At 38.8% G+C, this 247,535-nt stretch overlaps 3 protein-coding genes across 5 annotated transcripts; all 3 read left to right on the forward strand.

Annotated features, from left to right (window-relative positions):
* Positions 1-30,636: 30,636 nt before the first annotated feature.
* On the forward strand, positions 30,637-97,667 carry FREM1 (FRAS1 related extracellular matrix 1). The gene is made up of 37 exons (XM_066180824.1): positions 30,637-30,721; positions 35,595-36,103; positions 41,145-41,239; positions 42,280-42,581; positions 43,079-43,275; positions 43,938-44,261; positions 45,635-45,743; positions 47,599-47,730; positions 49,290-49,634; positions 50,304-50,446; positions 51,014-51,210; positions 52,368-52,458; positions 53,506-53,673; positions 54,206-54,414; positions 55,218-55,311; positions 55,691-55,943; positions 57,675-57,872; positions 59,091-59,276; positions 60,280-60,476; positions 61,266-61,494; positions 63,252-63,396; positions 65,732-65,873; positions 67,243-67,438; positions 68,585-68,849; positions 73,818-74,232; positions 75,344-75,545; positions 76,003-76,147; positions 78,666-78,795; positions 80,179-80,251; positions 81,130-81,279; positions 82,491-82,729; positions 83,428-83,475; positions 83,752-83,910; positions 84,103-84,228; positions 84,903-85,018; positions 92,402-92,487; positions 93,859-97,667. Exons 2-37 carry the CDS (start codon positions 35,873-35,875, stop codon positions 94,056-94,058), a joined length of 6,537 nt encoding a protein of 2,178 aa, XP_066036921.1. The 5' UTR covers positions 30,637-30,721; positions 35,595-35,872; the 3' UTR covers positions 94,059-97,667.
* Positions 97,668-103,772: 6,105 nt separating this feature from the next.
* Positions 103,773-105,465, forward strand: CER1 (cerberus 1, DAN family BMP antagonist). The gene is made up of 2 exons (XM_066182282.1): positions 103,773-104,300; positions 105,172-105,465. Exons 1-2 carry the CDS (start codon positions 103,773-103,775, stop codon positions 105,463-105,465), a joined length of 822 nt encoding a protein of 273 aa, XP_066038379.1.
* Positions 105,466-114,665: 9,200 nt separating this feature from the next.
* Positions 114,666-153,162, forward strand: ZDHHC21 (zinc finger DHHC-type palmitoyltransferase 21). Of its 3 annotated transcripts, none has more exons than XM_066180827.1 (9): positions 114,666-115,154; positions 117,335-117,427; positions 121,823-122,021; positions 122,770-122,868; positions 125,597-125,708; positions 126,698-126,836; positions 137,146-137,262; positions 150,586-150,629; positions 151,119-153,162. In XM_066180827.1, exons 3-9 carry the CDS (start codon positions 121,868-121,870, stop codon positions 151,249-151,251), a joined length of 798 nt encoding a protein of 265 aa, XP_066036924.1. In that variant the 5' UTR covers positions 114,666-115,154; positions 117,335-117,427; positions 121,823-121,867; the 3' UTR covers positions 151,252-153,162. The 3 variants fall into 3 exon arrangements, with proteins under 3 accessions (XP_066036924.1, XP_066036922.1, XP_066036923.1); XM_066180825.1 differs by lacking the exon at positions 114,666-115,154 and adding an exon at positions 115,249-115,301; XM_066180826.1 differs by lacking the exon at positions 114,666-115,154 and adding an exon at positions 116,216-116,271.
* The last annotated feature ends 94,373 nt before the right edge of the window (positions 153,163-247,535 follow it).

Genomic DNA, 247,535 nt, shown 5'->3' on the forward strand with positions numbered 1-247,535 from the left:
TCAATGTAATCCAGAGGTGGTGGTGTCCTAAACAAAGAAAGATCAAAAAACTCACAAACAAAAAAGAAAACCAACCAACCAACCAAAAAGGCCCAGACATTCATTTTGAAGCAGGGAGAACCTTCGGAGGTGTTAGTTACACAGTTTCAGAAATAGCTCTTCCATCTGGAAGTTCTTAGGTTACAATGTTGTTTTTGTAGCATGTCTCTGACTGCTCTGTCAATAGGTGAAATTTTATAGCAATGAGAGTCCATTGTATTGTTAACTATTAAGAGCATTGCTTGTCAGAAAATAGTGTAGTTGTAAGCTCTGTCTCCCAGCTATTTCTTCAGGGAACATTTAAGGAACACATAAACTGTCCTAACTAAATATTGGCAGCTGCTACCCAAATTCCATGGCAGTAGCCTGGGTCAGTAGCCCTATTGGATCTCACAGAAAAGACTGTGAATTGTAACTCCTGCTCTATGTGTGCCAAACAATCCACAGTTACCTACCCAGTGTGTCTGGTTGGATTCCAGTGTGCTTGGTGCAACCTGGCTATCTGATCCTGTTACCTGGTCTCCTGTGACCAGCTGTACTCTATCACTGGAAAACACACCTGTGATTTTGGTTACTGAAGAGGCCTTGGAAATACCTTGCAGTGTCTTGTGGAGAAACCAGGAGCTTCCATTGCAGCAGTGGCATCATACGGAGTTCCAGAGTGCCCTGCTGTGCCATTTAGCAGTTTCTTGGTGTAGGATTTTTTTCTGCTCCTGTAGTACCCTGCTGGCAGTCAGGCCCTCGGTAAAAATATGCTATCAGCAAAACCTTGCTTATATTGGATTAACTCAAACAGTGTTTGTGGGAACAGCTGTTTATTAACAATCATGGTACTGCATTGGAGCCTTTTAGGGGCCAAATTAGAACTGTTTTAAGGATGAAATTCTAGTCTCAGCTGTATGCATTTCGATTCCTTCAAAACCACTAAAATTTGCTCTCATAGATGCAAGAAAGGCATGTGTGTTCTAGACAAAGTAAGATAAATCAGCAATGGAAATAGCTTTCATTGCTTCTTATTTATTTACAAAGAAGATAGCATAGTGGTAGCTGATGACAAACACATGCTGCATAAAATCCCTTCTTTTTGAGACTTGAGGCAGGAGTTTGAGGACTGTACAATTCAATCCAACCAGAATGCATAGAGGATAGAAGTTTTTCACAGGAAAATAATAGTTACAGAATAAAATTTTGTTTACTCAGTCTTATTTTATAGGCATCTTGTCCAACTTCTCTAGCAGACAACAGGCCCTTCATCACTTGTAGATTTCACCCTCCTTTTGTGACTGGTCCTTATATGGATCTTCCAGGTTTCAGATCTGGAAAAGAGAATATGGGAGTGGTGGTGGTCTTGTTCAAAGAAAATTTCCTGCTCCCATGCTCCACCCTTAGCAAAACCTAGTTTATCTTCTCTCTCTTCTCCCAGCTCCATGAAAATTCAAGCCTGTATCAACTGGTTTCTGCCTAGCTCTCCCTCTTTGCCAGGTAAATGAGGGGAGCAGACAGAGTGACACAGTCCAGCAGCTCACAGAGCAGGAAAATGGCACTCTGTATTGGAGACAGACACGCCAAGGGTACCATGTACAGCCAGGGGAGCAGCCCATATCCTGGCCACTTAGCTTTGCCTGTTATTGGCTTGGTGTGTGGAAGTGATCCTGGTTAATGGCAAGCATTTGTGATGAACATGAGCAGGGTCAAGTGATAAGACAAAGAAGATGCCTGCAAAGTGCCCTTGTTAAAGAAAAAAACCCAGCAAACAAGAACCATGTTTTCCATCACAGACCTGCTTTTGGCAGCAACACCTACGCAGGAGATTGAAGGCTCCCCAGGCCTTAGGCTGGTCTGTCGGGGAGGTTGCTGCACACCTTAGTATGAAGTGAGGCTTCTAGCAGCTGGGGATCACCGTCACCTCTGCTGGCCAGGAAATGCGCACTGGGAACTGGGCTAAGAGGTTCCTGTGGTGAAACTTCCCTCTAAGCAGTGCATCCTAGGCAAGCAGTCTCTCTAGGCTTGAACTGCTGCTTTGACACCTGTCTGGACACAAGGTGCTTCACACAAGCCATTTCTCACGCTCAGAGCATTTAAAATGAGACTGCAGTAGCAAAAACTGACACTGTGAGCTTGCTCAACTGCACAACATGAGATATAGGATGGCCAGAACCACTGGTCAGCAGAGAAAACCAGCTTTTCTGCTTGTAGTGGTTTGAAAGCAAAACAAATGAGAGGTTTCAAGTCAGAGATACAATTTAATAGGAAGAAAGGAAAGAAAGTAAAATAAAATAGATGCAATAATACAAAAGACCACTGACAGAGTCAGAATACAAGCTGAGCAGAGTGATGGAAGCAGTCCAGATGAGGTGGTCTTCCTGAAGCAGTGATCCTGTAGAAAGGTCTGGTAGCTCGGGTCCTCTGGGAATCCAGTGGGTAAGTGCCCCTCTGGTGTTCAGAGTCTCAGCTTATATCCAGGCTGGAATGCTTGGTTCCTCCCTCTGGGAGGAGCATCTCACAATGGGATGGTGAGTCATGTGATAAGGTCTAATGGGCCCATTAACAGGAGGTAGTCCAGGAGGGGGTTATCTGTGAGTCGTGTGGCAAAGGTGCTGATGGGCCCATTAACAGAAGATAAGCCAGAGTGGAGGAGGCGGGGAGCACTGCCTCACCTGGTTTCAACAGTTGATGAAGATGGTGATAGATACTTCAACCCAGGACACTGCTGAATGTGAGACAAGCCACCATCGGTGAGAATAACCTTGTTACAGCCTTTCAGCTGTGTGTCACAGAGCAGCAGAGCCTGGGACGGCCCAGTTTCAAAGAGTCCTCAATGACAAAATATTCCTCCCTGCTGATCCCTGCTCTCAATTTGCAGGTGGAGTTGGTTGTAATCAGGATATTTACTGATGTTCACGTGAAAGTAATATGCACATTCATGTGTGTAAAAACAGAGACTTGAGCTTGAGATGCTCCAGACCTCTTAACATGGTCAATATGAGTACAGCAGAACCTGTAGGCTTATTCTGCTTCCCTAGATTTGCAGTGACTGGGCAGAGACACTGGAACAACACCACCTGTCATGGGATCTTGCAACCTCTTGATTCTTTTCTTCCCCTCTAGTATCTTTATCTTGTTCCAAGAAAATAACTTATATGACCAGATCAACACTTCTTGGAAGGGAAAGACGGTTCCTCCGGGAGGACATTGGCTGCCAGAAGCTAACCTCACCCTTGACGACACGAACAACAAAGGAATCTGAAATAACAGGGGGAAAAGAAAAAAAGGGGGTTGCTTTTTATGGAAGCTAATTGACAATGGGAATACAAAATGCTGTGGGAGTTATTTTCCAGGATGTAGCTGTACTAAGATTAGCAGAAGCTTGGAAATGTGTGCAGTGTTACTGAGGACAGTCTTCTAGTTGCTGGGGAATCAGTTGGAGGACAGACATCTGAAGGTTATAGAGAAAGGTTACTCACAGAGAAAACAGTAGTCTCAAAGGCAGAAAGCAAGATTTCGAGACTAAAAAAATGCTATTGGTCTCACCAAGGCAAAACTTCTTTAAAAACTGATATCATGGGTTTGTGGTTCCAGAAACTGGTAAATTGGTCATTGCCTTTTCTGCTGCATTGCCTGCAGGTGCATAAGTACATGACAGGGCAGACAGCCAAAATACCAGCTGAGACGACACTTTGGTATGGGGGTCGGTGGATACAGTACATGACAGATCCAAAGCATGGAGCTGCTATGGGGATCGGACAGCCTTCTTTAGACATTTAGGGTGGGAGGGGCGAAGAAGAATCTGAAATAACATCGGAGGGGGTGGCTGAGACTGATAGATGTAAATTGTTTTCAGACCTCCCTGAGTCTTGTGCATTGCCTGTTTGGACCTTATGCAATTCAAACTTGGGGTCTGTTCCCATTCTGGAGGACAGGAGTGCAGTTGTGGCAGACAGATGTGTCATGATCCGCTCACACAAGCGGGGTTTGTGATGGTTCGTTTTAGGGATCTCAGAGTGCAAAAGACACAGCGGGGGACAAACTCAGTTTACTCAATCACAAATGCACCTTTAGTGCCAACAAATGCGATAGTGGGGAGAGAAAAGAGAATAGTAAGAAAGAGAAAAAGAGGGGAAGGGGGTTATAGCTACCAACATGGAGGGACGAGTCCTCGAGGCATGAAGACGCCTATAGACGCGATCTTCTCCAGTGGGGTGATCACAAAGTCTGTGGTTAACTCAGGGGTTCTTATAGTCCTCTCTGAAGCGACAAGCAGTAGGCCAAACAGGTGAGGGAAATCATTGCAGTGTGTTCATTTAGAGAACTCAGAACAAGTCGATCATCAGCAGGTACAGTGTCAACCAGTACAGGTCAGCAGGCGCGGTCACTTCACCGTGACTTGCCCATTGTTTCTGCTCAGGTTCTGATGTTCTGATATGCGTGCTGGGTTTTTCCATCGAACATACCTACAGGCAGCACTTGGCCAACATCCCACCTCAGCCAGGCCAGAACTCCTGTGTTGAGATTTTCAAGTCCCTTTTAGGGGTTTCAGTCTCTGTCCTTGATGATGGTCGTGAGGCAGATGAGGGATCTTCAGACCGTCTTTTACAAGATAGGGACTGAGCCTGGTGCTGTTACTGCACTTAAGGTTCCTGATACACTGATGTCTTGCTCCACCCACAGAAGAGAAAGCAAGCATTGAAAAACTTCAAATCTGCACTTTTCCTACTAGATGATTGCAGATACATGTTGAAAATGAGAAAGGAATGTAAACCAGGGGCTACTGAGAAAAGAGCTGTGCATGCTGTGAGCATGGAGGGCAGCATAGCAGTAACCAGATAGGTTACTGACAGCTGCACTTGCTATGAGAACCAAAAGAGTTAGCTAAAGTGTGTGGCTTGGAAGAAATAAAGAAGACTTGAAAGAAATACTAGCTAATAAAGCACCAGAGCCAGATGGGCATGTAGCTGATTTTATGGGACATTCTTTGGCAAATTACTTCCAAGTAAATAAAGATTTTAATGCACTTAAAAACCAAAACATTCTTCCCTAACTTAATTAGCCCACCAGAAAGAAACCCAAAGAAGTACAGCATGTAAAAATCTATATCATAATCTTGCATTGACTACAATAATTTAAAAAATAATTACTTTTATATTAGGGTCCAATGTTATAAGATATTCTTAGAGCAAGTTTTCCAGAAGCCACTGCTCTCTTCATCACTGCATGAACAGAGTATGTCAGCTTTGCTCTGGCATTACAATTTGATTGACTAGCAACATCACAGCAGGGGATTCAATTTGCCTGCTGAAAAAGTAAGCCGTTCACTCAACCAGTCACTTTCTCAGCCTATATACTGGAAGACCAGCAATTACACTTTTCCACTGGTGGTCTGAGAAGCAGAGCACTCTTGCTTTGCATGTGTCAGAGCCCCATCGGCTCTGTGCAGCCCTGATGAGTGCCCTGATGAGTGTCCTGATGAGTGTGGGGCTCTGAAAGCACTGACACTGAGGTTCACAGCTGTGGACACCAGCTCAGTGTGTAGTGAATTAAGTCTTTGTGTGCTAGAAGCCCACTGAGTCTGTAGTAATTGGTGGGGTTGCATATGCTATTCCCAGAGCCTTGCAGTAGGAACATTTTTTTTGTCGAGAAGTATTTCTGAGTTTCAGGTTGTACAAGCCAAACACAGATTTTCTAGCTGTGTAGGATGAAATGTATCTCCATATTTATCCATATGGATATTATTCTGCAGAACCATTTCTGTCAGAGGTGAAGACTTGGAATGACGTTACCCATTTACCAGAACCTGGGACTTCGTTCAGCGTCTTTGTTGTATTGTACATGTATTTCATACACCTCTCTATTAAAATGTATTTGTTTGAGATTGGTTGCCATGGTGTATACATACACATTCTTTCTGATACAGACATACATATGAAAATGTGTGCATAAATATATGTGCTATTTAAACATGTATTTAAATAAATTGTTAATTATTCCAGTTAGGCATAATTTTACATAGCAGTGTCAACCTTAGGATTATGAATTCCTCTGTGTTTGGAGAACACTTCTCCTGTGTTAATGCTTGCTCTGCAGCTGCAGCACAGGCATTAGCACAGGGAGATTTTATTGCAGGAGGAGAGCCCAGCTGACTCCCTCCATCCAGAGGGTGGTGTGGTCACTGTCTATAGATGCTATAGATGAGGTGCAATTGCTTCTGGTGCAGGATGACCCTGGTAGCTCTGATTTCCAGATTCAAACAGGTGCCCGCTTGGGGCAGAATACTTCACCCTGACAAAGCTTGGCCTGGAATCCAGTCAGAAGACACAAAAAATGCAGACTATTTGTGGTGGAGCTACTGGAGGTGACAGTAATTTTTGGTGTTGGATATCCTAAAAACCCTGCTTGGCTTACCATCTTCAAAGACATGTCTATCCCTTTGAAGTAGGGTTTGACAGATAAGATGCTAAACTCGCCTGAAGACATATGACTGGTAGCCAAAGTCTTTATGCTGTAAAAGTCCTGCATACTTGCACTCACTTAGATTCTTCCATGTGAAGTATATGGAGTTTCTCCCACGGATTGGGATGCCTCTTCATGCTTGCTTCCCAGGGACTGATATACAGAGGAAAAAGTACTCCACAAAAAAACCTGTGGTGAGATACATTAAAACTTCTACTTAAAGTTTCTTTTGCTAGCTTTAATACATAATTGCTTTAATATATTTTGCCATTTTATGTCATAGATGACTAGTTTTTTTAGCTTTTGTACTGTAAGTAATTCTGATACAGATTGTCTGTTTAATAATTTCTCTTAAAAAATAACTCACCTTTTATAAATATATATGATTTGCCATCTTTAAAACGTGTGGGACATGGTTATGAAAACTTAAACTGTTGACAGTCTGAGGCTAAAATGAGATCCAGCTGCCCCAAGACTCCTCTCTCTTAGGCGGAGTTTAGAAAGCAAGGGAGTTTTCTTGGCACCTTGTGACTCAGTGGCAGGGCTTCTTTAATAGACTTTATCTGAAGCTCCCACTTCACCCACAACACCCACCTGTGAACAGCCAGGGCAGGTGATTTTTGCACCAATGGGAGGCAGATGAAATCTGCTGCGGAACTGTTGCTCTCTGCTGTGCCAGGCAGCAAACTCATCTCTTAGTTGGGAGGTAATATTTTGATGAGGCCTTCTTTCTACCATCATGACCACATGCTAAGGAAAACTCTGAGTCTTCTACACCTTTTACATTCTAATTTTTTCCCCCATGGCTCCATTAAGGTTATCAATAGCATTTTCATGTTTATACCTATTTTACCTAAGTGAATGTGAAATGAGAGCAACCCCGTCATGCTCAGTGATGTCTCCACATCCTGTATGAGCACCCTCTGCCTTGGTCCAGGGCCATATTATATTCTATGCATTTCACACTAAAGCATGCTGAGAGATCTTTTCAAACCACAACAGATCTTTCTGAGCTTTAACAGGTAGTATTTCTCAATGCTCCTGCTATAAAGGCAGACTCTAAGTTTCTCAAAGGTACTTCTAATGGGCCTGTGAGGTAAATAGGAATTACCAGTATAATTCTAGAAATGGCTACAGCATGACTTTTTATTACCTAGCAGTTTCAGACTTAGGACGTCTCAACAACTCAGATCGCTGAGAAATTATGTTCCTTGCTGAAGCTGGGAGTACTTTTTCTCAGTCATTTATAGGTTTGTAAGGCAAAGTCTAGGACTGATTCAGGGTAAAACACTGCCTTTAAGGCTTTATGTATCAAGCAGGAGCAAGAGAAGTATTTTTATTGTTTATTTGTTCATTTGGAAGCTGTATAGAGGTATCCAGAAGACTTTATGGAGAGTCTATGAGAGCAAATATGTTTATAACCTCTAATAGCTTTAGCATAATTACAAATTTTTTTCACCTTGTTTTTTCTGGTATTGCTGTGCTGTACTTTCCTCAGTAGGTGGCAAACTTCACAAGCTGTAGCTGGGTGGATTTTTTCTTTTTTTTTTTTTTTTTTTTTAGGCCTTTAAGCTCAGAAAAGAACTGAAAGCATAAGGAACAGTGACCTGGCTCTTTTTAAAAATCCTGGAAATATCTGTGATAATATTCACAGTATAACACATTGTGCATATAATGTGCATATTTTTCTTGTGGATATTTTTTCTGTGGTGTTTCTTCACTAGGAAGAGGCAGTGAAGAAAACTATGGAAAGAAACAAGCAATGGAGAGATTTTAACAAAGATTTGAAAAGAGCCAGGGAGGTTCAGTCCCTGGGATGACTGGAGAAACTGTTGTTTCAGCTGTTTGACTTGTTTTCAACGACATTGTATTTAGAAAAAGAACAAAGGCCCTCTATTACACTGCAAGCAAGTCCTCAGTGGGAATGTTTCTGGGTCTGTGAAAAGAGAATGCTTCCTCATTAGCAAGAATGAAGTGTGTTGGGGGAGAAAACTGAAACCAGTCAGATTGGAAAGGGACTTTGGTCTGAGCTGGAATTTCAGTTCTTCTAAGTAATGATGGCAAATCATGCATCCAGTGGCAGATCATTTCATTACTCTGTGCCTGTTTATTTGCATTTTCCAGCCATGAGATCCTGAAACAATGCTGGGATTTGTTTTAAAACGTAACATCTGCTTTCTGAACTGGAGAACCCAAACCTACAGCATCCATTTAAACTGAGGAGCACATATTGTCTTTCTGTGGGAGAACTCTGTTAATACTTTTCTCATCCTTGGAACAAGTCTTTACTCTCCTTTGCAGCCCTTGCCTGCCCCCTTCTTCCCTCCTGCCATGTATTTCTTCATCTTTTAACCAGCAGGCTCAGTAGATCTATTAACATAATCACCTGGTGTGATCATATTCACAAAACAATACCTCATTTTCTATTTCCTCATTTGTGCTCTCTCAATATGCTGCATATTCCCCATATAACCTGTTGATCCTGTCTGAAATTGTGTTCATCTTAATCATGTTATCTCCCAAGGTTTAAGGTCAGATTTTGCCTCCATATTCTGACCCTATTTTTAACTCCTTTTTCCCCACATACATTCTTCATGCACTCAACTCCTCATATTTTCATCTATGCCCTCAGTTTAGGATGTGGCAGTTTTATGCCCTGGGGAAAAACCGGTCCCTAACAAAAAAAGCAAAACAGTAGAAGCTCATAGCCTTCATTAGGAGGCTCAGGGATTTTACAGCCCTTAGCTCTGCTGGGGCTAAAATGGAAGACTAAGACACATTCAAGCAAGGAATAAACAGTATTGTATGTGAAATGAAAGTGCAGCATACTGCTGTGAGGAAAGTGTTCTTCTCCTAATCAATAAGAGAGGCTCAAAGCACAGAAATGGGGAAAGGTTTTGAAATCATGGTCCAAAAGGTCTGCCTCTGACTATTAAAAGAATGAGAAAGCTTGTACTTTACACTGCTCTCACAGGCCAGGATCTCCTTCCTCTGCATGCTGTGCTGGTGAAGCTGGTGTGTTAACTGTAGGAAGGAACATTTGAGAAATGCTGATGTGTGTTTACTAACATCCTATGCAATCTGACAGGCTCTGTGCTGGAGAAAGAGAATGCTTAGCCCTGGCTCCTTGGGGGTTGCACAAAGAAAATGCAACTAGCAGCACAGTGAGGACTTTTTCTGCCTTACTGTGGCCATGTGATTTGAAGTGTGTAATGTCACACGCAGCTGAACGAATGTTGACTCTGATGCAAATTGTCTTTTCATGTATGTCTCAGTGGTATTCCAGGTATTTAAGTCTTCTTTTCTACTCTGTGTGTTACTGTATGAGAGAAACGATAGAAATTTATACACTCATATACCTGTGACTGCCTTTTACCATCTGTGGTATTTGTTTAAATATATTTCAAAGTGATATTCTTAATTTAGATGACTTTCAGATGCTCTGATATATTTTGCTTGGCTTATTGTGTTTGGTGTTATTTGTTAGTTTGTTTTTAGTAGATAATCCTCATCCTTCAGTTTATCTATTATCTGTGCAGTCTCTGCAAAATTAGGGTAGCAATCAACTGATTGACAATTTTCCTGGTGGATATCAAACATGTCTCCTGCCCTTTGCTGTGGTATTCTTGGGATTTCATGATCCTGTTTCCTCTCCCACTCGGATATCTGATCTGGCTACACTGTTGGAATTTAAAGTATGAAAGCACAATTGCAAGTAACTTACTGCTAGTCTGGTTGTAATTTCTCTTGTGACTTGTAGTTATTATCCATGGCTCAATTGACTGCTCTTCATCCATTAGTAACAGAGATGCATCATTTAAGTAATGAAACTATTCACAAGGTACCTGACTGGTCATTTATAAGATAGAGGGCTCCTAAGCCACATTTTTAACTGCCTGTGGGATTTCATTATGTCATTCTCTCACACAAAGACCAGAAAAAGTCACTTGCAGAAAATCTGTAGAGGAATTACATATAAATTTAGAAACAATGTCATGAAATGTCTTCCCATGAATACCAGTAATTTTTCCACTGGGAAAAGGTGTTCTAACAACTGGTTTTAATTTCTCTGGAATGGCTTTGTTCAGCAGACATTCAGTAAAAAGCTACAGTTTTCCACTGTGTTGCTCTCTTTGCTGTTAACCTTTGTTCAAATTCTCTGTATCAGTTCTTGTGACCCTTCATAGGATTATTTAGATAATTTGAAAAATTATTTTATAATTAGTAATTATTCAAACCAGTAATTATTCAAAATATTTGTAGGCTTAAATGGAAAGTCCTGGGGAATAGAGTCAATGTTCACTCATGACTAGAGGTATATTAGGGATGAAATATATAAGGGATCACTCCTCAAAAGGCAGACTTCTACAGGTGCTTTTTAGGGACAAAATATTAAACTAGTGTTGGTGCATTATGGCATTAATTTGACTGACCTAGCTGCACTTTCAGTTTGAGAAGTTATTGCAAGAAATAACTTCACAATCATAGTTTCACAATTCAAAACTCAATATGTGAGCACTTTTAAGGAGCTTTTAATGTGTGCACTTAGGTGAGATAAAATGTTTCAGTGTTTTTCATATTTCTGATTTTGACCAGTGTACTTTACTTGAAATTTGCTATGAGGAAAAAACATGCATCCGGTTTGCCATAGTAAAATTCAGGATAATGACATTGTAAGCTTTGACTGCTTATGGTTTTCCAACCTCCTGCCATTGCATTTGCCTTAGCACTTCCTTGGATCTGATATGAAGGCAAAATTTATAGACAACAAGCCTTGTGTTCAGTCAGGATTCAACTTGTTTACCCATAGGTCTTTTGTTCCTTTTAATCAGAATTACATTTTTTATTAGGCAGTCAAGCTCAGTCATCCAGGAGGACTGACAACGTAATTTTGCAGCTTTTACTCCCTCAAGCTCCCACTGGCTGCAGGGCTTGCTGATTAGCTAATAAAATGCTTTTTGGTCTGCAGGGTGGAGGTGGAGGAAGTCTTGTTGGCATTGTTCTTTCATTACAACCCAGAGATGTTACTCTGTCACCCATTTTCCCAATTCCAGTGTAAGGTGGGAATCACTGCCCTCTCTGTGGGAGTTCTCACTTTGTTCTCTGCATGTCTCTAGGACGTGCCACAACTGCACTGTAATTTTGTTTGGTTTTGCTCATCAGTTGATGAAATCTGTGCTACACAGTGAGCTTGGCCCTCCAATGAGGTGCTTTTACAGAAGTTGTTATTGGGCCTACCAAAATTTATGGTATCATGTGAAACACATTCATTCCAAGGTCTGTCACAGATGGATCCTTTTTTTAATGGAAGATATTTCACTGTTCACTTATGGCTTCAGAAGATAAAGTGACAACTGGAGTTTTCATGCAGAAATTTTCAGGACAACAAGATTTGCAGTGGCAATTTCTTAGCTGTCTCTGAGCAAAATTCAGACAGGGGTTTTCAAGGTATTTGAACAGCACCTCTTATTCGGAGCCTGGCCTATGAGACCCATCTGGAAAAGCTCAGAAATACTTAAGGCAATAACACTGAATCTTATTACATACCCTGGGGTTGTTTGAATCTATTACAATAAAAAATATTACCCTTAACTTGTACTGGAATCTATTTACCACTGAGTCTGACTATGTCGGCAAAACAGAGAACAGGAGCGGTGGTCTGGGGTTGAGATTCCAAGAATCTTCTCTTGCATTTGCTCCCTGCATCCTTAATGTTTAGGAGTGGTTTTAGTCAAATGTTGGCAGCTCTGGCAAATGTACATGTCCTTATAGTGGTCAAGTGATTTAGTGGCGAGAGACAAGAAATGGTACTCAGATTGGTGTGCAAAAGTGTATCTTTCTGTAGTTCCAGCTCAGCGATTTTCTATCAGTTTGATTTTGCTTGTGACCTCCCTAAATAGATTTTTTTTTGAAACTAAATGGGGCTTAGAGAATGAAGGCAAGTAGATTAGCAAGAAATTGAGAAAAAAAAGTTGTTTTTGTCTAAAACCATGTTGAAAATAGGCATAATCAGTTCAACACTGACAAGAGCAGTGTTTTAAATTAACACAGATGCAATTTACTTGAGTTGTGGGGATTTTTTTGGTGGTGTTGGTTTTTTAGGGTTTTTTTTGGTTTGCTCATTTGTTTGTTTGTTTGGTTGGTTTTGGGGGGTTTTGTTCCATTTGTTTGTTCAAAATATTTTTGTATCAGAGTGTAAAAATATTCCTAAATTCTGTTTTGGATAACTACTGCAGCTGGACAATGTTTATGTAACTTAGCAGTTACAGCTCCAGATGTAAAATATCTCCATAAAGATGAGAAGACTTATTCAGAAAAGATAAAGGCTGAAGTTCCTCTTTCTACAACAAAATGAACACTGACCCTAATAAAAAAAAAGAAACTGAATTGCTGTTATTGAGAGCTATTTTTATTCTCATTCTTATTCTCCTTCTCATTCTCATTTAAAAGTGTATTTTAAAAAAGATTGCAAAAATATCATGAATCTGCATTGGATCTGTGAAGGGCTTCCATCCTCAGCTGCACTTCCCACAGTGCCAAAAGAGGATGCTGAGGAAAAAGAGTAGAAAAGAGAGGCAACTATACATTTCAGCCTTTTTTGTTCCCCTTCCTGCGCACTGTTCTGTCCAAGCTGTCCATGGACAATTGGCAACTGCAAGTTCTGTCTTATATTAAGTAGCTCCCAAAGGCAGTGTAGCCATATAATTTTTCTAAGCAGACAATCGTTTTATACCTGGGTTCACCAGGTTGGGAAGGTGAAGAAACCCACCACAGGGTTAGAGGGTTTTTTTCTGCCAACTCTATTACTCTTGGAAAAATTTCTCCCCAGGTGAGAATGCATGGCCCACTGCAATTACATTTTATTGCCATTATCTGTAATTTTCAGTTTCCAGATCCAGTAAGAATTTTTGGTGTTGTTTTAGCTCTTGCCAGGTAAGACACTGCTCTTGCCTCCCTTTGCCAGCAAGCACCAAATGTAGCTGCTTGAGGTTTAATATTCCCTTCTCTGAGATGCTTTCTCAAAACCTTTTTCTAAGTGTGAAAGCCATATGTTCCTTGTCACACAGAAGACCACTAACCAAGCCAAACCTTTTGCCAAGTGCCCTGGAGCCTGTGAGGTACTGTGTCTCTGGGGAGGTTTTCCTTTCTAACCTTTTTGGTATCTCTGCCTTTTCCAGGGATCTGGCTGTAATTTACAGCTGCTTTTACTAAGAGAATGTAACACAGCTGGAATTTAATCTTAAGCTACTCTAGGAATAAATCACATCCTAGGCTCCTTTATCAGCCATGAATGCTGTTACTGACACAGAACAAATTACTTTACCACTGCACCAGGTAAGTTATGGGCAGAGATGTGAACCTGATAAGCTCTTCTACAGTCCATGCTTGAAATATCTCACATATGTATGTAGATTCATGCAAAAGACAACTCCCTAAGACAATTTACTACTATTTGTTTTGGTTCACTCTGGTATTCCTAAGGATTTTTTTAAACTATAAATTTGAGCAAAAGATAATCAAATGCATTAGTTCACAGGATTTATTTAGTGGCCTTCAGAATCATTAAACATAGAATGTGGTGTGGTGCTTACTCAGGATTTTTGTTAGTAATGAGAAGCCTCTGCCAACCTTTTTTTTTTTTTAGCAGTGATGCATTTTATTAGAATGGATAGTACTTCATATAATCCTCTGTAGAAGAAAGTAATTTTGAGTCAGAATGAAGTGGACTACTAAAACTGGCAACATTCAATCTAATTTCTTTAAAGAAAAGTTGAATTTCTGCACAAGCATAAACTCTGTAAGAAATCTATGTAATACTTCATAAAACACTTGAGATCCAGTGAAGACACTGAGATTCCACATGAGCAAAGTAGCTTAGCAGTTTTTGATGGCAGAATATAGCCCTTGTGCTTGCCCCTATGGGGTGATCTCCTCAGGGTAGGAACATATTAGCTACTTCAAAACACAGCTCAGGCACTGGTGTAACCATATTTTACAGATACATTTCCCAGTGATAAGTAAGAGGTTTCCGTTGTATTTCTTTCCCCCCCTTTTAAGCTTTAATGGACTAAAAATGTCATGCATGGAGGTAAATAGCAAATCTTTGCATGTGAATAGATTTCTCTGTTGGTGTGGAAAGCAGCTGTCTTTTCTGGAACAGATGTGAAGCTCCCAAGGACAGAAGAGCAGTCAACTACTTCCGTTTTCAGATGCCTTTCTCAAGCTCTGCCCTGCAAGTCAAAGACTGCTGGAGACCTCAGGAACTTTGTATTTCTCCAGGACTTTTGCATTTCTCCATTACTAGACTCAGATCCAAACTCCATGACTTGGACCTGTCATTTCCAGTAGCTTCTGCCACTTCCACGGAAGCAAAGTCCTAAGATTTCAAAAATAATCTTACATACTAAAAATTCTAACGTTTCAGAAAGAAAACAGCAATGATTTTGTAAGAAGCTCAGCAGCCGTTGTGCCATACTTGTGTAAACCACAAGAGAGGTTTGGGAAGAGAAACAATTGCTCATGTAGGCTAATAAAGTCTAAGGATCCTCTTGCTGAGCATGTCTAAGCACTGATATGACCACACCATGTACTGAAGAATACTTGTTTTGGCACCTTCTGGCAACTTTAAGATTGCAGCATTGTCTCTGTGTTACCTGTGGATTACTTTTAATAGATAATTGTTTACATAGGTATGTGCTCTATATTAGCATGCACATGTTCTTAATCATCTTTTGTAAGTCTGCCAAACATTAATTTGTAATTATTTTATTAATGGTTGGCTTTTTCTTTCTTTCACTACTTCATTAATATAGGATTAAGGTTCAAACTAATTCTACCTGATTAATATCTAGATGAGAATACAGTTTATGATTTATTTTAATTCCTGTTAAAATTATTATCAGGGCCTTATTTTAACTTTTTTTTTTTTCTGTATGCACAAAGCCCTGAACAAATATTGTTAAGTCTTAGAGAATGTGGAATATTTTTTTCAGCACTTAAATACTTGCCTGGGACTAAACCTTATTGATAAAATGCAATGTACTGAAAATATTTAATGGAGCCTTTACTTGTCATGTTTTCTTGCCATCTTGGGAGTTTTAGTATCTGTCAGAAGAAACAATGGATTTGAAATTTTTTTAGTCTCTTTAGACTTAGTATGCTGAGTTACCCCAGAAGTCACAATACTTTCTTTGTCACTCTTACCAAACACGTGCCTTTGCTTCTACCTATGGAGAAAATGGTGAAGGAGCCATGTGTTAAAAACAGTGGAGGGAAGTCATATGTGTTCAATCACACTGAGAAAACTGCCAGTTTTCACTAAAAAAATTAAGTAGATTAAGGTATGGTCTAAGAGAGATGTGCCTGATGTTTCATGGTTGCCTGTCTTTCATGGAATTGTCTGGGACACATTAAAATTATGCTTGACTGGCTCCCTATTGTGAGAGCAAGTCTCAGTGCAGTTTGTTCAACTGTAGCTGTCTTTGGCTATGCTAATCACAGAGAGGTGTTAGTAGCTCAGGGTGAATAAGGTGACTTTTCACGGTTTCATCTTTGGGCAAGGTAAGTCATGCAGTGGGTTTAGACTTCTAAAATTTGCTAAGATTTTCTAGGAAAACATTTCTCTAGATGTGGATATTGCAACTAGTACAATGTTCTGAGAGACAGACCATGGTCTTGGGGAGGACTAGCTACATCCATCACACAAACTGGGCATGATTTGAAAAAATGGCAGGAGTCTTTCTCTTCAACAGGAACTGAGAGTTCCAGTCACAGGAAAGTGAATCAAGATGAAACAATTAATAGCATTGCTGGAAGTGAAATACAAGTGTTTTTTCCACCTACATTAAGGTTTGGCCTCTTGCTTATTTTGCTCAAACTTCCAGGGCTACTACAGATACAATGAATTGAACATGGTGACTCCTTCAACCCACTAATGATTTTGAAAAAAGAAACACATGTACCACACAGGTACAACACTTAAACTGGATATCTTATTAGCAAGTGGTGTGCTTTTGATTTTTTTTAATTGTTTTATTTTTTGTTTTCCAAGAAGATACACTACACATTTGTGTTGAATTAACACAACCACTCTTCCTATTCTGTGGGAGAAGAGATCCATCCACTCTTCTGGAACACAAATGATGAGATATGTTTACTCTGTCACACCGTGTTTGCAACAATTCACTTTATCAATCTACATTCTTCTTGCTCCAAAACAAGCATCTTCCAGTCAAGTGAATTTTTGGGTGTTTAAACACAAAATCCATTGAAGTGAGTCTCTACAATGAAATCTGTCTAGTAAATATTTAATTGTTTTGGGTAGGAAAAAAAAAGATTTGATACTACAATTATTATATTATTTTATGGTGGACCAAAATATGACCTATAAAAGAGCTTTTAAATCTATGTTTTTGACTTTCCTGGCTGTTAGAAAGAGCTGACCTTTTGTACTCAACCTTAGAATCTCTGATTTTTAGAAGAGTCTCTTTGCTTATTTTCTTTCCTGATAAGCATCAGAAATAGCTGCTCTGCACAGTGCTGGTTCAGGTGAAGGATCTCCTGACCCAGAAGAAGGCTCAAAAATGTGTTTTCTGTATGTATTTTTGACTGATGGGAAGATATTTCAAAATGATAGTTAAACCACTACCAAAATCAGGATAAAAAGCTGTGAACAAAAGGTAAAAAACTTCCAACTTTAGAATTTTCCCAGTCTCTTTTTACCATATCTTTTGTCTGGGTTTTCCATTTCTTGACTCCAGTGAGAAAACAATTTTCCCAGTTTCCCCTGTATCTTAAATCTGAAGCGGTCAAGATTTTATGTTCTGACCTAAGTAGTAAACAGATTTTCTGCAACAGACTTCTCTCTCTTGTACTCTTGCATCTTTGCAGTATTAGTTAAAGGATATCCAAATAATCCTATTTTTTTTTAACTTCCTATTTTTTTCTCACATTCCCCAAAAGGAAATTTGAGTGAAAAGAGGAGAACAAAGTGACAGGCAAAATAAGGTTGCAAGTTAGCAGGCAAAATCCTACTTGGCTTTACTTGCAAAAATATTCTGGATGGGCCCCTGACCCCTGAGCTCCCTCTGCTTATGGCAAAAATTATGGGAAACGCTTTTCTCATGGGGAAGAAGCAAACTTCTTCCAAAGTAAGCAAATGCTTCAGCAATGTAACCAGCAGGAGATTACAAAGCAGCATTAGCAAAGAAATGTGTTTACAGTGAGTAGCATTATGTTTAATTTCCTAAACAAACAGGTTTTTTTGCTGTTAAACTGTCAATGGTGTAACACGTGTCAGCTATGTTGACTCTTGCCTTTATTATCAGTGTGTTATTTTTGGGAACACTCCTGTCCAGCTCGTCCCACCTCTCATCTTTCAGAAATGTGCTTTTCATTATCCTAGTATCCTGTTTTAACAGGGCTGAGAATGGTCTGCTAAGTAGTCTTATGGATGTAACGCAGGCCTCCTGATTTTAAGAATATTTGGTACGGGTAGTGATAAGATATTGTTCTCATTACAGAATCAAATTGTATAGCGCAAAGCCAGTATGAATAGTGACTCTGGCATTTACTTTGTTTTTGAAGGGTGATATTCTTGCTCCATGTACTGTTGTTTCCAGTATTTGGCAGTGTTCTTAGCAAGAACCAGTTTGGCTAATACAGCAGAACACAAACTTGGGGCCCCTTGGACTGTGGATATTCAAGAAGTCATGGTCTTGGTTTCAGAGAGGAATGCTGAAATAGAGGTAGTCCCTTTAAATACATCTAAAGACATTTCTTATATGCAATATGCTCTGTTTACATGAGATGTTATCTAGAGGACACTAAGAATTTAAACATCATTCTTCATTTGTGCTTACTGGGAAAAGCTGATTGTAACCATCTGTTGTAAAACAGACTCAGAAAAGGATGACCGTTCCAGTTTCAAGTTCTTGCCTGCCTAGCAAAATGAGAGAGCAGTGTTGAATTGCTGGGACCCGGCTGAGTGCTAGGTAGGATAGAGGGGATCCCTCAGCACTCAGTGAAAATGAAAGTAGACATTTCTGTTTGACTGTGCTGTGTGGTTGCATCTAATTTTTAGATGCAATCAACAATCCATTTGGAAGGGATTTTGGCACTGGCAGGATTTCTGCTTTGTTTGCTAATAGTACTTCTAGTGAACTGTTGATAAATGATGAACTTTGGATCCCCTGATAAACTCTGAATAGGGAAAAGAAGATATTTTTTTCAGTGGGCTCCATGGGAGCACAAAGATCCACATAGACAATGATAATTCATTACAGGATTACAGGTTGGACAGCTGGCCTGTAGGCTAAGCAGCTCTTTGACTAGTGTTTAAAATCAAGATAACTGAAGTTTTCTGGTTTAGAAGCACATTGATAGAATATGGTTTGAAATGAATATTCTGTTAAAAATACTACATCTGATCTTACTATCAGGCCTCTGATTGTGTGATGTTGTCACCTGAAATCTTTAACACCTGGCACTGGCAAGAGGGGAATGCCAGATGCTCAGCACCTCTGCAAATCAGTATATTGCAGCAGAACATCCAAACACAGGGCTGCAAATTGCCATATACATGGGAATTTACTGGCCCTGTCTGGTACTGACACAACTGAGCAGGATTCACTATGACAGATTTCTGCAAAGAGGAAGATGTTAAAAATTGTCAGGACACAGGTTCAGGATTGAGAGGAATGAGGCTCCGGAGGTTTTAATCTATGACTTGAATGAAGATTGGGAAAGAGAAAACATGGGCTGAACACATTAATACAGAAGAGACAGGTCATCAATTTGGATTAAGAATATTTTTGTTTTTTAAATTATAACTTCAGTAAGACCTTCCCCTTCTCTTTTTAGTTTGAAACATAATGATTTTCGGTTATTGATACAACATGTTTGGGCTTCTGTAGTGGTTTGAAAGCAAAACTAATGAGAGGCTCCAAGTCAGAAATACAATTTAATAGGAAAAAAAGAGGAAAGAACGTAAAATAAAATAGATGCAATAATACAGAAGACCACTGACAGAGTCAGAATACAACCTGAGCAGAGTGATGGAAGCAGTCCAGATGAGGTGGTCTTCCTGAAGCAGTGATCCTGTAGAAAGGTCTGGTAGCTCTGGTCCTCTGGGAATCCAGTGGGTAAGGGCTGCCTGTACTATCCCAAACCCCAGATTATATCCAGGCTGGAATGCTTGGTTCCTCCCCCTGGGCGGAGCATCTCACCATGGGATGATGGGTCATGCAGGGGGTCCTTGATGGCCCATTAAACAGAGATAGTTCCTGGAGGGAGTTATCTATGAGTCATGGGCAAAGCATTTGATGGGCCATTAACAGAAGATAATGGCCCAGAGGGAGGGGGTCTGGGAAAACACTGCCTCACCTGGATTCAACAGTTGATGAAGATGGTGATAGAATACTGTGTGCACATCCTATACTACAACCCAAGACAGCTACTCAACTAAATACTTTAAAAATAGAGATCTAAAATGTGTTTTGGCTGAGATATTTGACTTATATAGAGACTAAAAAAACATTGGTTAAGGTTAAAAGGGCTTTCTTCTAAGAAAAATGGCATGATTGTCTTCTCTAAGCTAAATAAAAATCTGTGGATCCTGAGGAGTAAGGTCTGGTCCTGAGGGTAAAAATCACTCATATAATTGTCACAGGTCTTACTGATTTTAGCAGAGATGGTCCTCCGTCTCAAAACTAACCAGAATTCTGTGGTTTTATAGTTTTCCTGCACCCCTGTTTATAACAGTCCTGTTATAAGGTCAGCTTTGGGAATAAAGGCACAGTATTAGAGAAAAAATGTTTTCTCTCAGACAGGTGATTTCTTTTGTCAATTGTTTTGTTGGTCAATATCCTGCATAGTGCTGGAGGAAAAAGAGAAAGGCAGGAAAAAGGGAAAGGCATGTAGGGGAAGTGAGGGGTGTCTGCTGGCCAACACTAGCTAACTTTGAATACTGAAGTTGACATATTGTTTACATTAAACACTGAGGTCTCCTCAAGAACTTGGCCTTAAACTTCAGATTTGCTTTATAAATGTAATTGGCTATATTCCCTGAGGGCTAGAAAATCTTGACTGAATAATTCTGTAGTGTACTTTAAGGCCCTCTTTTTGGGAGGAAGTCAATTATATTAGGAAGATGCTGTAGAAAGACATCAATGTTGTAAAGGATAAATTTTTTAAAAAATACAGAAACCCCCCAATTTTTGCTTAATGCACAGTAACTACCAGTTTATCTTTGCATGCCTTGGTTGTACCAATGACCCTCCTCTCCATCCTGTAGTTTTGGGTTTTGGTTCTAGATACCATGCTGGTTTACACTATTTTTTTTCAGACCATAGCACAAGCTAGTGAACAACATATGTAGGTCACTGTTTTTTTGGCCACAAGCAAAACATCATTTCATGGCTTGTACATCTGAGCTAAGTGTTTGTAGGATGAGGTTTCACTGACATCTCAATTTTCTGTAAAAGTGCTAACAGCAGTGTTGTGAATGGTGGGAATAGGCTTGGTGAAAGGAAAGAATTGTGCACTGTTAGTTGTTTTGCCATACTCCACTCTCTTCCCAGTTAGACCTGCCAGTTCACAAGAGGATGGTTTCCTGTCATGCTGGGGAGACAGGCCAGCCCAAGCCATGCTTGAGGAACGAATGCTGCTTGCAGTCATTCACAGGAGCTAGGTCTCCCACAGCTGGGATTTCTGCTATCATCCTGCTCCTCTACCCTGAGCTGCCTCAGGTCCTACCCAGGTGACACCATATCTGTATTTATCACCAGTCTCCAGCTCTCTCTGTGCCCAAGCTAGTGAACAAAAGCTGAGGCCATGAGTTTCCCATTTTGGTCTGGAGCTAATGCACCACATGTGGGAAGGGTCATTCTGTCTGATTTCTTTGAAGTGTTGCCCTAGCAGCCATGTTCTGGGCTTTCCCAGGATATAAGCAGTGAACAAAATGTCTTCCAGCAGTGGGACCCCACAGCATTACTTCCTTCTGGAGTCAGTGTTGGAGGATATACACTATGGATGTGTGAGAAACGAGGTTCAAGCAACTCCAAGTTGTTAAAGTTGCTAGTTATAGAGTTGTAATGTTTAGTTAAAATCAGTTTTAAAGTTATAATGCTGTTTGTTAATTACTCTCCTAGACTGCCCTACCGGCTTGTTTCTTGCCTGCTCCACTTCCTACTTCATGTCGGATTCTCTTCCTACTTCCTGTTGACAACTGGCCTGTCAGTCAAGCTGCAGTTGCCACCCTTATGGAAAATTACAAAGTCCAGCTGCATGATGGGACCAGATTGAAACCAGAAGCCCCTCGCCGAGATAACCCAACCCAGAATTTAGATCTGCAAAGGACAGCACTGAACTTTCAACATCCAGAAGTATTTATAGACAATTTCCTGTATCTTGCTGTAACTGCGAAAATTCTTAAAGAGCAAGACACCCCTGGACTTGGTGTGAGCTAAGACAGTTCTTCGGAACTTTAGGAAGAGGAGACTTCACACTCTGTGGCGTGTACAGCAGAATGGATTGCACCTCCCCCTCAGTGGTGTAGTTCAATAGGAGCAGTAGCAGTGGAAATCACCCTCGAGACCCCCCCCTTCCTAGGAGCTGAATCAATAAAGGCAATTAAGGAAGAAACATTGTTTCCTGCTCATTTATAACGGATACACACGTGTGGCTTAAACAGTCAGTAAGAGAAGGATCCCCGAACAGTGTTTGTGTGGCTCTTCCTGTAAACTTTATGGCCATGCAAATGGCTTCAACTGAGGAATCCCCTCACTTACTAACAGACTTCCCCTCTTCTCAACAGAGCAGCCAGGCTCAAATTTCCCATTTTGCATGCATGGGAAGAGAGATAAGAGGTTGTTTGATTGTTCATGTTAAAAATAGGCAAACATAAAAATAGGCAAATGTGTTATGCTTTCAAACTCTTTTACAGAAATAATTCTCCCTTTTCCTAGGATGAAAGAGCAATTAGCAGACTACAATAGTCTCAACATAGTGAAATTCATTATATTGTAAAGATCATGGGTCAAGATTGTATCTGTCACCACAGGTAAGAGGTCTTTAATACTGCCTGTGTAATTCCCTTCTGTGTGATTACAGATGTGACCTGAGTATATGACTTGGAAGGATCAAGCTACAGTTTTTGGCTAGGTTCTTAACAGGGCTCTTGTTGATTCTGCATTGGCTTGTTTTGATAAAGCTATTTGCCACAAGACTGAACAGCTCAGTAAGTGCCACTGCTGAGTCTTACGGCTTGTCCTGGTTCAAACTTTGAACATAAGTGTAGTTTGGTGCACTTTATAATGCTGACCCTATGATGCACATTTTAATATGCTTATTTACAATTTAAAATTGTTCTCAGACAACTTTGAGTGTGGTCTATACATTTGTGATATTAAAACTTTTTTTTTTTTTAACCAAGGTGTATTTTAAAAAAGGTCTTTTTCAGGTTTTTAAGCCTCCTTAAAAAGACAATAAAGTTACTTCAGGTAGTGATGGGCTAAACTCCTAGAAAGTACATCCTGTCAGCTCTTACAACTGTAGAGGAAAGGATTCTCTCTCTTCAAAAAGCTATAAAAACTCAGTTCAGAAGTTCCATCTCACTGGAAAATGAACCAAGATTCACCCACTGAAAACTCTAAATACTCATGATAGTGCTTTTTTTTTTTTTTTTTTTTTTTTTTTTTTTTTTTTTTTTTGGTAGAGGCTAAATCAGAGTCAGATCAAAACCCTGTTTCTCTACATTCAAGTAGAGTTACCTGCTTTGAATAAAAGCTTAATTCATGTTGTTATACAGTTCTAAACCCTCAGCTATTTCGACTGGCGGCTGAAAACAGTATGGTGCCTATCTCAGTTCTTGTGCTGAATTTGCTGAGGACCTCTGAGGCCGCCTCCTCTGCTGACCCTGCTCCAGGGCCAGTGAGCTCTGGACAAAGAAAATTACAGTCTGCTGGAGCTGGGGTCAAGCAGATACCCCTAAAGCTCTCCTCAGTATTAGTGTAGTGCCTTAACTCAGTACTGTCATATCCTCCAGAAAAAAGATCCATGTTGACATGGCTGCACATCAGTGGCTGTAAAGTGAGCCCCTTCTGCCCTAGCCAGGCAGTGTTTTGTCAGCATGGTGGTGTCCCACAGGATAAGCTTCCTTTGGGCTTGCAGAGACACATGTGCCTCCAAAGAGCTTAGCATTCTTGAATTTAAGGTAGATTATTTTTTTCAGCTCATGCAATGTGACATTAAATTCAGTCTGGGAAATGCCATTTTCCAAAGCTGTGAGCAACTGAGGCATGTTATCCAAATTTAGGTGCATACATCCCTTATTTTCCTAATTACGGCCATGTACACTGTAATGCTGTTAAGGCTGAGTATGTCTCTAATCACTCTTCCCAGGTTCTCTTTGACTTTCTCTCCTGTCTGCACTAATAAAGTAATTGTATATTTCAGTGTAACAACACCTGAGATGTACCCCAATCCATCCTATGAAATGAGGTTTAATGAGACTTTGAGCAACTTGATCTTGTAAAAGACACTTCTGTCTATAGCAGAGGGGTTAGGACAGATGGTCTTTTAGGTCCCTTCCAAATCAGAACACTCTGTCATTCTATGATTCAATGAGGTTTGCTGGTGGCTCAGAAACACTGCAGCTGGTTCAATTTGTGTGGTTTAGTGCTCTCACAGTTTGGGTATAACCTTGGGGTACTTTGGCTTGGGAAAGTCAGAAAATGGAACAACTTTTGTTGTCCCTCATTCATATTTCTGTTCTTCCACAATACCCCACCTCTTTCTGCAAGCAACTGTTTTTCTGGCCAACACCCTACACTCCTCAAGAGACTTTGTACTTTTTCACTCAGGTCTAGGCTGGCTAATTTAAAATTCTGTTCAGACAAACTGCCAAGAGAAAAGACACATTATCATTCACTGTTACTCTGTAAAGAACCTCAGCTGGAAAGAGGTTTTAAATGAAGTATATTTACTTCCGCTATTTTTTTTTTACTGGGCTCATCTTCTGACCAGTGCAGGGAGGATGGTTCAAGCAAAAAACCAGCACTGTGAATAATAAACTAGGCACTTCCAGGTGAAATTGAAATGGGAATATATCTGGTCATTTGAAGACTTAGAAAAGAAAAAAGAGTGAAAGAGGAAGAGAAGGAAGATTTTTTTTTTTTTTTAAAGAAGAATCTACCAACTGCAGTGACTAGGTGCTGAATTTTTAGAAAGTCTATGTTCTTTATAGCATGTCCAGGTGTTTTGTGACATGTGTCTTTTTTGCCATTTTTCTTTCCAGATATGGAAGCTTATGAGATTAACACAACTCAAAACACCTATTCAAGGTTCTTTCTCAGACATTTAGAGGTTCTTGCTTAAGAATTTTCTCCTTCTCTTTGTCTTATCTACTGTAATTCTAAACATGGTTCTTGTAAAGAAAAGGAAAATATGATTCCTTGCTTCCAATGACCAAACTTAATTGCATTACTTATAAAATTCTTGCTGAATTGTATCTGTTTGTACACATAAAGATACAGCTCTGTGTCAGGCTGGGGAAGCATTTCTCTGGTCTCATCAGATCGTGTCTTAACACTAATGTGCTGTTCAGTGTGAATGTTGAAACAAAGGTGTGCCTTGGGCTGTGTGAGATGAAACTGTTGGCCATAGCTGGCATCCAGGTTTCAGGCTCTCCTTTCCAAGCCAGTCTTTGTTCTGCCCTCCTCTTCTTTTTGGCTTTCTACCTCAAACCTCTCATGTTGCCCATACTGTTCCACCTTCCTTAGGTCTGCATCTGCCCAGATTACAAATGGGTGCTTCTTGTACCACACCAGGGCTTTGATATTAAAGTGGAAATAGGAATACCCACATGTACAGCTGGGATATTGTAGTGGTTTGAAAACAAAACAAATGAGAGGCTCCAAGTCAGAGATACAATTTAATAGGAAGAAAGGAAAAAAAAGTAAAATAAAATAGATGCAATAATACAGAAGACCACTGACAGAGTCAGAATACAACCTGAGCAGGGTGATGGAAGCAGTCCAGATGAGGTGGTCTTCCTGAAGCAGTGATCCCGTAGAAAGGTTTGGTAGCTCTGGTCCTCTGGGAATCCAGTGGGTAAGGGCCCCCTGTACAGTCCCAAACCCCAGATTATATCCAGGTGACGATGCTTGGTTCCTCCCCCTGGGTGGAGCATCTCACAATGGGATGATGGGTCATGCAGGGGCTCCTTGATGGCCCATTAAACAGAGACAGCTCCTGGAGGGAGTTATCTATGAGTCATGGGCAAGGCATCTGATGGGCCATTAACAGAAGATAATGGCCCAGAGGGAGGGGGTCTAGGAAAACACTGCCCCACCTGGATTCAACAGTTCATGAAGATGGTGATAGAATACTGTGTGCACATCCTATACTACAACCCAGGACAGATATTCTGGAGAAGTCTTCATTTTTCCAGTTGCTGTGTTTCATTCATTACAAGCAAGAATCAGATCTGGTGCTGTTAGAATTAAAATAGCACATCTTCCTAGAATTCCCTAAGTTGTCCTCAGTAGGTGCCAACTAGTGTGGTTTCTTTTCTTCTTCCATCTCAGAAAGCTCTTTCAGTTTTCTCTAATTAACCTCTCATCTTAATAATACCTTAGCTGAATGCCAAGATATGAAAATTCTTCAGAAGTAATATTTTTAGACGATTATAGCAGATTAAAGCACTATTTTGTGCTTAAAGACTTCTACATACCTTCTGAACAGTTAGGGGTTGTAATGGTTTCAGGAATATGTTGTCACAATTAAAGCATTGCTGTGGGTAAAAATGTAGACTTCAGAGGCAAGCGAGGTTCTTTATGAGGATCAGCATTCCTGGTTTTCAGTCTGCGTGCTCAAGGATAAGTATATGATGATTTCAATGTTCTAAAAATATTGAAATCACATTTTCTGGAAGTACTGCTTATGGTCAGGAACACTATCAGCTATGTGTTAATCCTACCATGTTATGCTTCTGAGAAGTATTCTGCCTTTGCAGATCTTACACCCTTCTGTAGAATACTAAAGTAAAATCCATGACATTGTTTGGAAAACTCTTTTTGCAGATCTTTCATAGTCTGTGGCAAAGTGAGCTAAGTAAGGAAAGTCAGTGAAATTTTAGAAACATTATTTGAGATGAAAATCCATTTGTACCAGCTGTGGTCCGTATGCGGTCTAAAGCCAAAATAAAGGCCCTGCCTCACAAAAGGCCAAATTTTCAAAGATTTTGAATAAAAATCTCCAGATTCTCATTAAATTCACTTTGATCAATCTCAATTAAAACAACTAAGGAACCTTTCCTGAGCGCAAGTTCCTTTAATGGCAATAAGGCAATATTCCTGAAAGTCTTCCAGTTTGAAGTAAATTGGATAGTAGTTTAATTATGAGAAGAATTCTCCCTTTACATTAATGAGGACACATGGTCTGGGTTTTGGTGGAATGATTGGTGAACAGGCTTTAAAGAAAGAGGGAAAACATGGGCATTTTGAACATGCATTTTGAAGTCCAGTTGTGAGCACTGTTACAAGAAATGGACAGACTGCCAGCATGAGACAATGCTTCATGTTTTTTGGGATTATTTTTAGCCTATTTTAGCCTACATTTGGAACACATAGTATTTACCCTTTCTCTCCTATGCTTCTTGTGAAGCAAGATGTGTGAAAAATTGCTTTTTCTACCCTTGTTAGGTACATTAAAGAACAGTCCAGCTCTTTGCAGGTGGGAATGTAATTGTTTCCTCTACCACAGGGACATGGCCATTTCCTCCAAGATCTACATTAAGTGCTGCTCTCCAGTGGTGCCAAATTGATGATTTTCATGGTGCTCAATATGTCTAGGATCTCTGTGACCAGGAAGAGGTAGGAAAGGGTTCATTTTGACCTCTTATGTGACGCCTGTGTGACAAGACCGGACCCTAGCAACCCTCAAAAGCTAGAAACGCTGATGGCCATCCTAGCTGCTGCAACCCATTTCATACCATGTTACCAAGATTTGAAAAATCTAACCGTTATCTTTTTACAGCAGATGAGAAGGGTATGGCAGCAGCTTTGAAGACAAAGAATCAATACCTTTATAGCTGCTGGGAGCACAAGTACAAAGACTTGTAATTTCTAGAACTGAAACTCTGTGATGAGGCTTACATTCACAAATATGTCTTTTAGTCCTGCAGAATGGTGGTAGCTGAGTTTCTCTTCCTACAAAATCATTATGTGTCTCTACTATCCTGGCCCAGTGGGACAAGCCTCTCTGGTCACATTGACCCACAACCCCAGTGGCCATGCATGCTGCAGTGAGGCCACTCTGGAGGGTAGGGAGGGAAGATTTTGCTGCTTGGTATCCAGCTATGCCTAGTCCCTCTTACATCTCTGAAAAGAACACCATGGCCATTTTATGATTTACAGCATGTAAGCTAATCCCTACAGATGTATAATTTCAAGAAACCTTACTAGTGGTGACATGCTCTAAATACATGCAGGCAAAGGACTGGAGGGGTTGCCAAGATGCCAAAGTTTTTGAAGATGTCCCTTCACTGCCCCCTGCAATACTTGAGGGTCTAGCCCAAGACACAAAGTCTTCTGGGAAAATATCAAAGTCTTCAATTTAGAGGTAATAGAACTAAATATGTATTTCTCAAAGAAGCTACTCATTTTACTGGAAGTGCCACTCATATTTGACTCAAACATTCAGGCAACATTCTGATCTTTTTATCTGCTTTACACAAACCAAGTATTTTTGTGTTGCCTTGTTGTATTTTCCGTAATGCCATTCTCTATGTCTAATGCCTCTTTTGCAGTTGAAACATTTGAATAATTTGTCTTTGGTAAGAACTTTGCCATTATAGATTCTCTGCATGTATTTGCCAATGAAGCAGCTGGCAATGACCCAGTGCATTTGGTCTTCTGGCAGCTGTGCTCCATGTAAGACATTGATATATTGGAATACTTTCTTTAAAAGTTGTACGAAGAGTGGACTGCTGCTACCAGGTATTGTTGCTCACACCATAAAATTTATGTCATATAGTAATTACCTGGAAAATAATTGTATCTTTTTTCACTCACAATGCAGCATACCTTCCTCTTGTAGAGCCTCCAGGTTAGAACAGGGACAAGTCTTTTGCTCCTTTTAGAACCTCATCCTCCTTACAGGAGGACTGATTGAATGTGCAGATATCAGACAATGTGGGTTTAGGCCATTGCTTACCAATGTAAGTCAAAATGAAAGAGGAGAGATGGGGCTGTGTGTGAGGCATCTGTGTATGTGTGTGTATTCTTGCCTGGTTTGTGCCTCAACTATGGTCCTTTTTAAATTTTTCAAATAAAAGATTGTAAAGAAAGGGGCTGATTTTGACTGTATCTTGCAAACAAAAGCTTGCAGAAAACTTTTAAGGTATTACCTTCATATCAACAGCCTGGACTGCATGATTTTATTAATAATTGATAAAAAATATATATACTGTGCTTAAGTTTGATCTATGGGAAACAAGACTACACTATTTCCTGCATGAGCAAACATTGAAATGGAAAGATTGAGTGTTGTACGAAAGGCTTGTCTTCTCTTCAGTGCTCTGGCATTTATCAGGAAAAGCTTGGGAAATTTTGCTCTATCCTTTAGTTAATGTGACCTTGATAGATTGCAAAAAATTAATTGTAGTTAAGGAGTTCAATAAAAAAAATGAGATGCTAAGTTCATTGCTGCAGTAATAAAACTGGTTTGAAGACAGCTTCTGCAATGATATTATTAATTAATGTGTGACAGACTTTAAAATAAGGTGCCACCATTTTAATTGGCCTGTAAAGACAGTTATGCTGATGCTCCCAATCAGACCACTGTATAACACAAACAGTCCATTTATCCCAGAGAATTAGGAGCTATGTTTCAGCAAGGAAAACCAGAAGCACACAGGCTAACCCACAGCCGTCTACACAACTCAGAGGAGACAAGTATTTATTGCAAGTTTTTGTGAAACAGTAAATGTGTAGTCTGAAATCCAGGAGAGTATACCACTCTAACACAAGTAATGTACCTCAAGGAAACGTTTTTTTGTGGTGTTTTTTTCTTAGGGAAATATAGTCCATATTATATCATATTACACATTGTGTAGCTTTGAGTTCATTTTAGTTTTTAACAGTCATATGTTTTCTTCATTTGTACGTAAATCATGCCACAGGAATATCTGTTCATTCTTTTCTTTCTTCCTATTGACTTCAGTTTTACAGCTTTGTTTCCATATGAGGGTGAAAGCTTGCTTATTCAAAGAAGAACAAGAGGAGAAAATGTTACAGCACTACAGTTGTGCTGTATTTGACTTCTGTTTACTCCTGGAAGTCAGTAGCACTTCCCCATGCTGTCCCTCTTGCCCTTGTCACAATGCCCTGTGACTGGGCTGAAAACATTTTGTGCAACATCTTTTGGTCCCTGTGCTGAGGTGGGCATAGGGTAGTCTGTCCTGTGATTTTGCAATATAGTCTCTGTGCTCTGAAAATTAGGGCTATCAGGCTTTTTTCTCAGGGTGCATCCATGACCCACTGTATGGTAACAAATTTTGCTTAGAATCTCATCAGCTGGTTAAATCTGATGTAAATCTCATGACAGAAGGCATGAGATGTCTTGAATCCTTTGAGATATATAATAATTGGTGGGATTTTGCCTATACTCTTTGTCTTTCTTGCTGTTCTGAATGGGAAAAAAGAAAATTAAAATTTGAATACTACTGTGGTGGTGTTCATGTGTGTGTTACAAAGGAAATAAACTAGCAAAAGTGGAGAGGAGTGCAAACCTTAATAACAGCAGCTTAATTTTTAGTCCCAACAGACTTAACTGGCAGAAGGGGAAAAGAAGATCTGGGGCTGGCTAACAGAGAAGCATTGCTGAGTGTAAACACTACAAGGCATCTCCGAGTGCTTTTATCAAACTGACCCCGAAAGTATTTGTAATTTGTGACTCTGCAGTCAGGAGCAGCCTTGCAAGCAGGGTGTGTTTATTGTGGATTTTCAGTACAGAGAAAACTACAGCCAAGCTGACCAGAAAGACTGGAATTTAATCTCTCTCTCCCTCTCTCTCTCTCTCCCCTCCCCCTCCCCGCTTTCTCTCTGTCGCTCACTCATTGGATTTCTTTCTCTGCCAGCCTTTTTAAACAGAAGTTACTGGGTCAATGACATACATTTTTCCTCTTTTTCTAGTATGATCTCATGTTCAGCCTCCAGCAGAAACACTGCTACCTGTAAGTATCTTATTCAAGTTTGTTGTACATACTGAATGCTGTTGTTTTTGTGGTCATAATAGTGCTTAACAGCTTGCGGAGTTCTGTTTGTTGCTGAATGTTGCAGCAGAGCAGCCAGACAGTAATTTTTGAGCTCGAGATGGATGAAAGCTCCGTTCTAACTTCGAGGAAAACAGTCACTGGGTTTTGCCAGTGGTTTAGTAGAAGTTAACTTGAAAGTTTAGATTCCAAACAACTTACTTTATCCTAATATTCAAGCTGATATAGATTTCTCAACTATGCTGTCTTTTCCCCATCAGATCTAATAGAACTTTGTGGCTTTAAAAGCTTGGAAGAACTAAATATGATTTCTTTGCTTAGAATTGTCTTCTAATGAGACACACTAGATGAAATGTAATAAAAAGCACTGAAACATATCCTAAAAACTTTTGATACCAGTAAGTCATGAAAATAGATATATTTGATTTAGTTGGGATAAGTTGCTTTTTAAATGCATGTTTTAAAATTGTACACTTATTTTGCAGTAAGGATCTGTCAACATTTTTATATTTTCACGTTCATTAGACAGCTGATTCAGTTCATCTAAACTAGGCAGAGGATTATTAGTCATTTGTATTCATGAAAGTTTACATGTGTTCCTTAACATGTGTGCTTACAAAGGTTTTATGTTTTCTTCTGATTTCTGAGTATTTATCTGGAATCGTGACCTTTTAGAAGTAAGTTGCTTTCACTGTTTTGCTGAGACATACCAACAAATCCTGCAGATAATTATACACTGTTTCTTCAAATGATTATTAAAAGGGGATTTTACAAGTTATGCATTTTCTAGTTAGAGAATTCTACTAGTCATAGTCTCAGCTAACCCAGGATTGCACTCTACCTTAGGCAAAATGCATCTCTGCATGTGTCCAAGGTGTAACTACTTACAGAATCTGTCATTCCTTAAGTCAGCAAATACCTTGCCAAATACCTAGGTTCTTGGTGGCCTGTAGTCCTTGTTTGTAGTGCATGGAAAAAAAAAACCAAACCCAAACATTAAACAGCAAACAGTCCAAGGGGTCCATGTATTAAGTGCACATTCTGAAGTGACAACCCCTTAATTTAATAGTTCATGATCCTTTCTTTGCCCTAGGCTAGATTTTAATTGCTGTAATAATATTCATCTTGTTTCCTAGAAATCATGGAAAGCTCTTACTTGTTTTCTTTGAACTTGTCCTCAAAAACATTTGTATGTTCTTTCTATTTCTTGCAAACTTTTTCTGGTATTCATTAAAACAAATCACTGCAACTTCCAAACCACAACAATCATTCTCCATTTCCCCCTTCCAGCTTTGCAAAAGAATAGGGCAATTTTGATCCTTTTATTCCGGGAAATATCCCAGGCAACAAGAGGTTTTGTGACATACAGAGAAACTCTTGAAGACTCATCCAAATCCCAGTGAAGGTTTTGGGTGTCATTGAGACTTGGCACAAGGTCATTTGTGATTACTGGTACTTTAGACAAGTTTTAGGTATTAAAGCTGAGACTTATTGATGCTGTTTCAGATTTTACTTTCAGTTGTTTTGTGTTGGTAGATAACTATCTAAATAATTTGGATTAATCTTTTATTTACATCAATGTAGCTCTGCTCAGTATCAGACTCACTAGTTGGTATGTTTGCAATTAACCATTGCATCATTTCTCACATGTGCACCAGCAGCCCTGAGGGAAAACCAGTTCTGGCACTTGGAGGAAGTTTTAAACAGAAACCCTCCTCTACCTTGTCCCCAGTTTGGTATGTCCCTGTTCTACAGAGGCATTCACTGCCTCTTCAGAGACCCCTTCTCTCTCTGCCTCCCCCCTAGGCTCATCTGCTGAGTGGGCAGGGGGTGCCAGCAGATGAGTAGCTGCTTAGAGTTCCCCTTACCTAGTGTCCCTTGTTCAATGCCTTGGGCACATCTTTGGGACTTATCTTCCCGGCTTCCAGATCTCAGAGCCACCTAGGCCCATCTGCCTCTAATTATGGCAAAGCAGGTCTCTTTGCTTGTTGCCACATTTTTTATACCAATATGGGTTTATACTGGATTTCAGGGGAATTACTTGTCAGGTGGCAGGACATAATGCTGTGTTTTGCAAAAATACACCAGGTAATTAATTTAGATCCTAGTAGTCAGATGGCTCTGTCTTTTCAGCTTAGAATCAGCGCATGATTTAGGGTGAAAAGGACCTCTGTAGGTCCTGTATCCACTTCTTTCTCCAAGAAAAGCCAGTTTTATGGCAAATCTGGCTTCAAAGTTACATCAAAAAACTCAGGCCTTGATTAGTTGTTTTAAAATAAATCTTTCTATTTAATGGGTTTGTATGTTTCTTCTTTGTGCTCCAGGCACTCTTGTCTTAGAAGTCTAAAAATAAGCAATAAGGCCTCTCTTCTTCAGGCTGAACAAATCCAGCTGTGTCAGCCTCTCCTCATAAATCATGTGCTCTATCCCCACTGAGGGATAAAAACTGGTATATGAAATATCACTGAACTGACAGGAATGTTTTACTTCTGGGGCCAAAGCTGGTAGCTTTCTGTGAGCTTGTACTCACACAATGCACCTGGAGTTGTGCAGTTGTTTCAGTTGTTTTGGCATATAGACAGACCCTCAGAAAGGTGATGAGAAAACAGCTTAATTTCACAATACTGATTCTCCTACTGTTGTTCGTGAATACCATTATGTCACCATTATTAGGCCACTAAGTATATCTGAAGTATTGTGGTACATTTGGAATTAAATAGTCTCTTAATTGATGTCCATTCTGGATACACAGGCGACACGGCAAGGAATAGCAGAGGTAGATTGGGTTCAGCTGTGATTTTAAGGGCAGAGAAGTAAGGAGATTGCAAGGAAGTCCAAAGCAGCCACAAAGTGTGACAGTGGCTTCACCAGCAGTTGTATATCTGGTGAAGAGCAGAACACTATCAATCAGTGTAAGGTGTAAGTCCCATGTAGCCCACACATGACTTCATTGAAGCAATGACCTTCTTCACAGATAGGGAGGATGTTAGTATCCTGGTACTCACCCCCAAACTTTCTCATTCTTATTGTCATTATGTGCTGAAAGAATCTCTTGCTGTTTCATCTTGCTATGATTGTATGGGTATTTGGGAAAGCGAGGTTATACTTCCCAAGGTCTTCACTTGACCATGTCAGGAGGCAGTCCTACAGCATCCAAATAGAGGCCAGTGGCTAGAACATATGGGTCAAACATATAGTGATAGAGGAGCTGTGTCTGCAAGTTAAAGTAGTCAAAGCAAGACTGTAATACACAGTGACAACAGAACCAAATTTGTAGCAGAGAATATCTCATACATCCATCATGAAACTGATCAAAATTCTCCTGATTCCTCTTGTACACTTTCTGTTCTGTTTTTGATGCAGGGTAAGAAAGGGCAGCGTAGAAACCACTGCCTGCACCTGAGATTTACAGTGGTACTCCATGCTGGGATTTATGGGGCAGGCACCAGAAACAGATGAACCTGGGCTGTAGCAGAGTCGAGATGCAGAGGTCTCTGCATGACTGCCATTTTCTAACTGGTGATGAAGCTATCTCTCAACCTGAACATTGTTTTATGATAGCTATCCACACTGGAGTGGAGAAAGTCAAAACTATCCAGGCTTTAATTTTGTAATTTCTGATGAAGGGCCATGTAAGAAAATGCCTGTGAATAAAGGTATTTTGCTATTTTGCACCATAAATCTAAGCCTCAGCCTGCTATTATGGAGCAGAGAGTTATTGTCATGAGATGTAAACCACCAGGTCTATGTGCCAGAGTCATATACTCTCTCTTATCACTTTTCCAGGTCCTAGTCTGAATCTAAAATTTCTAATTTTTTTCTTTGAATGTTCTACCATGGATTTTATTCCTTTTTCACCAGCTAGAAATCTACATTTTCTCTCAGATTTTCTTCAGACTGGTATGGCTTCAATATTTTAAACCAAAGTGGAAAGACTTTCAGATAAATACCTAGAAAACTAGAGTTAAAATTTGTGTTCCAGACCATATAGTCAACATACATCTAAGTTAACATGTATGTGAGTTTCAATGTCTTCAGTCTTAAATATGTGGTGAAGTGAGTGGATTGGTCTTGTTTAACTTTAGGAAGTGAATAATTTTACAGATTTTCTGAACTGCCGGTTTTCAGCAAAATTTAAAACTGGGTGGATACATGTGTTCTGTTCCAGGCTGCTCAGAAGGTCATTCTGGTGGCAACAGTGGAGTGAATACTTACCTCTTAAGAACAGTAAAGAAAATGAAGACATGCAAGGTTTTTTTTTTTTAAATTCATTTTCAGGAAAGTTCACTGCTGGTTGTAAAGAAGTAGGAAAAGAAGTAGCCAGGGAATTAAATATTTACAAAAACTAAAGGAATGTAGACACTTTACTGTCTTGAAATTCTTATGATCTTCTCACATTTAGTTAAATCAATATCACTTCCTATTCTCTGGGCTGTAGCTTCAGTGACTTTGGAGAATTGTAGAAATCGGGCTTTCAAAAGGATTTCAATAGTGCTTGTTTAATGTCAGAAAAAATACTCTTTTCTTATGAGGTTATAAACATGAAAGATGAAGAGTAACTGTAGCTAGGGTCATGAGAAACTCGTGTGATTTATTCTCCATATTATCTTGTCTCCTTTAGTTCTGTTGAATTTTTCTCAGATTTTGGGGTTGTCTGCTATTTTCTGAGCATGTGTGCACTGAATGGTATTCAAAGGTGAAGCCAGTCTGCTGCTTGAAATGAATTGCAATTGTCAGAAATTGTGGAAGTATTTTGTATGTTTGTTGTTTTGTTTTTTATCCCTATAGTTGCTCGATGCCTTAAAGCAATTTTCTTTTTCTTATTTTTTTTCAGAATTGACAAGCCTTGAAAGGACTCTGAGAACACATTCATCATTTTTTCAGGCTTGACCAATGAATTTTAGTACAGCTAAAGGATATTTTGTAAATATCTGCCCAATAACTACCCAGATTTCTATTTTTGAGAGTCTATTAATAGAAAACATGTCATAAATTGTTACCTGTGACTAATAATGCCTGCATTATATGGTGAAAGTCTGCTGGTGAAGGAAAAAGACTGCTTTTGTTAAGAAATTTTTTCAGTGGTGAAAAAGACTGTCACCCCTTTATAATATGAAGCCGTTTGAGAAAAGCCTGTTGTTTCTACTGCTGCCAGTTGTGTTAAGAGCTGTGTGCTCCTCCTTTATTAGTGTGAACCTTGGGGTGAAAGTGATGAAGGGACAGTCTGTCTTCCTCTCAGAAGAAGACCTCAAATTTTCCATCCCCAGAGAGAAGGATGCCTGCAAAGTAGAAGTTGTGATTAATGAGCCAATAACACAGAGGGTTGGGAAACTTACTCCACAGGTATTTGGGCTCTGTTTTGCTGGTTTGAGTGTTAGTGTGTGCAGGTCCGGGAGAAACTAAAAAGAACTGCTTTATTGATTTTTGTTCTTCTTTTGGGTAGTGACTAAAAGGCTTGAAACTGAATGGTGTGTGAGATTCAGCCTTTTGCTTAAATGGACAGCTGGCAGAGAGCTGCAACCCTGAAATCCAAAAGCTGGGCTCAGTAGCACAAGGGCACAGAAGTGAGTCTGGTCAGAGTCTTCTTTCACAAGTGAAGAATGAGTATTTCAAAACTTCCAGTTAGGAGATATCGTCTAGTCTCTCAGCTGCTTATTTTTCTCCCATGAGAGTAATCAGTGTCCCTTAAGTAATGCATAGCCCACTACAGCATTTTGAATTTTAGTCATGGAGCCACTACTTTAGGAGAAATTAAGAAAAAAAAAAAATCACATACAATAAGCACATTGTGTCCAGCATTGTTTGTTCTGCTCTGCAACAGCCAAGTTGTTAACAGATGGCAAATACATTAAAACTCCCCTGTTTTCTGTTCAAATGTTAAACTTGTAGGAATAATGAAATATATTTAACATATTACCATTCTGCTACTCATCTGCTTTACGGATTGCCCCACCTGAGGTAGGCAGGAAGGACTTGAAAGTAGTTGTCATGAAGATATAATGTTATAGACAGGAGATAAATGGTTTTAATGATTCATAACCAAGCAGATTTGGGCACTTTGAAAAATTCTGGTTTGTGCCACAGCATACACTTTTGTGTGTTTGTATATGAATATAGTTTTTAACCTTCTTTCCAGGGTTTTTGGTGGCTTCTGTGAAGATAGGTGACGGAGCACCAGTCTCAACAGATTTTTCAAAACTTTCATCTTGGTTGTCAGTATTTTTTTTGCAAACCCCTGACAAGTACTTCAGCTGAATAGGCACTCCTAAGGAATCGAGGATCCTTCCTACCAGGGAAAACAGGAGGTGATGGACAGGACAATGTGTGATCTTCTCTAGAGACTGACTTAAAGTAGTGCAGTTCATCTGCTGAAAATACCCAGTGCTTGTTTTCTGCTAGCACAGGGGCACTGGCCATAGTACCCCACCCCTACTTCCCAAGTACAGGTTGTTCCTTGACTCATACAGACATACAACCATTAGGGCTGGAAAGACCTCGAGGAACCTTGAGTCCAACAATTAACACATCACTGTCAGATGTGCTACTAAACCATATCCCTTAGACCTACCTATATTCAATTTTTGAATGTTTCCAAGTATGATGATTCCACCACTTCCTTGGGGCACCTGTTTTAATGCCTGACCAACCTTCCAGTAAAGAAATTTTTCATGACATCTAATCTAAAGGAGAAAAGAGGGACTTACACATGAAACCTATGATTCTTCTGTACGCAATCTGTCTGGCTGAGGAGTAACTTTGCTTTCAATTTCTGCCTCAGCGTCTATGTAGGACCCAGGTATTTTGAAATAGCCGCTTCGTCCTTGTAACCCAACATGTTTCAAGCACACAGCTAGAGGCCCTTTTCAAGAGATTCCAGGAGATATGCATTTGCTGCACCTTAATTTCCAAACGACTTCCCGTCTCCCAGCCCCACTTCTGTTCAGCACCTGTTCGTGCATGGCCCTGAATATGTGCCCAGGTAGCTGAGTGTGGAAGCTGCAGGCACTCATCTAGAGAGAAGAGCTCTGCTGGGCAGGTGGCCCTAGGGCACCAGGCTGGAGGGATTGCCTGAGCTTTCACCATTCCTGAAAAAAGTCAGGAGTCCAGATCTCCTTGTGCCACTCATGATCTTTCTACAGGAAAATCTGTAGCCAGAAAATGTCTCTCGTATGATCTGGTTTACTACCATTGAATTGAGTAATGTTCTAGGAATATATGACAATTTAATTATAAATTGTAATTGAAAAGCAGTTGAAGTGGAAAAAAACAAGGCTCAACAGTAATTAGGAAAAGATTTAGATTTCCTTTGTCTTACCCAGTGAATTTATAGACAATTAGAGTTGCCTGTTCATACAAAAGCAAAATGTATAAGGAAATATAAACCAGATGTTCCTTTTTGCAAAGTAGACTGTGTTTCAATACACATATAAACTCACTGTCAGTCAGTGGTAATAAATCTTTGTGGAAAGGTTCTAAATTTTCCAATCCCTTGTTACCAATTAAGATGTGGAACTAATGATGCCTTAAAAATAAGGGCACTGATTCTTTGCTATGTGATCCAGCAAGATGCATCCCAGAGTCCTTAGGGAACTGGTTGATTTAGTTGTGAAGGCACATTCCATGATATTTGAAAAGTCATGGCAGTCAGGTGAAATCCCAGTTTCCAGACTGGAAAAAGGGGCATACAGTACCCATCCTTAAAAAGGGTAGATCTTTCCTGAGAATTATTGACCTGTCAGCCTCCACTCTGTGCCTGGGAGAATCATGGAATAGATCCTCCTAGAAGCTGTGCTAAGGAGCATGGAGAACAAGGAGGGGATTTGAGACAGCCAAGGGCAGGTCCTGCCTGCCCAACCCAGTGTGTTTCTGGGATGGAGTGACTCCATCAGTGGCCAAGAGAAGGGCTTGGAGGTCTTTTATCTGGACTTATGTAATCCCCTTGGCCTTGTCCCCCACAACACCCTTAGGTAATAAAAATCCTATTGACTTTGAGGGGTCTACACTGATTTATGTCGGTGAAGAATCTTACTTTCAGTGTACAACATTAAGCTTCTGAAACTATAATATGAGTTGGTTTTGTATATAATATACTTATTTTTTTCTTTAAAATAGCATACTGTATAACTACTCCTTTTTTTTTTCCATTTTTGTAGAATATCACATAAGACTAACTAATTGATTACTTAAACATCACAATCCTTTATGTTAGTTTGTGCTAAGAAAGAAAGGACATTAAGTAAGAAAAAGACATATTGTTTGTCTTTGTTTGAAAAAAAAGCAGAACACACAGTTCTATGGCACTTGAAAATAATAAAACAACAGAACACCCACAAGATAGTCAAAACTTTCATCATATGAGAGTAATTTTATTTTCCACAAATTGTTATTGTCCTTCCTTTTTAAGCAGTCCCAACAAATAAAGCCAAGCATACTTTCCATAACACTACCGATTATTCCAAGAGGTTAATCCATGTATATGTCTGAAAATCAACTAACTCATCACTTAAGAAAACCCCAAAGAAACCAAAAAAAGGAAAGACTTTGTACAACACACTTATTGATGAAAGTTAAAAGCAGGCAATAAATTTTAAAATTGCTAGGAATATAGAAAAATAATCACATTTCTTGAGCATCTGAGAATAACTTCAGTGGAAGTTATTCACTCGTAATGAAAGCTGAGAAACTCTAATAATTCTTCCATTACAGAAGGATGTAAGTTCTATTCTGTGTAATGGCTAGAAATAAAAAAAGTTCAATAATTCTTATATCCTTTAGTGGAATTCCATAAGGTGGTCATGAGGTGGTTGTGCTTCAGGTAACTATGCATTACAATTAATTTAGAATTAAATTATTACATAAATTTTACACTGAAAGTCAGAGCATCCAAAGCCATTCTCTATGAGCTACACTTCCAGTCAACATTTTGGAGTCTTGCTATAGTCCCTCGGCCATTTCACCATCGTCCAAAGTGGTTGGGAAAACAAAGAAAATTCATGCAAGGCACTTAATTTCCATGATTTTTTTGTCATGTTTTTAAAAAATTACTGTCATTAAGAAATTACCTCTTTTTTTTTGGGAAAAAGTGGCTAGTCAGTCAGCCATAAACATATATTAATTGCTATTAGTTATGGCCTCATTAAGTCTGTTAGTGAATGTTGAACAGATGTCAGTTTAGTTTGTGGAAATCCATATAACCATTTATGAATACTGCCCCAAAAATGCAATGAATGAAATTGCATTTAGATTCATAGTAAAATGCTTAGGAAATGCAATGATTTTGGTTTCTTGCTGGCTGGAATATAAATTTTCTCTCTGTAGATACAAAAATGAACATCTTCCATCTGACATGGAGTGCGTAGTGATTCTGTGTTATCACATAATATAGTCTTGTCAATACTAGGAGCTTTCAGCTGGTGTTTCAGTAAAGAAGCAATACTACATGGGAATTATAAATTGCCAGTTTTATAATTGCAGTATTTGAGAACACGAAAATTGTATGCCCCAGAATCCAAATTCCCTTTTCAAAGAATGTCAAAGCAATCTTTTTTCTATTTGTGTCAGGCGTGTTTCCTCATTTCCTTGCTTTCACAAGTCAACCAACCATTAAATAAATCAATCTGCCTGAAAGAAGTGTCTGCCTTAGATGGTTTAAATGTGGCAGGACAGATTCACAAATTTTGCCTGTATCAGGTGTGTTGTAAGAATTAGTCTATTTTGAATTAACTGGTAGGGAAATACAGATATCTGCTTGCTTTTGTGCTGTGGATTGCACTGATGTTCAGGCTGGATGTTGGTATGGCACAGAAATGACATCTGATCTAGAAAAGAGCTATTGGTACAAAGTCAGTATCACAAAAACTGGGAACAACTCTGAGTTAGCAAAATTCTAACAGAGAAATTTCACTGAGTCGTACTTTTGTGATACAGTTGTTGTGGCCATAAAGCAAAATTTACTATATAGTCAAGTTATTGTCATAAGCAACTTTAAAAGTCAATAAATCTCAAATTATAATGCTGGAATTGCTGGCTTTTCCACACCCCTGCAGCTGTATGCACTGCTGGATATATCTACACCCTTAACTCCACAGGCTGCGGTGGTAAAGGTGATGCCAAACTATTGGTTGTATTGGGGAGGGACTTGGCAGCCTGAAAAAAAATCTTTGCCCTTCTAATTATGGAGAGCTGGCAGCCCCATGTTTAAGTGCTTGCTCTGACTCTCACTGGGAGATTACAGTACAGGTGAATACCTATCCATAGAAATGAACTGCATACTAAAAATTTGCTCAGTCTAATGTATTCCAGGCACTCAGAGAGAAGTGGAACAGGTGCTGTGAAGTTAACATCTTTGGCAGTGTGGTGCCAGTCTATTCTTTCTCCTTCATAGGTTTTTGACTGTCACTTCCTTCCTAATGAAGTCAAATATACCCACTATGGATGTCCGATTTTAGATGAAGACATGGTCATGCTTAGGCTGTACAGGTAAGCAGCAGCAGCAGCAGATCACATTTCACTGTCACCAGGAGCCCAGCTGACTTTAGGAAGAACAAGCAGTCAATTTTTTACAGTTAAAGCATATTCTGCTGTACATGTTGCAACTACTTAGATCCAGTAGCTGCATCATTAGTCAACAAATGGCCATCTGTTTACAGAAACATTTCTCACTGTGTATTGCAGATATGCTCATTTAATGTGTATTATGTATTGCTGGCTTATTACATAAAACTAGCATAATGATTTTTCATTATGCTATGGAAAGTGAAAATAGTACTTTCGATACCTTGTGAGGCTACCTGGAACAGAGGCTAGACAGTGTTAAAGAAATAAAATATTTAAATATTTAAATTAAAATATTTAAATATTTATTAGGTATTTATTAAAAGGTCTTCAAAAGGATACACCTTGGGCAGTACAAGAACCTGGCCATGGCTCCACCTTAAATGGACCCAGGATGGACTAAAGATGGATTCAGAGTCATGAGTTTTCACACTTTTATAAGTTTTGGTCCATTTACATATTGGAGTCAATTGCCTAATTACAGGTGCAGGTTAAGGCGTCCCATCCTCCCAGATTGCTCTCCACAATTTGCTGTTGTTATACTTTTTGGGCCTGAAGCTGTAAAGGTGTCCTTGGTTCTCAGGCTGGAAAAGGATTGTTTTGTCTAACTACACTGTGAAGAGAACTTGCTAACACTTTATATGAAGTTCAGAGTTATATACTAATGCAGTACAGAATCTGAAAAAAATGAAAACTAAAATTTAAGGCATCACTTCTAGAGGACTGCGTGTTCTCTGCTATCCTGCTGATAGGGACAGACAGTAACCTCTTCCTTCACACAGACACCCTGCTTATAAGCAGGGGGAGTTGGGCAGCAGGATCTGGATTTATGAGGATTCAAGGCTTGAGCACACAAGAGAGAAAGCAGTTTAAGTGATTCAGTTTCAAAGATGAGGACAATGCCCAAACCACAAAGCAACAGAAGATGGGAAGAAGCATAACTAATTTTCTTCTGTCACTTGCAGGTTTACAGAAACAGAAACGTTTGCAGAAACATTCACCCTTCATGTGAGGTTACTTGAGCCAGACTGCAACATCATAAAAATGCGCTCCCATGCTTTGGAGGTCCCTGAATACTATGGTCTGTCTAGGGTGATTGACAAGAATGTCCTCACCTTTGATTATGACAGGAAGATAAACCTGGATTGCACCATTTCCATAATCTCTTTGGAAACTCACCTGCCTGCTCACGGCCAACTTATTGCCAGGAAAGTGCAGCGAGAGCAGTTTCGTGGAGATCAGCCATGGAGCTTCTTCCCTGGCACTAGTATGATGTGCTTTTGTTGTTTGCATTAGTGCATTCAAAGAGATGCAGCAGATTAAGTCTGCAGCAGTGGGTTCTTTCAGACGTTCTGTGTAACCGTGGGTCATGTGAAGTTTAATGAACAGCTTGAGCTATCGTGGGCATGAAAGGGACATGAAGTTTTAGTGAGGCACCATGCAGATCACAGGTCTAGGTCAATAATTCCTTTACTGGATTCTGTTTCTGGCTCCTAGAGATGTGGATCAATGTGCCAGCTATGTGAGTGCCATGTCTCAGCAGAAACAGCACAAGTAGTTGCTGGAGTCAGCACCTAACCAGGACACCAAGAGAGGATGGATTTGAAAGATGTCAGATGAAAACAAAATCCTGCAGGAGAAATTAAGTCAGGAAAGGAGCCCTACTTCTCATCACACTCTCTCTCTCAGGGTTACTTTAGCTACATGATTCCCCATGTTGGTTTCTGCTCCAGTAACTGTTTCACTATTGCTGTTGGGTTACAGAGCACAGCCTGGGCCAACAGTGTGGAAACGGGAGCTGTACACAGGGACTAGGAGTTATTAACAACAAAAAGATGAGCTGTGAAGAATTTCTGAGAATGGGCATTCAATATCGTCATCTTGAACCCCCCTCGCCTGATACTGATTATATTCCTGTGAGGTTGGATCTCTCAGACAGAAGAAGCAAAACTCTGCATAAGGTAGATTTTTATGCAAGTTTGTAATGTCAGATTGTCATCCTGTGGTGTTGTTGTTGTTTCTTTTTTAGTACATGTTTTGCTCCTTGCCACAGTTGAAGATAGATAGGGAGCCTTTAAATTTTTTCAGTTCTTAGAACTTTGCCAGTTAAGCTAATGAAAGGCATTATCTCCATGCCTCTCTGATTAGACCACTATGAATACAGAAAAACACCACTGGTTGATTACTGTCAGACAGAAGTAGTTTATCCCAAGAGAAAAATTAATTCTGGCATAATTCCACAACTTTTATACAGCATGATCTGCATTGTTTTCAACATATATAGTAATTAACAAGTTAAGAGCCCTGTGAACATATTCAGTTAATAATAATTAACAGCATGTGCATGTTTCTCTCAGATAAAGTTATTCATTGAACTCACATCTAATTAAGTAAGTAATTTCAGCCCCAAATTAAGGACGCAAATAAGACTAGTGAACCTGAAAGTCATGATGTCTCAATATTTACTCTAGGGATTTGCTAATTAAAATATTTCAATTTTTCTTTTCAAAATAATTATTGCTTTAACATGTACCCTGATTTGCCGTGTGAAGCTAAAAGAAATGGAATTTATTTTTTCACTTTACTTTGCCTTTTCAGTTGTCTCATTTTCTTCCTGTTGTAGACGGAGTATGCATGGCTCCCTGTTCAGATTAGAGGTGCTGTTCCCAACCAAATACCTAAAGCTGCCCCAATGGCAAAGTTCACCCTGGAAGTAGATCAATTTATTTTAACACCTATTACAACCACAACAATTGATGCTGAAGACAATGAAACTCCAAAGTCCCTGCTTATATTCAACATTACCAAGCCACCTCCACAGGGCTTTATCACTCATCTCTCTGACCACACAAAACCTGTTGGCTCCTTCACGTGGAAGGATCTCTATGACATGCTCATTGCTTATCAGCCTCCAAATAACAGCCACACAGAGAGGAGGAGTTATGAGGTAACAGTGGGATGTGTGAATATTTGCTGTTTTTCACCTCCTTAAGATTAAAATGTAATTGTATGTAATGGACATTTTTTCAGGGAAAAAGGTTTTTAAAACTATATGCAATACAGGAGCAGAAGTAAAATCTTTTACCATTTTCTTCTCTGACACATCATCTTAACTAACACAAAACAGATGTTTATTGCTCATTACCTAAGAATTTTTTTGTACTGAAAACCTTTTAGACCTTCTAACTGAGAAATCTCCAAACTGCTTTTTTTTAGTAAGAGGAGTAGTGAAATAACAGTACTTGCATTTACCCAAGGGCCTTTGGAAAGATCAGTGATGCCTTTACCACAGAGCTTTTACCCCTCCCTGCATGACATTAATGTGACCTGTGCAGAGGTGACATATTTAAAGTCATGAGAGATGGACCAGTTAAAGGCCAGGATTGCTATTTGGCCTTACAGCCTACCTCCTGTGACAATGGTGATTTAGGGATAACAAAAAGGGTCTCCCAACACTTCCTGCTGGGAGTAGTAAAAGCATGTCACTAACATACGGAGCATGATGCAAATGAAGAATGAGATCAGGCTCCTGTCTGCAGGTTCTTGAGTAAATTATGAAACACCTGTCTGATAAGGTACTTCAGGAACTATCCAATCAAAGCAAAATGGTAGGTACTAAAGTAATAAAACTGAAGGAACAGAAAATCAAAGTAAGGTAAGCTGAGGAAAGGGTTGCCTGGGAAGCAGAGCAACGACAACAGTAACTGGCAATTGATGCTGATAAGACTTCTCTCACTTTTTTTTTTCTTGGCTGTCCCAGGAACCTCCTTTTGCTGTTTCCTTAATGTGAGGCCCAGACATCCTACCAAAATATCTGCTCCTTAAGTGCCTCATCTCTGCTCTGCTTTCAGCACTGTTTGATTGCAGGTTCAAGAATTTGACTCTTCTGGAGTCTGACAGCTCAAGAGTTTGATTTTTTTTAAAAAATTTTATTTCTTTTTATACCAGAGCATATATTTTATGTCATATCTATTTTTGGTCCTACACCTCTTAAAAGAGTAGGAAATGTCTCCTCCACTTCTTATTACTACTAGTTAAAAAAAGCTCTATATTATTTGATAATTTAACTGCTCACCAAATAAAAGGAAAATTACACACACTACAAACTAAGTTTCACAGAATTCACTCCAAAGAGCAAAGAATGCAAATACTCAGTTTTGTGCAGAGCTTCCGTGGTTCTTTTTAGAAGCTAAATCAAGTTTTGTTTATTAACATGTAATCAGGTTCCTGTAAGATGTCTCAGGAGAAAATGCACTATATGTGTTTTGGAGTATATTTGGTTTCCAGTTTTCAGTAAGCTGTTATCTATTTTCACTACAGGTCGAGTTTGAGGTGCATGACTTCTACTTTGAAAGGAGTTTACCAATCACTGTGCATCTTTCTATCAGAACAACAGATACAAATGCCCCTCGAGTTTCATGGAATACAGGTGAGATCTCTTATGCTAAGTTCATTTTGCTTCAGAGTTAATAACATTTTTGATAAATATATTTGACAAACCTCTAAAATTCAGATTTACACCAGGAGTCCAAGGATCACTAAACTGAAGGAGCATAAATCTATTTTCCCTTATATCCATTTTGGAGGGAACATGTTGCAACAACTTGAAAAAGATCTATTGTCTAACTGGAATGAAAAATAAAGAAAAAATGAAGTTACAGGAAAACTGGGATTTATTTAAGCAGCATTTTCCTGAAGAATGAACTGTACATAAAATAGTATGAAAATTAAAGGCAAATATATGATGGGATAGGAATAATGGGGTAGCATGTGGGAACAATCAAGGCTTGTCAGTGTTGTTTAAACTAGAAGTGTGCAAAAATGAACAACTAGGAAAAAGGGAATGATATAGCACCAGCCATTTAAAGCCTGGAAACCTTAAAGTGTTAAGTCTAATTCAAACAGATTTATAATGCCTGCACTGGAAAGGGAACAGTCTCTCATCTAGAGTGCATTGATATTTAATAATCAAAAGGAAAAAATATAAGATCAAACCCACCTAGAAGTTAACACCAGGGAAAGTGCAGTCTTCCTAAAGTAGAAAAGGAAAGGAGCTGAGAAGAAGGTACCTCATGTCTTCCAGAGAAACCTCACCTGAAATGACTGTCCAAGTAAGCAGGGAACATTGTCCTCCCTCAGGAAGATCAACATATGTTTTTAACTGCAGACTCACTAAAGAATCTAAATGCCCAGTTTCAGACATTGTGAGATTTCAAGTGCAATGCTCTCGTAGATGCAAATGTCCAGAAATGTGCCTCATTAGATGATCAGATAATTGGAAACCAGATGTCAAGGCAACTTTCCTGCCTGACCTTTCAGATTCCCCTCTCTGTGAGCCACAATTGCACCACCCAAGACTTCATGGCTGAGACTGAAGCCATTTACAGCAGGTGGCTCCAGTGACCTGACGGATGTCCTGCTTGACTTCCTACACTCACCACACACACACATTAGCAGACAACTTTCTGTTACTGGCTCAGTCTGGGTTTCCCATATAGGAATCCTAGCTGTCTGTTTCCTTTATGTAATTTAACTGTGGTGCAGCAACAGAAAATTAGCTCAAACTGGGTGTCTTCAGGGAGAGACCCTGAACAAAGGAATCCCTGACTTTTATACCCGCACAATCTGTGTGTTCTTGTTTCAGTGGTGATATTTGTTCTTGTTGCTCATTGGGTCCTGCAGTCTCTGGGTGACCAGCCACACCCCATGCCCTTTTTCACACAAAGATGAATTGTGCCCATTCATGGTTCTTTGCCTTGGGCTCCAGATATTTCCCAACACCTAGGGCACAGTGTGCAACTTGCAAATGAGGCTACCTGCACTATGTGCATCCTGCAACATCAGAATTGATTATTTCTCTGAAAAAGATTTCTTAAAGACAGTGAACAAATTCAAGTATGTCAGAAGCTGTTATCGAATTTTAGGTGGCCTTAGAATCATAGCATTATAAAAGTATTATGGTTGAAAAAACCTCCAAAATTATCTTCATCTGAATATCACCATGCCCACTAAACTATATCATGAAGTGCCATGTCTACTTGTTTTTTGAACACTTCCAACGATGGTGACTCCACTATTGCCCTGTGGAGCTTGTTCCAAAGCTAAATCACTCTGTCAGTGTAGAAATATTTCCTAATATCCAATCTAAACCTCCACTGGAATACCTTTCACACATAGATGTGTAGATAGAATTAAACATTCTGGGTTTTTTTCCTGGTTGGAAACACCTTTAGAAGCACTAAATGCTTCTAAATGAGAGTGACGTAACTCTCTGCTCTTTGCAGGCCTCAACCTCCTAGAGGGGCAGTCCCGACCCATCACATGGCAACACTTCCAAATTGTAGACAATGATGACATCCAAAATGTTTGCTTGGTCACAGTTGATGGCTTACAGCACGGGCGGCTGTCAGTGAGAGGTAGGTAATTTCAACTCCAGGGACTGGAAAAATCTGCTCTATGATAAAACATAGCTCTGCTCCCTCTGCTGACTGCCTTCCCCTGCTACAACTATGCTAGGCATAGGTATTAAAACTGGAATGTTCAAAAATTCAGTATTTAAACCTTTACTTTCCTAATGTACGTTTACACTCCAAGGGCAAAATTTTAAAGAAGTCAGCTACACTTTCATTGAGAGACATGATTTAGGAGAAACACAGTGAATACATTTTTAGTTCTTACCTTTTTGCTTGCAGATGTTATGGAATACCAAGTGATTTTGATTTGTTGGCAAATACAGACAACATTTGGATAAAGTTGTTACTGGCAGCTTTAAGGTTTATTTCAAAAAGTGAAATAAATTAGACTTACAACTCATTAGCCTTCTGCATTATCAATATTACTAGTTTGCTCTGCAGCACAAGTCACCACAATGCTTGGGAAAAAAGGTTATGTAATGGAAATCACTCTGCTCTTGGCAGAGTGGGAACATGTTGCCATTATCAATGTTGAGTTTTTTGAAAGTTGAATCAGTTCAGATAAAATGCATAACCTAAGGACATGAAATTATTGAAAGAAAAGGAAAGGTGGTGTTTTGAATATAGCAAACATAGAAACTATTCAGAAGTAAACTTAAAATCAGGAAACTCCTGACAAGTAGTCCAGTGCCTGCAAGATCAACCTCCTGCAAAGCTACAGACAGGAACTGCGTGGTGTCAGCCGCACTAGGTGGGTTCAGCCCCAGAGACAGACTTAGGGAGACCATGCAGCCAGTCAGGGCCATCACCTGGTGGCAGTCCTGCCCTTTAATACTGAGTTTGAGGGTTTCTCAGACTACCATGCACCAACCAGAGGTGGATATTTTATCTCCAGTGACTGCACCTTATTCTCTTCTGTCTGTCTACATAGGTACATGCCAAGGAAAACATCACCACAATTTTTGGCAATTGTCTTTTTTTTTTGTAAAACCTTAGAGAAATGCTTGGCTTCTTTTCTTGGTGGCCCTGGGTGGATCATACTTTTTAGCACCAGCTTGCAGTCCTTGAATTCTTTAACTTGCCTGTATATTTGTGTGTATGTATAACAATTCTAGTCAAGCAGAGCTATAAAACTGTCTTATCACAGACAATAACCCCAGTATACCCAAATCCCCACATCATAATATTTTACTTGCAATGAAATCCTGATCTTTAATTATAAATATTATATTTTTTATGCCTAAAATGCATGCAAAATGCTCTGATAAGAAAGTAGAGGTTGAAATTGAAATGGAAACAATCACTGTTAAAAATTCTTGATGTCTCCAATTACCTTTAGTGACATTTGAGGATTTTCTCTGCTGTCACAGTCCAAATTTTGCATTCTTATTAGCCATTCCAACTCTTACAAACTTATTTTTGGTAGGTGAAGTTACATTTGATTTTTCCAGTTAACCATACTTTGTTCATCTCTCTCCTTCAATAATCTTCATGTTAGTGGAAAGATATTTTTCTGAGCTGAACCACACATTTTTTCTTGTTTTCTCCCACTGTTTTGACAGGAGGGAAAGGATTCATGTTCACCGTCTCTGACATTCAGGCTGGAGTTGTTCACTACCATCATGATGACAGTGATTCTACTAAGGACTTTGTGGTATTTAGAATTTTTGATGGCCCCCACAGTATACGCCATAAATTTCCAATAAATATCCTCCCTAAAGATGATAGCCCTCCATTTCTGATCAGAAATGTGGTCATTGAAGTTCATGAAGGAGAGACGATCCTGATTCAGGGATCCATGCTTCATGCTTCCGACATGGATTCCAGTGATGACTACATATTATTCAATATTACCAAGCCATCACAGGCTGGAGAAATCATGAAGAAACCAGGACCAAACTTGATAGGTAAAGAAGCACACCCACAAAAGCACACTTTTCTTTGTCCCTTCCTTTAAAAAATACAGTAAATGTTACAGTCAGACATTGTTTTGGCTCAGGACAAATAATGGCAAATTTGGACTTCTTTCATTCTAGTGTAAAACCCTGTCACTAATTAATGTTGGTCTCTGCACCAGGATAACTGTTCCTGTGTACACAATTTATCCTTTAATTCTTCCATTCTCAGTCTATTTTCCTTTCCAGCACTTTTCTCTGGAAAAAGTATTGCGCTAGTCAGGAGTTAGTTTACATGCAAGGATCTCTGACAAATTCAGAGCTAATACATGATTCTAATTATGCTAAATGATGAGAAAACTTTCCTTTCATGTAACAACCAAGAAGTTCCTGTGCTAGGCCGTAGAGGCTGCTAGACCTGCAAATTTTCTTCTGATTATGAACAGGGCTTTCAGCTTATTTGCTGTGTTGCTTAATTTTCTTCATAATCTTTAAGTGACACAGAAAAGAAGTTGTTGATGATTTTCAGAGAATCTGGAAGACAATGAGAGAACATTTCAAGGACTTGCTCTAGTTTGGGTGAAAAAGAGGACATTACACTTCCCCAATTACTTGCACAGCTTTAATGTAGTATTGAAATCATGGAGTGTTCAATGGAAGATGTATTCTTCATTTCAACAGGGTATTCGGTCAACAGTTTTCTTCAGAGGGATCTATTTAATGGAATAATTTATTACCGTCATTTGGGAGGAGAAGTATTTGAAGATTCCCTTGAGTTTGTGCTATGTGATAGCCATGACCCTCCAAACCTCTCAGAGCCACAGGTGTGAAATGGAAGCATCTTTGCAGTATCCTGATTTTTTTCTTCAAATGGCTGATATCTTACATGTGCTGACAGGCTTTCAAATAAAACTGGTATAGACTTTTTCTGATGACACTCATCACCACAAACAGTGTTCTTCAGGGCTATTTCTTGCTCTTGCTTTCAATGGGGTAATTCTCTCCCTGGCTGAATAGAGACAAGTTAATTGAAAAGACTTCTTCCTATGCTATAAAATGAAATGTTGAAAACAAATTATATTTGGAGACAGTACAAACAAATCAAACAACCCTCCTGAAGTCATCTGAGAATAGACAATTTTTTTTTCATGCAAGAGTCCAACATACTGAATTTAACTTTGCATTTAGAGGAAACCTCTAAGATTCAAAATCTTTGCCATTAACTGTTATATGTCTCCATTACTCATGTGTCAATGATATGGCATGACAGCCGCATCCTGTATCTCATAGTCCAGTGATCCACTTCTGAGTGCATGTTAGTATAACAGCTACTTGTGACACCCTCTTACTGAAAGGAATAGCTGACGCTTCTACTGTTTCCCCAATTCCAGGTGATGATGGTTCACATTATCCCCGTGAATGACCAGCTACCCAGAGAAGCTCCAGGAGTGACCCGTCATCTGGTTGTTAAGGAGACTGAGATTTCTCACCTAACTAAAAAACATCTCCACTTCACAGATGTGGAAGAGCAAGACAGGGAGCTCACATACACCATAACCTCTTCCCCATTTTTCTCTTGCACCCGTGGGTAGGTGCAACCTGACATACCTTTCATGTCGGACAGGGGAATAACCCATGTAAGAGGAGCAGATTCAGTGGTAGTAACATAGAACTTGTGCCTCAAGTTCTTCATCTCTTGTAGGTGCAGGTGACAATAGCTGGATGCAGCTCTGCTGTTGATGATTAAGGATAAGATAGAGCCTGAAGCAACAGAGTAATACTCAGAGTAACAAAATATAGGTAATGCATAGTTGAACAAGAAATAAGAAGCAGGAAATCTTGTGAAATATTTTCTTTCTTTTTATTTGATGTGCATTTTACACTGACTAGTGGGATCCCATACAGCCTGAAGCACAAGTCACAAGCACCTCTCCTAAGTGTTAGAATGGGGTTGACCTGTGCCTGCCCCAGAATGAGGATAGGAGGTGCTGCAGCGTTTTCCAGAATATGTATCAGGCACTCCTGGTTGTGGACTAGGAAGATGTGGAGCAGAAAACAGGCAGAATGTGCTGTGGGAGCAAGGGAGGTATGGAATGAATGGGTGTAGTAGCAGTGTACATCACTTGCTGTAATCTCATTAGAGCATCAGCAACCATTTGCTAGATGAAAAGTTTTAAATCCAGACATTGTGCAGTTTAAGCTGAAGATCAACACTTTAAATTTTGACCTCAAGCAGCAAAGGATCATTATGTAGCTGGGGGAGAAGGCTGTTTCCCTAATCAGTCAAATACTCACATGGTTATCCAGTTTGCTGATTACTGCTGTTGGAAAGCTGTCTTGCTGACAACTGGTTAATTTCAGAGTTTATAAGATGCGTGTAACTAGAAATAATTTATTTTTCTACTTATAGATAAATGCAGGTGTGCAAGTAATAAGAATGTGATGGACTAGACTTGCAGGTGGTGTAAATGCTATCTGGGGTGTGTAGAGACACACTTGCGGCAGTCCCAGAGCTTGCTTATAAGTTATGAGGGTTTTTTTGCAATCACTCTGAAAAGTATTTCTTTTGGTCAGTTTTCTGTGGTAATGTTTAAATGGATAACAAGGATGGAAAAAAGGAAAATGTTTTCCCTTTCAATGCAGTTGAAAGTGTGAAGCTAATTTGAAATGCAAGATTGGGCTATGTGGCTATTTCTTGTTCTTTGCTGTTGCTAGCCAAGATGTGACACACATATTTTTGTGTAGCTACTCAGATGCGGGGAAGCTGTTTATGGTGGACACTATCCCCAAACTGGTCAAGGATCCTGCTGCTCTTGCACTGCGGTCATTTACCCAGGTTTGTTATGTTACCTGATACCAGAATGAGTTCTAAACAATTCTCAAAATTACAAATGTACAGCTTTTATTTGACAGGAAAACAGGAGGTGAAAACTGAGGAGCAGTACTATCACAAGCTCTACTTAAGAAGCTCAAAACTGTCCTATTCCAATACCAGATTTTAAAATAAATTTCTATCCTGCTTTAGATTTGCAATTATGTAAACACAAATGTTATAAAACCAGGAGGGGCTACAGTTGCTTGGGTAGGCTGAATTTGGCTTCACATGACGTAAGAGGAATTAAAAAGTACGCAAAATGTAGAAATGAGACTTTGAACAATTTCCTGCTTCATCTCAGCGTCTTCACCAGAAGATGTAATACAGGATGGAATAGGCCAGAACAGACTTTTTTCAGGATTTTGTAGTTCAGTTTTCATGGTTCCGTAGTTTGACAAATAAGTATTACTAAAGTGTCCTGTTTTATATCCTGCTGTATGGTTAAAGTTGCATATTGATAATTGCAGTACCATAATGAGAGTTCTGACCCTACAGATCCTAAACTGTGTGCCTAATATGGGTATCTGGATGCAAGATTTTGGTTTTCCTATCACTGGCCTGTCCTCGCCATGAAACACAGGACATGCAGTTACTATTCACACTGATGAGGGCAAATTCAGCTGCTATGGGAGATGTTAGCTTTTATTAATTGTTTATTTTTAAAGTCACAGTTAGAAAAAGGTCCTTGAACCAGCATTTTTAAATGGATATATAAAGAAGTACAGGCTATCACCTTTGCTATCACTTCTAAAGCACATCAATACATTTTCTAGAGTTTTGAGTACTTGAACCTGTGCTCTCCTAATTTGTACCTAAAGATGCATTTAATCAAGGTATGGCTAGCAGCTACAGAGTACATGCAAAATTTCTGAAATTTATTTTGATGACTGGATAACACCTAAACAGGGGATGGTAAAGGTCCCTAATGTCATTATAGGTGGCCCCTAATGGGTTATAGTTATACCCTCATTATCTCCTCTTACATGCACACCTTTTCTCTTTTTGTAGCATGCTGTGAACTATATGAAAGTTGCTTATATGCCACCCCTGCAGGACATCGGACCTGAACCTCAGCAAGTCCAGTTTATTTTTTCTGTCAGCAATCAGCATGGAGGCACTTTGTATGGGATCTGCTTCAATATTACAATTCTTCCTGTGGACAATCAAGCCCCAGTGGTAGGGTGGTGGTGAAAGTGAGAAGAAAGTAATTGGAAATTGCTTTGGGTAGAAACAGAAATGCAGAGAAACGTTCTGATTTTACTGAAATAAAAAATGAGTTTTCCATGGGAATGGGGTTTCAGAGTTTTGCACACAACTTGCATTGGGATAGAAGTAGAAGGTAAAGTCTGGTAAGTGTGCAAGGTGATTTTTGTGCTAACCTGAGGACTACCTTTGGCACCTATATATCTGTACAGAAACATGTATGTTGCATTTTGGTTAGCAAAACTGCATCCCTATATTTCATGTTGCTTATTGCCCATGGTGGACAGAAGCCTCCAGGAAGGGGGTGAGAACTTGGATGCACATATTATAGCCCATTGTTGGTAATTTCCTTAGCTTTTTCTAACACAGCAGAAAAGAGTATAATCTTTGGCATTTTTTTAAAGATATCACACATCCTTATAGCAGAGCAAATGGGAATAACCCTGTTTGTTGTATGTTTAGGGGTGCAGCAGCACAGACAGCTCTGCATTTCTCCTCCCTGCAGGTTTTTACAACCCATTTGAGAGTGGATGAGGGTGGCATGACCCCTATTACAGAGGGACACATTCTCATATCTGACGCAGACACGAAACAAGAACGTCTCTTCCTGCTCCTGCAGAGGCAGCCTCAGCATGGGGTAGTGGAGAGGGATGACAGTCCCATGAATGGAGGTGACATGATTTCCTGTGAGGACTTGCGTATCCAGGCTGTCAGGTAAGAAGAGTGGTGGCTGTCTTTTATGGTGGCCAAGGCTCTCAGCTGAATGAGCTAAAGTCTGAAGTGGTGGGGGTGCAGAGGCTAGCAATGCTCACCATAGCTCTGGTAGAGCTGCTCCAGGACAAGATTTCTGGCTGAGCCTTGGGGATTGCAATGTCACCATGGAATGAGCTGTTGTGTGGCCAGGAAATGGAGTCAACCTGCCTGCTGTAGATAGGTTTCTCTATAAAGCCCCAGGCAGGTAAGAAGACAAATTCCATATTCAGTCATGCAGTTTCTGTGAAGAAGGCACTGGTCACCAGCTTTTTTCTTTTGAGAAAGTTGTGTGTTTATTAAGCTTGGTTCGTTTGCAAGAAAACTTTTGTTAACATTGATTAATGTAGAGATGAAAATTTTGCTTCTTTGTTTGTGGTAAGAAAAGACACGACATATGCATGCAGAGTTAGAGCTCCCTGGCTCTATTTCCATCTGTTAGAAAGTAGGCAGTTATCACAGTGATGACATATGTGTTTGGTAAACACCCCACAAACAGCCAGGACATAGATAACAAAGCCTTAGGGAAATCTTTTTCCTAACTGTTGAATGGTTTACCTTGAGGGGTTTACTTTACTTTCCTTCTTGTAGGAGACCCCAGAAGCCCTTTGGAGAAACTTTGATTCTGAATCAGCTGTGTTAGGTGGACACTCAGATGGGGAGAAGCTTTTTATACTGGGAGGAATACACATTGTAGGGCATGACCAGAAAGCATGGATTCTTGTATCTGTGAAAAATTTGTGTAGCTCTATGATCTTTTTTCACAGATATCGTCATGACGACTCTGAGACTCTCACTGATCGTGTTTTCTTTGCAGCCACAGATGGCATCCATTTTGTAGAGTTCATCCTGCAGGTCAAGGTCAGTGTGTTGCATGTTTCTGAGAGCAATTGTCTGTGTGGAAGCAAATGGTTCAAAGCTTGACTTATGAAAGTGCTGCATTACCTTGGAAACTGGAAGATAATGGATATGTTAGGCTTCCATTTCAACCCTAGGTTTCAGGTTCATGTGGCAAATTTTAGAAGAGCTTTGACTTGTACTTTGTACTTAAATTATCTTGCTTGGTTTACTTCTGTCTTTTGTTTTTAATTCAGCTCGTTTGTTTTTGCTCATAGAGAAAACTCAATGTACTCTGACACTGGCAGCATACTGTTTATTTGAGCTGCAAAGCAGTGTACTGAAACAATTGGTTTCCACTGAAATGAACAATAAGAAAATCTTACATTATTTTTCTGATTAGGTGTTGCCTGTGAATGATGAGCTACCTGTTATGCAAACCGGCCTTGTTCCCGTGCTCCACTGCCTGGAGGGTGCAGAAGTAGTTATCTCCTCAGAGTACATTTATGCCACAGACGCAGACAGCGATGACACAGAACTGATGTTCGTGCTGGCCCGCCAGCCCCACCACGGGGTAGTGAGGAAAGCTGGCATTGCCGTGGATCGTTTCTCCCAGGCTGATGTCACTGCTGGTTTAGTCACATATAAGCACACTAGTAAGTGAGCAAAGGACAGAATTAGACTGAAAGATGGTCAGACAAGTATAAGTAAAAAAAATCCTAACCTGAATCCATGCCTTTGCAGAATTCTAGTAGGAACTTCTTGGAAACCATGTGTTGTGACTAGGGAAAAAAATTAAACTGGCTTTAAAAGAGAGGGCTGATGATAGACAGCTACCAAATGTTTTAATATGTTCTCCAACCCCTGCTTGAACTGAAAATTATATTTGAACAAGTACATGAAAACATCATAATCCTGGAGGAACACTTTCACAGTTGCTGACAAAATATCTTGGGCTTTTTTGACAAAATTAATATTAAGTCAAGTACAACCTAGAGTATTTTGATGTGTTTCATGATAGTAAAAAAACCTTTTTGTACCTCTTGCTTGCCTCTCCAATCCAGAGGGATATCTACTTTGGACATTTCACAGTCTTTACATACCACAACATAAAGGAAGTTCTGACTTTCTTCATGCGAAACACAACATTAAAAAACATTATTTTGTGGCTTTATTGTTGGTACTTTTTTTTTTTTTTAATTACTGGCAGAAATCAAGGGCTGGCTAACCCCATTTCTTACTTAAATTTATCCTTTCATTGGGATTAAAGAGGTTCTCTTTCTACATCCCTGAATGACAGCTTTAGTCTTTTTTTTCCCCAAAAAGTTCTGATTTTCTGTGTAATTATTCTGTAATTTTGTGATAGCATGGAGAACAGATGTGATATGTTCAAGCTTAGCACTGGCTAAAATGAACAGCTGGCACTTGAAAAGGAAGTACTTAATTGTGGCTACCAACCACAAACTTTTCTTCTGCATTCCAAAAATATCACAAACTGTCTTTCAATGACAATATTTTGCAGGGGCAATGAAGTTTTACCTTCAGGAGTGTATGTGGTTTTCATTTCTAAATTTCTAACATTAAATGTGCTGTCAGTTAGTATTGCAAGAGAGTCTGAGAGTCACTGCCTTTCCTTTGCAGGCTGCTTATTAATAATATCTTGCAGCAATGCAAGACACAGGCTGCCAGAAGTCCTGACAGCTGGAATACTCCAACCCACAGACGCTTCTTGCAAGGGGTGGCAGTTCCCAGTCCTGTATCAGCCCCCATATCAAATATGATTGCATATAGGAATAATATACAGTATAGTAACAAAGTAGAGAGATAAAGTACAGCCCCTGCTGTAGTGCGTTTTGAAAGGATAAGATGCGTATAAGAACACATGCATTACTTGCTATATTGAAAAGTTTTATTTTGGAAGAGCGTGGATATTACCATTTTTCATAGAGGAACAAATATATAAAAGAAAGATTTTCCTACATTCCTTGAGAAGGAGTACAGAAAAAAGCACTTTTTCTGCACAACATACATTTTGTACACACATTAGTGCACAAAGAACAGAACCTTAAGGACTATTAGCCATTTTATTACAATATAATATTATAACATAGCAATTATAACATTATAACTACTATAAAAATTCTAAGACTCTTTTCTATACCCTCTTATTTTATCATAAAAGTGAGATGGTTGAAATTAATTATAAACAACAAACCAAATCTCTAACCAAACAACACCCCTACCAGCCAGAATTAAGAATTCCAGTAATTTTGCTGCTGCTTTGTTTTTCTTCTAACTTGAGACTGAAGAGTGTCCTTGCAGGGTAAAAATTAGTCTTCATGAATTTTTGGTAAATCACTTCTTCTGAACTGTAATATTTTTCCCAGGTGGTGAGATTGGCCTGACTCCTTCCACTGAGGTCTTAACCTTGATTGTCTCTGATGGTGAGGCTGGCCTAGATGTGAAAGACTGCTGTTATGATGGACCTCCTGCTCCTCCAGTCTCACATGATGATCCATTTCCTGTCTATGACCTTAACATCACTGTGCTTCCAGTGGACAACCAGCCCCCATCAATTGCAACCGGTGAAAGCTTCCTCTCACTACAGCAGCACAAAGTGGGCTATGCAGTACTGTAATGGCTAAAGACTCAGGGTGGCTTTTTTGGTTGTTCAATTTTTAGTACTAGAAGTAGTTAGTTGAGATCAGCATACAAAAGTATGCAAATTAGAATTTCCATCAAATTTATTTTCCTTTGCTTGTACAGTGCAAACACCCAATCCACCAGTGCAAGTATGAGCTTGTTGCTCTTCAGCTGCACTTTTAAAGCATGTGGTTAGAGATAAGAGTGCTCAGATCTCCTCCCCACCATGTCTACATGCTAATTGCAGCATATGTGAGCTATGTCTAGGTAAAAGTGATCAATATCTTGTCCCTGAACTGAATCTATGGCCCAACAGGTGTCAGCTTTGTACAGGGCAAATGCATAAACAGACATATTTATTTATCTTTGTGTGTAGTAGAGTATAAAACAGAAATTTGGGCCTTACATGAAGGGACAGAAACATCGCTACCAATATTACTTATATTTAATTATTTTAACAAATAAAGACAAAAATTATACATTAATAGGTGTGAGGCCACAATTTCACAAGCACTCTTCAGAATCTAAGAAACTCAGTTAAAATGGAAACAGAGTTGGTAATATACATCTAGTCCAACTGCAGCCCATTATGTGACTTTTCTGTCAATTTCCTAGGCCTTTTAGTGCAGTCTGTGGTATACATATTAAAAGTATGTTTTCCATATGCTTGTGTCTTTCAATGTCATTTGTTTGTAAGTATCAGTATGTGTTATGTATCTCAGAGAATATTTAAGCATTTGCATAAGTGGTTTTGTAATTTGCAGGCACTCATCCAAGTAATGTTCTGGAAATGAAGCATTGTCCCAGCAGGGAAATGAGGCAGTGACGCATGAAAAATTGTTCATTATGAGCAATTCTAAACAGCTCTCATGTAATTAATGCTCTGACAAACAGAGGTAACAACTGTTTTTGAGCAGCATATAAACCTTACCTAATAACTTAACCAATAAAATAATTTCATTATCCCCTTCTTCTCTACTTCAGTGATGGTAAAAGCAGAGATGTTGGTGAAAGCAGAGAAGAAAACGTTAAAACAAAACCCCTCAGTAATTCAGTATTTTTTGTCTTTTCCCCTTTATTTATTATTTTCATTCTTGTTAAGAAAAAGAACAGTAAAATGATCTCATGACCAATAATGCTTAACCTGTTTTTCTGCACAGGTGCAGGCTTTGCGGTGGAGGAGGGCTCCTCAGCAGCCCTTACTACCAATCATTTGTTTGCCACTGACCCTGACACCATTGCAGATGACTTAGAGTTTGTGCTGGTTTCTCCTCCCCAGTTTGGTTACATTGAAAATATACTGCCTTCTCCTGGGTTTGAGAAGAGCAACATGGGAATAAGCATAGGTAAGTCTTAACAAGTTATGATAACCAAGCAGATTAAATCTAGAGGGCTTGTGGAAGGCTCTGAAGTGGGCTCTGGTGGTACAGATACAGGTATGGGCATTAATATGGGTTTACTGAGGAACACAGGTGCTGGCAAATGAACAGCAGTGGGACTTTACAGGAGGAGTTCAAAGGGAAACTGAAGCTCTGCAAATGTGAAGACTTGGTCTTTGAGTTAAACAAGGCAATCCTTGTTTCATGAATCCAGCTGAGATCTATTAGAAGTCATGATATGAGACACTAATCTGCTCTCCCTGCCTTCCTCTTCAGACCCCCATGAAAGGCTCCAGCACCTCTTCACCTATACATCTCTCAATTAAATGCAGTAGCCTGGGTCCCACATTACTTTCCAAGGCAAAATTACAAAAGTGATAGAGGTGGCGTTTGACTTAGACGGTGACTTCCCCTGTCCACTTTCAAAGCGTGTAAGGCAGTTTCACCCTCAGCAGAGCAGACTGTGACATGCTTTGTAATGCTACCAGCTTATCCCAGCATTTTCAGCTGGAAACCTGCAATCACTGACTCTTTAAGTTCTCATTTTTGTGGTGTGTCAGTCAAATAAAGTCGAAACTAGAATAATATAATCATAGAGTCATTTAGCTTGGAAAAAATGATCAAACTCAGTGATTACATAGCACTATCAAGGAATCTTGGACTCAGATATTTTCCTACCTGTTACTTGAGTTGTTTTAATATGGGCTCAGTTTTGCAGTCTGAACTGAAAAGTGAGAAGCTTCAGAGTACCACCTGAAGCAGAAGGATACATTTTTGGGGTAAAAAGGGCTTGTGTCCTGCAGTAACACGTGTAATGTAAGTCTTACAGTTAAAAAATGACAGAGAACTTTAAAAAACAGAAGTTATTCATTCTTTGAAAAAGACACAGTTTCAATTTTTTAAAAATGATGGATAAGAGTAGAAGGTGTGAAAATATTGTGCTAACTCATTTTCTCTTTAAAATCTGTAGGGTCTTTTCAGCTGAAACACCTGAAAGCCATGAATATAAATTACGTTCAAGCCAGACACTTGAGAATGGAGCCAACAGAAGACAAGTTTGTACTTTATGTCACTGATGGTTTTCATCGCTCAACAGAGACTCCATTTTTTGTGCTAATCAGCCCAACCAATGATGAAGTTCCAGAATTCATAGCCAGGAATATTACTGTAAGGAAATAAGCAAAATGCCTGTCATGGAACTACTTTAACCAGAAGACACTCTAATAGAAATAAGAACATTGTCCCAATACCTGCTCCTCTGCATATTCCCCTTACTTGGTGTAGTTCAGCCTACTTCTGGAAACAGCCCAGTGAAATCCCACGTAAACATATAAGCCATCTTCAGTGGGAGAGGAGCAGGGCATAGCTCTGGGAATTATGCAGTTAAGTAAAAAGAAGGCCAGATCTTTAAACAAATAAGTAATCTGGAAAGCAGAGAGATCTTTAGGCTTCTTCTGCATTCTCAAGGGCCTTCACTTTTTTTAACAGAGTATTTTTTTATATTTCTGGCATAGCTTCTCCTCTCCCTGTAGACTGTTTTTAAGATAAATAACCCTCTGAGCACAGAGTGTAAGCTTATTTTTACTGTGAAGTAAAATTGGATGTATAAATTTATATGCATCCATCTTTTTAGATACCTTTATGTATTTAAAGGCTTTCTCCTCTGTGCATTTCTGAGCAGTAGATTTGGCCTTGACTTGCTTAACATATTTTCTATTAATCTGGGCAAATATGAACTCTTTATCTCAACTTCTCTCTTCATCACTGTAACCGTTCACTTTCTCTATGTCTCTTAAACTGGCTGAAATCAGTAGCTCGTTAAAAAGATACTGGGTAAGGGGTGGATGAATCAAGTGAAACACTTGTACACAAAAATACCCTACTCAAGAAATCATGCTAGAATTCTATTATTTCTTATTATGTAAAAGAATTGAATGTTTTTTCTTTCATGTTCAGGTTCAAGAAGGGGAGATGAAAGAGCTGGATCTGTCTGTTATCAATGCGGTTGATCTGGATGTGCCTCCAGACCCTCTAGTATTTGGGGTTGTGCAGAGGCCCTCATATGGGTTCCTCATTAATGGTGTTCACAGCAGCGATCTTCTATACTATAAAGAGTTAATTAACCATGATCACCACAGCCATAGGTTGCTTGGTCATGACTTTTCCATGGAGCAGCTGAGGAATGGTAGGTGCATCATTCTTCTGACAGTGCTCTTTCATTCCTTTAATGAGGTAAGTGAAATACTAAAGAAACCTCCATCACTTATTTATTCACTTGCCTTGTGTTTATTTTCAAAACAATGTTTAGGAATGGAAGTTGTCTATTTAATGCTATTCTTGTCTATTGATTTTAGAAACTGTCAATTAAATCCTCCTGAGAGACGTCTGTATCAAAAAGGGTAGCAATATGTGTAGGAAAATAATCTGTCTTGAAAAAAAAACCCAAACCCCCCCCCCCCCCCAAAAAAAAAAAAACAACCCAAAAAAAAACCCCACCAAAAAAAACCAAGAAGGAATAATGTAATATAATGTAACATCATCAAACAGATTTGTGAACGTTTTACAGCACCTAGAATAGAGTGTATTCTAGAGTCAACAAGTGTAGCAGTGCGTAGCTACAGTTAACATTGTGTCCAGGGAGGTACAGGGCAGGCAGGGAAACAGACAAGACGAGTCTCTGTTGTGTTAAGCTTGAGCATCCATTTTTACTTCTCCCCCGAGCTGGGGAGGGAGAAGACTGAGCAGGTGAGCAGGGGCAGGGTTGTGGGTTTTATAGGGTATCATAGAGGAGAAGTCTTATGGTTTGAGTCTAGGCAGGAGATAACAAAAGGAGAAAAAGCTCAGATTTCAGCCTTCTCAGAACAGGAGGACTCCACAAACAAGACTGATTCAAACACACATTAACTGATCATGGGGCTAAGTATATTTAAGTATTACAGAATCCTACTCCATTTTGGGTTGCAAGTGACTTTTATGGGTCAACAAATCCACCTCCCCTGCCATGGGCAGGCACAACTTGGACTGGTCCAAGTTGCCTAAAGCCTCATTTAACCTGACCTTGAACACTTCAAGCGTGCCACAAGCACTCTGGGCAAATTGTTTCAGTGTCTCACCACACTTACTGTAAAGTGTTTTGTCCTTATGTTCAAACCTACTCCCACCCCTTGTTATGTCACTACAGGCATTGGTAAAAAATGTCTCTCTACCTTCCCTATAAACCTTTAGACATTGAAAGGCTGCAAAATACCGTGTGTCTAGCAATAAACATACAAACCAGGACTCCACAGTTTAGCATAATCAGTCAGCCTGCTTTAAAGCAGCAAATCTATTTCAAGTACCTGTAATGAAAAAGTGTATTTAACACTGCAAGGAATATAGTGGATTCCTCCCCACTGTGGCTATTTAGTGATACATGGAATCTATCAGTATAAAGAGGGGCATGAATACAATACTGTCACTCAAATTGCAGCTCAGCCCTCAAAACCCAAGGAAAGATTTTTTTCTCTCTGCCTGTCTAATATGAACCTCCAGAAATATCAGGTCTCCACCCCAAATTCTTCTGCCTTGTCAAGTCTTGATTTTGACTTTCTTTCTTGGCTTTTGCCTTTTGTTATCCACAATGCTGAATGAGCCACCTTTGGCCTAGAACTTCTGATTGTCTGTGGTCAATCTTAGGTCGGGCTGATGACCTTGAGTCAATAGTATCTTGTTAAATCACTGAACAGCAGTGGCTCATCAAACTCATCTTCTGATAGCTAAGGCGAGTTTATTGTTACCCTAGCATATGGGGAGGGGAGATGGAAGAAAGGTGATTGAAGCAGAGTGAAATGATGAGAGGGATTTTGCAGAAGTCAGATTAAGTTGTTTTTCCCATTTCTCTCACCCATTCTCCCTCTCCCTTTCTTTCTCTCTTCTTTTTCTCCCCCTTCCTCCGTCACATAGGAATGAAACTAATGTACATGCATGACAACTCTGAAAACCTCACTGACAGCTTTAAAATTCAGCTATCAGATGGAAAACATAAAGTCCTCAGAACCATTTCAGTAAAGGTCATTCCAGTTAATGATGAGAAACCAGTGTTGAGCAAGTAAGTAATTTGTTCCTGTTTCTGACAGTGGGAGGATGTGTTCAGACAAAATGATGGAAAAGTGAACAAAACACCAAATCATAGAATCATACCATTATTAAGGTTGGAAAAGACCTTTAAGATAATCAAGTCCAACCATCAACCTAGCATCCCACCATGTCCACCATTAAACTGTGTCTTTGGTGTCTGATGCAAAGAGGAAGCCATAATTAGTAACAGACTAATGTCAGTAAAAATGTTTCTATGTAGATCTCTATATTTTATTTAACATTTTTTTTTTTTTACTGAAAGAAGAGCATGCATAGTGTTGCTCTATACTGAGCAAATAGAGGAAAAATAAAACTATGTGGGGAATAATGTTCATTGTTTCTTTCACAAGTTGCTTCAAGGTGTTTGCCAGGTGTTGCAGCTCTGCTGAACACCATCCACCATGGTACTGTTTTTCGCTTCCTTTAGACAAACACCTGCCTAAAACATCTCTCTGAAAGCAGCTCTGGATTTTGGCATGAGAGGATCCATACCAAAGCTTGGATCACAAGCTTGAAGTAGGGGAAGGGTTCTCAGAGTATAATTCTCTTATTTTATATTCTAAAACTCTTTTTCTCTCTCAAAATTCAACTGCTGCAAAGGCACACATTAACTTTCCTTACACTTCAAAGCTAGGAGTCGTAAATGAATTGGACATGATCAGAAATTGCCTGGCAGACCATTTATAGACCATTATAGGCAGCTGGCTGCAAGTGAGCTAAACTTCCTGGACATTTTAAACAGGAGCTCATCCCCCTGGGATCTCCAACTGATGACTTGTCACAGAGCATCAGGACCTCCATACTTGTGACTGTTTTCCAGCCCCAGACAGGCAGATGGGAAGCTAAGAGTCCAAAGGTTTTGTGGATATAGTTGTGAACCTCTAAAGTTTGCATTTCAGACTTACAACCTGTTAAGCTGTTTGCCACTAAGGAGGGAATTTCTGATTCCTCAGGGTATTTGGTCTGCTTTCAGATCAGAGTTACATTTCCCACTGCAAAGAATTTTTAATGCTATTTTTTTACCAGGCAGAGCTTCCTGCAGCAACAAATGTAAGTTTCTTAGTTAAAAGACTTTCAGTGATCACATAAATCTAACATGAGAGAATGTCAATTCTCAGTTAGAATAAAAAGTATAATATATGTATGCATTTTTCATGTACAGATAATTACTGATAATTGCCTATTTGTTCTTCACATGCTATAGCTGGATCTACCATTTTCCGCCCTCTCTCTCTGAAAGGAGATGATGAAATGCAAGAAATCAAGTGTTTTTAACTTTTCCCAGCTAGATCCAGAAACTGTTTCTTCCTTGTCTGGGAATGTTAGGTCTCACTACTTGCCATTCCCGTGAACAGCATAGATTGACACGTCTATTTCCAAAATAGCTATTCCTTTATATGAAGTTACTGCCTCTTGCCTGTTACTCCTCCACTGAGATAAGGTGTGCTGCCAGTATTTAACCAGTAGTGCTTTAAGAAAATGTTCTGTTTGGCACTGTGGTGATTTAGCTGCCGCATTCCGTCACTGCACCTTCACTGCAGGGTACAAAGTTTTTATGCTAGTGCAGTGTTTTACAGGTGAATATTGGGCAGTACCTGTAAGCTTTTCTTAACCTTTTCACCTTGGGGCACTTTCCACCCTAGGGGTTTTCAGCTTTCATCTCCATTAGTTATGGTCAATAGACTGAAGAACCTGTGGTGGGGTGGTTTTGGCCGGCAAAAAATGCCTCTTATTCACAGTGATTGTCAAAACCTCAATCTGGCACCTCTTGGATTTCATCCTGTAGCAGAGAGTGCCCTTGGGGAAAGTAAAAGCTTCACATATTCCTCCTGAGAGCCTCTTCCCAAAATGAGATCTGGGTGCATAAAGAAACCAGCTAGATATGGTTGTGTCTCTTACAGATAAAGGTGAGCCCTGAAGACTAGTTGTTTGAAAGACAGTAATTTCCTAAATAAACAATCAGTTCATTAGAGCCAGTATTGCTCTGCTCTGTGTTAGCAGTAATAATGCTTACATTGTCTTCTTCCTATAGATTGTTTGAAAGTAAGCAGAACAGGATCCAGGGGAATAAGAGGGATATGTTAACTCTGTTTTAGGTACTACTGTTGTTTCTCTCCATTGTAAAGAGAAGCTTGTCTGCTCTGCTTGCTTTTTTTCTCTTTTGAACTGAAATAGGCACTCTTGTTCTATTCTCTCTGCAGCTGTGATTTCTGTCAGCATTTGGTTAGCCCATATTTCTGGCAAGGAAATTACATGTTGAAAAGGTTCCTTTTATTGCATCAATACATGACTTTTAATTTTTTCAGGAAGAATGATATAGAGGTGAACATAGGTGAAACTCAAATAATTTCTAGTGCTGTTCTGTCAGCAGAAGATAAAGATACCCCCAGGGAGAGAATTTACTACTTATTTGAAAGACTTCCAGAAAATGGTCAGCTTCAGCTCAAGGTTAGTCTTTGTACTTCAACAAAACCAGGCATGCAAAGAACTCTCTCCTTTTAGAGCAAAATGAAGTTCATTTTCCTTTTCTCCCAAATGCCTGTCATATTCTGAAGTAGAGAGCTTGGCCAGTTTGATTGTTGAAGGAGTGCTTGAGTCAAATAATGATGCTGTCCCAGAGGCTTTGCACTAAAACCCAGGTCCTGAACAGGTGAAGATGGAAGGTAAAAAACATGGCAAATCATCTGAGGTGAAAATTGAGAGAAGATAATCATCCCACAAGTTAGGGGGGAATGGGGGGCAGAATCCTTGGTTTAAAAAAAAATAGTGCCTTTATTTCAGTTACCTCAGGGTTCAGAAAGCATGGAAGGAGTTGCATGTGAAAGAATGATGCTTCTCATCAACTAGAAGAAAAGCATGGGGGGAAGAAGGGAAAAGAAAGATGATGGAAAGGATATATCAAGATGAAGGGCAAAAAGTAAGATTAGAAATGGAAGATGAAATGATAATCTGCTGACCAAAGACAGAAAAAAAGTGCCTCTTTTAAATAGCATGCATACATGATAGAAATAAAATTCCATTTCTGAAACTTGTGAACTTGGAAAGCATTTTGATGCTTGATCTCAACATCAATCTATGGATCACATAAGACTTTTGAATTAAGTCTCAGGAAAGAGACAGCTTCTGACTGGAGTCTGTCAGTTTGAACATATAGGGTGTATATATATATATCTTAGCTCTCTGTCCTTGATAACCTTTGCTATAAATCTAGTGATGCTGTTACTGCTGCTAAATGACAGCTTCATGGATCTGTCCAATTTAGAAAAGTAAGAAATTTTATGGTGTGATTCAGGTTTTTTTTTTTTGTTTGGGTTTTTTGTTGTTGTTGTTTTTTTTTTTTTTTTTTTTTTTTTTTTTTTGTTTTTTTTTTTTTAAATAGTTGAGGACCTCTGGGGCTCTAAATTTCTGTGCTTCCATGAAGTTATTTCTGATACTGTTTTAGCTATGATTTCAGAGAGAACCAAGAGCAGATTTGTGAAATTAAGAAATAGAAAACATAAGCTGGGTCAGAAACTATTTAATTTTCATCTTGGTATCTGATTGAGAAGTGTGCAGAAATTTATTTCCTAGAGTAAAAGTGGCTAAACTCCATATTACTCTATTTTATTAATGATCATTGTATCTTCTCCAGCCTTATATTTGCTGGAAGAAAAACTTGAGTAATTTACTGCCCTTCAAAACATTCTGTGAGGAAAGAGCCTATAGAAGGAAAGCCAGGTAGCTGCCACTAGCAATCTATAAAACTACAAGGAACACATTTAACTGGGAAGGATGTGTGGGTGATTATCAGTTAATAAAGCATGCTTATGCTTTTTAGGTAGGACAAGAATGGGTAACTCTCCGAACTGGAATGAAGTGCACCCAGGAAGAGGTGGATATGAACCTTATGAGATATGTCCACACAGGAACTGTGGGGTCCAAGAAAAAAGACAGCTTCGCATTTTACCTCTGGGATGGGTACAACAGATCCCCAGCTGTGGACTTCTACATAAATATCAAGGACTTGGAAAAGGGTAGAGATCCACTAAACTTGGTGTTTTACGGTGCCTATATTGGTTTCTGAAGCCAAGATATTTCAATACATGTCCTGATCCTTTCCTTAGCACTATATAGGCCCTGGCCAGTGTCCCTGCAGATCCTGTAAGTCTGACTGCTTGGATTTCACTGTTGGCCAAGTCCTGGGATTTGAAAAGGCTCTGCTGCCTGCAATGTGTTGCACCCTGCCTCTCAGGATTCCCAGCTGCTTTGCAAATAGAGCTAAAAATATCTTTCTGATACTAGTTTTATGTCTGAGTAAATCAGCACAGAAAAATGGCAAGAACATAAAAAAAAGAGAGACTGTAAGACTGTAAGGAATAACCTGAGAGACAGAGCTGAACAGTCTTTTGCCTACCTTTTTATTATGTCTGTGTTAGAAACATATAGGTTTACCTGACACTGCTAAGATTGGAAGACATGTCAAAAGAGGCTGTGGTCTCTTCATCCTTGGCCCCAATAGGATAATAGTTTTCAGATTCCAACAAGAAATAGCCCCAGGAAATGTGGCTATAGCTAATCTTATGGCTGACCCTGTTTTTGAGCAGAAGGTCAGAATAAAGATATCCTGAAGTCCCTTCCATGCTGAATGCAGCAATGTATCTGTGTAACAGGCCATTCTGATGCACCAGCCAAACTGGTTGTGAGTAATATTATCAAACCACCTGCAGTTTTGTTATTAGAGCTCTCAGGAATTCATCAAGGTTACTGAGAAAACAACAAGATCAAAAATAAGAAGAGAGCCTGAGAAAATGTCTGCCAAAAATGTAAACCCTAGAAAGGGGAAGCACAACGTGAGGACAGATGCTTGACCAATTGGATGTCCTGAAGGATGTGTGCCTGCCTCATGAAGAAGCAGCTTGGCCAACCTGGAGATGCATGCCCACATGGACAGTAGACCCAGAATCTATATCTGGCATGTAATGTAAACAATATATGGCTTCTGTTGGAATCATATTGATTCATTTATTCAGGGGCCCATTTCTCCCCTGCAGATGAATTTCTCTATAATCCTAAAGTCTTACACTTATTCTACCAGTGATGGCTTTCCTGTGACTAAACAATGCAGAAGAGATCATCCAGTTCAATATAACTTTTTCAGTGTTGTTTTGTCTATTCCACAGGAGACATTGCTGTTTTTACGAAACTTTTTAGAGTGCCAAAAGGAGATCGCAGCTACATTACAACTGATGTCCTCTTTGCACTGGACAGTACTGACAAGCCAGAGGAGCTCCTTTATGTGATAACCTCCCCACCCCAATATGGACAAATAGAGTATGTCAGCTATCCTGGCATCCCCATTACAAGCTTCAGTCAAATAGATGTAGAACGACAGATTGTCTGCTATGTTCCCAAAGCCACGGCAGTCGTTCATGAAGATAAATTCAGGTAAGGAGTAGTACCCCACCCCACAAGCTCTTCTCTTTGAATCTTTGGGGTATTTAAGAAACCTGCACTACACAACACAAAACACCCCAAAAAACCCCAAAAGAAAATATTAAAAAGTGCTGGAGGCTCTGTGTAAACTCACAATGTTTATATAGCGCATCTGTTTCTACTGCAATAAATATAGTTGGCAGTGCTTTGGTAATAAATGCATTTTCTCATTGATGCTGAAAACATAACCAGAGACACATTTACTCAATGATACTAGCTTCAACACCTAGGCATACACAGCTGTTAAAATTTAAGTGAGAGAGAAGGACTGAAAACATACTTGCTGGAAGTTTATTTTCGTTTCTTGCGACAGCTGGATGTGGTAAAGCAGGTCTGTTCAGGTATTAAATAACAGCTTTCTTATCTGTTATAATTAACATATGAATTTGATTGTTTGAGTACATGGGGGTTTTTTGAATCCCCAAGTATTCTGGAATATAATGAAAACCAATCCACTTAACCTATTTTGACACCACCATAGCTCAGAAATTCATGTAGACACTTGAAATTTGGGGGTGAATCCATAGGCTTACCTACAGGCCCAGCTCAGCAGCATAATGAAAGTTATTTTCACCTGTTTCTGAAATTTTCCACTTAGAACTGTTTATACTAGGTGCATTCATTTTATTCTAAAAGGAGCCTACCTTGGTTATAAAGTAGAATAGTGCAATGAATTATCATCAGATAAAAAGCAGATGTACTGTTCAAAGACTTGGGGACAGTTTTGTAAAAGATCAAAATTAGGGAAAAGAAAAAGCTCAAAAATAAAGAAAATGTAAGAATGCTTACTCTTTTGTTAATATTGGCAGTTTTCTCTGAAAACAGCCTTTGACAGAAGATGGGCTAATGGTAAAATTCAAAATTAGGAGCATATTATTTTTCATTTGACTAAGAAAAATTAAAGAGTTTGCTCCTAAGAGCTGCAATTCAGAAGAAGACCCCTGTTTACACTCTCTTAGACTAGATTCTGATCTGAACGGCTTTTACTGTGAGGCATGATGAAGGTCAAGAACATTGTCCAGTTTGAGAAGTTTTTTGCAACCAAGTCAAGCAAGTAGGGCGTTGAGACATTGAATAAACCTCCCTGTGATCCTGGGTCATGTAGCATTGTTTAGAGTTAACCTGAAAGTTATTCTGAAACTTTCCTCAGATGAAACATTTTCAACTATCTCTTCCACTGCATTCAGTATGGTGGAAATTCTAGTCAGGAGATTTGTCTGATTCACTTGTACTCACTACAGAAAAAGTGAAGAAATATTTCCCGGTTTTAAGTTTCTTAGTTGTGAAACACTTTCACCAAAACTAGAATTAGCTTATACAAGTAAGGTTGCAGTCATGCCAGCCCTAGTTTGGGCAGCATAGTACAGTGCCTTGTGTCAGTATGACTTCCATATCCTAACAAAAGCAGATCAAACAATTCTAGGTAAATTGCAAATGTGGATAAACCAAATGCTTTCTGTTTAGGCCAATGGCTAAGAACCAAACCAGAAAATAAGCTGTATAAAAGTAAGGTTATGATCCTTTAATAAATACTGATATTTGATAACTATTTTAATCCAAATAATTATCTTCCTTGATTTTATCATTTTGAAAATAATTTGGTTTTGTGTAGACATATAAATATTCTGGCAGAATAGTATTATTATTTCAACAAGGAATTAATTATATGGCTAATTGTGGGAGGAGGAGGAATTAACTGACCAGATTTTTACTTCCCACTAAAGTACATCCTTCAGACATAAATTTACCCGTATTGTTTGGTTCTGTTGGCCTAGAAGAAAGATTGGCAGTGCTTGTCTGGACAGATGACTTCAAGTGATTAGCGACCTGATATCAGATGCTGGCAGCAGGATACTAAAAGAATATGCTAATGTCCTCCATTTTGACATGCTGGCTCGATTTTGTAATGAGTTGGCACTATTTATGATTCCATTTTTATCTTTTAAATGCCATGACAGATGGTAGGTCCTATTGCCAACTCCATTGACATCAAACTTCAGAAAGCATGAAATGTTGGTAGTTGTGAAATCAAACCATGCATCATGTCCTCCAAACTTTGCCTGGGAATTGTACCCTAAATTTCATCTGAGAGAATATTTTCTGCTCTCCAATCCTGAGGAAATTACAAAGCAGACATAAACCAGAAATAAACAACCAAAATCTCACAAAGTTCAAAAAGAAGGACATCTTGGACATAGGCAATTTCATCATCAGTGAAACAGCAGTGAATGAAATTCATGGTAAATTTCAGTCTGATGTATATATGCGGGAGCTTTGCTCCTATCTAGTATTCTGGATAAGGCTGGATGAATCTTCAGTTTCATGAACTGAATTACCTAAGTCTTTCACTAAATATTGTTTGCAACATAATCCAAATGTTTTTACAGCAATCAAAAGAATGAGAGAAAATTCACTTCTGCTGCAATCCTCCAGGCCTTCTGAGAGAATGTTAAGGTCTTGATTGAAGGTGCTTTACCTGTTTTTCTCCTAACAGAGTATTTATCATTATTATTCTAGTTCTGCATTTCATTTCAGAGAGGTTACAAATAGCACAACCCTTTTACCATTTGTACAATAGCATTAGGTCAGCATTAGGTTCCCAGCTGGGAATACCATCCTCAGCAAACATATTTCTAACTGCTACATAGTCCCTGGTCTGCCTATGCTCATTCCCATCTGTTTCATGGCATACTGCCAGTTTACAAATGATCAAGCTCTAATCATCCAGTGTTGGTGAAGGCAATGAGGAGTTTTAGACAGACAGACTGTGTGACGCAGTAAGCTGTTCCATGACCTACTGAAAGTCACTCACACTCAAGTCATGCAGGAATACATTAGGCGTTGACCCTGTAATTTTAAAAGTACTTCTTCAAGGTCTGCAGTCAAGAGACCAAGGGGAAACATATAATCCACTAAATGTCAGCCAGTCCCCATTTTACTGGTAGAAGAGTATTAGGTGGAATGCATCCAGCAAGGCTGGTCCTCATACTGTCTGAAACAACTGTCCCACCCTAGCAGAGACAGGTTTCTTTGCACAGCAGACTGCTCTGACTAAGGCAGAACATAACTGTGTCAAAACCACCTGAAAAAATGTTGTTGCATGTACTGTGCAGCATAATCACTGAAATTTATGTAGAAAGACAGGTAACTCACATGCTATACGCTGATGGGACATGAAGGATCGCAAGACATTTTCAAGGCAATTTTTAGTTTCATGTACCCTCAAAAGTTTTTTTTACAGGCATGAAAATGTTCCATGTAATTCTTTTCAGAAGAAAATACATAAATAATGATCTTGCCAGTGAAATCTAAGATGAATTTTAAAGGCTAAAAGATTGGTTTTCTCCTTATTTTTCTCCATAACTAAATTTAATAATAAATTCCTGCAGACCATGCTGTCCCTCTTATGGCAAAAGCCCATACCCAGCTGGTATGCTTCTGTCATGGTTTAACTGCAGCTGGCAACTAAGCACCAGGCCACTGCTCACTCCCTCCCCACCTGGTAGGTCCGGGAAGAGAATTGGAAAGGTAAAAGTGAGAAACTCATGGGTTGAGATAGAGACAGTTTAATAGGTAAAGCTAAAGCTCTTCATGCAAGCAAAGCAAAACAAAGAATTGATCCACTGTTTCTTGTGGGCAGGCATGTGTTCAGCCATCCCCAGGAAAGCAGAGTTCCCCCAAGCACAACAGTGACTTGGGAAGACAAATGCCACCTCTCCAAATGTCTCCCCCTCCCTCCTTCTCCATTCCCAGCTCTAGACACTGAGCATGACGCCAGATGGTCTGGGATATCCTTCAGGTCAGCTGACCTGGTAGTGGCCCCTCCCAACTCCTTATGCACTCCCAACCCAATAACTGGTGCTGCAGTGTGAGAGGCAGAAAAAGCCTTGATTCTGTGTAAGCACTGCTCAGCAGTAACAAAACCAAAGCACTCTTATGTTATCAACACGATTTACAGCACAAATCAGAACCACAGCCCCATACAAGTGACTATGAAGAAAATTAACTCTATCCCAGTCAACAACAGCAGAGCTTCCAACAGATTTTCTCTACAGCCTTGGGCACCTGTCTCTTAGTTTTGAAAGGAAAACTATCTGTAGTGAATAATCATATCTTTAGCGTATCTAAGGAAACATCACTACTTGAGAGAGAACTCCAAGACACTCTGTGGCTATTGATAGATATTCCCAGCATGGAAAAAGAACTGTGCAGATACGAACATTTGATAAGTTTATGCTACGGATATCTATGTTTTTAACATTACCCTATACAATTCGTACAGTTCTTCCCAATATCTTCATATTTCAGTGAAACTTGACTTGTAAACATAAATCAGTCCGTCTGAATAGATGAAAATTTAAAGATGCAGTTAGTGCCTAAAGAAACCCATGAAGTGAGATAAGGCTGAATCTTTCTCCAGTTTGGCTTTTCAGATAATTTTGGGGGCATTGGGTAGAAAAGATTTGTAACAGTGAACAGAAAGAAACCCAACCCAAACCAAACCTGGCAGGCCATGCATTTCCCATACCTCTTTCTGTAAGCTGTAGCTGTTATTGCCATGTAACAAAGTGAAGATAAATTCTAAGGGTGTGTAAAATATGTATGCCAGAAGCTACAATAAGCCTCCCAGGCAGCCTTTCCTTTAAGGTCTCCTCCGCCTGTAGCTCAGCTGGAATACTAGATCATCTCTGTTATGACTGTTGGTCTTCATGGCCTTTCCTCCTGTCATATATCTGGCTGTCTGCTTACATGTTTTTAAGTTTTACATCCACTCCACTCAGTCTGTGCTCCACCCAACTCTTCTACTTTTGCAGTATCAACACAGGCAAGTCCTGTAGTAAAGGTCTGCATTATCATTTCATTTCAGTACATGGTGAATCAAGAACAGATGCTGAAGACTGCCTTGCCTCTCTTTGCCAGATTCATCATCAGCAATGGACTGAGGACTAAGCATGGGACATTCAAGATTGCCTTGGAGGCAGCTGACCAGGCTTTACCCATTCTATCTAGGAACATGGGGTTAAGATTGAAGGAAGGAGCTATGGCATTTCTTACTCCTGATGTACTGCAGCTTTCAGACCCAGACACTGCGAAAGAAAACCTTACCTTCCTCTTGGCTCAGCTCCCTCAGTATGGTCATCTCTATTGTCAGGGGGCTGTGCTACTGCAGTACAACTTCACACAGCTAGATGTGGACAACAGGGATGTTGCATACAAGCACGGAGGTGGGAATTCCCAGATTGACAGATTTACATTTATTGCCACAGATAGGACTAACCAAGGCTTCATCGTGAATGGGAGGGTACAGAGCAAGCCAGTGGCCTTCACTATTCAGGCAAGTGTGACTACAGGCCTACTTAAGAGAGATAAATAGCATGATAAGATCAAAAATGTAGCAGTTTTGATGACAGCTGCTACTTGCTGCAGTCTCTGATTTAACTCTGCAGCTAAAATGTTTGCTTTTTGTGTTCAATGAATAATTAACCTGGGGAATTAACTACTTGCTGAAATGCATAAAGATAGGCAAGTAAATACTTATATACTTAATATCTGCATGCTAAAAATTTTACATAGAAATCTCAACTATGGGAAGGATAGAACTTTCTCCTTCTCTGCTTTCCAACATGGTGCCTAACCTTGTGATTTGCACACACGGGGGTGTGAGTATGACTGCTGATCTTCATGTCACGAGAATCTTGAACTATTGCCGCTTTGCTTCCCCACCTAGACATCCTGTCTTCTCTCTGAGAGTCTCTGTAAGATGCCTGCTCTGATTCTTCTTTCTTTGCTAGAATCTTTCTGTTCACTTCCCATTTCCCCTGTTTTCAAGTCCTTCATACTTCATCATAGGCTCAGATATGTTTGCTGTGATTTTTTGTAAGTATCTATGTGTCATGTTTCAGTACACAAAGTATGCCTGGTTGCATTGTGTGTCCAAATTCTGTGTTTCAAACCCATGATACTAATGAAGAGGCTGTCAATATTTCCTGATAACAAAGTTTCAAGTTATAGGATGAGTGAGGGATACTGTTTCTGCAGAGGGTGAGATAGGGGAACAGCAACATCCATTGTGGAATGATAGAAGACTCATCAGAATTTGTTAAAGGTGGCATTTTAAAATGAAACAGAGGTGGCAAACCTTCGCTGCAGTTATCTTTTGCTGTGAAGAAAATTACATAAAAAATGAGGGCTATGGGGAATACGGGACATAAGGGCAGAGGTACATACAATTTGTGTTACACTCCCCAGAGTGTAGTATACCCTGCTGCATGTGACAACTGATGGGCAATCTGGGCCTGGAAACTTCTCATGGGAAGTACAACTTAACCGGAACACAGGGTTCTGCTGCAGATTATGAGCCAAAGTGGCTATTGCCACCCTCTTCTAGCAAAAGCAGGAAAGAGAATATCCTGATGTTGTAAAATGAATGTCTAACTTTGATTTAGGTGGATCATCTGGACAAAGTGGCACCAAAAATTATTCATCTCCATTGCTTTTCTGATGTGGAACTGCTTAAGAATGGCAATTATGGGATCTATATTACTGCCAGGTCCCTGAGGGCATTTGACCCCAATACAGAAGATGACAAAATAATTTTTAAGATCTTGCGAGGTCCTTATTATGGCTACCTGGAAAATATAACAACAGGTGATTTTTTTTATAATCTTTATTTTGGTCCATACCAAACCAGATTTCAATCCCTACCCTATTAATGTTTGCTTGATAGAGAGAATCTAAATTTCTTAGCAAACTTTGGGCAAAGTTTGACTGTAGTAACAAAATTTTTACAATGAAACCTGAGTCTCAAGTTTGTTATGAATCCTCAAAGCACTTGAGATAATTTTTAATAGCTGAAGTTCAGTAACTTTTTTATTTCTATCAAGAAAAAAAAAGATTAATATTGAAATTAGCCTTTGGAAAAACAGGTTACACAGGAAGAAATTGGCAGGGGCTTATAATGAGCAGATGTTGCTGTTTAGCTATAAACCCACATTTCCCTAAGTTCAGATTCTCAACAAAACAAAAGTTGAAAAGAGTCTATGTGAACTACGTGGTTCTTATTAGCAGGCATTTGGATCACCTGTATATTACTTGTCTTTCCTAGGTGAATTCATTTGGGAAGGATTTAGCCAAAAGGATTTAAACAGCAAAACTATACTTTATGTCATCAATCAATCACGAGAAGTAAATGCAGACAACTTGGAGTTTCAAGTGACAGATGCCAGCGGAAACTGTGCAGCACCCCAAAGGTAGCTCCAGGCCTTGGTGATATGAGGTGTACTGCAGTGTGCTTACCACCCCCTTGGGCAAATGAACATATGCTGGGCTTGAAGCCATGCAGACATGGACATAGCTACAACTCAACCTGCCATTGCTTTTGTTAGAGTAGAGGGTTTCTTCCCTTCAGGAAGGTGAAATACAAGGGGTGAGCTCCAGGTTAGACTGTGTCACAGTTCTCAATGGCCTTCAGGGGCTCACTGGGAAACATGATACATTTAGTGGAAGTTGGGCATTTGGTGATCCGAGATGCTGAAGGATGGGACTACTGCCTCATGATCAAAGTCCTGCAGCTGCATCTTGCCCTTAGCTGATGGCAGTGCATTTTTCACAAACTTGAGATTACAATGGAGGAGATGCTCTCAAATGAGAAAGCTATGAGCAATATATTTCTGCAAAAGAGCACTGAAAGAAGGTGGAGAACATACAGCATCTTCTTTGTCATCCACTGCACACTGTATCAGGCACACCATCCACTATCTCCTTGTGACATACAATAAGGAAAATTAGAATATCATCCAAAACTGTGCTTTGATGAAAAAAAACAGAAGTGTGAGTAGCTCTTCAGCAGAGGCAATGCTTCTCTTTATTTCTGAAAACAGGGCTAAGTGTTCAACCAACTTATTTAATCAGAAGAAATTGAGAAAGAAAAAAACCCCAAATAGCATGCTTTTTCTTGTCTAAAGTGGCTACTCACAAACCAGGACTCATGGTGAAGAAAGAGGAAAAAAGAGCTGTACCCAGGGGCAGAGCACTTCCCTGAATGCTGGAGAGAGGACAGGGACTGAACTGAGCTGCAGGCAGCATTTAGGCAGTTATGTGCTGTGCCAAAAGATGTCCCTATACAAAAACACATCTGAGCATGGACAGCCCAGCTGCTCTGTGCTGGCTTGCAGATGAACCAATATTAAGACCACCATTATGTGATGCTACTTCTCATGGGAAACTAAATTAATGGTAGTGCATAGCACAACCTTAGGAAAAGAGCAGAGAAAAAGCTCTATTTTTTTTCAAAAAATAGGCATTACAGTGAAATTATCCCCTAGCAGACAAAAGCGATTTTTAAGTGAAAAAATAGTATTTTAATGTCAGATTTAAAATTTTGTGAGATATTTTCTTGATTTAAAGTACTTATCAACTAATGATCACTGGTTCTAAATACAAGATTTATTGTTTATGTCCCAGCTTTTATGTGAATGCTGCTGGACTACATCTGGTACATTCGTCTTCTTTAGCAAAAATAAAGCAAATCAACTTCTAAATGGGTTTTCTACAAAATTATCATCAGAGGATAGAGGAGAACAGGAAGAAACTTCCACCTGTGATAGAGCTAGTCAGCTGTGAAAGGCCTATAAGTTTGTTTCAGTAAAGTTCAAATTGTAAAACAGCTCAGCTTATTTTCCTTCTTTGTACTCTCATTCATCCCTCTCTGACTCTCACATTTTTATCTCCCTAATTTTTATGACAGCTTTAAAAAAGGAAAGATACTTATTGACTACTTTGTGCAGCACACAATCTTCTGAGGTTCAGACACTGTCCCCATCCTCCATAACCAATTCTGAAATTCAGTGCATAAGACACCTGGAATCATAGAGGGGAAAGGTTGAAGAGTGAAGTATGCAGAGTACTAAAGAAAGAGGAGGAGGGAAGGCCCTTGCACAGACGCAGAAAAGTCCTAGAGCATACTCTGTATGCTACAGAAGGAGAATTAGAGCATAGATGAAGGTAGATGGGTGGATATTGGGTGATCGAAGAGACGGGGTCCCCGTGGCTTGCATCAATGAAGCCAATTTTGTTGAACACATTGCTGGTTTATATATATTTCAAGCATGAGCTAAAAATAACTACTTGCTTAAGCAATAACATAACAACCATATCTAAGTTTCCCAATACCATTGCTTGACCATGGGCTAACACAGACTTGCACAGGCCTGTACTCTCTTGCATACCAAGCACACCCTTATCTCTTCCTTCCTTCAGGGTCCTGCCTCGACTTGCCAGGTCTTGTGGCTGACTAAATTTAGCACATCTAATTCTGTAATGAGTTCAGCAGTACTTTGAGTCCTGCTTTTCAGCTGTATTTCCACAGGTGGAAAGGTGGATATTGCTGATAAAAAGACTGGAGATTGAGAGTATAATAAAATTGCAAAGCTAAAAGGAACCAGGATAAACAGTGATAACTTCTCTTGGCCTATTGTTATTATGTACAAACTGCTCTTCTCAAAGTTGCTGCAGAATCACTCAGGCTGTGAAACTAGGCTCAAGTGTGTTTTAGGGTAGATCAGGGCTGGTCTAGAAGATTTATTATCTGCCTCTTCCTAATCAGTTAAATCACACAAATGTGTTGATTTGGGGACAAAGACTCAGTATGTGTATTGGCTAAATCAGCAGTTGGGAGAGAAGGCTCCTCACACAGCCTCTATGCAGCAGGGGCTGGGGGTGGCTGGCCAGGTGGCTTAGCTCTACACTCACACTCCTTCTCTCCCACAGGCTGGAGCTACGGTGGTCTCGAATTGAAATGCTACAGACTGAATATGAGGTGTGTGAAAACATGGAAGAGGTGTCTCTGAAAATCACCAGGGCAGGACACTCAGGGGAGTCTGCCTTTATAACCATGAAGGTAAAACCAAAAGCCAACAACCTTAATTAAAAATAAAAAGGGCAACCTGTTATTTTTTTTCCTCAGATGTAAAGATAATTCAGTAATCATACAAGAGACCAAGTGATTCAATCCATACTTACTGGGACATTGCCCTTGCTACTACAGATGGCTGAAACAATTCTGATAAAATTTCTTGAGTTTTAAGTAGAAATGCTAATTTACCAAACCTGGAATGTTTTTGATCAGCGTTTCAGTTTTGATGAAAAAACAGAGTAGGCAGTTTTCTCTGGTACTGTGCTCAGAAGCTTGGTTTCCAGGATCTGCCACTTTAAAATCCAGGCTTTGGGCAATCTGGGGCCTTGGGGCTTTTGTTTTGCCTTCTCAGGCTGGAGGAGCCCAGCAGGTATAGGGGCTTCAACTGCACAGCCATGGCAGCCTTCTCCATTTCTCCTCCTACTGCCCACAGCCTAGGAAAACTCCCAATATCTTCAATGTCTGCCTCTGTTTTATGTCAGAAAGACTAGACTGAAAGCTGGAGGCTATAATTTTCTAAAACAGGTTTTGTGCAACTTGCCTTCACAAATTTTATCTTTCCTCATAAAGTAGAAATTCCAGTATTTTATCAACTCCCCTTCCTAGAGAAATAGCATTTTTTCCCCCTCACAGTTTGTTGGGATTATAGCCCTAATTAGAAACATAATTTTGATTTTTCTTCTACTGAAGTTAGTGGGAATTTTGTTAATGATGCCACCAGGGGCCATCCTGTCCTATGCTTCACAGACACCAGTGATTCTACTCTAGCAGTCATTTTCAGAAATAGACCAGTGAAATTGGTTCCAGCATCGAGAACTGGAACACATACAGTGTGTGGAAACTGTGGTACCTCCTATGAAAATTCAGAAGAGTTGGTGGAATCCCTATACATATGTAGTGTTCACATCTATACTAATGATTCTTTGGGGATGACAGAAGGCTCTGTGCTAAAAAGCTTCTTTCAAGGTATTACAAAGGGCCAAATAGGAAAACAGGGCCAGGTTGTTGCTGTGTTTCCGAGATGACAGGATGTGCCTGTGCAGGAGCCAGGTATCGCAGGGTCCCCAGGCATGGTGAGCAGCAGTGTTACCTGGTGTTGTCAACTAGCAGTCTGAGAGGGGAGTAAGCAAAATTATAAGATAGAGAATTTTTTTTTTATGATGCATTTTTTAAGTCATGAGCAAGGACAGAATGACAGTTGCACATAAGAAGATTTATTTTTCAGGTCTTTATTTTTTTTTTCAGCCTGATTATGTATGGGTTGGCCTGTCTATTTGAAAGGTACAAAGTACCTCCAGCATGCAGTAGAATGCAGTGGTTTGGTGAAATGGGTCACAGCATGGCATTTACTGTTTGATGTCTTCTCAGGTCAATGAAATATCTGCTAAGCTGGGAAAGGACTTCACGGTGACTCCCTCCAAGCTTGTTCAGTTTGATCCAGGTGTGAAACAGTGCACTGAATAACTCTAAAACTAATTCACTGATTTTGGAAGAGTGAACTCTTGCTTTGGAGAGTGCAATCTATTACTTATCTGTAGCTAGAGAAGCTGAATAGTATTTAAGACTTGGGCTCATTTTTTGGAAGTACTATGGGCATCTTCAGTGAATTGGTATCTTCATTACTTAGCATGAGATTGCCTACAGTCTTCTACAACAGTAAAAATAGCAAAAGTGCTGAAATGATGTCTCCTAATCTCTCAACAACTAGGCTGGATAGGACTCACCCTGAGCTGAGCTCTGGGATGCTTTGAAGACTTCAATCATTGTAGGTAAAACCCAGGACACAGGTCAAATTTAGATTAAACTGACAACAACCTAGGTTATTCAAGATGGCCAAGGGCCTTTTTCATTCACATACAAGCCTGAAGTTACCCAGTAAAAACAAGGAAACAAGAAAAAACAGTAAAATTTGCCTAAAAGGTTGCACTTCAATCTAACATGGGTTGTGACCCTTTTGCAGGAATTTTAAATAACTGTTGCATCTTTAAAGTTAAGATTTTCAGATAAATACACTATGATACATTTTCTCTTGAAAATCACAGTGGAAGCCCTAAATCTATGTACTGCAGTGCAATTTTGCACATCTACAGCAGCTTTTTGTTAGCGTGTGCACTTCAACTGAATCACCATTGCCCAGGAACAAATTCAAACTTAATCTTATTTGGAAGAACAGCAGGAGTCCAGTCAGTCAGTAGGAGCACAATAGCATACACAATCTACTCCATTCTAGCTGCAGACATGTTAATTAATCTATTTTTTTGACACCCTGAGTGATTGAAAAAGCACTTACAGAGTAATTAAAATGTTTATTTCTGCTAGGAGTGTCAACCAAGATGTGGAATATAGCAATTACCTATGACAGATTAGAGGAAGATGATGAAGTCTTTGAAGTTGTTCTGAACTCCCCTGTGAATGCTGTTCTTGGCAGACGGACAAAAGCTGTAGTGAAAATTTTGGACTCAAAAACAGGTATTCTGTTTTGAGCTTTGTAACTAAGAAGGTGGGACAATCTTGGCTGTGTAGCTACCTATTTTCAACCACAAGTTGTTCCTAACACTCACCATTAACTCAAACTGCCTAATTTCTTTCTAGAGAAGAGACGCTCGACACTTGCAGGCCCTTTATTCTCTCACAAAATCGTATGCATCCTCTTCGGAAACACAGCATGGAGAAACCAATGTATACAAAATGAGAAAAGTGCCAGGAAAGAAACCACTTTCATTTTCACTTTTTCAGCAGCTCTCATTTATTAAAGTGGGAAAAATTTGGTTTAGGTCCATTAGAGTATTTTTCCATTTATTATTTAGTTGTTACACACCCTCTAAAAGAGATTTACTTTCCTCTCAAAAAAAGAAACATAGCAAATTAACCCATCTATCTCTTAGCAATATATTTTTCAATGCTTAAAAACCACAGTCCACAACTTCACAGTAAAGAGTTTAGTCTTTGAAGACTGCATTATCCTTGTGTTTTTCAGTGATCGAAAGTGGTGTGCCTAAAATCAGACCAAAAAGGAGCCAACTAGAGAAACAGAAACATAGGAAAACTGTAGAAAAATAAAAATAACTAGAAAAGCAGCTGCATCCTCTGACCTCTGAAGAGTATTGTTTCTTCTGGTGTTTAGTTAAACAGTATTTAAAATATCCACGTTGCAATGAATTAAGATTCATGTTACAAAAAGCCCCTTTAAAATTTCAGATTTGTTTTCTCCTAAACATTCCTAGTGTAAATCAAGACTTAATTGATGCAACAAGTTTATTGAAACAACAGTGTTCTGGATTTCCAAGAAGAAACTTCTCTGGGCATGATGGAAGTATCATCAGTGGTAGAGATACCTGTATACTCAGGGCCAAAAACCCCAGCACTTCGAAGCCCAGTATAAGCATGACAACAGGTATTTTCAGTAGATGCTTGGTTGAAATTCTGACCTGTGTGTAGACAGATGCATCATATGTAACATCTTACTTATATAGATACTAGTTGCAGCTATAGTCATAGATAACCTCAGAAACAAGGGTGACTGAACAAACAGCAAATAAACTACCTCAAGTAAAGGAATCATCTAACTTTTAAGGACAAGCTGTTTATGTGCCCATGTCAAGATGACCAGTTATCTGCTAAGAACTATGCAGTTAGTTATGCAGTTAGAACTGACCATCTGCCATATTTTATGCTTCCAGGTCAATGCAGCTATTCCCGTTCTTCTGGCCAAAGCAAGCATGACTTCTGGGGGAGAGGCATGCAGTTTCTAGTTTCCTTGGGCTCCTCTTCGCCTTCCAGGCCTGGCAATGTTTCCTTGGAAGGGGTCCCACTGCCTCCTTCCAAAGGCATGAGAGAGCATGGAGGAGACATGCGGCAGGAGCACAGCTTGGCGAATCGGTCAAGGACCAGGTTGAGAGTAATTGGAAATGGCAGAATAGTAAGACACTTCTATAGTTCAGTGATGGACTGATTTGTGAATTTATTGTGATGTGATATCTTCATTTAACTGTCATTTTTGTAGCAATTCTATCCAACAACACAATAACTATAAGCTACATGAGTTTGTTTTGAGTCAGACCTGGAAGCTATTTAAAAATCTGTAAGTAAAAAGCGAAAACCAAACCAGCCTGATTTTGAGGATCCATGTATGCAAGAGAGGAATAAAATCAAGACTTGGGGGAGGAAGCAGGCATGGAGCAACTTCAGCAATTATGAAACTTCTAATCTCATATAATAACTATGGGTAAGTTAGAAGTTGGTAGAGCCAGGCAAACATATAGAAGCTACGTATCTGGTACCAAAGGTAAAATGCTAAAAATTCTGTTAGCTGAAATAGGGAATAGTTATTTCAACCTTGCCCACTGATTCTCCTGCTTAAGCTATATTGATTTTTAACTAGGTATTTAGTAACTTTCTGCTAATGTCACCTGAAAAGTTATTGAAATCTGTTTTTATGAACGCTGAACATTACATTTGTAATTTTTTCTCCTTTCAGAAATTATATGTTTCTGTACTAAAAGAGATAGAACTAAACCAAAGACATGCTCTGCATGATGTATAACCTAGTAGTAAATGAGTCTTGTTTCTAAAATATGTGAATATACCCATCTCATTTTGCTGTTCTACATTTTTCAGGTTCATCCTTCATCTGTATTTAGAAATGAAACAGATGTGGTTTTCAAAGTAAGACTATTATGGGTATTGGTTGGACATTTCCATGATTTTTTTTCCTCATTCTGTTCTTTCTATGCTTTATAGCTCTTAAAATTTGTTATATCCAATACTTTATTTTCCTATGCATCTTTCTTTTTCTTTGGTGTAATTTCCCTTGATTTACAATAATTTGTATACTAATTAAATGTAATTATTTGCTTATTTAGTTTACTTAAGAGTTGCTTGTAGGTACTAACCCTCTCTCTTCCTCTCCTGTTCTTGTGTGTGTGATACTGTAAAATGAAGTATCATGGGATCGTATCACTCAAAACAGAGGATGACATCTCCTCAGCCGAAACCAACAAGAAGGCACAACCACAGATAAATGTCATCTCCTCTAGGAAAACCGAAATCTCACAGGCTGGTGAGGCAGAACTTGCAGCTGAACCAAGATCAAAACATAAGGTACAAAACTTTTTTCTCTATGGGCATTTTCACCATCTGTTTTCAGTTGTGCTGTTTTCCAAAATGATTTAACACCTAGAAGAGTTTCCATGGCATAAGATTCTAATATAAGAACTAATTGATCTATTTAATTTCATGTGTTTTGTGTAATTATTTTCCTTCAAATGTTCAAATGACATTTTCTCTTTCCAGGACTTTCACTCTTTTCAAAAGGCTTGTACACCAGATTTAAAGGGTCTCTTGCATTATGAAGAAAGCACACAGAAGTTATTTCAGTGTGATGGGATAACATGGAAATTCTGGAATTCCCAAAGCAAGGTAAAAATATAGCCATGTATAAGTATCTACCTCACAGCATGAAGTCTATGATTGGTGGCACCCTAAAGCAAAAGACCTTCCTGTAACTGTTACTTACTTGAACACAGAATAAATGTTATCCAGATTCAGGTTTCCTTTCAGCAGAAACAGGAGTTTCCCGGGAATATGATTAGCACTTGACTGCTGCAGTTGCCTTTCCTCTTGGTCATCCACAGGTGCTCCTGAAAAAACCACATGAGCACTAGTGTCTTGGTGCTTGTGATGATGTGGGCATAACACAGTCAGTGAATGAAGTCTGTGGGACAACAGCTGGAATTTAGTAAAATAAGCTTACTTAGGTTTTCTGCAAACAAACATTCCCCACACCACTTAAGATGTCATGCTGAATTTTGTTGCACTGCTTTCCCTGTACAGACTACAGGAGACAGAAAATGGTGTCCAAACTAATGTAAAATCTTTAGAGCATTTTTGGAACTGAATCCTACTGTCACCATTAAAGCTACTAATTACAGATTTTAGGATCCTCTGTCAGGCATGATTTATTTAAATCTTTTAAGCAGTGCTGTAGCTTTTTTTATAGACACTAAAGTTCATGCTCGGTTTAATTTTAGACATTAGTGCACAGACAATCTGTGCACAGACAGAAGTCTGTTTTACCTCTTCTTTTATTTTAGGAGGTAACAATGAAGAAATGTCCCTCTGGATGGACTTCTCATGAGGGCAGCTGCTACTTCTTGGTAGTGAATCACAAGGTCACCTGGAACACTGCTGCTCGGGCTTGCAGACAACAGTAAGAGACCATCATCCATTTGCTGTGCAGTGCTGTTACCCTGAGCTGAATGCCACCCTTGAGGCCAAATTTATTTGGATAAGCCCAGCTTTTGCTGTTCTGTACAGCTCCCCCCAGATATTGAACAAATCCTGGGATTCAAACACAGTGGACAATGGAAATAATACTGTCATAATGTTCCAGATAGTGATGCTATCTGAATCCCAGCATGAATTCCCAAAGCTGTCCATCTGCAGAGAGGACACTTTCCTAATGGGAGAGTTAGTTTGGGAGAAGAGCAACTCAGAGTCAGTAAAGGTTCAGAATTTCATCCTCTCTTACCCACAACTTCCTTGGCACTGCCTCCTCTTGCTATAGCAATGGTAAATATTGTCAGCTTCTGTGAACCTCACTATATTTTTCCGAAGATGCAGTTTGGATGATTCTGTAACTACTTGAAAACTTTTACACTTATTTTAAGAGTGCATTTCTGACTTTTTAAGGATATTACAATAACAACAACAACAACAATAATAAAACAGTTGTCTCAAAGTAGGAGATAAAAAAACTGCCAGTCTTGCTTTCTGGACACTTTCTTTGAGATTTTGGCTGTAGGAGTATTAGGTTAGCATTGGAAAAATGTTACCCATGGTAACATGAAGCTTGTCTGAGGATAGGCATGCTCTGTACCTTGTTCTGAATTGTGAGAACCAGGTTGAAAACCAGCCAGAAAAATATGAAGGGCTTAAAAAGACCTCTCCACTACTCCAGAACTCTCCATTACTCCAAAGGAAAATTGAAACAGGGAAGAGTTGGAAATGATAGAAACAGAATACGTTCCATAACAGAATATGTTCCTTCCATAGTGGAAGGACATGCTAAATCGTGAATAATGGCCAAGCATGCATAACAAGCATTGATTCATTCCACTCAGTTATGCCAGATTATGTTGTCTTGGTGACATGCAAAAGAAAAGTCATGATACTATTACCACCCAACTGATGGACGATATTCTTTACTAAATGTGCTCTTGTGAGCTCACCCCAAATATTATGTTATTACTTCGTTTCTTTACAATTTCAGTTCCTGAAATTGTTATTATCTGCTTTTATTATGTTACTTGTTAGCAAATGAAGCTATAAATTGTGAATATTTTTATATTTTTTTCTGAAGACTTCAACAGTAAATTGATCTCTTGGAACGATATGTTGCTCCACCGAGACGCATTTCCTACCTTCTCAGAGAGTGTGATCTTTGTGACCCATATTTTTTGTAGGCGTTAGCTTCTTGATTAAGGCTATAGTGTGCAATGTAGATATTAAGGTGAATAAAAGTAAATAAATGTAAACAACAGTAACTAAAAGACAGTGGTAAAAAAACTACACAGAAAATCAAGGCATATCACTGAATCCACAAGGAAATGAATCCTAGGGTGGTGCTAATTCAATTATTGTGATACTAACACAGACCAAGGAAGATTTATCTCAGGAAATGGGGTACTCCTTGGCTCCACCTGGAACTGATTTACAAAAGTGCAGCTCCAGGAACATGCTAAAATGTGGTACAAGCACATAACTTATTAAATTTTGTTTTGTGCTTTTCCCCAGCTCCTCCAGCAATCATCACCACCAATAATCGCAGTGTTTCATTTATTAATACTGTTTCAGTTGACATTTAAATGTTTCAAACAGGGAAATAAAACTACCATGGAGGTCAGTTCTCAATTTTCAATAGATCAAACAACCTAGATATTAAATGAAAATATTAGAATTGACTTTCAGTAAATTGGCCAACTTTCATGATAAAAAGAATAATTTTTTATTACTACAATAATGGCATAATTTTAAGCTCCTATTCATTGCTAGAATTTTTTATTATACAGAACTGAGAAAAGGGCCCAAGCATTGTAAAAGTTGATTCACTAGCAGTCTGTAAGTAACCAGCCTCCTACCTCTTTTGAGACAACCTTGCAATCCTGAGGTGAGGGACTTGGGAACAGGCTATACAAAAAGTACACAGAAGTAGGCAGGATGAAAAGTGTCTGGAGAAGGTCCACAAGGACGATCCAGGGACAGAAAAGCCTGCCATGTGAAGAAAGAAGGCATAGGGGAGCCCTTATCACCATATTTCAGTATTTAGAGAGTGGCTAACAAGAAGATGGAGACTCCCTTTTTGCAAAGAGTCATATAGAAAAGGTGAACATCTATGGGAACAAGTTACTTCTGGGAAGATTCCGATTACACACAAGGGAATTTTTTTTTTCATGGTTAGATCAGCTGTTAGAAGACAGCTACCAGGGATGTGGTAGATTCCCCAACATCAGATACTTTTAAGGTTTAGCTAGACAGAGTGCTGTCCCATCTTGTCTGGACTGTCCTTTTGCCAAGAAAGGCTGGGACCAGATGATCCTTGAAGTTCCTTCCAACCTGAGAGTCTGTGATTCTATTCCATCAAAGTAATGCTATCAATTAATTGTGGAAGTAGTTGTTGTTTATACGTAACTACAAATGCATGGACAGGCCTATTTGAGTTTCTGTTGACATACGCTGTATCCATCTGTTACAGGTGGTATACAATCCTTCTCTCTAGCTTTCATGTGCAGGGGTAGAAGCAGACAAAAATATGGACTTGTCTTTACACAAATTTCTATGTGACAGTGTTAAACTGGGGATGGGAGGGACAGGGAAATCTCAGTTAATTGCTGTGAAAATCTTGCACTATTTCTAACCCTTCCCCAATTCATTGGAGAGAAAGGTGGTTTAAGAACTCATTTCTCTACCTTTGTTTTTATGCATGAAGAGGGTCTTGGCAACGTGAAGAGAAGCATCTGGAGGATAGTACGGCTGATTGATCCCACAGCAGCCTGATTTAGAAGCAATTTTGATGATTTATGCCACAGCTCTTATTTATCCAATAGGAACATGTCCTCCCCAAGGGTCAGTACCTTGGGCTCACTCATATGTGAGATGGTTTCACTGCTGCCACTGCAGGGATGGAAGAACTGGATAGATAGAACCCACAGTTGTATCTTTTGCCTTGTTAGTCATATTATATGTTTTTTGAAGTTGAACATTTAAATAAAACTCAAATATAATTAGATTTCAGATTCTTTACTGCTAACTGCGTAAGGCAGGACTTGTTTTGTTTGATGGTACTATATTAGCTACATGTGGCCTCAGTCTTTGGGAATCACAGGCCGAACTACATCTAAAGTATTATATTAGATCCTTCATGATGGCTCAGTGTTCCCTAGTGAAAAGCAGTACAGCAGCTCTCTTCTCCTAGTACTGGTTCTCTAAGTGACTTTTAACTCATATTGTGTGTGACTCCAGCAGAGGGATCCAGGTACCTAGAGTAATTTTAAAGGCCTTGTGTATGCTCTCTGACTTTCAACTGAAAGTGAAGGGCTCCTGCAAGCTCTGTATCATGTCTGCCACTCTCATCTGAATGTTCTGAATGATATGGGGTGTTGTTAGCAACACTAGACATCTATTTCAAGGCATCAGGATAACTCCCTAGGTGACCAAACCAGAGACTGGGATAAGCACAGCCTTTCAGTAACCCCCCAACGCCCTCAATATCAGTCTAAGACATAGATTTACTACAGCAGCTCAAATAAAATGTTGTGTCCTGTGGAGACCCTCATAGTCAAGTGTGCTTTTACCGATGTTAAATTTACTAAAATGGTACAAGACTATTAAATGAATCAGACAATTTAATAGAAAATCAGTAAAGTCTTTATGTTAAGTATTTTCCATATAATACTTCAAGGTCAATAGCTATCCAAAATGTTTCCTTAATTTGTGCAATTGCTCTAAGATAAAGGATGCTCTTGACTCAATAACAAAAAATTATAAAGCATGGAAGAACAATTTTAAATGGATGGTTTAGCACAGAAAAAAAGTGATGTGTTTGGGTTTGTTGTGGCTTCTTTTGGTTGGTATTTATTTATTTGTTTTTGGTTTTGTTTGGGTTCTTTCCCTATTAAGTCATTATAGCCCCTTATCTTGACTAATTTACATTAGGAGGTGTTGGATGCACACAACTCTATAAACAACATTATCTTGTAATTTCCGGGGTCTGGTGCCATGCCTCGAAGTTCAGTGAGTAATTATGGAAGTGCTTTGCTCTTTCAGATGGTTCTTACTTCCCTACAGTATATAACCCCCCTAACTAGGTACAACAGTTAGAACAGTTCTCTCTTGTAATGTGTTTCCCAAGCTGAACTTAGAAAGCACTCCTATAGAGAAAAGATTAGATTACATTATAATTAGCAGTGCTTTCCTTTCACAGTGATGAAGTTTCCCCCTGGTACATGGGTTGAAGTCTGAAACTATTATTGCTCTGACCACGCCTGTACGTCATAAATGATAGAGCAGTTACTGACACACACTGACACTTTTTGGTTTCACCTTTTCTAGGACAATCAGAAGTAAGATATGCTCACTTAAAGCAAATTATTTAGTTCCTGGGTTTTGAGTGTCCTTAAACAGAAGCCAAATAAAATGCTCTATTTTTGTTCTAGCTCACCTAGTAGTGATACCACAGAAACTGCTGTGCAAACCTCTTCTCAGGTCTGTTTGGTCAGTGCAAACACAGTCACTGTGAGGCAGAATGGAATCCTGCTGCTGGAGTAGTTACTATGGGAAGGCACCCTGAATCAATTATGCCGGTTTTCCTGGACTCTATAGAAGAAGATGGAGTACAAAACTTCCCAACAATGTTTATCAGTGCAACAGCTTTGTTCCTAGCTGACCAGAGATTCCGTGCCTGGCAGATTGGCCCAGGAGGGTAGAAGTCTGTTACCCTTGGGACATACAGGCACATCTCACTGTGATAAGAGGCGCAGCTGAAGCCCTGATGACACCTTCACTGGGTGCAGTTTTGGGGGCCTCTACCACATGCGAGCACAATCCTGACCCCTACCAGAAGCTCTGAAGCTGTTCTGCCAGACCTTTAGGTGAGGAGAGTGTACACAGGTGTCAGTGTGATCCTTTATGTGCTGTTCTCTGATGGCCTGGGAAATCAGAGAGCCCCTGATGGGCCTGATGTTACTGCACAACGCTTGTCCCAGGGCAGCTGTGATTGCATGGGCAAGGACTAACACCCTGCTGGCCTTGGCAGATCCTCCTCCATGCAGCATGGAGCGGAGGGCAACTCCATCCCCTGCTGCTTTGGTTGGCCTGCAGGGATAATGGAGGAGGACTTTGCAGCAAGAGCATCCCCCCTCACCAGAAACACAAGGAATTTATATACTGACCCTGTGGGCCCAGATTAAGGAATGGTCCAGATTTTGTGCAGTAGGCACTGTGCAGAATATTGTGGACTACTACTTTGAACTTCTTCTCATGTAAATTTTTCCTGCTTCCCTGTCTTGTGTGGCATTATATGGAATCCACGGGACCAGTACTCTTAGAAGACATACAGGGCAGTAACAGGAATGGAGCTCTGGGCATGGACCTCTAAATTGGCAGCAGGCTTAATGGAGGGCTTTCACTCTAACATCTGCTGGTGGTCTCCATAGTGACCTCAGGTCTTCCAGGCCATTCTTCAGGCCTGTTGCTGCCCCAGCTCTTAAAGAAGACAGTCATCTCTTCATCTGGAGCAATAATAATCTTTTGTCTTTGTTATCTGGTAAAAGTAATGAAATTAGCAAAATCCTTACAATGCCATTTACTTATTCTGATGTTAGAAATGGCTTTTTTGCTCTCTTAAAATGTTTTTATGAGCAGTTTCTATGAGCAGTGTTGTTTGCTCTGGCTCTATCAACTGTCACCCAGGATATTCTGAGAGGCTGAAGGGGTTGGTATCACTTTAGACTGAGAAGCAGCCAGAAAGATGGGACAAAAGAAATGTCAGCACCAGAGGTTCAGCACCAGAGGGATGGCAACACCAGGTGTGACATGGAAAAAGGTGATACGGTATCAACACAGACACAAAGATGGATAAATAAGAAAGTGGAGCCACTAATGGCTGAGAGTTCCCAGAAAATGTTAAGAATGACATTTGTCTCTTAATGCCTAAAGATTTAGCCTGATCTCTAAATGCCTTAAGAGTAGCCTGCTGGTGCTTGTATGTTTGGTACTGGTTGGAAGACTTGTCAGTGGCAAGGCCACTCAGTGGCTAGGCTTTGCAAAACTGCCTTTGAAACTGGCCTACTATAAATACAAACACAGAGCTGAGCTTATGCATTGACTTAATTCAGAAATAGTCTGCATAATACAAACCACAACTTCTCTCCAACCTGAACTAAATGTGCAGTCACTGCAGACAACCCTCTGAAGAGCACACTGCTTTTCAGAGCCTTTTCAGTCACCAGATTTGTTGTAATGAACAACTGGGGCAATCCATGGGATACCTGCATTTACTGAGTGAAGATTCACAGGAAGATGGAGAACCAGAATGTCCCAGCTGAAACCCAAAGTTGAAAAGGACAAAAATGCAAAAAAAAAAAAAAAAAAAAAGAAAAAAAAAGAAAAAAAAAAAAGGAAAAAAAAAAGGAAAAAAAAAAAAAGGAAAGTTTGGGATAGCAGGGAGGAAGGAAATTGAGGGGGGGGGGGGGGCGGCAATCAGGGAGTATAACAGCCTGATTGTTGATTTTAGAGGATGTGTGTGTAACTGTGACAAGGGAGATTTAGATTAGATATTACGAGAAGTTTCTTCACACAGGGTGGTCAGGTCAGGTGGTCTTCACAGAGGGTGGTCAGGCACTGGAACAGCCTACCCAGGGAAGTGGTCACAGCACCAACCTGATAGAGTACAAGAAGTATCTGGACAATGTTCTCAGGCTCATTTTGTGATTCTTGGGGCTGCTCTGTGTAGGGCCAATAGTCAGATTTTGACGATCATTGTGGGTCTCTTCCTACTCAGGACATTCTATGATTTTGTGATTCTATAATTACTTCTCAGAACCACATTATGACTTATTCAGAGCTTCAGTATTGTCAAAAAATGATTTTAAGAAGATTTCTCTTGCTCTACTATCAAATGGGTGAAATTGCATCTTTCAGTGTCTTGGATTTCAGTGTAGGAAGTTTATTATTTTATTGAAAATATGGTATCAAAAATTGCGCCAGTAATTTTTGATACCTTTACTCATAACAGTAGATTGTGAGTATGAGGGACATATTTCCTGTATACATTTCCTTCAGTTGCCCAGCCAATTTAATTTTTCTGTTAGGAAAATCAGCTTAGGACTTTGGTTGCCCCCCCAAGTAATACACCATTTTAAGACTTCATCTTCAAGTAATTAATTATTCCTTCATGCCGGTAGGTTGTGGTTTTCCTGTGACTCATTATTTATATGCTTTATACTAGAATCAACACCCGTTGTTGATAAGTTGATGGGAACTGTCTGTCACTCAGTGGAATGCTAATTACTCTGTCCTCTCTCCCTGAGCCTAGATACCTGGGGAGTCTAACAAGTGTGGCTAATGAACAACACATGCAGTGGCTGTGGGACTTCAGTGGGAGGATGCCCTTTTGGATAGGCAAGTATATTGGCTGCAATTCCCCTCTGCAGATTGCAGTTCCTGTACATGTTGAAAAGCAGAAACTGCTGCAGCAGTTGAAGCCCAGTTTTCAAACACTGTATTGTCCTCAAATTTCTGCTGCTTTTATTGTTTCAGTGCAAGGCATAAACCAAAAGCCATAAACTACCTAGCTACTTTTATAAGTCTTTATAAAAAAGATGAGTTTATCATGATGTCTATTGCTGGACTGTTTTTGTCTTGAAACCTTTCCTGTTTTGTCACAAGCTGATGAAAATAGTGCAGGTGCAGCTCCTACAATTTTGTTTATCTCATCTTTCTTTTGACTGTTACTTTATTTATCTCTATTTTAGCTTTTTCTTTTGTTTTGTTTTAACCTAAATAATTATTTGTGTTACTCCTAATTTAATGGTGTTGTCTTGCATTAGAAATCTTATGAATTAACTAGATTATAAGCTAAAGAATATGTCATCCTATCATTTCAGAATTAGCTACTTCTTATTAGGCACTTTACATTTAATGACAAAGGGAAAGAATTTGGATGGGTCTTCTTAGTACCTCCTTTCTGTGAATGATTGCCTTAGCTCATATACTAGTGCTACTGTTTTTTTCTGACCCTTCTTGTTTCTGCTATACCGTCCTCAGTTTGGTTCTTTTTCTCTGACTCTGAACTGCAATTATTAGCTCTTAGCAATTTTTTGAGATGGACCAACTAGGTATACTAAATTAACTTGAGAAAATACAGTTAGTTTTGGATCATGTTTAATGGTATCATGATTCAGTTAACTTGAAAGAAATAAACATGTTTGACAAAGATAAAGACTACAAATTGTTATGCCAATTTTCTTATTCTGGTCTCTCCTAAGAAGACAGGTCATGTATGAAATAATGCCATGCATATTGGTCTTAGTATCTCAGAGGCTAGGGGAAAAGACATGTTTTATATTGTACTAATTAACACAAGATAATTTTACAACTGTTAATTTAAACAGTGTAAATCAGGTCCACAAAGATCTGCAGAATTTCATATTCAGAAGAAATATTCTGAGTCCTTGCTGCCCAGACTCTTGCTATTTCAAGTGTCAAAAGAGAAACCTGTGAGATGATAGACACGTAATAGATGAAAGGCAAAAAAACCATTTTAGATATGCAGTACTGCAGAAAAGTGTATTTTCCTTTATTCATTTGGCGCTAACTGTGATTAAAGTGGACAAATTAAATCCTAAATTGTATTTTGCTTGTGTTCTGCCAGACAATTTCTTTTTCTCTTAGCATGCAATTGTATGCATTTTTTGATGAAGAACAACTGATAGAACATGACTCTCTTGGCATCTGGCTCCAGCGACAATAAACATCACTGATTTCACACAGGTTTGAATGACCAAGCCAATCGAGGACACTGGGAGTGGAATGGAGGAGAACCTATAACCTACATAAACTGGAGAAGAGGCTCCTACCTGTTTCCAGTGAGAGGAAGAAACTGTGTATTTGTGCAGAAGCGAGGAACATGGCAAGCAACTGACTGCAAGAAGGTCAAACCAAACAGCTATATATGTTCAAGAAAGTTGTAATGGATGGAGGATGCCTCTGACAGCATATGGACATTCATGCTATTTCAGTAGCTGTGTTAGAAAACCATTCTAATTATCAGCAAGGGTTATTTTATATGCTGCTAGAGGTGCAGATGCATTGGCCTCTAACCAAGGTATAGAGATCAGCTGCAAAAATTAAGCCCAGGTTAAGGCTTTGCAATCTCCCCAGAGATTTTGATCTCTCACTTACTCATTTTTTTTATACTAAAGAGCTGGGTCTCAAGGCTTTCATCACACTTCTGTGTAAAAGTACTTCCTCTTTTAAAGAAAGTACCACATCAGTTGATTTGCTTTGCTATTAAAGGTGGGGTTGTGAATTGCAGTTTTACTCTGCAGTCACAAAAAGAGGAATACTTCTGGGGTTGGAAATGAGGGTAGACAGTTGTCTAAAAATAGATCTTGGGTGATGATGGGAGTGATGTCATGTAAGTAGTTGAGTGTCTTGTGGATGACCTAGTACGTCTTACAAAAGTATCAACAGTTGGACATGGCTTGGTGACAGAGTATCAACAGGAGCAAAGCCCTGTATTTCTTCTAGCTCCCAAGGCCAGTTTCAGAACCTAATGGTTCTGCCCACACAGAGTTGCATCTGTTTCACCTTCCTAAGCATTTTTTTTTCCCCAGAACTGCAGGATGGTGCTGTAATTTTTAGTGTAATTAAATAATGGGACATCTCAAAACCAAATGTTATAGCAAACAATGATTTATTTTAAAACATATGTAAACTTAATCCTAGGATATTATGTGGGGATATTCACTGATACATGAACATCAATAGGATTTATATGTGTGTATAAACCAATGTAATTGTGAGACGCATTTTGTAGTAAAGCAGCTATGGCTTTTGAAAATTATTAATCTAAGTCCTTATTAGGGATTTGAGGCTTTAAAAATAATATTTAAAAATCCAGATTTATTTCTGAGAAAGGCTTAAAACTCAGCAATTAATAGGAAAAACCAGCTGGCCAGAACTTATTGTTTAGGATAAATATACTTGCACTATAACCATTTTATAACATCAGTGTAGTGTATATCATCATTTTATGATATCATATTTGGCTTGTCAAAAGCTTGCTTTTGGACATTTTTACTTCCAGCCTTAAAGTTACAAAAAAACTCCCCAACTAAACAAAAAAACCCAAAAACCAACCAACAAAAAAACCCCAACAACAAAACAAAACAAAACAAACAAAACCCAAACCAAAACAAACCAACCTACCAAAACACCACCAACACCAAACATGAAATGAGGATCCAAGCACAGGCTTCCTAAAAAAAAAAAAAGAAAAAAAAGAATTAAAGCTCCTCTCAACAGGAACCAGTGTGTGACAGTTGGTTTGGAAGTGAGTAGTGTGAAATTGCCCTGTCTCTATGAACTCTCATCCTTCCCATCTGCCTGCCTTCTGCCAGCAGTTGATCTCCCCCTTGCTCATCTATTCAGACAGCCTCTGGATCAATTTTACAACAGAGTTGAGAAACGTCCTTCTTGGGTTCCTCAAAGCAATTTCTCAGTCTTGCAAGGACAAGGCAGAGCAGAATCACCTCTCCTTTCTGAGCTGAAGGACACTGCTTCAGGGGTTATATATTCCTCCTCTTTGCCTCTGTCATGCACGGGTTACTTATCCTTCCTCCTTGCCTGTGACAAATCAAAACGTGAACAGCTGAACGGTCTTTGTATATAGGAAAGAACCTTCCTGAAAGGACTGTTGTCAATAAATGTGAGTGCATCACAGAATTGGAGAAAAAACGTACTGGGGGAGAGAACATCCTCACCTTTTTTCTTGTGATCAACAGATGCAGACAAAATGCAGACAAAAATATTTCCAGGATTTCCCTATTTCTTTTTTTTTTTTTTAAATTTATTTTTATTTTTATTTTTATTTTTTATGTAATATTTATGACAAGTTTCTAGACACTTTTGCTAGACAGAAACTCCTTGGTTTAGGGAGTTTTCTAAGTCAACATAGATATACTACTTGTCTCCAAACCAAGTACTCCTGAATATCTGGTTTCAGACCTGACTTTATTTCTGAAAGTTTTCATTACAGAAAAAAAATAAGCATTCTCAGTATTTCAAAGTGGTGTGTTCTGGAATTCTGGGGAAAATTGACTGGGACATAAACATAAACTTTTATTTCTTTAGGGCCTTTTTAAAATAAAAGCTGTAGAATTTATTGGTGCTAATTTGATAAAGCCTACTAAGACTATTCAAATACCTCTCCCAATTATTTAATAAATGATATCAACAGAGTGGGGATTTTGCAAAGCTGCTTGTTACTTGATCAGTAACTAATAAATGACTCATGCCGTCTGACACAACAGTGACTTCAGGTTTGCTTTTGAGAGAGAGGAGGAAAATTTTCCCTTTTCTGTACTTCATTTGAACCACTTTAAACTGATTGCAGAGTATGAAGATTTCACTACACAACAGATTCTTAATTGTACTGCATGAGTTTGGTAAACTGCATGAGTTTACTGAATGAATTATATCTAACACAATACACTAATGAAACTAAAATTCTTATATTGCAGAGCAAGTATATTTCTGCCCTGAAAGGCTGCTGAATTTTTTCCCAATACTATTAACTGTTCCAAACATTTAATTAATAAATATTATTTTTTCTGTCCTTAAATAAGTATTTTTCCACAGATCTTTACATATTTTATTTTTATTATTAGAATTCTGGAGTTCAAAGAACAAAGCATACTCAAATCGGGGAAAGCAGAAATAATTTTTTTTCTGTTGACATGGGAATTATTGCTTCTAAGAAGTTTAATAATGGATAGACCTAAAGTCCTGAGAAGCTCTGCGGATTTTTTCATCTTCAGCATTTTTGAACTAGACTCTGAGTAAACTCTGGAAAAAATCAGTATTTAGAAGATCAGCATCACCAGGAGTATTTCAAAAGGCTGAAAGTAAGAAAAAGGAGCATGTAAATTCTAGTGTTCACATACAGATGCCACACTTTCTGGGTTAAAAAAGGATTTATTTCACCAGAACTATCCATATATCCATATCCAAGAGCAACAGAACCAAGATGCTCAGTGAAAAGAAGCTAGAAGTTACCTTAGATTTCTGTACAGGGATGGGCTGTGTGAGGACTGTGCATGCTTGTCACCTTTAACCACTTTTAATCCCTGTCAAAAACCTTTTAAATATGTCAATATTTCAAACAAATTTGACAGGGAGGTAGTTAACTCAAAGCTGACAGTTATGAAATAGGCATATGCCTGATAAATGCCTAAGTATATGCTTGAAATATGCAGGTCACAGGAGCACTTATTCTGAACCAAAATATTCTAAAACATTTGAGTTTTTAGTAACTTTATATATATCAAGTATTAAGTCTGAAAAATATCAGAAATTTTTTCCAGATCTTCTTTCTACACATGAATACTTTATTAAATGTCTTCAAGTCTTCATTCATTCAAATTATAAAGATTACTTTGAGACAATTATGCATAAGATTCAGTGAATACTGGTGATTCTGCATTATATACATCTCAAGATTGGTGCTACTGTAATTCTTCTATTCGGAACACTATATATATTGTCATGTTTAACTCTGTAACGCATATTAATAAAGAACCCCGAAATATACTTTGGTGAATATGAATTTCCTAATTTCAAAATCTCACAAAAGCTTGTTTTCTAGCGATAATAACTTTAGTGTTTAGCATAGTATAAGTGCACTTATAGTTAAGCATAATATACCTGCTGTTTACTCTATGCAGTTTCTGAATTCAGTTTTTTCTTCTGTTTGGGCCTATTCTTGAGAGGATACTATAACGACATTTGTAACATGAGTTAACCACATATAAAAGAGAAAACGTTTATTTTGAGAAATAAATCTAAGAAAATGTATAGGTCAGCAAGCAGATATAAAAGAAGGAGAATGAATTCAAGAAAGACTGTCAGTCTATAAAAATGAATTTTAATATGATTCTTGATTTGAAGAAGAATGTGAAAAAAGCCATTGCCCCTCAGAAACCTCAGTCATCTTCAAATGAAGTTTTCCTATCTTGTTACCCTTTAAGAAACTATGCTGACTGTAATATGGATAACTCTGCTACTCTGTGTTACTTAAATACTGTTCTCAGTATCAGGACATCTACATGAAGGGAACAAAATAGGCTCTTGTTTTCAAAGCTTTTATGGCATTGAGGTAATGTATTGTTTTCAATTAGAAGTAGTCCTAATTAGAGGAATCCATGGTTTAGAGATATAGAAGACAAGGGAGTCCAGGAGAGCTGGTCAATATTCAGCATCATCCCAACCCAAGACCAGTGTATCCCCGTGAGTGAGAAATCAAAAAAAGCTGGCAGGAGACCTATAGGGATGTGCAGAGAGCTTCTAGCAAATCTCAAACAGAAGAAATTTATGGAATGTGGGAAAAGATAGAGGCTGCATGGGAGGCCTATAAAAATGTTGTAGGCATCCTGGTGATAGAAAATACAGAGAAGGCAGAGTAACTTAATTCCTTGTTCTCCTCAGACTTTACTGCTAAGGCCATCCTTCAGGAATCTGAAACCCTGGAGGCAAGAGAGGAAGGCCGGAGAAAAGAAGACTTGCCCTTGGCCGTTGAGAGTTTGGTTAGAGATTGGCTAGGCAGATAAAACCATAAATCCATGGGCCCTGATGGGATGCACACACTGGTGCTGAGGGAGCTGGCAGATGTTGTTGCTAAGTCTGCTCTGCATCTTCTCTGAAAAATGCTGGAGGAGAGATGTCTGATGACTGGATGAAAGCCTGTCACTTCCATCAACAAGGAGGACTTGGGAAACTACTGGCCAGTCAGGCTCACCTGCAGCCCTGGAAAGGTGATGCCACAGATCACCCTGGAGGCCATGACCAAGCACGTAAAAGAAAAGTTTGCTGGTGACACTAAACTGGGGGCAGTGGCAGATCCACCTGAAGGCTCTGCTGCTGTTCCCTGGGACCTTGATCAGCTGGAGGGTTGGGCAGAGAGAAACCTAATGAGGCTCAACAAGGGCAAGTGCCGGGTCCTGCACCTGGGGAGGAACAGCCCCAAGTGCCAGCACAGGCTGGGGCTGACCTCTTACAGAGCAGCTCTGTGGAAAAGGGCCTGGGACTCCTGGTGGATCACAAGTTGTCCATGAGTGCCCCTGTGGCCAGGAGGGTCAATGGAATACTGAGGTAAACGGAAGAGTGTGGCCAGCAGGTCGAGGGAGGTGACCCTTCCCCTCTACTTAGCCCTAGTGAGGCCACAGCTGGAGTGCTGTGCCCAGTTCTGGGCTCCTCAGCACAAGAGAGATGAAGAGCTGCTGGAGAGGGTCCAGTGGAGAGCCACAAGGATGGTCATGAAGCTTTTCTCTTATGAGGAGAGATGGCAGGAGCTGGGCCTATTTGGTCTGGAGAAGACTGAGAGAGGATCTCATGAACAGGTATCTCAAAGGTGGTGTCAGGAGCATGGTGCCAGACTCTTTCCAGTGGTGCCCAGCAACTGGATGAGGATCCATGGCACAAGACGTTGCACCTCAACATGAGGCAGAATGTCTTTACACGGAGGGTGGCAGAGCACTGGAACAGCTGCCTGGGGAGGTTAAGGAGTCTCCCTCTCTGGAGACACTCCAAATTCTCCTGGATGCATTCTTCTGTCACCTGCTATAGGTGACCCTGCTTTGTTAGGGGGGGCTGGACTGGATGATCTCCACAGGTCCCTTTCAACACTAAATGGTTCTGTGATTCTGTGATTAAGAATATGGTATCTAAAATATTGCATATAATCAGAGTGAGCAAAAGAATATAATTTTATGCATACAGAAGAAATTTCAAGAGATGTCTATCTATGTTTTTATTTTAATAAAAGAAATCTTATGTGTATCTTCCTTGGATTATATTACAAACGTTTTGGAGGTGGTGTCAAATTCTTCAGTGAACAACCTCTCTCCCTCAAAATATTCACAACAATCTAGGAAGATGCATCATCCTGAAGACTGAATTGTGTCTTTGCCCAGACTCCTTTTTCTCCGTTCCACAGGTTTTTCCAGTGTGTTTCTCCCTGTCCCATGCCTTAGCAATCTGCAGCGAACAATCACGTACTGAGGAGAGCTCCTCAGACTGTGTCTGGAATTGGTTACACTGTCAATTAGGCAGTACCTATGTGCCAGTACCATTCAGTAACAGATCCACCCATTGTGTCCCATGTACGTACCCACAGTAAGGCCAACACAGGCCAATACGTGTGAAAGGATGCTCATCCTAGCCCCAGTGAAGACATTAAAAAACATTCTAAAGTGTGAGCACCCTCATTTTGGCTGCAGTATGAAACTTAATGCTATTCTTAGTTCTGTTGTCAGAACACAGAAAAGAAATAGAGAAAAGTGAACAGGAGAACATAAATGAGGGAAGAAAGAAATAGTGCCATAAAGGACTTGAAACAGAGGGGAGTTCATGATGAAGAGTAATTAAGGTTGGAGGTACAAAACTAAACAAACCTATTGCCTGTTCTTTCACCTCATACCTTGTTAAAACACTCTTGGTTTCATAACTGAAAATTTCCCATGAGACCTGTATGTGATCTGTTTCCCTGAAATTCAGTAAAACAAAGACCACAGATGGCCTTCTTTGATAAATAGAATTATTGGAGAATAAACTGCATAGTGATAATTCATTAGTGCTAAGGTCTTCATACGGGCTCTGTGAAAGATATATCTGGATACAAGTTTGTCTACACAGGATGTGTTTTGAAAATTATAACATATTGAATTGGACTGTATTTATAACATCCATTTTAATGATTTTATCATCAATCATGGTGTGATGAGACTATTTAGCTCAACAGAAGGCAAATAATTCAAGCACTGTCCAAGAATTATTTTTAGGCATCAACTGGCAGCATAGATAATGTCCATTAATGACTGAATAAACTCCAGCTTTGAAATAAATGAATAATACCACTTTGTATTTGCAAAGCATTCATCATCTATAGACCTGATAGGTTTAAAAGGATGAACAAACATTCACAGTGACTATTTCTAGTGGAAACAGAATGTCCTGAATTAATTGCTACTATGAAGGCAAACCAAAGCCTGCTTGAGAGACACTGCTGCATACAGCCATAAGATTTAACAACTAGAATACAGTGAAAACACCTTATGCTTATATGAAAGGGTAATCAGGCAGGAAAACAAGGTTTTAGAAAAGAAAGAGGGTTGTTTTTTTTGTGGTGTTTTTTTTTTTTTTTTTTTGTAGAAAGCTGAGATTAGGTCTATTTGGAACATAGTGATTACATACCACATACCCAGTCCAATCCCTGTGGTCAATTATTAGTCTATGCAGTTGATACCACCACAAAGAGACTTGCAAATGCTTGCAATTTTTTACTTCAAAATGACTATCTGAGCTTTCTGCCTGAGCAGGGATGCCTTCCTGTAATGCAGGCAGGCTCTTGCCTAAGGAGAGAGGCTGAAGAGAGACCTGCTACCTCTACACAGTTATATAGGCAGCTGACTTCAAAACAGGTTATTGCAATATTCAGATATTGAACAAACCATGCCCAGATGTACCATATCTTATCAACTCTGCCTCTTACAAAGCAGCCATAGAATCTTATTATAGGCATGAAGAAACAGTATTAGACTTCCTTGGCAGAACCAGACCTGGCATGCTGCTTTTGGGTCTCATCAGATCTTAGGTAAAACTATCCAAACCCCAGGAACTAGAACTGGCTTGACCTAGAAGTGAAGAGAGCTCTTTTACCAGCCTTTGGGTTGTGGAGCAGCTCACAGAGTGATTTACTGACACCACTTTTCTTCAGTCCTCTTCCCTACCCATTTGTAAAAAATAATTTGTGCATTTACATCTGAAGGCCTCAAAGGCCTTTCTTCTTGCTGTGTGTTATAGGACAGAATGGTATGTGCCAGGAGTGGATTCTGATCCTGAAGAGGTTTTTTTCATTGCCATTGCACTGCAATGTAACATTAGCAGCAAAACACCTCTACATGTCTGTCAATACCAAGATTTTATACATTCCTTGTAAACATTTACACTGCAGCAATAACCCAGGCCAGTTTAGTTTAGATAGTTTGGGAAGCCAAATCATTCCACAATGAATCTTCCAAATCTATAATTTACTTAATTTTTATCTGTGCATTATCAGAGGCATTCTCAGATGACCTTCAAATATGTGTCTTGCTTCAAACAGCCAAATTTCATGCTTGAAAGGCTTTGGCAAATATGACAGATTCTCTGCATCAACATAATAGAACATAATACAACATAATACAATAAATACAATATAATACAATATAATACATAGGTCTGAATATCAGCCTAGTCTTGGGACTCTTCAGCAGCTAAAACAGAGATGAAAAGAAGGAAAACTCAAAATTTAATGTTCTTGTCATTGCTGAATAGTTTTGAGTGACTGTTACCAATACACATCATATACAAGGCATTTTAGTTACGAAAGTCAATGGCTTCAGTTCAAATTGCTGGCGAACACAGTATGATGTGAGGACTCAAACTGCAGTTATAGGCAATAAATTAATTTCCTGGAAATTAAAGTCAAGTAAAATCATACATCTACACACAATTCTTCAAGAATAATACAAACTTTAGAGTCTATTGATAGACTTTGGTAGAAACAGGAGTGTGTGGAGATAAGAGTACCTAAATGGCAAATCATCTGAAGAAGAATTTCCTTTTTGCATTTTTGTATTTGGATCACTGTTTGCAATGTTTGTTGAAAATAACTTTCCCTTTCCCCAAAACTTTTCTCTATGTGCTGTTCTAGCAGATCTTTTTTTTTCTTGCATGTTGCATAACATGGTAATTTTGCACAAGATGCCTCTGTTTTAAGGTCTAGTAGTCTTTAGGTATTTCTGTTGAGACTTTGATAGCTAGAATCATAAATACATCTTTTTAGCATGTTTTATTTAAAAATTCATTTATCATTATCACTTTATAGGATGCCTGGAGTGGCTTTGGTGCCTGAACAAGATGTGGCACTGTTAGATAACCTTTGAAAACCCAGGAAGCAGAGTTTCTTCACCTTGAGCCCTTCTGTTCTGTGCTGGTGGCATGTCTGCACTCCAGCAGCTGCAAACCTGCTGTGAGGAAGATGAAACGAGGGCTAGTGCTTCCTGACAGATTCCTCTGACTGTCTGAGCAGCAGTCTGTTAGTTGTGCAGCCCTTGGATCATATCCCAAACCTGAAAGTCCGAAGCTGCACTTTTGAAAACACATTCTCCAGATTGAGCTTACTGTTTCAGCAAACTTTAATCAGCTTGCCTTTTCCTATTGTAATGAAATAAAGCTCCTTGTTCTGACAGTCTCTGACTATATGGAATGGAAAGTCAAAATAAACAATGAAGACCACACTGAACATTCTAATACACAACCTCAAATGTTTACTTCCTCAGCCTAAACTAGACACCATATCCAAACATTTCCTCCTGTTGACTCCTGTCCTCCACAACATCCTGGGTTACTAGATTTTAGATAGGAGCTTCTAATACACATAACTCAGATTGAAAGCAGAGTTTCATTAGCAAAAACTCTCCTATCATAATTGTAATCTACAGTAAATGAATGCAATCAGCCCCACCAGGATCTCCCCTGAGCCCTCCTCTCCTCTGCCATAATCTGACTCTAGGTTCTTGTATAAAGATAGCATACTACATACACTGCAAGAGCAGGAGGTCTACAGGGTTGCCCTTTCCAGGATCATGTCACTGCTTCTCCTTCAGATGTTAGTGCTGTCATGCCTTGGAGCCACAGAGCTACAGAGAAATTCACAGCAAAGGAAAAGCAGAAGACCATTTCAGCACCTTCTCTACCCGGACAGAATTTTGTTTGAAAGTCAAAGTTCTCCTGAGCTGGTAAGCGAGAACCCAGTAGGAGTTGAAGAGACTCTGAAAGTACCAAGCTTTTTTGTATCAGTACCACAGACAGCATCTGGAAGCGAGAAGAAAGAGGAGAAAAAAATGTCCAGATTCATACTTCCCAGTGCAGGACTTCATGCAAACCAAAATCCAGGAACCAGGGTTGCACCCAGAGAGATCTCTCCTTTAGAAAACTTCTCTCCATCCCATTATTCCAGCAAGAGAGACTCTGAATTTTCCTACAGAAAAGATGCCAAGAAATTCTGGGACCATTTCATGTCAAAGAAAAATTCAGCATCTGAAGAGGTTGTTCTGCCAATCAAGACCAATGAAATGCACCAAGAAAACTGCAGAACCCTGCCTTTTGCCCAGGTAAGAATAAGTATCCAAGATCAACAAACATGCCTTTCCCCTGTCTCTTGTAAACAGCAACTAAGGGGACACGGGTTATTTAAGTGGCTTAGTCAAAGGGCTTCAGAACACTTGCTCATGATAAGTGGCTGAAAGATGCTGATGAAAAAGTTTTAGTCTGATGAGGCAAACTGCTAAATTGCAGCACTGCAAAGTTGCAGACTCAATTTTTATAGAGTTGTTTATTATTTTTACACACAGATATTCAGACATAGTCTAAGCAGGCAGGGAAATGATGAGCAATTATCCATTTATGAATAAACATCTCAACTGTCTGTAGATCTGAATTATTATCTCTTTCTCTCTCTCTATGTAAAGATATGTATATGTATGCAAACGCGTGTGTGTGTGCATATACAGACTCTCAGGACAAGTATTTACAGGGAAAGCTGGTTGTTTTCTTACCGCTAAGCAACGACTGTTTTCTGCTGTATTAATTAGAAAACTGATGCTTATGTCTAATTCTGTGCTAAGAATTTCAGAGAACTGATAAATTGTCCCAGGCATAGATTAAGCCATTCTGTCATATTGCAACATCAAGACAAGCAAACAGCATAGGTAAAAGTGTTGTAGTCCTTGTAAGTCACCATCTATTCTCAATGTTTCTGTAATCATGATCTGCCAAGGAGTATATCTTTTCACATCCAGAACTAAATTTATTTCACACAGACATATATACCTACAGATGTTGCCTAGAAACCTGTACTATTTGTTCTGATAAGAAAAAAAGTGCAGTTTGTTTTTTCTTTTTTTTTTTTTTTTTGTTCATGCCTTCTAGCAAAATCCAAGGGCCATTTCTGCATCAAAAACATTAAACTGTTTTCTGTTTCAGGGTGTTACTCATAAGAGCTGTGAGAAGGTGACAGTACAGAATAATCTGTGTTTTGGAAAATGTAGTTCTTTTCATGTTCCTGGTTCAGAAGATCATCTTTATACTTTTTGTTCTCATTGCTTGCCCAGCAAGTTCTCCATGAAGCGCCTGGATCTCAACTGCACTGATTCTGTTCCAGTGGTCAAAGAAATCATGATAGTAGAAGAGTGTAAATGTGAAACTCAGAAGATTAAAGACCCTGTGATTGGATCTCTACAGTCACACTTCTATGAAAATGTACATGAGCACAATTAAGCTGTGCAAAGTATCTCTTAACTTGATCATAAGAATTTGGCAATGAAAAAATTAAAACAAGTTGTCATTAGTACAATAAAACATTAAAAATGTAGACTTTCAACATGATCTCTGTTTCAACAATAACTTTACCTAAAATGTAACAAATGTTTCCTTGCAGCTGTTAAGGAAAACGAGGTGAAATTACTGGGCTTATGTGTAAAGACCTTATTTTAACGAGGGAAAATGTTAAAAATTTTCTAGCCATCCTATCACTGCTTTTAGGATGACAGTAAACAAAGGCCGAACTAACATGACTTATCTCTGCAAAAGCTGAATGTTGACTTGTTTTCATAGCCTTTGCTTGTGGGGAGTGCCAATATTGGCAACAAAGATGAGATTTTAGTTTGTTCCCTACAAAAACAGGTCTACTTTTACATCAAGATAATGGCTGGAGAGTGTTAAATATAAACGGACATGAGGTATATAGAAAGCTGTGACTAGTTAATGTCATTCTGATTGATCCCAGTCGGAGTTCAGTTCTCACTGAAAACTAATATACCATGCAATTTACACCAACAGATAATGTCAAAAGGTATTTTGTCATAGAAACTGCTTGTTCTCTTTTCCACATGCTTGCATTTGCTCTGCACCACTATTTTTACTCAAAGCGTTTATGCGCAGGAGGACAAAAAAAAAAAAAAAAAAAGCAAAAAAAAAAGCAAAAAAAAAGCCATGCTCCTACAGAAAACATCACAGATGAATACTCTGTTGTTATTTAAATTCACTGTGGAAAGACAATGCACATTTTCCAGTCCTACGAATTTTAACATTGTCAGTGAATCTAAGATAAAGTTTAAATAACATTCTCAACACTTAAACAAAAGCAGAAAAGGTATTTGTGTGACTGAAGATCTGGAGAAGGACGTTATCACAGCAATACCTTAACAACTTTACAGGAACACCTGAGAGAACCCTGCTAGGAAGCACTGGAGTCTACTGCAAGGCCACACAGCACCAGTGACTATTAGCTGAACTGCTGACTTTCCAGCTCTCTCCAGCCGCTTCTTCCTGGATTTCTCTTGCAGACCTGGCACCCCAGAGAGATCAGCTTCCAGCAAGAGAGCAGCATATTTCTACACCAGTTTTTTCAGTCCTCTGGGAATTTGCTCTCAGACCTGGGCCACTATTGTTAAACTGTCAAAGCTCTTTTTTAGGTATTGGAAATCACTATTGACTTAGCTTATTCAAGGTCAAATTCAAGGTCTGGGTAAACGACTCCTTGTTATTTGAACTGCAACAGGATTAGAAGTATCTTAATATTCTTCAGAAAGCACACTCAGCATGGCTTTGTAGTTCAAGGCCCATGTTGAATATTTACTAAAAATTGCATCTGAATAATGTTCTGATACTGAATGTGAAGCTGTTTGCTTCTGCAAGTGACTTGCAGTGAAGGAACAGGAGATTAGTATATAATTACCTTTCATTACATATAAACCTGTTTTTAAATAATAAAAATTGTGTACTAAAACTCAAGAAAGTCTTCTCTCTATTCTTTTACATAAAGGACTGATGTGAAGATTATACATGGCTGTTTATAGGCTATGGCATGATATATGATGCCATTCCAACTAGCTACGAAGGTCTTATAATCCCTGTATTGTGTGTGAAATTTTGTGTTCATTTTTAATCAAGCCTAAAGAAGAAAAGCATACACAGCATTAAAGTTCTCAACTTTTTTCTCTTTATTGATGAATTTTTTTTAAATCTGAAAAAGTCTAGTGTTCTGATATGTTTTACTCAGAACATTTGACATATGTTTTAAAGCTGCCTGAATGTATAAAAATGTTCATCCACATTTGTTTGTTTGTTTTCTGAAAAGCAAGTATGTTTTTAGGTTTGATACTTGCAGGCAACCACTTGAAGGTAGGACGTACATACACTCCCACATGTCAATTAAAAAAAAATCTTTCAATCCTGTAATTTTTTGACAAAACTGACAGATAAACTATGAGTTTATCATGAGGATGTCTGAACTGAAGTGGACTGCAAAGTATTCAGCCTAACTTTTAAAAAGCTTCTTCTCTGTGCTGAAGCATTACTGCAGTCAAAGAAAGCTATTCATGTAAGGGGTTTGCAGGATGAGATTCTTAGTGTGCATTTGCACAGCTTAAGAGTAGGTGAAAAGAGGTAATGACAGCTGTAGTAATTGCTAATTAGATTAGTGCTGTAGGTTTTTTGGATGCATTTTTAATTAACCCAGCAATGACTGGTTGCATGTAATTAGCAGAGTATTTTGCAAAATCAATCAATGTGTTAACTGGATCAGATTTCTCAGCATTTAAAAAATCCATATTAGGAATATGTTTTATTCAGGGCCCATCAGGATTTTGCTTTCTGGGCATAACAACCGCCTTTACTGGCAGAACACTGTATATCAGAAAGGTGAGGGGTGTGATCTGTATCGCTATATAAATGCTTTCAGTAGTAACATTATAGTAACAAACCCTAGTTGTGTCTGAGCTTGCATGCTTTCTGTAATGAAAGCTTTTCCAGTGCAGCTATGCTGCAACGTAAGTGCTGCTAAAGCAATCTATTTTAGAGCACCCTCGTGCAAACTTACCTTACAGAAAAAGACTATAGTTGCGGAGCTCTTTGAAAATTCTAATTTTCAAGAATTTAAAGCGGAGTTTCTACACTTCTGCCCTTTTATGTGTCCCACTGTCTCTTTTTCCAATGAGTGTGCTTTGTGTAGAAAATAACTGAAGTACTGTTTTCTTCTTCCTGCTTTAGCAAAATAAATCTTCAGTCTAGCCTATCCTTTTAAGTGTGGATTTAATGCAATCAGCTTTAATGCCTGTAAATACATCAAACACCAGGGTTACATCAAACTCTTATTGAATTCTGCACAACCATATATTCTAGGGCAAAGTCTCTGAAGCTGCACTTCATGCTGTGCTTGGTACTTTGTTCACCATCTATGAAACATTCACAACTAACCCCATGGCTCTTAGCTGACTAGCTTTTACTGGCAGTTGGTGAAATCTCTTGCAGTGCTTTCTCCTAAATTTACTCACTCACTCCATGCTGCAAGAGCAAAACAAGACTCCTTACTCAGACAGAAGCTCTCTGCCAGTCTATACAGCTGCATAATCATGTCTGGAATCCTAATATACTGAGTTGAAAGGGATGCCCAAGGAACAATGAATCCTACTTCTGACCCCACACAGGACAGCCCCAAGAGTCACATCATGTGCCTAAGAGTGTCGTCCAAACACTTGAACTATCAGGCTGGTGCTGTCACCACTTCCCTGGGGAGCTGTTCCAGTGCCCAACCACCCTCTGTGGGAAGAACCTTTTCCAAACATCCAACCTCAACCTCTCCTCACACAGCATCAGGCCATTCCCTGGGTCACCACAGAGACAAATGTCTACTCCTCACCTTCCCTTCACAAGGAAGTGGTCATCCAAAATTAGGTCTCCCGTCAGTCTCCTCAGTCAGGTTGAACAGACACGTGACCTCAGCTGCTTCTCCTAAGAGTTCCTCCCCCTCAAGACCCCTCACCATCTTCACCGGCTTCCTTTGGATGCTTTCTAATAGCATAGTACCTTTCTGATATTGAGGTGACCAAAACTGACCCCAGCACTCAAAGTGAGGTCATCCCAGCTCAGAACAGATCAGGACAATCCCCCCTCCCTTGCCTGGCTGGTGATGCTGTGCCTGGCTGGTGATGCTGTGCCTGATGCACCCCAGGACAGGGTTGGCCCTCCTGGCTGCTGGGGCACTGCTGGCTCGTGTTCAACTTTCCATCAACCAGGACCCTCAGGTCTCTCTGCACGGCACTGCTTTCCAGCATCTCATTTCCCAGTCTGTCCACACATCCCCACCCCTGGTGCAGAATCTGGCACCTTCTGTTGTTGAACTTCATATTGTTGCCTGGACCCCTGATTTGTCAAGGCCTCTCTGCAGGGCCTCCCTGCTTTCAAGGTCATCAACTGCTCCTAGTTTTGTATCATCTCTGAACTTGCTTAGTATCCCTTCCAGTCCTGCATCCAGGTAATTTATGAAGATGTTGAAGAGTATAGGGCCAAGGATGGAGCCCTGTGGAACCCCACCACTGACAGGTCCCCAGGCTGTTGTCACCCCATTCCCTGTATCCCCTGTGCCTGAGCCATGAGCCATTTGCTCGCCCATCACATGATGTGTGTACTCAGCTGTGGGCTGCACATTCTGTCCAGAAGGATCCTGTGAGAGACAGCATCAAAAGCTTTGCTGAAGCCTAAAAAGATTACACCAACTGTCTCCCCTTGATCAACTAGTTGTGTTACCTTGTCACAAAAAGAAGTCAGGTTTGATAAGCAGGACTCCCTCCTCATGAAGCAATGCTGGCTGTGACCAATGGGTGTGTTGTCCTTGTGTTTTTCAATACCTCCTATAGAAACCACCATAACTTTACCAGGCACTGAAGTGAGACTGACAGGTCTCTGCAGTTTCTGTCTTCTGCAAGACAAGTTGTCTTGCCCTTCTTAAAAACTGGACAATATTCTTCAGCTTCCAGTCAGCTGGGACTGCTCTGGATTTCCAAGACCACTCAAAAATCATTGAGAGAGGCTTTGCGATGACATCAGTCAGCTCTTTGAGGATTCTCAGATGCACCCCATCCCATAGATTTGTAGGGATCCATCTGGAGCAGCAGGTCCTGCACAATATACCCAGATGTATGTGCTGTGCCAGATAGTGCATTTTTAAGAGTTGTGGAATTTGGGCTACTTTGGGTCCTCCATCAGACAGTTTACCAGTAGAAAACAGGAAACACTGGCAATTAATTATAAATATTTTGCATTTTCTGTTGTGCTAAACCTAACTCCTTGAATATCAGAATATATGTAACTACCAACTTCAGCTCACCTGAAATGATTCCCTAACAGCTGTGCACACTCCTTCTGCTCAGGTGAGAAAGAATGGGAATTAAGACTGTAGGCTGGCCATATTACAAGAATAATGACAAGAAGTTAACCATCCTCATTGAGAATAAAATTGTCTTGTTTACAGTGCCTCAGGCTCCACGGCATCAGCAAACTGCATTTTCACTTGAAAATTAAAAAAACCAGAAGCTGAATACAACTACTGCTATTACGACTGCTACTACAACTGCTACTAATTTCATAATGATAATGGTAACTATAATAACAAGAATAAAAAAAATTATAAAAATAATGATAATTAAAACAACAGTAACAACAACAACAATAATAAATAAAAAGTAAGAGTTAGCCTGATGTTTCTCTAAGAGCTTTTCGGAGGCATTTTCATTTTTCCTGGTTTAGTTACTGCTTTTACCAGTCATTTAATCTGACATTCTGCCGGTGGCTGCAGCCCACAGTCAGGGTGTTCAAACTGAGCAGGCATGTACCTAAGCTGCCCAATAAACAAGGCTGTGTCTGCTGAAGCAAACTCACCTCACACTGCATAATGTGGAATGCTCAAGCAGTCTGTTGCCCTGCCTAGCCTTTAGACAGCAACTTGTGGAGAAAGAGAGGCATTAGAAGAACTAACACTAGGACATGTGCAGCTGGACACTATCTGAGCAGAACTCCTCACACCACTGAAGTGCCTAAGATGAAAATTAACTCCCTAAATTAGATTACTGCCTGGTCTACCTTAGTACCGCACTTAATCTATCTGGGCTGCAGGATCAGGAGATTTCACCATGTCTGCTATTGAGGCAAGGAGATTAGAAAACATACCTTGTCTTTGATTTTTATGACTATTAAGTAAGAGGGAAAATAAAACCTGAGACACATTTTCCTTTAACATCCACAGCCTCATCCTCAATATGTCACATTGTGACTGACAAAACTTGCGGGCCACAACAGGTTTTGCCTCAGCATGCTGTTTCATTGACACAGACTTTTTTCTTTATGGTGTGGATCTTCATGACATCAAGAATTCTGCTCCCATTCTAGAGTTTACAAGTGTCTTCTATGTATGGCACCATGGTTCAAAAGAAAGTGAGCAATGCAGCTGTGCTGCAGGAATGTGGTAGCAACAAATTTTAGAAGGACCTAAGAAATTGAGTATGGCTGAGAACACTGACTTCTCAGCTCTGTATGTATCTTTGCACAAGCAATGTCCCTTCCACACACTCATCAAGGGGCACAGTTGGGCTAAAAATGAATCCTGGAAAACAATCTCAAGAAGCAAAGGGCTTCTAAGCCATAAGAATCGTGGGAGTCAGTGGACACCTCTCTTTTGCACGTGCTCTCTGTAACAGAGCCTCAGCTGTTACTGCACATGGCTTGATTTTAGCAGGCTGATTTAATATTTACAGAGTGCCAATGAAGTTAATAGGATGACAGCTGGTGGCTCCTGTGGTAATTTATAAACAGTAAGAACAACACAACACAGACATCAGAAAATCCAAGAGGAATTCTATGCCATTGTGCAATATTCAGCACTGAAGAAAGCGCGTAATTTTGCAGACTTCTAATGATCTTTCTGTAACACATCCATATTGGATTTTATGTGAAGTCCCTATTAGGCAAAGCTAGCACTTCCATAAGTATATGTTTTTCCACACAGAATGGAGTTCACCACAAAGACTCATTATCTATCTATCTGGATTTGATATTCTGGCAAAAGAGTCAGGTCATATCTCTAAGCCAAGACTTTTCAGCTGGGAAGCCCAGCACAAAACTGCCTGCTTTTCCTCCTGTAATGTGCCTTCTCAAAGAAAGCATTAACAAAAGGGGAATGCTGTGCTATGACTAAGCCAGAAAAGACCACTGCCCTTCTTCTATAACCTATGTTTACTCCACATTCCTGAATAGAAAAAATACAACCAGTTTGGCAAGACTACAGGTCTAAAGACTGACTACTATCGGTGTACCCATGCAGAAATGCAAACGCTTGGTACTCAAATGGAAGTTAATATTACTGACTGATTCTTTTTCCTTCCACATGAAACCTTCATTGACTGTACTATGATTCTTTTCTTATATTTCCATGTTACTTTCCAAGTCCATGGTTTCCTTTAAATTTCTCGATTGTTTTGTTTTTTCCCATCAAAATTTATTCTTCAAATCACTGAAAAGTTTTCACAGCTTATTAGGTCTTTTCCATACATATATATACATAAATATGAAACTTGTCATGGAATAGAGCCAGAGGTTGTTTTTTGTTATTTATAAATACTGATAAAAGAACAATTTTTTCAGTTATTCTCTTCCCTTCAATAGACATATCAACAGTCCAATTAATATATCTATTACTTTCAGTGTTACCTGCTCCTACTGACACAAATAAATTGTTCTGGAAGAACTGATTTTTGCTTTACCTGAAACATGCCTTTTTCTCCTTCCACACAACCTCCAGTTTCTGCTACAAATATCTATATTCAGTTTAGAGCAACTTTAGGTTGAAATGTTAACTATTGCCCTGTGTAATGGAAGACATTGGACACACAAACCAGGTCAAGGTCCAAAATCTTGACAAAAGCTTGAAAACTACCTAAACACTAACCTGGCTATTTTTTTTTTTTCCTTTCCCGGAATAATAATGTTATGATAAGTTTTAAGAAGAATATGATCAGTAATACATATGAGTTTTCTGCATTGGTAGTGCTCACAACATTAGTCTTCATCCATTTCATCCATCATCATGAAGGAAAAATGCTCCAGGTAAGAGCCCATCAATTTACAGCAGGAACTATGCCACTCAGACAGATGGGGTATCTTTAGGTAGCCAAAAGATCATATATGCTCATCAGCAGTGGGTGCTCAAGGCATGATTCCCAGCTGGGAACACCAAAAATTTTGTCTGTTACAAGCTGTAAGTGGCTCTTAGCCACTTCTGGGCCTGAATCATCTTTTTAAAATGAACATTGGCTTCTGTGGCCAGGTAAGGGCCCTCTGTGAGCAAGGGGCATAGCACAGCAGGCGATCTGAATATCATAAAAATGCTGGTCTGGTCTGCGCTGATTGAGGACAGAGGCCAGGATGCAAAGTACAGAATTACAAGAGTAGTTCCTCATTCATGAGCATGAAGTGTCCCATTCAAACCAGAACACACTGAATGTGTTTAACAAATGGTTCTTATGCCTTTCATGCATTCATAAACAACATGGTGCCACTATACAGCTGATTCTTTCTTGATTTAGGCGTCCCTGGAGTTGGGCTTGCTACAGCTACCTACGATGTCACAGTAGCAGGATTTTGCCAGAGGTGTTCGAAGTTCTGGGATTCTGGTGGCATCTTCATAGTCCAGAGACATTTTTCTTCTTCATGGGTGGCTTTAAGATTCTGAGACAAGACAGGGCAAGAAGTCCTTTCCTGCAGGGCTGTCCTCCTCCTTGCAGTGAGCTGGGGCCTTTCACCTATGGTGAAACCATGGTTCTGCAAGTATACAAGGTAAAGCAAGTATCTCTTAAGGAAGCTAGTGCGAGTTTATACGACTGAGTTAATAAACCTTCAACCTATGAGGTCTAGTGGGTGAAGTTGCCAGGCTCCCCCGCCCGGAGACTGAGGCAGAACCCTTGCCTGCAGCACTCATTTTTTGTCAGGGATTGCAAAGGAAGCTGCAAAAATGAGCTACGGAGAAGGGCTCATGCTGACTGAAGTCTGTGCTCGGAAACGGGCGAGCAACAGCGAGCTCCCGTCCGCGGGAAACGCGGCTGCTCGGTCACACGGGTTTCCCACCGGGCACAGCACACCACCCCCCAGAGCGGCTCCTCCGCCCGCGCAGGAGGCGCGGTACAGACCCCCCGCCCTGCCCGCTCTGTGCGCACCTCTCGCACACGACGCGAGACACCCGCAGTCCAAGGCCGTGAGGGGCAGCCGGGGCGGATCGGGCGGGCTCGAAGGGCGGCTCTGTATCCACCGTTCCCTCCCTCCGGGGCGCGGTCCCGCGCGCCGGGTCTCTCGGAGTGCGCACGCGCGGCTGGAGCGGCGGAAGTCCACGGTTGGTTCAGGCGCGCGCCCGGGCGGGGGGCGGGGCGCGCGACCCCCGTTCTCCCGGGAGCGACGCCGCGGGCGGGCCGGGCCGGGCCAGGCCAGCGACAGGGGCGGGAGGCGGCGGAGCGGCGGTACCGGCACCGGCACCGGCACCTCCTTGGGCACGGCCCCGCCCCGCCGCGGCAGGCGGGCTCCCTCTGTCTCTGCACCTTCCTCTATCCCTACGCCTCCCTCCATCCCTGCACCTCCCGTCCCGCATTGCTGTTGCCTGTGCAGGGAGCTGGGTAGGGAAACCCTGCTTAGACTTGCCGGGTATCTCCCCAGCTGTGAAATAAGGAAATGCTGTTGTCGCCGCTCCAGGGTGCTGTTTGCCCTGTAAAGGAGAAGGAGGGTGTTTGCTGGTATTGAGGTGGCGGTAGGGGAGGCACGTGGTCTTGATTGAATCTGTGTTCCGGCGGCGCGGCACAAGGAAATGCGATGGCCTCGGCCTCCCATGGTTTCACACTTTCATTTACCAGCTCTAGTAGTTAGATGAAATACCAGGTCTTCGTTCCCCTCAGACTGGTGATCCAAACAGTAATGTTCTTAAAGTAGCGTACATTATCCGTCAACAAGTGGATGTTTGGTCAGCGGTAGCTGAAGATAGTTTTCATGGGCTTGTGATAGGGAGAGTAAGCTGTGCATATGTTAATATCAAGCCACATCCCTCTCCAGGCATAAGTGTCATCTTTTATAAATGTAGCAGCAAATGTTTACAGGTATGCTTTGCTAGATCCTATCAGTGAAAAGTAACTGGGTGGGAATATCTTGTCTACCACAACAAACCTGTCAACAGCTACCTAACAACTGTGTTGTGCCAAGGTCTCTGCTGCAACCGTCCATTGTAAAAACACGAGAAATGCCAGGTGTGTGGGGTTTTGTCATAGCAGAAATGTCCTGTTGCTTATATTAACTGGCTATTCAGATATCTGCTCTGTTTTGCTAAACAGAAGAGTTGTAGAAGAAGCTTAAACAGTTCTATTCTGACCCTTGATAACATAACGTGACTTCTTTAAAATCTAGTTTGTGAAAGAAGTTTAGTTGATTGTTTCAAGTTCACCTTGTTTTTTCCTGTTGAAGTATATTTTTAGTTTTAGTATCCGTAACCTTTGGCAGTAATTCTTCAGATTTCAGGAAGGTAACTGGTGTAAAAATGCAGCTGGATCTGGAAACTGGGGGAGGCTGCTGTCTTGCCTTAGCTGTCACGAATATGAGAAATGTGGCTCTCTTGTGTTTCTACTCTCTGTTCCTTTTTCTGACTTGCTTAGGATACAGCCTTTTTAGAAAGTGGTGTTTTTTCCACTCTTGGAATGTGTATTATAGAGCATAATATTGTTCAATTTGTGTGGTCTCAAAATTGTGTTTCACAGCAAACAATACAATAAGTTACTGATCTGTGTTGTTCAGGGATTTGTGAAAAAAGTTCTGCAAGTCAGATTTCAGAAGTCATACTTTTCTTAATGAGCAGGGCTAAAGTGAGGCACAGTTTCTATAGCTGTTTATCAGTGCAGTACCCATAAAAAGGCAAGAAACAGGATGTCCCCAGAGCTTATTGTTGTGCTTCGTGGGGTGAGAAATTGAGTACTGCTCATGTTGGGGATATTTATGAAATACAGTTTTCTAAGTATATTTTGGGACAATCTTGATGCAATATTGTATACCTTTTATTTTTCTAGGGTTGCATTCAGATGAGTCTATTAAAGCAAATCTGTATTTCATGTTAATATCTCTGGTTAACACAAAGCTTTCTCATTTCTTGGAATTGACTTTCTGCCTGCCTGTCTCATTCAGTGGTCTCATTGTTCTGTGGATGTCACACGAAGAGTCATATTGCAGGTGACTGTAGTGAACAAAATACTGAGTTTATGATATCATTGATGGAACTGGGCAGAAAGAAAAGGGTTTGGAAAAAATGCTGTCCAGTTATCCTGTAATAAAAGTTGCTTTTTGGAAAGGCTAGAACAATTCCCGATCATGTAGGAAAGACTCAGTCATGTTTTGGTGCAGCTTTTCATGGGCACAGGTACTGTTTGCTTTCAAATGATTTATATTTGAGTTGTTTATTTAGAAGAAATAGCTATAAATTAGGTTGCAAGGGAAGAAAACCTCAAAACATCTTGTATTAGTGCTCTGTATTTTCTCCTGAATTATTTCACTGGAAAATTACTTTGATTGGAGGATTTAATCGCTTTTATGAATACTGAGTATATACAGATATAAATCACTTAATTGTTTCTCTCATTTATTTGTTATAAACCTTCTCATAGAGTTTTTTCTTTGCATATTGTAGTTTTTCTGATCAGAAATTATGAATTTTGAAGAACAAAATTATATGAGATCAGTCATCTTTTTTTTTTGACACTGTATTTGAAAGAGTAATTAATTCACTTTGTTTGTGACATAAATTTTAATCTCGTACTTCCTTCCTAGTTACCAGAATTTGAACCTCTTAGTTTTAACTTATTCCTCTCTCTTATGTATTTATGCATGGTACATAAACCAAGAGAAAGAGGGGGAAAATCCACTTTGCCAGAGTAAGTCAATATATTAACATAATTTATTTGATATTGCTGACAAAGTATAATGAAAAATATAAAACTTAATGTACCATTATCGTAGACAGGAAGCAATTGTGTGTAACTGAAATACATTTGCAGTAGTGCAGTTTTACATAGACCTTTCTCTGAACCCTTACATCCTTTTAAATATATATGAAAATTGTGAAATGGACTAGAACTGAGATTTGAGGAATGTTAGTTAGAATTAAGGTGTCAGTTTGGAGATAGCTCTACTCAGTAAGGTAGGGTTTAAAAAACAGAATAGAACATAAACTGTTATATGCTGCTTTTCAAACAAGTGATAATAGTTTATGTATCACACTATTTTCTGTCTCTTTCAGAAGATACAGAAGACAGATGAAAAATCACCTTGTCTTGAGAGTGAGGCCTGTATTTGCATAGTTCTGACTTAATTGTGGAATTTGTCAACCAAGGTATGGTTTTTTGGGTGGCTGGTGTTTGTTTTGGTTTTGAAATTACAAAAGTGAATATGGTCATGCAGGTAAAAGTAAATCACTGAGCAGTAAAAATTTGGAATGTTTCCTTGATAGGCATTCTTTCTGTTTTCTCTTGAATCTCTCTCACTGCTTATTGCTCAAACATTGTATAAGTAGGTGTCTTGGTTTGGGAAGACAGGTATCTGCCAGGTAATATAAAAAGAAAAAAACAACTGCAGTTTCCTTTGGGATGAAGAGTGTAAACCCCCCCCCCCCCCCCTTTTTTTTTCTTTTTCAATTATAAATTACAATCAGAGGCTCTTAGGCAAAGATTTGGGAAATAGGAATAGCAGTTCTTTACTAGTATGTAATACAAAGCAAACGAACACAAAAAAACCCCACCAAACAACTACAGCATTAATAACAAACGAAAACAGTACCAAGAACCTTGAGGGCTTTGTTTCACAAAATCCAGGGCAGTTTGGTTTCGGTGTCCCTGCAGGATCCTCAGAGCACCAAGCTGAAACAGTGGAAAAGTTCCGGGCTGGTAGCTGGGATGGCAGGGTGTCCCGGCAGCGCGGGGGGTGCAGGGTCACACTGTAGCAAGAGGTGCAGCGCCGAAGAAGCCGAAGGCGAGGCAGGGCCGGCCCAGCTCCCGCGGGTGGCAGGGAAAACTCAGGATTCAGGCCGAACCGGTCGGTGATAGTAGATTTCCCAGGACTGGATCCCTTTGGCCACAGTGAAACTCTTCCAGCCAGCAACAGCCGTTCTCTCTCTCCCCAAATGCCGGAAAAAAGAAGAGCCCGCAGCTGCCTCAAGCTCTGTCTTTTACCTGCATTATCTCCCCCTTCCACCTTTGTCCACCTCTTTGTTTCGGTTAAGTACTCTCAAGTATCCAACACTTGGTCTCCTTGGTAACTTATGGGGAAAAAATTCTTTAGAGAAAGAAGGAACAAACCTAACCCCCAACAGTAGGTCACTCAGGAGCAAGTATTTCAGTAATGATATCTCTGTTTTGTTTATTGAATTTCCCATTCTGAGGAAGTGCTGTGAAGTCATGTAATCTCTGCTGCTCTGGTAAGATGGAAAACAGATGGATTCCTCAGTGGTCAGCAGTGTTTCTGGTTACATTTTGTGGTTTTGGCCTCTATGTTTCTGTAAATCTGCATGATTTTCCCTTCGTAAATTCATGGTGACTACTCCCAGTCACCTTCTTGTCCTTCATGTGTTTGAAAGCAGTTTCCAGGATTGTTTCCTTCACCTTCCCAGGGAACGGGGTGAGGCCAGTAGGCATGCAGTTGCGTGGCTCCTCCTTCTCGTCCTTGAAAACAGCGTTTTCATTGACACTTCTTTTCTTGAGTCCTCTGGAATGTCACCCATCAGCATAAAACTTCCAAATATAGTTGGGAATGACTTCACAATGACAAGATCAGCTCTCTCAGCACTCAGGTGAGCACCTCAGCAGGTCACATGGAATGTTAGGTGCAGTTCACTTAAAAATTTGTTAAACTGGTCCTCCTTTGCTCAGGGTAAGTCTTTTGTCCTCTATACTTTCCCACAGGTCTCAGGGACCTGAAATTCCAGAAGGCAGGTCTTACCCATAAAAGAGGAAGGTAAACCAGGTGCTTTGACATTTTTGTATCATTCTGATACTTTCAGCAGCAGGCTGACATTTCCTCTAGCCTCCCTTATGGTACTCATGTACCTGTACAAATCTTTCTCTTGGAATTTCATATCCCTCACCAGATTCAACTCTAGGAGGACCTTGGTTTTTCTAACCCTATCTTAGCGCACCTAACTGGTGTTCCTGTGTCAGTTGTATGCACACACTTGGTGCAGCCCACTTTACCTTGGTTTGGCTGATTATAATATCTCTGTTTTTCACATCATTCTGCATCCTTTGCTTGCAAACCATGACCACCACTTCCTTGCTCATTCAGAGGTCACCACCTTCCTCTATCATCATTCCTTGTTTAAGCATTCCCCAAGTTGATCAACCAGCCTCTTGGCAAAGATGCTTTTACCCTATGTAATTTCAGGTGGATCTTGTTCCCTTTCACCCTCAGTTCTTGAGCCTAGTAGAAGGTTCTATGGATGTAAATGCTGCACACAACCACTTACCTATTTGCAGGATGTCTGCTTCTCCTCAAGTTCTCCCCCTTCACCAGCAGCGCAAACGAGACATCACGTGGCTACCCAACTTTGGCCAACACCCTGTGAACTGTGTAGTCACTGGGTACGCTCCTGGTCTGCCTTGGCTGTGTCCATGGTACCTGAATGGAAGAGCAGCTAAGGGTAATAGTCTAAGGGCCAGACTACTGCCAGTCTGTCTATGGTATCCAGGACCCAGGCCCCTGGCAAGCAGCATACTTTGCCAGGTGACAGGTTGGGCCAGCAGAGGTGTCTTTGTCCCAGAAGCAGGGACCCACCACTGCTCCTTACCCCATGGTTCACAAACTGCCACAGGATTCAGGCACACATGGCTCAGAGGCTTTCTTGGGCAGAACTTCCTTTCCATGTGTGCTGCCAGGGTTTGGAACCTGCTCTGTAGATCAGCTGCAGGCAGAACAGGAACTGTCTGCTTGGTGCTGGGGCTCAGAGGCTCTTAAACTTTGCTGCACTCTGCGTCTCCACATCCAACTTGATAAACTGAGACTGTCTGCTTCTCCTAGTGCAGTGGAGGTTTCTGTAGCTGCAGGAACTTGGTGGGGTTCTTGTCAGTCTCCTTTTCAGCACTCCTGAATGTACAGTTTCCTTACCTTCTCCCTCAGCTTATCTGCTTGATGAGATGGGTCCTTCATTAGTGCATGCTTAGAAGTATGTAAAACGGGGTTTTTTATTCTAAACATGCTGGTTGCCACAGCTAGCTTACAACAGAGACACATTAACAACTGACAGATTCAGTGGTATAATATCACATCGTGTTTTGTCTAGAGTCTGTACATAAGTGTGTAGTGTATTGATACCATGCATGTAACAGCCAGTAGTGCATGCTTGCTAGATGTTAAGAGAGATTATGGGCCTAAATAGGTTTTATGATTATCATGAACTTAAAAACCAGTTTTAACAACGCAGCAGCTTTATTCAATATACAGTATGGTTCTAAAAGCAATTGTTAGGAAATTTGGTATTTTTAGGATAGAAACAGACATTTATTACTCTGCTATACTTGAGTGGGGGGACTGTTACATTAGAAGATAGCGAACAAAGGTTATGATAAATAATGCAAAGGAGAAGTGTGGAAAAATGACAGCTTGTTTGGGTCTGATTTTGATAAGACATCTGAAAAAAGAAGAGAAGACATTAATGAAATTTGTCAGTAAGATTAAAGAAAGAAATTTTGAATGCAGTTGAGGATAGTCAAACATGAAACAAGTAAGCAAAACCCCTGGAAACAGATTTTGATAAACAAAATTTCAATGCAACAAGTAGAAGCCGAAAGGAATGGAAAGAAATCCATCAGAAAGGGACAAGATTCCTGAAACCCAGAAATTTAGGAAACTAATGGGTAGGAGAGTAGATTGGGATATATGTGTGTATTGCAATAATAAAATAAGTATATGAAGGTCGTCTGAGAAGAAAGAATAACGTTAGTAATCCCTCCCATGACTGTTGTGCTGAATAGTGGTTAGGACTTAGTGCTGTGTTATGGAGATTGGTTTATGAAGCTCAGAAGTTCACATTGTAGGACTTGGTGAGGTTTCTTTGGTCTAAAACCGAAAGGAACCCACCCCACTAAGGATGGAAACCTTGATGTTTTAAATGTGATTAATAGAAAATGTTGCATTGTGTGATGTTTTTAATAATCTATGTGAAGGATATCAGGGTAATGACTCCTTTCTCCCTTGGTTTGCTATTAATGTCATGAAGGAGGTTTTTTAAGCAATGAAACCCCAAATTCTTAGTGAAGCTTTTGACTATTTTAGCATAAAAGCTTTAAGAAAACAACCGTGAAATATAGGGGGAGACTATAATAGAGAGGTGGAGTGAATCTTTGTGGAACATAAATAATCCCCTATATTTCTTATTTGCTTTGCAACCTTTTTACTTTGATGGAAGAGTTTTCTTTGCTGCTGCCACCTGGCTGACAGTTGCTGCTTTACCTATTAATAGTTTTCCTAGGTAGTGGTTTTACTTGCATCTTGTTGATAAATGTTACTTTTTAGCCAGATATAACTAATTAATGAAATCATAAAATGTTTTGCTACTGGATACTTGAAAAATGTGTGTGAAATGTTTGTTAGTTTTTATGTAATTCCTTAAATCAACAGTTGACAGGTTTTTTCTTTCCTACTTGAATGTATGAATTTGAATGTATGAACCATATAGGTTGCAATATACTAGTTAATTTACTCTTTTTTTAAAAAAAATACTTTTCATTTGTCTCTTTAGGATTATCTTCCTGGGTTGTGACAATTTATTACCTGTTTGTGTTCAATGGGGCAACGAATTCACTTTGTGGATGATCCTCAGGGTTGGTGCTGCATGGGCCTAATTATCTTCGTCTGGCTGTACAATACAATCTTCATTCCAAAGGTCATCCTTTTTCCTCATTATGAAGAGGGAAATATTTCAGTTGTGGCAGTTTTGTGTAAGTAATTTTAACTTTTTTCTACTAAGAAAATCATGTGTCTACTTACCATGCATAAAAAAAACCTGTCAGAAAATCAAAACTAGGGTGAAAGTAAAGACTAAAGGTAGGATAAAGGGTAAGATGTGTCTTACATTTTTGTGTTCTGAGAAGCTGAGACACTTGATTTCACAGGTGTTATTATAGAATTTGTTTTTGTGGAGACTGGTGAAAAGCCTGAATGTGGCTTTCAGGTCCTGTACTTAGGACTTGTTGACAGGATTTCAGGTTCACATCTCTAAGTGCCTGTCAGAATTTGGTGTGACAGTACTGATGACTGGGAACAAACTAAATTTTATTAGTTTTGTCATACATCCCTGTGGGGGTTAGCTCATATGAGTTTTGCTGATGGGTTTGCTGGGGAAAGGGCTTGAATTATGGCTGGGACAAACTTCAAGGTGAAGATGCACTATTGGGAATGTCTTTATTATGGAGGCTTTGAGGTGTGGTATGATTGGTGCTTGTGTGGTAAAACAGTGGAGGAACTTCTTAAAAACAGTAGTGTGGTCATAGTAGCACCTGCTGGTGCTATCAGAACTGTTTACTACTTTTTTCACTCTATTTATTGGGAGTTCTTAATGTTGTATATTTAATACAAAAATATATCTGAAATTGAATGAGGAGGCTGAGTGTTTTCCAACTTGGTTCTGGAGCATCTGTTTTTTTGATACAGTGCAAAATACTAACAAATGCTTATTTATTTTTTTAGGTTATTACTTCTGCTCATTGTTTTGTATAGCTTCATTATTTAGAGCCTCAGTTGCAGATCCAGGAAAACTACCTGAAAATCCAAAGATCCCAATTACTGGTATGTTAAATTGTTTCTGTGTAATTGAATTAAAGTTATTTTAGTATCCTCAAAATAATTAGGAATAAATTTGACTTAGTGAGATTTAATGGAAACCATGAGCTGTCCCTGATGAATAAAGTTAGTATGTCACTGTTTTTAAGTTGTAAATTTCTAGCACTTTTCCTTGTGTAGTCTCAAAACTTTGTTTTGTAGAACTTGTATTTTACCAGAAAGTACAGTTATGTGGGACCTTCTGCTAAGAAAATTTCCCATGGATTTTTTTGCATTCTAGACTTTCTAACATATTGCATATGCTACTAACTTGATAATATTTAATGAAAAAAATGTTTAGAGGTGGCTGGTTATTGTAATTCTATAGCTTTTGTCTATGTAAATTTATATGATGTTGAAAATGGTGGTGGAAGGTAGTTCTATGCTGGTTTTTACCTTTGTGGTTTTTATTCTTGTTTTTTTCCAGAGTCTTATGACTATATTGACTGTTAACAAAAAATCTCTGAACCATGATGTTAATTACACTGCATTTTTATAAAGTAGCAACTTAATGGAGCAAGTCCTCCTTGTAAATTTATCCCACAATTTCTGGATGGTATCCGGTGCTCCAGAAGTTGGAGGAAATTTAAAACCTGAATGATTCTCCACAGAGAAAGACAGTATTTTTATGAACTGTTGGGTGCTGTTATCTAATGCATAGGGCTTTTACTTAGGAGTTTAGAATGGAGTAGTGCTGTTAAACTGCATGAGATTTGTCACATTAACAGATAACATGACATGAATGAAGAAAATATATCCCATGCAGTGAGGGTGAATAATTCGGGCTTGTCTTGAGATATGGTGAATGCCCAGAATAAAATTTTGCTCTCTCTTCCCGATGTTACTGAAAATCTAGGATGATGTGTTTGGAAACATGGTCTTTTTAGTGTTAGTGCTGATGATACAATGTGCATGAAGTAGACAGCTGATCGTAGAAAGGGATGTATCTCCCCAGGATTCAGATGTGTCAACACCAATTGCAGAAGATCTCATCCAAGTGTTCTTTCTGCTTCTGGCAACTGATCCTTTGATCCAGTAAAATATCAGGTGTTTCATACTTGGGTTCTGGAGTCAGAGTTTTTGCTGCAGGAAGAGCAACATGGATTTTGCAACCTGAACTGGATAATGAAGACACTCGCTAGTTACAGACAGTTACATTTATTTTGAAATTTTCTTTTACCTTCAAAACAACAGGAGCAGTGCAAATTCCCTTTTACACAATTTTTTTTCTAATTTAAGGTATCTCCTAGCTTAGGTCTCCAACCTTTGCATGCTCCATTCAGTCCATATGGCGGTCATACTTAATAAGTGCTTCTGAAGGTGAAACATTTAGGCTAGGTCATGACTTTGATATTTTGGTTTGGTGTGTGATATATCAGGGGTTTTGTACCTTCGGAGGTAGCACTTCTGTTCTCTGGTATTCTCTAGGCTGACAGGAGGATACATTTTTGCATAGTATAAATTGTGTTAAAAATGAGTTGGGGTGTTTCTGAACTCTGCTGGTTGCTACCCTATTAGTGAATGACACCTTTGTGACGCCGGATTTATGGAACAGATTGTAAATCAGTTTCCATCTGTCATTATTACTAGTTTAATGATCTTAGATATTAGGTTTCTTTACTTCCAGTGTCCAAATGTTATTTTGCAGCAAGAAAGACCAGATTAGAGCTGCCTGCAGGTGGCTCAGAAGGACTAAATATAACTTTATTTTGTTTGCATAGTGACAGTGTTTTACAGTACAAATTTCAGAATATCCAGCTGTAAATGTTAAACTTTTTTGCCTTTTTTTTCCCTCTCTCCTTGAGATTTGAGAATTTTTTTGCCTCAAAAAAGTTTATTTAGGTAGAAACAAAGTTAAGCAGTCAAAGTATTTAAGTTTCTCAATCATCTACCTGTTTTCCTTAAAGACAGAAAATAAATGCTTTTGTGACTGGAATTATTTCAGTGTTAATCTTATTTTTTTCCCATGTGAAGATGAAATTTTTGAACATAGAATTTGAATATTCATTTTCAAAGAATTCTTCCAATTTGAGTGGTGCAATTTGAGATAAATAATAGCTAAGCTGAGCAATAGTACTCCTGGTACTTTCAGCTACTCAGTATCTCTGGAGATTAACTTTTAAAGTATCTCACATTAGTAATTTAAAAATAGTATATATTTGTAAATAAAAGACTATTCTCTATCTCTTTCTTTGATTATCTTATGTGTAAAATTGCATATGGTGATATGCATGCCTTTAAAATGCTTTGAGGTGGAAGATGCTCCTGAAGTGTTCACTGTGTGTCATATTTTAGTTAGCTAGCAGTAGCAGTGTTTCTTTGGAGGTTCTGGAACAGCAGTGGGATTGTATCCTGACTCTGTCTAGCAGATAATTCTTTTCACAGTAGAAATGTAAGGAAATAATTTAGTCACAGTCTTCCTTGTCTGAGTCACAGCTTTAGTACTGTAATAATTACTTCAAAGAAATTTATAGGAAGAGAGACCATTTTGGAGAAGGAAACTGGCACAGAGCAGCAGTAATATCTTCCAGTTTAATTAAGGTCACAGTGGGAAAAAGCTTTTTATGTGGTGCTTATCCTTCTCAGATCATAGTAAGATTTGTTTTTTTAATTAGAATTAAGAGCATACAGATTTATTGTGACTACACATTACTGAATGTAAATCTCTCTAACATGTTGTTACATTTTCACCTAGAACTAGAACATTGGAAGTTATGTAACAAATGCAATATGATGAGACCAAAGCGTTCGCACCATTGCAGTCGCTGTGGACATTGTGTGAGGAGGCTGGATCACCACTGTCCATGGTAAAACCAGGACATTTCTTCCAATAATCAACTGTTGTTTTAGTGAATCACTTTGAAATTTGTGGTCTTGACTGCTGCTCATTTCTCCTGTTTCTTTCCCAGTGGTGCTTAATCATTTAGGCATTTAAAGCAGAAAAGTAATAACTTTGAGCTTTCATATTTCACCAGTAAAAACTCAGAGTAAGTGAAAATAAACATTTCTGAAAGTAATTCTGAGGTATCATTTTTAGCAAGACAAACTGCAGAGGACAGAATTGACATCAGGATTCCCTTATGTTGATTTAGCCATTTTTCAAACTACCTTTTTTTGTAAAGTTTTTGCTGCTTCGGTGTATAGTGCTAGTATAGTGTTTCTTTCACACTGGCTTAACTTAGTACTGATGTCTGTGCCATTGCTTGTATGAAATTGCGTCTGTGTAACTTCTGTGAAACAGACTATGCCCCAATTTCAAAAGTTTTTGATCTAGTACTTAGAATAGATACAAGGATAGAATCACTGTGTTTCCTTTACTCTTTTCATGTTGGAGTATGCAGAAGGAGTTTCTGAACAGGGATGCCTGTATTGTCTTCTGTGCCTTTGATTCATTTCTAAGTCACATTTCTTTGTTATTGGGGTAACCTGCAATCACATTTATTTTAAAACATTTGTTTGCATTTCCAATTTTTGGACTCTCTGTAGTTCACAACCTGTGAAATGTGTTGAGTAGCAGAAGATAAGACATATTACTGTGAAATTTTGCAGACTTTAAAAACCCAATTTTATTATGAGAGTATTACTTAAAGTTGCAGTAGTACCTTTGCTATGTGAAAATACAGAGCAGTGTGTCTCATTCTAAGCAATGATCTCTGTAGCACACCTATACTTTAAGGTGTGATGCAAGGCATCCAGTAGTTTGCTCTATAAGCAATCATAAAGTCTTCTATTCATAGTATCATAACTTTAGTATTAAATTTCTCTTTTTATGTATGTACACTTTGTTTCTCTGCAGGATTAATAATTGTGTTGGGGAAGACAATCACTGGCTGTTTTTACAGCTGTGTTTCTACACCCAGATCCTTAGCTCCTATACACTGATACTTGACTTCTGCCATTACTACTACTTCTTGCCTTTGAAAAAACAAAACTGGGTAAGAACCTGTCTTCTCTGTGAAGCAAACAAATAGTGTTGCAATGTGGCTTGTTTTGGCATCTGGTTACTACACATTTTTGGTGGCTCAGCTTCACTCTCAGTAAAGAGAGTTCAACTAGCTGTATGTTATTAGGTAAGCAAACTGATTTACGGTAAGTAAGAAAATGTTTTTATGAAAGGGCATATGATTTCTGTGTGCTAAAAACACAGTACTGGTTTTCTTAGAAATCTGGGAAAGGAGGGAAGAACCAGTTAGCGTACTTTGGAAATGATTATGAGTACTGGGAAGATGTGAGATAATTACTTCAGATGTATTCAAATTTTCCTTTTATTTTCTCCAAAGTAGAATTATATATATGAATATATAGCCATCCTAATATCATGTTTTAAAAAGCTGATATTGCTTTTTTAAGAAAGGAGAAAGACACATGATCATTCTGCAAGGAGAAAAATATACATTGGTTTTATAGTAGTATTTTGTGTTGCTTTGAAGAGATTATATGGGTTAAGGAAGAATTAAGTTTGGTTTGTTTTATGTGGACTATATATAAACAGTTACAGTCTTTCCATATCTTGTCATCAGTAAAAGGCAGTTGTATGCACAGAGAAAATGGAATTACCGACTAGGCTAGAGTAAAAAATTAAGGAATTTCTTCCACTATGAAACTTAGATTCTAAAGTTGCTACCTGGTGCTCATTTATGCCTTTTACCTGTAGTATTCAGAATACTGAAGAATATTGCTTGAAAGTTGCTCATTGCTTGAAAGTGTCAGAACAGCAAAGTTAGAACTCTTTATAAAAAAAACTGTTATGCCATCTTCCTTATGAAGAAGCAAAAAACTTCTAGCCTAAATCTAAAGTGAAGTTTGTATTTGTACTGGACTCTAACAAATACAAGAACACTAAAGAGAAAAACCTAGAAAACAAGTTTAAATCATTTTCAAAATTAGGTAACATTCCAAATGTTGCAAGTGAAGAGAGTAAGTTCATTGCAGATATTGCACTCTAAATTTTGTTGACATTTTTTCTGAATACTGAGATGCAGAAGATTTTTTAATTCTCTGTTGATGTCACACCCCATCATACTCTCTGCCGGTGATGTCATACTCATCTTTCCAGGCTACTGGAACCTGATTATTCATTGTGTATAAGGCAAGTCCCATTTTCCATTTTTTTGAACAACCAGAGTTTGTCATATAGTTCTGTATCCTACATTATATAAGAATTTCACTTTGTGAAAAATTCTACTTCTGGAAAAGGATGGGACAGAGTCTTCTGAGCTTCTTCTTTGTTCCTGTATCAGTCTGAAGTGGATGTGATGTTCCCATAAAAGTCTATGTGGAGATGATATGGCAAAGGAGAGCTGAAAGTGTAGGAAAACTATATTCCTTGGATAATCTTAAACTGATAGTTGTGCTATATTCAAATTCATAGATACCAAGTTTTTATTATGGAGAATATTCCAAAGTTGAGGATTTTTGTAACTCTTCCTTTAAAAAATTATTCTAAAGGAATTTAATTACTTTTTGCATTTACATCAATACTTCAATTTAAATCATTAAAGGGACTCTAGAAATATGGAACAGAAAATAATTTTCTGTCTAGCTTGGATGCTTGGAGCATCTTTCTGTAGGCACTGAAACAGACTTGTTAGCTTCTAATAGTATAACGTCATGGTAGGGTATTTCCTTTTTATTGTGAATGTTCCCTGGATGTATTACTTCATGTAATATTACACTGTGTTGGGTAACGAGGCAAAGTTCTGTGTGTTGGCCTTGCTTTTTAAAAGTAGGATGAAGGGTAATCAAATTATTTTCTTGGAGGTGGTCTGTGCAAGAGAAAAGGAAATCATGAATTATTACAGTTCAAAAAACAAGTATGAATTTTTTGTAGAACTTGTTCTTGCTGGATAACTGGATTGATCTGATGTCTTTTGGAGAGAGGCCTAATTTTAATATCTACCCCTTTGACAGGTGACAGGTTAGGAGGCAGAATAGATGTGCAACAGTTATTTTAAGCCATTTTAATGTGTTTGCTTGAAGAGTGGATCAGGTTCCTGTATTTGGCTGCCAAAGTTTACAGAGAGCTGTGGAAGAAATCAAGTACTTTGCTCTGTTTAGTTTTGTTTAGTTTTACCTGCGGTTTTATTTGGCTTTATCAATTTCCATATGAGAACATATGGACATTCAAATGACACTTTTCCTTTTAAAAAGTGGATCTGTGTTATAGAATACAGTATCGTATGCCCCAGAGAGAAAAATATGTTTATACCATATAGAAAAACAATAGACGCAGCAAGTCTGGGCTGTTCAGACCTTCGTTAAATAGAGTGTAACACTGAATAGTATTTCGCTTTCTCAGTTTTTCAACTGCAGAGTGGGAGAGTGCACAGTGAAGTAGGGAAGACTAAAATAGTTTGTTGGCATGCCTAGTCATTATATTCTGGAAGATGACACCACAACTCCATGAAGCTGATTTTTCAAAGTGTCGCTAAGATGCCACAGAATAATTTGTCAGAGCTATGTATTTTTGACACCAAGTGAACAGGACTGAGAAGATTGGCTTAGTAGTAGTTAGAGTTTTAGGCACGCATCCTGCAGGATTCTTTTCATCTTCATATATCAATTAAAACCGAAGTACCACAGCATGACAGAGAGTGCAGTACCTTTAGCCTTTCACAAAAGCACTGTTCTATGTTGAAATTTTGGCTGTAACTGAGAGCTTACATTTTCTGAATTGACAGGGGCTAGTATTTAGCACAGATTCAAAGAACTGAATAATTTTTTTTCTAAACAGCCATCTGGAATGAGCTTATTCTTGCTCATTAAAAATACTTGTGAATTTTTTGGTGGTGTGCCTTCATCTAAATTTTATTCTTCAGATAGAAAGAATATATGTTAGTGCATAACACAGAAGCTGTAGAATTAAAATTGCTTTTAGTGCTATTGTGAAAAAATGATTTTATTACAGGACTGATTAATGCATTGTGAAAATTTGATCAGCATGTTAGTGTTTCTTTCCGAATTAAAACTTGTGATTTTATTTTTAAAGGATCAGAAAAGAAAACCCCCAAAATTTAGTTAACTATTGTGAGTAAAGGATAATAGCTCTAAAGGTAGTGGAGGAAGCTGTTTTTATAGATAGAATCTTTCAGCTTCACATGTTACTGAAGAAAATTGCTTCATAGTAGTCTTCTTTCTTGTAACTGATACATGGTCAGGAGGTTAGGTTATGGTTGTTGCCTCTGTTTGTCCAGCAGGAGGAGTGCAATTACTGCTAGAAATAAAGAAGATGGTAATTAAATTGATTATGTGGGATGATAGCACAAGAAAAATAAATTGATCAAGTAAAATCAGTGTATTAGTTCTTTTGAAAGCTTTGGTGATTTTCAGAGGTTAACACAGGAATATACTTAATTTTACATCTTCATGAAAAAATGTCAGGAAGCCTGTATCTTTTAGGAAGTAGTCAATGTTGTGAATAGTGAGATGAGAAGAATAAAAACTAAACTTCTCATCACTACATAATTGCTCTCTCCATGGCTGTGCTGGCTCAGATTCTGGATACAGTTGGTCTAATTGCAAAGGTAAATGCTCTGGCAGTACATTTTACCTTATTTATAGAAGGCTTTTAATCTTTTAGGCAAAATAAATTCTGCTGATACATTGTTTGCTAGAAATGTTGCTACAATAACATTTGTTGTTGTAGCCAAACCTCCTGACATACAAAAGCCTGTGCCCCCTTGCTCTGGTTTAGTTTTATTTTGTTCCTGTTTCTGCAGTTACAAATCATTTTCTTTGACTTTGGAAAAGGATTTTTTGCAGTAACATTAATATTGACTAATATTAATTAAAATCTGAGAATATGTATCATCCAAAGTCCATTTATAGTGTAAAGAAGGTCTAAAGGAAACTTTTTCTCTTAGAATCACAAAATTATGTACAGGATGGGAGAGTTTTTTAGAAAAATAAAAACATCAAAATTTTCCTTCTCAGTGTTCTGCAAAGCCATCTCAACCCTGCTCTCCTACAGTAGGGTTAAAAGGACAGTACATGAATATTGAATTAAGTCCTTCCTCTTCCTTCCTACAAAACCTGCAGTCTGTAGTTTTCAGTTTGCTTTCTGTAAGGTCTGGCTTTCTTTTTTATTGTACACTGTTTTTGCCATAGCCAAGTTGATAGTCTGACTTCATCAGCAGGCTGGGGCAGACATCTCAGGCTTTTACAACTGAGCACGGACAAGCAGGTTATCATGTGTTACACAAAGTATCATTCCCCAAGAAAAAAAGGGGTCTCTTAATACTTTTTCTTGTATATTAATCTCTCTGTAATATTTCAGTAAAGAATAAAGATTGAATAAATTGATCTTCCATTGTAAATGAAAAACTAGGAAGATGGTCTCTTCTGGAACAGATGCAATAGTCCTGTGTTTCCTGCTGAAAGCTCTGCCCTCAGTACAGTGTTCTTGCTTTAAAGGAATACTATAAATCCTTGGAAACACTAAAACAATAATGTATAAGGACTTCTTGTATGTTTTTGGCCTTTTTGTTGTTGTTATTCTTGGTAGGGTACAAAGAGAGTTGAGTTTGGAAGCAGTGATTTTATAATGGACTACCATCTAGGTAGAGCTGGACCCATTGTTGTTTTTGACCTCTCTCCTGTATGATAGCATAAAAACTGTAGTAGCTGTTGTCCTAGTCACTGGAAGAATTCATTATAGGGATCATCTGTAATGGTTGATGCTCACAAATGAGGACGAGGCATGTGTTCTGCTGTGGGGTTGAGTAAGTCTCTTGTTTATCTGTCACAGAGACTTCTCTCTGAAGAATGTTTTGGTATTGCCTGTTGAGATAAATATACCAGATCTCATGGTTTGTAGTCCATTTTTCAACATAATCCTATAGAACCACACAAATTTTGTGACAAGTTTTTATTGTACATATTTCTATCCATTTTTATGGGTAACTAAGAATCCTTGAAATTTGACTGGGTGGATAGAATTAGCAGCTAAACGGAATTTTGAAACCTTTAGAACAGGCAGCAGCCAAAGGGGGTGCACATTCGTGTGGTGTAGGAAATGCTAAGTAGAAAGGCAGTGGCAGCAACCCATGTGAACCAAAGTTTTGACAGACCATTTAGGCTGGGGAACTGAGATAAAGAAGAGTAGAAAGAGGCTATCTTAAGAAAAGCTCTCATGTTGTTAAGAATGTGCATTTAACATCTGTGCCAAGGCCAGCCTGGCACAATGTAAAAAAAAGCTGCTGTGGCACAAAACCCTGTTGTGCTATGATAGCAGAGTGGTCATGCATTGGTAATGTCAGCTGCTCTGTGCGTATACTTTGTGGCTCAGTCTGTATAGTTCCTTCTGTTAGCAAAAATAGTCTGCACCCCAAACTCCAAAATCACACTATCTCAGTACTTGCAATGCACTGAGACTGGTGAATACTAAGCAGTGTTTGAACAAGAGGATCTGTTCCAAACACAGGGAAAGAGGGATTGATTAATTATTGACTAGTTTTGATTGATTATAGTTTTGGTTGGTTTTCTCTGCTTAAAAAAAAAGTTCAAGTCAGTTCTAAAATGAAATAATAAAACCAAATTGCATTGAGCTTTTATGCAAAGCTGCAAAATCCTAAATGCTGCTGCTGCTGCTTCTTCTGCTGCTGCTTCTGCTGCTTCTGCTGCTGCTGCTGCTTCTCCTTCTGGTTTTGCTTCCCCTTCCCCTTCCCCTCCTCCTCCTCCTCCTCCTCCTCCTCCTCCTCCTCCTCCTCCTCCTCCTCCTTCTCCTCCTCCTTCCTCTCCTTCCTCTTCTCTTCCTTCTCTTCTTCCTCCTCTTCTTTTTTTCTTCTTCCTCTTCCTCCCCTCTTCCTCTTCTTCTTTTCTTTGTTTTCTTGGAGTTAAATATTTCTATTACAACATAGAATTGTGTAAGTCATTCTATTATTAAAGTCTGATTGCCAAAACACTCACTGCAGATACTTTAGTTTTCTATAGAAAATTGATTTTCTGTCTGTGTAGATTTGAGGGCCCAATATTTATTTCCAGTTCATAATTGCTTAGGAATTCGTTTGCTAGGGATATGGAAAAAGAGAGAGGACATATGGGAGGTATATAGGAGTATTGGCAGGCAATGCAGGGATGTGGCAAGGAAAGGCAAGGCTCGTTAGAATTGAGTCTGGTTGAGGGATATCAAGGACCACAAGAAGGGCATCTACAAGCACATCAGCAGCAAAAGAAAAATTAGGGAAAATGTGGAGATGCTGCTGAAATCAGATGGGTAACCTGCTGACAGAAGATGCAGAGAAGGCAGAGTGAATTACTCCTTCACCTCAGACTTTACTGCTAAGGCCATCCTTCAGGAGTCCAAGACCCTGGAGGCAAGAGAGGAAGGCTGGAGAAAAGAAGACTTGCTCTTGGCCGTTGAGAGTTTGGTTAGAGATTGGCTAGGCAGATAAAACCATAAATCCATGGGCCCTGATGGGATGCACACACTGGTGCTGAGGGAGCTGGCAGATGTTGTTGCTAAGCCTGCTCTGCATCTCCTTTGAAAAATGCTGGAGGAGAGATGTCTGATGACTGAATGAAAGCCTGTCACTCTCATCTTGCAAAAGGGCAGCAAGAAGGCCCTGGGAAACTACTGGCCAGTCAGGCTCACCTGCAGCCCTGGAAAGGTGATGCCACAGATCATCCACACCTTGGTGGCCATGACCAAGCATGTAAAAGAAAAGAAGGTCATCAGGATTAGTTAGGATGGACTCGCCAAAGGCAGATTAAATTTAACCAATCTGGTGGCCTTCTGTGATGGCATGGCAGGATGGGTTGATGAGGGGAGATGTCCACAACAAGTGTATGTTGTCCACCTGAGCTTCAGCAAGGCTTTTGACACTGTCTCCCATAACATCCTCAGAGGTAAGCTCAGGAAATATGGGTTAGAGGAATGGACAGTGACGTGGATCGAGAACTGACTGAATGGCAGAGCTCAGAGGGTCATGATCAGTGCAGCAGAATCCACAGGAGACCTGCTGTCAGTGGTATTCCCATGGGATCAGTACTGGGACTAATCTTATTAAACTAATTTGTCAATGACCTAGAGGAAGGGATCAAATGCACCCTCATCAAGTTTGCTGATGGCACTAAACTGGGGGCAGTGGCTGATCCACCTGAAGGCTCTGCTGCCATTCCCTGGGACCTTGATCAGCTGGAGGGTTGGGCAGAGAGAAACCTAATGAGGCTCAACAAGGGCAAGTGCCGGGTCCTGCACTTGGGGAGGAACAGCCCCAAGTGCCAGCACAGGCTGGGGCTGACCTCCTACAGAGCAGCTCTGCGGAAAAGGGCCTGGGACTCCTGATGGATCACAAGTTGTCCATGAGCCATCAGTGCCCCTGTGGCCAGGAGGGCCAATGAAATCCTGGGGTAAACTGGGAAGAATGTGGCCAGCAGGTCGAGGGAGGTGACCTCTCCCCTCTACTCAGCCCTAGTGAGGCCGCAGCTGGAGTGCTGTGCCCAGTTCTGGGCTCCTCAGCACAAGAGAGACAAGGAGCTCCTGGAGAGGTCCAGGGGAGAGCCACAAGGATGGTTGCGGGTCTGGAGCTTCTCTCTTATGAGGAGAGACTGCAGGAGCTGGGCCTATTTGGTCTGGAGAAGACTGAGAGAGGATCTCATCAATACATACAAATATGTCAAAGATGGGTGCTGGAGTATGATGCCAGACTCTTTGCAATGGTGCCCAGCAATTGGTTGAGGTACAGTGACTGTAAACTAAAGCACAAGATGTTGTACCTCAACATGAGGCAGAATTTCTTTACACGGAGGGTGGCAGAGCATTGGAACAGCTGCCTGGGGAGGTTGAGGAGTCTCCCTCTCTGGAGACACTCCAGATCCTCCGGGATGCATTCTTGTTCACCTGCTGTTGACATTCTTGTGTCAGCCTGCTTTGTCAGGGAGGTTGGACTGGATGATCTACAGAGGTCCCTTTCAGCGCTAATGATTCTGTGATTCTGTGAGTCACACCTGTTCATCCCAGAACAGAAAAGGCTTCTGTTACTTAAGGGGTTCCCACAAGAAAGATAGAGAGCTTCTATTTACAGGAGTATGTAGTGGCAGGGCAAAGGGGAATGGCCTCAAACTGACAAGAGTAGGCTTAGATTATGTGTTAAGAAGAAATTCTTTATGCAGAGGCTAAGGAGGCACTGGAATTTACAGATGCCCTGTCCCTGGAAGTGTTTAAGGCCAGATTTGATGGAAGTTTGAGCAACCTGCTGTAGTGAGAGGTGTCCCTTCCATAGCAGGGGTGTTGGGACTAGGTGATCTTTAAGGTCCTTTCCAACATAGACTATTATGTGATTCTGTGATCTTTAGTTTGAAAGGTCTATCCTTTTTTGTACCTCTAGTTTAACGTGGGTTAAGTCAGGTGAAAATGCAACTTCTTTATGCCTGAATTTTCTTTTGTCATCTGTTTGGTGATGTATTCTTTTCATGCTGAAAATGATGTTCAAGAGAAGGAACTCTTCTAAATTAAAGTTGCGGGATGTGCTAATGGTGGAGTCTCATGCTAGATTGAGAATGTAGCTTTGCTGTTGACGTTCTTCTCTTACATTTTACCGTTTTCTGTGAAGTTGAGCTTGAATACATCAAAACATTTCTAATAAAACATATCATTGAAGATAACGAAGAAGTATTTTACAACTAGCAGAAGTTGTGTCTTGTCTTGCTTTTTAAAAAAGATTTAATTAGCTAATGGAAAGGGAAATAATGAATAGTATGACTGCTTTTATTTTGATTTATCTTTGAATTAACTCATTAAATGAGTAAGAAGGGTTAAAAGAAAAGGAAATTAATATATTTTCTACAGCAGCTAGAAAAGCCAGTATTAACAAGAGAGGGGAGTGGGGATGCACCATTACACTCATTCAGAAAAGACTGTTGGGGATTGTTTTCTGTTTTAGCTGCTTAACTAGTGATTTCTATTTGTTCATTAAATACTGACTTTCTTCACAGCATTAGTAGGAAGTTTAAACTTATTTTCCTGAGTTTATATTTTGAACCTTCATGGAAACTACTTACATGAAAAATCAGGTTTTGGGTGGTTTTTTTTTTTTTTTTTTTTTTTTTTTTTTTTTTTTTTTGGTGTTTTGTTTTGTTTTGTTTTGTTTTGTTTTGCTAAACATAATTTGCTTTAACTACTCTGTTTAATTAAAACCTAGTATCCCTCTTCCTTAAGTTTTAGTTTGAACATAAGTAGTGTTGGAGCAGGGGGTTGTTGTTTTTTGTTGTTGTTTTATTGGTTGGGTTTTTTTGTTTTGTTTAATTTTATTTTTTTTTATTCAGTTCTCTTCTATATACTGGTTGTAATTTAAAGTTTACTTGAAAGGTTTTAATACTTTCATGCCATGGTTTAGCTTTTGGAAGTGGAAAAACAGATGTGTATATTCAAAAGACAGCCTTGGGAACATAATTGTAACTTAAAAATAAGAGAATGGGATCTGAACTCACAGTATACCTCATGTAATTGCCACGTAAAATGTTCTCCTGTGATAAAAAAAAGTTGCTCTGTCCTTTGAAGACATTACATAACACTCTAATGCTTTTTGTATTTTCTGCTGGATGATAACAGATTTTCCAATGCAACTGATCAAATACGTCCATATTCCTGTGTACCCTGAAGCATCTGTACTGTTCACCCTTATCCAAAGCAGCAGTAATCCACTCAAGGCCAGAATTTACAAATTGGAGATAAGTTAATGTTATAATAGACAGTATATCGTGAGAACAGCACTATAGTGAGAACAATCCAGTACAGATACTTGGACTTTGCAGGTACAATCTTCAAGTTTCAGTCTTGGAATACTGTTTAGTTTCTTTCAGAGACGTGATGTAAAAATGAAATGTGCTGTTCCTGGTAGCTAAGGTATAAGAGTCTAAATAAATCAGACTGTTTAACAGAGTAGTTTTCCTGTATTATATAGCTTTTGTGTAGTAGTTTGGCACAGTTTGAGGTGGAAGATTCAGAAATAACCCATTTGAGCTTGAGCTACTCCCAAAACCTTAACTGCTTGAAGGAGTTTGTTTTAACATTCTGGCAAAACAAACCCCCGGTGTTAAGGTGTATGAAGAAAAGATTATTGGTTTCTGCTTTTAAAACATAAATAAATATATCAGTTATGTGCAACGTAGCTTAAAATCCAGTATTTGCCTTCAACTTTAAGGCTCTGAGAAGACCTCTTACAGCGCTTACCTAGTATTTCCACTAGGTTCAAAGACTTTAATTAATTTGTAACTGCTAAAGTCTCTCTTCTTTCTGTCTTCTAGGATGTGTTTGTATTTAGACATGAACTTGCTCTCCTAAGAATATCTGCCTTCATGGGTCTAATAATATTAGGTGGAATAAGTCGACTCTTTTGCACTCAGCTAATGGGTATTTTCACTGTAAGTATCTAATTTTAGAAATTTATGTTAGTTTTATTTTCAGTATAATTAGACAAAGCAGAAAAGCAGATTGCATTTAAGGGAAGACTAGGAAAACATTTGCACTATGAGGATATGTGGTCTGTCAAGCATGTTAACACCAGTGAAATCTAAGCAGCTTTCTAGCAAGCAAGGGTTTAATAATTCCGCCATCAAGTGAGTTTCCTGATTTATATTAGTAAAATAAACTCATACTTTATCCTGGAATTGCGCAGTGTACAAGGTATGCAGTTGATTTTTGTTTTTATTTTAAACTCTTATGTATACTGGTCAAAATTATGTAGCAGTGAAGCTAACTGATAAATCAAATTTTGAGAACACAGCGCGTTTGTTAAGTATTTTGATAAAAACGCTTATGCTCATCTCATTATTTGTCAAACTATGGAATGTAATCACGTGCAGTTTACAGTACAGATGCGTATTCTGTGTTTAGATACACAGAAAAAAAGTCCTCAGCATTGAAAAAATTTCCAATTAAATGAATTTGGTAATGTAATAAATACGCACAAGAAACAAGCTTATTTTGGCATAACATCCTGTTCTGTACATTAGAAGTTAATAGCTGCCAGCCGATTGTTTAAAGTTATCTTGAGAATCCATGCAAGTGTTTAAAATATTGTTCAGCATAACGTAGAGAGTATATTAGTTGGATATATACATGTTGAAAGAGTCTATGATCTTGCCTGCTGAGCTTTTTTTTTAATGGCAGTTATGTACAAGATGGCAGCATCTTTGTTGCTACAACTGTTGGAGATATGCTTGAAATTTCATTTTGAAATTAAGAAGGTTTGCACAGTATTAACTTTTGTAGGTACATAATGGAAAACCTCCCAACTGTATTGTGTACTTCTTTTGTGTGGAATAAAGGAAAAAAAATACAGTGTAGTTTTAAATTGTTAGATAAAGCAGTAATACTGCTTTTTGATTTTACTGTATTACCTTTGCATATTTACTGCCTTTTGCTTTTCCTGTCATGGGGGTTATACTGTGTATTATTATTACCATTCTCCAGCTACTCTACAATAATGCATTCTGCACTTACTCTCAACCTCCAGGTCAACAGATTTACCTTTGTGCACCTTTACTGTGTGCCTGATTTCCGTTCCAGGGTCTTGCTGACAGGTTTTCTCTTACCTGTTTGAATGTTGCCTTTTTGTTTGCATCATCTAGAGCTAGGATGTTCTTCTACACCACTTCTATGGTGGCTGTCTAGCTGAAGTGTTGAATTCTGCTCACCAATAACAGGTGAGACAGAGACAGAAACTTATGAGCCTAATTGTTCAGATACTGAAATACTAATGTCTTTTTAGTTTCTGTTAAATGGATATATATATATATATATATATGAGAAGGATCAGAAAACTCATCTGATCAGTACTGCACTAAACCATGGGTAAGATATAGCAGAAAACAAGGAACAGACCCTAAGTTCATTATTCTGTTCTGTGTGCTGCCAGAAGCTGGACTAAATTTTAACTGTTACCATCAGCATTCATTCAGATGCTAGTACTGGATATGAAATAAGACCTCTCAGACTGAAGCTGTTTCTGTCAGATATATCTGAAACCTGGGCTGTTTCTGTTCTGACACAGGATACCAACTGTGCTGCCACTGCAGCAGGCATGAATGCCCAGTTGTAACTTCACTGTCCCGAGCCTTAATACTTTCAGCTGCTACCACCACTGCACTCTATCTGCTGTAAAGTCTCTTCTTTCTCTGTCAGTTGTATAGTGTACTGTGAAGTATATCCTATTCACTTACAGAACTGGCAGCTATACTGAAACAGGTGTGGGATAATAGCATTTTTAAGTCCAGTTTTTCTGCTGAAATCGTAATCACTGAGCTGCAGTATGCCTGGACACTCTTTTCTGTTGTCTTTGTGAAACAAACATGCTGCAGTTATTGTGGATGTGGATGGTCTGTGAGAGGCAGATGCTAAAAAGTGCAGGTCTTCATTAAGGCCTTTCACTGCACTGTATCTATCCCCCCAATAGCAGAGGGGCTATTGTCACATGGACAAGTTTTTATGGGCTTGATGGGATTGATGGGGAAGTAGAAATCCATTACTGGTGTATCTGCAATCATTAATTTATTCACACCATGTGGATGCTGTTTCATTGACTCACTTAAGAATGTAGGTCATGTAGTCCATCCCCCACTCAGAGAATTTCATACCAGCAGCACAATTGTCTTCTCCCTTTTCATTCCTTTCTGTGTAAGTACACAATTAGCAAGAATAAACAATATAGTCATTTTGAGGAAATTTGCTTGGCAACAGCCCATCAGACTTCAAACAAACAAAGCAAGTCCTTTTGGTGCAGTTGTGCTTAGTCTACAAGTGGTGTCAGAAACTCTTTCTGTACAAATGGTTTTTGATTGCCAGGATTGTAGCGTGGAGACATGCTTCCTGCATAAGCACTGGCAACTTTGGTTAGCAGCTGGAAAAGGCAGAGGAGAGGGCAGCAGGTGAGTTTGTAGTTTCTTTGCAGGCTCCCAAAATACATGCCTGTGGTGGCAAAGTAGGGAAACAGCGAAACCGGTATAGCCACCCAGAAGCTGAGCACACTGAGTGTGCAAGACATTCAAGCCCTGTAGAAGCAATAAACCGCGATTAAGAAGCAGTGATGTGTCTGCTGTGTACTGTACTGGAGTTACCGTTCAGCATCTAGCCTTCCTGTGTAAATTAAGCAAATTGTACCTGAAATGAGCCCTATATTAAATATGGAATTAGTGATGAAATAAGTTAGTGTAAGGTATAGACCAAAACCTAATAGCAGAACACAATCATTAAAGTGTAATAGTGCAGACAAGGACCTTGAAAGAAACTTAAGATGCTTGGAGGCATGGATATGTACAGTTAAAGCATTCATGCCGTATTAATTGCTCCATAGCTATTCTTGAAAGCATTAATTTCAGTGATTGCTGAAGCTGCTTCGGGATGTGCACAAGGGAGAAGAGCATGGGCCTTTTGAAAGAGGCAAGGCAACTCTTGTGCTTGTATGGGAGAACAGGTAACAGACTTTTTTGTAGTTCATGCTCTTGTGCCTCTTTTTACAGTTTAACAGATACCAAGATTAATTCCACAGCTCCTGGAAAAAAAAGCTGATTTAAAATAGTAGAGACAAGCGTTGCAGCTCTGTGATCTAAACTTTGGTAGGTGCAAACTGTTGGTGAATGAGTCCAACATGTTATGGTTAGTTGGTGTTTAACATTACTATTTACCTGTATTTCAAGTGCTGCAAAAATTTTTGGAAATAAAGATAAATCTAAGATTTATCAAACTTTAACCCTTTTGTCGCTAGGTTTCCTGATTTTCCATAAGATAAGCTTGGTTGACCATCATTATATAATTTTCCAGAAATGACGCCAGTAGCTTTTGTTTCATCTTAGTAATATAAAGCTGAGGCCCTTTTTTTTTTTTTTTTTTTTTTTTTGAGGAGCATTATTCATGCTTATTAAAAGAATACAGATTCTTGGTTTATGTTTATATTTACAGAGGGTTATCCTTTTTCCACAGCATCAAGATAAAGTTTAATATGTGGAATAAATGTACATATGTGATCTTTGTGTACATTTTTTGAAACAGAGTTGCACTCCACTAGAATTGAGCTAAATGCTAGATTCACAAACCATAAGAATGAGCAGAAGTTTTTCATAGGTTTTTCTTAGGATTGGCATTTTCTCCTCTTCGATGTATTTTTTCAGCAGGCATAAAATATTTGGCCGAATGCATAAAGGAAAAATATATCTGATCTCCTCCAACGTGTTTTTCTGGAATGAGGCAGTAGCTAAAAACAAAAGCAAAGCAGCACAGTAAGAAGTGCAGGTGAAGTATTCTGCCATGTGTGCTGGCTCTTTGCAATATTCAGATTTGTTGCACTGTTGACTGATCTGTGCCTGTCATTGCAGAACTGTCATTGGTTGTAACAGTAGATGAATTTTTTTAAAGATCTTTAAGAAAAATATGCAGAAGTTCTGCATGTGTGTGTATTCTGCTGTTATCCTGCTTCATGTGTATTCAATAGATACCAAGGTGCTTGGAAAAAATTTGCTCTCTGGTAAAAATGCAAACTTCGTAAGTTGTATACTAAAATTTTTCGGTTACAGGGAGAATGTTCTTGAGGCTGTAGTGGTTGATAAGGTGATTAATAGACTAAGTAACCTACCACACAGTAATTTCTCTGAGTACGCTTGGCACTACTGTGATTGTGGTATCATTGTTAGGGTATCATTAGCACAAGGCTATTCATAACTCATTTGGAGGTCCAGGAAGCCAAAGAGCAAAGGAGGTGACTTCCTACAATGAGAGGAGAGCAGCTGTTTGGCAAAAACTGTCCTTAGAGGAACTTTTGACATGAATTGTTCCGGTGAAGAGGGGAGCAGCTGAGGTGGCCTCTGTATACAGGATTAGTGCTTTCTCCCTAGAAACTAGCATATGTGAAAACACAGTTCTGTCAGAAGGGGCACATGGCTCTTTTCATCCTCCTTCCCCAGTTGCTTTCCCTGAGCTTTATATGCCTCTAATTTTGTTATCAGCCTGAATTTTGATACTTCTTTTAGCATGTACTTTACATTACTCTTGGGGAAATTGTATTTGGATACTTCGGAAATAGAAGTATCTAGGTTCTCTCTAATTCATATGCCTCTGAAATTTAAGTTTAAAACCCTGATTTAGTAACTCTAGGACTCTTAAGAAGCTTGTTGTCTTAAAATCTCATCAACAATTAGTATTCTTATTTAAAGTATTTAAGTTTTTAGAGAACTGGATGGAAAAAATTGTTTTCACCCGCGAATTAAACACTGTCAGAGGTGATTTCCAAAATGATCATGCATTTAAGTTGAAGGCCTGCATGTCTCTAGTGCTTATTACTTGCTTTGCCACTCCTCTATCCCTTGTCATTTATTGTAGAGTAATTTTTGAATTTTGTATTCCTTAACTGGAGCCTGTGTTCTTACATTCTCAGGCAGCATGATTTTTAAATGACATTGTTTGAAAAGTAGAAGCAGTTTTTAAGTAAAACAAAAACAAACCAAAAAGAATTTTGAGAGTTGCACCTTACAAGGTTGCAACTCTTTTACTCTACTGAAGATACCAATTTTAAAGATTATTGTTACTCTTTACTTCAGACCTCCTCTGGCTGCTTGTACTCCACAAGTAGTCTTTGGCTGGAATCGCTACAGGATAACAAGATAGCTCCACTATAGACACTTTAAAACTCCATGAAGGTAGAGATGTGAGTTTTTGGTGTCGGTTTGTCCTAAGTAGTAGAAGTATGATTTATACATAAATTACCATTTTGTCCATTTCAGAAAGTTTTAAAATCTTCTGGAAAAAAAAAAGCAAGCAAACCAGACAGTCTGTCTTGTACAACAATTGTGTGCACCTATTAATGACATTGTACTGAAGTGACAAAAACCAAGTTTATCTAGATTAGAGTGTTTGCACTTAAGCTAGAAGAAAGTATTGAGAAGGCTGTATCTGTGTTGCTAAATTTTATTTCCTTTTTTTTTTTTTTTAAATGTAGTTATATGAAATAATAAAATTTATTGGGAAGCTAAATCAAATAGTACCCAGAAACTTGCTTGCTTTCTCAAGGCATATTTTCTTGGCATGTGTTTTTTAAGAATTTTTCTCTCATTTTTATATGTAAGAGATTTTTTTTTTTCTCAAAAAACCCCCACAACTAGCCTGTCTATTCACTTATTCATAGGAAAAAGCTTAAATACACCGTGGAAAAAAAATCTCTTTTATCAACCTCATATTGTTTCTGATGTGTGGTTGTTGAAGTTTAAAAAGAGTGCTTTGATTCAATCTTTTTTAAAAAGATAGAATGGCCTGGATGCTCATATGTATATTAGTAGAAGACTAGCCCTGGCTTTTGCATTTCTCTCACTCATATTCAGTTTTAATTTTGAGAAATTATTTCTCTATGTCTTTCACATTAAGAGTTAAATGATGATAAGCCCCAGTTTTTCTATTTTTACTGTAGGATTCTTCTGTTGGTTATGTTTGATCTACAAGGCATTATTCAGAACATGTGAGAAATGACATGGTATGCTGTTTTTTGAACAATGGCTTTTCTGATTATTTTGATTTTTTTCTCTATCTAGTGAGTTTTTAAATTGCACCAGACACTGCTAAGAAGTATTCCATTTGTTGACTGTTTTAAAAAAGCTGGTACCTTTTGCATATATGAGATTTTCTTCCTCTCAAGATCTGTGGTGTTCTTTATTTTGTTGGCTGCTACCTGTCTGAAGCAATCAGCCAATTCTTTCTCTTTCTCTGTACAAAAGGAAAATCTGGTCTTCCCATGGATGGTGGAAGGTAACAGGATAATCAGTTCAACAGTGATCCTCTGATGTCATTGTGGGAGCCCTGTAAAAGCGGATTATCTGTGACCCAGATAAAATAATTAGAAATTACTTGGACACTTACAAATAACTGATCTACTAATCTCATTTCCAAAGTTAAAAAAGGCCTGTCTCTCAATGTAACACTACCAGATGTTTCAGTTAAACAGCATCCTTTGCAGAGACTAATCTGAACCCTAATTTTAAAGGATTACCTTTGATTGTTTTTATCTCAAACACTAAACAGTGTTTTCATTTTTCCATATGTTCTAACAAACTATTTCTGTGGAATAAAAGAAATTTTCTTAATTTTTCTGCGATGGTTCATTAAATATGATTGAATGTGATTTATCCTAGTATTGCAGAGAAAAAAACTTTTAATTGAATTTATTTAGTAATTAACTTGTTTCTCTGGGGCAGAACTATTTAATGGATAGGCTTTTATAAATTTAATAGATACCATGTGGCCTTTGTGCAAGGTAGTAGATGTATTATCATAAACTAAGTGGACAGTGACTTTATTAATTTAATTAATGCTACCAGGGTTTCCTGTTAATTAACTGTTTGAATGGTGTACAGTGATATGCCAGTATCCTGTTGCATCAGTACTTTCTGGATGTGGAAAAGAGAAATTTCCCTTTATTTTCTTTAGAAAGGATACAAGGGAAAATAGTGTTCATCTGCCTCTCTGGTGCACAATATGGTGCCTACCACATACTTTTTTTCCCTTAGAAGCTTTTAAAAATGTTGATACTTGATTTTTATTGTTACAGTGTTACTCCTTTTCACCTTAAATTATTAAGTGTATTTTATGAGATAGTGTTTCAACCTTTTTACAAAGATTGAGTTTCAAAATAATGAAAATGTAGCTGTGGTTATTCTGTTAGTAAAATCAAGACCTTTTAAATTCTTTGTGTATTTTATAGTATTGATCTATTGCTGATTTAATATGCAGAGAGACAAATGATCTAGTTCTGCTGAAATGCTTTTTGTCTTTAATAATAAGTGTCTTGTAATTAAAATATTTGCCATCATATCTTTAATCAGATAATCTATTAAATACTATTTTGATTAGTGAATGCTAAGGGCTTTTCTTGTTTTTTCAAACATGGCAGAAGTGTAATCAAGGAACTATTAATCCTCGTAATTAAATTTAGCATATTAAAAATTAGGATTGTTAGGGGAAATTAGGATTTCCAGGCAGTTGTATTCTTTATGTAGCTACAATATAGGGTGAGATATAAAGCAATTAGAGAGGGAAAGCAAATTATATATAAACTATAACCCCAAAGAGTAATTGGAAATTACTAACAGAAAATAACTTAATGTTAACATTATCGACCTTCCTCTTCCTCATTATTCTTATCCCTTCCCCTTTTCCTGTCTTTGCCTTTAATGCACCTATAGCTAGATCTCCTGTTAGAAGACTGTGTGAAGTTCTCGAAATTAAATTTTCAGGAATTAGTAATGTCCTGGTCTTTGAATACAGTTTGGTTAACTGTGTAAATTCTTTTGTATCTTTACCTTATTTATCTCAAATACGTTTGCAATTTTTTTATCATTTTAATGAACATATTCTGATATCTTTAAATACATATTTACAATAAAAATAAAATACTCGTTTATTTAAAAAAAAACCCTCTTTTATGAGCTGTTTAAAATACAGAAATAAATAGATGTCTAGGACACTCTAGGTAGCAAAACATCTCATCTCTTTTATTTAAGTCGCTGCATGGTCTTATGTAAATATTAAAATTTTAATTGAAATTAATAGTTTACAATGTTTTAAGGAAAAAGTGCAAGCTAGAAAATGTAATCAGATTTTATATTGTGCAAGGAGTATAAAATATCATCGAATATCATGCCAGAATTATCCCTAGTTCATCACTCAAAAAGGAAGTCCTTTTACTAATCTGTTGTTCTAATAGTAAAGGTACCACCTCTAACCACTTGAAAAAAAGTAACTGTAAAAATAATACTTGAGTGTTCAAGGGCCTCAGCCGTTGTTAACATTTTGTTAACATGTTGCTTTTCAGATTTAGACATCAGACCTTGAAAATGACTTCTGTGTGAAGATCAACTGCTAGCTTTTTAAAATATTTTTCCCTTATATTTTTGTCTTAAGGTAGTTGTAAGGATCAATAAATATAATATGTTTTGTCATGTTTCTTACCATACAGCTATCTGCACCAATCATGCCATGGATTTGAAATAGCCTGATGTTAAGATATCTGCTTGTGTTGCCTCTGTTGTAGATGGTTTCTTTTCATTGAGTCATTATCTGATATCTGATAAACAAATTGGAAATCTATTTGACTGAATTAATCAGAGCATAGAGGAATTCAGGACTATTCCTTAGAAGTAACAGAGTGTAGCTTTATTTTTAATTTAGCACATGAGTCTCATATAGGGCTTTAAACTTAAAACAGGACTAATAATTTTCAGGCTGAACATAATTAAATTTGATAAAATTAACCATCTTATATGAAAAGTATCGATTAAGAAAAGAATGCTAAAAAGTGGCCAAAAGTAAACCCAACATGTATTTAATGCCAAAAAAGGAAAAATTCCTAAATAGGATGTATTCTTTCTGTGTTTAATATTTTATATTCTTGAGTTGATCACCTGTCACTTGCATGCACACCGTGAAAGGATGTTAGATAGCAGAAAAAAAGATCCCTTTATATAAACGATGTGTTGTCTTGAACTTCAAGATAAAAGCAAAAAGCAAAGGCTGCAAACACAGGAAGGTTTGCAAGTTTTGTTTTCTCTTTTTCTGCTTCATTATGCTTTTATGCTGATTCACCTATACTGAACGTTTGAAAATACTGAAAGCATGACATAATGCTTATGTTCTACTACTGCAAGTATTTAATAGAGCTGTAATGGTTGCATATCACTTTAAGAAAACACAAAAGAAAGATTGAACCAGGGATTGTAGCTGCATGCTTTGGAGTTTTTCCTGTAAGTTACAAATAACAGTTTATACTTTGGAAAACATGAATCAGTAAGCAAAAAATATCCTTTGCATGTGCTTTTTTCATGATGAATTAGTTAATGATAAAATCCATCCAAACAGTTTGTTAAGCAGTGCATGTGATCTTTTTAATTTTTTCTTTTTGACAGTTGGTTATGCTAAATAAAAGCATAGATGTAAAAGGTACAGTTCTCTTTGGAGCTGATGTGGATGCATCCATTTGTGAGTGAATCTGAAATTGGTTTGCAGAACTCTGTTAGTGCTTTTACGTATGTTTTTTTCTTTCCATTCTTCTCCTTCCTCGTACAGTAGTCTTGGCTGTGTCAGTAGCTTAGAGTAAGCAAGCTGCTCTTACGAACTTGTAGTATATTCTCAAAGTGAAAAAGCTCCGTATTTTTTCTCCCCTCAGCAGAATCTGAACACTTTGCCCTTTTCCTATTCCTATTCCTGTGGTTTTTTCCTCTAATTTCTTTTTCCTGTCTCACTAAGGTGTGATTTTTTTTTCTCTAGTTGCTTGAAGATACTTATCATTGGGTATGTATCTCTGAATAATCTGGTGCAGGAACAATTTTTATTTCCAATCTGGATGATCACTTTGATCCATCATGTCAAATTAATCAGTTGTGTTTGTCAATTTCATCCTGTATTCAACCGCAATTTTTAAGGGGGGTTTTTTGGGTTAGGTATTAGTAGGACTCCATAGATATGTGATGTTTGCTCATACCAAGTTGTTTTAAACTTTTCTATGAGTGCCAGTGCTCAAAAAAGGTTTTAACATTAGCATTAGCTTTGAGTCTGAAAAAAAAATCTTGGCAGAGTTCTTATTTGTATTAATAGTAATCCAAGCTGATAGTAGATGCAGACAGCCAAAGCCTCTTAGGCTGAACACAGTAATTCCGATGTTGTAGCAAAACCTTGGTATGCATCAAATGCATAATTAAGAGAGATGATACTCTGGTTGAAAGACATTTGTGAGATGTCTTAATGGACAGACCACCTTGTCATTCTGAAGAACAGTGGTAATTCTGGTCCTTTGTCTCCAAATGAAAAAAAAATTCATGTCTGAGAAGGAAGCCTTAAGTAACAGGTCAAAACTCAACTGTGGTACTCTCCTTTTCCTTCATCTCCTGTCTCAAGAGGGGCTACTGTCTTTCCTGGGGTGCTGTGAAGTTTCATTTTCATGTCAAAAGGTAAATTGGTTCACTCTCAAATGAAAGTACATTTCAAATGAGCCTGTTTGGCATCAGTGTTGGGGGAGGGAAGGTATGAGGGGCATTTTGTTTCTTAAGTTCAGTCACTAGCACTTGCTAAGCAGCTAAGCATCAGAGCAAAGTTTCTTTGCTAGTTTGCAACTTTCAAAATGTGGCTCTAATTTTTTTTTAATTTTGAAAAAATATCCAAGGGGCAAAGGATTTGCTGCTCAGCCCCAATTTCTTTACTGTAAAGCAAAAGTAATCTAAAGTATATGTTGGCATTTTAAGGTAAGGGGAGAGGGGAAGGAAGTGGGAAGGAGAGAGTGGAGAGGAGAGGCGAGGCGAGGGCTGAGCTCCTGGCTTGGTGCTTTAATTTAGTAAACAGTTACAGTTACAGTAACAGTTTAGTTAACAGGTTACAGTTTTGAGGGGAGCAGACCCTGATGAGAAGCTTTCAGGTCTTGATAACATGCCATGACAACGCTTAAAATGAAATACAACCTCCAATTTCCAGCTTGTGATTTTCTCCCAAAGAATCTCAAACATAGTATTTTAGGGAGCAGTACAAGTGTGTTAATGAATAAGCAATGTGCAGAAACATAGCAGAAAACCATGTTTAAGGTATTTGGTGATGTTACTTCTGCACCTGAAGCATAAATATTCCATAGCTACAAGTCAATTTAAAGTGTGGACTAGCATGTTATTGGTTTATAAAAGACCATTTGCCATTATTGCTTTCAAACATGCCAATATTATTTTGTACTATTTGTTAAACAGCTTTGAATTGACCAGAGAATAATTCCTAGGACTGAGATATTTTTGCAGTTGCAAAAGAAGCTATAGCATCCCGTGAAAATGCTATTACCACCTTGCTGAAATGCCATGGAAGTAATCTCTTAGTTCGCTTAGTCCTTTTTATTCAAAAAGCCATGTATGAATTTCTGTGGTCAGCAGAGAGGGTGTTTTCTCTGACAAAAGCTGAACAAAAAGCTAGTCCAAGGAAGCAAAGTATTCCTTGACTGTGCAGTTGGGCCCTGCCCTAACAAGGAGAATGACTTGTGTCTTGTAATGCTTTCCTGATGCTTGTGGTGGGAGAGGGAAGACAGGCCCATAACGTGAGAGGAGCAGCAGTTTGTCTGTGGGAATCAAAATAACAAGCAGTATTTACAGTCTGCTGCCTCCTGTCCTTTCCTCCCTCACTGCTGAGTGGGTGTTAACACCCAACGTAATGATGGGGCCGGCGTGGTTTATGTAGCTTTCACTGGGTATGCCTTCTCTACACAAACTTCTGGGCAAGAACTTGAGCATCCTGGTGGTTTGGCATGAGAAAAGGGGTCTTCTCTCCTTTGCCGTAGTGCGTCTGGAATTCAGCTGGGTAGTTCATGGACAGAATTAAGATTTTTGCTGTTTAGTGTGTGGTAAGCAATCCTGTTCCAAAACTCTTCAGAGCTGGGAGGTAGAAAGAAGGACAAAAATTGGCAAGGGCGTTGGGCCCACTCATGTCTGGTGGATGAGGGAATCAGCTTCCTGTACGTTCTCACTCACATTGCACCCTTCCCCCATAAAACTTAAGTAAATATGGAGCAGAGTCCCAGCAATGCCTGCAGTGAATTGCATGCAGGAACAATGAAGGAGCACAGTATGTTTTTTAGTGCTAGCTAGTGTTTCCAGATGACGATGAAGTTGCAGCCTAATTAAACCACTGTCCGTTTGTCTGTATGTGGTTGGGGCAATTGAGATTAGCTCTTAGTCTTATTCAAATTCTACTGTAATTTGACAGGTGCACTGTGTGCATACCTGAATCAATGATAAGTAAAGGGAAATACCAAACTACCAATGCAAAGGAGTTGAAATCATGAAGAATATTTCGATTAATTGTGTTTTGAACTTCACAAGTGATTTTGGGATGTAATGAACTATAAATGTGTATTGAAGCCCCCTACATGATACTCACAAAGGAAGCTTTTTTGTGAAATCCATAGTGAAAAGTGAGAAAAATGTACTCTTGGTAATTTAAAAAGTTTTATTGGGGGGTGATCTAAGCTAAAACTGATCTGTTACTTTTCCTAACATTTTATAATTAAAGTGTGAATTTAAGTTGCTGTCAGTTTCAGGATTGTCTTCACTCTGCACATTATTTAGCTTTTGTATTATAAGAGAACAATTTTTATATTTGGTATTCAATTGTAAGAATTGTAGAAACTCATGGTATATTTTCAGTTGTCCTGTTTGCATTATATATAATGATGAAGCTAATGGTTTTAAAACTTCTGACTAGTTCCTGATTTCCAAAATACAACATCTGTTAATGACTGCATTTTACTTGCTTTTCCTGTGGTTATCTCAGTGGGATACTCCAAGTCTGGAATGAGTGCTTGTGGAAAGTATGGCAAGAGTAAACCTTATACACATTGCTTCTAAATGTCCTGTGCATTAATTGTAGTATCTGAATTAATTTTAGCTGTAATAATACTGTACGTTTTTGTTCTTTGGCATTGTAGTCAAACTACACAGTATAGTTTCATGTCATGCTTCTAAAAATCATTTAATGCATTGAGTTAAAATTTGTGTGTGTAATCTCAAATTCATTTAAAACTAATATGGCATGTGTGTAATATGCAATTTACTGAACTATTGTAAAAACAGTGTACATTAATAATTAATTTCCTGCTATATTTACTTGCTTTTGCATTTTTAAAACATTTTAAGTGTTAGGAATGTAAATAAATATTTTTATTTGTGCATTTTTTTCCCCTTTGACAGGACACTACAAGTATAGAAAAAATGTCAAACTGTTGTGAAGACATGTAAGTTCTGTAAAATTCCTGCATTGCTGAGATGCTAAGGGAGTAGCTGTTTGTTAAGATGATTTTGCATGGCACCGTGCTCTTTACTTTCTATCTCTGGTGGCACCTCACTAATCTTTTAATAGTGGTTGTACACAAAATAGCCTGTTGTTCCCTTTCTCTCCCTACCCAAAGGTAGTGCAACTATATTTTCTTTTCAAAAGAACAGATCAAAAGATACTTTCTGTAGTGTTTTGACATACATTTCATTAATATTGAAGTCTCCTGTGCTTCAAAAGATGCCTTTGTTTGATTGGTGGCACAGACAGTTCCTATTCTCCAAAGTTAAGTCTCCGCTGTATGTTGTAATGAAATAAAAGTTGAATTTGTGATGCTTGGACACAATTCATCAGAGTCCAGTATTGGATCCCCAGCCAACCTGCATTGTTGTAGCTGACTGATGTGCACTGTGGACATGCTGTCTTTCACTAATAATGCTGTCTTCTGTAGATCCAGGCCCCGAAAGCCATGGCAGCAGACCTTCTCAGAAGTTTTTGGCACTCGCTGGAAGATCCTGTGGTTTATTCCTTTCAGGCAGAGGCAACCACTGCGAGTTCCCTACCACTTTGCCAATCATGTCTAAACAGATGGATGGTGGGCACAGATGGGTCCTCCATGCTGGAAGTGCATTACAGGTTTTATGATAATAGGACTATGACAGTCTTCAAGTCAATTAAAATCCAGTCATAGGCATCACAGTGTGCCCGGGGCATTGTTTTAGTTATGGTCTTGATTGTACTCTGAAATTAATGCAAGTTAAACTATCAACTTCAGGCTTATTTACTTTCAAATTAGCTTTACAAAGAGATTCCTTTTGTCTTTGAGGTTAATACCAAAAGCAAACAGCTGGAATGTAGTGTTCATCCAGTTTGAAATTGTCTCCTTTTTTTTTACCTTTTTTTTTTTTTTTTTTTAATTTTTTAAATTTTTTGTTTAGGAAGCAGTGAAGTTTGCATTGAAGGTTAGATTCTCACTAAGTTTCTTACTCTGCCTTGAATTTTTTTTAGGGTCTTTTTCAGTAGGTCTGTCTGGATAATAATAATAATAATGCCTTTTTTTCCTGCTGCATATGTTTAAAATTCTGTGATTCTGCCAGTTATTTATGATATGCAAAAGTAATCCTGCACCACTGCACTATAAAAGGTAACATAAAGCTGAAGCAGAGTACTTCCTAAACCTTTCTCAGAGAGGTTTTGTAAAGGCACACAAAACCGTGTGTTTGCATAGAGGAAAGTTTACAGTTATCTTTTGACCTAGATATGGTGTTAGTGAAATAGTGTTCATGGATTTATGTCAGTGAGACGGATTAAATACTTCAGGGTAAACTATGCAGATATAAAGCATGTCTTCCCTAAATCCCAAGGATTTGAATCAGCAATAATCAACAAAGAAGTTGCATGGTGCAAATACTAGAATGATTACTTTTAAAAAAATACAGATGTAGTTAGTTAGCATAATGTTCCATAAAGAAGAGTATATTGTCAATAAAGTTAAAAAATTTATATTTACTTTTCTTTAGTCTTGATTAGCCAGAGTTGGTCTAAGTGTTTGTATATTGAAAATGAAAATAATTAAAATATTTATACATAAATATAAATTTGCTACTAACATGAGCAGTGAAATATATTAACTCATCATACTTTGTTGATGTAGATAGCTTGTTGTTCCTTTAAGTATGGAAGTAGTTAACCAAAGAAAGCATCTTTCAGATCTGGTAAAATGATAACTATTTCCAAAGTACCAGCTCGGTCTTCCTTTAGCTGGGAAAATGATGTACTTACTTTAGCCCTCTGTCTTTATACAGATATTATCTTCAGATGATTGTGAAAACTACAGTGGATTTCTAGCAGAAATTCACAGATCAGTGTTTCCAGTTGTGCTGCTTACTGTGTTTTTTGCATAGTCTAACAGGACTAGGATCCATCTTAAATAGCAGCCATGCAGCTGGACACAATAAAAGACACCATGTCAAGATTTTATATATGTAGATTGTGCAGAAAGTGATAGTTTATTTGAGAACAGTTACTTCAAAAAAGGAGGGTAAGGATTTCATGACTGCTATTTGCAAAAATTTGTTAGATCAACTCCTCTAAAGTCTTAGTGCAGTTACTGCCAATGTTAGGTGTCCCTTTATTGAATTAACAGATTTTGATGATTGAAACATTGAAAGTTTCAAAAAGTGCCTCTTAAAAATCATGTGAACTTTAAACTTTTGTAAATGTCTAACATTTGATCCAACATCACTTTTCCTGTTCTTTTAAAAATAGATGCAATATTTTATTATCCTAAATTTCAAGCCTAATGTTCAGCCGTTTTCCTTTTTTTTTTCTCTCATTTTTTACTCTTTTGTTGTAGTGAGGTTAGGCTTTCTTTCAAGTGGTATTGGCATATTGGCAGAAATATTTTAACAAAATAAATACTTTGAGGAAATGGGTGAAAAGACTGGAGCTTGACATTGACGGGAATGTGGATATACATAATAAAGTTCTGGCTCCATTATTTTCTTTTCCTTGCCCCTCCCCCGTCCCCCCCTCCCCCCCCCCCAACTGTGTTAATCTCTGGAATACACAAGGAAATAGTATTTCATTTTCCATGCCAATATTTAAATGTTCCATGAGCAAAACATAGTTTGAAGGTTTTAATGCTAATCAGTAATCAGAGCAGATTGTACAGTTTTGAACCTTACTCAGAAAGAGAACCAAGAATTTAACTATTTTTGGTATATTTATCGTGAGGCAAATAATTGTGTATTCTGCTTCCCAGTCTTACTGTTTCAGTGAATTGTCACCGTGCATGGAGCTCCAAGCCCGTGCTGAGACAGAACCCCTAATTACAAGGGGCGCCGGTGGTTCCCGAGGCTGGTGGGCAGCTGAGGGATAGTGCCCTGGGCTGACGGGGCCCCGGGAGCAGTCCCGGGAGCGGCGGCCATTCCCCGCACCACCCCTCCGGGGCCGCGGAGCTGCCGCGGGACCCCGCACACCCCGGAAAGCCGTCCGAGACATTACACCTCCCTCTCGAGCAGCTGGGAAGTTAGATAACCACTGAATTCCAAGGCACTTACTTAAATGACCGAAAGGCAAACCTGGAGGCTGGAGTATCAATTGCACTTTCCAGCAAGTGATATCCATGAAAATCTTGCCTGCTTCTCAAACAGAAGCGCTAATTTCACAAATTCATGTTCTCAAATGTTTCCATATTGTTCGATGTCCTTTTAAATCTACTTTTTTCTCATTCTCCTAACCATCATAACATTAGGAATCAATTTGCAACATGATTAAGACTGCTAGTTCATTTCTATCGCTTTTCCAGTTATTTGGGGGACAAAGGGGAGAATTTGGAGAGACTTGATAATTTAGGAGGTACTAAAGTTTATTCTTTGAATGAGAGGCCTCTAAAATGGTAAAAGTAATAATTTTTTTCTTAATTTATTAACTGAAGGACCCTATCATGCTATTAGTTTCTCCAAATAACGTTTCTGAAACTAATTCTCAGAATAAGTTGTTCTGTCAGGAAAAATCAGACTTTTAAGAACCAATTTGAGATCCTTCAGACCTTGAAATTTTTCAATGCTTCGAACCATTGCTTTCTCTGCCTCCAAGTATTCCTTAAGATTCTTTGTTTAAGAAACTGCATTTTTAAGATTGATTAGTGTTTGTCTTTTTTATGCCTTTAAAAAAATCTTATAGATGGTGTCACTAAATTTCATCCTAATATAGTATCAGAACCACACATGCTTTGTTGAGAAAAGTGAATTATTATCTTCTGACTTGGCAATATTTAAATTCCTGAGAGGCGCAAGAGAGAACTTAAAGAACAAATGAACTCCTCCCTGAAAACATTTGTAAGTAGCTGGTTTATTTGCACTGTGGGATAACTTCTGGTAGGACCAAAGAATGTTAACTTGCTCTCTTCTCATAATCAGAGGTTTGAGATTTCATTTGAAAAATGCTGATGTCTAAAATAAAAGACAATGCATTAAATAATGTCTGTGAATCTGTCCTCTGATCTGTTTCTCTGAAGGAGAGGTTCCATCACACAGCTGGTCTAGTTGTACAGGTACACACAATCATTTTCAGTCTTGAGGAGGAGTTATGAGTCTTGAATTCTCATATACATGGAATTTTAAGAATAAATTTTCTATGTATCAGTCTTTATTAAAATACATAAATTTTAAAATATCTTCTGAGCTGTTCTTCACATATTCCTCATAATTATTTTGATTCATTAGTTTATAAATACATGGTTAATAAAACACAAAGTAGAATGTCATGTATCCTGGTTTATCCCCTGCCAGCCACTAAGCACTACAGAGCCACTCAGTTGTTTCCCCTGCAACAGGCTGAGGAGGAGAATTGGAAGAGTAAAAATGTGAAATTCTTGGGTTTGATAGATAAAACAAAAGCCATGCAGGCAAGCAAAGCAAAATAAAAAATTAATTTACTATTTCACTTGGTCAGGCAGGTGTTCAGCCTGCAGGTGTTCAGTAGGAAAGCAGGGCTGCAATGCATGTGACAGTGACTGGGGAAGACAAACACCATCACCCTAAACATTCATGTGTTCCTCCTTCCCCCAGCTCTTTTTGCTGAGTGTGACACCATGTGGTGTGGAATATCCCTGGAGTCAGTTGGGGTCAGCTGTCCCAGCTGTGTCCCCTCCCAGCTTGTGTACATCCATGCCTCCTGGATGGGATAGTGTCAGTAGCAAAAAAGGCCCTGTCACTGTGTTTCCTTGTGGCTCAGCTGTAAGGAAAACTTTCCGGTGTTATCAACACTCTTCCTAGTACAAATCCAAAACACAAGCCCTACCTTAGCTACCCTGAAGAAAATTGCCTCATACAAAACCATCAGATCATGCAAATTACATTGTTTTCACATTCAGAATCCAGGATATTTCGTTGTTCATGTTACCATGTTTGGTTAATGAGAAGCTCAACGTGACCTGGTAATGTGTGCTTTCAGCACAGCAAACCACCTGGGCTGCATCATAATAAGTGCAGCCAACAGGTTGAGGGAGGTGATTTTCTCCTGCCAGTAACTTGATCTATTTCTAAATTAGTTGAAGTATTAGGATCTCAAAAGTAACAGTGTGATGCTGGATGCTGCTGGAAACTGCTTTTGGGAAGAATAGCTACTTCTAAATACAGTGTCCATACTTATATGATATACTACGTGACTGGATACTTCAGAAAAATGTTCCTCAAAAGATTTTTGTACTACTTTCTCAGTGTCTGAGCATTTGACCTTGGGAGGCATTGAAATACTTGTATCTGCGGACTGCATAAGGCCTAGGATTTAAGTCCTGCTGAAATTATCCAGTGGCATCTTGCGTCTTGACCAGACTATGGCAGTGTTTAAAGCCACTTGTTGCAACAAGAACCATCTAAGTATCAAATTAGATGTAACTGTAAGAATAACTTAAATTTACAGTTGTTTTTAAATAGAAAATTTTCATGGAAAATACGGAATTTAACCTCTAATTTCTGTGCATTTCTGGGTATTTCTATGCACATTCCCTGGACTGATACCTGTGTATCTACCGACAGAAAATGATCACTCTCTCTCTTTAACAGGCAGAGAAATAGTACTGACTTTTGTAAATTAGCATTCTAAATTTTGTAGCTCACACATGGGCATGTGATTGAGATTTATTCATTTGTTCTTAGTTTGATCTTTACTCTTTTCAAATAATGCTGAATGAAGTTCCTACTGGAGGTGTTGAAAGTTATGAGGTTCAACACTGGTTATGTCTAAATGGTAATGTACGAGATGAATGACTGCATAATACCAAAACAGGAAGGCTTACTCTGGTATTCTTTTAATCAAATCTGAAAATGCAAGAGTATGTTCAGCTGATAAGCAATGTATTGTGTTTTTCTTATCTTTGTTTATTTCATTCATGTCATGTTTCTGTGAGATTTTTTAAAATTGCTTGAAGTTATGGTTTATTTTACATTCCTACTGAGAATTCTTTTGTCATATATTTTTATGAAATATTATTTTTAAATAAAATAAAAGTTTCTTTCTCTTCACTGAATTTTATTTGCATGGATTTGAAGTTGTGTAAATTGTTTACTAAAATTTTTCAGATCTGTTCGTGATTTTTCTAATGATGTTATAAATTACTCTCACTGCTGTATATTTTTTATTGCGACTAGTGAAAAAAGCTACAATCCCAAATTACTGTTTTGAAAAAATGAACTGTGAAAAAATTTCTGAGTAGTTAGTGAGGTACTTATTATCTGGCTTTTTTTTTTGCTTTTAAGAGAAGAGCTGAATGTTGGTGGAAGTATTGAAAACTTTCTCTGTTAGGAGTAGTCTGCCAACTAATGTTGGTATACAACACTAGTTATAGTGTTGGTTAATTTCTTGTCTCCATAATAACAGTTCCAACTTCTGATGTAGCTATCAACTAAAAATTATATAAATTGCCATTTTTCAGATTACAGAGATAGAGTTTGGGTTTTTTTTAGTCTTTGACTTGTATTTTTTTTTTTCAGTGTATTGCCTTGTTCTTCCTTGGAGCAGTTTTTGAGATAGCTGAATGAATCTGAATCAGCAGCTCTTCTGTTTTGTGTACACGGGAATTTATGTCAGATTTTGATGCAGAAAAATTTCGCACACTTTGGTCTATTTCAAATGAGACACTGGCTTTAAAGATGTAAAAAGAAGTGCAGCAGTGAACACAGGAAAAAAATTCAGAGAACAATAAAACAGAAGCTGCTGGGTGTGGTCAAAGGAGTAGTCTCAGCTTTAGAAGTACAGGGAAGATTGTAGACATCTGAGAAGATCACTGCAAGCCTAGTAAACCCAAGAAAAAAAGCCCAGTGGTTATGTCTGCAAGGAGATGATTAACATAGCTTAAGTGTGTCACTTCATGAATCAGGAGGCACAAACCACATGGTGATGGTTTGTGGTGCAGGCCTTGCATCTTCTGTTTCAGTCCAAGAACCAGATTCAGCTAATAGCACTAATAAAAATCACTTTCATAGTGATCTTTCCACAATAGCCTGAAACCAGCCTGTAAAATTCTGTTCTATGTGTATTCCAAAAAAAGCTGTTCTTACCTGCTGCCAAAATGTCAGTTTCTCTTGCCTGAAATTTCAGTGGGCCTCTTTCCCCACAATAGTTTCAAATCTGGTTATCTCTGAAATGAAATTTATTTAATGCTTACAAATCAGATACAATTGGTTTGTATGAGTGCATGCTCTCTTTGCAATGTGTGGAAACTGGGATCTATTCCCAGTTGCCCGTAAAAATAATTTAAAAATGTATGCTCTGGTATTTTTACTGCCTAAGGCTCCTGAAAGTATTTCTTGATGTGTTGCTCCTGAAAGCATTTCTTGATGTGTTTTGTCAATTTATAGACTGAATGGAACAGTATTTTTGAATCTATAAATTTGTTTTAAGAGCTGACCAGGTAGTACATATGAACAAATACATGCAAACACTCCTGTAGTCTGGCTAAGTACCCATATGAGCTGAAGTAATACTAATGTGGAAGGGCTGTTGGAGGAAAAATTGGACCCTGTGTGCTTCAAGCTGAGTAAACAGGCTTGAGGAAGGATGGAGGATGTGTTAGTCTGAATAAAATGAAGCTAAGCTAAGCTGAAAAAATACAGACCATAATTTGTGTCAGTTACACCACATTTTTTGTATGTCTTCTAGTTTCACAATATTTTTCTTATTAGACTTCCCATCTCAAAAACATTCCCTTTGCTGAAGGATTAGTGTGAGAACAGACGTGTAGCAAAGGCTTTGGATGGAGTAAGCCAAAAAGCTGTATTTCAGTTTCACAGAGATAAACATAAACTGGACAGGTGCTGCTGAGAAGTAACAACTCTTTCAAACTCAAGTAATAATTTATTCCCAAATACAGCATGATTTTGCTGTTTAGGATATGCTTCCCAACGTCATTTCATTCCATGAAGCTTGGACTTTCCTGTAGCTGTGGCCCAAACCCCCAAAATCCAGTCTGTTGGCTGCCATGTAGGTAATTGGCTCCTCTTTTTAGGTAAGTATCAGTGTAAGATGTGTAAGTGTGGACAATGCAGAAATTTGTAGAGGTGGAATTTGATCATTTGTTATGATAGCTAACTCACTGGGTTGGACTGCAAGTCTGGGACTCAATATCTGCCTTCAGTTCTCTGCGTGACCTGTGGTTCTCTTAGTGAAGACATCTGGGTTTCCAGTGGGAGAGTTGTTGAAGGCTGCAGTGCTGAAGGTGTGCTCTCCATATCACAGAAACCTGGATAATCCACTTTAGAAGAAACATCCATATCCCACATGTCACATAAGGAATTTGGGCTGCCCAACATCCAGCAGTTCATAGGTACTGGAATTAGAAACATATGTGTTTTTCAGCTCATTCTGATAATATAACTTCTAATAAACTTCTTGGATACACCAAGAAGAGAGATCACATAAGAGACTGTACTTTGTTTTCTGTTTTAAATTTGGATGAAATTAAAGGATAACTGATGAGTGTGTCATAGGCAGTCATTTGAGATAAATTTATTTTGCTTTCAAATATTGAAGTTTTATGTATATGCCTTTATTATTGAAAATACTTGTAGGGAAATTGAAAATACCTTTCTGCATCTAATTTGGCTCTTTCCTACACTGTTACATAATTAGGGCGTATTTCTACAAAAAACATACACGAGGTGTGTGTATGGATGAGGAATAATTCTGCTTATTTATCACTAACAACCAGGACTGGAAATTTTTATTTTAAGTCTCTCCATTCACCAGTAGTACATCTTCAACATCATCAGCTGTTCAGCTTTATGTCAAGGTTTTTTTAATTTGGCACTGAAAAATCAGAATTTGGGTTTCCTGTTCTTCTGCCTTAATACTCCCAGAACAAAAAAGCCAAGAATTTTTTTTTTCCTTTAGACAAGTCAAATGATCTCATAGCCTCGTAACTCCAAAAAAATATTGTTGCAGGGTCAAATGCAACAGGTACTATCTTCATATCCTTGGATAGTGAGAAGCCACAGCAACATGTATGAACTAGGAAAGGAGATGCAATGTCTTTTCCACTGGTCCAGGTGTGTTCTTTTTAAAAATTTTTCTTTCTGCATATTGGAGAGTCAGAAACCTTGTTCGATAAATAAAGTGTGTATTTTTAACCTAATGTTGTTTTCAGATAGAGGGAATAACAGCACTGCAGCCACACCATACCATGCAGAGATGGGGCTGCAGAGGAGTCTGTGAGTAGTAACAATGTGGCTCAGTGACCTTTGTTCTTGCTTGTTTTTGCATATTAACAGAGAGCTCTAGCACCATCTTCCATATCTCAGAGTAGCACCTCTTTGTGGATGGGAGATAAAATTTTTGTGACTAAGTTTATATTAATTTTCAAGTAATAGTTTTAGTGAAAAAAAAAAGGTCTTATTTGGTCTCTGTCCTTTCTGCTGCCATCAATTCAGCTGCTGTTCTGTTAAAACACAACTCCTTGGAGCTTTCCTGTGGCATAGCCAAATTATGAATGGGTGCATCTGGATGGGGCATACAGAGCATGCTTCTTGAGTCTTCCTGCAAATTCTCTAGACATCTCACTTTTCAAAAACTAGACATTTCAACCATATCAAAACTGGAGATACCTAGAAGATGTAGCATTGATGGAACTGTTGAACTTCTGCCACAGTCATGTCCAATTGATCAGATTTCTCACCAGCGTGCCTTTTTCAAAGCAGCAAAATAATCCCTTTTCTGAATGTACTAGCCATCCAAATTGATATCCATGTACCTCAGAGAGTATTCTCATTGAAATATGCTGTTTTCTGAAAAATTAAAGGTAATTGAAAAGCCAGAGGTTAATGTTACACCTATAATGTGTCACTCCGTACGTAACCTATTTTATCTGCTTAGAGAAAAAAAAAAAAAAAAAAAAAAGAGAAAAATTAACTGTCACAGTTGAAATCAGTGTGCATATATGATTCATAGGAACAATTTTGCAGTTTTGGAGAAGTCTGAATAAAACCATTATTCTTACAAATAGATCTTGAATTAATCTGAAAGGCAGATGATATAGAGCAGCATTTAGCTGAAACAATTATCTCAATTATATCTTTGGTTTGAGAAAGTCAACAGTGGCAGATTTTCTGATAGTTATTTGCCACTGATTCTGATAAAAGATTATATATTTTAGCACATTCCTTCAAATTATCAAATTTTGAGAAAAAAGATATCTATATGGGTGAAAGAGCAGTTTGTTTTCTCATAAAAGATGGTCAGTAAATAACATTGATGTATTCCTTAAAAGGGATTGGACAGAAAGATATTATTTCTTCAACTAGGGGAATACTGATGAGGCTCCATATGTCCACTTACCATTGCTAGGTGTAATAAAGGTTTTGGCAAACGTACCTTAAATGCGCTTCCAGTTATAAAGCCTAAAGTCTTTGAATGTTAAGGTCTGTATTGTATTACAGTGGTAGTTGTGTGCAAAAGCGGTGCTGTGGATGTTGAACTGTATTTATTTGTCATGTGAAATGGATGGTAAATATGTAATGTGTACTTAGTTTGTGAGGAGGACAGCAACTCTAGGTTTAGTGAGGTCTTTGCCGGATATGCTGTCTCAATCCATACATTTTGTGCAGTTATTTCACAAAGGCCAAAGGGCATTTGAAGGTAGAAATCTGTAACATTAACTAAATATGTTGTGATTATTATCACCCAGAGGAGCTGGGTAGGTGGGTAGAATAATTAATTCAACTTTTCTAATATATCCTTGGAATTTTAAGTTGCTTAGATGAATTGAACTACATTATTATAATAAGTCCTTTCAGAAACAAGCTTTATGAAACAGACACTACTGAGACCCTGGAGCGGTTTTCAGAGAGGTAGTAATTTTCCTAGATGTGAACTGAATTAAATGTAACACTTCTTTCTATTTATGCACAGTTTGTTCTTCTCTGTTGTAGCTTGCTGTTCTGTGCTTCATTGGGGTATAGAAAGATGATGGACTGAAAGAAATGGTGCTAGCTTCTATTGCTAGCTTCTGTTAGAGCTGCACCGCTGAGCCCCCTGTAGACTTCTAATTAGCCATGTTTGCTCTTTCCTGCATGTTTGTGGTATCTAATGTGGCAGCAGAGGATTTGTCAATTTGTTGGGTTACTTCATACTCTGCCCACAGTGTTCTAACCTTTATCTGGTAAAACTGGACAAAAAGATGCAGAGACACATGAATATGAAAGAAAACACCTAAACAAGAAGGCAGGTCAGAACTTGTATCAAGTCACAATAGTAGCAAGTATTGATAACTATCAGCATGCATGGATTGGTAGCTAAATCACATGCCAGTTTTACAAGGATACTGATAACTACTCAGTTAAAAAGCTAGTGCTTTTGTTGGGAAAACCCAATCCTCCCCTCTGGCATCAGATACCTATGTGAGGTCCAGTGATCTGACACCAAAACTCAAGGCAAAATACATCTGCATAGACCCTTGACACATGTGGCTTGCCTACCATGGGCTGCAGCCTGCAGAATAACCTTTAAGTGCTGTTTTCTGGGACAGCATGAACCTTCCAGAAATGAGCAGGAAAAAATGTTGAAGAGAAGATTGTGGCAGATGTAAGCCTTTTAACAACTGGACAGACATTCCAGCAGAAGAAGACTTGCTAAGAAATCACAGGTCTCGCATTAACATTTTACATCTACAGAGATTGCTTCTATACCCCCTGTGTGGGACTCATAGTGATGATCTCTTGGAGGACCTAAGAGAAATCGACCTTATGCCAAGGGAGGCATATGCTCAGTTTCAGGATAGCACAGCCTCTGTGACTGTCTGCTGCAGTAAAGACTCTCACAGTATTGAGTGTGCAGCTGAACACTGTTTAAAAACCTCTTGTGCTTCCTGCCTTCCCGCGGATAGAAACTCATGCTAATAGTGCATTAGCATTCATCACAGAATGGTGCTGGGCCTGACCCAGCATTGTGCTGAGTGAAGTCAGAATTCTTGCTTAGCATTTGGAGAGGATTATTATTACCATCAACATTATATAAGGAAGTATTTTTTTGCAGTCAAAAACATTGATTGGTCCAGGGGAGTTAATAGGAAACAAGGTTCCTAGATGTTTTGAGTAGGAACTTTTCTTTTAGCCCTGGCCTATTCTCCTGCTTTTCTCTCTTCAGCTGAAAACTACTCAGGTGAAATCAATTGCAGCTATGCCACAATGCCTCACCCTACATAAAGCTTAACCATGCCTCTGTAGTTTTCTCTTTACAAACAAAATGGGCTTTCAGACTGTGAACTGTATGAGGATGTGAAAGACCACAAAAATACTCATCGTAGGGAAATCATTGATTGGTCTGGCGTGTCTCTTGGGACCCATGTCCCGTGTTGCCTGGCTAGCCCTGGCACCGGTGGCCGAAGAGGTACGGTTCTGTATCCTGGGATACGTCCCCGATCCTGTGGGTTTTTGCCCCGCAGAAGTGTGAACGGTGACGAGGAATAAAGGAAGGACTCTGAAGGGGAACAGCAGCTGGGGTTTATTAAGCCCACATGGGACTTCACCCACAGAGAGTCTGCCCACCAAAGCAGGGTTCCTGTCTGTACAGCACCTTATAAACAGGGAAGGAGCAGGGGGTAGGGTACAGCTTGGGACCAGTCTGGGGTATGAAGGGTGTGACTCCATACATAAATGACAAATAGTATAACAAATCAATAATGCAAGGGAGGGGAGAACAGGGACCCTGCCCAATCACTCAACGCCCTCACTGGAACTTTCTAGACCCAGGGTGAGACTTCAGAGTGATTGACTGGACCCAAGTGTCACATAAATGATGATTGATTAATAACAATAACTGGGGTAAACCATAAAGGGGTTAAACATAGGGTACATGGAACAAACCATTATAACTTATATAAAACAGTATAAAACGAGGAACAAATAAATACATAACACTGATAAAACCAAAACCACACCACTACAATTAATCATTACTACCTGGGCAGCCAGGTGGAATGGAGATAACCATAAACCTTACTCAGAGATAAGCCAGTAGGTACACTGCTTGGATTATTCGCAGCAGATACATGGATACATGATGCCTCCCAAACCAAGGAGACTCCACTATTTGTGCCTCATGTCTAATACCAAGCCCCATTTGTGTCATTCTGGCAAAAACGTCAGAATGAAATAAAGAATCTAAATATAAATATTCTTGGAAGAAATGAACTAGAACAGCCCTTTCTTTTCACTTTCTCAGTTTCGTTTCATCAAAGAAAACTGATGGAGACAATATTTTCTGCCCCAGCTGTGCTATCTCTGATTTGTCCCGCACTCAAATCAAGGCACCTGCCATGCCCAGTCCTTCTGCCCTGTAAGAACCTGGAGTTGGTATTCAACCACATGGGGAAAATCCCTGTCCCTTAGCCAGTTATCCATTGCATTCTTCCCATCCCAGGTACGGTCTGCTGTACCAAGAGGTTACTTGGACAATCTCTAGCTAAGGAGAAGAGATTGCTAGTCATAATTCAACTCCCACATCTCTTTACCCAAGAGTAAGTAGTCCTTACACCTAACCAGCTGGTAGGAGACAGGCAGAATACTCAATATATGTGGTGACTATGGACCAACTCTGTGCCAGACCTGCTTGTTTTAGGCAAAGTGCTCCCAGGAAGCCCTGGGTTGACCCTGGCTGGATGCCAGATGTCCACCAAAGCTGCTCTGTCACTCCCCTCCTCAGCTGGAGAGAAAATATAATGAAAAACTAGTTGAGGTAAGACAGGGAGAGACCAGTCACTGATTACTGTTGTGGGCAAACAGACCAAACTTGGGGAAATTAGTTGAATTTTTTACCCATCAAAATCAGAACAGGATAGTAAGAAGTAAAAGAAATCTTAAAAACACCTTTCCCCCAGTCCTCCCTCTTTCCCAGGCTTAATTTTATCACTGATTCTCTACTTCCTCCCCATCAGTAGTGCAGGGAGACAGGGGAAGGGTGTTGTGGTCAGTTCATCACATACTGCTTCTGCTGCTGCTCAGGGAGAGGAGTGCTTCCCCAGTGTGGAATCCCTCCCACAAGAGACAGTCCTCCATGAACTTTTGCACTCTGTCTGTCCTTTCAGCTGCAGTTCTTCATAAACTGCTCCAGCACTAGTCACTTTCCAAAGGGTGCAGTCCTTCAGGAACATGTTTCTCCAGCATGGATCCCATGGGTCACAAGTCCTGTCAGTAAACCTGCTGTAGCATGGGCTTCTCTTTCCCTCCACAGGGCCACAGAACAGGCATTCCATGGGATCACAGCCATCTTTTGGACATCTGCCTGCTCCTGCATCCTCAGTTGACTGAAGGTGGATCTCTCTTCCAATATGAACCTCTGTGGACTGCAGGGGTAGAACTGCTTCATAGCTGCAAGGGAATCTCATCTCAGGTGCTTGGAGCACCTCCTTCCCCTCCTTCTGCTCCGACCTTGGAGTCTGCCGGGCCGTTTGTTTCTTTGGCTGCAATTACTTCTGTGCAATAACCTTTTTTTCCTTCTTTGGTATGTTACTATGGAGGTGTTACTGCCATTGCTGATGGGCTCAGCCTTGGTCAGCAGTGGGTCCATCTTGGAGCTGGCTGACATTGGCTCTGCTGGACATGGGGGAAGCTTCCAGAAGCTTCTCACAGAACCCACCCCTGTAGCCTCCCACAACCTAAACCTTGCCACACAAGCCCAACACAAACCAACATACAGAACTGCAAAATCACTAGCAAAGATTTTAAGTCTATCAAATTAGGAGAAAAAGTTGCCACTTCTGATGGATTACAAGCAAAGGAAACACCTGAGTTAAAAGGGATGACAAGGCAGAAAAGTCTTGGAGCTAGCCTCTTCTCTGACCAAACTATCATTAATGCTAAAATAAACATAGAAAGATATATTTGGAACAAGTAAAATTGTGAAAAATGAATGTAAAATAGAACTAAAATAGAGTAGGAATGCATCACAGCAAGAAAATATACTGACCTACTTTTTGTTTGGAGATAATTGATTATCATGGTGTGTTAAATAAAGGAAATCCATCTAGACTTTTTTAAAGAGACATATTTTTTAGTATGTCCAAGTAATAAGCTGAGTTAACCTGGAGAGGTAGAGAACTGATTAGAAATTGTGAGGTGTGAAAAGAATGGGGTCGAGCTATCTGAGAGAAGAGCAGCAGTTGTGAACTGATACATACATGGCATACATGGTTTCTCAATAGTGTAAGTGATACGTTTGCTCCAGAGGCAGGTGCTGGCTTTGAGAGCCAACAATATGCCCACCACTCCTGCCCACCTTGAGTGCGCTTGGCATGGCTGTGAGGGCACAGCATGACACTGCAGTATTTGGTCACTGTTGTGCAAAAGGGACAGCATTTCATGGCAGTGGAATGGCAAGGAGTCACTGCTGAGGGGTGGGTTTGGCTTCCAAACTTTTACTGCTTACAGTGTCCTAGGAAATGGCAGCAATCAGCTTTGTGTTTTTTTAGTACCTACCCCATCCCCCCCAGATTTGCAAAGTAGTCTGGGGTAAGAGCACTGCTTTCCTTAGAGCCCTCTGCTTTTACTGTTGCCCACACCAGCTCACAGTGGACACAACACAAGTGTTTTGGTCTTGGCTGATAGAGCTGTTTTGGCAGCCACTGAACTGGAGATGGGCTGTAAACAAAGTGCTTGCTCCACATTTAGTTACAAAAGTGTACTGCATTTGATAAAGCCTATCAGTGTGTCCTTTGTTTCAAAGAGAAGGTGAAAAGAATCCATCCCTTCTTCTAAGGAGATTGTGAGCAGGCAGCCTAATGACCTCCATTTATTACTGGGCTTCTTAGCACTGAATCTCAGGGGATACAGTTCAGACTTGTATGATTCTCATATGGCTTGTAGGGATGAAATCCAATCCACAAATGAGATGGATGGAGTATTATTCTGTACTGAACATTAAAGGCTACCCTCCTTATGAAACAGACACTTATTGAATAAAGAATGCTTGTGTGAGACACACAATTCTTAAATATCAAACTTTTTTTTTTTTTTCTAATGGCAAATGGAATTCCACCTTCACATTTGAATAATGGTTTTTCCTTTGGGAAAAGTATTTTTAGACATGAAAAGTTACGTACTGCATTTCATAAACTTTTAAAAGAAATAAATGTAAAAGAATGCTAGAAGTTTAGCATTTTGATTTATTGTGCATTGGATTCATTATTGTACATGGATTATTTTGATGGAAATAATGTAAATGAAAAATTTTCTTGGTCTTAGAATGTACAATTCAACATTCCAGTTCATGGGCATGTCTCCGTCATTGGCTATCTGACCATCTTCTGCCCAATTTGCAATATATCATAGCCCACAAGCATATATGCATAGATGTACAAGCTGCATCAGTTCTTTGGACATAATGAAGTTGTATCACTAGTCATTTTTCAAGTTAAACCATCAGGTGGGACCTGCCCACCCCGTTATTTCCTCCCTGTCCCAAAATAATGCTGAGCTAGACCTGGAAGACTAGCAGGCACTTGTGACAGGAGAAAAAATAAGAGAGTTGGAAGGACACTATTAGTCAGCCTCCCTGTCAGTCTTTGCTTTTACTCTCAGTGAAATTGTTGTGGCTTCTGCCGGATCCTCTGCCAGGAATCTTTGTTACTTAACTGTGGAGCTCTTCACTTTCGTGAAAGAATCCTGCCGTGTCTTGGACACCCTAGAGCTTGTCAAAAGAGGAAGTATTTCTACCCACAAGAAAGAGAGTACTAAGATGGAAGTGTCTGTAAGATGCTCAGTAAATGGCTTCATAGGAATGATGGCTTTTTATCACTCTGGCAGTCAGCAAAGATGTTTTTTGGGCAAATACTGCCATGGTTTAATTAATTTTTAAAAGCTTTTTCTCTTCACTAATGTAGATGAGAAAAAATAGAAAGGCTAAGCAAAGTTAATAGCAGTTATTCCCCACCCCCATCCATTACTGCCACATTATGAAGGAATAATCCAATTTATTTTTCCAGGGTATATAACTCAGTCAGTCAAAGGCAGCAGATTGTCAGGCTTCTGTAGCCGTGTACCGCTCCCTTGATAGAAATGAAAAGGACTTGTGCTGTTAAGGATGTTTCTGACTATATTTCAATGGTTTTTGCAGCTGCCAATGCTGATGAATTAAAATATTTAATTATTAATATTTATTAAAATATTAATAAGTATTAATAAATATAACATTTATTATTATATTTATTAAAATTTTTAATTATTTTAATATTAAAATATTTTCTAGAAAACAGCAGGAGAAACAGAAAAAGTACATTTTGAGGATTGATGCAGGGAAGTCTCTCAAGAACTGTTAGGTTCCGGGATCACCAGTCCTTCAGGATTCCCATGGAGGTCTGAAGCAGGGCTGTGTGTGCACTTGGTGAAAGAAGGGAACGCCAAAGGGACTTTCCAAACATCTATGTAAAACCTGTAAAATCTGTCACTGTAAATTGCTGGGACTGGTCTCCCAGCTTCAGCCCAGCTCCCATGAGTGTATGTGGGTGTGGATGAGTTTGTTCTCTAAAATTATGTAAATCTACAATACTGGTCTGGGTCTCTGTCCCAGCACTGCCTATCCTCCAGAGGAGTGTACTGTGAATTCTTTCTTTGACCCTATTAGTAGGTGTTGGGACCTTATAGAAATAAATAAAGCATTCCTGAAGGTTCCTTCTGGGTATGAAATGGAACTGTTCCCTGGAAAAGGATCAAAAGCTGAGTCAGCCTAGAGAAAACAACCCTTACAAAAACCTAAACCTTTGGGGAAAAGCCAGATTGGCAATTAATTTTTAATGTGTTAGGAAGACATATATTAGAAGTGGGTGAACTTGCTTGCATTTTATTTATTTTAAATATGAAACAGATTTTAGTTCTGTCAAGCTTTGTATTTTCATACATGCCTTTTGTTCCTTTGAAAATATTTTAAAAAATGCTTAGCCAAAATAAATTTGGGTCAAATTCACTTGAAAAATTAACCTGAATGATCCAGCTCACTTGAAAATTCAAATTATTCCATTTGAAAATCTCTAAATTTAAATCAGTGTGAAAACCTGAATTGCCTTGAAATTCATTGCTGTTATGCAACAAGCATATTGTACCATATGCTTTCTTCATAAATCTGTCTTTTTCTGAAAGGAAAAAGAAGTGATCTGAAAAATTTTGTCCAATAAAATGTATGTGTCTGTGTTAGTTATGACTGTGTCTTCTAGCCACATGGGAAATGTGATATCTCCACGTATTACAGCATTTAGAAAATCCCATCTGCAAAACAGACATGGCTGGGAAAAAGGCAGACCTCCCGGCAGGCAGAAGGCACGGGAGCAGCATGTGTACAGGAAGCACTGCAGGCATTCTTTTCCTGGGTGCCAGAAATCCCCATTCTGCCTTCAGCTAATCCCAGAAGACAACATGCAGCAGCAGAAGGGAGGCTCATCTTTAACTCTTATCTTTCCTGGATGTACAAAAGCAAATATTCATGTGGTGCTTGTGGCTACGGGAAATGCACAGTCTTCCTGAAACTTCAGGAGCTCTCTGGGATGGAGTAGCTCCACTGTTTCACAGAAGTCTTAGTAGAAGTTGCTGCAAGATTGGATCTGCTGTAGGCTGGGCATCTGAGAGCAGCTTGAGACCTCTCAGCTAGCAACCGTGTGATAAAACTTTTATCCTCTTTTGAGCACAGTGAACTGGCTCATGATTACCTAAAGTGTGGGCTCACACTCCCAGCCATCACAGTGCTGCTGGGGATTTGTGAATTGCCCTAGTAAGGCAGATTAGTGGCTGAAGCAATTGGTCTCTTCACCTGTGAGCAGACTTAAGGGGGTAGGAAATTGCAGAGAATCCCCCTCTTCAGTCAGTCAGTCAGTCAGTCCATCCGTCCCATTTTCTCTTGTGCTGGCAAATATGCTTGTTAGCATGTTTGAAGTTAGGGGTTATGTGTGAAAGCACACGTCCATGGTTTATCTCACAGCCACAGTTGACTGGTTTCTGTAGTTCCACCATGTTGAGGCTGTCAGTAAAGGCCACGTATAAGATTCGTCCTCAGGACATCTGCCTGTGCACTGCTTGCCAAAAACTGGATAAAACTCTGCTGCTGGTGCTCTCCATACCTTATAATGTATATCAAAAAGCCAGGTTGTTTGAGCAGCATGTAGGGTGCAGAGCTGGAGTTAATCCCTCCTGTGTGCTCTAAGTGTGTTGAGCACCTGATCATAGGGCAGATTTTACAGTATTCACAAATTTTTTATGTCCCAATTGATCACTGTGACCTAAATGAAATAAAAAAGGAAGCATCCTCATCTCTTGTACAGAAACTCTTCTAGAAAAACAGAAAAAAGCTATGCAAATTTAGGGGATTGGGATGTCCAAAACCCCATTAATTTTTGGTCTGACTTTTTTGATACTGGCCTCATTAGGGTATTTAAAACAACTGAGAAACTGAGGCTGCAAGCCAACCTCAATAGCACACAGGCAGAAAGGAAAATGGCTTTTATCTTTTTATGTACTGAGTGCTGCTACAGAGATGTTCTGTTTTCAGCATTCTGGACTGGCTCAGGGAGTCATTGGGTGCTGTCAATTTTTCAAGACCTAAATAAATGGGCTCTTAACTCAGGAGCTGACCTTGTGGAAACAAGAGAAAAAAAAAAAGAGAAAATAGTAGTAATAATAAAATAAAAACAATTGTTGTTGCTGTTGCTTTGCTGTTATTACTGTTATTGTTACTACGTTAATGTGTTAATTTTAAAGAAAAAATTTTAGACAGTGGAAAGGGTGATTGCTTTGATTTGGTTTCTGCTAAAGATGAATTTATTGCTAAGGCTCATACAGAATCTGCAATACATCAGTAAAACTGATGCTGATCACTTCATCCAAGACTGGTAAATCCTGGTCCTTCTTTATATACTTTTTAAATGTAAGCCAGGGTTTATTGATTTCCTTTGTGTGCTTATTTATGTACTTTTTCTTTTCTGCACCTTCAAACAAAGTCAGAATTATTTGTTCTTCTAAGCTAGTCCTTTCTTCAGGAAACAACAAATTTTCCATTAGGGGAAAAGCCCTGCAAGGAAAACTTTGCAGGAAGAATGCCTTCTCACCCTGGTGGTGGTATGTAGAAGAGGCAAATGACCTGAAGCTGTGGGGCAGAAGGGAGTCGTGATTAAAATAGTTCCCTGCCCACTCACCTCCCCCTTCCCAGCTAGATCATCCAGAGAAAAGGAGATCAAGACCATCCATGGAAAAGGGAGGAGGAAGGTCCGTGTCACTGAAATTTTAACTACACCCGCTCTCATCTCCTCCTGAGGACTTACAGCCTTCCTATTTCTTGCTAAAGGCCAACTGCAAGGAGTTAAACTGTTTCCATATGTCCAGTTCCAGAGTTTGTAGCCTTTGGCAGCCCCTGTTGCAGCTGCTACCTGTGTGTTCCCGGGGCACCTACCCGTGCATGCCTGTGCGGGCGCCCAGATCTGCATGTGTGCACACGTGTGCTCTGACCTCTGGGCCAGGGCCCCACCGTGACAACAGACCAGTCTATCCTTCCTGTGGGACATACTGATTCAGAATAATTTCTTTCCCCTCTTTTCTTACACTCAGAGCTGTCCATGGATCATGTCAAACAATATGCAACTGAGAAGAATGCAAATAAACTGAAGTCCTTGTAGCCCAGCAATGCAGTTAGCCGCCCACTTGCGAGATACTGAACTGGTGTACACATAAAACACAAAGAACGCTGTCTGGTTTTACCAATCCCTTCAGACAAAAAGAAAAAAAGAAGAAGAAGAAGAAAAAAAAAAAGAAAAAAAAAAGAAAAAAAGAAAAGATCTGATCCTTGTCTTTTTATCAGTGAGGTTGGAGTTCTTGCTAATAAAGGAGCTTTTCCCATGATGCAGTGTGATAAGGATTGGCCTACATGTAGCCCAGCAAGCCACTGCTGATGTTTTCTTGATTAGGTGTCTTATCTTCCATTGAGCTGCATCTGATGAAGGTTGCTGACAGCATAATGGCAGGAAAAGCATCGGACAGCTCCATAAAATGGCAGCTTTGCTATGACATGTCAGCCAGGACCTGGTGGATGGTAAGTTGGTGTGATAACTTTTTTCCTCTCCCTGGAAGTGTTTTTTTTCTTTTCTGAACTCCTCCTTCACTGTTACAATGCACGTGCTGCAAAGTTGAGAGCACGCATTTTGCAGCTGCAGCTCAGTGATTTTTCAGAGCTCCTAACATCACAGTGAGATGGATAGGATTTCTCTGCTGCTGTAGGGGCATGGGCCTTCTCATTAAAACAGCAGCAAGTACAGCATGGGATTTTTCTTTTTCTTTCTCCATTTTATTTCTTCTCCTCAGCTCTCTCTCCTATTTTTTTTTCTTTTTTTCTTTTTTCTTTTTTTTTTTTTTTTTAATTTTACCCCCACCCTTGCACTCTGTAAAATGCAAATTTTTCAGTTTGCCAAGCTAGTTGGTATGAGAACGTGGAGGTGGAAGCAGTCATGGAAAAAAAGAAAACAGCCTTGTCATCATGCTCTTGGCTAATTGTTCTTGAGTTGGTCTTAAAAATAGAGCAATCTGCCTCTTTATTCTGTTTCGTCTGAATAATTATTTAGAAAGTGTATTGTATCATGTTAAGCAGCCTCCTAATCACTATGCGGTTGTCCCCCACGCTTCTCTTTAATTTGGAGTCCTCCTCCCTACCAATGAATGCAGTAACTGGAGCAACTACTGATTAATATGCTGCTTGTCATAATTAAATTTAGTTAATGAGGATATGCATATTCAGTCCATTTTTTCTTTGTTTGGATGAGCATGGCTTTTTTGTTCATATTTATACAGCTCCAAATGAAAGCAGAGAGCTGGAGAAAAAGCAAACCTTACTGAATTCAGGAAAAGGTGGACCCTGAGAGGCAACTTTTTTAATGTTACCAGGCAAAGGAGCCCAAAACTTTACTTAATTGAAATAGTGGGACCAGGAGAAAGTATTTTGGGAATGAAAAGCTTTTCTCCTCAGCAGAACTACATGAAATTTTCTCCACATACGGATTTTTTCACTTGTGGACAATGGTCTCTTGTATGCAAGAGTCATGCCATGAAAGGGACATTTGGCTGGCTTGCATTCCATTATGAATATTAATTTCATTCTTGGGTTGCTTTGTCTGGTGGCATATTTTTATCCTTTTCATTCCTTCATTGATTGCCTTTGCTTGTTTGTCTGGATAACTATAATGCTTACTGCATGCACTGTGTTTTTACAATTAGTACAGTGCTGAGACAATAGGCACTTTATTCTTGGGCAGTGGGTCTGGGGAGCACCAGTGGAGAGCACATCTCAGTGCCTGGACAAAAGGCAGGTTTCTGATTATAACTGCCTTCTTACACTGCTTTACAAGGACTTCGTTATCTTTCCAAAGGTGGATGTTGATATGTGCCTTCAGTGAGGGTATCAAACCTGAAGGGAGTATTTAATTTAAATTATGCTATTGTAATTGTTTCTCTAGTTTCTGAATACAGGGAAGAAGAATTATTCTGTCTTTGCTACTTGTTGAACTACTGGGGTAACTTTAAAAAGAGCAGTAGAATGTAGATTATGAAAAGCTGTTTTGTTAGGCTGCTATTTTGCTGGGGGTTACACTGTTTAGTATAATCTTTCGATTAATGTTTTTATCTTTAATCAGATTTTCTTCCAGTAATTTTGTACATTATTGAGAAGAGCTGTTAAAGTGACTGACAGATGTTTAGACATAGACACTGTGAAATGTTTGCATAGTGTATTTCCTTAATATTGCATGTATGAAGCCTTGCTTTTATTAAGGAGCACACCTTAAATTTAATATAATGTTCACAAAGGATAACTTTCAGTGGAATGGCATTGCTTCCAAAGGGAAAAGAAAATCAATACTTTCGCTGCAGTATTTTATCCTGAATAATATGATAATCTGTAAAATACATATAATATAAATGTTCATTTTCCTGAGTGTGTATTTCATGCACATTTTGGAAAGGGAATTTAAGAATGCTTGACTGTTCTGTTTGGGTAAAAATCCAATGATTCTCTGCATTCTATTTTGCATTTTATTTCTAACTTAGAAATTCACAGTTGTTAAATCTAAGGCAAACCCGTGTACAATACTGATTGTTTTCTCTCGGAAAAGAAAAACCTCATACTGCAATGCCGTAGTGTACAAAATACTGTAGCAGAGTTTATTATATAATTATTTACAGTAAATTCCTATCCAAAATATGCAGCATAAGTTAAACATTAAGACTTCTGAGTGAAAAAACAAGGAAAACAGACTTCTTCATCTTTCTGCTTCTACTTTTCTTGAATGATTGTAAACACGGAATTGTAAAATCCTTTTGTGGAATAGGAAATACTGTATAAAATGGTTACTCGTAGTTGTGAAAAAGATAATTAACAAATTTTATGACAGGTATCATTATTAACTTAGTGGAATTTTATTATATAAGCTGTCTATAACTATTTTGCAACATGTAAATATTAGTATCAATTTCCATTTGAATAAACCTAGAATTTTGGCTTTTGATAATTTTAAAGTAATCGCACTGAACTATTCTCATCAAGGAAGACAACATTCTGTCTTTTTCGTTAAATTAAATGGAATGACTGCTAAGTTTTTAGGGTACTTTTTGTTTCCTATCTTACTGTCTATTTCCTTCATGTTCTTTTATTTGACTACAATAACAATGTGTGGTTTGTCAGGGAACAATCAAACAAACATAAATTGCACAGTTTCCATGTGTTTTCTCCTGAGCACTAGCATATTTACTAAAACACAAAAGGGCAAAAGTTTTACTGAGAATGCAATAAACAACCAAATGCAAACAAAAGTAAACTTTTAGCATACTAAACAACTGAGTATATAGAAAACTGTTAACTGGTTATGTCTTTCTTTCAGACTGCATAAATATGACCATCTTAGTTGTGCATCGTATTTTTGCATTAAACTTTTTGTTGAGGGAAAGAACATGAAGTGAGGAGACAGAACCCGTTTATCAAGCGCTGTTCAGTACAGATGGGAAATAATCTAGAAACATTTTTTTGTTGTAAAATCTCCATTTTACAAAGTGAGAAGGAATGCTGATGAGGGTGATTAAGAGAATGATACCCTTAGAAACACTAAACATTTTTTTCTTGTCCCTTCAGTAATGACAAATGATTAGTTTGGGATTATAATCATAATTATGTTTTGTGATTGACTTCTCAAATTTAATAATTCATCACTTTACAGATCTCAAAACTAAAATCTGAGTAGCTATTTACAAAACTCTGTGGCACTTCTAATAGGCTATTGGGATTTTCTTGTGGGAAAAATTCCAAATATTTACATCTAAGACATCTATTGAAAGCTATGTTGTTAAATCTGTGCTTAAGTCCGAATAGATGTCTCTGGTTTGCTGATCATTTTCATGAAATTCTATAGAGAGTAAATACATGTTCTAAAGAAAATCTCTTCTTCCTAATCTTAAAATCCTATTTTTACACACAAATTTGCATGCATCTTCACTAGAGATAATGAAAAACTCTCTATTCAAACTCTTGGGAAAAAAGTATTGACATCACAGGTTTTATTAAGAACAATACAGAGACAATGAAAAACTTCTGATCTATTGTAAATACTGCACATTTTGTTATGCTTAATGGCTTGATCTGATGATCAAAAACATCATAACAAAATTTTGGAATAAAAAGTCTGTCATTTCGAAGTTTATCACATTGTATTAAGGTTGTATTAATAGGGCAAATAATCTCAAGTGGAGGTTAATGTAATAACAATTTAGATCCTATATTTCAGCATTAAAAATAATCATTCCAATCCTAAATTTATTAGTAAATCTAGGTTTTAATGTACTTTTTGATTTAACAAAAATGTTAATCACATTCCAGGGGAGTTGCAGTATGTCAATATTTTGCAGCAGCACATCTGTGGAGTTTTCTAATTTGGATTAAAATGATATTCATAACACAACAACTCCATCAGTTGTTCAGATGTACAGCTTGTTAATGAATCCTTTGTTCTCAATAATGACTTTTAATTAAATGATTTAGAAACAAATGTCAACTGTGGACATATTGAACATGCTGTGCTTATTCATGGACCTAGAACACCATATCTTAATTCTATAAATTTCAGGGGGAGGAGTGGGTAAAAAGATATAAGGTTATATCCATGATCTGTCTTTCAGTTTTCTTTACATGAAAGTTCCAACAGCATGCAAAACATACTGCAAGATCATTTACTGACTATATAATGGTTATTCTGAATGATGAGCCACAAGACATCTTTTTGAAGATATGTAAGATATATTTGTTAGGCTTATGAGATGCTATAAGTATACAGTTTTTAATTCTTGTTCCGAACCACTGCATTTCTGTCTATAGAAAATATTTGGCTCAGGTACTTTGTATAATTGGACAAGTCAGAATAAATTTGTTTAAAATCAGAAAGGTCTATATGGAGAAGTCTAAATACTGAATGCATGTTCATCTGTATTGTTTAATGTTTTTTATTGTGGAATGAATAATCTTCCTTCATTGAGGAAAAACGCAGTAGCAGTGCACGTACATTACTCGCATAATAACGTCATGCACTAATGTAGAATTAAGGTGTTGTTGATCACTTTCATTACTCTTTCATTGCTGATTTAAAAAAAAAAAAAATATGTCCCTTTAACCAAGGAAAATATATTTGTGCTTACTGATGAACACATATTTCTCTAACTCCTCTGTCTTTAGACATGTTATGAATGTGTTTCCAGTTAGATTTGCAACTGTGGGGTGTTTAGCAGTTACAACACCTCCTCAGCAAGGTAACTTTTTCTGCATGTGCTTCATACTTTTATCTGGGGCTCTGCTCTGAGAGTCTGATAGTGCCTTAGTTTGTCTAATCGCTCCGGCAATGTAAATAGTTTTCTTACTGTGAAAACTGTATAACAACACTATGAACATTAGTTTGTGTGAAGGTGTGCTTGTGACTGTGTATCTAAGTATGTGTGCGCTGTGTTGGCTTAAGGCATGACCCAAAATTCACTAAAATCAAGAGAAAGCAACCATGTAATTCTAAAGCATCTCCCTACAGCATGCAAAATTCAATTGTACTTTCAATAATGTGTTTGGGATTTACACAACTGTAGTATTCAAGATGTAATTAACATTGGTGTTTTGTGTATGTATTCAATTATAGTTTTCCTTTGTAACTTCTCTGAACCTGTGTTATGACTGAGGAAATGTGTGTTCCAACTAGGCTATGACACCTTGCTATACCTGAGTCTTCTGTAGGACCTACAGAAATTCTGTGCAACTCATAATAAAGTTGCTTTTTCTGTTCTGAAGTTATCACTTGATTCTTTCACTTTCTTTTTTTCCCTCCAGATACTTGATTTCTTTGCTCCATTTTTTAAAAGAATAATTATGTGAAAGAAGTGTTGTTTTCTAGCTGGAATTTATGGTCTCCAATGTTACTTGATAATGATTGAATACAAATCATGAAGAAATAAAGCTGATTTTTCTATGCTTTGATACTAATAGACTGAAAATTCTGTCAAAAAACACTCTTGCATTTACAGTAGAATTATAGTCTTGAATGAAGCAAAATCAGGAGAGAAATGGCAGAGAATTAAAGACAAGTGAAGCTTTCTGCAATTTCTTTGTGCAATTTAATTTAGTAACAGAAGTTACTCAGAGAAAAAAAGTGAGTAGGTAATTCCTTTGGTAATTGAAAATAAGAAATGGCTAGGTGTTAGCTACAATTGGCACTGAGATTATAGCAGCAAGGCAAAGATAATTTGAAGAAGAGCTTCACTGTGAGCAAATGAAATCAGTTCTTTCAAATTTTAAGCCCAATAGGGTTAGAAACTAGCTTTGATTTTCTTTATGAACTGCTAATAGCAACTTTAACACTTTGTGCTGTGATGCAATGGTGCAATTAGCTGCGTTAAAATTTTACCTCTGCTTTTCAGAATTCAAAATAAAACAGAACTGCACCATCAGTATTTTAACAGGTCCTGTACTTTGCAATGTCATTGAAATGTTCCTCTGAATGTTCAAAGTAATCAAAAAGCTTTTCTGTCCTTGCAGTATATACAGTGATAGATCTATGTCATTAAAACATAGGTTCAATGTCAAACATCACGTCTCAGATTGTCATTGTGGAAATCAGTTTCTCAAATATATTCAGTACTAATGGGGAGATTTTCTATGTATCATCATTTCAAATGATGATTCACTTAGGGAATATAGAATAATATTACCTTCCAGTGGACGTGAACTTAATTCTTTGTAAGTCAAAAAAGATTGTGTTTACATTGGTTAGACTTGATGTAAATTTTCCCAGTGCTCAAGAAAATGAGACAGAGGAGTTTTAATTTCTTCCATATAATAAAGACTTCTGATTTATTTGATGTAATAAATTTGAACAAATAAAGTTATGTGATCTTTCATTTAGGGCAAGAAATCTGTAAAATAAAGATGTTACCAGAACCTGTTATCTTGAGAATAGTGGATACAATATAGGAGCTAAGTTCCCCTTAAAAACAAATAGAGGATTGAACTGAATTCTTTAATACTATGTCTTTAAACTAAACCAGTTAAATATGTGAAATGCTTAATCTTCCTTTTGTGGCACTGCCAAGTTATCCCATTTAACAAGTCATATTCCATTTGCTCTGGCTGACTTGTGTTTGTTTGCTCTACCTACCTTTTATGTGTTTTGAGAAACTCTGCTTTTATGACACCTTTAAAAATCACCTGTTAAGGGATGTTAAATAAGACTCATTCACCAGACAAATCTGACTGTGCTCATTCCATGCATAAAGGCATTATTGTACTACCTGACAGCAAATGTTCATATAGTTTTAGAAACCACTGAGATTTGTTGCACCATCCTAAAAGTCGGATGAGGTTTTTATCTCTCAGAACATCTCTGCAGACACACTGATGCTTCTTAAGCAGAGTTTACTGCCTCAGCATCCCGGCCACAGCATTGTTCCTGCATGAGTGTTTGTAAATCAAGGCTTTCTCAGTGGAAGAATTCTTGAGGATACTGGGGAGAAATTGTGGTTTGTTTTCTGCTGGCCACAATATTGCTGTGGTCTAAAATTACATCAGCCATTGCTTTCACAGAGCTGTCATCTTGCTGGCTAGAGTAGCAATGCAGTGCCCTTTCATGCTAAGAAACAAGAACATGGTCCACATAAGTCTGTATAAACATATTGTCAGGTTTCTTAGCCTGCCAATCAAATTTATTTTTGAGTGCACTTTCACAGGCCCAATGTTAGGAGAAGATATTAAGTGGATCTGACCCAAAGGCTGCTATTTATCCACCCAACAATCACGGCAGAGCCAGCAGCAGCAGCCCTGGATTTCACTTTACACCTAGGCTTGAATCTCAGCTCTACAAGGGTAGAACACAGTTCTGAAGGCCAAGAGTTTTCTATCCTTGGTACTGATAAATAGCAAGTTTGAGAGACAGGGTAGGACTCTTGGGGCAGAATCTGAACTCGGTTAACCATTTGCTTAATTTGAGTTAGTATTGAAGTCTTCAATAGCATTCACTTTAATCCTGTTAATGATGTGTCTTGCTCCAACTTCATGCTGTGACTTGTCATAAAAATCTATTCTGTTCATTAAAATTAGTTATGAGCCCAGAAATTATTCTAGAGGGGAAAACATTGTGAATTTCTCTTAAGTCTGAGACTACCTTAGATGAGGAATAGTTTTTGGTGAGAGAAGGGAGAAGTTCTTTTATTTTTTCTCAGTAAAATTACACTGTGGTTAAAACTGCTGCCCAAATAATTGGTGAAAAATCTCACTTTTGTGTGTGCAATGTGAATGTGTTAATAGCAATAACAGATAAGTTCTGAATTACTAAAAAGTCTTACCGGAAGTGATCATACAGTGTTCTTCAGATCACATCATACAGTGATCTTCAGATCACTTCATCTGGATGTGTTTTCCCTTAGTTCTACTAGAATTTTCTCAAGTTATCTCACTGAAAAGTGATAGGGAAGAATATAATTAATGTTTAGTGTACTTTCACAAATCAATAAGCAAACTGATGTATCATTAACTGACAGAATAGCTACACTTGATAGCGTATTGATTATTCAGGCCTTTTACCACAGCAGAAATTGTACAGGGCCTTAAGTCTGAAAGATGCTTTTACTTCCTGGAGTGAGTGATTTTATTTACATGCTATACTCCCTGGTATTTTTGATACTGTGTTTGTCAATCTCTACATCCCAAATGACACTGATCTGTAATTAAAATTTCCTGGTGTGTGATGTGAAGGTTGTCTCCTCTTTGACTAATATTAGTGACTATCTTCATTTTCCATACACATTGCCAACAGCAAAATAATATCCATACAGAATTACAATATGTGACAAGCATGGAAGGGAGAACACTTGAACTGGCTCTTAGGCAATTTCTCAAGTAAAAGGCCTGATTTAATCTTGCCCCAATTTAAACTGCTGCATCTAATAAGACCCAGTGAAGACAGAATTGCAGCTCACCTCTTTCAGACTAGGTATCCTAATAAATAATTTTTCCAAAGCATTTTGGAAGTCACTTAGATTTTTCCATATGCTCTCAAATGACTTTTGTAACATGATAGTCTTAATAACATTTGTTGTACAGTTTATAGGCGGATATTTTTAGATTTGCATCCTTTTTTTCGCAGCATGCAACAACAGATTCAGAGTGGTATTTTTCTGCAGCAGTTTGCAATAAGAAACTTGAAAAAGTACAGAAGCAAATCTGAAATGTGCATTTTTGGCTATAAATAGAAAAGACAATTGTCAGTTTAATTTACTCTTTTACTTCAGGTGCTGTTGCTAAACTTAATTAAAACTGACTAAATTGGCTATTTGAATGAAGTGAAAAGAAGGTTGTGTTTTGGAGGTTATTCAGATAAGGCTTCTTAGTAAATTTCACAACAATGGCAGTGCCCTTCAGTGCATATTTTTATACATGGTCCAAGAGTGAGTTCTAATATTAAAATTGGTTTTGATATGAGGAAAGAAATTGTGCAGAATTATTTTGCTGCTACTTTGTGTTGTCATCCAAGATAGGGATAGTGATTTACCCACTGTTTACTGCCCTGCATTCTACAGATGGATCACAATTAACTTACTACTAGTATCTTATAATCGAGAAGTCGTGATACACAATGGTGAATATATCATAGCCTTTCTTTTCCTTTCAGCATACTACATTTTTGCCAACAATAATGACCTTTCACCGTGTGAGTTTTGGAGATTAGCACATGGAAAAACGAGTAAACTTGTACACCAGGAGCATAATTGGATCAAGCAGAACATAACAACAAGCATGTTACAGGAGTTTGATACTAAACAGGGACAAACTTGAACAGGCTGCTAAACTGTGTAGGTATAAAGAGCTGTACTTTGTTGTTACACTTTATCAGCCTTGGTGGTACCATGTTCACTATCACACAGCTTTCCTGGCTTAGTTTCCCTATGTGCACTGTTAACTCAGACAGGCATGAGCCTGATGCTCTGTTTTCCACACACGATGCTTTTTGGCTGCACATTGTTTATATATCAGAGCAGCAGGAATTGCAGCAGCACAGTTTGGGAAACAGGCTCGAGGTGCAACAGCAAGCAGGTATGACTAATTGTTACATAATCTGCTTCTGTAGGTAGAGAGGAGAAGCTGGGTGACTGATGGCTTTCTGGAAAAGAAAAAAAAAAAAAAAAAAAAAAGCTGCTCAGGTTTCTCCTGCATTCCAGGCTGGAGTGGAAGAGAGAATTCAAGGTTAGCAGTGAGCCACAGAGTGCTGATTGCTTTGTAATGGAAAAAATTCAATTACTTGAAATATTAGACTTGTCTCTCTGTCTTAGCTCTCCTCAATCTATTTAGTCAGGAAAAAAATGAAACTTCTCAACAGATGCCTGGCTGCCTGGGTACAGAGAGGAAAATCATAATTTGTCTGTAATCCCTAATGCAAACAGTTGTTCATTAAGAAACAAAACTAATGTAATCTTGATGATTTGCTTGGATTTCTGCTCTATCATGGTGTTTTGTACAGCTGGTAGGCTAATGTAATTTTACTTAGGAATCCAAAGCAATCTGGTACTCAGACAACACCATGTAGATTTAGGGAAATTTGGGGCTCAGATTAGCATAATACTAACTAATCATGAATATCATTTGCATTAATTAGAGTATTGGGGAAAGATGTTTTTTAAATGGAAGAAAATTGAAAGAAAGATTAAGGGCAAGGGCTTACAAACCTAGTTTTGCTTTATGCAAGAATATAACAGATGATTTATGCTATAATGCCTAATATTTTAATGTCTAAGTATTAATTAGAGTATCAGCGAAAGATTGTTTCTAATTGGAAGAAAACTGAAAGAGAGATTAAGGGCAGAGTTTATGAATCTGCTTTTGCTTGATGCCAGTATGCAGCAGATGATTTCTCCTATAATGCCAAAGAGCTTAATCTGTAAAAGATAGGGTGACTAATACACTACACAGTAGAGACACTTCAAGGATTTTTTTTTTTTAAATTAGGCTCATTTCAAGAGAAAAGAGAACTAGATTGTGAATGCTTACATCCATAGTATTACTAATAGTTAGGTAAGGAAAGAAAAAGTATTTGAAGGCATATGTTGCAAGTTAAAATGTAATTGACCCTCAGTGTTTTAGCATTTGGTATAGCTGTTTTCTTAATAACTAAAGTATGCCTAGGTTATCTGAGTGCTTTCTTTGGGAAGAAAAAAAAACAAAAACAAAAACAAAAAAAAACAAAAAAACAAAAAAAACCCCAGGTTCACCGTCCATACTGTGGACTATGTTAAAAATATACTTTAAGATGCTTTCTATTTTAAGGCTGGGATCTAGATACTCAATGCTTTCCTCCCTATATTGGAGTGATCACTCGAAGCTTTGTGAGCAGATATTATGGTGATTTTAAATACCAGATTAGGAAAACTGTTACAAGGTATGCCTTTGCTTACAATTTTTTTCAGGAATTCCCTGTATGCTTATTATTGTTAGTATTATTTATTGCCACAATACAGTAGTCCAGTATTCCTATGGTATACAATTTCTTCAGTAGCCCCAAAAAGTTCTTGGTTCGGGGGTGTAATTTCAAAGTAATGCCTGGTTAGTCACTGAAATTAAAGTGCAATAGATATTACTGTAGTAACAGATCTAATTTGGGTGAATGTAGGGGTTAAACTGGGCAGTATTTTGTGTATACCTCACATACACTGCCTGTTCTTACAGGACCTATAATTATCACATCTATTCAGTTGGAAAAATAATCCAACATTTAAATCAGCCTTGCCTCTGGCAGACTTTTGAAAATGTTCTCAGAATGTAGCCTGAACACTTTCTCAGCAATGTGAAACCTGTTCAGCTACATTCTGAAAACATTTTTGTTTTGTCACGGCTGTTGCTTCTCAAGCTTAAGTAGCACACTGTTGTAGGTTAATTTTGCCTTCCAAGCAATGCCTTGTGAGGAGTTCCACACCAGCCTACTTAATCAGTTGTAGATGTGTTTATAAGCACTGCAGAGTGCTCAGACATTTAGTAGCTGGATACATTTTAATTTCATTTTCACACAAATCCTATCTTGATATTGCTAGAATTTAACTTTAAATTTCTCTCCTTCTGTGTGGTGATCAACCAAACAAGAAAAATTGGATGATGTCTGCTGAAATTCAATACATAAATATTTCCCAATAGCATAACTCAATGAAGAAAGTAAAGTTATGTTTAATAATATAATATAGAAGTATGGGTTGTATTTCACAATCTCCCTGTTCCCCCAGACATCACAATGAGGAAAAATATTCAAGGAAATACCCTTTTCAACTGAAAGAAGGAAAAGAAACTGTCATTTATGGGAAGGCATGATTGAATGCATCTCCTTTGGTCTCTGACTATAAGGAGAAAATATAATTCTGTCATCACAACAAACAGAACAGGAATCCAGTTTTAAGTACACTTTTAGAATATTGGTATCAGTAGTCGTTATAGGAGTAGCCACAGTATGTATGGTAACGTAGCGTAAAAGGCTTTAAAAGGCTTTAAAACTCTCTGAAAAATAAGCAGGTTAATTCATTTTTTTGATGTCTAAGCTTTTTATATATTTTTCATATATTTGTAGCTTTGTAGATTTCTAGTACATGACTGCAGCTCTTAATATTTTTCCTACCCCTTTCCCCCTATGTTTAAAAAAAATAACTAGCCTTCTATGACATATTATGTTACATTCCTGAAATATTATTTAGTCTGGCCTCTTTAGCTGAGTTTGTCTTATTTTATTTTACCATGTATATTAGTAATAATAAGTATGAGGCTAGAAACTTGGAAGGGAGGATTCAAATGGGGCAGAACCAAAATGGGGGGCTACTTAGGTAACTGCTCTTCTAATTGGACACTGTTGTCAAGTAATGTAATATTTCAAAACTTATAAAATTGTAATAGTCTTGTATCACACGAACATTTTACCCTATGTGCACAGAGAGGTATCCAATTGAAGACCTGCCTTTATATTACTTCCTGAATCATCTTGAAAATGTGTTCTTTTGTTTCTAGATTTTGAAGGCATCATTGTGAAGGAGATCAGTGTGATCTCTCATACTAATATTTTTTAAACTAACTTATGTGGAGCATATCCCTCTGCCCAGTGTTACAGTGTGTTGTACACATGCAGTCCATGGCTGAAGAACAAGAGCATGCCCCAATAAATCTGGACACTGTTGCTGAATCTAAATTGATTAGCACTTCTGCTTTGTGCTGAATCCTCCTGCAGGGCAGGAGAAGTGTCATAAAATGCCTTTCCTTAACTGTCAATAAATGCACACAGAAATGGCAGTTATGAAATCTTCCTTCCCTAATGAAAAACAGCTATATATATTCATGTATATATAAGCATATAAGTACATATATATAAAGCAGCTAAGGAAGAAGAGGCATAGGAACTCTTAGTTCCTGAAGGATCCCAAAAAGTACAAGACAGGAATTTTGGTTTAAATGAAATTTAATGTCAGTGTTCTGTGGATTAATCTGCAAGTAAGACGTGCTGGACTACTTATACCAAGTCTTACACTGAACAGAAAGATCATTTGTTCTGGAAAAAAGGAAAAGCTCCAAAAGCCTTCCAAGATGGTGATCTTATCATATCTATACCCCTATCTTTGGTTTTGTGTGAGCTGAATATGTAGGAGACAGAGGAAAATATAGCGGCTAAAAATTATGAAGTGCTTACTTTATAAAAAGAAGCAGTACATAGATTTTGCAAGTATTTTTACACATGTTGTGGATTTTAATTTGGTTTTCCTCTCTAAATTTCCCAAGCTTCAAGTACTTTCTACTTCAGATCAGTGAAAAATGTTTCTGTTTTTGTTTATTGACTCATTAGGACTGAAAAGGGGCACAGTGGGAAGGTGGGAGGCAGAGAGACAGAAAACATCGCTCAGAGATGGGCAGACAATAACTTATGTTATGTAGAGCATGTTGTGCTCCTATCCAGGAAAATATAAAACAGGATTAAATTCCCTGCTCTGCCATACCTGAAATAAACAGATACACAGCCAGTAAATGTAGTATTATTCTTTTATTACAACCACACAACGTGGAATCAGAGACTCACTCCAAGAAATTTAACAACTAGAACAAAAAGTGCAGTTTAGGGGATATACCTTTCATCTGAATGAGAATGGAGGTGGTAAATTGGATTTCCTACACTGATGATATACCCTAGACTGAGCTGCTTCTTTTCTTGCCCACCCTTTCCCCCTTTTTCTTATTCAATTTAAAAAATTTGGCCTCGATTTTGAGTTACAATTTTATTTAAACTGTTAATTTTCTGTTGAAAGTTTTGATTGGGATTATTTAGCCTTTTTGAGAAAAATGCTGTTTAAAGAAGAATTCCAGGACAGCTCAAATCCTTCCTTGGATGAGAAATATGTGAAATCTTTCACTACTGATTTAACATTTAAATGGAAAATATTCACGGCCTTAGGTTGCACATCATTCTTACCTTTACAAGTGTCTAAGCCAGTCGCAGTCAGCTCTAAAAACATATTTGAAGTCATAGCACATCTTTTAAGAAGTTGAACACTTTCTATCCTAGAGTCAAAGAATAGTGGATACCTAACAGTAAGAGATACGATCAGACAATGACAAGCACCTTTTTAAAAAGCATTTTAGGAAATTACGGTTCCTCACCTGGAAGATGAATCCTCACTTTTGGGGAAGTATTGGTTCTGATATATGTGCTTTTTGGCAGTACAGTACATTTTTTTGCTTTACTCCAAGTCACTCTTGGAATTTAAAAATATCTAGTATTTTGAACTAGGACTTAGTCCACTGCACTTAACATGCTGATATATTCTGTCCTCTTTGGAATGGTAATGGGCTTGGCTGTCTCACAGTGTAAATTTAATACAACCACTGCTTTTATTCTTGAGATAGAATTGAAAATAATCCATGCCCATAAATCAACATGCAATGGTGAATCCCATCCTGACAGTCTAATAATAGCAATCACTCCAGCTCCTACAACTTCACCTGATGATTTTTCTTGGAGACAGACCAGATACAAAGCTGCACAAAAACATTGTTCTCGTTCATTCACAGAAGTGCTATGCATTTAGGGAGGGATTTATCCAGTGGAGACAGTTTGCTGTGGTGTAGATACTTACATCTGTGAAAGTGGCCATAGCCTCCCTCTGTAGTTAAGTGCTACTCAAACAGTGGAGTTTAGGGAAGGATTTCTGTCTTTAGCAGACATCTGAAGCAGGAAAGCTAAATGGATATGTTTTCTCATATGTAGGTTAACTGGTTAAAGGTTTGTCCTTCTGTTGAGTGATCTTGCTTTTAGGTGCTGATTCATATAGTTTTTGTTGCTATCTGTAAAGAAATTGCATGGTAACTTCAAAAAAAATATCTCAGAAATCTCTGGGTGTCTTTAGACTAAAATCACTTTCCTCTGACTATTAATACATCCTTAAGAAACTGACTTAATAATCTGTCTGCTGTAATTTATACGGGCACTGCACTGAGGAACATTTCTATAGGAAATAAATGATTTTTACTTTAGTAATGTTCTGGTAAGGGAACAAGGAAGTTTTCGTCTGCATTTCTTCTATTAAAGGTTCATGAATATTCCACATATTTCTACATATCTACATATATTTCTACATATCTTTAAATTTGAATGATGCTTTTTAGTCAATTCCTTGTTTGACTGCTGCTGTTTCACTGCCTGTGTTATATGTAGTGCCGTGTTGAGTTGAGGTATATGTGAAAAAGAATACTTTGAAACTGTGTTAGTGCATCACACAGACTTCAGGAATTCAGTTTTTCCAGAAACTTGAGACCTGCATGTAGTGCAAGATTTTGAACTGCCTACAAGCCAGATAACCCTCACCAAAAAAAAGGACTGAAGGAATTTCTGTAGGGAAGACTGTTTGTTAGGAGCACCTCAGGAACTTGCTTCTCTAATTAATCTGACACTTGAACTAACAACCAGGTGAGTAGCAGCATATATTTCAAAGACTAAGTCAGTTTGGTTTCCATTTCTGCCAAGTAACTAATCATAACTAATGGCCAAGTTTATCCCTGTTTGTTAATGAAGACTATGTACTTATCTGTGTTTAGAATAAGATTAGAAGCGCTCCTTCTTTCAACTACTTATGAGTGGGGATGGGCAGTTGAGCACATCCAATCACATGCACTGATCCAGGGAAGTGATTGTTTTCTGAAAGACACTTGCAAGTTGGCAAACTTTTGTGTACCCTCTTAATTTGTTTTTGAGTGAAAACTGGTGCTCTGGTGTTCTGTGCACCCAGAGTCCCTATCAGTCCTGTTAGTATTATCTAGTGTTTCTTTATTTTTAGCATACACTCACAGCCAGAACTGTTTGTATAATCACCTCATGACTGGCTCTAAGAAGGATTCTCCTCCCCCACCTCCCCCCATCCCTGCCCTTTTTTTTTTCCTTTCTTTTTCTTTTTTTTTTTTTTTTTTTTTTTTTTTTTTTTTTTTTTTTTTCCTTTTTTTTTTTTTTTCCTGTCCTAGCCCTCTAAATCTGTTGGGAGAAAAGCAAGAGCTGCCCCTGGTCAGAAAACCACTGTCTGCTCCTCTCCCTCTGTTCCCTTGGCACAAATTACACAGCCACAGGAGACTGTCCATTTAGAGAAAAGATTAAAAAGAGCAGGATTACTTAGGCTGGCAGGTAGGTGAGTGAGAGGATATATAAGACAAATATAAATGTTCCAAACTGTAAGAAAGGTGACTGATTTATGCCAGTGCAAGTAGGATTAGATGATCAGGTGTTAGGTTTCTTCCAGCTGAACCATTCTACTCTGTTATATTATGCATAACTAAAGCAGAGCTCAGTGAGATGGGATACATTCATGAGATACACACAAATAATGTTTGATATGCTATGTGGTTAACTAATAGAATTCATGGTTAAAGGCTATTATTTGAAAAATAATCATTACATATGAACTTACTGGGTTTAATAATGAAATTAGCAGTAGGATCAAGAATGACCAGACAGCCTTCAGTTCAGAGAAGTTTTCTTTTTTATTATCACACATAAATTATATGTTTAGTTGCATCATAATTCTGTGAAACTGTTTCTAAGCAGAGAGGGGTTCATCTTGCAAATGGCTATTGTGTTTATACTTCTATTTGTCTGATTACTCTTACATTTTCTAAATTTTGCTTTGTAGTTAAGAAGGGATCAGTACCACTTTTTTTGCTGCCTCTATTGCTAGCTACACTAACAGTTTTTTCATCTTCCAAGCAATTAATAAAAGAAACCTTTCTCTGAAGCCTAAATGCATAAATAAAAATACAAACAAAAAAAATTTACAACTTGAAAAGTAGAATAATCTTTAAGAACTTACATTAAAGGCTATAAAAACCTCAAGATTTTAGACGGTGGCTAATCAAATCTAAACTACATCCTAAATCAAAGCTGGTGACATGCTGATGTTTGAGTGACACAATTCAGAAGTAAATCTGATTAAAATGGAATAGTTTTATTGGCGTCAATCTCTTAGAGACAATAAAGCCCTCTGCCTACTATGATATGAAACATTCTGCAACAATATGTGCATCAAAGATGCAGAGTTTCCAGATACTGTGTCCTTAAGAAAAAATGGTCCCGTAGCTCTGAGGAAACAGAATACAGCTCAGAAGCCCATAGCGTCAAGTTCTTTTGGGGCAAAACTTCTCCTCAACAACATTTTAGGTTGTCCATGTCTTGTTTCTATAAGTATTAAATTTGGTTATTCTGGAGGGGCAGATGGATGGTGTGTCTTGGCAGACTAGAGGCTTGAAGAGCTGAAGAAGTAAACCACTGAAACTGTGAAAACCAGGATACTCACTATGCTGTACTCATCTGTCATGAGTAAACTCACGATCTTCTAATGTATACTTTTATCTGCAAGTCTAGTACAATGTACATAAATGAAGTTACTTCTGGACGTTGCTGCTATTTCCAAACATGCTGATGGCACCACTCCTTTGGCAAGGAGAGAAGAGTTGGCCAGACATATTCTCAGTGGCACTATACAGTTTCTTCCCATTTAATGAAAAACAGATGCTCAGACTGTGTTTCTTTGCTTTGTGTGTAGCCTGTGGTACTTCAGATGGAATAAAAGCTATTTCTCTCCCAGCAAAGTTCACTATAGGCAAGGTGTTTTGGTCTTGCTGGCACCAAAATTAGGCTGGGATGTAGTACCAGCTGCTTAGTGTATGTTGCCCAGCACCAGCAGTGATGTATGCTGGCATTTTAGCAGCGGGAGTGGTCACATTTTCTGTCAGAGTACCTCTGCATTTCATTTATGTTACCCTTATCTGTCTAGAGTTCTCCTGTCTGAGAAATTTCTCCCTCCTTGATAAATGTTCATGAAGAAATTTACTAAAACTGACTTTTGGGTTAGGTTGTGAAATTTCACTGTCCCGGCTCCTTATGCATGGAAGAAGGGAATTTTGCCTTAAATCTTGCTTATTTTCTCTCCTGCTTTACACGTGCACTGTGTAATTTTTGTCTAATATTTTTCAGACAATTAGTAAAGGACTATTATTCTAATACCTGGTTGTCTGTGAAAAAGGGGAGTATAATTAGTCTCATTTTTAAGGAGAGGTTTTATATTTACAGAGAAATTCCTTTTTTATAACTTCTGCCCTGTCCTCAAAAGTGAAAATTATAAAGGAATTCCTTTATTAAATACAAAGAAAGAGATCTCAGAGAATTCAACTACTACTGCTATTGCTACCCCTCTATAGAAAAGACTTCTATTCATATAGATAGCAAAATAAAAGTTAAAAGCAACAAAGACAGTATTGACTCAGTTGTACCTCTGTTCAGGTCTCCAATGGTTTATTCTGGGACCCTTCTGATTTTATCACACGCTACCTTTTTCTTTTTCTTTGACTAATGTATTTTTATCAGCATGCTAGACAGAATGTAATTATCTTGTCCTTTTAATCCTCACAGCAGCATTAGTCGATTGCTATTGTGTACATATATATGAATGAACTGCATATTGTTTTCTTAAATACTTAGATTGGCTCCACATGTGTATTTTTGTTTAGGAAATAGCGAAGGAACAACCTAAGGCATTCACAGGTAAGAAAAGTCCTCAACTTTTTTCAGACGTTCCTTTTATTTAAAAATGTAAAGGTCATAGCAGAGTTTTTGGAACACAACAGTCTATGGCAGGAAAGAGGAGCCTATGTACTATTGGTGGCAACTCCTTTGATTAAGGAAAAATGTACTTTTGCACAGTTAATGTCACATGTTGCTTTTTCACCTATAAGAGGGATAGAAGATGTGTTAGTAAAAGGAACTTGAATGTGGCTGCTTGTCAAAACATTCTCAACTCTGATTTCTCAGAATATCTGCTAAATCAGAAAGATAACGGCACCAGTTCAATCCTTTACAGTGGAGCTGCCAAACAATTTCTGATGTGACAACATTATGCTAAGACTTGTAGTGAGCCTGCAGAATCTACCCTAGAAAAGCAAAAGCCATAGGTGATGGCAGGTTACAATTGCTTCCTACTCACTCATTTTGTACATAATCTTTGTGCATATGGGCACTGAGGGTTGGTCTCAACCTCACTGTGACTCTGAAAGCTGTAACTTAGAAAATCAGCAATAAGAAAAGGTGTGTAAAAGTCAATTGTCTCTGCTGCACGTTTAGGAAACTCCTAGGACAACAGAGAGACAAAGTACTCCAAGGCAAACACAAATAAAAACCTGCTGCAATGGCTGTGGTGATACAAGTGAAATATTTATAGCTTGAGTATGAAAAAGGATCTATAGCAGGAGAAGGTCAGTAGAAAGTCAGGTTGAATAACCCAAGAAATTTCTCTCAGCCATGCTTTCCTAATAATTTTCCCGCATTTGACCAACTTTATAACCCAAATATATGTATGTGTAAACAGTATTGCCCAGTGTTTCAGGGAAACAGCCATTTGTTCCTCACTCATCTTGTTTGTTTTTCTACTGATTAGATTATAACCAGTAATCTACTTGGGTCCAAGGAGGGGATGTATGCTGTTTAACACTAAGCTTGTTTGTTTGCTCAAAAAAATACAATGAAGTCCTCATCTAGTATTAAGAACTAAGGGATATAAAGTTACTAGTTCAAAAGTGGACCTGAGACTACACATAACAAGCCCAAAACTTCATGCTTAGAGGTATAAAGCTGAAATGCAGAAGGAACATTTAGCACCGTTTTGCAGTTAAAATAAAAGTGTTTTACATGTGTGTGTGTGTGCACTAAAGAGCGAGGAATCGGTAAAGTTCTCCGTGGGCTCCTTTGGACTGATTTAGTACAGGGCCAAGATATTAAGGAATTCTCAGGGTCCAAAAGCATTTAGAAAAAGCTGGCAAAAAAAAAAAAAAAAAAATTGGTCAGGAAGTCAGAGAAAAGATTTGTGAAGGGTAAATTAAATAAGCTTAAGAGGGAAGGAGAATAGGACAAATTGATCTCAGCTATTTTGCTGTGAAACCTCATTGAGGGTACAAACATACCTTTGATTTTTTGCTCATAGCCTTTGTTCAGTAGAGGTGGTAGCTGAATTGCTAAATTATTTTTCCACTGAGATGGAATCAGAAGTAAAAGTTTCATTTTTCCATATGTGAGAAGAAATGGTTTTTGTTTTGGCTGACACAGAGAGCTAGATACTAAGCTATGCTCCTGCCAACTTAGTCAGACATGGAGAGAATATTGTTCACCTGCTATAAAATGAAAGACATTAAAAAATGCTATAAATTCTGAATGGAGGTGTCCTCTTGCTAAAGCCCTCTGCTATTTGCTTTGGTTTCCCACTATCCTGTTTCTCAGGGGAATGCTTCGTTGCAATGGCGGTATAGAGCCTTCTTGTGCTAGTAATAGAATGGTCCATATTTCCAAACATAATTTCCAGTCACTCTTGTTAGAGTGTCAAAACTCTGTTAAGGTTGAACTGCAAGAAAGTAGGTAACTGAGGAAACCAAACATATTTCTATTTTAAACAGAAAAGCCTCTTTTTGTGGTTTAGTCCATTCTGCCTAATATTAAAAGCATTTTCTTCACCAAGAGAGAATTGATTTTTAAAATATATATCTCACAAAACTTCTCAAATCATCAGCTGAGTCCATTTTAGTACCTCTGTGTATATAATGTCTTCTGTAATATTCCAAGATGACTGCAAAATATGGGCTGTATCTGGAAATTGCATTCAAGTCCTAATTTGTCAATTATCTAATTTGTGAGTTGTGTTTATGTGAATATTCATACTTCTGAGTCTCACCTGAAAGACCAGAGGATTAGCAACTGTAAAATTCTTTGGGATTTGTCCAAGTAAAGAGCCTCAACATGATTGTTATCAGTAGGCTATATCCTTCACAGTGCATTTGAAGAAAAATCCAGACAAGCAAGTTTTTACTAGTAGTGGAGCAGAAGTATTAGCTTAGTATTGTCATGGTTATCATAGTTGTCTTCTTCTTAAACATTTACTCCTATAAACTGATCTGAATGTAATAGTGTAAAGCAATAATGCTATTCGAAAGAAGGCTTTCTGTGTTATGTATCAAAAAAAATTCCAACTCTCCAACTAGTAATTAAATTAAATTTAATTAATAGATAAAAAATGCTTATGAATAGTAGATGAATGAGTCACTGAATCATCTCAATACAATTCTGTGAAGTAAATGGCTTATCCTTGACATAAGATGATGGCATCTCTGAAAACTACAATGATTTGATGTTTATGATACTATGGTATTTATGTTTTACTAGACCTTTTTTTCCCAGTAGTAATAAAGCTTTTCACAGAAGGTATTTTTTACCTTTCTACACATATGGAATTCTGCAAGTACAGGAATTTGATGCAACTGTGTGCTGGGCTGGAAATAACTAGTGCTTTGGACTTAATCTGTTTAGTTGGGTTTCTTTGCCCCCTCTCCAGTCATCAGTCATGTTTGTCTGGAAATGTCTTTGGACCTTTCTGAAATCACTCTGCTAGCAATTCTTTTTGTTTGGTTCATTGGTATAATCTTGGCGTGGCAGCAGATTACACTAACAATCCCCATCTTTCTTGCAACCAATTTGACATACTAGATGAAAATACTGCCGTGGTTCAGACATTTCTGTGTTTGTGGCTGCAGCAGATTGTTCCCAGAGCTGGTGCACAGCTGAAGCCTCCACGGGCATTGAGCAGGCACTCAGGAGGAGAAGAGGCACGCACACCCCCCCTTCTTCATTCCACAACATGATGCTCACCAGGACTTGGATCTCTGCAGGTTGTGGCTGCACATATCCTTCTAAATGCAGCTAAGACTATTCTGGGCTGCCTGAAGGTACATGTGTTTGTACAAACGCATAAAAGTGAGCACACACATATGAGCAGGGTCATAACCATATGACCTCACTAGCAACCAGGACTCCGGAAAAACAAATTTAAAAAGAGAATGATATAAAAGATGTATCTGCATAGTTGTCTAAAAAATAATATATACAGCAACGGGTCATTTTCCATCACTTTGGGGCAGGAGTGCAGACCACAATTAACATCTCTGTACAAGAAGACAACTCCTATATGCATGTAAAGATTTAGCAAATGTTTCTGTCTCCCTGTTTTATTTATAATGAAATGCTAACTAAAATCAAAGGCAGCCGTTGCTTCTCTCATGAGGTATTATATCACCTTAACACCTTAGACTATTAAAATATGCATGAGTCAGCCCAGAAGAGAAGGATGCCAGAATGCATTTAAGAAAATTCAGTCAAATGGTAATCCAGCTAGCTGGTGGTTATGCCTCTAATTTCTTGTATGACAGGCTTAAGACTGCTCTACTCAATAACAGCTTTTCTTGTCCTGCTTGCTGGGGTAGTGGGATAAGCTAGACTTAACCATACTCTTTTTGTGCACATAGTAAATGTGCATGTACAGTGAAACGAGTGGGAGAAAAGGATGTTATCAGTTAATGTCTCATCTACATCCCATGGTAATATCTCTAGAATGAGACAATCTACAGAAAATCAGTATTCTCTAACTAATTAAAATACTACACCTATAAGGAAAGGCTCTTCACATTTATGATTTTCAGTTACTTAGCCTCTGAAACATTTATGTGATTAGTTATGTATATATATATGCCTTTTCAACACATTCACTTAGAAAGTGCACAGCAACTGTGTTATTGCCTTAACTCTAGTGGAGGATTCAGCAAAACCCCAGAGTGATTCAGGGCAGCTGTGCCAATATCTCTACCATGATTTTATCCCAATCCCCAGCCACAATGAGTTTTCTGAAGGAGCTGTCTTATGTACATCTGCCTGGAAAGACTAATATGTATATGTGTGTATACGTGCATAAAAATACACACGCACACACACATGTATATAATATATATATATGCAAACAAATGCATGTGTAGATATGTGTTTATGTCTATATCTGTATCTATATATGTGTGTCTACTTGTGACACAGAGGAAGATTTTCTAAAATTACATATTTATAGCTAGATGTACAATGCCTGTGCTGATCCTTGAAGTTCTCTTCATAAAGATGTATAATCCATAATGAATGAAGAAAAAGAGCTTGCCTTTGTGCATTATGCTTTGTTTGGAGAAACATTTTTCTGTTTGCTGGTTTTTAAACTCAGCTACTCAGACTCTTCATATGCCATAGAATGGAGACTTTTAATTCTTGCCACACAACTTGTGAAAGTTTTGCTTACTAAATTAGTTTTTTCAGAGGAGGATAAATAAGTATTCCTGTCAGTTTTCTGCAGAGTTTAATTGCTGTGCTTTGCTTAAACGAGTCCAGGTGATTTGTTTCTTGTCATCCAGATCTCATTAAGAAAACATAACTACTTGGAACCTCCTTTTTCATTCAGTTTTTCTTTTTGTTCAGATATTGTGTGAAGGAAAGAGAGGGAGTGAAGTAACATGAGGTTGAGAGAGATTCAAGTACACCACCTGTGTTTTCCAGTAATAAATCACAGAATGGCAAACTGGGGAATGAAAGGTCCCTCTAGGCAGGCTCAGCCATGGGCTCAGCCTTGGGCTCAGAGTGGGCTTCCCAGGGCTGAGCCCAGACAGAGTGTGAACCCCTCTTTTTTGACAGCTTGTGCTTCTCACCCTCCTGCCATGCAGCAGCACTGTGAGGTGCCCGGCTGCATCTTCCCCCTACACTCTTCCCAATGCCAGCTATGCTGCTGGGTGCCTCCTGTCCCAGCTGAACCAGCCCTGGTCCTGCAAGCTCTGCTTCCAGGTCAAAGGCTCCAGCCCCCCTGCGTCAGTGGTCACTCTACAGCTTCAGATGTTTTGCAGGGTCCTTCCTGGACTGTGGAGCCAAAACTAGACACAAACCAGCACTGAAACCATGACCCTGCCTTTGTTCCATTTTATTCCTCCTGTATCCTTTAAACAAAAGATTTGGAATTCAAAAGTGTGTTTTGCTGTTTCCTTTTCTCTGTTATCTATGTTACATGTGTATGTGTTAGTGTTTCTTCCAATCTTGTCTATCTATAAGCATCAAAGAATTCATACGAAACAATCAGTTAGACAGAAGCCCTGCAGGACTTACTGCACAAACTTTGGTTCTGTATAAATCTGGAAACTTCAGGCAGATTAAGAGGTCTGTGAAGAAACACACTTTTCTTTTTCTCTTTTGATTTATTCTACCATCTCCTAAATAGTTTCCTCCTTTATCTTCTTGTTTAAATTGTGTTTCTTTGAACACTTTTTCCCACGTGGTCATTCTCCCTCTGTGTTTGTGCTGGGAGTAATTTTCCTGTACTGTTAGTCTCATGCTTCAAGCAAGGTCTTGAGTATGATCAAAGTGTAGTCTTGAGGGCAAAGGATGAAATGAACAAAGAAAGAAATGTCTTGAATGAGCCATTGACCAAAGGAAAGGAGGGATTTTTCATAATGTCTGCATATATGAGTGGAAAAATATTGCATTTATTTTTGGGGAGAAAAAAGTCAGACTCTCAAAGCAATGACAGGTAGTTTACATTCTAGTGTGACCAAAGCCTGCTTGATCATATAATTATAGTTACATATTTTACACCAGAGGAGTGGGAAACAAGAAGTTCTGAAAGTGGAAGGGATAGAACAGATTGGGTTTTAGGAAGAATTTTAATTGCAACAAGAAGAGAAAATAGGCTTTACACCAACCTTTAAAGAAAAAGAGAAAAAAACTTGCAGTCTTTCCTACTCTGGGCAAAAAAGTCATCTTTTTGACACAGCTCCCTCATATTGTACGTCCCATGTCTAGCAGCTAAGTTAATGGGAGCTGTATAGATGCTTCTCTAGTAACCTTTGTAGGAGCTGAGAAGGGTGAAAGGAAAACAAAACAAATGCTCTCTGTGAAATGGCCTTGAAGCTCCATGTTTATTTGGTCTTCATTTAGGGTGATGTATAGCTGTGACATCAGTGAAAATTTGTGGGAACTTGTAAACTGTAACAAAGTTTAGGAAGTGTCATCTAGGAGTAATGTCCTTCAGAACTTTCTGGCAGATAAAATGAAGCAATCTAAAGAAGTGTTGCAAAGATCCGGTAACTGTAAAATTAAAGGTTTGCAATGACAAACAAAACTAGCATTTTGCAGTTGCTGAGCATAAAGTTTTTGCAGAAGAAACCAAGATTTTGAAACTAAACTCTATGTGAACATTAATTGAATTCTCTGAATCACACACATCGGTGTTCAAGCAAGAAGGTAGCATTTGGTCCTATGGATATTAAAGTTATTTCCCTGATTCTTGGTCATTGCTTGAGAAGCTATAATCTCTATTAATGATACGGGCTACAAAGAATATTTCTTAAGGTGAAAGACTTCATAAAAAAACCACTGAAAATAGAAGGATATTTCTGTTTATAAAGCAAATATTACTCTGGATACTACCCATAGGAATCTCAGAGAAACACTTGACCTAGCATGAAGGGAGTTGTCTACCTGGAAAGAAAATAAAAATGGAAACTGATGACAGAAATCCGGTCCTACAGAGGTGATAATGAAGTGAAATCAGATTCCTCAAGAAGTGAATGTGGGACCAAGGTTTTGTTCTTACCACACGACAAAGGAATGGCCCAATCCTTTGAATGGCTGACTATGAGGGCTTCAGCATTCCTTATCAAGTCACAAAATAATCTCAGCAAAATAAACAGCACTAGCAAGGGCAAATTCCTAAGTAGTCAAATGACGAGGTTAAAATGGTGCTCATGACAATTACGGGATAAGAGCATGTACATAGATGGAGCAGATATTGCCAAATCTTTGCTGGCAGAACAAGGAAAAGCAGATGGAGCTAAACAAGTAAATAAGTAAAAACTAATGTCACAAACACATCTGATTTTGCTTATCCTGTACCTTAACATTCTGTTACAACTACAGGTTGCCAGCACTTGAAGAAGTGTGTGTCCACAGAGCATTTGCAGAGCTTTATTTATAATGTTCATTAGATAACTGCCCCAGGTAAATACCCACAGAGAATGCATGATAAATATTTTGTTTGTGTCAAATTTTAGCAATTTTTTATGAATCTCCTCATTAAAATACCTCTCACGTACACATGTGCATGCATGTGTTAGGGAGATGGCACTTCTTTTTCCCAGTGGATGAATACCAGCTTTGTTTAAACAGATCTGCACAGACAGATTGTTTTCAGAAATTAGTAATTTCCAGTCTAATTTTCTGTTCTTAATGGCACTAGGTTCTCCATTTTAGTACCTGGAAGTGTAAAGGAACACTCACCACAGCATGATACACTGACATGTTGGCATGTGCTAGCTTCACTTCACTGGATTTCCAGACACCTCTCTGCATTTGGGGTTACAGACAATAGATATGACACCTATGTTTTACTAATCTTTTTTCCTTATGACATGGAACCTTAGATTTACTGAGATTGGGAAATACAGCAATCCTTCTGTCTTTTACGTCCTTGTTTTTACAGACAATATCCAGGGCTAATAATACAGAAGTGTTTAATATTACACAGCATACACATCAGCTGAGCTCAGTCCCTGGACATGGTGCTGTATTTGAGCAGCAGTTTCTGCATTCCTAATATTGTAAGCAATGTAGGCAAAGGATTGTGGACAACAGAAGCTCTCCAGAAATGTTGTGCTGTATGTTTTTCTGGATTTCATTACTCATTTATCTATGAGAAAGCAAAGAGTTCAGCTCTCTGTGCCTTCATCAGCTCTTTGCAAGCATGCTGTATAATGAGGGAACAGCTTAGTAGAAAAAATTTTTAATCCCTCAGTATTTATGAGGTGTCATGACGGCATTTCTATTCATGATTGTGGTAAAGGACTGTGAGATTTGCAAGTCCTTCTATTTTTTAATAACTTATGTGCATATATATAGAGCGACATAAATCCTATTTCAATTGGATGATTGCGTGATTGTTCTTTTCCTTTTCTTTCCAGTTGTTTTGGCTTATTATTCAATCCCACTTTCAAGTCCTTCGGCTATATTTACTCTCCAACCAAACAATTTCAACTTTAAATATTTTTACTTTAGCCAGTATTTCGAAGAAAATTTTCATTTGTCTTCATGAGAAAACGTTATGTTCTTTTCCTGAAGTCAGATAATCTATTTTAAATCCTAGAAAAAATAAGACACCTTTTTTGTTTGTTTGTTTTTGTAGTCCAAACTAGCAAATCAGATTAAAAGCCATGAAACCAGCTGCTTATAGGGTGAGAACTACGTATTGCCTTTTCGTGCTCGTATCTGACTTCCACTTAGAAAATTCAAATTTAGAACATGACTTTTTAAAGAAAAAATAGGTTGTTTGAACACGCACTTGAAATCAAATGGCATTTCCTTGCCATGTAATGCAATCTAGTACAGCAATTCCTCAACTGTTTCTGAACTATGAAGCTGAGTTACTTCATCACTATGGCACTGTGCCTGGCTCACATGGCTGTTCTGCTTCTGAAACAATAGATATTATTCCCACATGATCTTGGAGTTGTTATTGTACATCTATTGTCTATAATTGTATTCTGGAAGAGCGTTCATCTGCTTACAGCTTGCTTGTGTCAAGATTCCTTAGTTTGATTTGCAGGGATATCATGTAGGAAAATCTTAACTTTTACAAAGGTCTGTCTGAAGCTTCAGCATGGAGTAGGGTTTAAGCACCTCCAAGTACAGTCATATTTGATTTTAAAACTGCACAAAATCTCTGGTAAAATTTTCCTGTCATTGGTGATTGCAGATATTTCCTGTTCATATTGCCCTTTGTTCGTGTCAGTTCTGTGCTTAGAGCAAATAAAAATCTAAGCTTTCATTTGCTGGAGGCACACTGTGCATATATTAATTTAGCAGAATGAAAATTTTCTCTGCCTAAACAAAGAAGAAAAATGGTGATGTTTATGACCATTAATATTTTTATTTAGGAAAAATAATTTCCATTTTGTGATTTTTTTTCCCTGTAAGTTACCACCATCTACTTACATCACCTCACAATACAAACAGATGAATTTGATTTGCTGCAGTAAAATCTTCCATGCATGTTATCAACATTACTAGATGGCAGATATATTTTCCCCAAATTTTTATTTTAGCATAAGCAATAGGTTTAACGTGGGTATAAATCGGATTTGCAAAGACAGAAGAGTCCTTGAGTCCCTCGTGTGGTGGTTCGTGAGAATGGCAGCAAAATATGAAACATTGCTTTGCTGTTCAGAAAGGAGTACATGCTTTTGTGTGGAGCTAAATGTTTTGAATATAAGGACTGGCCAGAAAAGAAGATAGTTTAGAATCCTAGCTGTTAGCTATGGAAATTATTTTGTATTTATTTTAAATACTGTCATAGTTAGACTTTTACCATGTGAAGTTATTCATCCCTCCTTCAGAGGCCTAATTCTTATCTCAGAAGAAAGGGTCTGTTTTTATTTATTAGTCATAGCACATTATGATCTCATCTTTTAGGGGACCTACCTATGTTTATCTTCACAATTAAGGTGTGTTTCTGAATAAATTGAAAAGTGAACACATGCTCTTATTCCTCTAAAAGTAACAAGCTATTGTACATTTTCACATGAAGTTTGGTTTTACAGCAAGTTAATTTTATCAGACTTTGTAGCATTTATCTCAGCAAATCACCATCAAAAAAGTTTTTTAAAATTAACCTGCACACACAAAAGATTTCCTGTTGTATGTTTGCTCTTCCCTGGTATCTCTTAAGGATTGCACACTGTATTAGATTCCTACATAAAAGTTAGCAGGTGGATCTTGATAGGAAACTATTCCAAGATTTGTTTGTCTGTGCTTTCAATTTGTTGGTGTTGGCTGAGTACCACCATGTGCCATTACCCTCTTTAGAGCTGAAAGCTGCTGCCCTGTCTGTGAGCTCCTGAGCAAGTGAGGCTCTGTGTAAGTCAACAAAAGACTTCCTGGTTGTCCTGGGTTGTAGTATAGGATGTGCACAAAGTATTCTATCACCATCTTCATGAACTGTTGAATCCAGGTGGGGCAGTGTTTTCCCAGACCCCCTCCCTCTGGGCCATTATCTTCTGTTAATGACCCGTCAAATGCCTTGCCTATGACTCATAGATAACTCCTTCCAGGAGTTATCTCTATTTAATGGGCCATCAAGGAACCCCTGCATGACTCATCATCCCATTGTGAGATGCTCCGTCCAGGGGGAGGAACCAAGCATTCTCACCTGGATATAATCTGAAGTTTGGGATAGTACAGGGGGCCCTTATCCACTGGATTCCCAGAGGACCAGAGCTACCAGACCTTTTTACAGGATCACTGCTTCAAGAAGACTACCTCATCTGTACTGCTTCCATCACTCTGCTCAGGTAATATCCTGACTCTGTCAGTGGTCTTTTGTATTGTATTTGTATTTAAATGCATCTATTTTATTTTACTTTTTATCCTTTCTTCCTATTACATTGTATCTCTGACTTGGAGCCTCTCATTTGTTTTGCTTTCAAACCACTACACTGGTGATGCTGAAACTATGCCTTTCTGCCACATGCCTTTCTACACCAGAGAAGGTTTAAGTTCTGGGTATTTAAGGACTTGTGCAATTACTGTCTGGTAGATTTCTTCACCACAGCTGCTATTCATCCCCTCAAGTCTGTTCTTTTCCCCTTCCTTATTTTAGCATTAATTTCTCCCATGACCCCTCAAATAATTAGTACAAAAATTAGGCTGTGAAGAAATACTAGTTGCTTTTCAAAGAGAATCAGAAACACAAATTTCTCCTGTATCCTTACAAATGCCTTTCCTTCACATGTTATGTAAGCCTCTGTGAATGAATCTAGTAATAGTTGGATCAGGATTGATACAAACATGATGTTCATATTGCTTTCATTCACTAAACATTTTGTTTCTAGTCCTTGGAAGAAAATCTTCCAAATGTGATTGATATATTGTTTTTGCCACTTGGGAAGAAAGTACTCACAATGTCAGTGTCTCCATAGTCCACTTTAAAATTTCAGGCGTGCTAGTTACAGAACTCCTCAGTGTTGTAGTCTACCTGTACAAGACACCAAAGAAAAGAGTTCTTAAAACTGAAGATGCTCAATAGTCCCCAAGTTCTTTGTGGAAAATAGATTCAGGTATAAAAGCTCCTGTTTCTCTCTGTTTACTGCGTGGCTTGCTTCTCTCCTGGCTAAAGAATTGTCTTTGCCAAATTGGCATGTGCTAAAGGCCACATTTCTCTCTGAGGTGTGTGTCTGTGTGTTACTTGCACTGAATACCAACTGAGAACACAACCTGGCTTTGTGGTCTGACCTGCACAGCGCCTAATTGCAGGCAGGCCCTGGCTGACATCTCAGTGAGACTTAGCTGACAGCTTGTGATCCACCTTAAATACAAGCTTTGGAAAAGATGAAAAATAAGGTGAAGCAAACCACCAAAATTAAGCCAAAACAAAACTAGAACTGTGTGTTCACAGGGAGAAATGCAATGGGAGTTCTTCAGGTAGGTATTACTAATCCTTGCTGTACTACAATACAGATTGTTCTTAAATTCATTTTTGTAATGGTTGCATTTAGACAATGGCAAGAACCTTTCTGCTTTCTAATGTTTTTAATATGAAAGTCTGCAAAACATAGGTTTTTGGAAACTAATGTTATTTTTAAATAGCTTTTTCTGTTTCTGAGGTAGTTAACAATATAAATTCTAAAAAACAAAAATGGTGCTCTCAAGCTACTAGCAAACTAATATACTTCAATGGAATATTTAGCAGATACAAAATAAATTTGAAGCAATTTTTCCCATGTCAACAAGCTTTTATAGGAAGGTCTCTATATTCAGAAAGACCGGATGTCTTTTAAATTTGCAAAGCTGAAAATCTTCGGGGGAAAAAACAGTGTAATGTGTGACTCTAGTTCTTTTGTGCAGTTTGCTTGGAGAAAGGGAAATTGTTCAACCCTTCACAGTATAGAAGTTGCTGGTCTTCCTGTTTGAACTGCATTGCATCTTTTTACTTCTTCAGTCATATTTACCAGGTGTTTATTGTGTTGACACAGAGGAGGCAGTTCAGCCTTTTGGACAGTATTTGCCTTTAAAGGGGGAAAACACATAAGACTATGAGGGCAGACCATGTTGCGGTTTTACTGAGCCAGGAGTAGGAATGCATTTACACAATAAAAGCAATGCAGAGAGATGATCACTGCCTGCTGGAGCCCTTGGTAACTCATGGCTTAAATAGATAATACAACTTTATTGTCTAACCATATCTTCCTTATAAATGCAGACAGAAACTCTTGATAGTATTATATCAAAACTTAGACTTTTATCTCAGCCACACAATGGCATTTAAACACAACATCTTGGCAGCAGTTTTCTTACATGGTCATGAACATTTAAAAGCTGCTGGATTCTGCTTAAAAGGACCATCCCAGAAAAATATGCTTTCAGTTTCAATTTATATGGCTTTGTTTATTTGTTTGCTCTTTTTGTTCCATAAATAAAAAATGTGGAACAATATCCACTTCATTTTTCCAACTGATGCTACAGGAGATTACTCTATCAGATTTTTCCCAGCACCATGTTAAAACTAGAGAGAATGGAACAGTTTGAGATCTAAAAAGAACCTCTGTTTTTAACCTTATATTTGAAGGAGATTTTTATTTATTGCCATAAAATTTGTCATGAATGAATTCTTAAAGAATTATTTTTTTCAGATAATAAGGTTTGAATAATTCAGGGCAAGGAAATGTTTAGAGTTCTTAATAAATGTTAGAGAACTTGACATTACTGCAGTTAACTTAAAATTTTAATCACTGGGCTGAAGCTGTTTCACTTCATAATTTGTTTCTTTCAGTTTCAGAAGGAGATCTTAAAGATGAGCATAGTGCCATAAAGTATGGATGGGGGAGATTTAATCAATGCACACGGGAATGTACTATACCACCAGACTGCAATTATTAGACCATTTCCACTTTCTTAAGAAGATCTTACTCTCAATTATTTGCTAGAAAAAAAATGAGTAAACTAATAATAATGCTGGAGTCTTAGTCTTGCTTCCGTAATAGATGGCTCAGAAGAGATCCTTTGTAATTCAGTCTCAATACCATATGTCTCTGTTGACATTAAAGTGCTTAGTTCCAAATGAGTTGGCTTCATTCAAGCATCTTAATTCAAGAGTGGATGATTAGATCTTAAGCTAAAAACCTATTAGGATGTAAGCACTTATGTTGCTGAAAGGTATTAAAGGAACAGCATAGTGTGGTTGCAGATAAATTCTCTATATCTACTACTGATTGGTTAAACCTTGTTTGGTCTTCAAACAACACTAAAAAGTAGCTGAATTGTGCAAAGCTGAATATTGCATAACTAAACCTTGAGGGTATGTTATGTGAAAATAAATTTTGATGGCTTTTTGGGAGATGGAGAAGCTCAGATATGGGAATCTGGCATTCTGAGCAGTAGCAACATGTTTTAAAGCCACACAGACACTATATCTTTTAGAACTGAAAATTGTGGGTTTTACCTTAGTCAGTAAAGCATGGCAAGTAATAGGAAATTTTAAATTATTTTATTCAGTCATTCTTTGGCACAGTAACCAGCCTTTTTGTTACTCCTGCAAGCTGTGAATTTATTAAATTTGATTTTATTTTTCATCTGCAAAGCAATGAGAAAAAGCCAAACAAAACCACAATCTTTGTGTTAAGTGAAAATTACTCTTACCTGATTCCTTACTGAAAAAAACTAAAATTCTGAAAGCCAAAATTGGTATTTCAATGTCTGGGGCATAATTTAATGTTGTATGTCACCCGGACCACTACAAATCTATGTTCCAACTGATATTTTTTGTCTGCAGCCCTATAAAGGACATAAGAAAAGAAAATAATTGTGTATGGGTAACTTTGAAATCTTACTTAAATGTTATTTTAACATATTTAACAAAAATAATTACAAAGTGAATTTGATGGCTTTTTTTATTGCCTGGCTTTGATGTTTCCAAAAAGGCCTGCCGAGTAAGATTTTCCAGAAATAACTCTTCCAGAATCGTCTAAATAACATTTAAATATCCATATTTTGTTAGCAGTCATATTCCATACAGTAATGCAGAATATGTTTTAAAAAAATGATGAATGTAAGTTGCAGCCATCTAAAAAGAAATTAACCTCCTTATGATGGCCTTTGCAGACGTATAGGATTTTTTTAGATAGTGTAACTTAGGGTGGAATATATATTAAAAAATAGGTATGAAAAATCTGATTTAAAGTGCAATGACTTGCTTTGTCTTGTGTGTGCTCACTTGCTGATGGTTCTTTGAGTTTCTGTGATGCTGACCTGTCCTCATTCCTTGCTGCAAAAATGGCATTCAGAATGGTGGAGAAGATGATGAATTCACTGTTATATACACTGCTATCATGGGCAAGGGAAAGTAGAAAATAATTTTGCAAGTTGTAATAAAAAGAATGAAATGTAGTACATGCCCATTTTTGAAAAGATGCCTCTGCTTAGAAAACACTATTATAAATCAGCTCTGTCAGAGAGATACAGTCATCCTGGTGAATGAACAATGAGGAATGAACTTCTCTTTGAAGTTCTCCTTTGTTAAGCAGAAATCAGTAAGGGACTTCTGCTGTAGTTGAAACCTACACATTTCATATTTAAGTACCTCAAAAAGTCATAGAATCATAAAACTGTAGAATAGTTTAGGTTAGAAAAGACCTCCAAGACCATTTACTACAACAATTAACCTAACACTGCCATGGCCACCCTGTCCCTAAGTGCCACTTAGGGCACACCTACAAGTTTTTTAAACACCCCCAGGGATGTTAACACCACCACTTCCCTGAGCAGCCTGTGCCAATGATTGATAATCCTTTCAGTCATTCATTTTTTCCTCATACCTGATGTAAACCTCCCCTGGTGCAACTTGAGGCTATTTCTTCTTGTCCTGTCACTTGTTAACTGGGAGAAGAGACCAAGCCCAACCCAGCTACAACCTCCTTTCAGGTAATTGTAGAGAGTGATAAGGTCCTCTCTCAGCCTCTTTTTCTTCAGGTTAAATAACCCCACCTCTCTCACAGAACTTGTGCTCCATACACTTCACCAGCTTCATTGCCTTTCTCTGGGCATGCTCTACAACTTCAGTGTCTCTTTTGTAGTGAAGGACGAAGAGGTCTGTGATTCTGCAGGGCTTGAGAACCTGTTTTGTAGTCTTTTAACCCCATTGCTGTTAGTAAGCTGATCTGCTGCAAATGAGGGTAACCAGAAAATGTTAGATTTTTTCCCTCTGTTTTAATGCTGTGGAATCCTGACCACAGCACCACTGCTGACTTGTGGTTCTGGAGATATTCTGGACCAGTGTGTCACTGCATCACTGGCCAGTGAAATCCTGCTTAGGATCCAACCTGGCAGTTAAATCTGGGTTTCCCCAGTTGGTTACAGCATGCAATGCAAAGTTGTGGCATCAGCTTCTTTGTATAGGCTGTCGGAGCAGACCACTAGTTACCCACTACTTTAAAGCCAGGTATCTATGCTTTTGGACTGCTTTGAACAATTTGAGCGCATCCACAGCACACTTTTCAGACTGTGGCCATGGTATTAATCCAGTCATAAGGATTACACAGCTGCATGTCATAGACAGACATTATGGGTTTCAGACAAATTGGTCATAGTCAGACATTTCACCCATCTATCCTAGAAATTCATATCAGTATTGACAGGTTTTGGGAAAAAAGAAAGAAGGAGGAAGGGTGGGAGGGAAGAAGGCAGGAAGGAAGGGATGGAGGGAGAGAGAGAAAGAGAAAAAGAGAGTGAGAGAAAGGAAGAAAGGAAGACAGAAAGAAAGAAAGAAAGAAAGAAAGAAAGAAAGAAAGAAAGAAAGAAAGAAAGAAAGAAAGAAAGAAAGAAAGAAAGAAAGAAAGAAAGAAAGAAAGAAAGAAAGAAAGAAAGAAAGAAAGAAAGAAAGAAAGAAAGAAAGAAAGAAAGAAAGAAAGAAAGAAAGAAAGAAAGAAAGAAAGAAAGAAAGAAAGAAAGAAAAAGAGAGATCATCTCTGTCTATCCTATTTTCAGTACCCTTTTCTTCATGTATTTGCTAGGTCCAGGTACGTGATGAGCTAACATCATGGTCTTCAGCTGTGTCACAACAAATCCATGCATAAATCCAACATCTAGCTGTCCCATTTAGTTATATATACACAAGTAAATGAACTCCTAACAAAATCTGCTGCAATGATAAGTGAGGTGACTTGATACAGTAATGTGAACATGTGTCAGTACAGACTTCCTCATTTTGAGTAATCCTCTGAATACATACTGTTTTACAGGATGAATAAGTACATGAAATAATTAGGCTAAGGGGGAAAGAGAGAGTAATGGGGAGAGGGAGGACTAGAGTGAGTTGTAATGCATGAATTCACATTCCTTGAGACACGGAAAAGACAGGGTCAACTGTTCCATACCCATGATAGCAAAAGGAGATGATTTGCATCAAAAAACCTGATTCTTAGGAATCAGCTTGTTTCATAACTTCAGAAAATGTTTATTTTCTGTAGGTTTAAGATGATTACGCTTAACTTTCAGGAATGATAGAGAATTTGCTGTCTCTAACGTTATCTAAATATTATCTAACCAAACAAAAGGATCTGAAAACTGGGGACATCTGTGTGTTTCACCTAAAAAACGCCCATTCCACTACATTCCAGCTTCTTGATTGGAAATTCTGCTTGACTTAGGCTTTCATTTCTAAGAACTTGTTTGCTTGAGTTCAGCCTTGAAGACTCTGTTGTCTCTTTTTAGCCAGCCTTTAGTTTTGATGCTTTCTCTCTTTTGGATTATCACATTATCACTTTCTCAGTGGCTAAGAGCAGAACCGTCAACTGCAATTTTCTGATTATGTGAGGGGAGCTTCAAGCTCTGGTTCACCTTGCAGCAGCACCTGTTCTCACACAGTCAATGTTACTTTAGTTACTTTTAGTTACTTATGGCAGTAAATTGTGAGGCACTCCAAGCTAAAATCCAACTGAGCCTGTAAATTTAGGCTGGAAATAGCCACTCACAGGATAATTTACTTTAGTGCTTTCCTGTGGCTGAGTGTATCCTACCCCCACACAGAAGGCACAAACAAATTTCCTCATGACTCATGGTGAAAGAAATACAAAGCAGTTCTGCTTATAATAAGAAAAATATTAATGAGATGGATATATATACCCTCAAGTCTTGGGGGAGTCATGTGTTGCTCATCAGCTCTGAAAGTGCACTGAAAATCTGACTAGCTAAGATTTACAACTGCATATAGCTGAAGATGCGTAGCCTTGTGGCTCTGCCCCTTCTACTTGTGGAAACATGGGGAAATTTGCTCTGCCAGAAAGGATTATTGAAAATAATGCTCACCCAGATTTTATTAGGAGGCTGCAGATAAGTGCCATTAATGATCAACATATCTCAGAGCTTGCGCAGCTTGTCCCTGGAATACCAGGAGAAATTACAGGGACAAACGCTGAAGGCATGATGTTCCAGACAGGGGGGTAAGGGCTGTGCCAGTTCTGATCTCACAAAAAGGCTAATGTTTTAACTCCTTCATACTTTTTTGAGTGCGTCAAGAAAGAACTGACAGTAAACACAGATCAAATACCTGCTTTGTTACTGAATGTTTAGTTGAAAATCTTATGAAGACATGTTCAGTCTAAGGACTATTATCATGTATAAGTCATATGAGACCTTAGCTCAGCTTTTTTTGTTTGACTGCCTTGCTTATTACTATCTTTTTGTGAGGAATTTCACTTGACTTTTGATGCCTGCAAGTCTCTGAGCTGAAAACGGAGGTGATTTATCTCTCAGTTTTCTCTGGGTGCTTTCTCCAGATTTGCCTATCATGCAAGAGTATGTGCACAGAAAGTGCTGCTATCTAGAAAGCAGAAACCACTGAGAATAAGTTAAAATGCAGCATAGTAAAAAGGACTGGCAAATCGTGGATTAAAAAGTCATATCCTCTTTTTCTTTACCAGAAGAGAAAGCATAGTGTTGAACAAACTATAAAACTGCCTAACAGTCATCTTCCATGGTTTGCAGCTGTTTGACTACACATGACTGTCTGCTGGCTTTAGATGAAAGTGCTTTGTTGTGTTACAATTTAAAAAAAAAATTAAATGTGAGGAACACTATATATGCAAAAACCTTTTCTTGGATATACCTCAACTAATTCGGTAACAACTTATTTTAAATGGGAAGTTGTGCTTATGTCCTGTTAGAGTATAAAAGAATATGTGTCTGACAGTAACAGAACATCCTGAGACCTTTCCTACTCTCAGTCTATATTAGGAGATACAGAGAAATTTTTCTCCCTTCCAGGACATCAGCTTTTCACCCTTGAGGAGAGGTTACTGATCCAGTATCAAAATTAGGGAGAGATCAGTACTAGCTCATGCTGCACCTCAGGCAGTGAGCACATTTTGGTAATCCAAGTTGATTTACATGTTTTCCTTGAATAGTATGCAAAAATTTTGAAGAGCAGGAATCACTTCAGAAAAAAATTCCCACCCATAAGTATCTTCAACTGTGGAAATACAATCTCCATGAATATTCAGTAAGATGGAGAATTTTGCAAGAGGATAGAAGTTAAAAAATGAAAGAACAAAAGATGACACATTCACTTGTACCAGAAACAGGTAGGATAAAATGCCAGTGCAGGTTTGGACTGCATACCAGGAGCATTGGGCAACAGGGTAGGAAATTCCACTTACGATACAGACTTTGGAAGTTTGCTGTTCATGAACAGAAGTGCATCTGTTTTTAGAATGCTGGCCTGAGCACTCTGCTGGCTGTAACTTGTGCAAAGTGGGGTGACTGGCAGTTGACTACAGTTTTCTCATCATGGACAGAGAAGCTGTGCTGTAAGGCTTATTTCACAACCGTGCTTGGAAATAAGTAATGCTGATGGTAGGGCATTTTGTTACTTTGAAGATTTTAGCCATGTCACTTCCTTTGTGCCATAAATGTCTATATTTAAATATATATGGTTGCAGAAGTAGCCAAACCAGCTTTGAGAATATTCTGTTTCTGTAAGCAGATAGAGTTCTGGTGGAAGAATTCTTGAATCATTTTATTTGCTCTATGCCTCTGGCTACCAAAAAGAAACTTGAAAGCTGCTGGAAGAGAAAAGAACATGTAGTGGTTTGAAAGCAAAACAAATGAGAGGCTCCAAGTCAGAGATACAATTTAATAGGAAAAAAAGGAAGTAAAGTAAAATAAAATAGATGCAATCATACAAAAGACCACTGACAGAGTCAGAATACAACCTGAGCAGAGTGATGGAAGCAGTCCAGATGAGGTGGTCTTCCTGAAGCAGTGATCCTGTAGAAAGGTCTGGTAGCTCGGGTCCTCTGGGAATCCAGTGGGTAAGCGCCCCTCTGGTGTTCAGAGTCTCAGCTTATGTCCAGGCTGGAATGCTTGGTTCCTCCCTCTGGGCAGAGCATCTCACAATGGGATGGTGAGTCATGTGATAAGGCCTGATGGGCCCTTTAACAGGAGATAGTCCAGGAGGGGGTTATCTGTGAGCTGTGTAGCAAAGGTGCTGATGGGCTCATTAACAGGAGATAAGCCAGAGTGGAGGAGGCAGGGAGCACTGCCTCACCTGGTTTCAACAGTTCATGAAGATGGTGATAGAATATACTTCAACCCAGGACAGAATAACAGAAAAGAAAAACAAGATCATTACAAGAGGGAGAAATCTGCTCACAAAAACAGTTACATGATGTTGGCTAAGAGAAAATAATAGACATTTCCATAGTCTTTGAGTTTTTTACTGATTGTGGGAGTGCACAGTGCAAAAGAAAAGTATTGTACCATGGATGTATTTGCATTCTAAGAAGAATAGAAATCCCAAGGTGACTCTTCTGTACTAGAACTCTTAGTACAGGATATTACACAGAAAAAAAAGAGTAGTTACACTACTACTAGAAATAATATCAGAAGGAAAGGAAGACTACTTGCTGATGGCAGAGGTGTCTAATTATTTGCTAGAGTCTTTTCAGCCCAGGCTTTACTTCAAATGGGCATTAATTGTATTTTTCATCTATACACAGACTAGAGTGAAGTTCTGTTCAGAATCTGCCTAAGAAAGTACTGTAGCCAAAAGGTAAACACCTATGCAACACAGGAAACTCTTCTATATTCCTATATAATCCTATTACATAGTAACTCTAAGCTACCTGCGTGTACTTGGTCTCTCTGTCCTAGGCTCAGCCAAATGACAGCCCTTCAAGCAGAAAGAGAAGGTTCATCCTCTCCTGCAGATATGGAAGGCATTCTTTCACCTTGCCTGTACACCCTTTGGTGGATTCAATGCCCCTGCTTTATTGGGGGCTGAAAGCTGGACTCAGCTGATAGCTGCCCCTGCAAGGGGCACAGTATTGTTGAGTGGCTCATGTTGTACTCAGGCAGTACAAAGGTCTCTGCAAGGCTCACATTGACCTGTTCCTTGCAGGTCAAAGAAGGGGAGCATACCCTGCCTTTTGGGAAGCTGTCTCAGTCCATATGGCTGGCATGTCCACACAGAGTGCTAGTGGTAAAAATGCTGAACCAAAGGCAGTGAGCAATCATTTGAGTGGAAACTGCTTGAATGTGATGCATGCATGTAGCAATTTGAAAAAACCAAAACACCTTATGCCTTGCAACTGTGAAGTACTGCCAATCAGAACTGTGTATATATAGAACACTATGACTTTAGACTCCTTAAATGATGTCATCCATCCAAAGAAGTAGGGCAGACCTCCAGATGCTGGCCTGAATTGTTTACAATACTTAATATAAATTTATTTTCCTCCTTCTTTCATGTTCATTAAAAAAATACAATCAGTGAGGATAGGAAATGTAAATATCAAGTAAGTTAACTCTGCAATGAAAACTAACAAGTGGTTACACCATGGAATTCACCTTCTCTTGACAAGGGTATTGAATATTCCATCTAGACGATGTCAGAACTCCAGCAGTGCATCAGTTCTTTCAAGCAGTATCTCTAATCTGGGTGATGATTGTGCCTCCTACAAATGCTAAAATTTTCATAGCATGTCCTTATCATTGCTGCACCAAAAACCTTTAAATCCCTTATGTTTTTAATGACAAAAAGCCTTAAGGAAAATTTTTTCAGCCTGTAGTAAGATCTATTCTAATTTTTACTGAATCATTCATGCACATGTCTCTGGGGATGCGTGTTTTTGCTTGAAAGCATCCATGACCAAAACACCAAACACAGAAATGCCTGTAGAATTCTCTTTCTAACACTAAAAAACATTACTAAAAGAGACTTTTTCACTTGTGCATCCCAAAATGATAGGACAACTTGATAAGACAACTGCCTACTGTAAAATGGCAATAACCATTTAAAAATACAGACTCAGTATCCTGTTGCAAACTGTCACAATTTAAACAAAACTGTCTAAAAAGAGTATTAAGCCACATTTGGGCTTTGACTTAGAACTTGAGTCTATTCTATCATGTGGTCAGAACAAACATTTGAACTGCATGAAGTTACTCTGGGAGTCACAGAAACCGAGATTGTTACTCAAAATTAAATAGAGCTTGTCTCTGATTTTTAAGTTTAGAAGAACTTAAAGACTTTAACTCAAGTTCTTTTAAGTTTTTTATTTAAAAACTTAACAGCCTTTCTGGTAGACCCAAGCACAAAACAGGCAAAGTAACACAGATATGTAGTAGTAAGCAGAGGAGAGACCTGAACAGCTTCTCCTGTTTCCTCTGTATGTGTCTTGGGCTATTTGGCTTTCTGTGTGGCAGGGGTATACCTATCCCAAGTTTTTCTGTCAAGTCTTGGACGCATAATTCAGTGCAAAGGCAAAAAAGCCAAAAATATTCCATGGCCTGGTGCGGGGGGCACCCAACTGGAACACAGATTAGAAGTCTGGAGTCCTGTTAAATGTTTGCCTGTGCTAAAAGTAAATGACAGCAGAGATTCATCTTACATTAGCTAATAATCTGAAAAGTAAAGATTGTCACTTGGAAATGAGAGAGATTTATATGCTCTTTGTATACACTTCAAATCCTCCTTCTTCCAGACCTGCCCAAGTACCTGTTGGCTGTTGTGGGGAGTCTTTGTGTCTTGAGATTACTCCTTTTTGCTTTTGGCCAGAGACCCAACCCTGCACAAGGGAAATGTTCTTTCCAAAACTGATGAGTTAATGGAAAAAGTAATTGTTTTGAAACTTTTTACCTTTTCAGTTATACTGGTAATAATTTCACAGCTGTCTTCTGAGCCTAAGGTAGAAAGGCTGAACTCGGGCAGAGAATTGCATGACTAAGCAAATATTTCACGTAGCATGCTCATGTGCACTAGTATTCTTTCAGGGGAAAACAGGAACCAGTAATAACATTTTACTAATAGAAATTATGAAAAATAATAATGAATACCAAAAAATGTGAAATATGTAGAGATTAAATGAAAAGTAGTACCAGTGTAGAACAAGTCATGAAATTGTCATTTGTTACTCACTCAGTGGTTACTGCTTGTTTTCTCATCTCAAAAATTTGTGTACTGATCTTAAAGGTTTATGAAGGTAATTGTTGTATTATATTATCATGTACAGATAGATCTGAAATAAAAATATTGTATACCAAGTGACTCCAACTTTGTAAAAAAATACATTAGGTGACGTTGTAAACTTCATAGAATAGGATGGACCTAGAAGTGAAGTTTTTTATAGCTGTTACTCTGACACTCAGATTTTAAAAAATCACATAATATTTTTTGGGGGGAATCTAGCAAAGCAATTTCACTGCTGCAAAACTAAAGCACCCCTATGACTGTGATGGGAGGTAACACTATAGAGGATCAATACATGTTCCAGAGTTTGCAAAAAGCCTGTCTTATCACAGCTGCAAGTATTTAAACCACATTTAAAATCAACATAATCTCCTGATTACCATGTTATAAACCACCTTAAAGAGTCCTGCAGTAATTTTAACTTAATGCCCTTGCTTTGAAGGGGAATGCCATAGGCAAAATGTATATCTATAATGTTTACTTGACTTCTGTCTTTAGGATAAATCTATGTGTTCTGAGGGGCTCATCCAAAACCTAAGTTGTTTATTACCTCAAAACAGGCAACAACAGTAATAACAAGATCTGAAATCAGAAAACCTGAAGTTATTTAAAGCCATACATATGGAAATGCAATGCATATTCTGACAGCTCTGCCTTCACAGGTCTATAATAACAAGAAACTTCACAGTAGATACTACTGAATGATTTTTTTTCTAGGTTTGTTCACCTCCATGATGTTGAGCAATACCATTTTCCTATCCTGTGGAAGGGTATGCTGACCTCTGAGTGAAAAATGCTTTTCTGATCACATTAAGCCACTGGGGAAGGCTTAGGGTGAAGAACAGAAGTCCAAACCACTATTAGAGCACTCTTTTCCTCCAGCTGCCCCCACCAACCACCAGAAAGAGACACTTTCTCCTTTTCTCCTGCTGTTCCAATGGCAGGGTGGGCCTCCATGTGGATGCAAAAGGTATCAGTGTTTTACCCTAAGACAGAGGCAGTGAGAGCCTCTGCTCCTCAGGCAGAGCAGAGCAGAGTCTGTTTAGTAAATTTGCATTTTAAACTCCCAGCCTCATGTTTCTTTTGCACAGCCTACTGTGCAAATTATCTCACTGTTCAGACCTTCATCCAGAGTAAATCCACATCTCAGCATGCTGAAGACATGTTAAGAGTCTTGCATATTACAGTCTAGTAAGGTTTTTGTATGTCTTTCTCCTTCTTCAAAGATTCTGTGGGACATGTACCACTGCAGTGGTAGTGCTCCTGTGCTCCCCAAGGCAATTAAGCAGACAATATTTTGTACTAAATTAATGAATACAACTGGAGAGGGTGAGCACAAAAAACCAAGCTGTGTTTTCTGAACAGGACTTGAGTGCCCTGGAGGTTGACCATTATTCTTTTTTCTCATTAAAATCTTCCTTTGTGGTAATGTATCTTGATTTTTGCTGCAGCTTTCATTTGAAAGAACTAGTAGTTGTTTTGCTGTTCTGCCCATTTAAATGTTGTTTGCAGTCTTGTTGTCTCTAAATATCTGTAAAAGAGCTACTCAGAATCTCAGCTTCAGTATTACACTAGTTGATGGTCTTCATTCATGGAAGCAAAGGGCTTACTCTTAGACATCATCTGTAGTGTTTTACCATTTTCCTTCACAGAGGTAATGTAAATTCTGGAAAAAATGTCTTTTATGTTCTGTGTTCAAGGCAGAGTTAAGGAAGATGATGTCCCTCAATGCAAACATTTACACCAGAATCAGTCAGACCTGCTTCAACGAATCAAATATAATTTTCAGTTAAATAGGTCTTGATACTTAGACTTTTCTGTTGTCACGCTTTGCCTTCCCCACTACTGATAAAATCGGAAAAAAAAAATCTCTGAAAAGACTTTTAAGGGACAGGGGAAAGTATATTATAACAATCTCAAACCTTTTTTTTTAGGCAATTCTGATAATCATGAGTTACTATGAGTAAGGTAAAATAAGTCTGGAAGCAATTTCGAGATAATTAATCGTTGTTTAGACCAAGCTGCTGCTAACCTCAGTTTAGACTGCAGGTGGCACCCTTTAAACATAATTTTAAAGAGCACCAGGGAAAAAAAAATATCCCTATTAATTCGGGTTTCCTGATAGCTTACCGTGGTCGTAGAGTGGTTAGTACTCTGTGTTGTGGTTGCAGCAACCTCGGTTCAAATCCGAGTCATGGCAGGGGATGATGTCTCTTTTCAAGAGCTATAATTACAGATTGCGTACCACAAGTAATCTACTAGTGATGTCTAAAACCAAAATAAGAAAGCAATTAGAAGCTCTGTAACTTCTACAAGAATGTTACTCTAAAAGAATACTTATTAGCATAAGTAAGTATTAATTCAGAAATCCTGGTGCCATATGGGAAATTTTTTACTTTAAATTTTTATGGATATGGTGATAAATGCAGTCTCATAGTGGCCATGGAATTTTTACTTATTACAGCTACTTAATGTCTGGATTGAGCCACGAAGCCTCTTTGGTTTTTATTTTCCCTAGCTTCTCATGCTAATAAAATAATCCCCCGAATTGCTTGGAAGCATGACAGTAGTAGATGTGGAAATCCTGCTTAGCTAGGCCTGAACTGCTACCAGCAGAAGGTCTTTGCTGGTGACAGACAAAAGGAACAATCACTTGTCTGCTATTTCTCTTTGTTTTTAACTTAGGAACAGTGTGTAATTTCACTTTCCTGTTTCACTGAGTAATATGAGCTCAGATTCTCAGTATGAAGACTTCTAAAATTACAATTTTGATTTAGTAAGTTGATTATGGTACCTAATAGCTGTAAACAAACAGCTTGTGCAATAAACAAACAAACAAAATTATATAACTGGTAATAACCACATTAATAAAGCATCATTATTATGAGTAAATAAAATAATTTGTAAGCTACTGAATAGTTCCTGGTAGATGGCCCTTTAATTTGATATGGAGTCAATTCAAGAGCAAGCACTGCTTTTCTCTCACTGCTGCCTCTGGCAGGACATCAGCCCCTTTACAATGGAAACATCTCCAAAAAGCCCAGACAGATTCAAGCTTCCTGACACAGGCCAGCTGCTTCAGAGCGTGAATGACAGATGTCTTTCTCTCTTTCCAAGGGAGCAGAAAAATTCTTTACCGTCCTACTGAGTGAGGAAGTGAAACAAATCTTTTTTAGCACCAGTGTCAGGAAAAATGCAAGCCCAGCATGCCTGGGAACCTGGGAGGGCACATCACCTTTACAGGCTGTGGGTTTAGATGTCCCAGTTTTGGTGTAGTAGGTTAATGACCCCTGGCATGTTATGACCTTCCTCAGGTTCATGAGAGCTCTTTCTGTTGTATTTTTCAAAATATCTTTGAGTATCCCTCTGATTTGCTTTAGATTTCCTGTCTAAATATCATTCAGCTTTTTTAGGAGCATGTCAGAGAAATTAACTTGTGAATTCTTGGTCTAATTGATGAGACAGATGTGACTGATTTCCCAAAAGAAAGCAATTTAGAGATATGCATTAGCATGAAAGAGACCAGGGTGATCTTTCATGCTCTACCCCTGCTGTAGTCTTTCAGAAATGTTATCTGCTGTGTTAGATTTTATGAAATCCAGAAATAGAAAATTAACTCATCACAGGTGAATGTACTCTTCAAAGAATCCTAGTGAATTCAGCCCTAAAAAAGGAATTCAAAAATTGCCACACCAATTATTTTGCTTTACTCATGTATTATCCTGAGGTTGCCAAAGCACTCAAAGCTCACCCCTTGAGATTGACCTCAACCTACCTGGAACTCAATACTCTATATCCAGTGTTCATCTGTAGCTAAATATTACCTCATTGTAATTACTGATGATTTTGAAGAATTTCATTGGGAAAGTAGACAAATTCCAAGTGCCCTTTTTAAAAAATGTACTGGGTTTTTTTTTGAGGATTTACAAGAACAGTAGTTATTTAGTTTGATTTATTTTATTTGGGATAACAATATTTGTTTTGCTAGCGCAATGGTCACACCATAAACTGAGATCAAGGATGCTGTAGGTAGATAATAGAACTTTCTTACCAATTCCCTCTGCAGTTATTTATTCTCCTTACATGAAAATGAAAATTAAAAGTTGGCTTCATTTTGGAATATAAACATGCAAGTGCAGATGGCTCCCAGCATTCCACTTCCTGAGAAAATATTTATCAATTTTCCCTTCTCATTAGAGAAAAATAACACAAAAACTTCAGTGCAAAAGAGTTTCCAAGGATAACAGGACTGTAGACTAGGAAACACAAAGAGGTAGTCCTGGAACTGATTTTGAACCTTGAATTGCACAAAGATTTGCCTGTATGTTGCTGGAATATGCAGGTCTGGCAGACATGTCCATATAACACTTTTCCAGCTGGAAACCACAGTCTAAATAAGGATGATGATGATGATAATAATAATAAATTTTAAAAATTAAATTAAATTTAAAAATTAAATTTAAAGTTTATATGAATCTATTTCTGAAGCTCTGATTTTTTTATTGTCTAAGAACAGTTTGGGGGCCATAAAGACGGGTTTACTTCAGCAGCCTCTCTACCTTTAGGCAGCAAACAGAAAGCAAGCATGAAATCAATAGTAGTTTAAAAACATGGCATAAGAAGAGAGAACATGCCTTCCCTTGCAGTTTTCCCATTTCATTTCATGCTTGCTATTGCTCTTGTGTATGGCTCATTCTGCATAAAACATAAAATCTTTAGGACATGGTGGTGTCTATGTCCATATCCCCAGCACAACTACTTTGCTCTTGGCACTGCAACTAAAAACTAATATTACACAGCCATCGAGTTCTTGGGGAAAGATTTGATTTCTTTCTTCTTATTGTATCTTAATGTTAGCTGTTGATTAGGGCCAAAACTGTTAGCATTTTTAAGTAATAGAGAAAGACAGCTGGTTTTTGAAAATGCAGCACTGAACAGAAAGTCTTGAAAAGCTTTTGAAATAGTAATAGAGGCTATTACTAGGCTTCTGTTATTCTTCATTTTTCAGGAGTGCAGCAAAGTTGGTTGTATCCTGTCTGATGTCCATATTGGGCATTGAGCAGGATAGAAGGCCATGGCTGTTTTGAATCTGCAGTCATCAAATCAAATTAATTCTGTTTTTTCCAATATCTACAGGAGAGCAGCTCATATTAAAGCTTTTGTAGGTCCCTTCTGAAATCCTTTCAAAAGGCTGTGGTCAAGTAGACTCTTTGAAAGGAAATATGTGGCAAAAAGAACTTCTGAAAGTTTAAATACCTGGTTGTGCTTTAGCAAAGGATGCCAGGAATTCAGTTCACAGGTGGGATGATTTTACCTCTGGAAATTCAGCTCTGAGTTTACAGGCTATTATTGCAGAATGGGTAGTAATTGGGAAAAATTTGGCAGACGGAGAAATTCCTGAGCCTGATGTGTAAACAGAACTACATAAACAATGTCTGATGTTGCAGTCCTGTTCTCATAATCTGTCTTTGCTGCTTCATGAAAGAAAACAGGTCCTGGTCTCTAAATAAGACTGCTTCTTATTCGTAATGCTTCAGCAGTCGCAGAAGAGAGAAGAGAGGATAGTTTTGATATTTTGTGATAATTAGCAAAAAGGTTCTTTTATAACACAGTCTGTAATGCCAACATAATCAGCATCTCTGTGCTGCTAAACCAGCCCCTATGTGCCTCTTGCACCTGAGAGCTGTGCAGGGAGCCAACAACAGAATTCACTCAATTTTTCTGGCAATTTTTTTTGTGGATTCCTGAATTCCAAATTTAAATCTAGTGCTTCCAGGCTCCTCAAATAATGATTTTTTTTCCTCCGTTGTTGATCTCTAATATGAGCAGCAAGCCTCCTATTTTACTGTCCATAATTGTATCTAAACTCTTTAGGAAAATCTGGCATACTAGGATGTGCTTATTCTGGGACCTGCACTCTTGCTACTATTCACCTTGCAGCTGAAGGCTGAAGGCGAGAAGGTGTGCTGACCTTTTTATTGGCACAGAGAGGAAATCTTCTTCACCATGTAGCTATGAAGACATCTGTATAAAAACCATATGGTACAAATTGGTATTTTACACTTACACTTTGAAAAGCAGATTGAATAATTTCGCTAAAGCAACAGTAAAAAAAACTAGCATATCATAGAAAATTCTTGCTGGAAACATGTTTTGAAGGCTGCCTCTTTTTTGTTGTTGTTGTTGTTGTTGTTGTTGTTGTTGTTGTTGTTGTTTTTTCATAAGAACTGAGCTTGACTGAGAAATAATTGCAAAAGAGCTCTAGAAGTCCTAATACAAGAAACATGAAGTCTTCCAGAAAGAGACAAATATAATTTCTAGAAAGAGATTTGTGGTTGATTCACAAGCTTTGTTTCACCATAAGGCTGTTGCTAATTTTGTTTGCTGATAGATGGGTTTAATGGAATCAAATACTACCTGCAGGTCTTCTGAGTTATGTGAGCCCTGCTTTAAAAGCAGTCCCTTTTCCCCACTTCACTATTGAAACTTAATAGTTTCAATATAGCCTTGCTTCCTTACTTAGGTCTGGACAAACACCTGAAGGAAATTTGCCAAGAGCTTTGAATACTCTGTCTGGTTGTCTGAATGACATTTGACCTCAGAAGGACATTCATTATCTTCAGTAAGGAAAACTTTTGAGAATCTGGCCTCAACAGTTAGAAATATAAATCCATTTGCCATAAATTAGTATTTGTTGCTTCTTCCTTTTTCAACCTGTTTATTTTTACCTGTAGTCAGGCCATGTGCTGCAGTATGAGGAAAATATTTGGTCAAAATGAGCAGTTTTTATTTTAGTCATCAGGATGTATAGCTATCTATGGATAAAATTCCAATTGGTTACATAGTCTAAGTTTTATAATAATTTTTTAGCATATTCTATTAATAACAATTTAGAACTGTGTTGCCACATGATTCAGTCAGCATACAAAGTGCCAACAGTAGGTACTTGGGAGTGACTCTTCAAAATTTCTTCCCTTGTGCCTTTTACCTAGCTTTCCTACCTGACCATTTCCACACTGGAAAACCAATGGTCCCTTGCACCCCCGCCTTAATAGACAGAAACACCCACCAGAATGGATAGGAGAAATGAATGTTGCTTTAATAAACAGAGAATCTTGTTAGACCATTTTTCCTCTTTGTGGCAGAATCCTCTCTGTTGCATCATCCTCTCCCCCCCAGACAAAAAGGACACTGCACTTCCAGTAGTGTCTTGCTTCTCTTTTATCAAATTTATACCTAGACATGATGTTTTCCATTTGCTGCTATTGATTACTCATCTCATAAATGCATAATTCTTGGAGTAAAGATACTGTGAGGCCTCACAGTAAAGAAATAATCTGCATGTAATTTGATGCCTCCATTGCTGCTCTTTCTGGAAAAACTCTTCTGGAATTTTCCTTTGTGGTGAGTTATTCCTGTGGACAGATCATAGAAAGAAATTAATGTTTGCCGGGAGAACTCAAGGACGTTTCTTAAAAAACTGACAGTGTGAAATCAGAAAAATATTGTTCCAGACAACATCAGTACAGCAAAATCTGTGTGATCCTCTTGAAATCACACAAAACAAGACAAAAATCTTATGGTGCAAAAAGTGCCAGCCACCTTGTTAGGTAGCAATGAACCATATGAAACTTTTCCTTGCAGCTACAGCTTTCTCTCACCTCTTTTTCTGTGCTTCAGACACTGGAGTCGCTTGGGCAGAGTGAGGGTTTGCGTGGGTGGGGGTCACCTCGCCGGCGCTGTCTCCAGCACCGAGGCCCCAAACGCGAGGACTAAAACAGCTTTGTTCCCGCTGTGCCGTAACTCGGATTTGAGCTGAGGTTTCTGCGGCCACAGTGCAGAGTACTAACCACTATACAATCACGGCAGGCTGCAGAAGGCGTGTCGGAGGTAGCTTTTTCTGTCCTGCTTTCCAGAGCCGCGCAAGCATTGCCACCTAGCGTGGGCCGGCTAGAACATGCCACCTGCGCCCGTCCTCCCGGGCTGGCCGGGGCTGCCCCGCGCACCCGTCGGCTGAAAACGCCAGAATATCCGCCAAAGACAGCCACCAAGGTTAGGGTCGCAGACAAATATTCCTGCTCCTTTTGGCAACAGACTTTTTTTAGTTCTCCATACAATGTTAATCTCTAAAATTCAGTTTCTCTTGTAGATTTGAATAAAGCTGAATAGGTACTGATATGCATGATGACAAAATCTTCAAGTTGCCTGAATATTTATCCATAATTTTTGAGGGTATGATGGCTTTTTGTCTTGTCCGTGCAGCTAGTCAAGCAACTATCTTTTCTGGGGAAACCTTCACAAGTTTAGTGTAGTAGAAAGCCCCCTCATTTCTTCCTTATTCCATCATTCTGTTGATGAAATCTTCCATTGCTTTCTGTTTGGCCAATATCTATCTTCAAATGTGCAATAATTTTGGTCTGTGAATTTTCTTTCTGTTTTCAGAAAGCATTGGGGGGAAACCTGGTGAAAGTACATTCAAAGTTACATATTTGTTTTAAAAGGTGAAAAAGTTGAAAAGGAAGCATGAAAACACACCTTCCCCTCCTGCTCTAAGCTGAATTTGAACGAAAGGCGCCATAGCACATAGTACCAGCCACTGGACTGTCACAGCAAGCTGGCACATTGTGACAAGTTTTGAACAGGCATGACAGAAAAATATCAAATCTAGTAAAACAACACTGACAGCATTGAGACATTAAATAAAGGTTTCTGTTCAGTAGAAACAGAATTTTCAGAGTTAAAGTTTCAAAACACCAGTTTTCTTAGCAGAGTTATTCTAATAATTGTCTTATTAAAGATCTCATACCTACCATTGAGTCTCGCTTTTTAATTCTGTGTCTGACAGTGATAACAAGCAAAGTGTCTTCACAATTTTCTTAATTAGTTAAAAAAGTGGAAGGAATTGGTGGATGCACCAGATGGTTGTGCTGCCATCCCAAGGGACCTCATCAGGATGGAGAAATGGGGTGACAGGGACTCCCAGAAACTCAGAAAGTGAATGCCAAACCTGGCATCCAGGGATGAACAAGCCCATGCACCTGCACATGCTGGGGGAAACCAACAGGAGAGCAGCGTGACAGAAAATGGCGTGGGATGCCTGATGGATACCAAGCTGACCATGAGCCAGCAGTGTGCCCTTGTGGCAAAGAAGACCAAAAGTTACCCTGGCTGCATCAGGCAGAATGTCAAGAGAGGTGACCCTCTCTCAGTCCTCAGCACTGGTGAGACACATCTGGATGGTGTGTCCAGTGCTGGGCTCTTGGGTAAAAAAGAGACATGAACACACTGGGGCTAGTCCACTGAAGAACCACTAAGATGATGAAGGGCTTGCAGCTTAAGCAGTGGAGCTGCGGCAGCGCGTGGGGGAGGAATTCATCAATGAGCATGAAATATCTGATGGGAGGGTAGAGATGCTGGAGCCAGGCTTCTATCTGTTGTATGCAATGATAGGACAGAAGGTGATGGGCAGAAACTGAAATAAAGGAAAATCTGTTTAAATGTAAGAAAAACTTATTTACTGTGAGGGTAGTTGAACACCGGTTGCCCAGAGAGGTTGTGGAGTTTCCCTCCTTGAGATACTCAAACCTAACTTGAATACCTCAAGGAGAGAAATGGTCTTGGGCAACTAGCTGTGGCCAACCCTCCTCAAGTCACCATAGTACTAGAGATTTCCAGAGGGGTCAGCCAGCTTCAGTGGTTCCGATCCTTGGGAAAAGGAAAAAAAAAAAAAACCAACAAGAGTAACTCAAACCTGTTAACTAAAAATAAAATGGCAGTGCTTGAAAAAATTTTTTTTAACATTTCTGTAATGTGTATATGCACTTTACAGCACAGGCAGTTGAGCAGAGGGGATCCATGAGTGCCAAGAAATGGGATACTGAAAACGACAATCTTCCCTGTCAAAATCCACAAAGTCTGTGTGAGACAGAGAAGTAAGCAATAGCTGGAAATTGAGCAGGTCAATTGGTACAAAAACTTCTTTGTTTTCAGAATTGACAAAGGCTTTATAACATGCATCTTGCCCAGCACATGCATGTGCTGTATTTTTCCTGGGACTTAGACGTACCCAGTGATGGATATCAATGGTTAAAGGTATAGGTTATCAAGATTTCCTAATTTTCCAGCTTCTCGTTTTGCAAAGTGAATTAATATAGATTACATTGTTTCAGCCAAATTCCATGCGATTATGAAAAAAGAAGTTGGCTATCTAGCAGCTACAAATAAATAAAAATATGTCAGTTTACCACTGTATTCAGACCACACTATTTTTCTTTTCACTCTCTCTTTTTTTTTTAATATCTCCACCCAATGTTTTATGTGCACATACAACATACACCACATACCTGGTTGTATGTGCTGGAATAATAATACGAACATTCACAGTTGTGCTGCAGATTAATTCCATTTATCAGATTTTATTCTGCCCCAGTATTTGCAGTTCTGGATTTGATCCAAAGGTCTAAATTATTTCATCAGTGTGGCACAAGGCCACATTTCTGCACCTAAACATGTATGCATAGCTTTAATTGCAATTCTTAGTAAGGCTTTGTGTTAAATGAAGGACTTTTACATCAATAATACTTGTGCATGGTCTAATGTGCATAAAATTCCTTTCCACTTCATATTTAAGGCCTACTTGCAGCCCGGTATTCTCTCTCAGTTGCTTCCATCCTCCATACCTCTCTTTTGTTGAAAATAAACCATATTATTGTCAGACAACCTGATGCAAATCTATTAATTATGTGGTACTGTGTGTAATTCAAGAAATGAGTGATTTTTAAAACATTTTAAACTAAAGAGCATGCTTGCGACACTAGTAGGTATGAGTCAAAGCTTCTGCCTTTGATTCATCTTGTGCGTTTGTAACTATTTGCTATTTGTAACTATTTGCGTTTGTAACTAGTTGCTATTGACATCAAGGAAAAGCCTGTCACATTAAACTGTCTCAGCATGTCTGAATACAAAGCATGCAGCTCTGGGGATTCCTTGGTTTGATAGCATGTTAGTTTTTTAGTAGATTGTGGTTGTTGAAATTTAGATAAGACCTTGATTCATTTGGAAATTCAGAATCTTGGCCTAACAGTGCTGAACACCAGCAGGTCTCCTTGAAATAATCTGGAACACTTTGTTTCCAGTGTTTCCATTTAAAAATGATCCAAGAATCAGTGTTTGGGCCTAACTTGGTAGTGGAAGCAGAGGAAACTTAGCTGTGGTCGTAAGGGTTGTAACATTGGTTTACATTAGAGCAGGCAACAGCAGCATCATTGTAAAGAGGGTTCTAGAATAAAGCAAAACTCAAAGGCAAGTAGAGTTGAACTAAAGTCATGTCATCTTTTTTGTGTTCAGTGTGTAACTCCTAGGGGATAGTAAGACTCCTCCGGTGCATAAGCACTCTAACTCACAGTAGTAAAGCAGACATTTACCCCAAGGCACCTGCAGAATAATCTGTAGTACAGTTTTCATTATTACAGGAAATGTTACTGCTACAGTTCAGATCCTGCTGTTGGTCTACTAAAATCCCCTCACATTGTAATCTATCTTCACTTTACGTTACTGCCTGTCTTTCCTTGTGTGTCATGACTTAAATTTTCACTGGATTGAATTTATGTTCTGTTTACATTATATCAATGTAAAGTATCCCATGGATACATGCTATGAGTTATTGCACAGTTAAATAGCAACAAAATTTCCAGCAAAATGGCCCCAGAGCAAGAGGGTTCTTCCTGAGATATGCTAAGGATGCAGAAGAGCTAACTCAGCTGCAAAGGCCTTCGTATCTTCCTGAGAAAAATAAGTGAGCCTCCCTAAGGGGTGTGAATTCCAAGTTAAATTCTTTGATAAACTAAGTTTTATTGCAATCATCCTAATGACGAGGCATCACTAAATTAGTCGGAAGAGTTTTTGGTTAAACTAAAGGCTTGTAACACACTGTTATATCTGCAACTAGACAAAATGTAGAAATTGAACCTCTTATTAGTTGCTTGAGTTGTTATGTGTAGAAGATTATCTGAGAATTTAATGCAGACTGCAGAATTCTTAGGGTGTATATGCAATGTCATATTAGACAAAAAACATATTTGAGTTTGAAGTGTACTAATGTCTTTTCCAATAATTTTTTTAAAAAATACTTTATCATGGCCTGAGTTTGGTGATAAACATGTCACAGTTTAAAATCACTTTTAAAATGAATTTCTTATCTTAAGTTAGTACTGGGTTAATGTAAAAGACAGTGAATGCTTTTTTACTGAGATATGAATTTTATAGTGTCTAAACAATGCACTGGATAATAAACTTACTTTTAAGTAAACCTGTCTGGCAAATTATATTATGTGATCCTGAAGAAATCCATAAAACATCCATCCCATGACTCTGTTGAGCTGGAGTTCTGGTGCAGAAACGTGACTCATATTATGCTGAAAAGAAACCAGTGGTAAATAAGGGTAGATACTGAAAGCTAAAACAAATCACATCCAGTTCTTTCAGTCTGTCGGGCACACATATGCCAAAACTTCTCTTAATTCATGACCCGTATTAGTTTTATATTTTTTATTTTTGAAGGTTGTTCTAGCTCTAATGCAGTTCAGAGGTAATATATCCCTCTGTAATGAGCATGTCAGACCAGAACATACTGTTATTAGGAGGCTTCTGGTTTGAAATCCTACCTTTTTTACTCATAATTGATTTAGACACATAGATAGGTAGAGTCAAGGCCACCATTTTAAACAAATGTTAAAGACCCACTTGCAAAATTCTGACTTTTGGGTGTTAGTGTTTAGAATGCAGAGGAGCCAACCAAATGTAGACTGCTTGGCTATTCAGACAGTACTGTACTGAATCTGTTCAGAAGAAATTTTTCCATCAGAGCAGCTCTCCTCTGAGGAAAGGCTGAGAGAGTTGTGTTTGTTCAGCCAGGAGAGAGGATGCTTCATAGACACCTAATTGTGGCAATCCAGTACCTGAAGGGAGATTACAAAAACGATGGGCAGAGACTATTTAGAAAAGTATGTAGGTGTGTTGAGGCACTGGAACAGGTTGCCCAGTGAAATTAGGCGTGCTCCATCCAAATGTTCAAGGCCAGGTTGGATAGCATGTGGAAGGCCCATGGCAGGGGAATTGATGATCTTTAAAGTCCTTTCTAACCCAGACTATGACTCTATGACTCTGTGATAACTATGGCAGTAGTTATCAATAGTGAGAGAAATTTTACAGAAGCCACACTTAACTTGATTTACAGCTTGTTCTTGGAAAGGACAACCATAAGGCAAAACCACAAAGGAAATGTTCACACACTTCTCTTAAGCAGAGGACTGGCAAAAATTTCAGACCAGCTGTTTTAAGTGGAATACTCATCAGATCATTTCAATTCTACAACCAATTTGAATCTGATCATGGATGGTACCTGGGCATCTTTCAAGATAGGAAAAGGATTTCAAACAATATTTTTTAATTAAGAGATTGCTTATAAAAGGAAAAAAAAAATTTGAAAATGAATTAGACTCTTGGAAGCTCAGCTTTCATAAAACAAGGTGCATATGAAACCTAAAATATTTTTTAATAAGGTTGAGGTTGACTTCTTGGAAATAAACGGGTTTATATAACATGTTCCAATATGAAGATTTCCATCAACACACTTATGTAACAAAGCATGAAATTACCTTTCTGTTGCAATTCCACAGCCACACATCTTGTAATTTCCCAAGTCTAGGCAGCCTTGCCTCCCTTAGCAAAGATGAATGCTTTGTTTTTTTATTGTGGCATCTCAAGTTCTGTGTTTCTTCAGTTCAAAACACTTTGTTGGTTTCCTGAAATCTTCATCCTAATGGCTAGTTGCTTAATTTCTCTAATACATGAATAGTCATCAGCACCACAGTATAATCCTTCCAGCAATATATTGCCATTCCTAGCAAACACTGGAAGTGTGTGGATCAGATGCTATGCCAGTCTCTGCCAGGGAGCCCTGCCTTGTGGTCGTGAAGGTAGAGATATATTATGGCAGCCACATTTGCTTACTGTCGCCAGCTCATAGCACCTGTGGCTGAAGCAACTTTACAAATTTTGCTGCTACAGCTATGCATTTATCTTCAGCTATCAGACTGTACCCATTATTGTTTCAGGAAATAAAAAAAAATCTACCAGTTCCTAAAGGTACTCACACAGATTCTTTCTGTCTTTCAGCTGCTGCTGGTATCACCAGAACATTTCTCAGAACATACCATGCTCAAATTCCTGTACATAATCTAGACAGGACTATTCTTGCTGTTATTTGTCTGCCAAAAACTTTTTTCCCACCTGTTCTCAATGTTTTCTTCAGACTTAAAATTTTTTAAACAACCTCACAAGCATAGTGGATGGTGTATTATAAATATATCAACAGTTCTCTATAATGCTGACAACACCATCTAAAGCATCAGGCTAGTAAAATAGTCAATGAGATAACAGCAGTATAGCAGGGCGCCCACAAGAACTCAAGTTGATTTCCCTGTAGATATCATCTCATTGGCAACTGTTGGATGTTGACCACAAACATCATAGCAATTTTCCTGCTTCTGTGAGTCTTTTTGGATTGCAATAAAAAGATACTGTAATTTTTGTTCCCTTATATTTAATGAACCATTTTATCTTCCTGAGGATAGCTTTTGTTAGTTCAGTTGGGACCCTTATGTTGGGTGCAGTGTGGTGAAAGCTACCTAAATGACCAGCTCAACAACCTGCATTAAAAAACCTACATAAATGCATTTTCTAGTCTTGGTAACAAGACAGAAAACCTTCAAAATTATTAGGTTAGTGAGTAGTTCAGATTATTATGGTCAGATTTTTACAGTAAATTACTTCTTCAACATGCTATTTGGAGTAAGGAAAGTCTGTTCAGTGGATGACAGAATGAGAGTCACTTCTAATAGAGGCCTTTGAAACTCTGGAGGTAGCAGAACTTTGTGGTGTTTTCAGTCCTAAAGTTAAAAAGACACTGCACTCCATTATATGGTCTATTATCGTATCTGCTGAATGCAAACAAATGAATAAACCGAAAAATTTCTACCAAACTCCACACATATATTGTTTAAAAAATCCTCAATTGTCTTATTTACGATTCCACATGGAGCTAAAAGTGGTTAAGATCTCATATTCATGATGTTTTGTTATGCTCCAAAGCTGCAGAGTATAAAAATTAGGTGGTTGATATTTGTTGAGTAATTAAGAGCTAGCTAGCAAGAGCTCATAAGGATCATGCACAATAAAGTCAAGCTTCTGACTTCCTTCAGAAATCTAATTCATGACCCCTTGCTCTGCATTTGAATGGTCTGAGAGATGTTATGAATGTTTTTAGAGAATACCTAAAAACTCAAACAATTTATTAATTTATATCTGTGTAATAACAAAATGTTAAAACATTACCAGTTTAAAATCAGTCTAGAAACTGTAAATTATAAACTGAACCTCAGAACTGAATTAAAAACTATTAAAATCTGTTCAGTATTACTAAATTCATCCTGAAAACAGAGAATTGTCATTTCATAGTGATTTAACCAATTTTGTCTATATTTTTAATGTTTGGAAAATTCAAATTTTCATTGATGTGATTTGATTTGTTTAATTGAAAAATCTGCTTTTAATACATAGTTTTTTGACAAAAAAAAAAAAAAAAGTTGTATGTGGTGCCAAAAGGAAAGTGACACCAGGTTTTCTCTGTAAGCAGTAGTGCTATTTGCCACATTGTTCTCACCATGTTCTTATTTTTCCCTTTTTGATGTACATCAGAATCACCATAAACATGTCATGAGGAAAAAAATTTTATAAGGTTTGTGCCTGTAAACTGATTGCAGTTTCACATCCTATTCTTTTTGTAATTGAACTGGGTTTTCTGCTGCCACCTCTCCTCTATTATATATTATATATATAATATATATCTTCTGATATCACAACCAGTTCACAACCACTGGCATAACCGGCCTTGTGTTCATCCTCTAAGCAGGCCCTCAGGAGGATGCATATTCCCTAAATATCTTTCATGGTCGGAAAGACTAGTTGGGAGTGAGACATAAACACTTCTGATTTTGGAGCATGTTGACGGGGAACAGTAATACTAACCTATCTCAGTTGTGCTGGAGTGGTTGATACCTCACCTGTCAGCAGTATGAAAGGAACTAGGAAGATTGGCCATAGGCTTTCATCACCTGACCACAGCAGACATATCATTCAATATACAGACTGGTTTTTCACCTTGTTATGGCTTAGGAATTGTATTTCCCAATTCAGTGCCCCATTGAGACTCTCCCAAGATCAGATGCTGCTCGTTCAGTCCTCCATTACCCTTCCCCTTGTCACTCCAGCAGGATGGAGTTGAGATTTGGAGGTACAAAAGGTGAAGATCACAGGCTGAGATAAGAACAATTTACTTTAAACAGCAATGAGATAAGAAAACAAATAGTAACAGCAACAATAATAACAACTTAAGTACGGAAAAGAGGGTGATCCAAATGCAAAAATTCTCACCATAAACTTAGAGACAATGAAAAATGGCAGAAAATGCCACTGTTTTCTCACCCTTCCTCTCAGAAGACAGTTCCTTGCTGCCTCTCCTGGTGATGATATAAGGTGATACGAAATAAACCTCTGGGTTCTGGCCAAAACTAGAACACACCTGTAAAGAGATAGCACATTGCCTATGATATTGAGATATTAATAATATAAATGATATGTCAGAGTCATTTCAAAATCAGTTATATTCCTAAGCATAAATAAAGAACTCTGTTTAGAATGATTAGTAGCAATTACTGCTATAGTATTCTGATATTTATGCAGTCAAGCAATTACAAAAAAATAAATTTATGAGTTATCTTAAATGGATATAACCTGAAAAGGTTCACGTAAACCAGAGACAATTAATCACTTCTTCTGTAATAACTAATACTGAGAAATGTTTATCATACATGACCTTATCTTCCCTCATTTTGCAGCACACTATAATGTCCTCAGCCTACAGTGCATTCATTCATTGCTGTGGTATTTTGTGGGGAGCAAACCAAGATAGAGCCCAGATATTTGATTTCTCTTTTCTGTTCTCACTCAGTCCTCAGCAAGACGTCTAACTAAATATCCTTATTTTTCATATATCTCAAATCCAGACAACATTATTTTTGACATCTATAAAACCAAGCCAACAAAGTAAATTCTCATGGCAGATAGAAAGAGGCTTTTCAAATCTTAGATAAAATAAATGAAAGAAGGTGAAACACAACAGGTGTATAATTTTAACAGCAGCACATATAATGATCTACTAACTCAAACTCAAATGCCTAATAACAGTGTGAACAATGATAATAGGTTGGAAGTATTTAAAGCCTTCCTATCTATTAACCAACACTATTTCATAGTTTTACTTAGATGCTGTTGCCCTATACAAATAATAATTTTAAGCAGGAAGGGGTTACTGCCATGCCTCTCATGACATGTTTTTACAGTGACTGAAACGACAGAATTGATCCTGATTTTAGACTTCACTTTGAATAACTAATTGTAACACAATGAAAATATTATTACAGTCAAACACAGATCATGGAGTTTGCTGGTTGGTCTTTTGTTTTGGTTTGGGGTTTTTGTATTGTATTACTAGATTACACAATCATGTGTGAAAACCATTCCAAATGATTTGCCTGTTAAGACTTAATAACTTGTTTAATATATTTTTGACTTTTTCATGTGGTTAGGCAATGTTTTTTTTCCCCAAAATTCAAACAACTTGCTATTTCAATCGAGTGGTTTTTTTCTGGGTGAAACAAGCTCCCTCTGCTGGATCTGCAGAAAAGAATATAAATCCACCTAGGTCCGTGGATGAGGGCTGGACAGTGATTTGGGCTTTACCATTCTTTTCAGGAAAGAGAATTTTCTTATTCCTCTAGCTTATTAAAAGCACAATTTAAAGGAAAATATGTGAAAGTATTACCTACAGGGAATGTCGGACCACTGATGAATATTACAAGGTCAAAAGGGACAAAGAACCCTTTTTCAAGACCTGTGTTTATCACTTATCACTAGTCACTCCTTACTGTGAAAAGAAACAAAGATTTTTAAAAGTAAAGAAAATTTGATTATGCCTCTTTCAGCCCTGAAGAGTTTAATTTGCTGCTTGGTATACCTCACGTGTTTTTCCATGACAGGAGAAAAAACATGCAACTATATTTTGGGGTGCTCCTTTCTTAATGAAAGGTGAGATTATGAATTTAATGGATTTATACCAAAATGGAGTAGTGTTAGATATGATATTAGGAAGAAATTCTTTACTGTGAGGGTGGTGAGACAAAGGAACAGTCTTCTAGTGTAGCTCTGGAGGCCCCTTTCCTGGAACTGTTCAAGGCCAAGTTTGATGGTGCTTGGAGTGCCTTGGTCTAGTGGGAGGTGTTTCTGACCATGGCAGGGGGATTGGAACTAGATGATCTTTAAGGTTCTTTCAAACCCCGACTATTCTGTGATTCTAGGATCATATCATCATCATTTTATTGCATAATATTTATTAATCATAACAAAATAGTTATATACAATTAGATGGTTATAATTATGTTGTTATAATTATTATATAATCCTCAGTCTCCAAAAATTGCTTAAGGGAAAAAAAACCAAAACAAATTCCGTGAAAATCAGAACAATTGCATTCAATGACACTGCAATTCACACAATCTGCAAAAAAAAGCCCTTATTTTTCAAAGTTTGGTACAAAACGAAAACCAATTATCAGAAAATGTGCCCATTTAAAATAACATTTGCCCTTTGGACCATTGCTGTCCCTGGACTCAGCATATGCTAACTGATGTGAATGAACTGAGAAGAAGTGTGACATGTTTTGACTCCAAATTGCAAAGTTTCATTGACAATTGTAACATTCTGTCCTTACCAGGAACTGTGACCCATTCTGACTAGAATGCTCTCTTGGAAAGATTAGCTTTTCTCCAAAACAGACAAGACAGCATGTTCCATATTAAAATTTGTTGTTTTGCACACCTAGTGTTATATCCTCCAGAAACTGGTTTTCATAAATCCCACTGCATTTAGCTTCTCTTCCATGATTTTTGTAGCAATTTATTAACTGATAGTTACATAACTAGATCTTTTCAGGATTTATTCATGTGATATAAATTTTGACCCATAATATGCATATATTGAAGAAAGAACAAAACTGAAAGTGAAGAAGGGACAAAACTGTCTTTTCAGAAAACTGCAGGAAACCTTTGGTTACATGGTTGGAAGGAGGATAGTGTGCTTAAGCACAGCTACATGTTGCCATTTATCCGTTACTTTCCACTTCTTCCTGTCTAACTGTAACACTACTAACTCCTGGAAAAGTGGAGAAGTGCTATTTTTAAACAAAATGGGATTAGTAGATTATGTCACTTCTTCCTATGGGAAAAAGCTGCTCAGAATTACAGAACAGTTGAGCTTGGAAGGGACCTCTGAAGATCACCTGGTCCAACATCCTGATCAAGCAGAGACACCTAGAACCAGGTGTTCTAGGTTGTCCAGGACAGTGTCCAGTTGGTTTTTGACTATATCCACAGATGGAGACTACATCACGAATCTGGGCAACCTGCTCCAGGGCTTGGTCATGCTCACAGTGGAAAGGTGTTTTCAGAGGTTCAGATGGAACTACACGTGTTTCCATCTCTGTCCATTGCTTCTTGTCTTGTTACTGGGTGCCAAAGGAAGGAGCCTGACTGAATCTTCTTCACATGCTCCTCTAAAGGTATTCATATACATTGATAAGATTCCTACTGAGTCTTCTCTTGCGCAGAGAAGACTGTTTTGTCCATGGCTTCATTTTTATACCACATCTCTGCTCTGACCATGGGAAAAATATCACCATGAGTGCTTGTTCATGCAGATAAAACACACAACTCTTCTATGAACAGAATGAATTTTAATGCCACAGAAGAGAAACATGGATATGCTGAAGCCAGATACTTCCACTGTGGGTTTTTTTATGAAATGTTTTCACAGACGGCATTAGATGGGGGAAATCCTAAAACACTGCCATATCTTCTACTGAACATTGTTGTTGTTGCTGCTGTTGTTGTTGTTGTTGTGTCCACCAGCCAACCTATCACCAGCATTAGGTAAATCAGAACTAGAGTTTTTTTCACTTCTAAAGCAATTTTTACTGCCACCACTGAAGAGGCACAAGAGCTAATCCAGGACATCTCCCAAATGAGTTTGGGATTAAGACAGCCACAGTAAAGGATGGCAAAGTGAAAATCTATTGGCAATAGGCATTTTTCTCATGTAGTAAAATGCTTTCTTTATTACATCTAACAATAGTTTGATATGACCAGTCTTCTCTCAACAGACTGACAACTGCAGAATGACAAATTTGATGCAAGGATCAGTATCAAACAAAGGAAAAGCATCTTAGGAAGGCCAAGAAAGTAAAAAGTCACAGCATATGCTTGGATTCAGTTTCATAAAGAGTCTGAAGGTTAGAAATTTTTGCTTTTGGTTCAGAATCAAAAGATTCATAATTACAAAATCTGCAAGTAAAATGTTATTTTAAACTCTTCTTAGTCCCTGACTGATTCCTGTGCAATGTCACAAGTACTCGACAGCAGATTTCATAATGCTGATCATTACTTTATAGCCTGGCCATCCAGAAACTTTTCCACCTGCTGTATAGTTTGTGTGTAGTATCTATATCTCACCAATCCGTCTGTAAATATAATACAGGAGATTGCTTGGAATGCCTCACTGAGCTGAGGAAAACACTATCCACTTCTCACCTCTTGTCTACAGAGGATATTACAGAAGGCAATCCAACAGGTCTGGTGTGATTGGTCCTTGCAAAGGACATTGTCCACACTCCCAATCAGTTTATTCTCCTTCAGTCACCTGGACATGGCTTCCCAGAGGACTCGCTTCATCATCATGGACATAGGGTGAGAATGACCAGTCTGATATCCTTAGACCCATGCCCTCAACACTTTTAAACATGGCTATACATTATTTACCTTTCCCAAGTCATCAGAAACCTCTCTGAAACATCATGATAATTTGAAGATTGTGCAGAGTGTGTCATAGGGGCATCAGCCAGATCCCACAACTTCCTGAGGGGCATTCCATCTGGTCCCATGGGGCTGTTTGTGTCCAGCCTGCTTAAGCAGTCCAGAACTCCACCTTCCCTTACCCTGGGCAACATTTCATTTCTCAAGGCCTTGATAATAGCCTTAGGGATTTAAGAGACCTGAAGACAAGAATAACCAGTAAAAAATCAAGGCAAAGATGTCACTGGGAGTCTTAGACTTTTCTGTAGAATCTGCTCTTCATGTCTCTTGATCATATCAACTCCTGTTGATTATGGGTTTTCCTAACCCTATCTCTTTTGTTTCTCAAAAAGTTCTTGGAGCTTTGGCCTGTTTTGCATAACCTCTTAACAAAGAGACATGTATGCTATTTCTGAAACTGCTTTTGGCTAACATACAACGGTGAAAAAAACTATCCAGCAGAGTTCCAGGGGCCAGGGCTACTGCTCTATGTTTCTCAATCCATCCTAGACTGCACCTCACACAACTGCACTTGTCTGTGTTATAGAGCTGATCAAGAGTCACTCTACATCAATGTTCCATCAGCAGCAACACCAAGCCTCCTCAGCCTTACTGAAAAATCACTTAAAATTCACAGCTTCAGGTGCAGGTGGCACTGTGTGACACCAGTCATGGGTTTTGCTCTTCCTGTATTTACACTCCTTCTGTTCTAGATAGTATGGACAGCCTCTAACCTTTTCACAGCTCATACCTTTGACAGGGAGCTGAGGTTGTTTCTTTGAGACTGTAATAAAAGACCTCATGAGCAGAGTTTTTTTTTGAAGTTATGGGAAGTTCGGTTTAAAACATGTTAGGCTTTGTAAGGGGAATATATTTTACTATTCCATCAATATATGATGTAGAAAATTCAGTGGGTTCTTTTTAATGAAGAAATATGGGACATGAGAAAATAAATTTAGTATGCCAGTTAAGATCCACACAGCAGGAATTCAGAGATCCCATAACAGTTTGAAATCCACCCCCTGCTCCAGCATAATATATGGGGAAAAAAACCACATTGTCTTCTCTTTTGGTGTCTCAGAGCTAATTTTCTCCTTGGGACTTTTAATCAAGTTTTAACTGGTTTTACTCTGTATAAAGTAAAAGACTGACAGTAGTTTTGCTATTGTCAGCTCAGAACAGAAGCAATCTGTAACACATTGGTCTTTATGTCCTTAGGTAAGATACTCCTGCCTGACTTTGATTTTTGCATTTTCAGTAAAGGGTGCATGCATGTATGGAAAAAGAAAAAAAAAAAAAAGGAGGGAAAAAAAAAACAAAACACATATGACGAACATTTAGAACAAGCTTTTCATTTAAGCCTATCTTCTCTCAATATAATGAATACCATAAATGTTAGTTCTGGAAACTATTACAACATTTTTAAAGCTGAAAAGTAATCATAACGAGATCTTGCAAACAATGAACTCTATTCTCCTTCTGACATACAGAAGGATTTAAGAACACATTATTGCCTGTGCATTCAAAGAAGAGTCCCTTGTGCATCAGCAAAATAGGACACAAATAACCACAAAGTTCTTCCACAATTACAGTGCTAGTTTCACCCATTTAAGTTTTATTTAGTATTATCATTATTATTTTACTAACAGTGGATGGCAACATTTTGTTGAAACTTGGAAAACCTTTATGAGTTTTACAGAGTCATTTCAGTTCTGGTTTTACTCATGAGACTTAGACATACAGAAAAGTAATATATAGTATGCAATTAGAAATTATAAATTAACTAAATTGTTTAATTATCTATATAAATTATTTTGCAATTATCTTATTACCTTCAAAACTCCAGCTTGCCCAGGAGACTTCTGACTGTAATCCAGCTGTGCTCTGACTGTTTGTTTGGTCATTTGCTAAAATGTCAATGTCCTAAGGGTTAAGCTTTCCTTACACAAAATCATACCCAGAGAAAAGCAGAAGGTTAATTCTTTAAGGAGTTGTCAATAAAGCTTTTCCTGAACTGCCAGCGTCACAGTATGTTTGGATCAAGTGTTCAGTATAGGTGTTTAAAACTGTCCAGTTTCTACCTTTTTTTATCCTCTGACAGATGCTCAGTGAATATTCCCATTTAGTGCTGAAGTTAATGAGAATTCTCCTGCTGACTTGATGGAAATGGGAACATTCCTTGTAATGTTAAAGGATAGAACTCAACACTACTCAGCTACTAAGATCACAATAAAAATGAAATCTCTTAACCCTTTAGAACTTGTCTTGTAATGTCTGCATGCCTTAGGTGAAGGCTCAGGCATAAGGTGAATTACAATATCTCTATTCACTCAAGTTGGGCAAGTATCAGCTTCCTGGGCTATATTCTAGTCTTTGGATGCACACAGATAGCACTTGTATAATGTCAGGCCAAAGGTTTAGGAAAGGACATGTGAGCTGCTTGAAGCTCCCTAGCTATACTAATCAAAGTAAGGTTATTTGTGTGCTGGATTAGACTAGGCTGCACTGCCTGAACTAAAGACTTGCCCTGTAGATCTGTTCAAGCAAAATATTTTATTCCAGTTTTAGTTGCTTTAAATATTAAATGTTGTTTAGTTGTTTAGTTGTATTAAAAATTAAATCACACACACAGAGATAAATGTTACCTTTATGTAACATATCTGTCTGTGTGTGATTCCTTGTCTGGATCTGACTTGAAATCTTGAGCTAAAACTTCACAACAGCAACAACAAAAAAGACCATATAATCATGGAACATTCACCACATTTTTCTGTTTAAGTTACAGTGAAAGTAAAAAACAGATCAGTAGGTATCTTAACGGTGCATGGCTTTGTGGACCTCTCTGACCATGGCACAGTATTCACCATGGGTAGTGCATGTATTATTCCTGGCTTTCAGAAGCACAGCCTGGGCCTTGTGCTGTTTGTGCAGACAAGTACAGAAAGAATGTCATTTGAGAGGGAGAGTGCGAGCTGAGTGAAGAGAGGGGGCCCTTGTATGGGGAAGAGAGAAGCAAAGAGAAAGGAAGAAGGCTCAGACGCTGGAAAGCAAGATGACTTTTAAGCTGCCAAGGGTTTAACAAAAAACAATCCTGAGGCTATCCAAGAGGAAGTGAGTTTCTTATCATAAATAAACAGATGATTTCATGGGGATGCTCTGGATCTCACCACACTTCTGTGTGTACTATTAAGTGGTGTTTGGTCTCTGACTTTTTCTTTCAGAGAAGGATCTCTCCTGCAGAACTTCACTGAAGGCTGCACATTCCACAGGGCGTTTTTGTGGATGTGGAAGAATTCTGCAAATGTCCCATATATTTACAGCTACGGTACTTATTTTTTGATAATGGAATGAAAGGTAGATAGATAGATAGATAGATAGATAGATAGATAGATAGATAGACACATACATACATACATACATACATACAGTATTAAAAAATTGAATACCCTGTAATTGTAAAATCTAGTAAATGTAGGGCAGCCCTCTATATTCTTCAGATACATAGAGATCAAGTTATTTCTAAAGATGTATTTTATCAGAAGAAAGCAGAAGCATCTAGAGGTATAAGTAAATAGACTAGGATTAAGTAACTGAGGCTGCATTCTGTACTTTGCAACTGCAGAATTCCTTTGAGTATATCTTTCTGCAAGAAATCCAGTGCAGCTGCTTGAGAAACCTCCGGCTGTGGCGTGAGTAAGAATAGGAAGCTGCTAGAACTTTGACTGGCTGCTAGTACTGGTTTTGAATGAAGTCCAGGAGAATACCCTCCCACAAAAGAAAGAAAGGTTTAAAAGCTGAAAAGCAAAACTAACAGGAGATTCAGAATCAGTCATCTTAAGAAACAATGTGCATTATACCTACAAGATGTGATGCCAAAGTAGATTTCTGTTTGCGAAATTAAGAAATCAGTAGGCAACTGAACGATCCGGGAAAAAATTAGTCAGGCAAGAAAGGCACACATTATCAGTATTCTCTCCTGAAACATCAATTCATTTAGTCAGCAATTGCCTACTAGCAGGGTGTACCATTTTATGAAGTTGGAGGACACAAACATAGCCAACCCAAGAGGTTAAATGAAGAGGTTGGAACATGACTTTTTATACACTTCAGCTTGAAAATAGTGTGGGTAAAAGAGGGCATCTGATTTGATGCTGCCTTTTCTGGAATGAACAGTGCAACTGGATCTAAATTTTGGGAGAGTGCCCAGTTTCAGATGTCTAAAGCCTCTGCTGAAAGCAGTAGAGACTACACACTGCCAAAATTTCATATATGCAACTGTAGATTGATTGCCTAATGGCAGTAGTGGTCTTTGGTCATGAATGTCTGGAGAGAGAAGTCTCAGAAGGCGCCCTTTCCCCCATTTTTCCCTTTACTCTTCTAACTCCTAACTCTACTCTTTTTCTGTTTTCCCCCTGCATTTACTACAATCCTTTCACTGATATCTGAGATATAAAAGCTCCTCTCCAGACATATTTCTTTTCTTTAATAGCTTTCTAGTTGAGGACTGCGCAACAGGAGTAAACTGGAGAAGGTGCAAGGGTATGCAATTGCTCTAACAGTTGTCTATTTTGGGCTTTATGGGTGAGAGAAACAGATGAAGGTAATTTCCTCTCATTTTCTGTTTCTTATTAGTAAATTGTGAAGAATTCTTACGTATAGAACATCCAAGTGGGATCATCATCTCTGTGCAATGGAAAATTATTTCCTTACAGTTTGGTCAACGTGTGAGTCAGAGTCACATAAAAAATATAATAAGCTGCTTCTGCTTGCAATTAGAGGTTTTGTTCTGATGGCAAATTAAAATTTAAGTCCAGTAGAATTAGGTGTGAAATCTTGCAGATTCCCAGCTAACTGTATATTGTGATTCCATTTGGCAGCTAATAGGACTCAGAAAATTACTTTTATTGGCCTGTACTTTCCATTTCACATACACTCCTGGAATTGTGCGAAATGACACCAAAGTGCCATGAATATATCTTTAGTCTATATTCACTTCTCACTTCCTTCCCTTAATGAAAAGAAGGGAAACACATGAATTTTTTATTCCTTTTTGCTGACAGGAAGAGTAGCAGTATAAATGCCTACATGCCTAACAGACGGAATGAAATTACAAAGAAATGCCTGAGAGTATAGGTTCTGTTTTCTAGTGAAAAATCTTGCACAAAGTCAAACCTTCTTCTTTTTTTTTTTTTTTTTTTTTTTTTTTTTTTTTTTTTTTTTTTTAAATCATACTTTCTAGTATGATTTAAAAAAAAATAAGTCTGTTCATTCTTCTTTATATCTGCAGTTATGGAGAATCATCTCAGAAGCTTCCAATTCTGCCACAAAGACAGATGTTTGAACAATTCCCTCCTGCTCAGTATCAGCTGTTCAGCAGAGCTTGCCTCAGAATTAAAGTACCAGTTACCTCTAATTCTGGCTGCCTTTTCAGGAATGATACAGGAAATTTTTTAACAACAAAGCTACCTTCTTCTGAGAAATAACTAGAAAACCTCTGGCAAACACAGATTCAGTGCATCAAAAATAGGACTTGCTAAACTTTACTTGCAGATTAACTAGTGTCATTTTTGTGAAGCCATAGTGGGGGTCATTACATGGAGTCCCCCATGAATTCTGCATCTCTCCGTTTCAGGCATGATGGATTCATTTATTTGTTGAATAAAAGCAGAGGCCAGGTGAGGTCACTTGAGAAAGAATGTAGGTAGCCTTATGGTGTGGTCTGCTGTGGGTGCAGAGTGAGGTAGTGGATCTGATGTACTATTCGGAGATAAACGGTCTTGAAGGTCTAGCAGAAGATGTTCCTCCTCATTGAAGAGGGGTGGACTAGTGAACGTTTAAAAGTCCCTTGCAACTCAAACTGTTCTGTGATTCTATGGAGACCACACCACCACATTGTCTTGCTCATAAGTTAGTGTCCTTAGGTGTGGATGTGAAGAGGATCTGAAGAAATGAAATAAAAAATACTCAAACCAGGTGAGGATATAGTAGTGTCAGTATGCTTTCCAGAGCTGCCATGTGATTTGCTCTAAATAAGGTTCACAAGCAGTGGCATAAATGTAAAAAAATTTACATTTCAGTTTTCTCTTCCACTGATCCCTGCCTTAACATTATAGGAGAGGTTCTTTTCCCTCAGAATCCAATAACCTTCAGAGAGGTGAATCACAAAACAAAACAAATGAAAACAAAACTTACTTTGTATACTAGAATCTTGACCAGGGCAGGGAGGAGTATAAAATTCCCTTGAAAACTCCCATTAAAAAAAAAAAAAACAAAACAAAAACAAACAAAAAACCCCTCAAACCCACAAAAAACCCACAAAAAAACCCAAAACAAACAAACAAACCAACAAACCCCCCAAAAACCCCCCCAAAAAACCAAAACAAAACTCCAAAAAACCCCCCAAAACAAAACCCCCATAAAATACATAAAATATTAAGTATAGAAAATACTGGCAATCCAAAAAAAAAAAAAAAAAAAAGGTAACAAAACATGGCAAATCATTTTTGGAGGGAACCCATTTCATATTTATGAATTAGGATGACCTCTGCATGCTTCACCAAAGTTCTTATTTTACCACTCCTGAGCTCATAAAAGAGGGTATATTTCATCGCAGGGGTTATGTTACGATACTGTGAGTTAAGCATAGAAATATGTGCTGAACATCCCCCTTTAACAGATGGGGTGGAGCCTCATGCATAGGTCTAAGTCTTGAGTAACTTTTTCACAATTTTCCTTCTCTCATGTCTGTCTCTGCTGCTACGCTCTGGTCTGAGGCAACTTTTATGTGCAGAGATATGACAGCCTATGCAGCTACTGGACTTGCTGTGATAGGTCTTCCTTCACACTTGATATTGGCTCTTAAGTATTCAGCAGTTATTGGTGAACTAGAACACCATTATTCATGGGGTGACAACATGGGGTGGCCGCCAGCTCTGATAAATTACACCAAAATCTAATTTGGATCCTCTAACAGCAGGCATCAGAAGAGTCATCCTCGCCTCACCTGTCATCTCTAAATAGGCCATATGTGCTTCAGTTCCCAAAGGTGCAGGACAAATTCCCAGATAGCTACTCTAGTCTGGAAATGTTAGGGATGGACATATTCAAACAGCAAGGAAAAAACACCATCTCCCTTTCTTCTCCCCATTGCCATTAAAGCTGCAATAGTCCATCACCATGGCATTCCTTAACCTTCAAGAAGAAATCTAGGTACTTCATCCTCTCTTGTTAGGTCCCATTTCCTCTTGTTCTTGAAGATGCCTCTTTACTTTGGCCACATATATGTCAATCAAAGAATTTGTTTCGATTTTAGTCCAAATTTCCACTCGAAAAATTCTATAGTAAGGGGAGAACTGCATTTCATTTCATAGCTATGGTAGGAGCTGATGATGTCCATTTTGGTGGGTTGCAGAACGCTGCCAAGCTTATCTGCATAAAGCAAAACAGAGATGCAGGCACACTGCCCCTCGTGGAGGCAATGCTGTACTGGCGAAAAACCTCTTTTTCCGGAAACGGGATGATCCAGGCCACCTGGCTGACTTTGAAGATCTGATCGCATGGCTGAGTTAGTAATAGCGATGATCTATAAGAAGCCAACTGATGTTAGATTTGAACTGATTAAGAAGTCGGGGAAAGGGTGGGGGGTGTAGGTCCCCAGCAAACAATAATACCTGTCCATGATGAGATGGCATCCTGGAGCACAAGGTGCAAAGCTTAGACTGCAGGAAACTGACAGCTCTGTGAAAAAGCTCTACATAAAGATCTCTGCAGGCATCCAACTGTCTGGAAAGCCTGCCAAAATGATTCCATAGAATGTTATTTTTCAGTTTAATGAAGAAGCATCATGCAGTGATACCCAGTAAACAGTTTCAAGCACTCACCATGCCTCAGTTAATTAAAAACTAAGGTGAATTCTGGAACCTTAATACAAAGTTGTGTCCATAGTCATTGTGTGGTACTCAGGAGACCAGAGTAGAACAAGATTTTAATTATTTCAAGCAGAGCCTATAAACGCAGTAATTTTTCCATTGCTTCCCTTCTGTAAAGTGAGGCTTATATGGTGCGGTGTCCGGCGAGCTAGCATTTGAGGGATACCACTGGGAGAGCCCACAGCGCTGCCTTGGGGATCTGTTGTGGCCTGGGGGCACACGTGCGGCCAGGCGGTGGGCAGAGAGGCAGGGTAGCGCCGCGGCCGCGATGTCCGACCCTCCCAGCCCGGAGGAGCCGCGGGCGGACGGCACAAGGGGGCGCGCGGAGCCCGCGCAGCGCTGCGCGGTGGCGCATGTGCCGAGCCCGGGGTTTGCGGGGGCGATTTGGCCCCGCGGGGCAGCCCAGGGGTGTCGCCGGCGACCGCAGGGCATCGAGGGCTGTTTTCCCAAGGGGAATGGAAATCTGGGGCGTCCTGAAAGTGGTGCCGGCCGAGGCCGCGCCGGTGGTCACGGCGCTGCGGGGAAAGGTGGCAGATGGGTTTTGGGGTGGGGGCGAGGAGGGGTGCAGCGCTGACTCCGGGGGCGGGCGGCGTTCCCGCCCCGGCGGAGGGACTGTCTGCCGCTGGCCCCCGCCGGGAAACTGCTGCCGCTCGCCCGCCGCCTTCGGCAAAGGGGTCTGATTCCGCCTGAGTGCGAGAATAAATCCGGGAGAGCCTCGAGATGGTCCGTGGATGAAAAGGAGGTCTGCGCTGCTGCCCCGCTGCAGCCGAGTGCCCGCCGTGCCCGGGGCCGGACGGACCCGCTGGCGGGTCGGCGGCGGCGACCGCGGGAATCCCGCCTGCCTGAGTCGGCGGGAAGTGGTCTGTAAGGTCTGGGGAGGATTTCCCCATGCTCCCGGAGGGGGAGGTTATGCGTGCGCTAAAAGGTGGTAGCGGCGGGGCGCGGAGGGCGATGCCGAGGAGGTGCGCGTGGCCCGCGAGCCCGGCCAAACCCGGCCGCCTGCACCCGGGCCACCGGCAGCCAGTACACGCGGCGTTGAAATCAAGCTTCCCGAAGGCTCCCGTGGTGAGCGCGGGATGCAAACTGTGTTTGTGCGCTCCTTGCTTTGTGTTTGGGCTCTTTATGGGGGCTTTATGTTCTCGTGCGGCAGCCTCTGCGAGGAATGCTGAGCTGCCGGGAGTGTACATCGGCGCTGTCCTCGCTGGGAAGCGCCGGCTCCGGCTGCAGCCCGCCGTCTGTGCCCGAGCCGCAGCTACTGTTCGGGCGGTGCCGCGGCGGGACCCCCGGTGCCCCTGAGCTCTCGGAGCTCTCCGTGCCTCCCTGGGCGTGAGCCCGTCCTCTTGTTTTAAATACACCGGTCCCGCGGGATGTTCTAACAGCAAAGTAAATACAAATACAAATAAAAGACACCTAACTTGAACAACAACGTCAGTGTTGCGCTGTAAAAAAGAACTGATCATTGTTCTCTTAAAAGCATCTAAAAGCAACTGAGACGAATTAAAAATAGAGAAGAATTAGAGAGTCTAATATCTGAGTTGGCTCTACGGAATTACACGAAGATGTTACTGCAGAACAATAATAGCTATCGAATTTATCTGTGTGCACAAGCAGAAAAAAACTCCAAACTTTTCTTTTACTTCTTCATGCAATTTCGGAACCTTAGTGCTGAAATTAGGGTAAGTGGGAAACAATGTGCACAATTACAAGAAAAAAAACCCAAACCCCACAACGGTTGAAAAGGACTGGTGGTTAGCAGCACACAAAATATTACGAAGACAGGAGGCTTGTTGGGCACAGGGAATGTTTATCTGGATGTCTGCTTGCCCAATTTCTTCACAACAAACCCTATTTTTATAACAAAGCCTTTATTGGTCCTTATCATAACAATAATCACTATATAAGCAGGATGTTGCTGCTTTCGCTCGTGAATAATGATAGTGTTCTGCCGAGAATGTAATGATTTGGAGCTACAAAACTCGGAGTTGTATCTTTTCTAGATGCTCCCTGTAGGCGCATTTCACCCTCGTTTTGCAGAGAAGACTACTTTGCACTTATTTTATTCACTGGACTTGGTTCAGCCACTGGCCTCTGGCCAAGGAGGGCATCCTACCCGGAGATACTCAGGCGGTACAGACAATCCTGTGAAGAAGATCGCAGTGTTCAGGCACTTGTTTCAATGCAGTGGTTTTGCTAATGCATGCTGGTGTCCAGATGCAACTGATGCAAGAACTTTCTAGATCTGTAGCCATGAAGTTCAAAACTCCTGTAATAACTCCTACACCTCAGACTGTACTTTTGCGTGCATACAAGTGCGTACAGCATTATGACCTCAAGGATACTAGTTTTTAAAGTCTGGATCAATGTAATTCTCTCTTTAGGAAGCGTCACTTGATAGAAGTGCACGTCTCCTTTCATAACAAAGTATGTCCCTTTATAACACTATTTGCATTTAGGTTGGACGGTTTGTAGCTAAATACGGAGACAGGTTTTTAAAATGGACACAGAAGTAATGTCATCTGGAACTCCTCGGCGGACGCGAGAGGGAAGGGGGCAGGGTTAAAGAACATTTAAACGCTTTTTACAGTATTCTGTTACCGCAACAGTGGCTGCAGAACTGCAACTGGGAAGGGAGAAGTAAGGAAAGTAAAGAGGGGGAAGAGGGAGGGGTACAGGGCTATTTAAGTGATATTTTAATCGGACTCGCATTTTTAGTGCAGTTTATGAAGTGCATATGGAACTCCCTGAAACTGTTCAGCAAGTGCTGACAAAATATACCTGTCGAGGAGACAAGAAGACATAGGAATATTTTGTTCACTTCTTACTTATTTTGATAGCTGGGCACGCCATTAGTAACATCATGAAGGTAGCACCTACAGTAGATTTACCATTTTTAATGGGGTTTAATATTTCATTTTTTAATGTTTAATATTTGGGCTATTTTCATGCAATACTATAAACGTTTCTTTAACTAGGCAAATGCTGCTGTCTGCTTAGTTCAGAGTGACCTACCAAGCTAAGGAAACCATTTCCTATAACAGGTACTTTGATAAGGATAACCAACAGGCTTATATATCAAAGAGTAGTCAAACCGCAGTGAGATTTAAAGCAGAGAAAGTTGGAACATTTTGTTCCAGCGAACGAGCTAAAAATAACAGCCCCTCCCCATGTTGCAATGGGGTTGATTTTCTTGATTTTCACATTTGGTAGGGCAAATAGAAATCAGATTATTTATGTAATCAAACAAAATAATCTGCCCGGAGAGGTGAAAGGAGAAAGTTCGAAGTGTAAGTGCTAAAAAAAAAAAAAAAAAAAAAAAAAAAAATTAGAAAAAATTGCAGAACAGGGGCTCTGGATGGGATTTTATAGGTTGTTGGGAGATTTAATAATTTTGTACCTTCCTCATGGCACATCAGAACATGGTGTTTGAACTAGGTCATGGTAATGCCAAACTGCACAGCCAAGGGTAATGCTGCTCCAGCCGTTCTGCCACCTGAAGCCAAAAGTGAAATTCTCATTTTCAGCCTGAAAGCGAGCTCCTTCCACAGCCTTATGTTTTACTTACCTGTAGGACAAGCTCTCTAAACATGTCAGAAACTGAGAATTTGCTTAGACATACATTTCGAATATTAGACGCTAAGTGTGGTGCAGGTCAATACGGAAATGCTTAACAGCATGGTAATTACACCATCCACGTTACTGAGATATTTGGTTAGAGACTTTCAGCATCCATCCTGTGGGAAAAGAGAGCTTCTTTACTTGCAGACCGTAGAAGAAAATAAAAGAAAAACAGCACCATCAACCCCCCCCAACACTCACGTTTTTAATCCCCCATTCACTTTTTATGAAAGCAGGGAAAGCTTTCCTCTTTTCCAAAAAAGAAAGCGTGCTTCCAGATAGCTATTGCTTCCCCGCTCTCGAGGGCGGCTTGGGGTTTGTTTTTGGATTTGAACGTTTAAAGCGCTGTAGAGACATGGCGTTAAAAGAGCCGGCGGCAGCCCAGCGGAGCGGCGTTGATCCCCAGCAGCTCCGCACAGCACCCATCGCCGCCAAGAGCTGCGCTTCCCCGGGGCGCGCTGTCGCGCTGCCCCGCTGCTCCGGCCGCAGCCCTCGAGCATCCCGGCCCAGCTGTGCCGTCCCGCCATCCCTGGCATCCCCGGCAGCGGCCAGTCTCCGGGGCCGCCGCCCGCCGCAACCAGGCGGGTCGGAGCTACCGGCTCTCCAATCGCCCCGGCAAGGAACTGCAGCCCCGCTGCCCTCGTACCCACTTTATTTTCATCTGGTCCTACGACACAAACTTTGTGTCGTGTGTGCCCTCCTCTCCTCCCCCCACCCCCCCACTCCCCCCCTCCGGACACAAACACAAGCTCTTCTTGATTCGGCTGCTTTAAGGTCCCCGCATCGGGATGGGGTGGCAGTCCCAGCCTCTCCCTTTCCCGGGGGCAGGAGGCTTTCCTTTCTTCATCCGGGGAGCGGGGGCCCGACTTTGACCGTTACCTCTCTCTCGCCCACTAGGAGCAAGGGAGTCCCGCACCTCCGGCCTCCTGCCCCAGCCTCCCTTCGCGTCCCGCCTGGGGGACTTCCAGCTTTTCCCCATTCTGACGTCCCGTTTGTCTGCCCGCCCGCCTGCCTGCCTGCCTCCTTTTTCATTTTCCCCGCCACTGACCAAAGCCCAAGCCAAAGGAGGCATAAGGAAAAATACAGCCCTGGGCTCCAGGTCTATAAGTACAGCTCGAAGAGAGCGTCCAAAAGTTTGGAAGGAAAGGAAGAAAGCGTACGGAGACAAAAGTCAAGAACCACTCCGCTGCTGCCGGTGCTCTGCCTGTGCTCGGGCTTCACGGCGGCGGACAGAGTCCGTTCGTTGTTTGTTTGAGCGTGATTTTTTTCGGGAGGGGGGCGGTGGCCGTAGAAGGATAGGGGCATTCATTATTTCAGCTTTAAATACGTAAATTTTAGCCACAAATGTCAGTCGATCCATCAGCCAACTTTGCAGCTGCTATTGTGAGTGGAAACTTTCGTAATGCTGCTGAAGCTTATAGTGGAGGGTGATTTTTTTTTGGGGGGGGGGGGCGGTTCTGTTGTGTGTGGGTGTTTTGGATTTTTTTTCTGTGTGTGTTTGGTTTTTTTTCCCTTTTTCATCTATGAAACCTAAGAGTCTGAGCATTTCCTCGTTTCCTCCTTGTTTTGTGTATCCGTCGGAGGGAACGAGATAAAGAAACAGTCGTGCCTTTAAAGGAGGGGTAGCGACGACCCAACCTGCTCTGTGTCGTCAGAGACGATACTCAGAAAGAGTATCCTGTCTTTGGAACATGGCGTAAGTGGTGCTGTCGTCCGCCGTAAAAGTGATACTGGGATGTCAGAAAAGAAATGACCAGCATATGTCCGCTGTATCCTAAGTATTTTTCCACGTTAACTGCTGTCTTCTTTATCCTACATGAGAAATTGC

This window comes from Chamaea fasciata, unplaced genomic scaffold (genome assembly GCF_029207755.1).
Source record: "Chamaea fasciata isolate MVZ Bird 193981 ecotype frontalis unplaced genomic scaffold, bChaFas1.0.hap1 SCAF_4, whole genome shotgun sequence".
In the NCBI taxonomy this organism is placed as follows: domain Eukaryota; kingdom Metazoa; phylum Chordata; class Aves; order Passeriformes; family Sylviidae; genus Chamaea; species Chamaea fasciata.

Bases quoted from the DNA above. Each gene is read 5' to 3' on its own strand.
- FREM1 (XM_066180824.1), top strand. From the start codon at position 35,873: ATGAAGCCGTTTGAGAAAAGCCTGTTGTTTCTACTGCTGCCAGTTGTG. The intron at 78,796-80,178 runs GTAAAACCAAAA...ATGTCTTCTCAG, and splicing joins CTGCCTTTATAACCATGAAG to GTCAATGAAATATCTGCTAA. The intron at 85,019-92,401 runs GTAAGAGACCAT...CCCTGAGCCTAG, and splicing joins GCTCGGGCTTGCAGACAACA to ATACCTGGGGAGTCTAACAA.
- CER1 (XM_066182282.1), top strand. From the start codon at position 103,773: ATGTCACTGCTTCTCCTTCAGATGTTAGTGCTGTCATGCCTTGGAGCC. The intron at 104,301-105,171 runs GTAAGAATAAGT...TTTCTGTTTCAG, and splicing joins GAACCCTGCCTTTTGCCCAG to GGTGTTACTCATAAGAGCTG.
- ZDHHC21 (XM_066180827.1), top strand. From the start codon at position 121,868: ATGGGGCAACGAATTCACTTTGTGGATGATCCTCAGGGTTGGTGCTGC. The intron at 137,263-150,585 runs GTAAGTATCTAA...CCCCTTTGACAG, and splicing joins AGCTAATGGGTATTTTCACT to GACACTACAAGTATAGAAAA. The intron at 150,630-151,118 runs GTAAGTTCTGTA...TGTCTTCTGTAG, and splicing joins TCAAACTGTTGTGAAGACAT to ATCCAGGCCCCGAAAGCCAT.